This window comes from Passer montanus, unplaced genomic scaffold (assembly GCF_014805655.1).
Source record: "Passer montanus isolate IOZ18808 unplaced genomic scaffold, ASM1480565v1 scaffold13, whole genome shotgun sequence".
In the NCBI taxonomy this organism is placed as follows: domain Eukaryota; kingdom Metazoa; phylum Chordata; class Aves; order Passeriformes; family Passeridae; genus Passer; species Passer montanus.
This window is the reverse complement of record NW_024359832.1, coordinates 13,481,014-13,759,189: the sequence shown is the minus strand read 5'-3', so window position 1 is coordinate 13,759,189 and position 278,176 is coordinate 13,481,014. Positions and strand designations below refer to the sequence as shown.

At 38.9% G+C, this 278,176-nt stretch overlaps 1 protein-coding gene across 10 annotated transcripts; it reads right to left on the bottom strand.

Moving 5' to 3' along the window:
- Positions 1-53,360: 53,360 nt before the first annotated feature.
- LDB2 (LIM domain binding 2) lies at positions 53,361-266,925 on the bottom strand. Of its 10 annotated transcripts, none has more exons than XM_039698927.1 (9): positions 266,419-266,925; positions 195,051-195,153; positions 105,704-105,876; positions 100,526-100,648; positions 98,871-98,954; positions 64,855-64,978; positions 63,584-63,732; positions 57,327-57,469; positions 53,361-54,646 (listed from the first exon to the last, which is right to left on the bottom strand). In XM_039698927.1, exons 1-8 carry the CDS (start codon positions 266,548-266,550, stop codon positions 57,365-57,367), a joined length of 993 nt encoding a protein of 330 aa, XP_039554861.1. In that variant the 5' UTR covers positions 266,551-266,925; the 3' UTR covers positions 53,361-54,646; positions 57,327-57,364. The 10 variants fall into 10 exon arrangements, with proteins under 10 accessions (XP_039554861.1, XP_039554860.1, XP_039554862.1 ...); XM_039698926.1 differs by having other exon boundaries at positions 63,584-63,735; positions 266,419-266,924; XM_039698928.1 differs by having other exon boundaries at positions 63,590-63,735; positions 266,419-266,924.
- Positions 266,926-278,176: the final 11,251 nt, after the last annotated feature.

The following is a 278,176-nucleotide window of genomic DNA, read 5'->3' as shown; positions in this document are numbered from 1 at the left end:
ACAGCTTTGTGCTGTTAGTGAACCTGCTGAGGACGTGTCTGGACCTTCATCCAAGCTACTGGTGAAGAAGTAAAACAATCCTAGGACCAGTATTGAACCCTGGGGCACACCCCTAAGTGACAGGCCTCCAACTGGACCCTGTGCCCCTGATTGCAAACCTCTGGGATCTGCTGTTCAGCCAGTTCTCAATTCACCTCACTGTCCACTCATCCAGTCCACAATTCCTGACCCTATGAGGATGTTTGGGAGACAGTGTTGAAAGCCTTGCTGAAGTCAGGGTTGACAATGGCCACTGCTCTCCCCTCATCTGGCCAGGGACTTGTTTCATAGAGAAAGTGGGTTGGTCAAACAGTGAATCCATCCTGACTATTGCTGATCACCTTTGTCATCCATGCAAGAGATGGCCTCCAGAATGAGGCACTGAGATCACATTTTGAAACACAGGCAGAAACTAAGAAAAGTCATGTAACTAAGAAAAAGTCATGTAAATTATGTTTCAAACACTGCTGCATTTAAAGTACTGACAATATTTGAGTTAGCAGGATTTACTTCTATCTCAAGTTTATGAATATATGCTTCTTTACATTCCAATGTCTTGTTCTGGCCTAAAAATCTTGCACCAATATGCATTGATATAAATGTTTGTTGAGAGCACCTGCACACAGAAATGCATGTTCACCTGACCAAGTACCCAATATCCCATGGAGGTGTTGATGAAAACAAGCCTAGACATGCAATTATCCAACCAGCTTGCACAAAGATGACTCCCATGTATATGGATATTTTTGTGGGCATTAGTCAGTTGCTTGGTTGTGGTAAATTGATCCGAAGTCTGACTCTGGAGTTATTTTAGTGACCAGGGTGCACTATTTTAGTTCTGTATTATAAATCCCTATAATTTAATTGCTGACAGAACCTTTATCGCAGCATTGCTAGCAGGTCATTTATGATCATTATGCTCTACTAGAAGATCATTTATTCATTCAACCCAGGAATAAAATGCTTGATACATAAATTTTAATAATTGTAGCCCTGCCCAGTCAGGATGACCCTTTCTGGATGACTGGAAATTACATGACTCATTCCCTCATTTTTATATTCCCAACTGGTACATTGAGTTCCCTCCCAGTACTCCTATATTTCACAATCCATAACAATCATTCTCCCATTTCCTTAAGTGAGATTGTTTGAAATGAAATCAGGAGATTTATAAATTGAAATAAGAACAGTTGAATGCCTGAGTGCTGTCCCTTGGATGAATGCAAAGCTATCATCTTAATTGAAAGCAGCATCCTTTATGGTCATATACAAAGTATACCTTCTGATTATCCACAGAGCACTAGTGTACATTTGAACTGGAGTCCCTGATATGGGCTAAGAAAGACATACCTGAGAATTAGCAGAAAAAAAAATTAATGGTGTTCACAGAGCTACTGTGCTTTCTTATTTCCTATTTCCTACTCACAGCATGTTCTTGATTTCTGAGGCTGTGACTTCAGATTACTCATGATGTCAAATCACCCTTTTTTTATTCTGCAGTGCCTCCAGGACACATCTTGTTTTTTTAAACACGTTTTGCTCAGCTCTTTGGCAGCCAAACTTTACAACTTTGCCTGAACAGTACTGTGGACTTTTCAGACCTCTAGTCCAACTTGAGTGAGCACATTTAATGCCTGGCTGAATCAGCCACATGATGAGCACCACAGTGTCCAGCAGGCACAGCCAGGAGCTGCGTTTTTCACTCTGGAAAATAACTGGTGTGCTGGGAGAGAGGAACACCCTCCCATTTGTTTGCAATGGCTGCTCAAACACTGTTGTGCTAGAAGCTGTCTGTTCTAGGAAGTTAAGGAATACACTGATCCTGGGCCAGCTCTTTCTGTGCAGCAAAGCCCAGTTTCTATGGGCTTTCAGGGATCATTGGGCAGATAACTCAGTGCTGAGAACGTGAGAGCTCTGTGTCCCACTGGGTTAGAGGCAGTTAGAGATGGCAAGCAGTTTTGCAAGGGAGCCATATGTATTTAAAATTTTAGATCTGTGTTGTAGGGTGTAATTTTAGATACCCACGTTGAAAAGTTGGAACTTAAATTTAGGTGTGGGTTAACAACTGGACTTCATCTCTTGTGGGAAATGAATTTCCAGGTTGGGAACTACTCTAACAAGGCAGTTTTCCCACTTATAGCTGAATATAGATATTAATTTTAATTTGCATAAAGAATATGGATATATGAGTCCCCAATTACTTTAAAAGCAATGATATGATGAAGTAATTGGTTTGATGAGGAAATGATATTACGTAGTGGAAACCTTAGTTTGCCAAGGATCAATTTGTTGACATTTGAATCCAACTAGAAATGAAATGTGTGGAACAAAAAGTGTAGTATTTTAGCAAAAAGCCATCTCATCAATTTGGATACAAATTAAAAGCATCTCTGCTTACCAGCCAAAGGGGCTAATAAGGGATTTCTCTGCAGTAGAAGACTCACAATGACCACTTAAAATAGAAGAAAAATAGAACAGTGTATCAATAAGGCATAAGGAATGAGCATGTTTCTTTCTTTATTCCAGATGTAGAATCATTATAGCACTTTTCCCCTGTGTATAAAATGAGGATTCTACTACACAGGCCACCTTTTACCAGTGGTGCTTGATCCTGGAGCACAGAATCATAAAACAATTTGGGTTGGAAGGGATCTTAAAGATCATCTAGTTCCAACCCTGCTGCCATGGGGTGGGGTGTGTGTGTGTGTGTGATGTGCATAATGAGTGTTGTATCTGCAAAATCTCTGAAATCCTCAAATACGAAATAAAAAAGGAAGGGAAATACCATAACTTTGGTTTACATCTGGATTTCTTTTGCATGATGGTTACAGTTGTGTATGTAGTCAAATCAATTCATTGCATCGTCCCTACAAATAAAGCACAACAAAATTTTGTTCCATGAATTTTCCTGTCTGAACAGGAGGTTATAATAAATACAAATCAAGTGATAACAATTGAAAATAAGTGAACTACAAGAAAATGAAGAATACAGCTGTGAGAGGTAAAAAAGCAGGTACTATGATATACACATTTTGTTAGTTTGTCCAAGAAACAAAAGGGAAGAACAAGGTGCTTTTTACAAGTCAAGAGGTTTTCTTTCTGAGTACAAGATAGATGTGAAGCTTGCAGATATAACAGGCTAATGAAGGGTTACATTAATTATACAAAGCACAATGACTTTTAGTTATTCTTGAAAACAATAGCAGTTTTTAAATATTTTAATTAACTTAAGCTTGGATTTAAAATATATAGGCCGCACAAAATTTTACTTTTGTGTTATTCATAAAGTCATATAGCTACAATAAATTAACAAAAGGTAATATCTAAGATAATTCATGTCACTGTTAAATAAACACTCAGCAAAAGGATAGCAAGGGTTCACTTTGTCATCTAGAGATTGTGTAATCGTGCCTTTCAGAAATAAATACACATATATATTCACATATATAAACCCCCACCCTGCTAAAAGCATTCAGACTATCTCCCCAGCTGAAATTGGATCAAAATGGGGATAAAGAAAACCTCTTTTAACAGCATATAGGTATGCTGCACAACAGCTTCAAATAGGAAATGAAGCCATAATATCCAGAATTGAATTGGCAAAGATTCAGTTCTGTCCTAAGAATTAATTTTCATTTTTTTGGACGTGAATCAAATTTTAATTGATGAGAGTTAGAAAAATCTGCCTATACGACCACTTTTTATTCCAGGCTCGTATGCTTCAGGATTTATTCCTCTTTCTGCTGGTGACAGTATATTGCCTTGAAGATGGGCTGCTGGAGACAGTATATTGCCTCGTAGTAAGGAGAAATCCCACCAGCGGTGGCTGTGCTTATCTCTTTATCCAAAACATGCACAGATTTTGTGCATTCCAGTGTGATAGGTCTTTTTAGGACTACACAATGAGCAATTACCAGTAACAGAAAAGAATTCACCACTTAAAACCAAAAGAGGCATTCCAGTGTGATAGGTCTTTTTAGGACTACACAATGAGCAATTGCCAGTAACAGAAAAGAATCCAACACTTAAAACCAAAAGAGGCCCCCAAGTGGCTGAGCGCTGCCTTTCTGTGGTTGCACTCCTGTGGAAGAGCTGGGTCAGGTAGTGGGCTAGCTCTGGGACACCCCTGCTTCTGCTGTATTCTGCTTTCACCCCCTTTGCAGCTGTGGCAGAATTGGCTCAGCAGCATTTCAGGCTGACTGAGATCATTCCTGTCTCGCTGGTTGGGGGATGCTGACTGGTAGAACCTGACACTGCTGCTGTAACCTGGACCTCACTGGAGCCAGGACCAGGGCACTGGGCTCTGCCTGGGCTTCTGCTTCCATGTGACCCTCGTGGCTTTCTTTGCACCAGCAGTGAGAAAGGGAAGATTGCTTCTGGGTCACTCCTAATGTCAGTTGTGAGCTTATGCCATTTTGAAGGTGAAAAATGTGCAGGGACTGATGGTTTGTGTGTGATGAAGAAATTCCATTGAGTCTGAGTATGTGTGGATTATATGGGTCTTTTGGAAACATTAGTGACATAGCCTATGGAATCTGCATACCTCTAGTGATGGTAACAAGCCCACAATTGGCATTAAGTGATTAACGCTTTTAGTAATAACACAAAGCATTGTGAACTGTGGAAACAATCAGCAATTAATTATATTTTGTATTCTAGAGACTTGCCACAGCTAGGTTAACAAAGAATGACTGCATGGCCAAACCAAAAGGCTCCACAACACAGCTGTGTGCAGCTGGTGGTACTGACACACCGCTGGCAGAGCCACTGTGAGATGTGTCTCTCAAAGCCACCTCGGGGGAATAGTTGCAGTAGGAGAAGATTATGCCCTTGGTAGTCCATCATTCCACCTGTGGCTTGGCTTTGGCTCTTGTAAGTTCTGGGGGGAAAAATAAGCAGACAACACAAATTATAGGAGACATTTAGATTAGGCAAGTGTACTCCCGGGGCTGCACACACCTGTGGTAGCATACATCCCTTTTAATTAGGGCTTCTCTTGGCTCTCTGAAGGTCTCTCTGATCTTAAGAGACCTCCAACTCAGAACTTTGTTCACTACTCTGTTTTACTGATGTGTCCAGTTGTTTATGAGTAACTCCTTGAGTTTTAAAAATGCATTTTTCACTGCACTGTATTTTTTATTTTCAGCGTGGACTTAGATCTACATAGTTGCTACTGAAGGGTTCTTGCCAGGAGTTGAATTATCACTAATTTTCTAATTCTGACATGGATATAAATTTTGCGTGCTTTTCTACTTATAAGAACAATTTCTCTTTGAAAGACTCACATGGAGAAAATCAAAAAGTGAGCAGATTTTTAAAGAAAGGCCTGAAATTCTTTAGGAAAATGTAAACGAAATATTTAACTAGGCTTCTATAAAATATTTATTAAATTTAGCGCCAAAGATAAAACGTTTCAGGCACTGCTAAAAAAATCTCATTGTTTATAGTGTAAATCAACATTAACTAGATCTCCCAAGTCCAAACACAAGGTAACATACATCTTTAATTCTCTGCTGCCATCTTGTGACTGCTCCTGTGACCTGCTGGTGTATAACAAAATCGAGATTTTTTTTTTTTCCCCAGGGAAGTGCACCTGTAGTGAGGTGGAGGAACATCTGTTGGAAGAATTTGTAGCTCCAGTTTGGAAGATTGCATAGGGAAGAGTGAGAAGTTCAGTTAAGACAGCACCAGGGTATTGAATTGCTTTAAGTACTTTCTACTTTCTTTGCTCACCTTCAGTTTTGAACAAATACTACACGGTCATGGTGAATTAAGAAATAATGTTTTTGTAGAAAGTATGTGGAGCTGATTTTTTGGCACATGCAGCAGGTCTGGTATGTCGCACTCTGTGTGCAGGACAAAGTACATGTTTTATGTACACAGATGATGCATGTATTACCCATATTTCATGACTCACACATTTGCTACACTTCAGTGAGTGCAGTGCTGCATTTCATGATGTATCTGAGCTGACATGCTGAGTACGTTGTGTACATGGGCAGAGTGGCAGTTCTTTTTCTGTTGGAAGGTATTTTCAGACAGCTTGAAGAAGGCAGTGGCAGCTAGTTGAGTGGCAGAGATGGAGACTGCATTGAAGATTGACTGTTGAGGAAAGTTGCAGAGGGAGCCAGAATGTTGCTATAAAAGATATTATTGAGTTATACTGCAGAAATCTTTTGAATATTCCACTGGGTGTAGCAAAATAAAAATAAATACGCTGTCATTTACAGGTGCTCAGAAAGCACAGCTGGCAGGAGATTGATGAGGGGTGTCAGACATAGGAAATTTAGCTCTTGAACCTGTATGTGCCATGATGTTCCTGCATTTTCATAGTTTGCTTTGACAAATGCTAACAGCATAACCTGCTTTTTTTGAACTGTAGTGAGCTGGTGGTGAGATACATGGCTCATATACCACCTATAGCTATATTCTTTTCTGAACCTACTTTGTAGTAAGAAAACTGGGTTGGGTGCTATTTATTAAGTCCTCATGGCCATAAAACCTTTCCTTCACTCTGTACCATTCCCCAGGGAGCTCTGCACACTTCCTGCATTCTGTACCTTAGAGATCCCTCAATAACCCAGCTGAAAGGTGACATGCAAGATGCAGCCATCTCCAGAATCCGAACTTCTCTGCATGTGCTCCTGCAGTTCCCTGCATCTTTGTCTGAACAAGGCTGTGCTGTGCCTGCATGTGCTGCACCTTGGAAGAACTGGGGATCTTCTGCCTTTGCTGCTTCCCTAACAGCTTCAACTTGCAGCAGGAAAGCTGGTCTGTGTTTGACTTATTCAGTGGAACCACTGGTTTTAGAAAAATAAATAAAATCATATATGGATGATACAGCAATGCTCTATGAACCTGTTCTTCCCTGGCTTAGCTTATGTAGCCTGGATACAGCGTAGGTGGGTCATAGGTAATGCAACAATGTTCCATAAATCATTTCCAAGCAGTATTTACTATCCTGCATGTGTGTAATAAAAAAGACAAGACGAGCTTTCAGGCACATGATGATTTTAGGGGTGTCCTCCACAGGGCCAGGAGCTGGACACGATGGCTCCCTTCCAAATCAGCACGTTCTATGATTCTGTAAGAGCAGAAACCAGGCAGTGTGTATTAAAATTAAGCTTTTTTTTGTATGTCCTTGAACAATGCCAAATCTCAGGACTATTCCCCACATTTCTCATCCCTTTGAGGGAGCCATTTTTTTAAACCTGCTTTCAATATTCTCAGTTACTGTACAGCTGTTCATCACAGCCAGCCAAGATCAGGGTGAGCATTCACTCAGCTTTGCCCATTGGAAATGCTCTCTCTGCCCCAGATGTATGGCTACTTGCTTATGCTAGAGGGTATTCACCTCAGGAGGAATCTTGTCAGCATTTGCTGCACACAAGGGTTAATCTGAGCAGCTGATGGCACTGGTTTGCACTAGCAGGGCCAAGGTTGCCAGAAGCATTTTAGCAAATCTTCCCAAAATCCCTTCCAGGAGCAGAGCCTCCAGGACAGTGCTGGCTGTGCACGCAGCTGGGGTAGAATGGTTGAACAGGCATGTGGGATCTTGCAGAGAACGTCTGTCCTAACCTGGGACACTGCAAAACAAAAGCTAATCACAAGAGCAACACCAAGGAAGGGTAGAGGCCAAATCAAAGCTTTGACTGTCATTTGATTACCATGGATGGAGTTTTCAACTAGAATTCACTGCTGATGTCCAAATGTCCTCCAACATCACAAGGAGACTTGTCCCTTGTGAAAAAATTTTAATGCCCCTAAGATTACTTAGAGTACCTGAGTGTCTGGGGTTGCAACCCAAGTACCATTTTCTGCTTCATCGTTTCTGAAGACAAAACAAAATGAGAAAAATAAAATTATATATTTAGTAAAAAAATCTTCTTTATTAAACCTTACAAGTACAACTGTTAGGTTTCAGGTATTATTTCAAGTAGCAATGTCTGTCTCTTACACTTTCCTCTCAGTAGGGAAATGAAAAACTAAAAGCCAACCTTCCATTTACCTTTCTCACCCTCATCTCCTTAGTCAAGTATGTAACTGAAGTCTTGCATCCATATTTTCAGAATTGTGGTATTACAGCCTTCTCTGGGCTGCCTTTTGCCTTTTTTCCCCCAAATATATTACCTGCTGCATATTGCGCTGCCTCCTTTCCCAACATATTCCTGGAATGTTGTATGCCTCATGTGCTGGATGAGGACATGATCTGATTCCATAATTATAAATAACTGTTAACAGATTTGGATTAATACCAGATTTCATAAAATGATACCTATAACAGCTAGGTTTCAAGTGTGTGAACACTTGAATGAGAATGGCCTCATCTGGGCTGGTTATGACTGCCATGGTGCTTTATCCTCTACAGTGTAAGGATGCTGTGGCCTGCATCTGAAGACAGGATCAAAGACAAAGCATCAAAGACAGGCAAATATAATCTATGAAGCAATAAAAATCAGTAATCCTCACCGTGAATCCCTCCACCCCCTTGTTTACACAGCTCCTGATAGCCAGGAACATCCTGCTAGATAAGATGTCTTTATGTTATCTTAGATTTGTATTGCATTAGACAGCAAAGTAACATGGTCTGATGTGTTTTTACATGGTCTGATGTGTTTTGCTAGGGATATGCTCACTGCTTATTAACTGGATAAAACGTGATATTAGCTTGGCTTTGTTTAATTTCTAATGTTATTTACTCTGCAGTAACTGACTAACCTCAGTTAACATTGTGAATTGTTTGCCCTGTAATGACCAGATATTCCATTACATTATGTAAATTATTTGCATAGTGATCAGGATTTAATGTTATTGGTAATTAGAATTATTTGCTGCTGGTAATGCTGTATAAATGATCTGTCATTAATCACAGGGCACACCTTACCAAGAGCTCTAATGAGGAAAGCTGCAGTTTAATGCCACTAAACTATTGGTCTCCTCTGGGCCATTGTTTTACATCACAGTGAAGTAGTTTTTTTGTATTTATTGATCAGTTATTGACCATTACCATAAAGACCTGGGGCTTTGTAAATGTCTTTATTCCTTGATGTAAGATATCACCAGACTTTGAGTCACAATAATTAAAGCATGTAGCTGATAAAACTTGACAGGTTTTCACATTTGCATTTTTAAACCAAGTTAGAAGTTCCTCCTCTTGAGAAAAAAGAAGTTCCGTAATCCACACCTCTCCCACTGGTACTGAGAGAGCCAAGGACCTGTCTTTACCAAAGGAAAATTCAAAAAGGCAGAGCATCATCTTATTCAGGAGAAGACACTGCCAAGGGGAAGCTCTTCTTCCCCTGCAGAAAGCCAAATGAGAAATGTTATTGCTCACTTTTGTTAGGAACCACTTTGATTTACTGTATATTCTTCTCGTGCCAAACCACTAGTAAACTAGTTAGTGCAAAGAACTATAACAACAGACTCAACCTCCTTCCTACCCCTGTTTAGACTTTGCCATGCCTAGCAGAGGATCCCATATTCTTGGAAAGCTGAGTCTCCATTTAAAGCTGGGTGCCAGAAAGACAGAGCTCTGAGCCCTGCGGTGGTGTAAGAGCAGTATCCACACTGCAAGTGTGTAGTGACCATTTCTGTGTATAGAAAACAGAACAGAAACATTCATTGCCAGGATCTCCAAGGTAGGAACTAGAGCTTAGCCCCAAAATCAGGACTTAAGGTACATTTCTGTATCCTGGAGCTCCATGCACCTTGGCAGACCATGAACAGGTATGTTGAAGTCATATGAGAAGTCTGAGGAAGACTTTTGTTATTCCCAAATGAGACCTTCTAAAAGGAGACTTGTGCCTAAGAAAGAGCCTTTCCTATGACTTAACTGCAAAGCATTTAGTGCAAATACTTTTCCTGAGTATCTGAAAGAGCTAGAACTGTATATGAAAATGCAAATACTTGTCACAACACTTCCTGTAATTTTTGTGGAATAAAGAACTATTTACCTACATAGAGATTCATTCAAATATCAATGCGTGTTTATCATGCTAAAAGATTTGAATAGTCTGAAAGAAATATTTGTACTGAAAAGCTTTATTTAAAATAATAGCTGAAACCTACTGAACCAGCTAAGGAAGATCAATGTGAATAAGATCTGTCTTTTAATATTTTACCAAGGAAAAGACCAGCATCAATAATGTTATTTTTAATTTTGACCCTCTGTAATGGTCTTGATTTTGCCTGGTAAATTTAAAATAAAAATGTAATCAATTATACAAGGGGGAAATGGATAATAGAGGAATATGAAGAAGAAATTAATATATATAAAAGGCTAATTGAGGATTGATTGATGCAAATAAATAGAGAATATTAATTACTTTGATGAGCTTTTCTCATGAAACCTGTGTGCTTCATAAAAGCTGAACTATTAAAGTCAGTAAAAGATTTGGAAGACAAGTGTTCTCTTGCTTTCTTAATAAATAAAGGCAAAAAAAAAGGGGTGAATAAATTTCAGAGTATTTGGAATCATTTGCAGCAGTCTGTACCCTTCATAAGATACCTACTGACAGAATTAAGCAGGCAAACAGTGAGATGTGCACACAGCAATATACTGGGAACATGGTGGGTATTCAAATACAGCAGCTACCTTTTTTGTGAAGCAAAAAAAAAAAAATTAAGTGAACAGTTTGTCCACTAATGTTGTGCTTTTATCACATAAGAACATTATGTTTTTCCAAGTTTTTTGATAGACATGGAGCAGTTGCCCTATAATAACTAGAAACTGAGGAAACATGTTTTATGAGTTCTGTGAGCATTTTGCTAAAATAGCTGCAAATTATTATTTCTATAAATGTAGGGATGGATATGTTTTGCATTTTAGTTAATTTCATTTCACTTATTTTCTCATCAACAAACAAAACCATAGAAGAGTACGTATTTAAATTTAGTTAGATTTTTTTCCCTTACAGTGATTCACACAAATATATTTCAATTTAGGTTAGAATATGCCATCTATCAGACAGTGCCTTCAGCTAAAATCCCCGGAATCCCACAGTCATGGGCACTGGGCAGATGCAATGAGTAGCAAAAGATCTGCTGCAGATCAGCTATACAAGAAAACCAAAGGCACAGGTACATTTTAGAATGTGGAAATCCAGACTCAGATATTAGCTTTCTCAGTATCTGTGACTTTTTCCCTCTGACCTTGGTCAGTTAATGAGATTGGGAAATGCCTTTGTGGAATCCTCTGAGTCTTTGCACGAAGGCAGAGAAAAATAGAAGGGGGCATAAAAAGGGCATTGGAGAGGAGGGGTTCTTATAGATCTTATAGTTTCTTGAAGTTTTTCAGAATGTATTTAATGTGGGAAAACAGTCACACTACACCCCTGTATTTATTTTCTTCCAAGAGCTAGGCTAGTCATAGTTTAATAGCAGGAGTTGTATACAAAAAGCCTATGAGGAGAAAGAGCCTTGTGATCTGGAGGGGAGGGACGATGCAGGACAGCAGTGTGTGCTGTATCCACCACATCCCAGACCCTCCTGATCCCCTTGGCAGTGGAGGATCCATCTCTTTGCAATCTGGGGCACGATGATCCTTCTGAAAGCCTTCAGACTCCTTTTGCTCATTCTCCCTAAAGAATCTAGAGGATTTCTAGCCATTCCTTTCTTCTCCAGGCTGAAAAGACCAGATGATTTGTAGCTACTAGATTGATGCCACACTGCAGAGACTGAAATTATATATACATATATGCTAAAACACAGCCTGTACAGAAACTTACATAACACAAATAGGGAAATCAGTGCAAGAAAATACTGACAAATTTACTGCATAGTAAATCTTGAATTTACTAAAATAAGAAAAAATTATGAAACTATTTGCAAGTATGGGTATGTGTGTATGTTATAAAACATATAGCACTCCCCTAACAGTTTGATTCTGAGCAATATTGACCAAACTTTTCTTGGCCTTCAACTGAGAAGTAAAAAAAAAAAAAAAAAAGGCAACATCTTATTATTATTTGTAATACTACCTCAGTGCCTCTCTAATCCACAACAGAAGCATTAATCACCATGTCTTTGTCATGGCAGCAGGGCAGTTTGCAGTCTTTCTGGGTACTTGATTTATGAACAGCTGATGGCCATTGAACTGCAGCAATCCACCTACCAGTACTTCCTCCTGCTTTAGTATAAATGTTACAGAGCACCAACATTTTATTCTGTCTAATGTATACAAGGTTAAATTTGTAAGCTCCTTAATTTTCGCCTCGCTTTCCTCTGGTTTTCATGTCTTGCCTTTTCCTCCTCCATCACAAAAGGCATTGTTGATCTCAGACCTGCAGCTCACCACCTTTCTTCAAAGTCTGTGCTTTGCTGTGCTCGAGAGCAGGATCCGCACTCAGACCATCCACTGCTGTCCAGGTGAGCTCCTCCCTCAGCTGAGAAAGAAATGGCACGGTCCTCCAGCCTATTGTCCTTCACCTCTCTGTAGGTTTCCACTTGTCCCATGAGTTTCATATGAAATTTGGAACTTTGAGGTCTAGTGCAGAATCTCTTGGGCATAAGTGCCCAGTATGGCCAAACTACATAGTTGCTTTGGAAGGAAAAAGGAAGGAGACTGGATTTGCACTTTGTTCTTTTGCAGATCCCTAAGAGCTGGGACAGAGCTACAATTTAGAAACACCTGAGCATTCAGAGAGAGCCCCCAGCTCAGCCCCAGGAGGCAAAGTCCTGAGTCCAAAACCATCTGGCTCCAGTCTCAGCAGTGGGTGGAGGGAGGTGGGTCCCTACCTGTGTGTACCTCTGGTGGCACAACTGCTGTGGAAACCCCACACTTGATCACTGTGCTTACTCTGGTGTGATTTCTGTTCTGGTCTGTCCTCCAGGGAGACTTTGCCCATTTTTGATGAAATATCTGTATCCTCCTTTTTTTGATATTGTCTCATTCCTTAGGCCTCCTCTGAGCTCTGGTCTGCTATTTTTAAAAGCCACGGCTGTGTCCAAGTTTCTGTTAATTACAAGACTGACAGAGCAGAGGTTGCTGCATTTGGTAGTGCTTAGGAGGGTATTGCTTTGTAAACTTCATTTCTATTCACCATCCCCTGTAACAAAGCACTTTTTGTTGGTTAATAATGCCTAGAAAATAATGGTTAAATTTAAAGCCTCTCCAAGTCTGTAGAGTGCATTAACAAAAAGAAAAGAAAAGGCAATCACTAGAAAAGCTTAGGTTTTTAATGCTTTATCTCACGTCTCTTGGTAAGAGAATGAGGAATGTATTCACAAATATTTGAAGAGTGGCTCGAAGAGATAGTGCTGCCCTACAGGAACTCCTGGCATCAAAGGGTATCTATCAAGGCATAATGGGATGAAATTAGGCAATAAAGCTAACCAGATAAGTAGTCTTTCATCCTGGAAGAACATTCCACATGTTGCATAAATGAAATAGGAATTGCAAATATTTTTGGGGGAGGATTCCTCCCAGCGAGAGCTGCCAGGTGTGGCGGGGGCAGGAGCGGGCAGGGGAGGCTGAGCAGCGCCCCTGTCCCGGCCGGCACGGCTGGGCTCGGCCGCCGCAGCCTCCATGGGGTTCGGGCCCCATGGAGCCCCTCTGGACCCTGGAACGCTGAGCTGAACCAAATCACAAGGCTCACGCTGGTGGCAAATCCCGAGGGCAGGAGCAGCAGCAGGCCCAGATGGCTCCGTGAAGCCCTTGGCCCGTGTGGCTCCGAGGAAGCGCATCCCGGGCTCCGCGGGCACGGCGCCGGGGGCGGGGAGAGCCGGGAGGGAGGCACCGAGCCGGGGCTGGCACCGTGGGCAGGCTCGGTCACCCGCGGGGACACGGTGCACGACAGCACCGAGCACTCATGTGGGCACAGCCGCAAGCGATGGGAGCAAATTGCTGGCCCGTTCCCAACAAGTGAGTTTGCGAGGAAAGGTGGGATGCAGCAGAGGCGTGTCAGCTGCAAGAGGGGGGCTTGCACTAGTTTGCTTTATCTCCTTTGATTTGCTGTTATTTTTCAATAAAAAGCTTGTATTATCATAATGATTTATTTAAAATGCCTGAAAATTTAAAGACTAATACTATACTGCGGTAAGCAGAAAACCACTGCATCCCCACCACCCCCACAAGATGGAGCTCGCAGCTCAGGAGCGGGGATGATGTTCTTTGTGCCACCGAAAAATTAAACTCGGGGTTTTACTCTCACCCTTTTCTAATTTTTATCTTTTGCTAATACAATGCAGATTGGTTTTATACATTATTTATGGAGCCCAGAACTAGTATAGGGAATGCTGTCACTCATTTTAATGATTTAGAGATGTTTTTTATTATTATTATACTGTATAGGCTTTGGAAAACCTTCATTTGGATCCCATTTAGAACACAGGAAGTTGCCCAAAGCTTGGATGTGAACCTTAATTTACTGAAATCCTTGTAAGGCTGAGAATATTTACTGCTGGCATTTATTGCTCCTGTGAGAGTTAGAGCGAGAGAGAGTTGGGGGGAGAGAAGGAGGAAAGGAAGGACAGCAGTAACTTCAGCCAAAAAAGCAAAGAACATATGCTGGAGTTGTGCTCAGCTGTGCGCATGCAGAGCAGGGTTATCTGCCTCTGAGCTGCTCTGCTGGGACAGGAGGTGCCTTACTGCCTCATAGATTCAGAAGAACCCCACCAGGGCTTGTCCTTTGAGGAGCTGAATCTGCTTTTTTAAAGCTTCTCTTTATAAAGTCAGGTTCATAAGCAATTTGGACACTCAGTTTGATGTACCCCATAAAAGGCTGGGCAGACTTCTTCTGCAGCAGAAATCCCTTTGGACTTCCCACTGTGCTCTGCCAATAAAAACCATAGGGATTTTAGCTGTGCAGAGTTGCAGAGGTTCCAGAGGTGCCCAAGGGAAATATGATGCACGACCCCAAGCAACCTTGGCTGGAGACAAGGGAGGGTTGCAAGCCCACCACTGCCTTGCAGGGAGTGCATGGAGAATGTGACCCAGCAACCAGCAGTAATGGAGGCAGGAAAAGATCTCTTCATTTTCTTCCTCTTTCCAGTTACTTTGTGCCTGCACAATAATAAATAAGCCTATTCAAGCTTGATTGTTACAACTTACAGGGAAAAAAATATTCCTAGGATGGGTCAGTCTTTGTTCAGGTTATGAGTGCAGGCGATTTCAACAGTCTCCAGCTTTTCAGAAAATCAGAGTTCTGCACTTCAGGAGAAAGAACAGGTGCCTCAGTAAATCCCACAGCATTTTTTACTTTAAAGAAAAGCAGAACAAAATATTTAATATTTTTTAAAGGTATTTGCTTTATGCTCCCCTGTTCCTCCAGCCCTCTTTCATTCAGCGGCTGCTTAACCTGCCTTTCAACTGCTCTCTCTGGTGGCTTGTTTGTCCTGCACTGCGACAGCTAAAGCAGCTAATAAAGTAGCTGGCAGGAGGGTGAATGAAGGGACCCTGCCAGTTACTGCCCCTATTGTGGAAAAAAAACTCAACAGTAAAAATTTTATATGTCTACCTTGAAATTTCCTCAAAAACCTGTATGTGATGGAGAGTTCTTAAATGAAAACATAGTTTTGTGAATGTCCAAAGAAATGCAATATATTTTCTGAAGAGCAGCTTAATTTAAAAGATTGCCCGTTTACATGAAATACCCACAACTATTTGTTTGTTGCTATTATTACTGAAACAGCTTTTGATGATATACTATCATTATTTTGAATTCAGTTATGCTTTGTTAGTATTTATTACTGTCACTTTGAAAGGATCAAGGTGTTGCTCAACAAGGCATACCAGTGTGTGGCGAGGAGACAGCTTTTCTCCAGAGTTCAGTTCTGCAAGGAGGCAGGATGGGGTGAGCAGCTGGGAGATGGCAAAAGCAGACAAAGTCAGTCTATGGAAAGCTGTGCCCCTCTTAAAAGGCTCTGTACTGCATGAAACAGCTGGGTGGGACCCAGAGACTGAGATTACTGCCAAAGTCTCAAATAATAGTACAGCTGAGAACATGATTCAAAGAGCAAGTGCATAAAATTGGGAGATCTCTGTTCATGATACACTATCTAGATGCCTACTGTATAATTTTAATCTTAACACCAGATTGCTCCCACACAAACATCTAACATCTCCTCGGCAAAGGCCTCCTGAGGAACCTCGAGAGACTTGCAGGTAGTTAAGATATGCAATGCCTGCTCACAGAATTAGGAAAAGGGAAATGAAGAGAAGGAATTTGCAATTGATTGTAGAGCTGGAAGGTTAGGGATCACTCTTTATCTCTTGTGTGAGTGAGAGAGCACCCATCATGAACAAACTGCTAGGCACAGTTGTTCATTTTTACATTGAGATGTCATTTCACATTAATTTAAAGGACTCCAGTGCAAGATGTGGTGGCATGGTTTAATTCTTAATAATCTCATAAGAATTGCAATTTCGAGAAGATATTTAAGTGTTGGAATAGATAAGGAATTGTTAAAATGAAATCATTAGAAGTGTTTAGAAGTAGTTGGACAAATGTCTGCTAGGAATGACATAGGTATGGTTGATTCTTCCTTGAGGCAGAGAAATTGACAGGATGACCTATTTACTCTGTTTTCAAGGACTTGTGTGCAACTAGCTGCAGGTGCTTAAGAGCAGAAAATATTCTGTGTCAAGGAAAAAGACCAACTGCATTGAAATAAAGTTCAATTTAAGCTCAAGCCAAACAAGAAGTTTGTAGAAACCATGTAATTATGCAAAATCCGACATACATAGTATCTAAAATTTTAAAGGAAATTGACCTTTTAAGGAAGTATATAGAAGATAGCATGAGAAATGCTCAGGAACAGCATCCAAGAAAGCTCTGCTGTCTAACATTATGAAATAAAATAAATCATTCTAGTGAGGGGAATTATGTGTTTTTAGTTCCAGATTCAAATGTTTGCCTAAAAATAGAAAATTTTTTTTCTCTCTCTTTGTGTTATCATAGTATTGCCATTAAGAATATAGCCAGCAGCTACTTTCATTAAGAGAAGCCTGTGATCTCAGCTGCAGGAAGAACAATGGAAACATGCTGTTCTTCTCAGAATGCCTCTGTGGATTTAAGCTTCTTCTGCTCTGCTTTTTCATCATAAGCTCTCTGCAAACCTCAAAGCGGCCAGGGAAGAGCGGGGTCAGACTGGAATCCTGGCTGCTCTGTCCCTTGCCATGGCTGGGGCTGTGCTGGTGGTGTCTGCAGGCTGAGCTGCAGGATGACCAGGCTGCTGCTCTGCATTGCTGCTGCCATGCTGGTGCCATGGGCTGGCTGACAGCCTGCAGACTGGATTTCTTGGCATCTTTCCTAGGAAGGCACTCAGCCTGTACCTCATACCATATGCCACAAAGGTAGCTGGGACTGATGGGCAGCCTGAGTGTTTCATTTTTGGACACTGGGAGCTCAGCTATAACCAATACCATACCCATGAATATGCCCTCAAAGAGCCAGGGCAGGGAGTATAGTGGGCAATATTCTGACTCTGGTTATTTAAGAAGAGTTTAGATGCAACTTCGTACCAGGAAGTCACTTCCATTAAGGAAAAACCAACCATTTTGAATGAGATGTTTTTCACAATGTCCATGAAATTTTCTGCAGAAAAAAATTCTAAAAACAATGTTTAGGAGGGGAAATGGTTGTTAATCCTACAACACTATGATAGAGGATGGGGCACAGTCTTTCACAGCTTTAAGTACTTCAAGAGTATAAAGAATCTTCTATTTCCCTGAGATCAGAGGAACACAGCATTACTTTTATTCAAGATAACCTTTTAAATGAAAATTAACTCCCAAACTGACTGGCCTGATTTATTTATAAAAACTTAAAAATGTATAGCTATTATGTGTTGTTCCTGCTAACAGGGTAGGTTCATTTCGCAAGGCTGTGACCTTCTACTATAATTTTTTTTGAGGTCTTCACTGACTGCTTGATGGACCTTTGAGTTGACACTGTTTTACTTCAGGATATCAACTGCTAGAATGACATTGTCTTGTTGGTTTCATTTGATGAATTCTTGCAGGTGGGATTCAATTGAATGTGTGGCAAGCAGTGTACAGTGACCTGATTGTTTATCTTGTCAAATGGAGTCCCTGGACATAACTATCAAGCTGCCATTGACACTGGAATATGACCAGCTCTGTATTAAACTGTCCAACTGTGATGTGAAGAGCACACCAATTATTTACTTAAGAAGCCTAACACAGAGTGCTGAGGATGTTTGAGAGGCTTGAGAGCCTGCATAGCAATAACTGCTGCCTCAGTAGCCTTTTTGAGGATGGCCCAATATCAAATTTTCACAACACTGCTCTAGAAGGTCATGACTATGTCATATTTAGCACAAATTCATGGAACATGCCCACAATTGGTAGATTTTTATTTTTAATGATTTAATCAGTTATTCATTCAATGTAACAGGGTGATTAACTAATGAAATTTCTATATCTTGCCCAGCATTCATCAGGCTTCTTTAGCACAGTCATGGTACCACTGCAACTTGAAGGGAACTGGTATTGGTGCAGCATGTTGCAGTTTGACCTGTGAGGCAGCTAAACACCACACAGCTGCTTTCTCACCCTCCTCCAGTGAGATCTGGGAGAGAACTGGGAAAAGGGTACAACTCATGGGCTGAGATAATGACAGTTTAATAGGACAGAAAGGCAAGGGAAAATAGCAATAATGATAAAGGGATATACAAAACAAGCTCTGCACAATGCAATTGTGCCCCCACTGACCAATAACCACCCAATCCCCAAGCAGCAGCCACTGCCCCACAGCCAACTTCCCCCTGGTTTTTGTTCACGATGATGCCATGTGATATGGTACATCCCTTGGGCTCATTGGGGTCAGCTGTCCTGTCTGTGTCCCCTCCAGCTCCAGGCACCCGCACCCTCCTCACTGACAGGTGGTATAAATGGTTGAGAAGTCACTGATTTGGTGTAGGCACTGGTCATTAACATTAAAACATCAGTGTGATATCAATATTACTGTCATCCTAAATTGGAAACACTGCACAATACCAGCTAAGAGACCTCTCAGTCATTAATTAATTAACACAGCACAATACCAGATAAGAGACCTCTCAGTCATTAATGACAGCTTTAGCCAGTGAGACTGGTGCAAAAAAATACACTAATACTGGAGACTTGACATGACCTCCCAGAGCTGAATTCCTGTCATGTCAGCAGAGCTGCTTGGTGAAGACCAGCTGTAGAGGAGGATGATGATCAGCTACATCACTGAAGTAGCTCCACTTAAGAGTTAACTGTTGACCTGACCCTCTTTGCATCCTGCATATTTACAACAATTAGATAAAACAATAATTAACATCTTAACTGAAATATATTTTTATATAGTACAGCTTGTGCACAAGTTTTTGATTAATTTTAACTACATGGAGAGTTGAGAGAGTCTGTAGTTTTAAGATTATTCAGGTCAAAGAACAGATGTTAAATTTCTTTAAATAACCAGTTTAATTTTAGCCCAAATTAACAGATTTGTTTATTAATGCTCAGAACACTCAACCTGTTTTTAAAGGATGAGAATTTTAAGATTGGAGAGGTGCACTCATTTTTTGTCCATAATAAAAATGGTAACTCTATGCTCTAAAAGCAAGAGAGAAGTCTCCCTAAACCATAGGGTTGTGACCAAGGTCTTAAGAGCAGAGCTGAGGACCTGTTAACTTTGTGAGCAGTTGGGACAAGTGAGCCTTTTTCAAGGAGATTCTTGAAGTTGAGACATTTGACAAAGGTTTTGCTGTGAATTGGGCTCAATGCAGGGAGTCCCTGCAGTTGTGCATTGTCTGTTCTCCATCCTCCTTCCTCTGGCAGGCAGCCCAAGAACAGGGGGGCTGCACATCCCTCCAGTGCCACACTTCATCCCTGTGGTACCTCCACAGATTGTTTTCTGCTTATCCTTTAAGTACTCTGGTCATCATAAACTGGTGTGTGACCCCAAGCTATGAAACCACACTTCATTTTAGATACAAGAACCAGCTTTGAGAGGTCCCCTATGTTTGCAGAAAATCTAAGCATCAAAAAAAGCTGTATATTAAAACCTATCAAAGTCTGTGATTCCTGGTATTCATGGGAATTAATTGGCTGTGTGAAATTTGAGAATTATAGAGGTTCACTGCTAGAAGTAAGTCACAATTAGCGCCAAGTGCTTTTACCACTAAAAAAGCCCCATGGATTAGGCCTTTCAGAAGAAAGAAAGCCTGCTTCTGAACTTTTTGCTGCAGTTGGATACTCAGTCATAGAATAGTCTCCATACTGCCAGTGCATTTACAATGTAAACGCTTTCTTTTCAAGGTCAGGGTTTTAAAGCACTAGACTGCTATTGAAACTGCAGGGGCAGAGCCTGAACAATTCTACTGGTTTTCTAAAAATAAGGAGCTTTATAGCTAAACTGCAGGATGTATTTTAAAAGAGTCTCAACATTTTTCTTTTTACTGCTACTTGTATCCCATCTCTACCAATTTTACTGCTTTACACAAAGGCACATTTATCGCAAGGCATGGCATAAAATCAACACTCTTCCATTCTAGCAGTTAAACCCCATCTTATAATGTTTGTGATGTGCCACGATATTCAAATGCATTGAAACAAAACCTGACCCACCGGAGAGACTATAGATTTATAAACAAAATGACAGAAAGGGAGAATGCCTACTTTGCCCGTTCAGACTTCTTAGCTGCAACGAATGTGTTGAATTTTGCATTAAAAAATGTCATATTTTCATTTAAAACCTGCATCCCTCAAATACCTCGTGAAATACTGCAGGACTCTGAGGCGTGAATGAAACAATCAGTTCTTTCATTATAAATGCTTAATTCTAATCAATCAGGGCTTAGTATTCCCAAACCTTTGCAGCTCTCTTGTTTAGCTTTTTCAGTGCTTGAAAATATTTATTGACCAATGGATAAAATGCTTTTTCTTGTTATTGGAAAAGATTTGCTGTTAAAATACTTAGGACTAGTCCGGTTAAAATACTGAGGACTAATTTCTGGTCAGTTTACATCTAGGTGTACTGGCAGAAGAACAGTGAGGTCTTGGCACCCACATAAGGTTACCCAAAGATTGTCCAGGGTTGTAAGTAAAAGATCATATACCTGCTCATATCCATACTCTCCTGGAGGCTGTGACAAATGGTCATGTGCTTTCAAGTGTAGAGGACAGCTCAGTGTGCACTTGGCTGTCCTTGCTTCAGATTTCAGGGTGAGCTGTTGTGCCTGCAGCCCAGCTGACTGCCTGGCCCAGCTGCTAAGCACTGTCCCAGTGCAAAGGCCAGCTAGTGAATTTAAGTGACACCAGTGTTTCTTTCGGTTGTCACTGGACCAGGAAAAGCAGATAATGGTGAAAACCCACCCACATGGATAACAAAGACTCATCTCTCATATTCTTTTGCAAGATTTTCTCTTTGGCTTTTAGTACTACATTTAAAGCTGAAATACCTAACCTCTGCTTTATAGACATCTGGAGACCTTGTTCTTCAATTGCAAGCAAATCCAATACTAATACTGTGTTATTTGTCTTTAGCAAATGTGGTAAAAGGATAAGTTTTACACACAAGCTCTTTTTTTAACCCTCTATTCTTGTCATTGTTAAAAAAAATAGAGATACATATGGAGATACTGTACAAAAATTTTTTGAAGTTAGACAAAGTGTGGCAATTTAATTGTCCCAGTCAAGTATGTGTTAGCTGAATTTGGGTACTGGAGTGTAAAACTTCATTTTCGTTTTCTAAACATTTTCAGTTGCATCTGTATCTTTCAACCTTCATTTTTCTCTTTAATTGCTTCTGTTAAAATATGCAAAAAATATAATGGGAAAACTCTATCAATTATTTTAAAAATAGCAGAATTGTAGTTGACAAAATTGGTGCAGCAATTAGGACAAGACTCAACTAGGAAATATTTCCATTCTTTAGCATATAGAAACTTACATATGGTTTGCTATCACTGCTGCCCAGTGCCAAAGCCAACATCTCAGTCTGTGCAAAGAAACAGGAGGACAGTCAGTGGGTGGGCTTGAAGCATGAAGCAGAAGGAGGGAGAGGGAGTGAGTGGGGGAGAGACTGTGTGCATATGTCCCGAGGAGTTGGGTACTTAGAGCATCCGTTAGGGAGACGAAGAACCAAGATTCATACTCTTCTTCTCTGTGATCCACAGAATGTGCTTAAATTCAGCTCTACTAGATCCCCCATGGGCAACTTATGTGATTATTCTATACTTTCCAAATGTGGCTTCTTAGAGATATTTTATTATGAATAAATAAAATATATTCCCTTGGAACAGGAGTATTCTTTTTATGTTAGTTAACAATATTCTATATGTTCTGCCTCTCTTTATTCCTGTACTAACTATATGAAGTGAACAGCAGCAGTGGGAGAGCTGGAAACTTTCATCCTAGATTGACCCAGGGGATGGAAATGTTGATTGAAGTTTGGGCTGTGAGCAGGAGCAGAGCATGTTTGGAGGATGTGTCTCACTCCTTGGGATGGTATTGAAGGAGCACTCCTGACCTGAGCCAGGTGCCCAAATCCAGGTGCCTCAGCCCCTGTATCTCCTCAGGCTGGTCTCCTCTGAGCTGCAGTTGTATCTGGCAAAGCAGCTCCCCTCCCACAAGTGCTCTCTGCTCATACAGGTTCCTAAATCAGGGAAGGAGATTGTATTAGATGGCAATCATCTATGACTAAGATATTTCAGTGGCTAAGTTACTTTGAGGATTTATTCATAGCTTTTACTAAAATCAGGGGGAAATACTCATCTAGATTCCTCTGCAAGTCAGTCCTTAGGATTTTCAATGGGAAAGGAATGTCTGGGCATCATCTGTGTTATAAAATTTTATTTTTGATGCCTCCACAGATTTTATAGTTTTGCAAAAACACGTAGCAAACATGGAATTTATTGCTTATAGTTCATCCAGGAAATGTGTCATAGTACAAGATGGACTGAACATAAAAGATGGTTAGCAAGTATACAGCAATGGTCTGTAAAACTGTTTAATAGATCAATAAATAATTCCAGTGATAACATATTGAATTTCAATAGTCAGTGAAAAGCCACAGTTTCAAAATGCTGAATTTTGCTTTTCTAATGACTAAGTCTGTGTCACTTTACCATAAATACACAACGTTAGCAATTATCATCAAGGCCCTATTTAACAAGTTTCTAATTTTAACAAATGTGATTTACTGCAGTGAATTGTTGATATGATACCTATTCTTTATTCCTTGATGAGTTTAACCCGTAAGTTGATTATATAAATAAAAATGTCTGCAGGGACTTTTTTCAGTAAGTCTGAGGAATAGGATGGGAGAGTGAAGCAGTGTTTTTTATACTCTGGGGATATAGAACTGGAAGTTTCCTGATGTTTGAGTTAACTGACATCCAGAAAGCTGGCAGCATCCAGTCTTTAGGGGAAAGCTCAGCTCTCCTAGCTTGCCTGGGCAGAAGGATTTGTTCTAGGACCTTTGCTGTGGTTAGTTGGTGTTTACATGGGGACACCTTCGATACTGTAATGGTGAAAGTTGCAGCACCACCCTTGCCACGCTCCCATCTCAGAGATCTGAGACACCACATGATGAATGGGAGGAGTCAGACACTGAAGATATGTTCTCAAAGGGACAGAAGACTTCCACACCTGACTGGAAACCACAGGCAGCTTTCCAGGAAACAGCGCCCAAAAAAGTAAAGCATTTCAAAACACTCGTTTTAGAAGAACTTAACTGAAAATATTAAAACCAGATCACTGTAAATCCATTTGTGTAACAAAAATACTGAATAAAATACGTAAAAAGCACCATAATTTTATAAATGCAGTAGAAAGAAGCCTAACACTAAAATTCTTTGTAAAGAACATAAAATCCAATAATAGCCAGCTAATCAATTTGGCCTAAGTCTTGTCCAAGACTGTTAAGATATGAGGACCTTTCCCTGAAGGTGAGGACCTTCAGCTGCAGAGGACTGCTGCTGTAAGGCATGAAGATCTTTATTTTCTCCTCATTAGCACATTATTATACAAATATTAATACAGGGTGCATTGTTACAAATAAGGAAAATGGATGTATTTCCAGGCAGACTAGATCTATGTGCTTTGGTGTGTATTCTGGGATTAGCTAAACCAGCCTGATTTCAAACTGTGGTCAGTGCTACCTGCACTATTCCTTTTTTTCACCTCGATTTTTCTTCTTTTTGTCAGTTCCTCTGACCTTACTTTGGCAAATAGACTTACTTTTAAAAACACTTTATAAGAAAATCTTATAAAATGTGCAAGCATCTATTAGCATTGCTGCATCTCCTCAGGCATACTCTTTCTGCCTAATTCCTTATGCCACGATCAATCTCTTTTTTTTTTTTAGGCTCATGTTTGATAGCACCAAGTCTAATAGGGTTTTGGTTTCTCAGATGCAGCTGCATGGAACAGTAACCAACCAGGATATATGAAGTAGCCAGGCATAATTTAAGGTCCTGGCCAATGAAAAGTGGAAAGAGAAGCTGAGCAAAAGCAGAAAAGGCACTATTACCCTCTGGGGTAGTCAGAATTAGCTGTTAGACCAGGCACCAGACAGGTGGCCAACAGGGACTGTACCCATCAGATATGTTCATATTAGGCGTGAAATATGTCCTGACAGTGCCAAGAAGCTTAGAGCTCTGGGTGGTACCTAAACAGGCACCAGATTCTGCTTCTCTTAGAAAGGGAGGGTTCACTGTGAGCTCAGTGGGCTTCCCACACTAGGAAAATATTTCTAGGTACAAGTTTATAGTGAAAAAAAAATTCATTGTAATTAGTTAATTTGAACACAATGCTCAGCAAATTTCCTCTGTTCCATGAGTCTATTCTTAGGCTGGAAATTAAGGGGTACAATTATAGCCACCCAAAAAAAACCCCCAAAACCAGATATGTCATGCTTTCTTCTCTTCAACACACTCAATAGCTTCCACAGGTAACCAGACCTGACACATGGCCTAAAATCTACACTCTCTATTTGGATTAATTGTCCAATGACAACCTTTTAGAGCTTCCTTTTCTTTCACAAAAAATGAATTGATTTGCCATGCAATTCCTCTTCATATCATGCTGTGTTATTCCTCATTTCTGCATAACATTTTCTTCTCTGGATAAATAACATACACTAAACCTGTATGGTCTATGGAATTTGAATGTTTTTCTAGGTTGAGCTGGTTGTTCTTACTCTGGTTCATCCCATTCCCCTACCCTTCCCAACCCCTCAGACCTTCTTGAGTTTTACAATAACATTGAAATGGTTTTGTGACCTACTCAGCATGGACATTGTGGAATGTGTATGGAAGCTGTATTTCACTACCTATATTTTAATCCAAATGGAGTAATTTAATACAAATATCAGGTTCAACTTCTCGATACATAAAGTATTTTTATGTTGTCAATGAGTTACTAAAATCACTTCAATCCATAGGGAATTAATTATGTATGTGAAAAGTAGAAAATTCTGGAGGAACCATTTAGATGCTGAGAAAAACTATACCAGCCCAATGGCTATTGCAACAACTTTTTCATTATAACAGCAATAAATTTTCTGCATGCATGAGATATGCTGATAAGGCAGAAAGTTTAGTAACTTATACTGCTGAAAGTTGCATGATTACCTGTAATCCCATTGCTTCCAGTAAGTGTACTAAATACCAACTACCTCTGAATAAAAGGTCTGTGTGGAAAATTACATTATTTTTGTTTGCCTTGCACATTATTTAAACAAGAGGTTTCACATTCATGGCAGCAATTTCTGTCTCTGAAAGCAGTATATGGTTCGGTCTCTAACAATAATAGGAGAAATAGATTTTTTTTTGTACTTTTAGATAAATTTTTCCACGTTATGAAGTATTAATACCTAATTACATGTTTCAGCAAATAATCAAGATTTGTTTCACAGTACAAATATTTATACTATTTGATTTGTCTGCTTAGTTTGTCCTTATTTTTGTATAGAAGTGTATATATATATATATATATATATATATATATATATTGGTAGTCAGCACCAAGCAACTCAAATTGGCCTGAAAATACTACCTCATATGTATATTAAAATGATTTATTGAATGGAATCAGTAAAATAACCCCAAGTAGACTATTTATCACTGAAAGAGATCATAGTTTCTGGCATTTTATTTAGTTCATTTATATATCCTGAGCTGGAGCTTTAACTGAAACTAACTTTTCTTGCTGTCGGCAGAGCTGATCTAGCAGGGACAAATCACAAACCAAATCTGTGGTCTTGATTCCAATTTTGGTGCTAACTGAAGCCATGAGCTGCTTTTTCATTTAGCTAAATGTTGAAGCCAGGGCAGACCTTTGGGAAAGTGGACACTGCCCTGAGAGTAGAGGTTTCAGCTCTACTCTGGGCCAGTTGTAGAAACCTTAACAAATGCTTACTAATGTCACAATTCATGTAAATATATTTTATTACTGTAGATTTTAAAGAGGTCAAGGGCTTCTGTTGTTGGGTTTTTTTTGTTTTGTTTGGGGTTTTTTTACTTTGTTTTTCCCTGCAGGTGGTTCTGCTACTGAAAGATCTCAGATTGTTAGGCAACCTCAATTAGAAGATACTAATTCAGAACATGTTGAACTTTCCTGCTCTACTCAAAAGTACCCATAGCTGTATAAAATCATGCCATATTCTGCCACCCAACACCATACAGAAATTTCTAACTTGTGGGGGGACATTATTGTGTTTGTGGCGTGTTATTCTCACTCCTGATCCTGGGGAAGCTTGGACTGACACTGATTTGTGCATTGTTTGCACTGGAATTTGCTGAGCTGCACAAAAATACTTGTAGTTTGGGATGATCCAAGCCTGGATATAAGCCCAGTCTAACCCCTCCAAGAGGGAAAGATTTCCCATGAACCAAATCCTTAGTTTGGGATTGCTTTCTTTATGTTGCAGCCTGGGTGCTGACCCTTTCATGACCATCTGTACAAGAGGACTCTGTACCCCAAAGGTCATCTTCACCCAAATCAAATCATCTCAGCTTTGCTTCCTGGGCTAGGTCTTATGCTAAAACATCCTCAGAGGCTGTTCTGCCTTTTCTGTGCTGCCCTTTCAGGCATCAGGCTTGTCAAGTGGGGTCTTTAGGGTTTGTCTTCGTGGGGAAGATTGATGCAGAGGAACACAAAGTCATGAACTCAGATTTGAGGGGTTTTGTCACCTGAACTTCTGTGTTCCCCCTCTGTGAACCTGGCTCTGGCAAGTTGCTCAAGGGACAAATCCTAAAGGGAAGGCTGTGAATCTGTTACACTTGTCCAGTGTAGTGTGAGAGAAAAGGAGTTGCAGTGTGGATCTCAGTGAAGTTAGTTCCAATACCTGAATTCAGCCTGCACTCCATCTGTGGTGGAGTTTCACTTCACCTGAGTGTGTGTTTTGCTTAAGCCTTCTTTTGCTCTTTTGGTTGCTTGTTTTCATAGGAGTATGTGAGGAGAGCTTAGGTAAGGAAAGGAGCCAGTGCCTAGTTCAATCCTGCAAGCTGTTTGGATGTGTCTCTTGAAGTGACACTGCTTGTTCCCATAGGATGCCCCAGATAAGTCAGCAGTGCTCTGCTGTCAGTGGCATTTAAAAGCTACACTGCTGCAGCAGGGGCTCTTGCCCTCCCTCACAGATGAGACAGGCAGTGCAAAAGGCTCAATTCACCATTAATGGGTTGCAAACTTTGCCTTCTTTTTTTTTGTGTTCTTTTAGAATTTGTAAGGCATTGCTCACATGGATGCTCTCTTCTGCCTTGGGAGTTTCAAACAGCTTTAAGTTCTACTGTAGATAAGTTTTAACTGTGTCCCTTCTGCTCCACCAAAACTCTACTGCCCCACTTTGGCCAAGCTGCTGGTTTTATTTGCTTTTAGGCACATTTGCACAGTTTGTTAATACACTATAAAAAGCCTAAATATCAAATTACACAAACTTCATATTTCACTTAGGCGCTCTTTAACTTCTTACAAATAAAATTCTCTGCATCTTATAGCCCAGACTGCTTTTGTTCGTGGCCTCTGTATTTGCTGTTTATTTAGGAACAAGCTTGGGGAATATCAGGCCATTTCAAATGCTGGTTTTGAAATATACTCTTGGTATAATTTTTGGATTATTTCTTTTTATCACATCTTAACTTTGAATATCAAAAATTCTTCTCCTGTGGATAAGGGTAGTTATTGCCAACCTAATTTCAAATGGACTTTAAAAATTCAATCTTTTTAGCTCTTTAGGTTTGATTGTGCATGGTTTGTAGGATTATAGCTTCTTAGTTTTAATGTCTATTTTTGAATGCTGGTTTGGGGTCAATGGTTAGAAACTCTCAGTATCATTTTTAGTTATGAAATATCCTTTTGATTTACATGTCTGAAGCGACAAAACCTCTTATTGTTATCATTTTTGAAAAATTGCCAAGATACAGCCAAATCTTTCACTGCTTGCTGCACAGAACTGGTTCTTGCCTTCGTGTACTGTAGAATTCATTATTGTAATGCCTTGTTTACTTACATTTCTTTCTGGTGATAATAGGCTTTTCAGCCTTCAGCATTCAAGGCCTTTGTCCGCAGAGGAAAAGAAAAATCATGCAAAACATCAGGCTCTTTCATCAAGCTTTTCAAATCTCATTTCAAAAGTTTGCTGTTAACCATTTCAGCATCACAACAGAGGAACAAAAACCTTCATAATAAAAGATCCAGAATCAGAAATACATCTGCAGGGAAATAGCTTTTGTTCCTGAAGCTGTTTTGATGCAAAATGTATATTCCAGGATGCATATTCCCCTTTCAGAAGTAAGGGCTGCCTGCCTTCACACACCTTCTGCAATGTATTGCTTTCAAAAAAGTCAGAAAATAATGTAGTACCATCCTTCCTATTGGCATTCTGTTCATGGTAATAAATCCAGCAAAGTGCCAGATTTAACTACTGGTCTGTACTTCCTTAAATGCATGAGTTTTCTTGCTCCTTTAGGAATGGCAGCCAAGGCTAATGGGTTTCAAGGAGCTGTTGAATAATTTTAAACCAAATGTATTCATTTTTAAAGCCAAAATATTATCTAAAAAAGAAAATTACTGACATTATCAATCATGTTTTATGGAAAATGTTTTCTTCCATTATTTAAAATAGCAAATGTTCACAAAATGTTATTTTTTAGCTGTAAATATATTTTGTGTAACTGTTAAAGAAATAAACTGGTCTTGCCTTACCATCAAACCTGTAAACCTGACAATGTATGTAAACTTAATGAGTAGACTTTTCCAGGTCAGGGGACTTTAAAAAGTATTGTTTGATTGTTTGGTTAGTTGGTTGGTTTTCTTAAATACTAACTTCACTGCTGTTATAGCTCCACAGGCTTTCCTGTTTTAATATTTTCTTCATTGTGCCTTTAAGTTTGTGTTACCTTGCTGGTTTGATATCATTGATGGCCGGCTCAGAAGAATGTTTTAGAAACTTCTTTTTCATTTCAGTGAACACAAATAAGTGATTTCAAAGGAGTATGAAAGGGCAAACTTGTCTTTCTCACACTGGACTCCCATTCTCCAGAAAAGATCTGCTCACTGAACCTTGAGCAATTGAACCTTGCTCATTCTGGGCACTGGACATGGTGGTGGCTCAACGGGAGGGAACAAGAGAAATGTGTCATCAAGTGTTTGAAGATTACATTGGGCAAATTAGAGTTCATCAGTTTTCTGACTGCTCAGTGCTTGGCTTGGCACCCTTCAGGCCTGTCTCCTCCTCATCAGTGATTTGTTTGGCCACTCCTATCATGAGTTCTTATGATTTTGTCAAGTATAAAGTAGATGGTCTGAAATGTTCTGTGCTTCATTTCTGTCCCATGTGATACTTCTTGGAGATCTTGGGAATCAGTATTCAGGTGGCTTTTCCAGAATTAGGACAGATTTCCAGCTTTTCCAGAGGTAGAACTCCCTTTCTAGAGTTGAAACACTACTTTTTAAGAAAGTCTCTAATATGCTCATAATTATTGCAGAGTTTGAAATCTGGCCAAGGGTGTTGGTTTGGTGTTAGTGACACTCCTTTTTTCAAGCTTATGAAAATTCATGTTCTTGCTTTCTTGTTTTCTTCTTGCCCTGTTGTGACACATCAGAGTTTTGACCAGTTGTCAGTAGACTATACCTACACTGTGCAGACTCCATCTTCCTGAAGCTCCTGTTTGCCAGTTGGACTGCTCTGTGCCTGAGCCACCCCCCAGCCTAACCAAAATGTATTGGCTGCCCACACTTCAGACTTTCCAGCAAGGCTGCAGCTCTGTTGAAAGCATTTGCCAAGTGATAATTCTGGCACTGTCCATACCAGCACGGGGCTGCTTCTCAAAGACTCTTTTCTACAGCAATTGTGCATCTTCCTGTAGATTGATGAGGACTGTCAAGTCTGAATCTCTTGAATTTATGGTTAGTTTGAGGTTTGTTTACCTGCTGCTTCAGCTTTGGCTCAACACTTTTAATATACCCAAGCTCTTCATATTAATACCTACCCTTCCCCATACAACACAGTCCCTCTGGAAACATGTCACAGGCCCCATAAACATAGTGGGAGAGTATTTTTCCTTTCTCCATCACTTACATAGTCTTTAGTGATAGCTAAACACCAGTGGCTGAATGTCAATCTTGTAAAAGCAGAAGCATATTTAAATATGGAATTTGAGAATTTTAATATATTGCACACATCTGAAAATAGGACATGTTCCTATTTTACTTTAAAAAATAAACAAAACTTTGTGAGTGAAGGTAAGAATTCATGAAAACAAATTGTGCTTTGTAAGCATCTTATCAATGAATAATATTCTTTTATTTCAGGGGTCTTGTAATAACATAAAGAGTTAAATCTGTTTGGAAATATATTCCTTAATGAGTGCATGCTGCAAGCACATCCATCTGTAAAGCTGAACTTTAGCATTCAGGTAATAACTGTGCTGTCAGTTTGGCATCTATCTTCGGTCAGCACCATGGCAGTAAAATAATTAAGAAATATTAAGTGTCTTAAGATCCTCCATTTGAGATACTACATTAGAAACAGTTTTCCTAATTTTTTTTTCAGTGTTGGCAGATAAGTTTCTTTTCCTTTAAGGCTCCTGGAGCTTGGTGAAGTCCCTAAATTCTGTGCATTCCTGTGGGTTTTGAATTCCTTTTAATGGGTGAACATATGAATACGTAAAAATGCTTTACCCCCTGCCATAAATTATTCATACCAATAGGCCACTCCTGCTGCTTCTGCACAGCCTGTGGAAGTTGGACACATGGACAGACAGATATTTCTAAGAGCTTTAACATTAATCATGTTGGAGAGGTGTTAAGACAGCCAGCAATTCCCCAAAGATGGAGTGTATGTGCTTTCTTCTTGGAGCATGTGCTCATAAGAAACTGTCGACTTATTCCCCGAGTAGAATGCATTAAAAAAAATTCCTTCTGTGTACATTAAGTAAAACACTTCAGCCTTCGTTAGCAGGTCTAAAAGACAGCAAGAGCATTAAAGACAATACTCACAAACAAGTTAGATACGATCCTGAGCCTGCAACAAGCAGCTTTTGGAAGGCATTAAAGCAGGGTGGAGACTACAGCCTGTGGAACACCAAACTCGTCTGGCAAAGAGAAAGGGGGAGAGGGTAAATGAAAATGTGAAGCAAAGGCAGGAAAGTTCCTTGGTGGGGGAATACTGCATCCCCACAGTCCAGGGCAGCTTAAGCAGGCTGGCTGGGACAGCATCCTGGAAAATGCAAGCAGAGGTCTGCATGTACAGCTGGTAGTTTTCTGGTTATGTATGAAAGCCTTGACTATAGGGTTTCTTCCCCCATTTAATTTTGTGATGTCAGCAGATCCCCATCTAGCAGAGAGCAACTCTCTGTGGGTGGGATTTGTACACATACACAAGTGCTTTGCTGAATTAGGGCCAATGGCACTGATGATATCAGTATGTGAAACCAGAGAGTAGGGGTATAATTGAGTCATGAACCAAAACTCAGAAATCTGGTATTAAAAACTGCAAAATTAGTTAACATTTTGTCTTGGCACCATCAAGCAGTGGAAGGAAGATATATGAGATTTTAAGCAAAGACTCTAAAGAGGTTTTTAATTGCTTTATTTTTTTAAACTTTTGTATTTTATATCTTTGATTCTTTTCTACTCATGTTTTTAAACTAATAATTTAAAATAATTGTCTCTTACACCAGAAGACATGAAACGTTATGACATAAAACCAAAATAATTATTTCTCCCATTAGGAATTACTATGTAATGAAAAAACATAATATATTGAAAGAAAAAAGATAGAGTTCTTCAAATCTTCAGTCAGAATCAGGGGAAAAAGCCTCAGAAGTGAATATCCATTGCACAGGCAGATCAAACTAAAGCATAATTCATTGTACTTGTGCAGAAGTTAAGGATTACTGTAGGATTCTGGATGTTCCCTTTTCTTAGTTTCATGATTGCTCATCTTAAAATAAAACAGATTATAATTGATTGAATTTCTTTACATTTATGTAATTAATATATCCTCATTAGAAATCACTTAGCTCTGATAATTCCCGTTGGTGCCATGGCTGATAAACTAAATGCCAATCAGTGTAATAAAAACAGTGAAATATAATTTCTTGTTGTTCCAAGTGATGATCAACTAATCAGCAGTAAATTTAATCAGAACACATTAACATCAATCAGTCATATTAGTGCTTGCAAACTGTTATAACCAGCTATGTCTGACAAGTTATGGAAGTTTTTCTAAGAACAATTGTAGTCCATGTGCACATTTAAGTATATGGGTTTTTATATATATGTGTGCAAGCAGTTTAAACATTTAAGAATATAAAACTTCCATGAATTAAGTACTTGGCCCTGTAGTAAATGCTTGTTACTTGAACAGCCTACAGTTTTAAAATCTATACTGAGTTTTACTGTTAATGGATCCAAGACAGTTATAATCAATGCCAGCTTTTCTGCACGTCCTGTAAATGTGTCCATACTGCTTGTTCAGGCAGAGAAGGTTTAGTCTCTCCCCCCTTGCTGGTGGGCAATAAGTAGGGAGAAAAATGGACCTAACTGATGCATTTCCCTGGATTTCCTTTCCTTAATTAAACTGTAAGGAGGAGATAAAATGTAGATCCAAAGCTTTGTAGGACTTGGCCATCCGTGGGGACTCAGGCTACAACTGAAATGGCTTTTAGGGCATTCCTAAATTTTTATTGGGTTGTTTTCATCCCAGCCACCAAAATCCAATGCATTTAATGAAGAACTCGATGTCAGTCATATAGGATATGTGGGAATTTATTAATTCCTATGGTGTAAATACAGACATCACCGTTCAGATCCTGACCATCAGGATGCACATGTTTGCAGTGTTTGATTCTGTACCACACATGTTCATGGTAATGACTGAAGATCTGAAGAAGCACTTTGAAGGGTATTTATTTGATATTAAGAGAAGCATTTTAATTTGTCTTCAAATAAACCACAAGTGTACATCAGAGCAGCGTACATCTGTTTGGGGTTACTTTCTATGGTTGAATGAGTATTTTGTAGTAAATAACCTACTTAATTGTTTTAACCTTTCTCTGTTTGCATATGTTCTGAAGATGCTTTATAATTTTCTTGAATTAGTGGAAATTGCTCTTTCAATAGGTTCTCTGAATATCACCTGTAGATTGTTTATGTTTGAAAGACTTACTATTCAAAATTAAAAATGCAAGATAATTTTGAACTTCACTTGCTACGCCTCATTATTTCTATTTGCAAATTAAGAGAGATTTCTGATGAAACTGCTCTGAACTACAAGTTTAAATTCACTTGGTGAATAGTGTCATTATTCTCAAATATTCTTCAACACTCCTGCCTGTGAACTCATCTGCAGGAATAGTCACAGAAAGTAAATGGAAAGAAGACAAACAGCCAAGACACATTCACTGTTTTACTTGAGTGAACATTCTTAGAAAATATTTAGAAATATTGGCTCTGTTATTAGTTATATAAATATTCATACAAATCTGTCTATCAGATTGCCTCCCTGAAATTACTCAGGCCTTTTTAGGAACTTGGAGAGAAAAGTCTCTTAAAAATATATTTCTGCACATTTTCCAGACATATAATGGACTGGATATGGCCTTATAAATTACAGGCTTTCCCATACTCATCCAGTCATGGGGCCAAATCTCAAAGTTAACTTTAATGGGATTTTGGCTTAGCAAGGTTGGAGGAAGGGCAGGAAAATTTAGCCTATGATTTATACTGCCTTCAAAAATTGCTCAGTGAAAAAAAAAATACAGCAGTGGTACTTAGGTAGTACAGTTGCATGTAATTTATTTTCTACATAACCCACATGAAATTTAATAAGATATAAAAAAGTCACATTTTTGACTGAAGTCTTAAAAATTCTAGCTTCAGTGAAAATAACTGGCTTCAAAAATGAGTTGATCAAGTAAGGCAAAAGTGAAAAACATCTATTCATTCAAAAGTGTTTTATTTGATTATTTTTATTAAAAAAAAAGAGGAACTGCATTTCACAAAATACAGTAACATATGATAGAAATTAGGAAATGTGCTGTGGCTGTGTTCTCAGCAGGGATGAAAAATGAGAATGCTCTGGCAGTGGAGGGAGATAGGGTTCAAACTCCAGGGCTAGGAGCTATATTAGCCTCTGGGATAAAAAGAGTGATTTTCAATAAAGACAGTGGTACTCACTGCCTTAAAAAATAAAATAATATTTTTAAAAGTTTTGTGTATTGTCGGGGTAGGAACTTCCTTTGTAGAATATCATCAGTTGGAACAATTACCATTAAGAAAACTTCAGTGAGCTGTCATCTTTGGAAATTTTTCCATGGATTTTTATATCCACCTGGGTGTGTCTGATGACCAGATACCAAGATAAAATGGCAGTGATCCTTGATGTAGTCAATTCAAACAGATTTGTGGCAAATAAATGGAATTCAGTGAATAATATTATTTATTGACTTCCAAAGGTAGATCTTAAAGTAAACAAAACCAAAAAGCAAAGCAGAGCTGCCTGCACCCAGTGGGGATTGCACCCAGCCCCAAGGAGTAGCTGCAGCCACAGAGGCTTTGTTGTGCAACTAAAAACTTAAGCATCCTCTGCAGAAGAAAATTATACAAAATGTGCAATTATTTGTATACTTAGGCACAGTATTAATTCCTTTTATGGAACAGATATATTCATTTCAGACCCAGGGTCTAGAAAGGAAGCCAGATCACATCAGATACAAAAATGCCCCAAATTTGAATTGCTAGCAGTTCAGTAAAACTTGTGCCCTGTAGTCACAGGGCTAACATGTGCCTGTTGTTCTCTACATCTGAGAGACACTGGGCTTACCATGGGAGCAAGGATGACTCAGATTAGACACTAAAACAGGTTTCTGGGGCATCTTCAGTGCTGGAGATCTCCAAGTAATTAGATTAATACTTGTCAGAAAGGCAACAGATATGGCTATTCCTGCCTTGGTGCAGGGGGCTGGCCCCCACTGGCTTCCCAGACTTAGGATTTAAAAATATAAAGCTGTACTTTAGGTCAAAGCTATATATTCAATAAACAATAATTAGAATATGCTCACTATTATATTCTTTTGACACCTAAAATTAGTTTTAAATTTGACCTAAAAATTTATTTCTCTAGAGGTAAATACAAGAATAATCACAGATCCTTTTTTTTTTTCCCCCCCGTTGTTGTTGTTGTAACAGGAATGCTTTATGCTCAGAGGTCTACACTAAACATTTAGAATTCCACTAAGGGCAAAATCTCTCCCTCTCATGCAGTGTTCTCAGAAATGAGGTCAGGCATTTCTCAATCCCTGGCAAGAAAACTTTCTGACTCATTACTCCACCACAATGCATCCATAATTTCCCCTTGGGTCCCAGTCAAATTGTTCAAATGTTTTGGAAAAATTTATCTTTGACATCCCAAGAAAGGGAATATAGAAAAGATGTCCTCCTAGCATGAAAGGATTAAAGTCCTTTTAGATTTGAAGCAGAATTTCTTGCAGTTTCCAAGATATTATTATTTATTAATTCATGCAATGGGCTTCACAAGCACTGAGGTACTTTATAGAATTACAAATTCTATTGCAAACACACAGATGTGAAAGTCCTGTTGTTACAGACACTGCTGAACCATGACCAGCTTTCTTGCAGGACCCAGATATCATCAGAAATCCCCACTAATTTGACACTGAAATGACTGAGATTCTCAGTCTGATTGCTGAGGACTTCCAAATTCCCCAGAGCTTCTTGCCCTGAGTTTAAGACATCAGGTGCTCACTTCAAGCACTTTGAAGGCCTCCCTTAATGACTGAGCCTCTGTGGTTATGTCCTGAAACTAATGCAGCTCATCTGAGCCTGCCAAGCAGTTCACAGATTTCTGGGAGGTCTGGGATCCATTTCTGAATCATGAAGCCTCACATTCCTTCTCTCACAACTGTCCAAGACCTGAACTGGGCACATCCATTGCAAAAACGTGTTGATGCATTTCCACTCCATCCCTCATCCACACCCAGGCTCCAGCAGCTTTGAAGGGAGCTCTGAAAGTCTTCTGGTCCAGTTCCTGCTCAGAGCAGATCCAACTGTAACTCCTGTCTTCCATTTTTCCAGGGAGTCTGCCTTAAAACTAGCTTGATTCCTTTTGTCTACTTCCATTTTTTGTTGCCAATAAACTGTTTATTTAAAACTCCTGAAAGAATTCTTGTGGACAGAGATGGGCTTGTGTCTGCCATGGTCATAACCATGCAAGTAACTCAGGTAACTGGCACTGCTACCCACCTTTGTCTTTAGAGAGCCTAAATACCCTGAGAATGGTGACACAAGAGGTGTCACTGTGAGGGCTCAGGGCTGGGGAGGAGGAAAGACAAAGGACAACACTGAGCTGATGAGGAGTTCATATCTCTACATCTATCCCTTTCAAGGAAAGGGGGAAAATGGAGTAAGCAAGGGCCACTCTCACTGTGTTGGACTGGAGAAAAATTAAAACATACCCCTCAATAAAATGGCTATATTTTTTTTAAAATGCTAAAAATATATTATTTAAAAATATATTATTTAAATAATACTAAAAATATATTATTTAAAATACTAAACAAGTTGATAAACGTGAAACATTGTAGTCTGTGAGAAAGCAGGTGAGATGCCCTGCCCTGTTAGGGGCTACAAAGCAGCTGTAAGTCAAGCTGCAAGAATCAGCTTTCCTGGGAAGGGAAGCCCTTGCATGTGTTCAGGGCTGACCACCACTTCTCTTCTTCTGTCTCTTCCAAAATGCTCCTATAAACTGTAACAGTGACTTTGGTACTGGAAGAACAAGAATAAAACTTTTGTACGATCCCCAGGTGATCCCAGACATCACACAAGCCTCTTCAAACATATTTGTACACCTACATGGTGGAGGTTTCTGTTTAAGCTTGAAGTAAGTAAACATATATAAAAAATCAATTAGATCAGTTTGTGATCTCAAAAATGCAGTTGTCCTTTCGCAATTAGCTGTTTCTGTGCTGAATTTAACATGGCATAAAGCAGAAGAAAACAGCACTGCTTCACTTCTTGCATAGGATCTGTCCTGGAGCTGGAACCTGAGGGCTTGAGGGCTTCAGGGTGCCTTAACAGCATTTCATCCCTCTGTCCTCACACACTGCAAAGGCCAAGTGTCACACATGTACCCCCAGCTGCCACCTCCAGTAACCACATCATGCAGTCCTGTCTGGAAATTCCTCTCTGACAAAACAATAGCTTTTCCACCCCATTGATTTCATACTGGAAAGCAGTAACAGAAAATCATTCATTTAGCACATGATTTTACATCAAGGGCAAGTGGCAACATGCACCTTTAGAGAAGGTGAAGTGTCATGCTAACATTTTATATTTTAATATTAATAATTTGATTTAATATTTAATATGGCTTATTGGTGTTTAAATAAGAATTCAGCAAGCTTTCTCAGCCATCTCCCGCACTTCAGTTTCTGAAATACTGTATGTCCTGTCCCTCAAGCACTTATTCACGTTAGGAAAATATTGCCATGGTGTTGTTATCCTATTTGTGCAAAGGTCTCGCCTGCTGCTGGTGCGTTGTTCCTTCAATCAGCCACAAGAGCACCCATGTGTCACACAATCAGTGTCAGACATTTACAAGCTCAACCCCAGTTGCTCTTCAGCATGCACGGGTCCCATTGACTGAAGTGGGAGTTTTATGTGTTTAAGGGCAATAGGATTGGAGCAGCTCCAGCAAATGATCCTGTTGTATCCCTGTCTGCATTCACGAGGACAAGAATGAAAACTCTTGACTTTCAAACAGCATCACGGGGACTCCCTACACCACATTTTTCATCTCTCTTTGGTTTACCTAGTCAACGATTATCCTCATCAAGAAGGGCTCAACTTTTTTTCACTCAAGGTGTCACAAAACTTTTTTTTTCCTTTTAGTCTACTACATAGTGGTTCCTGGGAACTCAGCTCCCCCAAAGTTTCCAGGATCAAGCCCCAACTGATATAATTTCAGGATACCTGCAGAGAAGAAAAACTGGCTTTCTGCCAGAAAAATTGTATGCATAGATTTTTTGCTTAGACAAAAATTTAGGCCTACTGTCCAGAGCTTCCTGATTAGTTAAAGATGTGCCTCATCAAAGCACTTTTTATCCCAAAGTAGCATTAATATTTCCCCCCTTTTTTCCTGCTCTGTTTTTGTCATTAAAAAACCTGGCACATATTTGCTTTCTCTTTCTGAAAGAGCTTTTTTCCTTATTTAAAAAGTTTAAAAGTCTGTCCATTATCCCTCAGTCACACAGAGCTGCAGCCCAGGCAGCCGAGCAGCTGTAATCCAGCCAGCAGCTCCCTGAGCTCTCAGCAGGGAGGTTGGACAAAGCTCTCCCTGTGAGCTGCACTGCTGATGGCTCCTGAAGCAAGGTTTGTGGGGGAAACCCACAAAACCAGGAGTATTGAGCTGTTACACATCTCTGCTGCTTCCCTGCTCTTGCAAAAGGAGTTGTTGTTATACTGGACACTGCAGAGGACAGTAGTGACACTTTGCTGGGCTCACAGTGGTTCTTTACAGCTATTGAGAGTTTTCAGAAATTTGTATGAAAATGAATTCTCACCAATTTATTACTATTCTGGTTTTGCTACCTCATGATAAATTCATGAGCCATACCACAAGACAGGCATATTATATGTTGTGTTAAAATGGCAGGGCTATTCCACCCCCCTTTAGGCAAGAAACTCATGTGCTAAAGTTAAAAGCCTCTTTTCGCATTTCTTACCTGAGCAATGGATTCAGGTGGATGTCTCTGGGACACTCAATGGATTTTTGGGTGGACTGAATCAGCTAATAGAAAAATCTCTTTTTCCTAACGAAGATATTATCACCTCCTAACTTGTTTTTTATGAAAGACTGAATACTTAAAGCTCTTCCCTCATATCCAGACTGAGTTCAGAAGTTTTGAAAGACTGAAGAAAATGAAGGGAAAAAATAGGGCAGATAACAATGAAGGAGTGGCAAATAACAGCCTGTGTATACCATTCTGAACAAGGATTTTCTGGAGGCTGTATTTTGTTTTTATGGGGGATGTGTGTGTGTATAATTTAGACTTAATTTAGCTTTCAAACTGCCAGTGAAAGAAAAAAACAGGGAGCAACTTAAAAGACACATTAACTTGGGCTCATCTTTCCTTCAGCACTCTTTTGGTGCTGTTGCCATATTTTAAGAAGAAAAACTACCATAAGGGCATAAAGCTTTGATGTGGAATTGAAATTTCTCAAAGAGTCAGAGTATGTGAGGTTAAAAGTGTTCTTCTGAGCAGGTCAAATGTAGACATCAGTTCTCTTCACATCCTGGCATAGTCAGGGATCTGGGCTTGCATTTAACCCTGTACACATCTCTCCAGCTTCTCTCTGCTCTCCTGGGGATGTAAGGAATGGAAGGGTCGAGGGGAAGAAGAGCTTATTTCATTAAAAACCAGGGAGATTTTATTATATATTTCTGAAGCATCACAAAATTAGAAAATAAATGGAAGGAGCAGGCGCCATGACATCTTGTCATTCCAAGTCCAGCTCCCACAGGCTGCCCTGAACGTGCTGCTATCTGCAGATCTGTAAGGTATGAATCATCTCACACGTCGCCGAGGTGAAACCTGGCAACTGTTTAACAGCACCGCTGCAACACTGTGGAACATTTAAAGACAGGAAATTAAGAATACCTGAGCCAACTAAAACCACAGGGGGAAGTTTAGATGGACAGAATTTAATTACCCATTTTGGAATTTGGCCAGGACACCAAAACTTACACCCTAACCCTCCTGTAAAATGCCATCGGATCTTTAATACTAACAACTGTTCAAAACATCAGCTTTAGATCTGCTCCAAATGAGAACAGCTCTAGAAGACATCCAAGACCTGTTAAGGTGTTCATTTGCTGCTGACTGACAGGAAGGCTGCAACACACTGACTCACACAAACAAGCTAAAGTAAAGCACAGCCAGCAAAATATCTCTCGCACCAGCACTGGAGGCTTAATGTTTTTAGGAGAATTCAGTGTATTTTTCAGAAATGCATCAAGTAAAAAAAAAACCAAACCCATATTTTATTATCTCGGCAGTCAAAACATCCTTGTGCCCCCCTTGCACAAGCCCCACATGTACGTCAGTGCTCAGGCTCGTGGTTGTTGCCATTTGTAGCACGGAAAAGGAAAACACTGTAGTGAATAACAACAGTGTGTTGACTTTAAAGCGAAGATTAAAGCCTGAAAGTACATACATTTTCACTTCTCACATTATTTTTCTAAAGCAAGCTGTATACTATTTATTGTTTATTTGTGGCGAAGATGAGAAATTCTCTCTGTGGGTTATCTTTTCAAGAAGAGCAGGATTTCTACAAATCATGGTTCTTAAAATTCCTTAGGCTAAGGAATTATGTCAGCCCTGAAAAGCACGGGTTCATTATTCACATTGTGTTACTCTGTTGACATAATTCCCTAACAGACTGGGACATGAGGTGTCCCATTTTGATACTTCAACCTACAGCCACTGCTTTTGTCTCCTCTAAATAATAAACACTTCTGTCGCTGAGTTCCTGTTTTAAAAAATCCTTTGAGCAGTATATCTATATAAAAAAGAAAATCTGGGTTAGCTGTGGTCCACCAGCAATTTATCAAGCAGTATTAGTTATGTCTGTGGGATATTTTTCATTATCTGAGGATTATTAATAGAGACACTATATACATAGTGATTATTCCTGGACTAATAATTGAGATAATATCAATATGAAGCCTAGTTTCATTAACACCTTAGTAAAGAGACTATGATGTGAGGTTGGTTTTTTTGGTTTTTGTTTTTTGGATTTTTTTTTATTCCCTCCAATTTGTAATCAAAAGTTATTTAATAGTAGAATCAGTCTTTACTTATAACTGAGGTTGTGGACTTTGGGAGTTGGCAGAGCCAGCTACTGGGCTGCTGGGAGCCAGACTCTTTTTGATCTTCATATTGAATGGTTTCCTTTGATCACCTAGACAATAGATCATAAAAGAACAGAGCTTTTACCCATATCTCCCTAAATTTGCAGGTAAATAATGAGATGGTCTGAACTCAGGCTGGAGTGTAAGATTTTTAACAAACAATTCTCCCCTTTGAAGTAGACTTAGCAAAATTAGCATATAAATGAGCAATGCTGCTACATAAGGACATGTGGCTGGAGAAGAGGGATAATTGGGCTGAGGGGGCTGGTTTCTAAATGAGGTCGTTTGCTGAGTGACCGGCAGTTAGAGTACAGATGTGTTCCTTCTGTGAGTCGGGATGGGAGCTGAATGTGGGGCTTGCTCAAGGTGGGCTGCTCTGGGAGAGGACTGGAGCTTTGCAGCTGGGCTGGGAAGTGCCAGGTTAGGTGGGAGGCAGGGCAAAGACAGAGCTGCCTCTGCAGGAGAGCATTCTATTCCGTGCTCTGGAGTCAGGCTGTGGTCCATCACACTGACATTCGCCTCTGTCGTCTTCAGCTGTGCAGTGCTCTGAGATGTGATCCTCCATAAATCTCCTCAGAGCTCGCTTTGCTGTGCCCATGAAGAAGGACCATTATGCTGAAATAGCTGCACCAGTGGTTGCTGACAAGAGCTGCATGAGCTGAATTCACCAACCTCAAAAAGCCAGAACAAAGATTTAGTGTGGTGGTAGCAGGTTAACATCAGGTTTTTGAGCTTCAGATCTTTTTATTTCACCAAAATCTGTGAAATTGCCTGCCCCAGTGGAAACTGCCACCTTGTTACATGGTACCTTGGACTCCTTCCTCTTTGCATGAACAAGGCAGCTCCCCTGGGACCAAAACACCCTTGTCCTTCCTTGGCAGGTTCACATGGCTGGCTCTCAGTAGCACTGCTTTGCAATGTACTAAACGAAAAAGAAGTTAAATTAAGTACGGATGTTTTGAGTCAGCTTTCAACAAAAATGTCTTGGTGTGCTTGAAAGAATCATGCTCAGTTCACTTGGTCCTTTTTGTAATGTAAGAAAAAATAAACTTGAGATTTACAGACGACAGTAAGATCATGATCTCAGTGGCACCTGAATAGCAAACAGGATAGTGTATTCTGTGAGGTACAAAAACCAAGCTCAAATTCCCTGTCACTTGCTGGGGATAGATACGGGTACAGACTAAGTTTCTGCAGAAAGCATCAGCACATTCTGGATGCACTCACTATCCTTTGGCTCAGATGCTTCTGAGATCCCCTTTACCCTCCCACAGGAGATGAGACCAGCCCCTCTTTAGTGTAACCCTCACGTAACATGGGGGGCTGAAGGCTGAATCCAGCTCTTCTACATCTTAAGTAAGTGTTAAGGGCAATATTTTTCAAAGATATAAATGACATTTCAGTCTCTTGTGAATGTATCCTGAAAAAAAGAGTTTCTGTACATCAGATATTCCCTCATCATAGTACTCCTTTCCTTCCCTTGGAGACCTGCTAGGACAGGACTTTGTACTGCTGGTGAGCACAGCACCCCTCTGGAACCTTTGGCTTGCTCCTGGAGCACTGTCTGAGGCTTTTTCAGGAGGCAAGGTGGGCACAGTGGGCAGCAGCAGCCAGTGGTGCTGGGGAGAGCAAAGTTCCTGCTCTGACACAATGAGTGAACCAAGAAGGGGCTTTGGGGAGGATTTCTGGAGGTGCTTGGATGTGGGGAACCCTTGGTGGGTTTGGACAAGGGGAATTTAATGCAGAGCTTTGGAAAGATATGGGGATGGATGGCAGGAGCTGGGGGCTCTCCAGCTGGACCCTGGGCAAGTTCATGAAAAGGACCAAGGGATGGGGAAGGTTGAAATGGCTCAGAAATAGGAGTTCTGTCACTGCAGAGGGGGAGAGCTGGGGCAAGGGCTGGGGAGGGAAGGCGATGGGCACCAAAGGAAATTGATTTATTAAACACTTCTGACTTAGATGTTGTGTTTGGGGCATCTCCTGGCCTGTTTTCCTTCTCCTCCCTCCCCGAGTTGTTTTTGAGGGTTTTTTTTTGTTTTGTTTTTGTTTGTTTGTTTGTTTTCCTGCTGGCAACAGGAGTAGCCTAGCCCAACTAAACAGAGCTGATTGGTTCCAGAAAAAATTGATATGAGCTTTTCCTGCACTTCTGAAATCTTTCTGTCCTCACCTCTTATATTTATTAGCTCAAAGTTATTCACCAAAAGTTGACCTGAATTTTTCAAACTAGTTTTCTTCTGGCAAATAAACTCTTCACTAAAAACATATGTGCCCGTCACTACACTAAATGCAGGCAGTCTATTTACTTGCTGTTTGGCTGATAGCTGGCCCCTTCCCAGCAGCACAGAGGAGATGGAAGGCATTAGGAAAAGCTCTGAATACTGCTGGCTGAATAGTCTGCAAAAAAAGGATAAGGATGACAGGAATGAAATCCTAGCACTGTTAAGAGGCACTTGGAAGATTTTGCTACAGTTTCTATTAAAAAAAAAAAAAAAATTCAATGGAAGTTACACAAATAAAAACCATGCACACAGCGCTTTGAAACCACACCAGTGTGACACCATAAATGCATGTGAATTAAACAAAAATAATAAAAAAGGACCTTAGTTGTAGGCAATGCACTTTTATGGCTCAGCTCAGTATGGAATAACCTCAAAAATACATTCCAGAACTGGTTTCTCCATCACATGGAAGAAAGGGGCATCTGCTTAGACTTAGCATCTGCTGAGACTTCACTGCCTGGCCACTGCTCTAGCATACTTGCCATCCCTGCTGAGCAGGTTTCATGGTGGGCAGAATCCATCCTTGGGCTGGGTGGGCAGAATCCATCCTTGGGCTGATGGGTTGATCTGGAAGCTGCAGGCAGCAAAGCTGGGAAATTTGGTCACCTTTGTGAAAGCAGGGGGATGGCAGAGAAGCTGGATGTGGAGCTGGTGCTCAGCAACCCTGTTGGTACAAGATGTAGGGGCCCTCAATGATGTTACTGTGCCAGTCAAAATATTTTCAATAGTAAAGAAAGGGTGAAGACAGAGAGCAACAACAGCCTCCAAAAGGAACTGAGCCATTGTCCTGGTTCTGGCTGGGACAGAGTTAATTTTCTTCATATGGCACAGTGCTGTGGTTTGAATTCACCATGAGAATCATGTTGATAACACACTGAAGTTCTGGCTTTTGCTCAGTGGTTCTCACTCTAAATCAAGGACTTGTCAGTGTCCTGTGCTTTGCCAGTGAGCAGGTGCACAGGGAGCCAGGAGGGAGCTGACCCAAAGTGACCAAAGGGCTGCTCCATTCCACAGGACATGCTGATTATATAAACTGGGGGGAGGTGGCTGGGAGGCACCAAGTGCTGCTCAGGGATGGACAGGGTATGGGGTCAGTGAGTGGTGAGCAATCGTAATGCGCATCACTTGTTTACCTTGGATTTTATTCCTCTCCCTCTCTCATTTTCATTACAATAGTTATCATTGCTGTTATTATCATTAGGATTATTATATACTACTTTTAATTATTAAACTCTTCTTATCTCAGTCCAGGAGTTTTATATTTCTTTTCCTTGATTCCCCTCCTCATCTCGCCAGAGAGGAAGTGTGTGTGGATGGGTGGGTGGGGTGTGAGCAAGGAGATTTGTTGAACTCAGTTTCCAGCTGGGGTTAAACCACAACAGCTGTGCTGTGCCTGTGCCACTAGCTTGATTTGGAGACACCAGCAAGAATTGTGTAAAGGTCTCCTTGTCTTTAGGGTAATGGAGTAGCATTTAAAAAAGGTGTATATCCTCTAAATACATTTCCCAGGAGAGAGACCACACTCAGGCAGGTGGCACAGAAGAGGGAGTTTCCATTCAGGGGGAGATGAAGCAGGTGACACCTGCTCTTGAGGCCTTCATAGGAGTGAAAACATATCTTGAGTGTTGATGAAGCATGCAACAGAAAAAGAGCTTTTTTTTCCATACAAAGAGATCCATTTGGTGGCATTGGGAGGGAAATATTTCACTAGGAAATAGGAATAGTCATCAAGGAAACATATAGGAAACAGAAAAATCACAGGATGAAATAGGCTTAGTAACAAAACAACTTGGGGATTGACAAATTACCAGAAAAGTGATATTCTCAAAAGTACAAGCAATAGCACAGCCTACACTGAAAATGAGGTTAGTTTTGGAAATTAACATCACATCTGTCTAGTTCCTATAATCCTTGTCCATTTTAAAATAGAGCTCATGACACAAGATATCTGCTATAAATAATCAAATCCATTATAACCTGGACGTATCCTCTACATCAAATAATCCTGCTATAAAAACTGAGAATAAAGGAATTTGCTGGATGACTAGCACTCAAGAAATTGTTCCCTGGTGGGTTATTTTCAGCCTTTTCTCTACTTCAGTAGTTTATGTTGAATAACTCACAGCTGTGGAAATACCTGCACAATGGAATTTAATACTGCTAATAAAGGGATCCAGATTGGCCCAGCTCCACTCAAGACTCACAAATGTTAAGACATACAAATATCTTGGGTTGTGTAAAAGGCTGAGTGGCCTCAGTTCAGGACTGTGGATGCTCAGGCAGAGGGACTGTGCCAGAGGATGGATGGGGTGGGGAGTGAGCCGGGCAGCAGAGAGCACTCTGCTCCTCTTCAGGGCACTGCTGCCTTCCCACCAGGGACCAAGGATGTGCCACCAGGCCAGGTAAGCTCTGAAGCCTTTTGTTTTTGTACAGAAAGTGCAGTTTTTTTGTGGGAATTATAGGAAACTGTGCCTTTTAGGAGCTTCTTGCTGCTCTGTAGGCACAGAAAGTGCCGTAAAGCCACACGTGTCCACAATGACAACAGTCCAGTCAGAATTATCCAGTTCTGGTCACTTGTAAAGCACCAGGTGACATAACAGCATCCTGAGACCAGCCCTTGTAACTGGAAAGCCAGAGCTGACAAGTCTTTACCACCTTTTTTTTTTAATTGCAAGTCTCCTGGATTAGTCTATTTTCAAATATTGAAGGGCATTGAGGAAGGAAGGAGAGGAGAAAGATGGAATAATTGATACTTTGGGTGATCTATATCATTCTATATCATTCATATGTCCTTCAAACTATCTCTCTGCAACATTTACAAGCATATTTCTGCAGAGAGCTGGGCAGGATACAATCTGTCACTTAACATTGTTAAGTGTTGTGGCTTAGTCAGGAGCCTTGAGAAGGAAACCTCATCAGCCCACCCCTGGCTAGTTCAGAGGTGCTTGTATTTGATATTTTACTTCCAGCTCCTTTTAACTGTTTGTTTTAAATGGAAAACAAATTTTTGGTGCTTGTAATTTCATGACAATCACATCTGGAAAGAAAATTATCAAAGTACAACTTAAAATTTCAATATCCAGAAGGAACGAAAACGGAAAATGCATTCCAAACAAATGAAAAGGTTTTTGTTGAACAAAAAACCAACCAAACAACCAACCAAAAAACAAAACCAACAAAATAAAATATTAAAGAACCATGATTTTGAGAAATCATTATTTCTGTACATCTACTCTGAATATTTCACAACAGCCTGCAGTCATTTAGGCAGACATTGTTAAGTGATAGTCAAATCACCACAAACCTTCTCCTAAATAAGGCACTGATCTGGAGGAGATTGTAGGGTACTTGGATGGAGGGTGAAGTGTAGGTAGATGAGCATAGCAGTCCCAGAAAAGCTGTGGCTGCAGCCAGGCTTTTAGTGTGACAAAATGATTCTACAGGTTTTAAGGTAGGGCTGTCCCTGTGTTTTCTTTCTTCTACCCCAAAGGATAGCTCAAATTAATCTGCCCATTAATCAGCTAAAGGAGGTTGTTGCAGTTAAGAAATCAGAAGTGTTGCCACTCAACAGCATGGTCACAGGTGATTAAAAAATAAAACAAATGAATAAAATGAAAAACATATTAAATAAGATCAATTTTCCATTTTCCCCTTCGAGTCTTGACCTTGCAGCTCTGTGCCCATCCTGGTATGTGGAAGTGCCTGCATGAGGCCCATTGCTAGAAGGTTTCCTTCATTACTGATTGCAGTTTTCTCCCCCTGTATATGGCTTTTCCTTGGAAACTGCTGTCTTGTAGATTGCCACTTTCAGAAGCCTCAGACTGTTTGAAGGCAATTATTATACAGACCACTCCTTCCTTCCCCAGCAGTTCCCTTCCCTACTTGAGAACTGGCCATGCTGTGGGTCTCACAGAAAAATCATAGGACTCGACAACTCTCTTTCCATTTTAAAAGCCCATATCCTACTATTACATGGTCTTGAGCTCAAAAATGTTGCCTCCCTGTGGAGTGCCACTGTTCAGCCCCTCATTATAACCTGGCCATTAGTATTTTTTCCTCCCTCTCAGGAATGCAACTGGCATCTACAGTACAGCCAAATCCTGCTGCGTGGAATTTGAGTTAGGCCCTTCACAAGGAAGTCCTGACTTCTTTGAAAAAGGGGTTATACTTAAAAAAAAAAAACCAAACATTTTCTGGAAGAAAGAAGGCTGATACAGGTTATATTTTTTTTTTTAGCTTTTAGGCTGAAATAGCAGCAAAGCAAACAAAGCCAACTTGAAGCTCCCCATCCCTGTTGACACAAAGAGCAGCAGAGATAGCTGCGATATGCAAAAATGAAATTGCATTACTGCTGCAGAGCTCAGGAACCACAATAAAGGTTCCTGATTGCTGTCCAGGGACACCTTAGCAATAAGCCCAGCTCCTGCAGCACTTCCCACCTGATTCACATTGGAGGAGCTGGTGGTCTAAGCACAGACACAGAGCTGCTGACAAACTCAAATGAAAAGAAAGCTGTCTCAGTAGTTCACCCTTTGTTGTCACCCTTTGGAACATGAGTTTAACCTGGAGGGGAGATTTCAAAGATAACTGCTGAAAATTCCCTTTCAGAATGGAGTTTGCAGTCAAAGACAGACACAAGCCCCAGTATCGATCACAGTTCCTAAATTTCACACCTTCTGTCTGCTGAATTTGATCTCTCTTGGCAAGCCAGGAGCAACCCACCTTGGTTTTGATGGGTTTGTCTGTGTGTGGAGCACATGCGAGTCCTGTGTTCTGCTTTGCACATGGCCAGAAGAAGATGGAAAGTTAAAAACTTTGTGCAAAATGACAAACAAATTTTCATAAGCTATAGCAGATAGATGGAAAAAATAGAATGAAAAAAAAAAAAAAAGCCTAGCATCTGAAAGCACCAAACGCCAGCTCTTAAAAGCTTTTTCAGTACTTAGACCCCCCAAGAGATTACTCAGGGAGGATGAAACTTCATGTGATGAAATGAGAGTCGCAGCTGAATGTGATAAGGAAGTGTTAAATGCCTGCTTTATATCAAGCATTTGCTAAAATGTCTCCTAATGCATTACAAAGGAGATGCTAACCTTATACACTACAGCTCTTCAATACAAAATTATACATAGCAGCTTAGATGAATTCAGAGTTGTTGAGACAGAGCTATTAATTAAACTGGGGTGATACACAACTTGAGGATCTCCAGAGATCACGCAGAGTTTCTTTTAACATAATATAAGGTACTGCTACACACACACTCTAACACATGCTCTGCATGTCACCTTCCAACTGATATGGTCCTGGGCATCTGAGAAGTATTTACAGGGCACTAAACAGATTGAAGGAGAAGAAAAAAAAAAAAAGGCCCCAAATATTCCTAATTTAAAAATCCCCACCCTCATAAAATTCCCACAACCACACACAGAAAAAAAAATGAACCTGAATAAATTTGGACTTCAGCCACAAGCACTGACCTAAAAGATCCTGAATTTGGTTGTCCAACCAAATTGGACATTGCATAGAGGCACACTGGGCATTTATCTGGTTCAGCTGAGGCACATTCCCTTGCTAATGTGCAGTAACCTGTAACATGAATTATCAGGAATGGATTCAGTATCCAAACTAAAGCTGATTAATCTCATCTTGATCCCTGTAAAATTGATGGAAACAGAACTGGGAATTTCTTGGGCAGCTGGAGTGTTTGTGCTCTGTTGTAGATGGATGCTTTTTATAAAGTTTTTGATTCTGTACGCATAAGTGAATTATTTCCTGATGTCATCTTTAGTGCATAATGGTGTTTTAAAATGTGCTTATGAATTAAGACTGCCCATAGACCCATTAAAAATTATTTCTTGATGTGAGGGATAAAGTTCTTTTATTTCAGAAGTGATTCACAGGGTCATGGAAGAAATGCTTTTACAGTTAGATTGCTCCATCACTGTTCCTAATAAAACCTCTCCCCTTTAAAGAATTGATACTGGTTGCTGTCAAAATAACATGGTAAATTAGAACAGATTTTAATACAGTGAGCATTCAGTGGAAATTCATAGTTTCTCAAGAAATGTATGAGTATGGTCCATAAATTTAGAGACTTGCACAAGTGAATCTCTATCTAAAGGTACCATCTGCCATTCTGCAATGCTGGGGTACCACCAGGCTCCCTAATAGAGCATAATGACATGCTGGAGTAACATCAGTTCTATGGGATGTTAAATATTCAGTAGCTCCTCGTACATAGTAGAAGATTCAGGCCTTAGCCTTGTATAAAAATATGCTGTCAAAAAGCTAGAAAAAGCATACAAATCATTCAGTCCTGCACAGTAAAACCAGCTGCTGGGGTTACATGTGCCCCAGGGCAGCTTTAATTTGGACATGCAATATATCACCATAGGGCTACTTGATCAGAGTTGCAGTCTCAGGAAATATTTTCAGGACTATTCAATTTCCATTAGCAGTTTCTCCAGGATATATTAGACACAAACTGGGTTTCCTTCAATATCAATCATTCATGTTTTCTCTTTCATCCTGTCTTTGCTAAAATGGGATTTTCATGGAGGCTGTGAAATTGCAAAATTTAGTCTGTTCTATCATTTAGACTCCTTTAATGGTGTTTTGCAGCCACGGCTGGGTAGGGAGCCTCTCTCCACCCTGGCGTTAGAGAACACCCAGTGGTGTTCAGTATTTTGCCTTTCCCTTTGGAAGTTTCGTCCTCCTCTAACCCCTCTGTCTTCCAGCACAGTCTGACTGACCATCCTTGGCAGCCTCCACTCTCTGGCATAGGGTGTTATTGCTCTGTTCCCCAAGGAGGCAAATTGGTTACTTCCCAAATCTTTGAGAGCAGTAACTTCTCCAGGACCAAGGCTAAAATTTAGTCATGATTTTCACAGAGGCCTGTGATGCTGAAAGAATGCAGACACTAGTTATACCCTATAACAAATTACACCCTATATACAAGGTCCCTTCCAAATTTAATTGTCCTCTCACATTATTAGACCCGTAAATATCAATGCAAAGAGATGAAACCTGAGAAAACCTGCTTTCTGAAGAGATTGCAAATTTGTAAATACTGCTTATCTTTGCTTGTTGTGGAAAGAGAGAAAGAAGGAGCTTTAGGAACTGAAATGTTCTCACAAGGGGCAGCTGGTGGAATCAGCTGGTGATTCACAGGAGTTGAAAGTTCTCTAAAAAACGGACTTTGCTCAACAAAGACGCCCCCCCAAAATATAAAACAATCCCCAAACAAAACAATTCAAAGAACAATCAAAACCCACCAGTGCTTATGACTCTTTTGTGATTTAAGTTCTTTGTAACAGCAACCAGCTTTGTTATTAGTGTTTGTATTTGGTCACTTTACTAATTATGTGATTCAGCTTTTCCAAGTAAACTCCTGGAATTTCCTCTCTCTGATTTGTGCAGGCACTTCTCAGGGCCAGTATTTCCCTCCATTTAGCTAAAACAAACAAGAGTTTTCTTTTTGAAAGTATTTCAACAACATGAGATAAGTTTCCTTCCTCCTTTTAATAGCTTCAGGGCTCCCCAGGGGGAAGTGCCAAAAACATTATTTCCTTCCAAATTCTAAGAGAGATACAATGTACTGGTAGGTGGTGAGATTAGATTACAGTAAAATTAACTATTGGTTTCCAGTTTTCATTCTTCAGGCTGCAACCTCAGCTCTTATAAGCCTGTTGCTTCAACTCACCTGTGGTGTTTATTCACCTTTCCCACTGCTCTGTGCCAGGCACTCACGGGGCACATGGAAGCTGCAGGGACATTTAATGACAGCACACAACTGAAAGCCATAAAATCCATTCATTTATGTGATCACTGTTCTTTAGTCCTCCACCTGTGGGGAGCATTCCTGAGGATGGGGCATAAGCTCTTAGGATCAGAAATGGGATCACAGGCTCTGTCCTGAGTCCACCATGTCATTTCAAGCATGAAATGAAAAGCCCATGCAGCAGCCCAGGCACAGGGGTGAAGGATGTAGCAGTGAGGAGACTGCGTGTCCAGCTGCTGTCCATCTCAACCCCTTCCTCAAGCTGGCCTGTTTTGGACATTTCTTTTATGAATAAATAAGTAAATAAATAAAATCAGCTAGCTGCATCTGTTGTTCACCCTAACCACAACAGGGTGGATTGATAGCTTTAGACGAGGGTTTTGAGGAGATATGGAGAAAGTGTCCTTGGAGATTAATTCAAGGACAGCACTCTAAGGAGTCTGTTGCCCATTTTTCAAGCGTTCCTGTGTTTATTTACTGAAACAACAGGAGTAATATGACATCATAAATCTTTTAAAAATTGAAATACTAGTGCCAGTCTTGAAAGATTAATAATAAGGAACGCCTTTTAAAGTGTGCTCATGGAGATGTAATATGAATGATTAGTGTTCTTGAACATTAGAATTACAGTGTATAATTGTAATGTTAGAGTGGTTATATAGAAGCCAGAGATCCCCTAACGGAATACATTGTGAATTTAATTATTTACATGGAGAAATCAGAACTGATGCAGTCACTGAATGATAAAACTACAGTTTCCTACAATCTGAAAATGTTATGAAGGAGCAGCATGGCTATCCATGTTTGTTATTTAGCTAGTTTTAAATTCTGTAGTTGATATCCTTTGTGCTCTAGAGCTTGGAATGTCTTTTAGGCTATCCTCTTGCAATGAGTACCATAGGTACCAAAATTCATTGAACAAGGATTTTGCTTGCAGGAGTATGAGCCCACGTCAGGGGCCAAGGCTGGTTCCTGGGCCAGGGAGGGAGCTGTCTGCCACCAAGAACCAAGTGGTCACACAGGGTGCTTTGCCTTGTATTCCTTCTGCAGTGGTGGTTTCAAACCTGTTTGGTAGAATCACCTCCAGCAAAAGCATGATTAAAAAAATATGTATATTTGCTAAGGATTCACATTTCCTTAGGCTGGCTTCTGGGTGTATGTACAACCACTCAGAAAAACCTAGGAGTTCTTCAGCTGCTCTTACAGTGTCAGCAGTATTGACAGTAGAGTTTCAGGGAAGAACAAAACACCACTCGCCTGCACAAAAGGCAGGATTGTGTAGATTCAGCATCTCTCTGCTGACAGTTCTTCCTGTATTTGCCATTCTCAGGGTGCACCTTGCAGGGCTTCCCAGGTGCCTGGGTATGTGAGTGTGTGCCTCAGTCCTCCAGCTCAGCCCAGGGCTTTGCAGGCTGGGCTGGCTCGGGGCACCTGCACAACTCCAGGGGTTTCACTGGTTCCTGTGGACAACTGATATGATAGTAAAGCAAAGAAAGGAGCATTTTTAAAATCCTCTCATCACCAGTTGAGAGACTCATCATAAAACTATCAGACAGCATTCAGCAGAGTGGAAATCCCTGCTCCAATAAGCCCTGGCCCTGGAAGGCAAGGGATGTAAAGTTGAGGATGCAGCTTCTCTGGCTGCATGCTCTGCACTCCCTCACACTTGGCTCTCACTGCTGTAACTTACCTGTGGTGCTGCACATCCTTGTTAGAGAAAGCATCAAACCAAACAGAGCTGCAAGCGACTCACACCTACCAAAGGCTTTCCCTTTAGCTGGAAAAAGACTGCAATTCAGTGAAGCACTGATTCCAGAAATCCCTGGTGCATGATCCTGAACACGGGTGTGGTGTTGTGCATACAAGGAACTGTAAATGCTGTATAAGAGCACATTTGTTAACACAGTTTATTGGCACACTTATTGGCAAAGCATACATAAAATACAGTTGTATTATATAACACACTGACTCACTGTGTCTTTACATGATGAGTTGAACATATTAATATGTAAATGAAAAAAAAATTAGTTTCTTTTATAAAGTTTCACATAAATACACCGGAATAAAAAACAAAACAAAACAAAAAAGTAAAACAAAAAATGAGGGCTTTACAAAAATATTATACAAGAAATATACTATGAAAAGAAATAACAACAAAGCCAACTCAGATACAATAATAAAAACACAAAAATTTTAGATTTATTAAGCTGCCCACAAAGTTAATGGATTACATGGCTTTAAAATATCTGGATCGACAGCAATTTTACAAAGCATAAACTCTCATAGGACTGGTTGTCTTTTTCCACATAAAAATATTTCTCATGTCTTTGATGAAAAAAAGACATTTCTTGTTTCAGTATTTTTTATTAAATGATGGATAGAGTATCTACTGGCATCAGCTAAATGTAAATTAAAAATGCTGGATCCTTTAAATGATTAACTGATGAAAGAAAAGTTAAAGAATGAAGAAAAGTTACTTTAATTTACTTTTCCTTAAAAGCTGATCTTTTTCTGAAACAAGAAATTTCAGGTGCAAGTTGAAAAGCAGAAAATATATTACAATTGTAAAAAGTTTTACATAGTTATGTTATAATGAGATCCTGAGCACTGATGACTTGTTAAAATATGGCCATTGTTTGATGAGGAAAAAAACAACCCCTTCCAATAAAATGCACTGTCAGAAATTTGCCATGAGATGCTGTTTAATTTTCAATTATTTTAATTGAGGTCAGTGCCAGTATCTAGTTGTATGACATACTTCCAAGGAATGTATATGGAAGCTTATACAAGAGTTTTCCCTAACAAAAAATGTTGGATAGCTTTAGTTTAGAAATAGATACTGTATCATTTGAAAGGTGTTTCTTTTAAGTTTTATTTCCAAGAATGCTGTGAAACAGTAATTAATAACCCACTGAGGTACATTGCAGTGGGCACTGCTGCAGAATAACCTATTGGGAAGCTTGTGGTGTGGGGTTTTCAGATTTAGTCTCCTGGTTAGCAGCAGGTTTGCTGTTCCATGGGCTGTTATTTCCCAGTGCAGGTGAATTGTTGAAATCTTCTTCATCATCCATGCCATTTGCTGCATCATACTGTGTATTCTCTAATCTAGTGATAAGCCTTTCGTCTTCATCCCCGAATTCGCCTCCCATCAGAGTTGGTTCTCCTACCACCATCACATCCTGTGAACAGCACCCAATATTTGTTATATGGAAACCTTGAGAGAGAAAAAATCAACTTAAAAAAATTATGTTAGAGAATTCGCATCTCTTTTACTTTGTGACATTTGAACAACAGAGTTAAAAGTTCCCATATAGTAGGAACAAGGACAGAGGCTGACACTTCACTTCTAATTTAATTAAAAACTATAACACATCTCTATAGCCGCATGCTCATGGCTCTGGATCTCAGAAACCCCAGAACTGAAAAGCAGGTTGAAAAATATGCCTGATTTAAGCAAATAAACAGGCTATGAAACTGCCTTTAAACTTCTCCTTAAAATATTTAGTCTTTATCCAGTAAATCCTTCCTGAGCCATTTTCTTTGGAAAGGCACCAGGGTGTATCTCAGTAGGAACTTGGTGATATGCGTATTTTAAAAGTAGTTTAAAAGAAACCACATTTCTTATCCTCAGACTTCTCAAACGTGGAGCACAGCACTCTAATAAAGATGGTAACTCTCTTATCCATAGCCAGCCAAGCCCTTTTACGCATCCAATATACTTGACATTCTGCTACTTAATTATGGTAATTAATTTAGGTAAAGTTTTCGATAAAAACAATGTTCACACTGATTTGACAATTTGCATAGCTAATTAAGTCATTAGCAAAAACCTGCTGATTGCCAACAAGCCCTGAATTTACCATCTGTTATTTCATGGTGCCTGTCACCTAACTCCATGTAGGCAACCCTGCCGCCAATCTGTGCAGTAAGAGGACCAATCTGTCCAGCTGGTACCGTAAAAGCAAGATGAAGAGTGCTAATTATAATTACACTGATGAAGCTAGTACTCATCAGAAACTAAAGCATGCAAGAAAGAAAGAATTCATCTAATCACTGCTTTAAGTACAAATTGTCCTTCCATGAAAACAAGTAAACCGCCTACTGTACTCCAGTGCATCACAGATTTGCTGCAAAAAAACCTAAGCAGCATGGGATAGAAAGGTGCAAACTTGAGATTGGAAAGCAAAGGTGCAAAGCCAGAGAACTCTTGTTCTCTCTGTTAAAGGGAGAATCAGGCTGCTGTGCTAACAGCTAAAGAAATATGTGGAATGCATCTCTTCATGCAGCTCAGGTGTCAGGGCATCAGGTAGTGCTTGGTAGAAGTGCAGTAATTCCAGATGTGTAGCTTTGTTCCTGCTGATTTAACAAGCCCTTCCAAGAATCCTGGTAAACAATGGATTCGTTTTTTAAAGGATCTGTTCCTCCTTACAAATGTTAATAGCAAACAGAAGACAAATGTTTGCATTTAATAAAGTTTCTTATTAATCAGATATCTACTTCCTTCACCACAAAACAATACAAATTATTGCTTTCAAGTGTTTACACTATTTCTTGATATCCCTCAACAAAGGCTGGCATGTTACAAAAGAATGTTTCTGTCACATTTTCAGCCTGTGCTATGTAAAAAATTTGTGACTATATGAAAATTGTTACATTATTTCTTCCTCACTTTGTTTTGTTACTCCATATATCCATAAAATATTTGGTTAAAAAAACCCTCACACACAGCTTTGTGACATAGAAGTTTAAAAGACAAAGGTGCTCATAAGAAAAAGTTTATTCTAATTCATCCCATCCCTCTAAAGAACAGTCAATGTACAGTGTGCACTGCTGGACCAGACCTGATCCCATTGTATTGCGAGAGCATTAATGACGGAAGAGACCTGGCAGAGGACAGCGAGCTGGGTGTGAGTGTGCAGTGCTGCATGGCAGGCAAAAAGGGACCACAGTGGCTGACACACAGAATCACAGACCGAGGTGGCAACAGCTCCTTTTACTTGGACTTTCTCAAGGACAGGCCTCAAGCTCTCTCTGTTGCCGTACAGCGAGAGGTCAGCGGCTCGGACGAGACTTAGACAAGCGCGTCAAAAGTCACTGTGGGGCTGCAGCAGCTGGCTGGGGAGGCCACGTGAGAGAATTAAATATGTGTTACATCCACCAAGTGACTGGGAGGGGAAATGTGCTTAACAGCTGCAAGTGCTGAAAGGAAGACAATCACTCTAGGCCAATCTGAGGAGATGTAGACTGGGGTACTAAGATGGAATTAAGTAAACAAAAATGTAATTCCCACTCCTAAAACAATATTCCTGTTCCTGATAATGGCAGGCTAAGGATTAACAATCCCACGGGAACAGTGCTAGTTTCACTGCTTGGGTCACCTGACACTAGGCGGGGGAAAAAAATCTCAATCTGTGGTAGGAAACATTTGTGCATCAGTGGGGACATGTTCAATGACATTGTAAGTATTTCCACCTCTGATTTCTCAGGTTCATTTCAAATATTATTCTTTTCATATAATGACTCCCACTGAAAGAATAGTTTGCACTTGTATTTCCCTCTATGCTATTGAATCTCTGTCTCTCTCTGGGAATTGAACTACAATTATATTGAGGTTAGTGGAGTTTTTCCTCACTCTATTTAAAAGATAGATATCACAGCATTCGTTACAGGACATCTGAAAAAAAAAAATTCTTGACAATCTTGCCACTTACAGTTATATCAGGCAAAAATAGTGTCTCAGGAAGCGCACATGCTGTTTCCTCCCCAGAGGATTCTGCTCCTCAGACTGAAAGCTGAAGACCCCACCAAGTGCACCCCATTGAACCTCCACTCACTAGATCCCGTGCAATGACCACCAACCTCTGAGGAGGACTGGAAGTGACTCCTTTTAGAGCCCCTCAATGCTTCTCCTTAAATTGGCCAGTGGGGGTCACTGCTGTTGAATGACACAAGGCTCCATCCCTCCCAGGGTTGAGGCTGCAGCTCTGGAGTGCTCCTAGCTCCTGCTCATGGAGTGAGAAGCAGAATCCAAGAATTAAACCCTAGTCTCTTGCATGGCAGCACACACTGCTATGGCCTAGTTATGGTAGCACATATTTGACTAAATTAGTTTAAAAAAGATTTAGACTGTAGTCACTCAATCTTATTAATTTACTCCGTGATTAGAAACAACATTTTTGGTCAAGGAATGTCTCATGATAGTAAAATATGGCTGTAGTGAAGCACTGTAAATAAAGCAGTGGTTGTTTTACATTATGTGATAGAAATGTAGTATTTTAAAATATAACCACAAAAGCAGCTTTCATGTATATCATACCTTTCATCCTGTAATAACCCTAGTTGCCATCCAAACTTAAATTGATGCATATAAACTATAAAAACAGAGATTACTTCACGCAACACTCAAATGCAAGCACTTCTATTTAACAGACTGGTCATCTCTAGGTTTCATCTTTTTTTTATACCAAGCCTCAAAATTTAGCTCTGCCCTGCCCAGCTAAGTGGCTAAACTTTTTAATTTGGGATCATCCTATGTTTAAACAATGTCCTAGTGAAGTATGGGTATCTGTTGGGCCACATAAAATTCCCCATCCCCGAGCCTTCCTTCTTTGCTGCTGTTAATATGTAGCCTCGCTCAGTGTGTTACAGCGATCAGTTTGTAGCTCTGTTGTCACAGCCCCCAGAAGTAAACAGTGCTTCACAAGACTAAGGTAATTAAAAATACTTGGCCCTCTCAAGTATAACATTCAAGCACATCTCATCCTCCAAGGACTGAAAGTTGCACTAGTTTTAGCAGCTGGCATACCTCTAAGTGCTAAGTGAAAAGAAGAAAGGTTCCTCCTCCTGCTTTCCTTCTTATAGAATTGTGTTAGTGGTAATTATTTTAATAATTTACTTTTTAGCTCTTTGGCACAAAAGTTATTAATGACTGAGAGCCCCACTGCTGTCCACACCCATAATGGTCACTGCTTCCATGAGAAAAACATCAGACTAGTATTGAAATGAATTTTAGAAACAGAACTGACTTTTTAATTAGGTTTCAGAGTAAACACTTTCTAGAGAAAAATCTTTCACATCTCATCATAATTCTCACTGTTAACTTGACATTCTGTTCTTGTTTGGAATGTTTTTCCTAAAGCACAAAAACTGGAAACAAAGTTATTCTCTCTCATCTCTTTACTACTAAATAGACTCTGATTTGCATGGTTTTGAGACATGGGATAATTTCTGACACTAATCTCTGGCCCTGGAACTGTAGCTCTGGTTCTACAACATCCATTACAAACCACCTAAACCTACCCTGTTTCTGAAACACATAAGAGACTGTACTGCCCCCTTCCACATTAGCAGGTTTATTTATGGATTTGGTTTGTAAGCTTACAGAGAGCTATAAAAGAATTTGAGGTATGTATATATTGAGGTATGTAACTTGCTTAAAGAGTGCAAGGAGGTTCTACTTTAGACTCTGGATATAACAAAGAATGTTTCATTTACTCAGTGGCATGTAGTGATGCTTTATTCTTTCCAACACATGATATTTCACTGGGTTTATGGTTACAGCATTACACTCAATTGGATCTTCATTATTAAACGAAAACAAAATCCACCTATAAATTTCTGTGGGGATGACTGGGAGCAGCACAGAGCAATGGTTCTTAGAGTTTGTGAGAGTTGTGGATTGCTATCAAGTTTCAAATATATGAAAATTGATCAATGTGCCCGTTTAAAATTAAACTTAACAGAGAGTGATATTTAAGTTAAAATAGCTGTATGGATCCCTTCTGATGACCTTGCTCATACCTGTAATGCACAGATCACAGTACACAAATCACTGCTCTACAGTACAGGGTTTTCAAGAAAGTTTTATTTGAAACAGAAGAATATGAAAAATGCTAAGGAATATTATTTTAGTCAGTGAGAAGGCTTGAAAACTGAGCAAAGATTTGGGAAAATATTGCAGCTAGCTTCAAATACTAGAGGAAATTATTAGTACTGTGTAAGAGGTAAGGCAATGACACACCCAAATTAGGTAACTAATTTCTATAAAGTGATAAGAAGGCTGACATCAGAAAGGCAGGTTTTCTGTGAACCTTGCAGAAGGACTCTTGCCCATATTTGCTCTTTGTCTAGAGGAAATTGGTAACTCCACTTTCTGCCCAATGAGCCTTCCAAAGATCAGATGTGACTGAGAATATGAACAGATCCAAGTTGAAATTATTGGCATCTGCTGAGACCAAGGCAGCTGAGAGGACTACAGTTTCTGGGTCCCTGTCCTGTGTTTCCTTTATGCACTAAAACCAGTCAATGCACCTATGGGGAGCACTGGCAGTACTGAGCCTGCACCCATGAGATCCTGAGAAAAGAAAACTTCTGGTGAGAAAAATGTTCTTGTATTTGCGCTGACTTTAGCACCACACTACACTGTGTTGCCTCAGCACCTACAGGACTTGGGTCAAAAGCATCACTGGACAAGCAATGGGCCAAGCTAAGAATGGGTTGTGTGGTGCAATCGTGGCACATTGGCTAACTGCATTTGTATTAAGAATGTAGGAAATATGTAGTACATAGAAAAGGTATTAAACAAGGGACTTGGGCCAGAAGAGTCATGTTGACAAGAGATCCTGAAGGGATCCTGAAGATCTGCAATCAGTAGCCTGAGAATCAACAGAACCACAGAAAACACTGTTCATCCCACCATCATAAGAGACAATGGGTACAATAGAGTGCAAGTGACTGTCCAAAGGACAAAAATCTGTATTTTATTTACCACAGTTGAGAAAGTATAAACAATAGCTAGAGATAAGAGGATGGACTGAGAGTGAACATTTTCAAGTTCCTGATGAAAGGGAAGATACCCACCCAAGAGCAGAGACCCTTCAGATGCTTTTATGGATTGTCATTAGAGATGTATCAGAATGTGTCAGCACTGTGGAAACAAGGAGCACAAATGATACTGACTGATTAGGCTTCAACAACTTCAGGATGCAGTGCCAGCCTGACCCACACATGGAAACACAATCACATCATTTCGCTCTCTGAGCTTGGCTCTGTATTGTCTGCACTGTCCCTGCCTCGACAACGGATCAGAAAATAATGCAGGTGAAGGAAATGGCACAGCCTTCTCCTTCTCCTTCTCCTTCTCCTTCTCCTTCTCCTTCTCCTTCTCCTTCTCTAGCAGAAGAACCTCTATCTGACGTAACATTCCCTCCTTAATCAAGGCTTGCCCAATGTATTTACCTGAAGAGCTGGAAAGGGCTGTGGGGAAAATGACAAAACTCTGAAGATTTGCCATAGCTGATGGTGCTTCTGTTGTCTGGACACTATCCTGAACATGGGATATTTACCTCTCTAGGCATGAAGACCTCATTAAAGAAACAGAAGTTAATAGTGTGAGTGAGAAATGGGGATGAGGTGTGTGGTAAGTTCACATATTTGCCAGACTGCATGCAGCGTTAATGTAGGAGCAAAACAGAATAATTACTAATGTTCTAAACCAAGAAACATCACATAGAATAGAGGCTAAGAAAACACTGTTTAATCAGGATTAATTTAATATCAAAGTTAAAACAACACAGAAGCATAAAAGAGACAGGAAATTAGATGTGATTATGATGGAGAGACTGACTTTGCTGGCAGGGAAGAAATCATTGGAGAAAAAGAGAAAGTTGGAATACAGGACTTCATATTAATCCAGGTTTGATATAGATATGAGCTCATTGTGGGGTTCTCCAGAGAGAAGGATGAGAAAAATGGAACTGTAACTAGCGCTGGTTATTTGAGTCATCTGGATAGAAGATGCAGTGATTTCATTCCTCTTCTCTAATAAAGAGAGGGAAATGCTTTTAACACTGAAAGTGAATGATTTCAGTAGGGTGGGTTTTTTTTCTACTGAGCAGGAAAGTCCCATTCACAGAAAGCTGTACAGCCAAATGAATATTTTAGTGAACTGAAAACTGCCAAATTGTATTCAAGGATCTCTTGTCTTCTTTTGCATGTAAGAGAAACCAAACATTAACTACTAAATGATACACTTTAAGGTACAGTTATGGGAAAGAAACAGAAAGAAAGTTACTGCTACCTGCAGCTATCTTCAGAAAGCAAGGCAACAAGGTCCACTTCAAAGAATGCATAATTTTGAAGAAGCGTGGGATTACATCTCTTTATTAAACTGAAAAGTGTTGAATAGTTTTACACTGAAATATCCTCCTGCTAAAATTATTTTGAGTTGTCTACTCTACAGGGTGGCCAAACCATCAATTCCATCTGGTTTGCTATCTTTACTGTGGGGAAGATGGGAAGAGCTGTTAGTATGTCAAATTGAACAGCTAAGCATTTTCCCCTTTGCAGATGGAAAGGAAAAGTGTCCTAAAAATGGAACCTGATACTCCATACAAAAGAGTTTGGACCATTTTGCTACTCTGGTACAGAAAGCAAATAATATTGAAAAATATTGAGTATGCAACATCCTGAAAGTAAAGGAAGGCTAAAAATCCATCCCTCATACCATAATAAACTTCACCAATATGTCTCACATGCTCAACTATCATCTCCATCAGAAAAGCAGCCTTGACTGCTTCATCTGTCAGGAGTAGCCTTCAGCACCTGAAGTCACTTTCAGTGTCAGTGGGAGTGACAGGTAACTATCAGAGGGCTCAATCACATTCAAACATTCAAGCACACACAGCTACCACTGAATGCCACAAGTCATTTCTCCAGGGAGAAGCAGGCTGAAGAGAGGCAGGGGGTCACATTCTGGTCCTGCTGAACTCTGAGCAGGGGTGTAGCTGACAGAAAAGCTCTACTGTCTATTTTAAAGTTGGAGATAGCAGGGAGCTAGCTGGTTGCTTGGTTTTGCACTTCATTGGAGTTTTTTCTTAAATATGGCTGAATATTGATCCAAAGGTTTTTCTGGCAGATACCATCAGTGGGGCAGAGTGGTGCCTGCACCAGGAGATCAGGTAGTCAGCCTTCTGACTGCTTTGTGCTGCCAGAAAAACACAGAGATGCCTATATTAGGGAAAGAATCTGACTCTGGGGATGCAAGCCAATTTTAATATGACAAGGAGGAAATATGAGTTTAATGTACTGAAGCCCAAAGCTGTAAACTAGTGGATTGCTAAATCAGTTGCTAAACAAAAATCTTCATTTCATTTCACTGGTGTTAGTCTACTCGTCTTTTTAAATCTGGATAGTCAAGCTTCCTAGGAAGTGTCTGCTTTGTACTAGCAAAACGCCTATAGTCTTTGTCAGGTTTCAGAGGAGACCTACCCCTTCCTGTCTGCTGATCAGAAATCCAATAAAAATACCTGCATGTTATTCCCAGGATATGACTTTATGGTTCCTATAATATCAAATTAATTTCCCAAGCTTTAACATGCATAAGCTATCTCCTTATTGACTAAGGCACACTTTGTCACAATTTGGGGTCTGAATACCCCTATATTGTGACTAAGGCAGTAAATGTGACATTATTGCAGTGCTGATACAGTTATGACTCTGGAAATGACTTGGTGTCTCCCTATACAATTGGGATGTCAAGAGTTACAGCTAATAGGGTGGATAAGCTGAGTACCTCATTCCAGGGGATCTAGCCTCTGCAAGTGGAGTGATTGGACAAAGAGACAAGCTCTGCAGGTAAGTTAAATCATAACCTGTTCCTGTTCAGCATCTGAACCTGGCACCAATTAGAGGTAAGGTACTAACACAGAGAGACCAGCAGCTTCCTCAGGTACAGCTCTCCTGCACCACTGGGACACATCCTTGCTTAGCACCTGGCGGGTGAAGTCTGCAAGGCTCATGCTCTTCCTAAAACCACAAACCTAATCTGAGTCCCACCACTAGTGAAGGGACTCCCCTGGACAAAAAGAACTGGCCCAGGCCTTAAAAAAATCACATCTGATCCTCAGGACACTTCTGTTTGAGGGTCCTGCATTAAAGCTGCACTGCAGAACAGCTTCTTCACACCTCTCCACTAATTCCCCAGCTTCCACAGCACACTGTACAAGATCGCCTCTTGCATGTGACAGTTTTGACTCAAGAATGCACCTTCTTTACAATGTATGGAAAAAATTAAAGCACCATAAGTGATTCAGGCCTAAAAGGAAAGTGAGACTTACAGGTACCTGACTTGATAGACTCAGGTTTGCAGCAGCTGACTTTTTCTTGCTGTTGGTACTATTTGCGTTGTTCCCAGCACTACTGTTGGAAGTGCTGCTGGTAGAGTTTTTCCTTTTCCTCCGTTTGGTTGTTGGTTGTCTTGTGGGTTCTGCTGCAATAAAATGATAAGAAGGAAAGCAAATGGCAGATATTGTAAAGCAAGAACTAAAATTATCCATAAGAAGTGGTGCTGAAATACTTTTCCAATTAGTTTTAAATTGAGAAGTTTAATAGTAGCAGTTGTGTTAGTTTTAACATACAAACTGTAGAATGATATTTGGACCCAAACCAATGGAATCTGCTTTCAATTTTTTCTGATGGATTAACAAAGCTTATTTTCCCTGCATTGTCAATAAAGGTATTCAAAAGCCTTTACTGCTGGGAGTATCATATAATGATCATTATGGTCAAAGCGCCTGTGGAACTTGCTGAAGGTCACACGGCAAGAAACTAAATGCTAAATGACAATGCAGGTCTTACTGTGATGGAGGGTACAGCCTCCAGTGACCCAGCCAGAAACAAAGGCTAAAGGAGCTTTCTGCCCTACTGCTGCCATCCATGGAGCAAGCAACAAGCAACCTCCCTTTGAGCCCCTTCTGCATCCTGTGTGGGCTTCACCTTCAAAACTGCTGCTCCCAGGAGAACCCATGAAGTGTGCCAAATGGCATTGCCCTGCAAGCCTGCAAAACTCAGACTGGATCAGGACAATTACACAGCTTTGCTTAAACTGGCAAAGCACAGAAGGGCAATTGTTCTCAAAATTTGGCCTGGGCAACCATGTGAACAGTCTAAGATATAAAAATCTTTATAATCTGAAAAAAGAGAGAATTATTATTTTGAAGTGTTAAAGGAAGGAGATTAGGTCCAGGCCTGTAAATAACTTAATATTAATCTCAAAGACAATTAATTATGAATTGTAGCTGTAATTTCAGAGTCACAGCAGGAAGCAGGATTACACAAACAATGAATTCTAATGGAGCCAGTAGGCATTTTGCATTCCATCTACACATACTTTTGTACTAAATTATATCCTAGTCATAGTGAAGCCATCTCAGTGTGCACATCCATAAATCAGTTGTGTCAGACTGAAATCATAAAATATCAGAATAATTTTCAGGCTTGCTTTGGGAGCATTGTTAATTTTTATTACTTTCCTTTCTAAGTAAGCTTTCCCACTGCTTCTCCATTAATTTTACTATAAAAGAAGTGGAATTTTGGAAGTGAAACATACCTGGTGGGGCCACCATTCTCTGCCATTTTTGAAATAAGCATGTCTTCAAGCAGTCTCGAGGACTTAGATTGTAAGTTTTATGTCTTGACATCAGTTCCTGCATTGGCTCCAGTATAACACACAACTACAAGAAAAAAAACAGAACAGAACAATTTCATGCAAGCAAAGCCTCCATTGATCAGCATTTATGTAACTGGAAATTATATTTTTGGATTTTCTTTACTCTTGCTAATGGAGCATGCATTATACAGTTCAGTTTAATCTGCACTTGGATTGCAAAATCAAAACTCTGAATTGGGAAAACTTTTTATTACTATTTATTATCCTAGGTAATTTATGGATATATCAGATAAACTCCAACTCTAGTCTTCCAAGCTACAGAGATTTCAGAAGACTAGAAATGTTCATGCTTCATTGCCAAAGCTGCAAAGGTTAATAAATAATAAAATGCCCATAGTGGATTAGCATTCCCATACAGCAAAATGTGTTCTTCTGACCTGCTGCACACCACAATGAGAACTTATAAATGATCTTTTATTTTGATATCCAGGTCAAAATAATCCAGGTAATTTTGGGGTTTTTTTGTTATATGAGGACAATACATTCTCTTCTTATCATATGAATCACCCATATGAGAAAAAAAGAGAAGCATTTTATTTTTCTTGTCTGCTTGAATGCTGAATATATAGGATACAGATTTCTGAAAATATGGAGTTTCAAACATATTTTTTAAATCTTATATATTTTAAAGTCTTACATATTTTCTACCTGTTAACTTAATAATTAAATGTTGTTCACTGCTTTCTACTCCTGTGAGCACAGCAGATCCAGCAGAAAGAGCACTATGCTGCTTTCTGGTCTCTCCTGTTTATAACCACAGAATCATTTCCAGTCATTTAAACCTCACTCAAAGACACAGAAGGCTACAAAATTGCACACGTGTAACGGAGGGCTTACTCTTGTTTGCCAGAGCCTTGTTTTTTAGGCATCCTAAATGAGGAGAAAAAGTCCAGGCTGACCTACAGGTGCTACCTGAAATTTGTAGGGCTGGCACACAGGAGGAGATGGTTCCTTACTTGCAAACTGAGCACATATGATAAGGAAGTAGCTGGCACAGAATAAGCATGGGGCCTGCATGCCGTTTTTAGTCACTTTTCAAAGCAGAACTGCATTTAGAAGCAGGGGCAGGTTTGGCTTTTTTTACCAACAGAAGTAGGGCAAAAAGTTGATGAAATTATTGGAAGTTAGAACGGCAACTGAAGAAAGGAGTACCGTAAGCTAAGTCTTGTTTTGAATTATTTACTTAATTTTAGGAAGTTTTGCTGAAGGAGTATCCAGGATTTGCTTCAGCAGGAGATGTTTTCCCTCTGTTTTTTTACAAATATATGACACAGGAGACAAATTCTTCTCTCTGGGCTGCAGAGCTGAGCAACACTTGCTCCATTCTGCCAACATGCACCCCTCTCTCATTCATAGAAATGGAGATGCAAAGTATGCAGGGAAAATAGTTGAAAGGGAGCTGCCATGAAAACTGAGACTAATTCAGCATTGAAATATTACTGTGTATTGGCACTGCTGTTTGATGAGCCTTTCATTAACAGCAGTTAAAACACAGATAACATAAAGCAGCAGGGAGAATGAAGAGCTTGAGTATGAGAAATTATTTTTTTCCATCTGCAGAAATTGAATCTGCAGTTGCCTCACTGACATTTTTCTTACACAGTTTTTACATATTTTTTGTAAATAAATATCTGCAAGACAATCTAATAGAGAGAAAGCTGCTATCACACAGTGCACTCTGGGTTTGGATTTTCATCTAGTTCAATATTCAACAAAAATTAAGATCATCAGGTCCTAAAATATATGCAGGATCCAGTTTATGCTGTGAAAAAGGTGTTGTATTTTGAGTTGATATTCAATTTATTCTGAAACCTACAGGCGCTTGCTCAGGTTTTGTGTGTGTGTGTGAGAGAGAAAGAGATTTGTGATCGTAATGGACACCATTGTTTTGACTCTCAAAAGTCTGGGTTTCTGGCATGGCTGCCTAAATTTTCTCATTATAAGCTGACAGCAGCAAGCATGAAAAAGATACTTGTGATAATTCTGAACAAACTAGTTACCCTGGGCAGAGTGCTAGACTCACACAGCTCTACTGCTGCTGGGACTAAAAATAGCTAAATATATATGTAGGTTCTTCCAACATTTCCTTAAGGACACTTTATTCATTATATACTTACTCTTCCCTAGATATTTATTACTGGCAACAAAGAGAATGTTTCTTCTTTATCATCTTGGCAAAGATGTTTGCTATTGTGCTGTAACCATAATGTGCACTGAGAACTATGCTGTCCCCAGTGCCTGTGGATATTTTGACTGCTAATCCTGTGTATAATCTCTTTCACTTCACACACAAGATTAAAATGGAATACAGACCCAATATGCTTGACTGATCTCACTTGCATACAGAAAAACATATGGGCATTGAGGGCCCTACTCTAGGACATGGGAAAGTCTCATCTTCTGAGTACTTGCGAGCTGTAGCCACTCACATGAATCCTTCTTCTGATTTTTGGGGAATTCACAACCATTTTCTTCCTCTAAAGTCTGAAAATTGTAAAGTCAGCTATAGATACTTGAGTAATAGCAGGGCATTGAACTCTGTAGTTTTAAATGTATCTAGCTCTATCTATGTGAATTTGGCATAAGTGTAAAATGAACTGGATTAAAAATGATTGATATCAAATCTCACAGTCTTTTTTGGTGACCTTTGAGACCTACTTGAAATCTAAAGTAACTCAAACCCAAATCCTTGAAAGAGGAAATGATTGTGCTCCAATTATCTTAAGTCCAAGGAGCTTGTCATCGACAATCAGTAACTTGGTTTTCTTTTCAAAGAAAAACAGTTTAAAAATGTGGGGACAACATGCATTTAAAAGCTTGATTGGTCAAAACCACCTGCTGTCTTTAAACAATGGCGAGCAGGTAACTGGCAGGCTGGATTGACAGAGTGAGTTCTTAAAACAAAGCTAATGAAATGTTTTATTCTCCTGCATTCATTGGCTTATAGAAGCCCGAGGCTTAAACTGTCTATTCCCCACAGATCATCTAGTCTCCCTCTGTGAGACTTCTTCACAACATCCATTTTAACATTTTTTTTCAAGCAGTGGATAATACCAAAATGTACAAGTATTTACTATAGTACTATATTAATAATGTTTGGAACACCAACAAAACCAATCTCTTCTACAAGCAGTTTCTTCACAGCTTGAAATCAGTCACCCAAGAAAATAGCCTAAAGACTTCAAGAATTTAGTGCGGTGACGATGTATGATTGCAGAAATAATTTCTACATTCCTAGGAATACAGAACCTTTAATGGCAATGCTTGACAAGGGAGATATTTCTGAGTTCCACACTTAGGCAACACTAGAGTTGGGATCCATCTGCCTGTGCACAGGTGTCTAGTGCCAGTTGAAATGCCCTAGATGATTCTGGATCTGGTCCACCAGATCGCTCTTGCTGTCCCAGAAGAACACAAAGCTCCTTGTGGATGTTTCAGGCACTAGAATGTGTCTTAATTGCGTGTGCAGTTGAACAAGGCCTAAAGTTCAAAGAAAAAAATTATGTTTGTTTTAGCTTTTAAAATGTATTTGGAAAAGTGTGTATCATAGTAGATTATGTACTTTCCCTGTGCAGTACTAAAACCCACTGAAAGAACTCCACATTATGTTTAGTAACCCAATATTATTAGAATTAGTTTCTAGCCATTTTATCTGATCTTGTGCTGATGTGTGACCATTACTCAGAACCATTGCTGCTTCACTGTCAGAGCTGTGAGGTGCAGCCAGCTCTAGGGATGAGCACAGTGCTTCACCCTGAGAGATCACTGGCCTGAGCAGCCTGTATTTGTCGGTGTCCAGTACACACTGGACCCATGCACATGGTTTGGTACTATGGATACTGGCAGTGTCTCTCCTGGAGTTCCACACGGATCCTATGGACAATTCATCAGTTAGAGGGCTTGGATCCAGCTTGACAAAATGGTAATGCTATACCCTTGGGGCTCGGGGAAGTGAAAATAGGGAACATAATAATCAAGCACATTTGGTGGTTTTTTTTTTTGGTTTTTTTTTTGTGTTAGTAAAACACATCAGGAAGAATTTAATTTTTTAAATTATTTTGTTTGGAGGAGAAGACTAGCACTTACAGGTTTCAAAAACCAGTGTTTTTCAAGAAGGGAGTTACAAGAGGAGATAGTGGTGGCACTGCAGACGGTTTTAAAGGTTTCTGAGAATATGGATCCACACATAATTTCCTGCTATACCTCAGTTATCAGCAGATAACCAAACTGGCCTTCATCAGTAAGGGATGATATTCAGCTCTGAGATCAGTCCAGTCACACCAAGAATAGCTTTAGCCTTATGATTTTTGTTCTCATGCTGCCTTTTTATTCCACTCCGAGAACAGATGCTCTTTCTGGAAGCAGTGAATATTAGCAACAAACACCGACGTGAAAGCTCTCTTTTACCTTTTGCACACCACAGGCTAACGCATTCTATTTCCAGTTTAATTAGGGATTACCTCCCCACGAAGCCCCCCGCCTCCAGGAGGGGTTTCGGGCTGCGAGGGGAAGCTGCCGGCGCCGAGCTGCAGGTGGCAGAGCTGCCCCAGCCAAGGGGCTCCGCGCCGGCAGCACAAAGGAGCGGCAGCCCTTCGGCTTCTCCGCGCTTCTGCATTTTAAAGAGAAACCGCTGAGCCTCGGGTCTTGCCTGATTTAGCTGGTGACACTACATAATCGCCCAGCCAGTTTCTTTAAATCAGGAAAAATATCTGGTCAGTAAGCCAGGTGGCCAGCAAGTCCCGTGGTCTACCAAAACAAGCAAGTTTTAACTGTCTTCCTATGGCTGCCTATTTTGTCTGAATACGTAAAAGTTTTACTTACTACAATTTAAAAAATGGAAATAGATAAAATTTTTCATGTAGATGACACTAAAAAATGTTAATGTATAATGTAACATCAGTTTTTCTGAATGAGCCAGGAAGGAACCAGGCAGCAACGAGTGTTCCCTGAAGTTCTACTGAAATGTAATTTTAACCCTTTGCTGCTTGGAACTTCTGATCAAATGCCTGTATTAATCACTTGAAAATTATAGGAACTGTTGCATATTCAGAGCATATGCTGATTTACAGCCCTTCCTATAAGTGACAAAACCCCCATTTGAATGGGAGTATTAATCATTGGCTAATATTCAGGTAGGATGTTGACAGTGAAGGTATACCTGGAATACAATGTGCAGCCTTGAACAGGTTCAGCACTTTCTTTTAGAGCTCATTTTTTATCCTCCACAAAGACTCTGAGTTATTAACCAACAAATCTAAACACAACATTTTATTTCCATGCTGAAATGCAGTCTTCCCTCTGCACACCCTCTATGTGCTCCAGAGAAAACAATTCCAGTTCATGCTGCTAGAGAAATTCTGGCCCCAGTGCATTTCCCTGGGAAAGGTCCCATTTCTTCAGAGGGGCAGGATTTCTGAAAAGAACTGAAGTGTGTCTGCACATCCACATCCACTGTTTTATGCCCCTCCACAGGTACACATTTCCAGATGTCCACAATATGTTACTGATACACCTGCAGTGAGGAAGGGGACACACTAGAGATGTTTTTTCAGGCCCTGTAAAAGAGCTATACCTGCAAGTTTGACTTCTTGGAGTGGTTTAAAATCCTGTGTGTGTGCCCTGGACCCCCAGCAGCATGGCACTGAAACAGGAAAGCACTGCTGCAGTCCTCAATACAGTTCATTTTTGGAGTTAGAAACAGAGAAAGCTTATAGCTTATTTTAAATTTCTCTGCTCATGCTTGTTTTTCAGAATTAATGTAAGTTTCATTCCCCTGCAGAACAGAGGGAGGAATGAAAATTTCCTAGGAACATATTGCTGCTTCTTTCACTGGCCGGCTTGCAATTCACTCCTCAAAATAGCATGTGTTTTTTAAGGATCACATGCGAATACAGAACATTTTCATCTTAAAAATCATCTTTGTTTTCCATTAAAAACATGGAGATATAAATGAGAAATGTTTTGGGGTTTTTATGAACTGAAAGAAATTAGGTGTTTTTTTACATACTTGTTTTCTAGGGGGGAATGCTTTGGCTTTGTTTTAAGCTCTTGCCCAATATGTCAAGTCAAATACAAGTCTCTTCCATCAATACATTTCAGTGGATCAGCTGTATCCATGGACCTTCCCTGCAAGATAAACTTTAAGCCAAAAGAAGGGGCCTTGAGATTCCCATCACTCAGCTTACTGTTCTTGCTACCAGCTTTCCCTTTTTGAAGACCCACTGTGCACTCCTGCTGAGATGTGGAACTAATAAATGTTCATTGTACATCCCATGAAATGACATACATGGAATAAATAAACGTTCAATTTTGACAGTAGTTAGTGTAGCAAGCAGCAAATACAGTAACTGCTTCAACTTAAATTATAAACCCAGTTATTTTAACCTGAATATTCAAAATCCAGTCTGCACAGGGTCATTTATTTTAGTGAAACCTTAGATGATCTTTGGGACAGAATGAAAAGCCAGCTCTTAACCTCAATAGCTTAAGTAGTCCAATACCACAGAATAATCCCTGGTTTGTTTACTGTGACTACTGTTCTCTCCATATTTCCAATTCCTTCTGTGCCAAAGATTTTTTAAGTTGGCTGTGTATAAACAGACTGAAGTCCTTGGGTTTGCTACATAGGTAGGAAACAAAAGGAGTTTTGAAATCTACAAGGAGGTGGGAAACTGCTTAGAATTATGGTACAGGCATGCTTACTGTGTTTACTCCTAAATTAAATGCATTTGATTTAAACAGATAGTAATGAAAAGGTTTTGAAACTGTTACTAAAAATACTTTCTTTAGGCTTTGGCTTAAAATTTCATTGAGATAAATGGGATCACACCTCTGAAAGAAATTGTTTTAGACTAGCTCAGGGCTCAGCAAGACAGCACTGCATCAGGTTGAATTTGGCTCATATTTTAAGTACATCTCCAAAACCATATGGAATGGATATTTTGTATTAGTTTTAGAAAATACAGGATGAGTTTCTGCAGCACAATACCATAGCAAAAGCAGATTCTGGAACAAATTCTATAACCTGAGATTTACAGGGTCTAGGATATACTTAATAGCCACCACTCAGCATGGGAGAAGGTTCCATGTTTTGTGACACCATGCTGAGTTAAGAAACATTTGTACTTGCAATCACCTAAGAAGCCAGGAATTAGAATTTCCAGCTTAATACTTGCAATATGAGTGATCATTTGCATCTACAGCTTATTAGTTGTACAATGACAGAGATATACATATATTTTACAAAATACTGAGCCCCTTGTTTTAAAGATATTCCTATCTTAACTAGATAAGAGGTAAAATACTAAGCCAGGAATAATTTGGCAAGAGAGAGGTATGCACATAAAAACAACAATTTCTTTCATGCACCTATCTACAAGTCCCTTGAGGACTACTGATATATATTTAAATGGTTCTCACACATTGGCACTTGAAAATATGGCTGTTTTGCCTGCTGCATGCCACACAAAATGTCATTAATTTAATTGATAACTTGGTTATTTAGGAAACAATCCTGCCACAAGGCTCCTGGCGTTCACTATTCCTTTTGTGTGTGTTGCCAGCCCTGGAGGACACAGTGGGATGACACACAACTGCTGAAGCTCCATGCTGGACTCACTAGCAAATACTCAGCACTCAGCAATGTTTATTCATCCTATGCTATGCCCTGAATGCCAGTCTAGGACTCTCCAGTTTCTCACTAACACCCAGAGGTAGCGAATGATTTCTCAATAATGCAGTATTCAGCTGCTCAATTGCTCCCATGCTACACAGCTCATCATGTTTTTACACTGTTCTGTATCTGCAGCCATTTCAATTCCCAGCAACAGTGATAATGGAAAGAAGCAGCATTCATTTCAGGTAAGACTAAGCTTGAAAAACATGTTTTTTCGGGCAAACTATGAGTGGATATGAAACAGATCTTAGCACAGCCATCACCAGCATTGCAGCTAATTCCAGTTAGAGTGTTGCACCCTAATTTAATTTCTTCCCCCCACCATTTTCTCTTTCTTTTCTCTTCTCTTTTCTTTTCTCTTTTCTTTCTTTTCTCTTTTCTTTCTTTTTCCCCCTCCTTTACATAGCAGCTAGATAACATCTTCCACCAGTGTCCTCTCCTCCATGCACTCTGGAGCAATTCAGATGACTATGGAAACTTTGTCAGATGTTGTGGCTATTAATTCTGCCTTTCCTTGTGGTGGCACCATGACAGCACCAAAACTGTGCCCCTGGTCAGCAGGGAACAGAACCTCCTTTACAGTTCAGAAAGTTTCTTCCTCCCTCCTTGCATCCCTGCAAGGACTGCAGGCTCCTCACTCCCTGCAGTGTGCCCAGGCTGGCAGAAGGGCTCTGGCTTTAACAGTCCCAGAATCATTCCTGTCAATGTCCCTGTTCCTGCAGAGCTGCTGCTGAAGTGCTGTGCAGGTAGCTGAGCACATTCTTCCCTGAAAAGAACCTAATTTGAGGGCCTACTTAGCATCATGTCATATTAAACTAAGCATTTCTTACAGTGGAGATGATCAGTCTTAGTGACATCTTCAGTTTGTAAGGAATGAGTGGTGTGAAGCACCTTCAAGATGTCACACAATGAATGTTGAACTGGGCAGATGTGCTCTTCTTTCCTTGTCCAAGGGGAAGCTGAGTGCATTTGTGGAGATGACTCTGACATACACCTTATTTAGTTATCACTTTAGTCAGTATGCTCATCATTACAGCATGTGCTGGAAGGAATTCTGTTTCAGAATATTCTTAAGCATTAAAAAAAAAAAAAATTTAGGGCTCTCAGTCATTGCTGTAACTATTTGATAACCCTCTTCCTTCAAACTCTGAAAGGGTTTTCCTTGTGATTTTGCTTAATCTTTCTATTTAAGATCCATTGTTTAGAAAGGGCTTGGAAAGGAGTTTTTCTGTTTGTAGTTTTGCTTCTCTCTTTGAAGATTTAATGCTGGTTTTTAAAATTATGTCTACTTTTTGATTCTTTACAAGAACTTTGCAACTTTAAACTCTTCCTGTCATTACCCAGTCATTAAAAGAATCTCCTTGCAGCAAATGCTTTTTTTCCTATTCACCTCCTGTGCAATGGGGAGATGTTTTGAAAACCCCCTCCTTCAACAGCATCACACACAAGTCTTATGGACCTTTAATTTTGTTTCCACCAGCTGGGCTCACAGTTCTTCCTACACCAAAGTGAATGGTGAAGGTTATCTGCTTCCTTTCCCTTCCCTTGATGACAAATCACACAAAGTAAGGGCACTTGGTTTCAATAACATAAGTAGATATTCCTGGAATCCCAATTGCAGAGGCAAACTGCATCCATTGCTGTATGTATTTTCAGCTAATGAAAATTAGGATGAGTCTCATCTTCCTCCTGATGGGTTTAGTTCTGAGGACTATGAAAATCTACAACCTGAATCATTCAAGTCTTGTTTAACCTTGTCTAAATCTTCTTTATGGATCTCCTGGTGAAGTTTGGCCTCATCCAAACTGTACAGATTAGCATTTTCTTCAATGAGGACAACCTGCTTGAGCCCTTTCCTTCAGCAGAGGTCCTAGTTGCAATAAAAGACTAACACATCAAATAACAAGTCTGTATCATAAAGAAAAGCCTTGGACAGCCCATCATATTTTGTGATTATTCTCTCACAATTATCTATATAGTCAGTGATCAATAGGAAAGATTTGTGTCTTACACATCTCAGATAAGAATTAAGCTCTTAAATGATTTTAAGAGAGACCATAAAATTTATCTTTGTAATTTAATTTAACATTAGTGTTAAATTACATTGCAAAGTGCATCATGTTGACTGCATGATATGATCTTTTATACTGCACTCAGTATTGCAGTGAGTATCAATTTCAGAGAGCTTGTCAGAACAAAATTAAATTTTAATGTAAATTGGAGCAGATTCATTAATTTCAGTCTACACTTGATCTGGATGGAGTTCCACTGTTAGGTAGGGTTAAGGCTGGTCTGTAGTAATTAAGAGGAGGAACTAAGCACTTTGCACCAAATTTTTTTACTTAACCCTTTTCTTGTGAAATAATACCTCCATTTTTAAGTCCAATTATAGGTTATGAATTGACAGAGAAACACAGTAGCTATTGTTCTATCTCACTGTGTTTCAGTGTCCTGGTGCAAAGCACATGGCATTTGAAAGCTTTCTTAATTTCATTTTCTCTAGATAGTTCAAAAATCGTACTGCTTACAATTTGTTCTCATTTCAATATTATTGCCTCTGCTTCTAACACGATGACCAATTTTATTCCTTACACAGTACCAAGATAAGAACAAAACAAGCGGGAATTTGGAGACTGTCATACACTTAAGAGGGGTTTGTTGTTCTCTTATTCTTTGCCAAGCGCAGACATTTAATAATCAGAATTCCTTAATAATCCACCATCACAGCCAGTCCAAACAGTATCTGTCGGAAGCAGCATTGGAAAGGTCTATTTCCTTGTTTGCCATCTCCCATCACTGCCACGTGTGATGCTGCTGCATGACATTTCCTTCCTTTCTATTTCTCCAAAGGCAAACAAGCTCCTATTCAGCAGTTCTGAGTCAAATCCTAACACCTGATATTTCTGATATGAAAACTGTTAGCTTTTTCTGTTTGTGCAACAATGAGACCTTATCAGTTTTGCCACTTTTCATTTTGACTATGAAATGAATCCACTATCACTCTTCACCTGTATCCCTGGCAGCTCCCTTAGGTTCAGATGGAATCCAGTATGTTGTTTGTCTTGTTCAAACTACTGTTGATTCAAAACAAATCACAGCATTATAAAAAAAGATCAAGAGTGTAAGGACTGCATTTGAATGCTGACAGTTTTTAGTGTGCAGCTGTATTACAGCTTGGAAATAAGTTTGGAAATGTTTTTGTGGTGAAGTGGTCTGTAGACAGCAAATGCAGACTAAAAGTTACTGAAGGTAGAATAATAGGAGATGCTATGCCTGTCCAAAATGCAAGTCCAAAAATTTAGTGGTGAGGTTGAAGTTTTTCATTTGCATATAATTTTTATGGCTACTTCAAAATACATGCCACAGATGAAGACAGCCTCTATACTGAAAAACAAAACATTACATTCTCCTTTGATTTTACAAATTCTCTTCCATACATTGTTCTATTTTCAGGTTTCCTTGTACAAGAAATCATCTCTCCTCATACAAAAGATACACATAAAGATTCATACAGACTGAGGCAATACAACAACTGTGATTCATCCTTCAGACTAACATGTACATAGCAACTCTAATTTTATTTACAACCATGAAAAAGAAAGCTTTTTCCAGAATATAACCAGCTAGCTCTTCAGTGTCATGAATCTCTTCCCCCATCCATATAAAATCCTCTTGTTTCTATACTGCAGCTCAAGCACAAACGCAGTGTTTTTCACATAACCAGTTCTATTTTTAGCCTGAATTGTAGGAAGTCTGCAGCATTAATAAATGGAAGAGAAGTACAGAAGTACACTGCATGGTAATGTGCCAGTGCAAAAGCTACCTTGGCCTTTAGCCAGTGAACTGTGGTTAGATGTTAGAGCAATGAAAGTAAAAACACCACTTGTAATGGAATGATTAATAAGATGACAAACTTCCATGCATTTATTTCATACTTTTTGAATGCCAACATTATTAATACCAACATATTTTCTTTTTATTAGTGATATCTCTCAGCCTGAAGCACAGAAGAGATAGATATATCTCTATATCGACATATATATATATATATACACACACATGTCTATTGGTATACATGCAATTGAGATTTTCTGAATTCTGTGTTCAAATAGAAAGGAGGATACTTTGTAGTGCAAACCTTGACATAGAAAAGAAAAAGAAACAAGGAAGGAGCTTTTTTATAAACTAATATTGCAACTCCAGTATGCACAAACCCCATTGTTTCATGATTTTCTCTCCTATTGACTCTGCAGTTCCTTGTTTGGCATCAAAATTCTGAAAGCAAAAATGCTCCAAAGCTGTTACACAGAGGACAAAAGTTCACAGTTCTTACAGGGACACAGAGTCTTCTGTAATCACTTCTCACCCAATCCACAAAACTTGTCCCAGCACTGCTATGCTGTGGACAGATGGATGTTTATATAAAAGACCTTGCGCCTGAATAAAATTCCATTTTGGGGTTATATAAAAACAGCAATTACTGGGAAATGGAACTTTTTAATTAAACGTATTCAAAGAAAGTAGGGATTAATGACTTTAAAGTAGGGAGTATTTAATGCTTGCAGTCATAGATCATCCACTAGTGAAGCTGTATTATCACCATCAGGCAATGATGCTTTTAAGTATTGATGGTGTGTGCATTAATAAGGCTTCAAATGTTTTCATGACAATATAATTAGCAAGACAACTAATGTATACTATACCTACTATTAAAATAATGCCTTAATAACCTTAATTGACAGCAACATCTTCAAAATAAATAAGGATATACTTCAGATCAGGCTAGTTGTCCCTTGGCCCAGTGAAGTGCAAATAAACTACATACTGAAACTTTTAGGCAATGCTGGTGTGGTGGGGTATGGTTCCTCATAATTACACCAGAAAAAAATGTAATAGCTGCCTATCTGATTCCCTGATTTGTCGGTAGGAAGGAAATTATTGCTTTGCACTTCAGTTAAATACAGGCAATAAAACATAGGCCAAATTATTTACTGGCTCTGAAATTGTGCCTGCACAGATCAGAGTCTGGGTCATGCACATCTTAAAAATCAAGCTCTGACTGTGCACCTCACATAGATCAAATATTATATGGTGAGAACAGAAACCCACACACAGAAGTCAAAAGAGAGAAAAACCGAAACACCAACATTAGCTTTGTTTTTCTGTTAAGAATTTTATTCAGGTACAGCAAAATCAATACTTGTCCTCTGACTGTACACAGTGTACTTGAGCTGTTCTGTCAGGATCTATACAGAAAACAGAGATGGAATTTTAGGTGGGTGGATATGATGATCAGGTGGAGGTAAAACACAATGGCATGTGTGGCCTCTGCTTCCCAGCACGACTGCTTCTTGCAGTGCTGTGGGGACATTGTGTGGGGACAGTGTGGGGACACTGGCACTGCCTTACACCACCTGCTCACCAGTGCTCGTGGTCTGTCTGTGCTGTGAAAGTCATCCCCAGGGAAACACACAGGAAAGTGTCATGACATGGCAGCTGCATCTGAATGGGGAGAGTCCAGCCTCTTCTCACCCACCCCACCCTGCAGCACAGCATAAAAACAAAGAAGAAGTACTAACAATACCAACAAACTGACAGTTCCTACACATATAGAAAAATCAGGCTGTCCAATCTGCTGGTCACTTAATAAATTAGATACCAGATCATTCTGCTGTGTTATAATACATGATGCTATACCTCAATTTGACCTCCCTGCACTAATCTTCCAAGACATAAAATGACTAAAATCTGTGCTCCCTCTTTGTCCGTGTCCAGAGAGATTTATGCCAAGAACTGAGCTAATAAGCAAATAGGAAAAAACAACATCCTTAACCCTTTCCTTGTTTCTGATTTTCCCTCCCTGGTTTGTGACCCCATTTATGGGCCCTGTGGTGTCTCCAAGAATCATCACATACTATTTGGGGTGGCTGCTGGCTGGTCCTGGTGTGTGCCTTGAAATATCTGTGTTGAATTCCTGGGTTAGCTGTACAGGTGAGATGGAAAAACGAGAGAGCAATAACACACAATTGTTTCACAAAAGAAATGTGTCAAATTACTTAATCCACAGACTACTTAGATGAATAACTGAGCTGCCAGCTGAAAAGGAAATGTATTTTCTGGGAAGTCTTTCAAACACATCCATTCATTTGAAGTTCTCAGTAACAGCAATATTGAGAAAGGTCTTCTGTGTGTGTATCAGTGCTACCAATTGCACTGCAGCACTGCTCTCAAAGCTGTTAAAGTGTGTGACTAAGGTTGTTCTTCAGCAGCACAGCAGCCCTGGTGTTAAAGCTCCTGGCTATCGGTGATGCAGACAGCTGTGCTTGTAGAAATTAATTTGACCTGTTCAATATTTTTCAAGGAAATTTGACAATTACTTTTGTATCAGCATGTTTCATGGCATACAAGGGATCATCTGCCAGTTCCATTCCAGCATCAGATCAGGTGTTGCCCAACACAGACAACAAAGTCAGCCTCAGTTCCACAATGGACGCTTTGTTAATATAACAGAAATATAATTTTGCTCTAATCTGAGCCATTCTAAATTTATACGGCTTGATTACCCAATGCACAAGGATACATTGCTAATGGGTATGGAACCATAATGGATATATTATAAAATACAATATTCCCAAATGAAGCAGGTGAGGCCCATTCTTCAACCCTCAGGGAGGGTGCCAGTGCAGCACTTGTGTGCACACAGGTCAGCCCTGCCAGCTCCCAGCAGAGGGTGGCCCCAGTCACACTAAAAACCACCCTCACCCAGGTTGCTCTGAAAAACGCTCCAAGACAGTTTGGGAAACAGTGAGGGGGCATGGGATGAAGTGGGAAAACTTGCCAATGGGTCATCTGGGCAGACATTTATCTGCCAGCTTTCAGTGCCATAGGTCTGTCTCATTTGCTAGTGGAAATGCAGGCAGGGAGCATCATCTACCCAGTGACAGCCACAGGTCTGGTGACTGGAATGTCCTGCTTGTTTTCCATAATGAAGAGGACCTGGACTAATTGGACAGACTGGATGAGGAAGCCAAAATCTGTGATCTCTTGCAAATAGCACTGTCCATAGATTACTGATGCATGTAGAGAGTGTGCAGTGGTCCCAGTGCTGCTGGGTCAGTGCAACTCTTATTTCCAGAGTGGGCACAACATCTTCAGAATCTCACAAGGCATGGTACCTGTCACTGGAAACTCTGACCACAATAACAACTACAATTTGGCTTTTTAAACTTTATTTATATGAAAAAATATAATTTACACCTTCTTATGTGAGGAAGGCAATGTGAATTTCAATTCTGGCACAAGGTTTGGGTAATTTTGCCTATGCTAACACGTCTATTTTCTTCAGGCAGTTCAGTGCTTTTAGAGACCAAGGAGAGATTTTGAACTTTTTTTGCTAGTGTGATCACAGTAATGTATCCTCTATCTTCAAAACAGCTTTTTAATGTGTTCCAGCCAGGAACGAAAATATCACACAAGTCACAGAACAATCGTCAAATTCTCATTATCACCCTCAGCGTCAGGAGAAGTCAGTTTTATGGAGAAGGAGTTAGTGAGACCTCAAGATTCCTGTGGTGTTTTTGGTTTTTTTTTCCATGAGAAAATAGCCTCTTGGTAGAGCATATAGCATCCAGAAAGACCTTTCAATGGTTCCCCAAACTACTCTGTGTCCCATCTATATAATAAGGAAACTAATAATTCCATAATTTGAAATGGGTACTCTGAGGATACTTCCTGCTCTTGCCAAACACCAGTTATGTCTCGGTGAAATTGAAGCCACTGGGCTCAGTTTGGCTGTAATTCAGTGAAGTATAACGGCCTGTGATATACATAAAGTCAGACTGAATTCTGTTCTGATGCCTTATGTCCTTTAACACCATCTCTCTATGAATCAATGATGATTTCACGAGTAGTTTGGGGATGTTTTGACACTATAAGAACTGAAATTTAAAATAAACAATTACTTTTTACTGCATTTTAAAGGAACCTTTCTAATTTTTATAATCGTGTTCCAGAATACTGTCCTATTCAACACCAAAAGAAGAGACACAGAATTTTAATTTTTTTTCTTGCAGCTACACCAGAATTTTTTGTCTTTAAAGATGGGACTGTATTTGCAGCTCTTATGTGTCATCTCACAAAAGGAAGCCATTTATCACCAAGTTAAACTTCTGTGCAAATGCCTTTTGACTTTTACAGCCATTACCTTTTGCAGCACAGATTGTTAAGTATAATTATTATCAGTTAAATAAGTAACAATTAATTTACATTTCTTGTAGCAATTTATATTACAAGGCAAAAACTGTAACTTCCAATATTTAAGCAGTCGTGATGAAGAGAAATAAACACATATTTTCAGGATTTGAAATGGGTTGGTTTATGCTAATACACCATATGACACTTCAGAGAGATCCACCAGTACTTCCCAGACTTCTGGAATAATGGGATCTTTTCCCCTATTTTAGTGTTCCTGTGTTTGGCAATGCAGAAATTCGATATCATCTTTTGACTAATACACATATTTTACAACAGTACCTGAACAACCTATTTTCTCAGCTTTTGATCATATTTCCTAGGAAAGCATTCTCAGTAATATTATTGATCTGAGGATCAGCTGAGAGGTTCCAAATGTCTCTCACATGCTCTGGTGATCACAGAAGACTCTTAGCAAGTGTCTGCAATGTCTAAACCATCTAAACACAGTCAGTCTGTGGCTGTATCCTGGTGGCTATGTCCAAGCCCCAGCTTTGCACGTGCTCACTCACAGCATCCATGTGCATTTGAAAACCACACTTGTGGTTCCTATAGTTAAATAGCAATTCCTGTCTGAACTGGGCTCCAGAGTAGAGTGTATTAAGCTCCACAACTTTCCCTTCTTCTAAAAATGGTAAATGAAAAAAGCAAATCTCTGAGGTCTACAAAGCGACATCATTCTTTCTTCCCTCTCCTGGCTGCAGATTTGTAAGCACCCAGATTTTTGTTTTCATAGCTTTCTGAAAGAATTTTCTTTTTCCAAATCTATTTCAACACACAGCCCCATGTGTCTATTATCCTTTCCCCTCCTGATATGTGGTTCAGCAGATGGTGCAAATGAACTGGCATATAGAGTATTTGGTTAATCCTATGTTCCTCTGAATTGCTGTTTTGAGACTAATGCAGATACTTTATTATTGTGAATTGTCTGCATTATGTCCTTGCCTATATTGTTTGATTTATCTTGTTCTTCCTGAGTGGATTCATTCTGGTGCTACTGAAAAATCATACAACTTGAAGTGCACCTTAGTTAGCTCCAGTGAAAGGTGGAAACTCTTGCTAAGAAATTTCCTGAAATCTATAAAATGGCACAGGGTATAAAGCACAGCCAGAGACAGAGATTTCCAATCATTAAAAACATTTTGAGATTGAATGGGAAAAGGATGAGATCATTATGGTATGAGGGAATTGATCAGGAAGTGAGGATAAATTAGTCTGCAGACACCACTGACAAGTAAAGGTTTAGCAGGAATGTGCTCTTTCAGACCACTTGTTTTTAAGCTTTAAATTTGTTTTGCAGACTGCAAAACAGCCCTAGTCTGGGTATTCTGGAAAGCAATATGGTATGTGCACCATGAAGTGAACATTTATGGTGTGGAGAACATAAAAAAATATGGCAATATTTTTACGTTCTCTAAGTATGCCCCAGTGTCCCCAAACCTTCATTAATCTGGGGCTTAGTGGAGAAATGAGTTAAACTGTTCTTCTGAAAAGAGTGCAAGTACTTGTATCCAGCCTGTGATTGAATGGTTCATCACATGTTGAATAAACTGCTACTTGGGAAAAACATTAATTCAGAGATGCTAGTACTCACAGACTATGTTCTCCTCCTTTTCCCCCTCTCCTGGAGAGCAAGGCTGGAAAATATCACGTAGAAGGTTTAGGAAGGGACAGGATCTACAGGACACTGCACTAAGGCTGGTGTTTCTTAGGTGGCAATGCCAGCTAAAGCAGCACCATGCTGTCCCACTGCTGTTTGTGTGGCTGTACAGCAAATCATCTGGGGCAAGAGAGCTGTCCATGAAATAACTAAGGAAATAGGCAGCATGTGGGCAGAAATGTGTGGCTGAAACTGAGACCAGTGCTGCTTAAGAAACTGTACAGATGGACAATCCGTATGTGGGTTTCTGAAAGCAACTGGAGACAGTTCTCTGCTTGGTGATAGACAAAGGCATCTTCAAGCTTGTGTTCTGAGCCAGATTCTTGCTGCCTTCTTTAAGGAAAGCTATCTTGTTTTAGCTCTTGTTACTGCTGATTGTCACAGATCCCCAGAAAGGGTCATTCTGGCACAGAGGATGATGTTACTGTGGAGGCTTGTGGCTCTCAGGTCCAGACTTGGACGAGCTCTTGGGGATCACCCTTACACATCCATGACTAAGACAACACAACAGCTGGGTACCAAAACTCTTTGGCCAGTAGTCAAGAGAGGTGACAATAGAAAAAAAACTACATTTAGTTCTATATTTAAATTACTTTTTATTTATGTATGACTCTTCTGGTTTTTCCAGTAGCCAAGTATGGTGAAGAGATGAAAGTGGTGTTTGGAAAAAGCCTTTTCCTGATGGAAATACAAAGAATGGCCATTTAACTGTCAGGCTGAGCCAAAGCAGTTTTTCTGCCTATTGTTATAGAAGTTGTCCTCTGATCCTGGCAGAGTAGCAACACTGTGTATTCACCTTCATAGAGGGTTTGGTATTAGAGTACCAGGTAAAGTACTAGGGAAGTGCAAAAATACCACGGGTTTTCAGCCATTTAAGATTCAAGAGAGTGTATCAGACTATTCCCTGAGCTTTAATACTCTACAAGCTTGTATTCTGTATTCAGAATTTAACACACCAGAGGGTTCATGCCAGGATAGAAAGAGGCTGCACCTGGGCACAGATGAGGTTAAATCTTTACTTTTCATGGCTTTACTTTTTGTGCTGAAGGTTTTTAACCTCACATGTCCCCTCTACTTGTTTAGTACCAAGAAAGCAAATTAAAACAGGCTGGCCACAGACATATCTGAGGACACACAAGCTTCTCTCCCAGTCACTGGGTTTTACTGCGTGCACAACGCTGCACCCAGTGAGAGAGAATCAATCCCTATGCCAATACCACTGACCAGTGGAGTAACAAGTTTGCATAGCCCCTTATGTCTGGCAGAGGAAAGTCCATCCCCTGGGAATGACCACGCCAAAAGATCCCTGGGGGAATTCCTGGAACCCTTCCTGAGGAGAAAAGGTCAGGTTGTGTGCCAGGGCAGCAACGCCCAGCCCTACTGAGCACTGGGGGCAGAGGCACAGTGCTGCCTCACTCCACCTGGAACCCTTCCTGAGGAGAAAAGGTCAGGTTGTGTGCCAGGGCAGCAACACCCAGCCCTACTGAGCACTCTGGCACAGGAAGGCCAGAGTGTTTGCTACAAGATGCGTAAGGGGTCTAATTCAAACATTCAGATAAGAGTCTAAATTACAAATATGCTCTACCATTTTATGTGGGAAGATTAAGAACACTCTCTGCTGCTCACAAAAGCAAAAATTATATAGAAACATTGCAGGGTCTCCCATTCAGAGAAGAGCCTAAATTACAAATATGCCCTACCATTTTATGTGGGAAGATTAAGAACACTCTCGGCTGCTCACAAAAGAAAAAATATATAGAAACATTGCATGGTCTCTAAGCAAGAGTTTGAGCCATCTAACAGCCTAGCTGTAAAAAGAAGCACTATCTTTTCCCCCTCTTATTGACTACAAAATAGCCCAAGGTCACCAATAAGCAAAATGAAGGCTCGAAATACCAACTCCATGTGCAGGCTTGCAACAGAAGTTAAAATTATATCAAATCAACAATTACTCATTCCCATGGTGTTCCACCTGCCCTCATTAGGTTATAAAGAACAAATGTCAGAGATAACATTCAGGAAAAAGGTGTTCTTCTGATAAGGAAAATAGCTTTGTAGCAGTTCCTTTGAGGGGGAAATAAATAGTCTTCCTTCCCTCCTTTTAAAAACAGACCAGCTGATCTATTAACAGATTTGTACAAAGTTTCACACAACAGTGTCCTTAAACTGCTGTGTCTTGTTAAAAGAAACGTCATAAGGTCCCAAGATTATTAACTCAGTGATTTCCAGATAAGACTTGTAGTTTACATGTACAAATATCTTTTTCCTAATTGCTAGTACTGCAAACTCTTGCTTGGAGTTTGAAAGTCAAACTGTGTTCCTTCTGTTTCATGTGTCAACCCTGCACTTGGCCCTTACCCATTCTGCTGTAAAATGTGAAAGGAAGAGCCCCTCCAACCTGTGTGAGCTGCCTGATTTTGCAGCATGAACAGAAGACATCAAAAGGTAAATTCTTACTTCACTCAGACAGACACACAAAGACCAGAGATATTCAAGAAGGAGCTGTTTTGGGTTTTTATTTTTTTTTTCCATTCTGTGTACCCAGATACACATTTCCAAGTGTTATATGTTCTCCATGGCACTGAGGACTTGTCCTCACATCCTGGACTGTGTTCTGTTGAACACATTCTCACCAGCTGGCTACTCTGCTGTTTGTGCTACATGCCTGCCTTCAGTCCAGGCAGCAGGCCTCTTCCAGAGAGAAAAGTTTCTTTCACTTCTAGAAGTGTATATCAGAATGGAGTAAAAAGAGACTGCAATTTCTCCTGCCAGATGACAGGGAAAATTGTTATTACCTACTGTGATCCCAGTACACAAGAGAAAAATAGCATTTTCCAGTGACAGAAATAAAAGATACAGACAAGCACGTGTTTCTGTTAATACAGAAGAAATAGCTGAATGAAATGGTGATAATGCTATCTGGAAAAAAATTAGGAGAGCTGGTCTTAAAGCTCATTCTTGGTCTGTGACCTCGGTTGTAGTACCACATCAAATATCAGAAAAAAAGGGATCCCAAAGTACCTACATTTAAGCATTCGACTCCAAGAACATGAGCCACAAAAGTCCTGTGTTTCACCTACCTTGCTTGAGGTGAGCCTGGTACATACTCAAACAATTCAGAATTCAAAAAACATCATGTTTAAGACTGTTAAGACATAGCAAGTCTAGTAAATGAAATGTGCCACCACTGTTTCTGGCAGTGAGGCCAGCTGGCAAAGACTGTCCTACCTTCATAAAGTTAAGCCTTCTTACGCACCAAGACAGGAGTCTACATACAAATTCCCTTCCAGCATTGGACTGACTAGCATGCCAACTCCTGAACTGTGCCCAGGAATTCTTTGGGAGTGAGCAAAGTAGGCAGGAACAGTTCTAAAAGAGTATAGACAGTGCATTCAGATACCCAAGAACACCACTAGATGCTGTTTAGTACACAAAGATGAACGTAACCTGAGGGTCTTGAAAATGCAAATGAGCTCTAAGTCTAACAGATGTGGACAGCCTAAGCACACAGAAGTACAAGTTGTGTACATGTACAGAAGAGCAAGCACTAGCAGGTTCACTCCAACCTGCTGTTCAGTCACTCTTCAATTAAAAAAATTAATCCTGAGAGCAGATTGGAGAAGATAACTCCTTGTTTTTAGTCAGCCATACTCTCCAACAGCTGAATCAGCCTGGCTCCTTTTTTGACCCACGGAGCCATGCCCTCCTGTCTGCATCATGGCCCCCCTTCAATAAGTTGCTCACAGCACCCACTATTGTTTTTTAGCCTATTCACGGTGTATGTGCACAGGAGGCTTTTGACTCCCTCAGGTTAAGCAGGATGTTGACCCATATGTCAAGACTTTGGGGCAAGAGTTCTGGAATACCAGAAAAAGCCGCTCATCTCCTCCCACCTCCCATGCATTGCTGTAGAAATAAACAACACAGTGACTGGCTGAAACCAGGGTGGCACAGATGTCTGTGGCATCCCAAGCAATGAAATCCAAAAAGATAAGCCTCTAGCTGAAGGCTGCAGTGAAGCCTCTATGTCAGACTGCGGCCTTATGTCCTTCTAACATTCTCAGCTCCTCAGCTGTGCAGTGGATATAATGGCTTTTACAACAATATTGATAAAATAAAATAAAAATGCAAAACCATCAGATACTATGTTGATGGGAGTCCAGGTAGATCTAGATTTTCAGAGTCCACAGAAAATGAGAAGGCATAACAAAATTCATTACATGAAATGGCTTTACTATGCTAGAACTTTCAGGCACATTTGAAATGATGACATGGACATATGCTTTAGTAAATGTACACGGCTGAACTTTTTCCCCCTCTCCATAATTATTTCTATTTTATAATAGTTGGAAGAGGCTGCAGGCAATGCATTTTCTTGTATTTTTGGATGGCTGAAGTCATCTGGTTTTCCTGATGCTATGCTATTTATTCAAGGTGTTTAAGACTGATAACCAAGCAGAGATGCACTCTCTAGACTTTCCCATTGCTGCAGTAACACACTGAGTAAAATGGCCAACAAATATAGGGGTGGGATTTTTTCAGCTAAATTGAGGAAACCACAAAATTTTATATTCATATAAAAATATCTATATGATAAGCAAAAACCCCAAAAAGTCATGACAGATTAACCCCTTCAGGGTTTTCTTTAAGTTTTTTTGAGGGCTCCCGAGTGGGAAGTTGAATTGTTCATCACCAAAAGTGTTTTCTGCATAATCACAATTCCTATGATATTCTAGATTCATACAACCTTATTTATTAAAGTGCAGAAAGTTGAATGTCATTAAATGGATGATTCTAACAGCCCTTGCAGACAGGAAAAAAGTGGCTAATGAGATCTGTCCACATTGCCTTATTCCTAAGGCACAGACCATCTTTATGCTAGATTGCAATGCCAAATGGTTGCTTCCACTTTTGTGTAATTCACCTTCCATGATCACACATACAGATGAATAGCTTTTTGGACTGCATCTATAACTAACCTCAGACAGTGTTTCAAGAACTTGATTCCAGCCTTACTTAGTATGAAGCTGAGCAAGGATGAACTGTATTAAATGTTTGTAAAAACATCCATTTATGTACCTAAAAGAAATGAGCATGAGCAAAATGTAAGCAGATCACCTTTCAAAAGCTTTGTCAAAGCAAGCTTGAAGAATATTAAATGCATATACTTCTAAAAGTTTTTTCCCTGTTTTGACCTGATTTTTTCTTATAACTTGGTATAATTCCACTGAAATCAACAAGCCTCTTGCAGCTGATGTCCTTTGAAGTTCTTTCTAATCTAATTTTTGTTCAGAAAGAAACTAAGAAAAAAAAAGAATAAAACTTTGAACAATGAAATCAAACACTGGAAGTTAAAAATGTAAGCTCCCTTTAGGTTTGCTTGAGAATACAAATTAGGACTAAAAGCTGGTATGATACATCCATTTTGAGAAGTACTAAGCAATCACAACTTCTGCTTACACAAAGGCATTAACAATGACCAGTAACAGCTTTCGTAGCAGGTATCAAAAAAGCTGTTTTCCTCTTTAATTTCACTTAAAGGAAACATAAAGAAAAAAGCCTAAATTGTCATTCCCAACCAATCAGCATTTGAAAAGTATGTTTTATATTATGACCCTTTCAATGATTTCTCTGGTATTTTTTGCTCTTTAAGGAAGTGGTCTTCAGCAGAATTTGATGCAAGAGATGTTGGAGGACAGTGAAAGCAGGAAGTGAGAGCACCTTCATGGACAGCTTCCTTCTCAACTCCCCTGGGGGGCTACAGAGCTTTGGTTTATGTGGGTGGATTTTGTTTCTGCTGTTTCCCCTTGCTTCATATGTTTGTAATCCCTACTCTAGTAGTCAATGAAAAAGACAGTTCTTGAAGCCTCTGTGGTGGGTTTTTTGGTCTATAAGGAAGGCAGTCTCTTCCCTTTAAACAGGGCTTGTACTCAGAATAGCCTTGAGAAATGCTTAACTGGGCCCTGTGTCCTCAGCAGAAGTGGGCTGATAGCAGAGACTTTGGAGCAAGCCTTGGAGCTCAGACCATGACAGTGTCCACATGTCCTTTGCTGTGTGATTAATCTGATGGTGTTCATACCCTGTATTTCCACAGGTAATTAAACATGTAGCTACCATAGGAAAAGCTTTGCACACACTTATGTCACTCTGGAGAAAGAGTTCCAAGATGTTGTTCCAGTTTGTATATGTGTGATTGAAAGCAAAAGTTTTTCTTATCATTTGTTATAGCAACAGAAAGGTTACTTAGGTAGTAAAGTGGCCCTCAGTAGGCATTCAAATATTAGAATAAGACTATAGGAATCCTTATTTTCAACTAGAAAGAACTCAAAGAAACTGAGAAATAAAGAGACCAGATGGTCTTTGTAATACAATTAGACACCAAGAAGGAGCCTAAAAGAAACAAAAAGTATCATGAATAGGATATTTGGTGATAACATTGAAAGACTTCAAGAATATACATTTTGTTCTGAATAATTTATCATTCTCCTTACACTGTTAACTATCATAAAGAGCAAGCTGTATTTCATGTTCTGTTTTTTATTGCAATTATTTTAGTAAAATTAATTAATTTTAAAAATTACATTGTTCAAGAGCACTTAGCAATAGAATATATGATATACTGTCCTTTGGCTGAAAATCTCATCTCACACACTGCTAAAGAAAATCAGTAAGGTATCCAAGGATACACTAGAATACCACCATGATGCTGGGATATTTATAAAATACAGACTTGCTATTAAATAGGCTAAAATATTTCAAATGATACCACATCTCTAATATACCTCATCAAAAGTCAATCAGTGGAAAGGTCTGGTGTAGTGTTTAGAAGATGGAAATTTACTTCCTTCCTTTGCATATCACTATTGAAACATTATTCCCTTTTCTATTTCATTACTTGGATTGGGACATCTCTAGAAAGAAACCTCTGCCATCTTGTAGACATGGGACCCACGTTCCGTTGTGGTATGCAGCAGCATTACTGAAAAGCTGCACTAGAAAAGTACCAGAATGAGACAAGGTCTGCTCCAGAGTGCTGTGATCTCTGCCTAATCACCAACACCACTTTGTTTAGACAAAGTGGTGTTGCTTGTGTTTTCTTTGAAGGTTTTGATCCAGCATGACTGAGTCCAATTCTGCTTTATAAATGAAATGCTATGAAATCTTAGCTAGGGAATACAGCTGTGGAGTTTTTTTTCATGTGACTCATACTTACTTTGTATAAAACCATCTTATCATGGATAGAAATGGTGCACAGTCCTTTAATTAAATCAACTCTAAGTTTTGCCTGAATGATTAATAAAATAAGAAAATTCTCTGTCTTGCTATGAAAGCTCTGGTTTTTTGTATTCCTCCATTCTTTTCTGTGCTTAAAGTCTTTCTTCAAATCAGATCCCCAACTTGATATTTGTTCCTTTGGGCTCACCTAAGAACTGTAATCTGTGGTTAATCAAGCTAATTTTCTTATGTCACAAAATTTAAAAAGAAAGGAAAAACAAAAAGGCAATAAAAATAACCATTTGTTGTTGCTATTCACAAAGCGTGACATTTTCATGGCTAAAACTGCCTAAAGGAATAGAGAAATTAATTTCAATAAATTGGATTTTATGTGTATAAAATACCTCCAAACAAATGAAAACTATGAGATGACATTTGGATCAAAGGAGATATACCCATTGACTCTAATGGATGTTGAACCGGATCCTTGATTAACAAACTTCCTTATTATGAGTAATTGCGAGGCAGCAACACCAAGTAGAAAAGGTAACAAGGCACAAGATTGAGGAAGCAAATCAGACACTGTTTTCTGGCCATGCAGAACACAGCACTGGAAATGACACAGTTCTTGTGTCAAGTCTCAATGCCCTCTGGCCCGCTGTGCTCACAAGCTTTATGTGGGCATCAGTACAGGTTTGGTTTAGCACCTTTTCTCATTAGTGCTGCCTATAAATTCTCCACATTACATCCCATGGGTCTACCTGAAGCAGGGTAAACACAAAATCATAGGCTTCCATTTATGAATTTGATACACCTGTTGATATTCCCTTTAATATCAACGGAAGGTATGCTTAGAAATAAAAAAGAATGCACAGATCTGCACATTCATGATGGACACTAATATTCATACCTGTGTGCATACAGCAAAGAAAAATTTTCCTGAAGGTTTCCAGTAGGAGAATAGTGACAATTAATTACAAAGGTAGTGAACAATATGGTTCACAGCATACCTACAGAAATGGGTGTTCCATTTATAGAGATACATGTGTGTATACAGATAGAATTTTCTTTTTCATTCAGAAGTAGTGCAAAAAAATCAACCTTTTCTCTTTATGCTTATTTTGTTTTCAATTCAAGTTTTGTAAATTATGGTAATCTGTTTTGAGCAAGTGTCTACTCTAAAATCTATGGTTGAAAGTCAGTGGTCACTCTAATGAAATGAACATATGTAAAACTGTGAAAGAATAATACAACAGACACAATCAGTATAATGTTCCAGATCCAGAAGAATAAAAGGGAAATTTACAGCTTTATGGAATTCTACTTAATCGGTAGGATTTCCCAGCTCTTTCTTGTCATCTTCTATCAGTGTTGGCAAATTTGGAGATGAGGTCCAGCTTTGACAGGAGCCAGCTGATACAAATTCATACTACTTCTCTGTTCTCTGCCCAGCCCAAGTAGCACTTGGGGAGCTATTAAGAATGGTCATAATTTAGGTGAAAAGGATTAGATTAGCTCTTTCATTCGATCACTCACCTGACCTGACTCCAACATTGTTTGCACCAGTACAAGGGAGGTGATCACAAGACAAATTTAGCTTTCTGTGTGCTAGTCTCTATCCCAGCCTAATAAACTCTACAGTGCTTTACTCCTTTGAGTCAGATTTTGGTATTTAGGGGTTCTGTGGTGAATATAAAATGGGGAGATTACAGAGAGAGATTAAAACAGACAGATTATAAAATGGAAGTATATAGACAGTATAAAGTGACAAAGTGGGTAGGTATCCTCCATAAACACAAGGATCAGGGCATCACACAAGAAAGGCAAAGGCTTTTCAGAAACTTCCTCAAAGTAGAATCAAACTCAGTAGCCCAAGGAAAACCTTCTACTGACCAGTCAAATTTTAGCTTGAGATGCATGAAAGACCTCTCCAGCAGAGATGGGTAAACAGCAAGGCTGTTTTACCCATACAACAAGTGGCAGGGGAAGGGAAGGGGATAAGCTGGCTAACCAGTACCTATGTGTAGAAAACTACAAGGTAATATGAGTTAGTTGCTTGTCATATCACAACAGAGGGACTAATGAAATTATCAGTAAGAAGATTAAAAACATGAGTGGGTAGACTACAGGATTCCTTTTTCAGATGAATATCAGAACTTAGGGTTGCCATAAACTTTCCACAATAAATATTTTAAGTTCTAAAACAACTGCTTCCAAGAACAAAGGTTTGAACTACCAGCTTTGCATTAAAGCCTATTTCTTGACTGCTTCAGAGCACTCACTCCTCCCTGCATACCAATTCATACCAAATACCGATGGATATTCAATATTAAACAACTAATTAAAATTTTTGCTGTTTTCATTGCTTTGAACAAGAAGCTGGTTTGGGCATTTTCAGGTCTTCATACAAATTGTACCTCTGCAGGTCTCATTCCTAAACTTAATTAATAGTTATTATTATTTATGACTGTACTGCATACTAGTCCAAATTGGTCTTCTAAAAAGAGAGCCTGTGGCTGTGTTCTTGGATTCTTTTTTTAATCTTTTTTTCTTTTCTGAAATAACATTATTAGTTCAAATCTTGTAGCTTGTTTTGATATGACTAGTGCTTTGTCTTTGTCTTTCTTTTTCTCCCTTTTACCCTTCTGACATTTTTAATTTTAAACTGCTCCAACCTAACTTCATTCTGATTTCTTACTCAGGGATGCTTCAAGGACTCACATTGCTGATTATCATCCTTCCATTAGCCCAGACCTTAATTTTATTTCAAAGGTCACATGGTCTGTATGTCCAGGGAGCACAGTAACTGGCTTGTGCTCATACACACACACACACCTTTCTCCTTAACTGATACTCATGAGCCTGTTGGTGCTCTTTGTGTGAAAACTTGCCATTGCCATCTCCAGAACACTGATAAAATCTGCCATTTCTGCTGAAATCCCAATTTGTATTCTGATGTCTGTTGTCTCTTGTTCTTTGTTCCCACTGCCCACTTTTCACTGACTTCTGAAATTTCTGATACTCACAGACACTAAAGTCTCTTTCTGAGCAGAAGAGGACGCTACTGCACCATGCCACTGTACTCTCCAGTCTGGTTTAAAACTGTCACTGGATTTTTTTAAATGCTGTTGGGTTTGCTCCATCTTTTTTTGTTTCTCATGTCCTGCAATTTTCCCATTTGTTTTAGCAAAATACTTAGAAATCAAGGAATGAAAAGCACACCAGTATTATTTCTAGCATTATGAATATTATCTTTCCAATCCATGTCTTATCCAGTGATTGCTTCAGATTCCATTTTTGCTTTAGAAAATTCTGTTGGTGTTCTCTACCTGCCCCATCTTCTGCAACTCTCCCATCCCTGCTCTCTCTGATATTTCATGCTTATGATGAATTAACTCCTGATAGATGGATTCTGTGATGTTCTGTCTTTATTAACAGTGAAAAGCTAACATTTTATTGTATGAGCAAATACATTTCTTCCCATTTATTATTCTGAAAGTAACATATAACACTATCCCTAAAGCATTAGATGCATAAAAGAGAGGAACAGAAACCACTGTGATCATTACTAAAATAAATGCTAAGAAATTACATTACCAGAAAACCTTGGCAGAATCAGATAATTATAGCTGGCATGGATAGATTATGGATAGCCAGCTACAGTAATCTGAATCCTTCTGTGAGAATCATCTGGGTTTGGCTGTATTTTCCTGTGGAGAGCTACCCCAGGATCAATTGGTTTAGATTGAAAAATTCAATTTTTTACAGGAATTAAGACTACAAAATATTGTAGTCTGCTTTCACCATCTACAGCACAGAGGATTCTTTAAAATTTTGGCAGCTTTCATATGAAAGTCACCAAAATGATTAAATGATCTAAATCCCCTCCTTTGAGTGCTTGAAAGCCCTTAATAAAACTTCTCATTCACATCCAGTAGGATATAGCACCTGAGCACATCTTCTGTTTCCCTAGCACCCCCCATTCAGTGCACAGCACAAATGAATGAAGTTCCTTTGTGCAGGGCTTCACTTGTATCTACTGAAGACATGGAAATATGGCAGAAGCAGGGGACTGCAGAACAAGAAAGGATAGGCTTAGAGTAGCCCAGTGCTGCTTTAACAAACTGCCCTTGTTCCCAAATTTCACTGTGATACTCGGTCATGTAAAAGAATTTTCACTAGTGTGTTTCCAGAAACACCATCTACTTTTTCAAACACATAGCCAGCCTTAGACAACAGACTGCACCCAATAGCAATAGTTTTGTTGTTAGCATTATGGGGCAAGATGAAATCCCAAGTGTTATGCAAAATCAGACCCTTGCTTTCTCAGAAAGACCACTTCCCTTTAGTTGTCCCCTCAGACTGCCCCAGTGCTCATCCACACGTGTGCACTGGAATGCAGACAGGGCCTGCTTAGCTGGTGGAAGCCATGCAGCATTAAGGTTTGCAGCTGAGATGAAATCAGAGTCATTTAGGTTGGGAAACACTTCTAAGATCATTGAGCCCAGCCACTAACCCAGCACTGCAAGGCCACCACTAAGCCATGTCATCTCCACAGGTCTTTTAAATACCTCCAGGAATTGTGACTCCAACACTTCCCTGGGCAGCAGAATGATACTGGGGAAGACCCTACATGAAAATGAGTAGCACTGGAGCACTTGCTACTGAGTGAGGGCTAGTTAGCCCATGCACTGCCTGCACTGCCTGATGATGCCATTTGATGATGATGATGACACAACACAACTCACAAAGGGAAATGAGTTAATATTGCATGAGTGACTATAAGTATAGCATTTGTTCTCCCCCAAGCAGCTGACTTTGCATCCTTAATATGTATGCATGTAAACTTTCTCCCTCTTCACTGAAGATACACCAACAGCCATAAAATATTGGCCAGATAGCTGCCACAAATATGGATTAGGAGCAAAATATCTCCAAAATTATTTCAGCTTATATCTTTCCCGTGCTTGAAACCATATTTAGAAAATCAAATCTCCATGCACATTAAAGGAAAGTGTTACATGTGTGTCTGTTTTGCATGTGGAAAATAAAATTTTGTGTATGCAGTGGTTATACATACAAACAGCTTTTGATTATAGCGTAAGTAGTGCCTTTAGAAAATTGTGTCCCATTAAATAATTTACATTATCCTCCCAGCAGAAGAAATCCAAAAATGTCTAGCGAAGAACTAAATTAGTGAAGGAGAGGACTTAGAAAATATTGTCCTCTGTGTAGCAATAGTAACACCTCATTATTGTCTTATATAGAGAACAAACAAATTGGATAATTTGTATCTCAGATAAGCAAGCCCTGGTTAATAGAGTCATACAGGATGTAAGGGGCAATGGGAGTGTGCATTCCCCTGCCTAGACACCTCTCCTGACGCAGAGCAAGAGCGCTCTGCCGCGCTAACTCTGGCTTTGAGGGGGGCAGGTGCAGATTTAGCTGCATTAACATCAGTAAACATCAATAAACTGGCTACCAGAGCAGACCTCAGTGTGGGGAGACTGCAGCAGATACATCTGGGGAAGAGCTCTAAGAAGTCACTCCAGCCCAGCCAGTGCAAGGAAGCATAGGCAAATTTTGAAAACCAGCTGGGCAAGATACAATTATCTTTTAAGGGTCAGGCCAGGTGATCCTGCTTAATTGATAGTAGGGGGTGACTTTTTAATCATTTCAGAAATTTTAAGAGAATGTATCATTTAATAGATGGCAACAAGAAATAGCTGAGTTCCAAATTTTCAATAATGCTGCGAGTATAGAGGTATTGTTTTTAGAGTACATTCAAATCCACTATGCATAGAAGATATAGATATAGATAAAATAGCTCAGCAACTAAAAAATTAGAAAAAAATAAGGTAATGTGGGGACTAAATTATTCTAGCTTGGTGGAAACTGTTCTTCTCAATGTTATCTTCACCTTCAAAGTCTGTACAGGATTCCTGTTTGTTCCTGGACTCATACTGACTGAGGCTAGGTCTTGGCCTTATTATCTGATAGTTTGTAATATCTACTTCTTGATGACTTGATAAGAAATTACATTTTAAAAAGCTTGATATTAATTTAAAACCTACAAGGTTTTGCTTATTATTTCTGAGACAGCCTATTCAACTTCTAGTCAGCAGCTACAGCAAAGTACGCTGACCCATTGATGAGGTAATCAATTATGCTGGAACAAAACAAACTCGCAACTAGAAAGAAAGTAAGCTGATGGTTTTATACAGAGCCAGAGAAAACAGAGAGAGAGCCCATTTGGCAATTGACATAGGAGAAAAAAAATTCATTTCCAGGTTCCAAGAAGATATATTTTAAATTTGTAGTATATACGATTTAAAAAATCAATGTTCTTCTACGCTGGACAGCTTTACTTGCAGTGAATGAAGACAAACCAGGGCACGCATCCAAAGCTGTGGCTCTACAAGCATGTGGCACTCAGGAATGGAGGTTTACATGCCAGCAACTGCAATTATCCCAACTAGCAATGATTTAGCATTCTGTGATATCTAGAGCCCAAAAAACACAGGCTATGCCTTTATATCACAACCATCTGAAATCCAGGTTTAAATTCTGCCTTTAAAGAAACTGCAGCACAGCTTGCTGCTGTGTGCACGCTGGAGAATAAAAATGATTAATTCCGCCCATCACTGAAGTTTTTGCTTATGAGTATCACAAGCCTTTGCTGTGTGCAGCAGAAAAAAAGAAAATAATTTTTATGCTTAGTTTCTGATCCTTATTCAAAATCATGCAACAGTGCTAATTACTAAACACCGGGAAGACTGAATAAAATATCATAAAATGCTGACTTAAAAACCCATAAAACAGAACACCTTAAATCTAAGTACATTTACCACATTATTTTAGTACATGATTTTTAGTGCATGAGCTCAGAAAATATTTTCATGTTAAAATTAACAGAGGAAAGGAACTGGAAAAGAAGCAAATCAAAATGGAAATACACCATGTAATACACACTGCCATGATGAGCTGAACATCTGGAAAAAAGAGCAGAATGATCAATCCCTCACCACAAGAAAAAGAAACATGTAAAGATTGGCTTGAGAAAAAAAATATTTCCTCTTGGAATCACCACAGCAGGAGCCAGAAGAAGCTTTGCACCCAGAGACCTAATGTCGTCTGTTAAGCTAACAAAACTAGTCTGGAAGAAGAAAAAAAGTAAGACTTTATCTTTTCATCCCCTCCCACTTCACTGCTCATCTCCCTAGTGCTTATCTTGATCCCAGTTTTCTTTTTCTGAGGTTTTTTTCCTCCCTCTTCCTTTCTTGCTTTTTTTTTTTTTGATGCTAACAGAGGGAGCAGCATGGGTACCTGATGGCAGCTGCCTCCTCACCAGAGCCCTGCCTTTGCCATTCACATTGTCACATCCAGCAGTCACAGATGACACCTGGGAGGATGCAGAAGGGGTCGGTGACAGGGGCGATGCTGAGGATTCTGCCTGGCCCTGGGAGCCTCACGGGGGCTGCTGGGGGCCAGCCCAAGTGTGTGGCACCACATCCTGTCACACCCAGGGGAGCAAACACCCCAGATGTGGTCAGTGCCTGGTGCCACTGGACAGTTTGCAAAGAAACCATGAAAATCCCCTACCTAAGTCAGCCACTTTCTGCCCCATGTAATGCGTGACATGTAATGCAAAACTTGCCATGACTGCGGAGGAATCCCCAGTGGGATTTTCTCGAGGACATGCTCTAGGGTGCCCCACCACAAAACACTGACAGTGTGGATGTAGGGTTGCCAGAGCACAAGAGCTTCTCTGTGTACCAAATCACAAACTAAACTAACCACAAGAATACAATTGCATTACATGGACATGTTAATCTTACATTTACACATGGAAAAATCCTAATGCAATGTATTATTCCTCTGAGGTTTTACACCATATTCTTCTTTCATTTACAATAGACCAGACCTGCCCTGCACAACTCAGGCTGTAATTTGAACAGTAATTTTTACATTAACACCACATAAGCAACAATCAGCAATGGCTTATGCTGTTGGGAGAGTAAGTACAACTACAGGCTATCAATAAACTGTAGTGATACAGTGAGAGACATCTCTCCAGCATTTTGGTGTGCATTCTGCACACTGTCTCCCTGGAGTTCAAAACACTCTGGGGACAGGACTCCATCCATCCATAGGGAAGGCATTATAAGGTTCATAGAACTGAATGAAGTACTGCTAAATTGCACACTTAGGTACAGCTCCACATTAGGCTGAAAATAGCTGCATTTTCTAGTGTTTGTGTTATCTTAAAAAAGTACCTTGAATAACTACTCATAAAATTAAAAAGAATAAAACCAGATAGTCCTGGCCATGTTAGCTTGGTGTATCATTGTGCAATTTGCCTCATTTTAGCCACTGATGGCACATCTAGAAATAGGAAAAATATGATTTTTAAGCTTGAAATATGAACTCTACAAATCTGTATTTCTGTGTATGTATTGTAAGCCCACACCAGGGAACACTTTCAAAAATAAAAATAAACATCTAAACTTTGAATGCACTTTAAGGGTCAAAAAGCAATGGGAACAAATGCATTATTTAATCCTAAAAACCACACTCGATTCAGTGCAAGGCTAAGGAGGAAGCTCAGGCTCCCAGAGGCATGTGAAGGGAGGACTGCTTTGAGGGACTGCTGCAAACAGGGCTGGAGCTGAACCTTCCCTCAGCCCTGCCTCTGCCTGGGAGAGGTGGCAAGGTTGAAAATCTGAAGAAGACAGGCAGCTTTTAATAAGAATTAGCTGCTATTTTCTCAGGCAGAGTGAAACAGAGAGGAAAAATACTGAGAATTTTGTGCTTACAATAAAATAAAGGCATTACTCAAAACTGAGAAAAAAAGACTGTTGAAAAGAGGGGCTACTCACACAAGGCTTGGAGTGAATTATAAATTTCTTAGCCTTTTTACTAGCCCATTGTTACAGCTACATCTCTACTGCAGTGTCTTTGTTTTTCCTCCACCCTCATTAAGGGTTAGGTCAATTTCCTACCTGATCAACACAGGCTCTGCTCTCATTATCTTGACTCAAAGCCAACAGTACCTTTTAAAAAATGCTCACAAAAATACAGCTATGGTATGCTTACCCTGAGGTAGTTGAGGGTGAAGTTTGTCAGACCCATTCGAGTGATGTTTTTGGACAGCTGCTCCAGCACCTGAGGGTCTTGTGCCTAAACAACAAAGGAAAAAAGAATTTTCACTTTGCTTTTCATTGGGGTATTTTTTCTATGTGCTCAGTGGAATACAGGGAGGGTTCCCTGAAAAGCAGTGCCACTGGTATGGAAAAATTGCACACTGATGCTAAATTTATGTAATAAGCTAGAGTTCCATATGCACAGGAAAATGTAAAACATTATAATATTGGAGCAGACTAAAGACTGTTTCCAATATGTTCCCTTAATCCCTGACCACCCATTCAAAGGATAGACCTAAGAGGTCTGGTCATGGAAGTAACCAAAGAGCTTCCTGAGGGATTGCAGTACACTTGGAGCCTTCTATTTGTTGGCTGTGAGTCCCAGGAGATGAGATAGAAAAGGGCAGGAACAAAAAACATATAATTTTCTTTTTGTGCATAAGAAACTGCAGCAGAAGGACCTCATCAAATATGTGACATTAAGCACAGTCTGGAGAACCCTTCTGATCTAAGTTATTTTCCCAGGTTTAAATGGGGAAAAATGCAAGTATAGTCCTTCCCTGACCCTAGCCAGGAGCTTTACCTGTGAGACCAGCCTCCTCTTTAAAATGAGATCAATCTCATTACTAAAATTAATACCTGCTGGTTGCTGTCTAACCTGCTTCCACTCTCTGTTTAGCAGCCCCCTAAATACATAATGTCAAGCATGGCCATCCTCATTGTCCCTTAATGGGACACTGTTGAAGAGCTCTGTTGATCAGTTCCCTAAAAGAGCAGATAATCCTGGGACAGAAATGCTGGGGTGGGTTTTCACAGGTGTTTTCTTCAGGCTTGTAATAGCACTTTGAAAAAAGGTCCAGCTTAAGCTATATAAAATTCCTCACTATAAATATATTTTTATCTGTGGATATCTAAGTAACTTGATGTCAAAATACAGGAACATCTTTGTGTCTGTGTTCTTACCCTTTATAAAACCATAGTCCTGCAATTGATTTTGTATGTCAGGGCACTACTAGTAGGAGTGGGTCTATGGTTAAGAAAGGAAAGTGTCAATAAAAGTATGTTCTTTGTTCCCCTACAATTTATCTTATGTTTTGACTTTAACTTGTAGAATATTTAATACTTTAATGTTTCATTGTGTGTGTTTTCATTCAATAACAACAGCAAGTTGTGAAATGTGAAACAAAAAGAAGGTCTGCATTAAAATTCTAAAGGTTTCTAAGTAAATATATGGCAATTTCTTATCTTCTGTCCATGCAAGGGTAACATTAGTTTGCTTCATTTAAAACTTATCATTCCACAACTGTGAAAATTCACAGACTGTAGTGTAGTTCAGGTCGATAAGAAGAGATTTTGGACCCAAATCATACAGACCACCAAATGGGATTAAAAAGAAAATTATGTGCTAGAATAGAATGAAAACATACCAACAGTGGCAATAATAGAGCACTGAAAAACAAGAGAGATGAAAGAACTTGTGAATAGATGTAGTTTCAGGCAAACCAAAATATTTATAGTTAATTGCCTTGGGTGTGAAATTTGCCAGAGTTCTTCATAAACCTAATCTCATCTCTTTGCGCTAGGTCAAATGAATAAAGGATTACTTACATGCATGGCTAGAATGCTGCGTGGGACTAATTCTCTGTATTGTCTAATAGTAAAGTGCCATGTTTTTATTCTCATAAGGTCATCAAAAGTAAACTCCAAGATAAGACGTCCTTCTGTGCATACCTAGAATACATAAAATGCATGAAATAAATTCCCAGGAATTTTGTTTTCATTGCTATTGTATCATCGATTAAACAACATTCAAAAATATCAGAGCAGTATTCTATTGTTCATCTCTGCTAGATTAATTGTTTTTCATCCTCTTGGGGAGAAAAAACGAATGTGGGAAAATTACTTCATAGGCCTTACCTCAGAAACAGTAACTTATAATGCTATAGATTTTATAGCATTTTACAAACATAGAATATTGTGTGCTAAATCTTATTTATTGCATCAATTCTCTTTTCCTCACGGTTTGCTACTGCTAATTAATGACTGAACCTTGCAGTGGAGGTGACTGTGGTGCAACTGAGTGCACTTGATGGCAAGCTGCTGAACCAGTCATTCCCAACCTGTTTTGGACTTACCAAACCTTGGCATATAAACCTTTCTCTCTCCAGCTGGAGTAGGCAGCACCCTGAATGACTGTGGCCAAACCTGGGGTTTTTAAAATAATTTTTCATAACTTTTTTCATAACACTTTTTTCCCAAGCATTTTCTTTTGTTGGGTTTGTTTTTTGTGGCAAAATTTTTTGAGGTTTTAAAATTTTTTATAATTTTTCCTCTTATCTAATTTTATTAATCCCCCCTTGCAAGGAAAGCCAGGTGGGTGCCTGCCATGGGGCTCTATGAGCTGCACTGCTCACAGGTTTGAGAGTGAGGGGAGCAGAGGAGAGCCAGACAATGGAGCTACCTCCACAGAAAGTGGCTCACACAGCTTTGTGAGGAATCTTGTCTAAGAAAGGACAGAAAATATAGGAGGAATAAATGCAACAAGTGGGTACTACCTATAAATGAAAAATAAAACAAATTACTGGGCACTTTTAAATAACCCTCCACAATTTTTGTGGAAAAGGTACATGGTTGTGATCTTCTTTGAGGTGAAAAACACAAGCCCAGTATGGTATCTTGACTGAGGATACTCTGGAGTATTGAAAATTATGTCTGATTTGAGAATTAACTACCACTGTTGATTTTTTTTAATTGTAGATTTAGACTTACAATCCCTGCTTATAGTAAATTTGTAAATGCAGGGTACAGAGATACTGTGGAAACAGGGTGTAAGGGCTTTCAAAAGAGAGGGCTTCTGCAACCTTAATTTTAATACAGCTAGTATTTGATTGAAAAATAACCATCCCAGATTCAGCTGAGTGTGCTGAGCCTTTTTAAAAGCTGCAACTCAGACTTGGCCAGCTCTCACTTGGTCAATGTGTGGCTTTTCTGGTTAACAGTTCACTTAATGTCCTTACAATTTTTCCTCCTTATTGTTTCTGCTAAAACACATAGGTAATTTTAACAGGCATACTATATAGACAAATTCCTGTAGACCTGTGAAGGAAAACCTTGCAACAGGTTCTCATCTGCCCTTTCCAACACACCTTAGTGATGCCTTCAGATATTTAATGTGCCTTATGTTTCACTTTTGATTTTCACATCACCTGCACCAGGATGAGAAATTACACAGTACACATGCACACACATAAAGATTCATAGAAGGAAAATATTTTGTATTATTGGTGCTGTGCTGAGGCCAAAGATCCTGGTTACTGATCAGTTAATGTGAAAATATTTCAGGTTTAAAACAATTTTTTTTCATAATAACACCAGTGGCCTCTCAAATGTTTCTTTTGTTAAGCTCACACCACCAAAGCTCTTAGCAGATTTTAGGCACTGGCATTAACAAATTTTAATAGAAAAACACATTCTTCATATTACAGTGGTAAAAATTTATACATCTTATAAAGGAATTTAATTTCCTTATGTAAAGTAGAATTTTACACATTGCTTTTAATCAATAAAATTGGCACAGTTCTTATTTTAAAAGGGCTATTTTTTTCCTGAAAGCTGCCTTTTACATAGAATCCAAAAAATCAAAAGGGTCTCCAATTAAGAAAACATTTTCTGTTGTGCTGAATTCATGTTACCGTACTGTGAGCTCTGACATTTTGTTTCTGTGGTAACCAAAATCAGCTGATTAGTTGGCATGGCAACAGAAAAGATGTAATCCCAGCAGACACACTCTAATCAATGCCCCCAGCACAGATGGTCTCCGGAGGATCAACAAGAAAGAGGCTGGCAGGCATTCAGTGTATCACGTGGTTGCTCTAGACTAGGCCAGGAAAAAACTAAAAAAGAACATTTCTCAAACTAACCAATAGCTTTTTAACCCCTTCACTGCACTTATTAATTGTAGGAATTTCAACTGCTGGTGCCTGTGAAAACCAACTTCGGTCCTGTGCCTTCTTGCTCACAATCTCATTCTCCTAACATTTGGCAGCTTTAGAAGTGTTCCCCCTTTATTAACTACCACTTCTCAAACATGAATTGTTGCTTTAAAAGAAACCTTTTAAAGCTTACACAAATCTGGACAATGCCTGATATTATTAGTAAAGATTAGATTCACTGATTTTTTTAGGGCTTAACCAATAAAATCCAGCTGATGGCTGCACTCCTGGGAGAAGGACGTGAGTAGTGAGCACATGGGGCACTCACTGCTTTGGTGGTGAAGGCAATGCCCACCCCTGCCATTCCACTGGGAAACATAATAATTGATCACTGTAGAAAAACAATTTGCCTACACATAAAGTGGGAGTGCCAGAGTTGGAGTAAACACAGTGAAAACAGGGACTTAAGAGGACTCCTAAAACTTTCATCTGCCTGAAGAAAAAAGTGGAGCATCTCCCAGGTAAAAAACAGTGGTCTTGGCTTCAGTATTTTACAACATTTTGTTTATGCCATTGAACTATTATAAATTTTTTATACTATTTATTTATATCTTGATAAAACAAATTTTCAGTGTGTGACATTTTACAAGGACCTTTTAGCCTCTAAAGACAAGCTGGATTATACATATTCTTACTGCTAGGCATGTTCTGGCCATATCTGTTTCAAAAGAATTGGAAATGCCATTTTATATATTCATCCAATACTGCTGCATGCAGTGTGTTGTTCTAACTAGCAAAATGTTGAAATGAATAAAATACATTTGATTCTTGATTCTGCGGATTCTTGATTCAATACATAATGAAAAGTGGTTTAGGCTGTTGTATTAGAAGTTAGTGAATTTACAGCATGGAATTTACTTGTGAAACTGAAACAGCTTGTATTTTTGCATTAACTCCTCCCCTCCACGATAGTTTCAGAGGGTCAAATTCAGATATGATCCAAGGAGCTACACAGCCCATTGCAGTGGTGCTTTTATGGGAAGTCTGCTTTGTTCCATCACTGATGCTCTGAGAGTAGGAATTTACCTTTGGGTACAAGATCTGTGCCCTTGGTATCTCTGCTAAAGTTAAATGAGCACAGATGAGACAACATTCAGCTCTAACTTATTTCTGAGAGAGTATTATTTCTTCTACCCTATTCCACCAACTACTGTGTTTTGTTTCAGATTTGCTCTTACTAAAAAGTTGTATTTTAAACAGGCAGGCATTAAATGTTCCTAATTTTTCTCCTAGAATCCAAATCACATTCCCACCTGAACTCTTCTAGCAGAACACAGGTTTATATTGGAATCTGCCAGAGAAATGTGAAGGCTGAGGCAAGCTGTGCACTGCCAGGGACACTGCAGCAGACAGAGACCCAGTGCACACAACAGGACAGTGCCACGGGAGGCAACTGTGGCCCTGTCACACGAGGGGGCACCCAGCCCAGTCCACACTGCTAACTTCCTTCCCTAAATAACAACACTGTCATGTGCTGCCACGATAAGTAAAATAATCTGAATTGAGAAAAGCATTATGTATTCACTGGTTAAAAAACCAAAAACCAATAACCCCCTTTTATTTGCTATTGCATTAAAGCTAACACAAAGGGGAAAGACAGAAATCACTGTAGGGAGCTCAGCAGTGAAGCAGCTACTGTGTAACTTGGCACATCTCCTGCACCTGGCCGGGACTCACAGCTCCTCACGAGCAGTGAGGTACAAAGAGGTGCCAGTAGGAATATCTGGTCTCTTCTCTGTCTGTGCCTGTGTAAGCCACAGGGGCTGGATGGGCTCACACGTCCTGGCTCACCAGGGCACCACACACCAGCAGCTTCTTCTCCCTCTGAGCCCCACCCAGGGGAGGTGGCAGAGCATGACCTGCAAGGAGATGGGACTCACATACAAGCTAAGCAGCATAAGCCATGTAACCCTGGTCATGATGCTGCCAGTAGCCAGGGACTTAAAATTAAAAACTCCATGGTCCTGCAATTCAAGGGCAACACAGATTAGCTACCTTCTCCTGCTGCCCCTTCTCCCTTTGTTCTTTTCTTTAAGAAAAAGTTAAAGATGGTACAAGTTGGAAAATCAATATTTCCTGTTATCATTATTTACTGTTAATGTATTAAAACTTATCCACTTTGAAACAACTTTACTGATTTTTTTTTTTAAATATGAGAAAAATTTTGTTTTAATTTTTATTTTTCACCCTTTTGGTACTGCTTTTTTATATACATATATGGTATCCATTTTAATTACAGGACTGGATGTGCCCCATGCATGAAGATAATTCACTATCAATTACAAATATTGAATATTCACTAACTGTTTTATCTGGAACATGTTTCAATTTGCTCCTTCCATTGACTTCACTGCCTTCTGGACTGGCATCCTACTGTATTAAACCAGTATTTCCCTAGAGATTTATAGCCCTTGTACTAGGTAAGTATCAAATGTAATGCATAGCATCCCAAATGGTAGGTACCAGCAATGTGAAATCTCATTGTTGCTTTAAAATCAAACCCAGAGAAAAAGAGATGGGCAGGCTGAATTTAATTCCCATAAAACTGATAGTTCTGGCAACCTGGCATTGCTTCTCTTGCAATCTTTCTGGGAGAATTACAGGAGATACCCACAGAATCTTCCAGTCACATAATGAATATAGAAAACAGTAATTAAATGGCTCCAAGGGTTTTCAATATTAGAAATAATCTCAGTCTACCAGAAAAATTCAACAGCCAATATTCTTCACCCTTATACACACTGGAAAAGAAAACCAAAAACCAACACATGCTTTATTGAGTCTTCCCTGTTACCTTGGTAAACATGGGTTTTCCATGCTGAGTGACCATGGTGCATTGATCACAGTCCACTGTGATGGATGAGTTGTGGTATGATTCTTTTGAGTGCTTGAGAATGTAATACAGGTCTGTTACACCTCCTTCAAAGACAGTGCTAAAATAACGAGGAATGAGGGTTCTTCCAATTGCTGTGAGGAAAATACAAAGCAGAATTCAGCAAATGCTCTAGGTTATAAAAATCTCAAACCATTTGCTAACAGCACATGAATAATTTTAAGAGCAATAAAATCAAACTTTCATTTAATGTATATAATACGTGTTCTCTCCCTTTTGTAGAGACAAAGTTGTGCCTGCTCCCACTGAAATCAATGAAAATGGCTGACTCCATTGAGTGGGAGTGGGCTCATCATATTTAATCTTTTTACATTGATGGCAAGTTAGAGTCACTCTTGAAACCATCTGCAAGGTTTTTTTGTCCCGAAGTAATTATTACACAAAAACCCACATGATGTCAATTACTACTGAAAGCTGAATATTACCCATAAGTGTATAAATACAAGTGGTGAGTATTGACAGAAATATACTTCTATACCCAAAAAAGCAAAGCACTTTTATATAAGGGGCTTGTGTACACATATATGGTTTTTTGTGTGTGGGCATGTGTATATTTATATTTAGCCACCCATACATGTGCACACACAGATGCACATGCACTCTTGATTCAACAGGAGGGCTGCTACTGAGAAATCAGAGTACTGGGGATTGAAGGAGGACCTGAGAATGGAAAACTAGAATGTTATGTATGACTACCCACAGATCTACCTGAGATCTCTCTTTAAACCGATATTTATGTCATGGGCTCAAAAGCCTGAACAGACACCTGAACTCCCTTACATGCACTACTTAAACCCCAAACTATGGACTGAAGGTACCCAATTCAGAATTATTTAGTCAGGCAAAACTCACTGAAGTCACATCTCTCACTTCAGTAGTAGTTTTAGGTAAGTTTTGCAAGGTCTAATTCCAAAAACGTAGTGAGACTGAGCTTCTGAGTGTGCTTCAGATGCACAAACTAGCAGCAGCACTGACATCAAAGGCAATTATCTCATATGCAACTGATGCTTTCCATCTCCTTCTTTACAGATAAATTTGAATGTAACCACAAGCCTGGTATGAGAACATTTCAGTTTATAATAGATGGATACTTCCATACCAAATGACTCATTGCTTTGCAAGCATTAATCAATCCACAGTAATTTTGAGTGGTGGATACATAAAAATTGCTTTCATTTTACAGGGAAAAACCAAGCAATCTAAATGGTCTCTTGGAAGAATGAGGTAGAAAAGTCACCATCCACAGGCAAGATTAGAGTTTATTAGTTCCTAATTCTAATTTTTCTATTAGGACTATGTGGTGACTCATGCCTCCCTCATTTGCTGTATACTTTTGAGAGTGATTTCTAAAAAAACTATTTTCATAGAAATTTTGCCAGCATATGAACAAAGGCTCCTGAACCTAAAAATGCATTTGCAAATGGGTGTTGCAAATTAAAAAATAGGAAATTTTCACAGTAGTTCTGTGAATACTGTTTTTGTTCTGTGCATTGCAATGTGAAATATTGAATAGGCAGTCATAATGCATATTGTGTAATGAAAATATGCAAATGGAGAAAATTAGGACTTGTAAAAGCTTTTGCTGTAATACCACATATCAATATACTTTAATGTACAATAATATACCACACTCTGGAAGTATCTGACAATTCAGTGGATACATTGAAAGACTGTTGTACAATTGTAGATCCTAAAAAACCCCACCCAGTAACCATGCATGCAATAAGTTTTGCAGTCTTTTAATTTAATTTAGAAAAATTGAAGTCCAGCATATTAGCATAGGATTTAATTCATGGTTTAACTCAAATTTCTTCATGTTGGTGTGGTATATAGTAAAAAGTGAAATTTACCCATCAAGTTAATTTCTTGCTCCCCTAAGGCTAATTAGTGCAAATTAAATTTCCTGCTAATCATCTTAAGCAGCAAATGGGTGATATGAAAATCCAGCATTCCTACTGATTGTGATAAACCTCTATTCATGTGACTTATGCACTGCATAAATATCTTGAAACTATTTAACTGCAGTTTATAGACTGTTCCCAAAGTAGCATGGTCATGTGGTGTTGCTTTTTGCCCTGTGTTTACAGCTATAACACATTAAATGAAGCTAGAAATACATTAAATAATTTATTCTTATTAATAGTAAGCATTTTTAATAAAAGTTATTTCCTGGTAAGTGTTATCTATGCTTGCCAGGGATATGCTACTGTTGAGAACAAAGTGGGAGACCAAAAGGATGAAAAGGAATAGAGGTGCACACAAGGATGTGCTCCATGGAACCTCATTTTCCATGACAGATGCACATGCAGACCCTGTCAGTCTGCAGAACTGAAAATAACTGATGCAAATATCCAGTGTATATGTTTATAGGTAAATATTCAGCTCCAGAAGAAACAGTAATGGAAACCTGTGTTAATGAGCAGACCTCTCCTCAGCTTTGCCACAAAACACTGAAGCATGTTCAAGGTTTTGGTTCTTTTCCTGAAGCACTCAATGGCTTAAAATGATCATTTCATTTCTAGGATGAACATGAAACTCTACAGCAGTAACAAAGGTTTTTGTGCAGGAAATAGAATTTCCAAGAACAAAGAGCTGTGGAATAACTTTTATGAGGCCTAGAGATCATCCCAAACTTTGTGCACTTTTTAGTGCAAAGGACAATTCCTTGAATTTTTCTCTTCCAAGACATAATTGTGTAGATGTGTATGCAAGCACAGATGTGTGTGCACTCCCTGCTCTGCTGCATGCATACATACAATCCTTTCCTGAGAAAAAGAATGGGAACATTGCAATGGTGCTTTTCTTTCCCTACTTGCAGTAGATGGATGCACTCACATGTGGATGCACACTCTCCACCTGTGCCTGCCACTGTACATGTCAACAAGATTTCAGCAGCACCATGTATCTTCTGCTAGAGAGAGCAGAATACTTTCTAAGATGTGAAGGCAGAACTATGGAACAACTGGATACTTGTGGCCACTTCAGGATGTGGTCCAGACATCCTTATGCCAGTGAAATGAACTCACCCCTTGCAGAGCACAGAGCAAGCTGTAGGCCAGCCTGGCCTTGGGTTTGCAATTCCCATGTCAGTCACAGCAATAATGGAAAGTATATTCTATAGCACATTCAATTGCTGAATGAAGCTTTATGTGCTTTATTGGGATTCCTTCCTTTTTTAGAGCTTGGCTTTTAGTCCACAGAATATACGTGGAAGATTGTGTGTCTGTGCATGGTTTTGTAGGGCTCCTCCCTACCACACCACTCTTCCCTAAGGAGCATCACATGGAGCCTGCAGAGCTACCATACAGATCTTAGCTAAAGGAGATCTGAGCTGAGCATTTGCAGAAACAGTTTGAGTATGGAGAAGTTCTTGTAATTTCCTTTCTCAATGACAGGGCTTCATTCTTTCTCCAGTCTTTTTCCTCACCCACCCCCATGGTCCAGTTCTGTGTTTTCTCAGCTTATGGTTGGTTGCTTATTTTCCAGGCTCACTGTTCAACTCCCAGTATCTCCTTGTCTTCTCCTGCTCCTCAAATGATGCCTCTTTTTCTTTGGCTCAAGGAAACTCGATAACCTACCCTAAATCTTCATGATTTTTTCACTCTTCTTATTTAAGAAGGCCTAGTTATTTAGTCTCAGTTTCCTCATTTTCCTCCACACTGCCCAAAATGCCAACTTCACACACACTTTTTCAGTGCCCTTCCTATCCAGCCAGGCTTCCACAGCTGCTTTTCCCAGCCTCCCTGCCTTAGCAGCCTAAGCACTCCTTCTGGATTTTGATTTTGTGGGTTACCCTCACCACATTCTCTCTCTGCATGTTTTCCCACTCTGTCTCCTTGTAACAGCAGATTCTTTCTCCAAATTAATCCCATCTTTCCTGGCTTCCTTCAGCTTCTCATCAGTCAGAGACCAGTCAAGAAGACCTCTTTCCTTTGTGTACCCTTACCCAACCAAACATATCCCCATTCCCTGTATTTTTCTCATTGACTCCCAACCCTCCCTTACTCAATCATCCTCCATCTTCTCCTAGTTACTACTTCTCTCTTCTCTATCGTATCAATGGCATCTGGTCCCCATTTTTACCCTTCTTTTTCTCTCCATCCTCTTCCCTTTTCTTTCCTCTACATTCAGGTCAAGTTCCTTCCTCTGTAAGACCACCTGAATCCCAGGCACATCTGCCAGCAGTGTAGAAGGGTTTCCTGCTCTTGTTGCACCACTGGCTGAGCCTGCCCTGTGGGTTTTGTAATGGAAATGACCATGATTCCACATAGCCCTGACCTGCAAAATATCAAGTTACTTTGTGTAGTTGGCATGTGGATGCCCCACTGAGCTCTGTTCCTGGGAAGGGGGACCTTGGAAATTGCAGCTGTCAAACTCTAGTAAAGCCTGCACTGAATACCTGAGAATGGGTGCCTTTCTTTCCCCCAAAATATGTAGAAATCTGTTAAATTCAGTCAGACTTCCACAAAGAGGACAAAGGGATACCCATACCAAAAAGGTGACAAAACCCTACTCCAAAGCATACAGATTTTTAAACATTTTAGGACAAACATGCAGTATTTTTGTAACAGAAAAAGAATACCTTCATCTATACAAATAATAACAGGCTTTTATGTCTCATTACCCAGAAAAGGCCATTTAATAGTGTGAAATGTGACATCCCACATTGCAAGATATTGTATATACTAGAAGTAAAAATCACCTGCTCCTCAGCATTCAGGCATTAATTTCAGATCACTGGAATGCTGCTTTAAATTATCATTTTGTCCTGGGCAGCATTCCTCCCTAGCTAAGGAGGAGTTCTTATGAGAAGTGGGCACTGCCACTTAATCTTTTTTGATTTTGCTTGCAGTTGCCCAGATAGCAAAGCAAAGTGACAAAGATCAGCTGGATTTAGCAACAAGAAATAGTTTTTTGTATGCAAATGTCTATAAGAAAGGCATATCAGAAATGAATATTTTGTACAAAAAAAGAATTCTGTCATCCACTGGCATGATGTAACATTAACTTATGTTTTACTGTGGCAGATTGGCTAAATGTGATTTCATGTAACTTTTCCATGAATCAGACAAAAAAGCAATTTTAGAGTTGAAGTAAGATAGATTTGTAACACCCTCCCCCAAATATGAGTGGTCCAGAAATCAATTAATTCAATCTATGAACATAGGCAAGAAGCTTTATAGGTCAGTAACAGTTATATTATATATAATTCCTCAAGTATCACACATGGGGAATTCTAAAGAATAGAATGAAACCATCTGACATTAAACAGCTCAAGGCCTGCCTCTCAAGGAGGGATGCACTGAGGTCACACTCCTGCTTTTTGGCCTGGCCATGCAACAATGATGATTAGGATGTCCTTCTCTCACCCTGTTTCTTTAGTTTATTTTCCCTTTTAGATATGTTTGCCTGAGCATAAACCACTTAGTTCTGTTAGGAATATGTTTAACTCTAGAAATATTTTTCCATCCCAAACCAAGCCAAAAAGTCCAACGATCTCCAGATGGGATTATCCATAACTTGTGAAGTTCAGGGTTTTTCCAAGCCTTAAATGAGCTATGGGTAGACAGCCATAGTTTAAAAAAATAGTTTACAATATAATTTTGGTACCACCACACAGTGTGGTGGTGATGGTACTGTTGAATGGTTGGGGTTTTACCCCCCAAGGAAGATTTGAGTAAATTAGAAAGTAAACATGTTTTTCTAGTTCACAGGAAACTGGTATTATTTGTGGGATAGGAATAGTAGAAGAACATTTCCTCCCTTTGTGTGCCAAAGATAGGCTGTCAAAATCTCAACGGCCCCTCTACAGAATGAAGGGTCACAGCCTCTTTGCAGAAGCAGGGCTTGGTAGCAAACCCCTCCCTGCTCAATGAACTGCTCATGTCCTGCTTTTACAGTAGAAGCTCTCAGGACCAGACATTTGGATTTAGCATATATGCCATGTAAAATAACTGCCAAGTTGGTTCAGCAAAGAACAATGGAAGTGTTAATCAGTGAAGTAAAAATATTGGTTTTATTGCTTTCAGGCTGTTTTTTTGCAGCTTGAATCCTGTCAAGTCCTCTGTCTTTAATTAAAGCTAGGTTATAAAATAAGTAATAAAACAGAAACAAATAAACCTAAAAAAATATAAAAGATAAAAAGCACTTAAAAGTTCCACAGAATCAGCAACAGAATGAAAAAAACACCCTCTGCCTATAGCTCAAAGGAGCTCTGGAAGCTCTGGTGCAGCCTGCAGCTGATTATCTCATCAACATTCTATAGCTGGGCTTGAGGAACTCTGCTGGTTGGGGCTGTGGGGTTTTTTTTGGCTCCCAACACAAAATGTTGAGCTGTCCCATAAAGCTCTAGGCAGACTATGAGAGTCTCTTGCTTGAGAGATTATCACAGTTGGATCTCAGTAATTAAATGGAGATGTAACTAACTCTCCTCAGCCAGATGCAGGGACTAGGGAAGCCAGGAGACAACAGCCCATTGATTGCAAATGAACCTTTCTGGGCACTGCAAGAGAGAGCACGAGCTTTCTGTTATTGTTAATTGACATCTGTGAGCACAGCTAACTAACATCTGCGTGGGCCAGGGCTTGGCATGTTCATTTACATATGTTTGTGTAACTGAAGTAAACAAATCAGTACACACAGAGCAAAACTTCATGGAGTTACATAGTGGTATCACTGCTGTTGCTCTGCCTATACTTCTACTTGCCCAAAATTGTCCCAGTGAAAGAGCACATCAGCTGTGCTCTCTTCCAGACACAGTCCATCTGGCTGGGATGGGCAGGGAGGGATCCATCTCTGAAGCTGGACAACAGCAAATCTCTGGAAGAGCTGCAAGGCAGGATGCTCATGGGACTGCTCCTCCACCTCTGTAACACCTTGTCTGCTGAGTGCATTCAGACCCAAACAACACAGATCTGTCAATTCCTAGGAAAAGCTACTGTCAGATTTGATAGTGTGGCACGGAAGGCAGTGAAAAGACAGTCTAATAAGTCCAAATTCTGTCTCGGAGACATGTGGGCCATGTTGATTAATCCACCCACATGGATCCAAGGCAGAATCTGGCACACACAGACCTGTCCTTTTTTAATCCCTATCTAGTGTGTAAGATTGGGCTTCTATCATGTAGACTACTTTTAGAATAAAAATTAGAATGTATAATTAATTTCCATGCATAGAAATTTCTAGTTATTTATACTAATTAAATATTAAGAAAAAGTATGATATAAAATCTGTACAATAGTAATTGGATAAGGATAATACTATTTTAGAGTATACTAGTGTACTTTTAATAATATTATACTAGTAATATGCTACATTGTATTTGCACATTCCAAAAACATCCGCATAATCTACACACATAAATTTCAAACACCATGAATTTTGGAAGAGAGTGGAAATACTACCTCCATATTGCAAAAGCACACCTTTTGAGGAGTAAAAGTAGCATATTACATATATATTCTCCCCATGTACTTAAAATTATGTTTTTACTTTTAATTATCAACACAGCACTTTCTGGGTATTTTAGAAATCTAATGTTTCTAACCAATTTGCCTTTGTTCTCTATTTTGTGTCAAAATTACAAAGTGGGACATGTAACATGGATTCAGTATTGTTACTGAGTGAATTGCCCATAACCAGAACCCAAAGGTTTTGTTTAGATCCATTTCACTTTCACAGTATCTATCTGCAGTATCTTATTTATTTTATATCAACAACATTGCCTACAGTTAAAGGCTATAACCTAAAATATTAAAGCTTATAAAGTTGCAAATGTATAGATTTTTGCTTTCCAATTCCTTCTAGGCTGTGTAATTCAATCATTGTGTTAGATCTGACTGTGCCCTTTTTCCAGTGTTTTCTAACAACATTTTACCCTGGTGAGGATTTGCGTGTAAAATTTGATTCACTTGACAGTGTATTTCCTTTTCTCAAAAGAGTGTAACCAGCACTTCAATCCTCTAAAACACACTTGAGTCAAGAGCAAGTAACAGAAACTATGACAATGAGACCTCAGCTTTACTCCCTGCACCTTATGACCCTTATTCTCAATAGACACATAATCTGCAACTCAGTCTTAAATCCTCCATTCCTCTGGAGACAATATTTCACTATGATTCATTTTGGTAAAAACATTGAGAAAAGAACTATAAAATCCCCTATATGTCTCAGCACAAAGCCAAATTGCATGAAAGTAATTTTTAATTAAGGTTCAGCCAGCCTACAACAAGATCTCCTCCCTTTTCTTATTACACTGATAGCTGACCATGAGTCTTTAAAGAACTGCTCAGTACAAAATTCATTCATCAGATCTCGGGTATTGCAGCCTCAGGCTAAGAGAATCTAGACCAGGGAATGCAGAGAGCAAGCAGCAGAGTCCAAGACCCCTTTCACAGGATAGCACCTGGACTTGGAGAGCACCTCTGGAAATCATCCCACCCTCCACTTAGAGAAGTTGCTTGTCTAGAGCTGTATCCAATTGGGTTTTTAGTACCTCCAAAGATGAAGCCTTCACAACTTTTCTGCGTAACTTGTGCAAGAGTTTGACCACCTTTGAAAGAAAACAGTTTTTGTTGTGTTTAAATTGGATTTTCTGTGTTGCACCTTGTACTCATTGCCTCTTGCATTACACTACACAATACTGAAAAGTCTGGTTCTATATTCTTTACTCTGTTACCATCATATATTTATACACATTATAGGCTTCTCCAGGCTGCAGAGTCTCAACTCTCCCAGCCACTTCTCACATTGCAAATCCTCCAAGCCCTTAATCACATTCACGTCTCGTTTCTGGACTCCCTCCAGTATATCCATGTCTTGCTTCTGAATGGTGAGTCCAAACTGACTATCCTACACCAGATCTGTCTCTCCAGTGCTGAGGGAAAGATCACCTCCACCACCTCCCTCAAACTCTGCCTCATGCAGCCCAGGTGGCTGTTGATTTCTTTGCTGCAGTGGCACATTGCTGGCTCACAGTCAACTTCAGCTCTCGGCTCTTTTCCTGCAGGTCTCATAACCAGTGTCTCAAGCTGAAACACAAACAGCAGAGCATCAGCCCTGCACCATTCTGTATCAGCTTAAAGCTCTAATTTTTTTCCTCTGTATCCATTGACAACACTAATAACTTAGGGAGCCTGCTACTCGATCCTAAAATGAAAACTCAGAGCCCATACAATTTATTGTTTAAACAAATAAATTAGATTTCTAGTAGTACAGAGTGGGCCAGACCCTTACGCAACATTAAAAAATTCAGAACTTGTCATGGTAGGCAGATTTATCAGGAAGCACACAGTCCAAGCTGGTTTTTTTAGGCTGGAGGTGAGAAATGGGTGGCTTACCCATGTTCTTGTTCCACAGACAAAAAGATATACCTCGGATGAGGAAGCTCCAGTTTGAAATATAAAGCTTCCATGTCTTATAAATCAAAACCACCATTCCCATGATGAAAATTTAGAAAAGAGAGTATTTGTGTTTGCATAAAAATTCTACACTCTGAATGCAAATAAAGCCAGAACAAATGGTTTGCCTGCTTGCAGTATACAGCCACTCACACTTCTGTCTGTGCTAATCATCCAGTTTGAAGAAAGACTAGTTCAGTTAACTTTGTTCAACAACTGCAAAGAAGAAAGTTTTAAAAGCAAACCAAAGAGGTTATTCACAGCTGCATGACAAACCACTGTCAAAACATAACAAACCACAACCAAACTCAAGCAGAAAATGACAAAATGTAAGACTGTAAAAATGATGGAAATTGTGCAGGACAGGCATTTTAGATGAACAAATGCAATCTGTACCAGCATAAAGGACCAACACAGCAGAGAAAATGATACCCAGAAAAGTTGTCTCAAGAAATAAAGGCAAAACCATAAATTTCAAATGACAGGACACCAAAAGGAAGGGACAAAAACCAGGGAAATCATCCAGTCGTATTAAATCAAGCACACCCCTGACCCCTGACTTCATCTGACCTAGCAGAATGCTAAACATGGCATGACAAAAAAAAAGAATTATGTAAAAACATAAGCAAAATGATGCTAAGATAAAGTGATATTGGCCATACACTCACATACTGCCACAATCCTTTTAGGCAGGTACCCAAGCTGGTCTGAACCAGAACCTAGACAGAAACCTCAGAACCAAAGCTTGGGTGCTGCAGAAAAAGGTGTCTGCCTTTCTGTGGTGTGTTCATGCTGGTGGTGGCTTAAGTGACCAACCCACATATTTCACAGCCATTTACTTGATTAATCTTTTATTGGTCTAAATCCAACAGTTCAGTGAAAATTAGGCAATTCACTAGAACCACACCAATTACCACTTGCTAAGAACTTGGTTGTTATACTGGGAATCTCCCTTCCCTTTCCCCTTCCTACCCCCAAATTGTATAAATATTCCAATTATTGCTACAAAAGCACATAGAAATCTGTTGTGCTATATTTTCTGGAGTCAAATTTTCCTGGAGACAGACGTCTACAAATATAATTCTATCACTTTCTCATGTCCAGTCTCTCCTCTGAGCCACACTGAGATGGGAAGCTGAGGCAGGAAAAAATGTCTTACATGTATTCTAGAAATACTGTTAAACATGTGCAGTCTATATAAGGGAAGACTAAACAACTGAGAAAGTACCGATCTGAAAAATGCACTTTCACCCTTAGAAATGTTGGAAGAGAAGCTGTGAGTGACTGAGACAGAGTACCATGTGTAGTGGAGGACTTTTCCACTTCTGAAGTTCTTGATTTTCATCCAGGCAAAATCAGCAACATCAGGCACCTTCAATTAGCTGCAACTATGACAAATTCTATTTTTGGTTTCAGTCCAGTTTGTATCTGCCAGAATAGCACCTCATGTCATCACCACCATGCCCAATGAAAAGCCTGAGGATACCATTCGTGATGTGAAGTCTGAGGACAAGCACAGGCTGCTGGGACCTCAGAGGGTTTAGCTCCAACAGAATTTACTTTTCTTCTTGGACGCTTTCTGCAGCTCTCCACAAGCTTCCTTTCTACTGAGAGACAGCAATACCAGTACTTATGGCAGCTAGTTTAAGTAGTCAAAGCTACTCCTTCACTGTGGCTGGTACAGTGCAAACATAGCTATGGGTGTTTCTGTACAGCATATTGTAGGCAGACACAAATATCGAGCCACTCCAAAGCTGCATGTTTGCACAGCTCAGCATCATGTCTGAGGAAGCCCTTCCTGGGAAGAAGGAGCATATATTGGTTTGGGCTCTGAGACATGAAAATGGCCACGCAGCACCTGGTCAGCTTGGTGTGTGTGGGGAAAACAAGCTCATACAGGCATTTGCCCCCCAGGCACAGCTGACCCCCTCAATACTGCAAGAATTCTTTTCCTGGCAAGACTGAAACCCACAGGCTGGCCTTGTGAAGGAAAAAGACATCCTTTCCCCCAACACAGGACTTCGTGCTCAACCACTGTCAGTCAAGCATCACAGCATGGTCCACATTCAGGTGAAAAATATCAGAGGTGAAATGGGTTGATATGTGCATCAAAGGGGAGATAACATAGTGGGGAGTGTGTCTGGAGAACTGGTGGGAGGTGAGGGGTTACAGTAGCATGATAAAAGGTATACATGGCATTCTCAAAATCCTCAAACTGCATTGAGCACATGTGGATTGATAACCAGCATGATTTTTCTGGTAATGTTATGCTGTAGATGTATGAACAATATCTCACCAGTGGATAATATCAGCTGTCGGTTATATACATGTTTTATAACAACCAGAACACTCTTTTTCAAAAAGCTGTTGGAGGTTGGCTTTGATTTTTTTTTTTTCAGCAGCAAAGCTTGCTTTCCCACTCTCTTTCTCTTTCAAGCTCATGGAAGCTAACTGCAGAGAAAGTAAAAATGGTATTGAACACAGCGGACAAGATAATTAGAAAAATAGTCTATTATTTAAAAATGTTTTGTTGGTTTTAAAAGTGTGTCTTGTTTATTACCCTTAAAATGAAGGTAAGTGCCCTGTGTTCACTTATACAAATCAGATGTCTGACAAAATAACATGAAATAATAAAGAAGCCATTTCAGAAAAGGGCAAGCAATGTAGCAGGTTTATAAGCTTCAGTCAGAACACACATTATACATAGTTTTTAATAAAGTTTTATGCAAGTAATGCAAAATCCTCTTAACTTGAAAAAGGTAATGTCAATAATAAGTACTACAAAAAGCTGTGCTGAAGTTGAAACAACCACCTTTTAGCTGTATGATACATTTTTTCACATTTCTTAGAGAATCATATTATCTTCTTGGAACAGTTTTTCTACAATGACTCACTGTGATTTCTGGAACTACCATAGGTAAGATACAGTTTCCATGACAGTCTTGAACTGCCACTGTTTGGACAATTTCAGAGACAGTCTGACCAAAAAACACAACAACCCCACACAGGATGAACCCAAATGCTCACCCAGTCCAACATCATTGCTTAACAACTGACAAACTAGAAACCTAAGGAAAAAAGGTAAAAACACAATCCTTTCCCTGATCCATCACACCTACTTCCAAAAATAAATAGGTGGAAAGCCACAGAAGTGATAGTTGCATACAGATAAACACGAAAGTCAGAGCTACTGACCGCTGTTGACATCCAAGTACAGTGACAGCACAGGGAGCACCACGCTCCAGGTGCCACCCTAAAACCTCTTAATTTCATTACAGTAAAATATATCCAGGCTTTAATATTTTAGGCTGAAAGCATATAAAAAATTCTCTTGGAACATGTTTTCCTGCAGAACTCTGAGAGAAATTCAAAGTGGGAAGCTCTTTTCTAAAGGTTTAGCAACAACTTTTATACAACAGCAGTGCTTGACAGGGTTACAGCACAAGTCTCCCAATAAGAACCCCTGTTGAAATCCAAGAGAATGATCCCAGATAAATAACTTGATGTTCTTATATCTTAATATGTATATGACCATGCAATTCAAAGTGCTTCTTTGAAAAATTAAATTATTTTTTTCAAAATCTACCAAATTTTAAAAGCATACAGAAAGCACTTAATGTGGGAAAACTAATTTAATTTGGTATACTTCAAACTCATTAAGTCAAAGAGGACTCAGCATAAAAAAAATAAGACACTCTACCTTGCAGTGTGAGCATGAAAATATACTACTGTATTCATATGTATTTGAAATATCTCCCTGACTTTCAAATAATTTGTACATATCTCACAACCAAGAATATGTTTTTTTAACTTCAGCATTGCAAACTCATCTCAGGATCTGGAAACAGATTTGTGTGCCAGTTACTGCAGTGAATAGAGCTGACTTATTTGTTTAAAAATCCTACCACCATGTAAGACTAAGCTGGGTAGAAACCAATTCATACTTTTATTATATGACGAATATAAAAGGTGCTGGAATAAAATGCAGAAAACACCAGTCCAAAATTGTTCTGTTGTGAGCATCCATTACAGAGAAGAGTAATAGAAAAGAACAATCCTACTAAGTTGGTTTTTCACCACAGAAAAACATCTTTGCCTAAAGTCAACCTTTCTTCACTGCATTAATACACTAATATATAAATATGTTCAAATTACTCCCTTCCCCCCCCATTAATACTGATCTTATTTCAGACATTATTCACAAACATTGGCCTCTCATGGATCTCCACTCAAACAGCAGAAATTTTGTTTGCATAATGATGAGGAGAATTAAAGAAAATTTAATTTATGTGAAGTTAGTCAGCTGAGAGGTGAGGGCAGAGGAGCAGTGCTGTACTCTGATGCAGGCCTGGTGGCTGCACTGTTTCTGCTCCCCACGCTTCTGGATTATGTCAACAAGGCATGCTGAGCACAACCTGAAAACATGGGCTCTACTCTGCAGCTGCTTTCTAATACAAAGTGAAGCTTGCATATATTTTTCCAGCAAAATTGTGGATTAATTCAAAACTAAAATGTCATTTTGCTACAGAAATAAAAAAAAAAAAAAAGAAATGGAGGGAAAATTGCCCACAGTGAAGCATAAAGCAATTTAGATAAATAGGAGTTGTTCCCAGACCTCAGCACAAGCCTTGGACTGAACATGACATTTAAAATTTTTTTGGATCAGCAGTCTTGTATTTCATACAGTACTTTAACCACATCACTCCTATCCTCCTGTTCCTAGAATCAGAACAACTACAATTATAAATTAAAAGGCTGCTCTTACATACCTCACATCTGGTTAGAGTTAGGAAGTGCTAAAAATCATGTGAGGAAGTTTATTCTTTCAGGCTGTTGAGCCTGAAATTCTTGTTGTTTCCTGCTTTTGCAAGAACCTCAGAGGCAAGTGGGCCTTAAATAGGGATGGCAATTTTGCTCACCACTGAAAGAGACTGAAATTACTTTGATGGGCTGAGCTATGGCTTTGAACTTAGAAATAACCCATTAAATATTTGAATGTATGCAAGACAACATAGAAAACAATTCACAGCAACCAATGTGATATAAAACCTCTCCTCCCCAGGCTTTGTACCCAGGAGGTGCTCACACTGACTGCACAATGTTCCACAGTGCATGTCACACAGATGCAGACAAGATTCAGGGGTGGGTTGGTTTTACCACACCACACAGCTGAGTCTCCCCTGTCACTGCCCTGACACTGGCACAGGGTACAGGGCCCCACATTTCTGAAAGGAGAAAATACCAACCCTCTCTTACAGCACAAGATTTGTGTCCATAATGTGCCCACTTCAGGAGCAGTACACATTTAGCAAAGTAATGCTGAATTTCTCCAGGATAATCATCTATGCCTACACACTCATGCAGTATCCTACCAGGGTGGAACAGGAGCTTCCAACCACACACACATTTTGTCAGCAAAGCAGCATGAGTCTGATTTCCCAGAGCTATTCCCATGAGGTGGTGTGCAGCACAGTCACAAACAGTGGCTCTGAATGACTTTTGTCACCTTTAATGTCTCCTAAAAATCCACCACTTCCAAGGCAGATGGCAGGCTACACCCCCAAAGAGCAACTTCACAGGAAGCCTTTGCTCTGCGTGGGGATGCTGCCTAGGGAAGCTGAACTTTTTCTCCTCCTCTTCTATTTCCACCTGCTTTTTTCCCCTTGAGTTTCATCACTTGTATGTCATCCCATTCACATTTTACTCTCCCATGTTGTAAGCTGTCTGCTCCATTCAATGTCCTTCAAAGGGGTACTCACATGGAAGTCACTCATAGGCTCACCCAAAGCATTTCATTGAGGAATTTGTTTTTTAAGTTATTTGTGCTCTGTATATTCTGAGTAGTGATAAATGCACCTAAACCTTCAAAATCATAAGAAAGGTGATGGGGATGGTTGAATTTCAAAACACAGGTTTTCATGCAACTGTGAGAAGATTTAAGAGCAAATGGTAGTATTAACAAAACAACATTTTTGTTTACTGCATCAGTTACAAGTTACACTTGAGGAATGACACTCTTAACAGTGTCAAGAAGAAGTGGCGTTTGCTTTATAAGGAGTAAATTTTAACCCAAATAGGATCAGAAATCAAGAAAAATTCTTTTTTTTTTCTTTTTCTTCATAGAAATGTCTATGTTTACACTCCAGTGTCATAGAAAAAACTTTATAGTATCTATGTTGTGGGTGTCTTTTTTGTCTCCCCAGTGATTCCAGAAATTAAGAATATTTTTATATATTCTACAGTAATTTTTTTTTAAATAAAAAATCCTTTATATAACTAGTCAACTGATGTTGAATAATAATCTCCTTTCCATACACCATGCTGCCTGTACTGACTGTGGTACATTGGGGTGACACCCCTAGGCAAATGCAGAAGTTCCCCTGCTGCATTTGCAAACTACTCTCAAGACTGTGACTGCCAAGGGATGTTTCTTAAAGGGCACTGTGAGATGACAATTATAGGGGATTCTTCCAACTACCTGCCTGTCTATGAATCATTCTCTTAGATTTACCAGGAATTTCTACCTTGTCTTTATTAAATGAAATAAGAACTGTACTGCTGGTGACATTAGATATGCTGAAGGGAAGAGTCACTGGCCACTTGTTTGCTAACCACAGGAAAACACTACTGCAAGATGGATGATCCATACTATTGATATTACAATGGTGTCACACTGTGATGGAAAATTGTACAGGTTTTCTTGTTGTCTTTTTCACTATTTTTTCAGAATGCAGCACTGGCAGTAGTAATATGAAACTGCTCTTATTTGAAATGTAGTGGCCTAGAAAATACATAAACTGATGCCAGTGTGTCTGCTACAGAGCAGAAGAATCCCAGGGGACTCCTGTTACAAGATTATTCCAATGCAGGTCAACTGTTGCAATATTCAGCAACCTAAATATCATTAAAGTAGTTACTCGCTACTATGTCATTTCCTATCTAACACCTTTTTGAGCAAAAACTTTGATGTCTCCTCCAATAGTTGTTTTTCAATATGTTGATCTGTCTTGTTCTTGCAAAACACATGGGTGATCTGCAGAAATGAATCTTGTGTTTTCAATGCTGCAAAGTGGTGAGTTCATGTGGTTCACTCTGCACCATAGTTCTGCTTCCTGACTCCTCTGCATGGGTACAAGAGATAGCTGCTTCATATGTTATCTAACTGGTAAAATTAGGATCTTCTTTTGCCCCAGAAGTTCTAGAAAAGTAGGCTCATTTTAAGAGCAATTTTCTATATGATCTGGCACGAAGTTTACTGCCATAGAAGGCACTGACAGCAGGGAATAATTCCCTTCCAAAGTTGCAAGATGTGTTTTAAAACCAGGAGATCAACCACTGTGTTTATTCTTTACACTTTTGAAGTGTGTAGTACAGAGCCCTCCCCATCCTCAGCATCACTGGGGACAATCAGTGGTAGCTCAGTCTTTCCTGAGCCTTTGCACAAACTTTCCTGTAACTCTTACAACTTAGGCTGGCTACATGCAATACCATTTGCTGCTGCAATGACTGTCAATTAACATATGCAAATTACAAATTAAAATATGCAAACCATATGTAGATTACACTTATTTTTAAAAGGCTCACCTAAAGAGGGGGTTGTAGCTGTCACTTTTAACAATAGCAAACACCTAATAGCAAACGCCTACATGTAAAACTGCTAAAAAGACACATCCGTGGTGCAGCACTGGAGCACATCTGAACTTACATCCTCTTTCACGACACAAAATAAGTTTTTATAGGATTTTTTTGGCATTTGTTCATGATGTATTGCATACATATGGCTACTAGCAAATGCTTTAAAACAGGATATCTAGAAATATTTCAACAGATAAGCCTGCACAGAACAACCTTTCCACCCAATATGTAAGCGAGCACATAATGCTCTATGAGACAGATAGCAAGTACTAAAACCCCTTGTACCATGAATAAAAAGGAATTACTTGGCTTGGATTATTAAGTCACTGGTTTTCCTTGAAAAGTTGAGTCCTGAAATGGAATCACAAACTCATGAGGAGGTCCAAATTCTTTTAATTTATCATAATTTTCCCTTGGAAATCTTCAGAGCAAATTTCAAAGCCTCTCTCACGTCCTCTATAATGTCCTATGGCATGCACTAAACTGGGGGGCAATTACTTAATCAAGAAGCAATTAATTATTTTCACTCATTTCATAAAGATGGGTACTGAACATGTGGGGAATTGAAACAGAAAGCCTAAAATATTTTCCCTGAAAATACTACTGTTACAGCCTAGTTCCTAAGCTTGGCACAGTTGGACAGAAGCACAATTGTAGGACAATAAAAGTTACTGTAGTACTTAGAGCAACAACGTCCCAGGAGCAGTCACAGTAGCACTGGGCAAACACATATAATTCAGGTAATCCCTCTTTGCATACAGGCATGAGAGACGACATTATCATCCTGAAAGGGGTTAAGGATGACTTCTTCACATGAGCAAACCCCAGGGTCACAGGCAAACCCCCCTGAGGCAGAGTGGGAGGAGGGCAGGACGTGACCAGCCTTGGCTGCTTGCTGTCACCCTGCTGGGAGCTACAAGCCCAGGAGACACCACAAGGGCTTGCGAAGGCTCCTGCCCAAACCAGGGCTTGGTGGTGGCTGAAGCTGCCTCAGCAAGGCAGGGCATGACAGAAGCCCCTTTCTGATGTCTGTGACCTCCAGAGGAAGAGCAGTAAAAAACAGCAGCGATGGTCACTTCTAAAATAACTACAGTTGTTTCCATGTGTGACTGTGCTCTAACAGTGTGGTTTGCAACCATTATTTAATTGTAATTTCAGCTAACCATTTTGCAGTAATTGATGGCTGAATAAGAAATCCAACAACTGCCTATATGTCTGAACAAATTATACTCTGCTTATAATACCTTCTTAACTCAGCCACCCACTATGGCTGAAATATTTGATTGCTAAATTGATTTTTCATTCATTTAATCTTCAAGGATGATTATTATTCTGAAGCTGGACCACACACAATAAAAATAGGCATTTTATTAGTCATATAGTCACAGGGCACATAGGGAAAAAGACATGAGCCCTCGCTGATGTATAATTTGTTGTTCCAATGCCAACTTGCAGAACACCATTACCTCATCACAGTTGGTCTGATAGAAGCAAAAAGAAATTTGGGTCCCATAAGTCCTTTTAAAAATTCTTGACCTTGAAAATATGAAAGGACTTGGAAGAGATTATTAAATAGCTGTAATAATGAAAAATAATCTCGACACTGAAATTTTAAATTAAGGAAAGCTCTTTTTCATTTCAGAAGAGATTTGTTATCAGGAAGACAGTGTGTCCTGAAAGTACTCAGTAATAGTTTCACAGTAAATAAATGTTTTTAAAATCATGGAATGTCACCACCATCAAATACATCCTTGTAAAAATTGTAATCAATTATCAAAAAGTCTTTAATGCACTCTACACATACATGTCACTGAAACTACTCACACAAATGTTTCTGGGAGGGCAAGAGGGAGACTGTAATGCTTTATGCATGAAAACTTGCTAGGAAGAACCTACCCCTACTCCAGTGAATAAAAGATACGGCAAACAACATAAATTAGGGGTCAGTGCACACCATCTCAAAATTTCTACTTGCTAATGCTTTCTAATTACCGCTTTATTTCTGGCAAGTCACCATTTTGTAGTTCTAAACCATTCCAGCAGAATACTGCTAACCTCCTCATGGTCTAGAGAGGCCAGTTTATTTCTAAGGTTAATATTCTCCCTTCTGGCAAGATTTTCATTTTATTTCTGGAAGTAACCCAGACCCAAAAGGCTTCACAACAGGATGCCCATCAACTAATGAATTAATCATCTACACCAAAAATGCCTAAAGCCCTGGACTGACCTGAAACTAGTAATGTCTCAACCAGATTAGACCCACCAAGGACCTCTCTTTAATACTGGATCTTTAAAAAAGGGAAATAGAGAAGAAATGAGGAAAAACTAGCTTTTATATAATTTCTCTCCATATTATGGGTATATAAGTACCATAACAGCTTGTGTGATGAAGGTGTGAGGAAGGGAAGTGCACTAATACAAAAGGTATAGATGGCTCTTGACATGCTGCTTAGCAACATGTCAGTGTAATGCATTTTTTTTCTGTTTCAACTTTCTGCAAAGAGGATGTTTACACTGGAAGAATTGATTCTTTGCAGAACATATGCACAATCTCCTGCAGACTCTGCAATGGTAAAGCAGTGGATACTGAGCTCTGCAAAGAGCCCAGAGGGTTCTGTAATTGAAATACTAAAATATTTTTCAAACAAGACAAGTACTCTGCAGCAATGTGAGCCAGGCAAATCCAAGATGCTCACCTCCTTAAGAATTTTCTTCTCCTTTCTCTTAATAGCAACTCTTGTGATTTAAAGTGCCCTATTAAGACATACTAAGACATTTCCCCTCCCCCACCCTCAATCCATGACTATGAAGGAGTAAAGTGAATAAACACTTCATGGTTGAAATTGGTAACCTTTTTTTCCCAGACCCCCCTTCTTTCCTTGCATATTATTTTAAAAATTATTATTATTTCCTAATATTGGAATTACAAGTATTTTTAATGGGAAAACTTTCCTATTTTTTAATTGTTACTGATAAAACATCTGAGCATCAACATTTTTACATAAAAAGAGCCTTTGCATCCTGATAGAATTTCTACTGGAGGAAGTCACATTGCAAGGATCTTAACATCCAAGAGGTTCCTTTCATATTCTATACCAAATTCAATCTCTTACTTCAGCAAAACTTACTACCACACTTTTCCAGCGAAGTAGTTGAAGAAGTTTGCATGCAATAAGGAGAACAGACACTACTGTTTTCTGTTTTGTTTTTTTTTTTTAAAGATTTACGCTTGTGTCAGAAAATAAGTAAATCATATCAGTAAACCTTTACTGGTTTTAAAGGTGGTTTACATCCTCTTAGAAGCCCAGAAGTTTTGTTTGTACCCACATTCTGTTTCCTTTGCCAAAATTATGAAATATATGTTTCAGAGAAATAATTCCATACTTTTTTTTTAGACTGTAATGTGGCCTTTATAAAGTCTATAGTAAGTCTAATAAATACATAAATATTCTGAGTACTTTTGACCACTGCTGCAGGTATGAATGAGAACATCTGAGTACTTTTGAGTGATGTAGTTAGGAATCAGGATCCTCTTTCCATACCTCTCATGGAGAATTTGTCTCACTGTTGAATATCAATTTGAGGATCAGTAAGTTGACACAATCTAAGCAAGCTGTATGCATCACACATGATGCATACACAGGTGATTAAGCAATGAAGAATGTAAGACTTCATAAATCTGCAGATTTAGTTCCCAACTGACTCAGCAAATCACATCATATTAAAATCACGCCATATAAACATTTCCACGAGTTTACTGAGCTCTGTCTTAAAACCAGTCCATTTCCCTCTTACTGCTGCTGCTGATTCAGACCCATTGATCTGATCACTAGAACTGTTCTTTTAATTTCCAGCCTATATTCATTCATGCCAACTTGTTTTTAGTTTCAAGTGCCACTTTTCTCCAACCCTGCTGCTTCCCCCCGAAAGAGCATGTGGAGAACAATCTAGTCTCCTCTCCCCCATATATTACAACCCTAAACAAACCACAGCTTTTTATTTTGTTTGCAGTACATTTTGTTTGCTTCTGTATCATTTTAATCATCTCTATAACCCTTCCTAACACTTTCATCACTTGGATTTAATCTTCCTTAAAAGCAGGAGTACAGTTTTTCAAAAAGCAAGCTCTCCAGTGCTGCTACAACATTAACATTTCCCCATCTCCACAGGAAATATCTCATTTGATACTTTCTAGGATCATATTGCTTTCTTCACAGCTGTATCATATTGGTGACTCATAGTTATTCAATGACTGATTTTTACACACAGGTCTTTTTCCTCCTCTGTTTTCAACTGATAAGTCACTAGCAGAAATTCTTTCCAGCAGCCCTTAAGTGCCATCAGTATTCTTAAATTTAATCTTAATTCTATTAATTTAGTCCTCAAGGTCAGGAAATTTCTCCTGCATAATATTCTGGTCATCCTTTGCATAAATGATGCCTCACAATATTTTTGACATACCAAATTCCATTCCTCCAGTTCTACATTTTGTGCCAAAACCATTATTAAAATGTTAAGTAAATCAAGTACTCTAGATTGTTCCTTGAAAAATTCCACTGATATGTTCCTTCTAGTGTGACAGTTCTCCATTTACCACAAACTGTTGTGATGGCTTTTTTACTCAGCTCTATTCCATTCTGCAATACTACTACTTCCATCCACCTTGTTCAGCTGGACTAATAATTTCCCATGTGTGATCCTGTATCAGATGCTGAACTTTGACTCATATCAGGCATACCACATTTTCTGAATGTCTAGTTCCTCGGTGTAGACTGGGATAATAACTTTGATAAATCTATGTTGCATTTGCTTGAATGTTCTAATACTGCAGTTGCATAAAACTAATTTAAAGGTCAGACAAAATGAGACTGTAGTAAATCACCTCTTAGGAAAATTGTCATTAAAGAAACTTTATTTCACAGCAACCTATGAAATAAAGACAACTTATATGCAAAAAATTAACCAAAGCACTTTAAAATTGGCATTAACCAGCAGTGATCTAAAACAATTGTAAGAAAAAGTATAATTTATGATGCAGATTTGATAAAAATCCTTACACCACAATGTATAGCAAGAAATAAACATTCTTTTATGAAACTTTATTTAAAACATAAATATTGTCCTATATCTATTAACAAACTAAGCACTCAGCATATTCACAATACAGGAAAAGAATTGAAAAGCATAGACCTATGGCAATCTATCCAGCTTCTTTCTCATTTACTATGGAGCATAGCAAGAAAATAAGTAATAGGCAGAAAAATTAAAAATTATATTAAAACAAATATATGAACTTTTGCTCTTCAAACAGCACATTTTCCAGGCTTCTTAGAGACTTCATTAGTGACTGATTAGCATTGTGCTCTAGCAAGAATGTTCTGAGTTTGCCATTGCTAGAAAGTAAGTGAACATAGCGGTTAGCCTAAATTCAGTAGTTATGTGGCTGTGGAAAGAGTTTTTGGAAAATGTTCTGCACCACTAGACCCATTTTTTCCTGGAGCTTTTTAGATCTTTACTGGAGAACTGTACTTGCCCAGGAGGCAACCACTAAGCACTGATAACAAGGATGTTTCTGAGAGCATGTAACTAAATTAACACGCCTATCCACAGCTGAAAGGAAGGTCTGACCAGGCTGTAACACTGCAGCTTGCCTGAGCTTTAAACATCACATTGAAAGGAAGCACAAATAGTGAATATGGCAGTATTTTATCTCATTTGAAAGGATGTTCTGAATGAAAGACTGCCCAGGCCCAGACCAGAGGCCAGCTGTGCCTCCCGGGATGGCCTCACTGCCTTCTCCTGCTTTCTGGAACTCCACAATGTCCATCTGGGACATGCTGGGGGTGCTCCTGCCCTTCCTGATGTGATGGAGGCTGCTGAAATGACCCAGCATGACTCAGGAGGTTAACATGACAGCTGTGTGGCTGCCATATGGCTCACTCCTGATTTACCTGGATCACAGGACAATCACCTCTGCAGTCAGACAATGGGATGGGGGCTACCAAACACTTCCCAAAGGAAAGCCTGTAGGGTACTTCAGCCGTAAGTTTGGAAATACTGCCAAGAATATGTCAAATCACCAGTTCCCTCCAGAATATTACATTAAGGTCAGTTCTGCAGCCTTAGCTCCAAGTGACTTAAAGATCTGGGTGTGGGATGTTTAAAATCCTGTTAAAGCTCAGGAGTGATGACCCTGTTCCTCTGGTGCAGTGTCTATCATATGAATAAACTTAGTTTCTGTAAGAGCCTTCTTCTCTCACGTACATGCTTTGAAGAACAGGTTTTGAATTTATTTCCTTCACCCTGGAATTTATGAATATAAACCTGTAATGTAAAATGTTTCTACAATTTAAATATGATCTACCCATGATAGTGAATGGGTTCCTGTCATCATTGCACTAAATTTAATCCTGTTTCCCCAGATTGTTACAGAACACTAAGAAATGCTGCTGCCACCTCAGAGATTGTTTGGTTATTGAAATGAGTGAGACCTTTTGGTACATGCTGTAGCATACATGAAGGCAAAGTTAGAGCTAAGAGAAGAAATAAGGGGAAGAAACAATTTAGCCACACATTTCTTCCAAGAAGGAAAAAAAATAAATTGATTGCAGACAGCAAGTGAAGAATGACCAAAAAAAAAAAAAAAAAAAGAAAGGGGTCTGAAGACTGAATCAATGATGTTAATGAAAAGATTAAAATTATTGTTTCCTGAATTAAGTTATTAGTGAGGAATATCAGCCACACTACACTTTCCTCTACACTTTCAATGCCAGAAATGGAAGTTTAAAGGCATAGTACCAAGTACCTTGGTAAGGAACAACGGAGGAAGATTAGCCATTTCCTAGATTACCACAGTGCCTTCTCTTATTTTCTGTTAAAATGATATATATGTATTACCACAGATACAGTTGAATATAAGAACAACTCACATTTTTCTATGTGATGAGCTAGCCTGTGCATCATTTTCTAGAGCAGCAATTTACATGACTGTGGTATTGAATTTCTCCACAAGCTTTCTACAGCAGTCTGAGCAGGAAAGTCAGAGAGGATGGGCCCCAATATTTCACATTATGGAAAGAAGCAACAAAACAGGTAAAAAAACAGAGTTCACTACTGCATGAGCTGCTTCTATTACTACAGGAACTGCAGGTGCCAGAATAATTTCTCATTTGCTGTACATACACTACTGGAACTTGCACTATCTCTAATGACAAAGCTGTCTTTGTAACCCATCATGTGGCATCTGCATTTTACTGACCTCTCTCATGGATGGTAGTACATGTTTGCTTGCTCCTTTTTAAAATTCCTTTCCTAAAGAAAACCCAAGCAAACAGAGGGAGTACAATCCTGTTCTATCATCTAAAGAAAGGCTCCAAACAAGGAATCTGTTCTGTAACATGTTGTCTTCATTTCTGTGACTTCATGAATGAGAGAGTTTTTCCCCTGGCCTTTCCTCAGTGACTGCAGGGTTTCTGTTCCCAGCACTGCATCACATCATATGTGATGCATCCCAGCACTATCCCCATGCCAGGGCAGGCAACATGGCACAAGTTAGTGCTGACCTGGCTCCTGATGAAGCACCTCAGTTGGCCTCAATTTACACAGCTCACACCTGCCAGAGCAGATTCTCTGCCTCTACCAACAAGTAAGGGGTGCCCTTGGTGGTATCTGGTCTCCTGTGCAGCTTCTAAAGGCTGCCCTGGTATGTCAAGCATGCACAGATGCAACATAATCTACTGGACAAAATCCTGTGTTTAGATTGGTTGAAAGCCATAATAACAACTGCTTGCTTGTAGGTGTAGTGCAGGAAAAGGTCTGCATGAAATTCCTTCACACTTCTGTGCAGTGGAGTGGATATTAAGTAAATAAAATTTAACTCATCAGAATAAGCTTCTGGTTAACTACTACTTTACCTTTTAAGTTTTAATTATTTTAGTAATACAGGCTTAGTTTGCTGTGGAAGAAGAATAATTCATGGTTTATTCACACAGATATAATACTGTCAAAGAGCATAATGAATCTGTAACCAATGTTTAAGCTTAAATAGCTCACTACTGTATGAATAGTTACCTCATTATTTTATACACATATCTAAGGGTGTATGTCTGTGCACACCTACACAAACACATTCCAAATACAATCACCAACAAATCTTGATTAGAAAATAAAGGGAAAGCTTTAAAAATCTAAGTATTATCATGTTAATTTTAGAAAAATTACATACAATAGGCCTACATACCAAATAGCTGTCTTAACAGTTTATATTTGGCACTCAGATGAGTACCTTGTACTTAGTAGCAGTCAAAGATGTCACCTAAACAGAATGCTCTTCAAACATTTGAAACTCTGTAAAACTCAACATACCTTTTCTAACTTACAGCATTTTTCCAAGATATGTGACAAATGTCTACACACTATAAATAAAATAAAATAAAATAAATAAAATAAAATAAAATGTCTACACACTATAAAAAATAAAATAAAATAAAATAAAATAAAATAAAATAAAATAAAATAAAATAATATAAAATAAAATAAAATAAAATAAAATAAAATAAAATAATTATAAAAAATAAAATAAAATAAAATAAAATAAAATAAAATAAAATAAAATAAAATAAAATAAAATAAAATAAAATAAAATAAATCCCTGCAAATTTAATTTGCAGATTCATCATACACAAAGCTCTTCTGAAAATTCTTACACACTGCTTTTTCCTAGACACATAATATGTGAACATACATACTGTAACTGCCACCAAAAATATTTTTACAGGATTTTCAACCCTCCCAAAGGACTTTCAAATCAGAATTCAGGATCTGAGTTGTACACCCTCATTTTGTAAAATCTAAGGTTCCTGGCCATTTATGAGATTTTAATTTAAATAATCAAGAAATACATTAATCAAAAATCATATGTAGAAGAGTAGCAGCATGTACCTAGACACAACCTACAGGACAAATTAAAGCTGAAGTATAATCAACACATTTTGGTAAGTCAGTGTTAGATTTTTCTCTGAGAGAGAAGCGGTTCCTACTGGGATGCTATTTAATATGGTAGAACAGATTCTGACCAGCTGCTCCTTTTATATCCAGGGAAACAGAAAAAACAGACTGGAGATGTCTTACTATTACTTTTGCAAGCTGTTACTTTGAACGAGCTACTTACAATACAGCAAACAGCTATTGATTCTTTAATGAGTGGAGTACATAGCACAGTATTTGATCTTGCATGCAAGGCATTTCTCCTAATGGAAAGTTATTCGACAAGAGAGTACAAAATTAATAAACTATTAACAGGAAAAATCAACAGCACACAGATGCAAAGGTAAATACCAAAAGATAAATAAAGGGATAATACCATTGCTGGTATATTTGTGAAGAACCTTACCTGTGTTATTACATTAACTGCATTAGTCATGTGAATCACAACTAGGTGAAAAGAACAAGTTTGGATTTTTTTCATGCGGTGATAGTCTTTGTATTAAACCATTTAAAAGTCAAACTCCCTTAAATGGAACAGTAAACAATGTGCCTATCCATAATTGCAAATCTTTATTTCCAAAGCTAAAAAAGTTTCAACTGTAAATATTCAAAATGTACTTGCCTATCTTATTTTTCCAAGTATTAAAGATTATTAATTTCATTTTTACATTGCCTCTTACAACCTTACATTCTCAATTTTATCAACCCAATACAGAATTTGACTCTGATAGTTAGAAGCTGAATATTGTCATAAGTATCCAGTGTCTCTACTGACCACTCACTTGGCAGCTGACCAAAAATTTTCCAAGAAAACCCAAACCCTTCCAGTTTTAATTAGCAGACTGCATTTAGCATTCTTCCTGACCAAGTGTGTAAAAATCATGTTAAATAGCTATAGCAATCAGATTTAAAAATTGATGTATTGACACTGTTTCCTCTCTTAAAATACCTCTGCTAACAGCAAAACTCTCTCACCTGGAGAAGAGCTAGAAAACCACCTGATAGAGTAGTAATTCTCAATACTTTTATGCACTTACAAGATATCAAATGGTACTAAAAATGGCCAGCTACTACACTAATGTACCTCCTCTTGGAAAGACTAAGGTGTTTATTTCCACTTTTCTATCACAGTGGATCTCATGGAGAGTGCTACATGCTTCAGTGCTGGATACACATTAGCCCTGTGGCAATTTTCCTGGAACTGAACATTTGAGAGACTCATATAGCCTAGAGATAGACTCCTGATTAACTGATATTTCTTATAAAATCCTAGGCTGGACTGGTTAAATATTGACAGCAAACAGATTTCTACCTAATGCAATGGAAGATATATTATTTAAATATTTAAACTGTAGCTTTTCATTGGCAAACCATTTAGTAATTTAGGCTTCCTTTAGGAGATGATGGGATGTTCATTGGCATATTAGGTACAAACCAGAGAGGCCAAATTGCTGTGAGATATATTTGTCTTGTTTCTCAGGGACAGCTCTTACTCTCAGGGGGTTTTGTGCAAAAAAGCTAAGTTTAGCATGTTTTTGGGGCACACTACTCCATTTCAGTGTGTGCAAATATATAATCTTCCTTCTTCTCTGGTTCCACGAGTGACATGAGGTTAGTGTGTGCTTACACTTGTTATCACAGTAAAAGTTGTTTGGAAGAAAATATTCAGCTTTTCAAGAATGTTACATGTAAGTGTGTATTACCTGGTATTAAGTGCAAACCCCAACAATAGCAGCATACAGTTCCTGTTCAATTATATGAGGTATCAGGTGTCATTCAAAGGACAAGATCCAGCGTAGAACACGACAAGTTGAATGTGTTGGGATATTCTAGTGAAAAGCTGGGTATATCAATTTGATTTCAGCTCAGGGATGATGAAGGTACTTTCTAATGCTTTTGTGCAGGGGTGAAAAATGAGTTAGTAAATGATGGCAAGAAACCCTTCTCCAAGCACAAAAACATGGTGTTAGGTACTAAGGATCCTGTTCTCTTAGTAATAAGATTTTATGACCACTTCAGTGTTTTGTGACTGCTTTACCTTTCATGAGACTTTAAAATTAAATGTCATTTCAAAAAGTTAAATACTCTACTGTGGGTTACATTCTTTGTATATGCAAAACATCTGTCCTGTACATTCTCTCATTAAGCACCTAGGGAATGCTAATATTAAATCCAAAACAGACACATTTTCTTTCTCTTTCAACAGCGAGAAGTTCAAAAGAATAAACACTTTCTATTATTAATTAAACAATATATACAAATATTATTCAAAACCATTTTCAAAACACACTGGCTGACTGGAGAACTGCATAGCTGAGTCACACACATCAAGACAGAAGTCAAAAAGAAGTAAAAATTACAGCTGTCCATTGCAGCTGTAGTATCCATTATGCTAGCATTTAACAGAAAATAGAAATCCCACTGAAGGCCAGAAAGCTAGAGAGAAGACTGGACTATAAATCAAGCAAACACATCACTGTTGCACTTTTAAATGACATCCATCCTTTTGAGATATCTAAGTAATGGATAGGCAAATTGTGACAATATTATCACAAAATTCTTAAAGCACACCACTGAAAGTCACTGCAGTTTTAAAGGATATAGTTAACAAGAACATCACATTCATGTGACTTTTTGTGCATGTCTAATTTTAACACAGAGATGCTGGGCTGGATTTTCATTCTGATACTTATCATGTTTGAGATGCACAGTGCCAATAGGTGTCTTAACAAGGGCTGGAACTGTGTCTTGTTACATGAAACTGAAGAGGCTGGTGGGTGTATCTGGCCCATGTGTCACCCATCAGGCAGAGAAGGGTGGAACAAGAATATGTCCCTTAAGGATATAGTAAGAGAAGGTTTTTCAGTTTTGTTTGATGGGAAATGCATGTTCCCTGGGATAAAACCTACAAATAGAAGCACCCCTAAAAGAAAGGTGATGCATAGATGAAAAGTTTTATGCCTGCAGTTTAACTGAACCTTAGTTAACTATTTTTGTGGATCGGTATATGTTCAAACTAAAAACATCTCATGTATTGGCACAATTTTTCGCAGTAGGAAATTAGGGTGTAAACTAAGTGCTGTCTTCAATTTTAAGCTCCCTAAGAGACAGCGGTTCACTTGACCCAGCCAGAGAGGTACTTCTAATTTTAGGTGCCTAATCTGACCCTTTTGTTCCCCATTATCTGCTGGAGATGCTTCGATTTCCATTTCACCAACAAAACTGACCTTTAAGTTAAAAAAAAGCCATCAGTCTCCCAAAATTTCTCCTTGTACCATTACAAAATACAACTTGAAGACTGGGGGAATTCAGAGAGAGCACTGGGTTCCCTGTGTTGCCACAGTCTTTGGGCTCTGGCTGCACTCCCAGTGAAACCCATTGGATTAGCAAGCACTGGCTGTCAGCTGTACATCACACACCTTCACAACTGGGACTTCTCAACAGCTCCTATCTGGGCTGACCAGCACAGGGAGTGCAGCCAGCAGGAAGAAGAAAACTACGAGTTGTTTTGCAGCTGAATCGAAGTTTTTCCCTACCAAATCTCTGGGTCTGTGTCAGGTCCTTAAGATTACATTCATGTATATGGCTGATTCCACATGGTCTCAGCCTGTCCTCCGACCAATCCCAGCTGGATTGTGCCTGAAACACCCAGTGATTACTCGAGTCATCAGGAGTGGAGTGACCAAACAAACCACAGCTTTCCTTTCAGCTGCCCAGCTGCCTGGGCAAGGTCTCAGCCCTGCAGAACTACGCCATGGGGGAAAGGGGATCCCCAAAGAAACAGCCCTTAGCATGTCTGCTTAGTGAGATGGTATTTCTTGGGACTTCAAGCGCATCTTCCAGCACCAGCTCTTCTGCCTGCAGGTTGCAATTTCTCCTCTGCAATTCCTGCAAGTTCCATTGAGGAACAGATATATAAATATTTCCATTTCAAAAAGACTTCACAGCTTAAAGACCTGCTGTTGGTCCTTAGTTTTATGTATTTTCTCATTTATCTTTTCAAAAACCATAGTATGAGTTCAACATAACTGCAAAACCTCCAAAATACAAAATTATATTTTTGTTTATATGGAACAAAAACTTTTCCCAGTACTCACCCTTTTCCATTTATCTGAAAATGCACTGTACAGAGAATTCAGAGTCAGTATGAACTGCGGCATAATAAAGCTCTTCTAAGTTTCTTTTGAAAAGTGTCTGGAACTTGTAACTTTCTGAAAAAAAGTTTGCTGTTGTATTCTGTATAATTTCAGCACCAAATCCCAGTCCAGGTGGCGCATCCATGCCCAGAGTTGAGCTCTTCCTTTAACTTAACAGCTGAGAAAGTTCAAACAGACCAGGATCTTGGTCACAAAACAGGTTCTCAGAGCATCTGCTCATGGAAGGCTCTTTATGCAAGTAGAGCTAAGTCAACACATGCCCCAAACCAGCCTCTTCAACATCTGCACCTCAGCACAGCAGCAACTGGGACTTCCACCCCACCCTTGCCAGTAGAGAACTCAATGCACTCAAATACTCCTTAAACAAGCAAAATGTACAATCTGTGTTTGCACGTATAGTCCCCTTCCCCTTCCAGAGAAAGAAAAAACAATGACAAAAACCCTATAAACCAAAATAAATTTACAAGGAAAAAAAAAAAAGCCAGGAGTTACATGTTGCCTTCTTTTTTTAATATATGCAACCATTTTGCACACCAAAAAATATGAAAATGTACAATGCTAGGATTTCTAATTTTATTGTCAGGGTGTGTACAGCTGTATTTTTTAAAAGTCTGGATTTTCAGGCAGGTAAATTAATAATGTGAATACCACATTAATATTGTAGGATATGATTCTGCAAAAGAGTTATGCATGTATTACACTTTACATATACAATAAGCCCCATTGAATTCAGGAGCTGGCTTGAAAGAGTACTGCAAATGATACAGTTCCAAAAATAATGAACTGCATTATTCATTACATGTATAAGAAAATAGCACGGTATATACATATGTATGCTTGCGTACATTTTTATTATAGACAAGAGCTCCGGCTAAGTTTGTCTAATATTTTTTATTATAATACATTGGTTTCAGTTGCTTACGTCTTTGCCAAGCTGTAATTTTTTCACTGAAATTTTCCAGGCTAGATGTTTGCCTCGGATGAAATTTTATCTTTTAACTTTCAACAAAAGCAGCTTCTGTCTACCCAAAAGAAGAAAGCATGTTAGAAAAACAGGTTGCTTGCTTGTGTTAAAAAAAAATTTAAAAAATTTAAAAAGCCATACTCTTTTTCTTTACTGGGAAGCTTGTCTATCTTAATCTGTGAAGCAAGAATGGGAAGTATGGAAGGATGAAGACAAAGGGTGAAATACAAAAGTTTCCCTAATATCTAGAATATGGCTGTGTTGTGATTGAAAACTCATTTCTCAAAATTCTTACTAATGTAATTCACAGATATGCTATGCCTGTCCTTTTTTATCTCTGTCTATATTTCTCGCTGTGCCTCTATATTACAAACACATGGTCCCTTCCTCTGCTTTGCACCAACTCTAGTGCATGTGCAGTCAGGTGGCAAGTGAGTTTAGGGAGCTGCTATGGCAGGACAATAACCAGCATTTAAAGTAATTAAGCTTTTATGGACCTGAACTTTGAAAGATGTGATGTAAATGAAGCTGGAAGAGGAAAGGAGCTGCTACGGCAGGACAATAACCAGCATTTAAAGTAATTAAGCTTTCTGGACCTGAACTTTGAAAGATGTGATGCAAATGAAGCTGGGAGAAGCAAAAGAACTATTTAATCTAAAAGAGAATGTTGGTATGACCATTAAGAATAGCTGTAAGAAATCATGGAGAAATGTAAGCTAGAAATTATAAAAAGAGTTTTCAAGCATTACCACCTTGTATTCTAAAATAATTTTCTGACAGCAGTACTGAGAAAACAATTCTAAATAATGGAGCTTGACCAATTTAATATATGGACTATATGGCCTCTGGTACCACACTACTGGACTTACTGCACTTCTCTGTTATACCCCCTCAGTAGTGGCATTCAGAGCCAAACTCCCTGGTCATGTACCACACTACTGGACTTACTGCACTTCTCTGTTATACCCCCTCAGTAGTGGTATTCAGAGCCAAACTCCCCAGTCACAAAAGCAGTGCCCCTTGATGAGCATCAGCATGATCTGTAGATGCCCTCTAGAGCACAGGAGAACCCATGTGGGCTCAGCACAATGTGTACTGAGTGCCAGCTGCAGTGGGAGTGGGTGACTGCAGACATTGTCACCCACCACACCAGGCTCTCCTGCTGAGAAAGTCACAGGTTACTGAGGAAGTCACATTTCTGCCCTTCTTGCACTTACCACTCAAGTGCCTGCAATTGCTGCTAATGAGGCAGGAGGATGGTCTCAGCATCACATCAGAAACTCAAAAGTTAGAAAACAACTGCATTGCTGTTGGTTTTTCAATTCTAAATTGAGGTCTTGTCCTTGTCTGCAACTTTTAATTACATGAGCTCTGGTTATTTTTGCCATTGGCGTGGGAAAGGATCATTTAAAAACCTTCTGCTAATATAGAATATATGTCCTGACTTACATGTAAAAGTTCATACTACCTATGAAACTCATTTCAACACACTTCTTTGGCCACAATGAAGGTAACTCTCTACTTCAGTTCCTCATTTCACTGCATGCTATAGTTCATGCATTCCCTTAGGACACAATTTTTATTTTTAGAGAAGCCTCTATTTGCTGACTGTTGTGAAAGGAACACTCAGGAGATGCGATTAGCAGTCACTTGTTTCAGTAAACATTGAATGTAACATATGCCTCTCAAGTAATGTGTATCCAAACATACAATTTACAAATAATTAACATCATGTTAATTAGTCACATTAATTTATGCCACTTTGTGGAATTATTTCCTCAGAGTCTTTAGGAATGCTGCCAGCAGTTTGAGCCAAAGAGTGTGAAAATTTGCTTGAAGTAACTGTTGTGACTGGCTGTGACACACAGCTTGAACAACAAGCGACGAGGGGCCACAAAGGCTGATTGAAGAGCGGGGAGGCGCCGAGGTGGATTGATGCTGACAGCGCTCCCCGGGCAGGGCTGGCGCACACGCTCCCGCTTCCCCGCACCCTGCCCCACGCCCCTCTCCAAAAAACACACACAGGAGGTGCTCTGCAACATCCTGACTGATTCTTGTAATTACTGACGGTTATTTTAAATGATGCATCTTAGGAAAAAAAAAAAAAAGCTGTTGAAATCGAACATAACTTCAGAACTGATAAATGCCAAAATTCAGCTTTAACTTCTCCAAAACAAAAGAGAAGCCATTTGGAATACTGGCACTATCTCAAAAAATCAGGCATGGCTATTCTTAAATGTGTGAGAATGGAGCTACTAAACACAGCTGTACATTTCAGTAATACAATATGAAATGTGCCTTGTATAGAAGAAGAAAAAGAGTTGCTGTCTGAGAATTGAGATGCTGAGGCCAAACACAGTGAGAAACAAAAGAAGCTATCTGCCATCACTTATGTTGTGTAATCAATAGTTCTACTTGCATAAGTAATGATATATTAAAACTATCTAGCATTTGTATTAAGATTGCAACTGTTCAATTTTTAGGAAAAACAAAATGACTCCAGATCAGTAATTGACTGGGCAAAGAATAGCATCACCAATTTCTCCTAATGCACCTGAATTCCAGATTATGGGGATATTAGAAACATCCCAGCTCGCACTACGAATTCATTGCTTTTCTACAAGAAAAAGAGCAGACTGAAAAAACACCTCAAATGATAAATACGTGCAGCATTCTAGGAGGGCCACGCTATGACTGATAATTAGACACCCAGAGAGTCAGGCAGATACAGGCCCTGAGAAATGTATTAAGAATCTTTTTTTATTATTCCTTCTTCCTGAGCCAAGGACCATGAGCTATGATGGTAATACAAACTGACTTATGCAGAGTTTATAAAAACTACAGTGTTGTCCCAGACTTGGGGTTTCAGTGCAGGGAAAATCCCCAGTGGTGCCTATCTTGCCTTACTGCAGCACAAGCACTTTTGCTCTCCCTCAGACACACACAATACTTCAGTGAATGACTTTAACTAGTGGCTGAGAAGTAAAGATTTTCTGCTGCTGCTGTTTGTACACCTCTTCAGAAGCAACTGCTGGGACTTTAAACAGAAATGATGATGAATGGTATGGACCTGATCTGTTGCCCACTGAAATCACTGGACAAAATCCTCTTTTCAAATGATCCACATTTCAGTTTGCACTGTGGACTCCTGCACAGTACTTGTATATATGAGCATATTAGCAAACCACTGCCTCTGCTTCTTAACAAGCTGTATGGAGAGCGACAGATAAGGGCACCATATACAGTGCACATTAAATGCCAGCTGAGATGACACATTAAGTTTTGAAGCTTTCTATCACCTTTTACACACTTGTCCCACATTCAGCTATAGACAAAAGTATCCATACACTGCATGTATTACAAGTAAAGAATTTGTTTCCCCAGTCCATCATGGATATTTTCCCAGAAATATGGGAATCATTGTAGGTTATTTAGCACAACCAATTCAGCTAGCTACAAAAATAAACAAATAAGTAAATAAATACTATATAATACAAATGATATGTAAGTTTATATGTATGCATATATATATGAAACCCACTATGTTTCAAGTATTACAGGTTGTTTTGAGGGATGCTTATCTGGCTTATTTTTTCTTTTGTTGTTTTTATACTTTAAAGATAATTAAACAGACTCTTGTAGGACAGTATCTGAGCAAGTGAAAAGTACCCACAAAGCACAGAATGCCACTGGGAGTATAAAAGCAGGGTATCTTTCACAGGGCTTGCCAGGTTCACTCTGCCCTTCCAAGTGATCAGAAAGAAGGGAGTACAACCCTTCTCAATCTAAAAGCTCACTTAGTACCTGCATTTTCACTGCAGCTCCATTCCAAATTCATTTTAAATGCTAGGAGATGTATCCTCTCTTTTATTTGAGCCTATGATAAAACATCCTTCATTGCTCAGATACTTTTGGAAGAAGATGTCATAGAACAGAAATATATGTTTCAAGGCATTTCAAAGAATAACTTTAATGACTCAACTCAGCTTCTCTAAGGATGCTAATATCCTTTAAAATAAGGATATTGAAAATATTTATGTAGGCCTAGATTCTGTGCAGCTGCCCTCTGTATTTGCAGGGTTGTGGTACTTTCCACTGTTGAGTATATTTTTTTGACAATTCATAAAAATATCTCCCTAGTCACTTTTAATGCTAATTGTGAGCCTTGTGCTAGAGCAGCTGGTCTTGCTGAAAAGCCCCCATAGCACATTCAGGCATGTCTGACCATATGGCACCATCTTGTACTCAATAGAAACCCTTCAGTTCCACCTAGTATTGTACCATCCTTCAGCTCCCTTCAATGGGGATGTTTTGCCCACCTGTTGTCTCTCATACTTTCTTTTCAGTGTAAGTTCTTTTACAGTCCTTTTTTATATATAATTCATTATATGTGCATATACATCAGCCGCACAAAAGGAACCTAAGTACTAGATGGCCACTAAACAGACCACATTAGAAACTTGTGCCATTAATTAATAAAAAATCAATGGCAGTTTTGCTGGATACATTATAAGAGAGAAGAGTCTAATGCAGCATTGAGACAGTAAATTGGTTTCTAGTTTGGGTTGAAACATCATTGTCTAAATTAGTTTGAGTTTAATTTATAATTTATATATGCTGTGGCCAAAAAGAACTGCTCTGATCATCTAGTCTGACCTGGTTTATATACGGAATAGAATTTTCCTAAGATGCAACTTTTCTAAGAGTTATCTCATTTCATTTTAGTCTCCAACTGATGAGTCTGCCACCTTCCTTGGTGAGCTGTTTCCATGCTAAATTACCTTAATACAAGGGAAAATCTGTCTCCTCTGAGGCCAAATTTGTTCAAGTTCAATGTTTACCCAGCGGACCCTCATGTGCTTTTGTTTGCGATATCTAAGCTTCCAACAAGCCTGTCTTACACAGGTAATTATCCATGTCCAGTCCTAGAGTTATGTCTCAATCACATACTGACTCAGCTCTTTCTGCTCTTTGGATAATTCCTCTAAGATTTTAATTGCACTTCTCTGTGCCTCTTGATTCTATGGCATTTAATTATAACAGATTTCACATTCGCTTTCACTGCAGATGGTAAACTCATTTCATCCACCATTTCATCTCTTACTTCTCTTCAAACATTGAACAGAATTATTAACTGAATGTTTCTGTATTTTTAATTTTTTTGTATTATTTGATATTCTTTATCTTGTATAAAGGTGATTTTTATTCCTAACATCCTTTAAAATCTTTCTTACTATTTTCATTCTATTTCTACTTATATCTCACAGATTTCTTTAGCTCTTCTTCTTCACTGTCTGCATTTTAAACCTGTGCTTCTACATCCACTTCTCCTCATTACTTCTCTATTTATTCGTATTATTTTTAAAGATGATTCTATATGTCATCTATGAGGGTTTTTTCAGAATATTTTTCATGTTTCTAAAGCCACAGCTTTTGGATCCACTAGGACTATCACTTTCAACAATACCAAAGACTCACAATTCCAAATATAAATATATTATTGCCATCATTTATGCCAGGAGAGATTTCAGCTGTGGTTAAAAGGTGTGGGTTGTTTTTTTGTTTTTTTTGTTTTTTTTTTTTTTTTTTTTTTTTTTAAGTATGAAGTGTAAACATTACTTGCTGGTGCAACAATTTCTATTCACATATATAATTGTCATGAGCTGCATATGCAAAAAATGCTTTTCATATATTCGGTGGTAACCCTGGTTAATCTCTAGAACTCCCTGTCCTGAGCAGTATTTCCTGTGCTAATGAACAAGGACTTTATCTTCAAGAATTCAAAGGTACCTCTGATTCTGCTCACATCCAAATTCTCCATCATGCTGCAACTTGGGAATCCTTATGTTCACTAGGATTTATGTGCCTAATGGGGAAGGCCTTTTCTTAAGAGTGGATCAGGTTTAACAATGAGTGCCTTAGTTGGAGAGAAAGAAAGGATCTGGAATTTCATTTCTGTTATCTATACACACTGAAAAATGATGAGCCATGTGCCTCTTCAAAGACCTGGAGAGCTTTTGGCTCACATTAAGACAAAAAACTGAGATAAGAATGAAGGTATTATTTGGTCATTTCCTGAAACCATGTAAAACCATTCCCTGAGGTACACTTCGCTGACTTTTCTCCACCTCTTATTTACCTAAATTTTAATCCAGCTCAACTGTTTTATTTAACCATTCCACAGTGGAGAGCACTGTTGGGCCCACATGACATTTTCCCATTACATTCAGCCTAAACCTGCTCTTTTTCATTTCTCTCCCTTTCAAACAAATGGACTTGAGCTTTCAAGCAATGCTGGTCAGTCCACAGCCACTCAATTACAATGCTCTTGAAAAGTCTCCCAGAAGCAGATTCCTTCTTTGTTAAGCAGCTGTATGGTTATGCTTCGGCAAAGAGGAGTTGTCAAGAACATGGGGGCAGAGACACAATGTTTCTCAATACTTTGATAATTTAACATCTAATGATCTGAACAGCTAAGAACAAAAACATGTTCTTGGAGAGAACATCATGCCTCCTTCGTGGTGTGTAGTGCTAAATGTGTTTCTCAATGTTTACATACAGATGCAGAAAAGATAGCCTTTAAATTCTTATGTAAGCAGAAACATAAATAAATCTAGGCACATGCAAGGAATTCTTATGAGAAAGGATTCAAAACAGAGATGTGAAATCTCTCACGGGTGAGGGTTTTCATTGTTGATGTGGTAATCTTTCCATCTCATTATCACAGAAACAGGCAGATGCATGCACAATCACAGTTACAAAACAAATTTAATTTACACAGTCAATCCTTGGAGCTGTATGTTTGTACGTGCAACGTGCACTATTTGCCTGGTAGTCAATCACAACTAAACTTATAAGTCCCTATTAAATATATTAAAAATACAATATTTAAATAGTATTTAAAAGCTTCATCAGTGTCTTGGTGCAGATGCTCTATAGTCCATAGTGATGGATTACTAACTATATTAAAGTCCATACTGAATTAAGAGCACAAATTTGTTGTAAACATCATATATTTATTAATTTCCAAGAAAAATTATAGTCTAGAAATAAAATACATTTTTGTGTTCCAATAATCCTTATGTGTGTCCTCATGCAAGTTTTTATGAAATTTTTGTTTTTTTCCATTTCAAAGAGGTTTTTTTTAATCAAAATTGGATCCAGTTTCTTTTTTAACACTAACAGACTGAAAAAATCAATATTGCAGGGTGACATTGGATTCCATGCAGGGGGGTACTAACCAAAAAGATTCATTCATTTAACAAGGGACCATGTGTCTATGTGGACAATGTACATGTAGAATTTGAAACAGCCCAAACTTACTTTAGATCGTAGGCTATCAAGCTATCTTTATACCAACTTACAGTCAAGCATAAATTATAGGAAATAATTCATAAGAAAGCTACAGGCAGTGGCTGCGAGCATAACCAAAGTGGGCAAGGGTGATCAGCAGTGAAAAAGGCAAGCAAAAACATACAGACAGATTCTGCCCTACTGATGTGGAACCACACAACCTGGAATCCAATGTTACTTTTTAATAAATGTCAATATAGAATTAAAGAGATACTTTAAAAGGCATTTGTGCTGTATTTTCATCTCTTCATACTGTTTTATCTGTACATGAAAAATAGATAGTCAATGGAGTGAAGACAACAAGGGTCTAAAGGAAACTTGGGTTTTTTCAGCTTTTTCATCTGCTTTGAAATCCTCCTTAGACATATGTTTTTGCTTAAAACAAACAGAGGTGAATAAATCAGTTGATCAGCATTCCCCCAGAGCTGCCTGCATTAACTTTCTTGGCATGATCTCATCACTTAAGTCAATATGACTTAAGAGTTTCTCTAACAGTTTATTTGCCTCTAATTCTATACTGTTCCTGAATCTAAATTTCAGTCTACTGAATAGAAAAATGGATAGGCCAGAGATTTACTATCACAAGAAGCAGAAGTTTCCCTTGCAGAACTGAAATAGTGAGCTGCTTTTTCTCAGACACAGAAAGTTCTCCATATGGTCAACTTTGTGTTTAGGAGTAAATCAGAAGTATTCCAGAAGGAATGTAATCTTTGTACCTGTACCTCAGTACTCCATATAACTAAATCCAACACATCCATCTTTCTTCTCTCCAGACTTCACCACCTATCATTTGGCTGAAAAAGCCAGACAGTCTATTTGAAAAACTGTATTGTGGGGAAATGCCACGTGGACTTGTTTGGAGACACTGGCTCTTTTTCTCATCACTTGTGAACACATTCAGGGAACAAGGAGATGCAAATCACCAATTTGTTCACTCAGATGTTTACTTATTGACTTATTTTCCTAAGTGACTACATACTTACAGCCAATAATGAGGCCTCCTTTTTCACCTAACAAAGGCGCATTTGGAAAAGAACAGATGTAGGATGCAATTTGGCAGCCGCTGCCTTGTCCCCAGTAGCGGGTTGTACAAGCAGGCAGAGAGAAAAGAAGAAGAAATGCGCTCCTACTTTCATCCTTGCGTCGGCCAAGCGGGGGGCTGGGGGCACCCACACGAGTGGATCAGCTTTTGTGGAGACACAGGAGCGCCGTGGCTGAAAGCGGCGGGGTCGCGCCGTGCAGCGCTGCCAAGGGTGGGCACTGCGGCCGGCGGTGCGCCAGCAGGGCCCGCAGCCAGGGCCGTGCTGGGCTCCAGCACAGCCCCGCGGACAGAGGCCGTGTCCCCTGGGCCATGCCCCTCAGTCAGGGCCGTGCTGAGCTCCAGCACAGCCCCACGGACAGAGGCCGTGTCCCCTGGGCCATGCCCCGCAGCCAGGGCCGTGCTGGGCTCCAGCACAGCCCCACGGACAGAGGCTGTGTCCCCTGAGCTGTGTCCCCTGGGCCATGCCCTCAGTCAGGGCCGTGCTGAGCTCCAGCACAGCCCCACAGACAGAGGCCGTGTCCCCTGGCCCGTGTCCCCGAGCCATGCCCGCAGCCGGGGGCTGCTGAGCTCCAGCACAGCCCCACAGAGAGAGGCCGTGTCCCTGGGCCATGCCCGCAGCCAGGGGCGTGCTGAGCTCCAGCAGAGCCCCACGGACGGAGACCGCCCCACGGACAGAGGCTGTGTCCCCTGAGCTGTGTCCCCTGGGCCATGCCCCGTAGCCAGGGGCTGCTGAGCTCCAGCACAGCCCCACAGACAGAGGCTGTGTCCCTGGGCTGTGTGCCCCGGGCCATGCCCGCGGGCGGGCCCGCCGCGCCGGGAGCCGCAGCCGGGCGATGCATGCGGGGACACGCAGCAGGCTCCCGGTGGTGCCCCAGCTGCCGCAGAAGGAGCCTACAGCCACTCTGGGAAACAAGCCTGAACAAGCCGGGGGCACTTCGCACAAGAAAAGACTTTCTGCATCAGTGAACAGATTCTTTTTCCCCAGAACCACTCTTGGCAAAGGCTAAGCTTTTTCCCAGGTCTGCCTCAGCCTGCTGCTAACTAAGCATGAGCAGGTAACAGCACAGGCTGGCGTGCAGTCTCCAAGGGGCCCTTCCTTCCCACAAAAACTGGCCATCAGCGAAACAGACAGCAGCAAATATTTTTGCTCTAAATCAGGACTCCCTGATGAGATGCCTGGTGAAAAGCATTGGCACTGAAGCAGCGCAGCAGCGGGAGCCCACCGGGGCCCCTCAGCCGCAGCAGCACATGGTCCTGCACCCACCTTCCCTCCGGGGAGCCCAGCAAGCCTGGCCAACAGGGATGGCATTCACACATGTGAAAAGTACCTGAAACTGCACTAAAACACACATTTTAGCATTCATTCAAAGAAGCTAACAGCTTGATTCTCTCCCTTTGATCAACATTGAATTTCATAAAACAGCAACATTTCAGATCTACACACAGAAATTTAGCTTTCTAGGCACACATTGTTATCCTCTTCTCATATAAATAGAAATGCTTCTATTTTTTTTTTTTCTGGGTTCTGGGTTTTGTTGTTTGGTTTGGTTTTGTGGGTGCCGCAGAAGGAGCCTACAGCCACTCTGGGAAACAAGCCTGAACAAGCCGGGGGCACTTCGCACAAGAAAAGACTTTCTGCATCAGTGAACAGATTCTTTTTCCCCAGAACCACTCTTGGCAAAGGCTAAGCTTTTTCCCAGGTCTGCCTCAGCCTGCTGCTAACTAAGCATGAGCAGGTAACAGCACAGCCTGGCGTGCAGTCTCCAAGGGGCCCTTCCTTCCCACAAAAACTGGCCATCAGCGAAACAGACAGCAGCAAATATTTTTGCTCTAAATCAGGACTCCCTGATGAGATGCCTGGTGAAAAGCATTGGCACTGAAGCAGCGCAGCAGCGGGAGCCCACCGGGGCCCCTCAGCCGCAGCAGCACATGGTCCTGCACCCACCTTCCCTCCGGGGAGCCCAGCAAGCCTGGCCAACAGGGATGGCATTCACACATGTGAACAGTACCTGAAACTGCACTAAAACACACATTTTAGCATTCATTCAAAGAAGCTAACAGCTTGATTCTCTCCCTTTGATCAACATTGAATTTCATAAAACAGCAACATTTCAGATCTACACACAGAAATTTAGCTTTCTAGGCACACACTGTTATCCTCTTCTCATATAAATAGAAATGGTTCTAATTTTTTTTCTGGTTCTGGGTTTTGTTGTTTGGTTTGGTTTTGTGGGTTTTTTGGTTTTTTTCTGGGTTCTGGGTTTTGTTGTTTGGTTTGGTTTTGTGGGTTTTTTTGGGTTTTGGTTGTTTTTGGTTTTGGTTTTTTTTTTTTGTTTTTTCCTGTTTGACTTACTTTCCCCCTGTTCTCTTCTAATTCACATGTGTTATTCCTGAACACTGCAGTTTTCTTACAAGAAATAAATTTAAGGTCCTGACCACTGGGGACATTGGAAATCTTATAAAAAAAATTGAGGGTAAAGTGTTAGTTTTGCCCAGTTTGCCAAAATCTAATTTGGGTTGTCACATTATGTCTTTGTAACCTTTCCTTGTAATTTCAGCTGGATAGAACTGCACACTATTACCATCCTTTGTGTAAAAGCTGCTTTCTGTGCCAGTATTTCTGGTGCAAGCAATTTCAACCTTTTATAGATTGTGTCAGACCCTCAAATTTCCTTTTTGTTCTAGTGAATTCTTTCTGAGACAGAATATCCACTGACATCAACAACAGTGTTATCAAAATAGTGAACAAAATCTGAAAAGAACAGTAAGAATACAGTTGAGCAAAGTAAGCATGCATAAGCTTAAATTTAAGCATCTCTGTGTTGAAATGCTATACTGAGCAGAACTGAATACATGGAAGTGTATTATTGTTGTATTTTGTCTCATCAACTTCTAACTCATATATAAGAAATAAACCTATTAAGACATGAACAATAGTAAGAAAATGCATCAGACTACTAGCTAAACAACATAGAAGCATGGTCTCTTGATATTCTATCTAGCACAAAAAGGAACCTGTCCAGAGCAGAATATTTGATCTCTTGGGAAAGAATTAAGAACAGCTTTGAGTTTTGTACAAGCATTTGTAAGGAAGGATTACATATAGTCGATTATTTTAACTTTATTATTTCTGAGCAAATTCCCCATTTCCCACCAAGAAAAAAAAAAAAAAGCCCACAGCATTCATCTACTTCAGTGGTTCTTTACTCCAGATTTAACAGAACCAAGATACATATTCTGGAGCAATACTCCTTTTGATATTTAGTCTACTTAGGTACAAATACAGGAGTGTTTGGTAAAAGACTGCAACCGGTTGCTCTGTGGGGCATTTTTGGGGAGAGAGCTGCACTTTGGAGGAGGCTTTTGTGAGCTACTTGCCGTCATTAAGCTTTAATCTACAAATCCCAGTATGTAGATCAGTATGTATATAACTACAGTTGCATTTAAAATTACCCTTCACTTTGTATCGGAATAAGTGCAGGACAGGCAAAAATATTTTCAAATTGTTTTGCAAAGTTTTAAGGCTTGCATTTTCCAGAGTAAATTGCACAGTAGTCACATAGTTACAGTTGTTACCACACAGAGATTTGCCAACACTCTGCTTAGAATCAACTTGATCTCACATCTTTCAGGAGAATTTTTTTACATTTTTTTTAATCCCTACTTTGTTAATAAACTTCATAAAGCCAGAAAGACACATTCCTTGAATTCTAAGTGCCTAGAATACATTGCATCTGAACATTACGTTTTTTAGGTCAGAATAGACTGCATGGAGTGAGTGGATGGGTCCACAATGAATCAGTACAACAGGAAAACAAAAATAAAAATGGATACTGCTTCCCAACAGCTTGTTTGACTAAATCTATTGCTGAAACAAAAAGCACACAGTTCCTCTGCCCATCTTCTAAATATTTCCAAACACTTCACAGTAACAGTTTACAGTCTGTATGTTATACCATTCTTACAAACTGTTGAAAGCACTGATGGTAACAACCTCCATTTAATATTGTGCAGTGATGATTGCACAGGAATGCAGGCACAGGGCAGAAGAACCATTTGCATGGGGCGTCAGCACACTTCCTCTTAATTAGTATGGAGTGGTATGGAATTAGTAGCCAAGCAGCAGAAGTCATTGGAACCCCTTTTCACCTACATGTGCTTTTAGTCTATACAAACAAAGATTTATAGTCAGATGAGTGACTAAATACCTTTGTGCTGGAGAGAGTGGTGCTGTAACTTCACCTGTAAAAGGGCATGGGAGATAACACTCTGCATCATGGAAGTCAGGCAAAAGAGTTGCAGTTTGTACAGAAGTTGCCTCTCTATCTGCCTTCTTCTAGCTGAGCCAACCCAGACCATTTCTGCAATCACACTCAAAGGCATAATGAGTGACAAAAACAATGATAGCTCCTGTAGGTGTCAGATACACCTATATGGACTTCTCATACGGTCTACCCTCAGTTTATTTTCCCATAAATCACATTTAAAAATCACATCTGGCCAGGAAACCTGCAAGGGAGCCTAAAGTCACAGGAGAGAGACTGCAAATTCAGCAGAGGCCTCTTCTCCCCAGGAACCTGGACTGCAAGCCTGTTTTCCTCCTGCAGTGCTTTGGGCCATCAAGCCGGACATACTTTTTCAGGAAATGTAGAAGTCACAATTTCTTGAAAAGCAACTCTAGAGAGATCAGGACCCCTTATACACAGATTTTTTTCCATGGGATGCTAATGCTACTGCTTTTACTGAATCACTCCAAAGTTTCTGTGCAAAGAGAGACCTTCCCCAGATGTGCTGGATACTGCATTGTGCTGCTTTTCTAAGCCCATTTTAACAGCTGTTGCAGCTCATTCATGAGCTGGCCACTATGATTCAGTTTTTATTCTACAAAAATAAAGAATTCTACCTATTCTCCAATAACAGCCCAAATCACTTCAGTAGCACTAACGCAATCTGTAGCGTTTCAGACCATTACTCTGAAAACAGCAATTGTGTTCTGTTTTATAAGTGCCATCTATGTAACAATTTAAGTTTGTAAATCACCTCTGAATCCTTTGTGATGGAAGGTGCTATATAAACTCAAGCTATTATCATTCCTACATTTCACTGCTCCATAAATGAGATGCTACAGCTCCTTCCAGCAATATGTCTGTGATCACATAACCCTCCATCCCCAGTATTTTATTTTTACTGGAATTAGTGATTAATATGAACATCACACCCTTTCCTATATCCCACTTCTCTTTGGGGTTTGGATGTTGTGCCTGGCAACAGTGTGCTGTCTTTCTGTAAGTGGTTTCCTTGGAATCAGAGAAGGGCAATTAAATTGGCCATTAGGATGCAAAGTGTGCAGGTCAGTGCAGCTTCTGGCAGGCAAACATGCCTTAAAAAACACAGTCCTTAGACTCCCACCTGTTTCTGAAAGATTCGGGAGACTATGGCAAAGTACTTCCTGAACAAATTGCAGCAAATATCTCCTTTACACATGATAAGATTATTTCCATTATAATTGCTTTAAACGGGCAAAAGTTAAGGAAAACAACTGGTGATTTCTATAAAAAGTTTAAAATAGAAGGCAGTCACTGCCCTGGTCTTAATTTTCCTCTGCTTTCCCCATGAGTTTTCTGTTTCCACAGGTTTTCTCTCACCAGGGCCCTGCTGAACAGATCCCATTTGAACAGTTTGTTATTTCTCCTCCTCCTTTTTGACGTGCCACAGCAACCTGAGGGAGCCAATACTCAAAAGAGATAACAAGCTATGACAAGTAATGCAAGAAAAAATGGCAAGGTAAAAGACATTTGACAGCATCCAGTTGATATTTCTCGGCAGTGAGGGAGAATGAGGTGCACCAGACACACTGCCAAAATTTCTGTCACCAGTGTAAATTAAGCAACGTGGCAAAAGCAATCAGAGAGTTAAAAGAATCTTCTCTTTGCCCTTGTTTGCCTCATTTCTTGTTTTTCTCTTAAACTGTACCACTGGGATGAACCACAAGACTTCCCCTCTCCTTATTAAAAAGGCAAAAACTGCTTATGCAGCAACTGCAGCAGGGCTCTGTTGTTAGCAGATAGAAGGGATGCATGGAGATGAGCTACAAACAGTATCCATATCAGCCAAGACACTTATGGGGAAAAATTGTTCTGTGAACATTACAAATTCTGGCTCTAATTAAACATTCATCTCTCACTGTTCTGGGGGTGGAGAAGGAAATCATTGTCCTTTTATACTGCAGTTAAAAGTGGAAAACATTGCATCCAGAAATACAAAGAAGAAATATTTTTCTATTCTGTGACAGCAATGAATGCTGAGGGTTATGCTGACTGAAGGTAATTACTACAGCTCTTTCCTTGTTCTTCAAAAAAATAAAAAGAACTGTTCATGACTTAAAATACTGTTTCTTAGAAAAATCTGTAAATCATTCTGCCATACACTTTCTTAAACAGTTGCTACAAGGGATTCTCCCCTTGTTTAGCTTTCTGGCCTTAAAAAATACACTTGAAGATACATATATATGAAGTTGAACAAAGAGAAGAACAGATAGAGAAGGAGAGGTGTTCCCAGCTGAGATCAGGTTCACTGAGGGAATTAGATACTCCTCCTCCCCAGGTCTCTGGTGAGGTAAATGAAAGTCATTACAAGTTTCTTAAGTGTGGAAAGAAAAATAATCCAAATATTAGATAGGGAATGACCAAGGAATCAAAAATTTCCAGTCTCACCTGAGTCTCGTTCTTACTTTCTCTCACAAAAACATGGGATGAAGAGTGCCAAAACGGAGAGCTAAGCTGCTTTATGAGAATAACTTGGTGACATTTTGGAAAGGCTTATACACTGATTTGGGAACTTCTCCAGGTTTTGGGGTTTTTTTCCTTCTTGCCTGTTTAAATTCTTTTTCTATTATCTGTGTTTTCTTCTTTTTTTCAGATGGTAAATCCTCTAGGGGTTCACTGAAGCCTGAAGTTCTTTCTTGTGGAGGAAAGGGGGGATGGGGGGTGAGTTTGTATCTATAGACAGCAGTAAAAAATTCCACATGATTGATATAAGTGACTGACTTTCTGGCTTTTCACATGCACTTGGGAAAGGCCTGAACTGCCCAAGCCCATTGTCCACATTATGCTCCCATTTGTATTCAATATATAGGGAAAGGGAAGACTCACTCCAGTGTTTTTGAGGATCTGATGGCAATGCACTGTAGCTCACTTCTGCAGAAACATGTGGCACTGTCCAAAGCAGAAGAGAAAGAGGAGAAGCAGTCAGTGCAGAAGCAAAGAATCATAGAAGATCCTGAGTTGGCAGGAATCCATAAAAATCATAGAAGTCCAGTTCCTGGCTCTGAACAGGGCAGCCCCAAGGGTCACACCATGTGCCTGAGAGTGTTGCCAAACACTTCTTGAACTCTGCTGGGACCACTGCCCTGGGGAGCCTGTTGTCAGGGAATTCAGTGCAGTAGCTCAGGTGTGCTGCTGCAGTCTGAGATCTGGGGTTGGAGTCCTGGCAAGAGGCCATGAACTGCCGACCCTCTGCCCCTCTGCATGACAAAGAGCACAGGGATCTGTGGCACAGACACTCAGAGACACAGCAGGAGCTGACTACCCAAGTCTTTCAAATGATTGTACTCCAAGAGTATAAAAATACTCATTTTTAAGGCCCCTCCTTGGAGGCACTCAGCTCAAACTATTTTCTTATTGCATCATGATTAAATTATTGTAAGGATCAAGACTTCTGAGGCTCTGCTGTGGGAAACCTGGGGTCGAGCTGGTAACAAAACCTGGTCTGACTTGTGGGAGTGTGGGGTGTGTAGCTGCAAAGGGGCTTCACTCCTAGCTCAGGTGGTGTGAGAGAAACTGCCAGAGTGGCTTCTGGATTGTTAGATAGAGAAGTTTCCTTAACACTGTTTCAGTGCCCAACCACACTCTAGGTGAAGCATCTTTTCCTGGTATCCAACTTAAACCTCCCCTGACTCTGTTTCATGCCATTCCTTCAGGTCCTGTCACTGGTCACCAGAGAGAAGAGATCAGTGCCTGCCCCTCCTCTTGCCCTCATGGGGATGTTGAAGACCACAGTGAGGTCTCCCCTCTGTCTCCTCCAGGCTGAACAAGCCGAGTGACCTCAGCTGCTCCTGGTATGGCTTCCCCTCAAGGCCCCTTCACCATCTTTGTTGCCCTCCTTTGGATGACCTCTAACAGCTTCATGGTTGCTTTATATTGTGGCACCCAAAACTGCCCCGGCACTCGAGGTGAGGCTGCCCCAGCTCAGAGCAGAGTGGGACAATCCCCTCCCTTGCCCAGCTGGCCATGCTGGGCCTGATGCCCCCAGGACAGGGCTGACCCTCCTGTTGACTTGTACTCAACTTGCCATCAACCAGAACCCCAAAGTCCCTTTCCACAGCACTGCTTTCCAGCATGTCATTCCCCAGCCTCAACCTACATCCAGAATTACCCCATCCAAGGTGCAGAATCTGGCATTTGTCTGTGTTAAACTTTATATGTTGGTATGAAGTGTGCAGTAAACAAAACTGGTCTCCAGGTCCCTGAGAACCAAAATTTCTGTGTTTTCAAATCACCACCACAGACTCTATCTCCCTTGCTAGTTTTGGATGGCTCTGCAAAAGTTAATCAACATAAAACAATACAAAGTGACCATTGAATCAAAAAGATAAGAGTAACTGCTTTCACAGCTCCTCACATCTACAGTGCCACTGAGGAGAAACACAGAAATCCAAGTGTGAGAAATGGCTGAAATCTAAAATACTTTTACTGAATTGTGTAATTTCAGATGAAAGACTGACAAAAAACTTTACTGCAAAACATTGGTGTTCATTGCAGATGATTTGTTCATGTTGCTAAATCACTATATTCCAGTTGATTTCTTTCTCAGTTGTTTTGTCCGGTCAAAAACTTGGTCATTTTGTTTCTTATGTGCATTCTAAATTTCTGACCATGGAATTCTAATGCCCAAACAACTCATATAGCTTCTGTATGGACTAAGACCTAGATGGAAAAATAACCAGTTTTCTGCTATTACGGTTACTAGATGGTATTGAAGCAATCTAGTTTGGAGGAACTAGAAGGAAACAGAAACCTAGATTTTATTTCTAGCTATGTGAGAAGTATGTATTTTAGGGCATATGGGGAGGACAGCTGAACAGAAAGAGCATGGTTTTTCCAAACAAGTGGATAAAAGTTGGATGTCTCATCTCAATTCCTATCTCTGACTGGAGAAATCTCCTGCAGCCTTTCAGATTATTTATCTATTAAATGAAAAGGAACAGTTTGTTTTCCTTCTAGGTCTTTTAGTATTTGTAGCAAGCTGAAGTGTTAATCATATCACTAGTCTAGCAAATTATGCATAAAAAATTATGGGATTTCACTGAGCTAAAACTGCTATAATCCAGATTGTGTTATACAATGCAGAAACCTGTGCTTTAAAGACCCACTATTTCATTTCTGGAAGAACTGCCAGTTATTTTTCTTTATATAGGAAAATGGAAGTAAATACATTTAAAAAATAATATTAATAATAAATAGGCTATTTTGTCACTGAGCAGATCGTAGATATGCATCTTTCAGAATACTTTTGAACTTTTAGCCCTTCTTTGAGAAAAAGCATTGAACAGATGGCCTTCAAACACCTCCAGCAACCTAAATATTTCTGTGATTCACTTGACTGACTCATTTTGGTTTAAAAGGGTAGAAAGCCTATGCCCATTTTTCCTTACCTAAGGCTGACAATCCTCAGAGTTTGTAAACTGAGCTATTAAATGAAGCACGGGTATTATAACCCCATCATTCTTGAAGTTTCACACCACACTAGGAGGTTGAATTAGCTCCCCCAAATTGACAAAAGTGATTTTGGTATGTTACTGAATCAAAAAAAACCTCAAAATTTATTTGCATAAATAACCAAATTCCATTTAAATATGAAACCAAAGATGAAGAAAATCTGGTTTTACTTTAAGGTACACAATAAAATAATACAAGCTCAAACATTTATTGGTATTGCTAAATTGCAACAAACCTGCATGTGAGGTAGTGGAGTGCACCATAAAGGAATACAAAAAAAAAAAGTCATTTGTTTTCACCTAAGAAAAATAAAAGAGAGTAATATTTATTAAATAATGTCCTTCTGTAACACAGAGTTCTGTGTGCCTCTTTACCACATTACTAATTTTTACAGTTAGATAACCACCATCACTTGAGTATGAAACACCAAGGGACAACTATAATCTTCTTCACTTTCTAACTCAGGTCAAATATTTGTAGAAGGAATGTGTCCTCAAATTATAAAAAAGAATTTGCATTATTTTTTCTGTTTTCTGTCAGTTTGATAGTATAATGAAGAAATGTTAACCTGATCACTAAAATTATGCTTTTATTCAAAATGTTACCAGAAAAGTTCATTTATCTATCTGTATCTTCTGACATGATAAGCAATTAAGTAAAAAAAAAATTATAATTTATAATTTGAATTATTATTTAATTTCAGGGCTAAATATTCAGATAAAGCTCTTCATTATGTAACTTCTACTAGTATTTCAATTGTTTTGATGGAGAGGAATTTGAAAATACACCCTTAACTTTGTGAAAATCTTCAAGGAGAACTACCACCATGAATAAAGATGTAATTGTGGAGACTCTCATAGAATAAGACTAGGAATTTCTGAAAAACCTACAGATTAACCATGACGGGAAAAGATTCAACAGGTATTACCTTTAATAATAGTCTCAAAATAACAAAAGCTTAGGTCTGAGATCAAATTTAAAATTCAGTTACAATAAAGTAAGAGTTTAGTTCCTGATCATTGTTTTAATTTGTAATTTACTCCACCTAACTTTGATATGCATGCAATAAGTACAGCATTGCTCAGATTTCTAGTAAAATTCATGCTCTACATGACTGCATCTGAAAAAAAAGTTCATTAAATTGATTCTTTTTTGGAGCTCAAAACCCCAGTGTTTTTTGTATTCTCTATATATTGGCTGAGATCTCTTGTATTGCTTTCACTCTCAAAAATAATCCCACTCTGACTGATTGCCTTAATCTCAAAAAAACAATGCAGCAATAAAAACACTGTTGGTATAACATTCACATATATTCCCTTCCACTTTTTTTCAACAACAATGCCCAGATTCTTAGATCTTGGGGTTTTGTGTTTCATAATTTTTTTGTTGCTGCTGTTTGGGGATTTTGTTTGTTTCTTTGTTTTAGTCTTTCACTGGTAATCTGAAAGGTCTGCATCAACAGCCTTCAGAATCTCGTTACAGCTTTCTTGTTTCCCTGACAGAAATGTCTGATGAACACTGACCATGCTGCTGCCTTCTGTGTAGACCAGCTCAGGCAGAGATATGAAAATACAGACATTGCTACTTGTAGGCTACATAAATACTTTTAAGGCAACCAAGAGCCATGTACTAGGGTGCCCTCTTCTCTCGGCAGGGCATTGCACCAGTAATTACTTGGCAACAGTGTAGTTTTGCCTAAGCCCTGTCACCTGCCTGAGCTACATCAGGAACTAAAATTTCTTTAGCCAGAGGACTAACACAGAAACGTCAGAAGAGTCCTAATTAAGCTGTGGTATAAACAAGGCACATAACCATACAGGCAATGCCATTTGCCCTAAACATGACAAAATGATCAATGAAATGTGACATTGACATCTGTTCCAGAAGAAACCTGAATTACAATGTCTGCTCTTTCTGGGGTGACTTTGCAATATTCTCACTGACTTCAGTGACTCACTGAGTCTCACTGACTTCAGTCCAAGAGCAATGCACGTATACTGACCAGAGGGTTGCCACAGTCTGCATTTCAAGCAGCAGCCCGGAGATGTGAAAACCAAATTGAAGTTTGGTTGAACAACTCAGCTATTTTCCAACACTCCTTGCTGTCCCAAATTTATCAGATAGGAGAAATATGCTACTCACACCTGGACTATATTGTATGTGTGAGCAATCAATTTCTATTAATGCCTTGCTGTAGTCCCTTATTCACTGAGTCCTTTATGAGACAAACATAATTGTCATTATTATATATACTGTTACTGTTTCATTGAACATATTGTTATTGCTATATTATTGTTATATTGACAAAATGATTGCTAAACTACATTAGAGAAGTATTTATGGCTTAGCATTCTAACAATTTCTTTTTTCTGAAATCTGCTGGAAAAAATAATAGCAGGGAAGCTCCATTGAAGACTCAAATCCCTTTCAGGCCATCAGGATGTTTACTGGAGGACTGAAAATAAGATTACTATCATAAGTATATTTAGCACATGTGAATTTCTCATCAGATAGTGGTCAGAGGCAAAATTAGCTTTGAAGAAAGACAATACTTTAAAGAAACAGACGTGTTGGAGAATGTTTAAGAAATGCTACATAAATTAAATACAGTATATTTTCAAATTGTTGGCCTGCCTGTGATACAATTAGTAAAGATATTTAAGTTTATCCATAATGGTACAGTTTTCTCAAATATCACTGATTCCTTCTGCAGGAGAGAGAGAGAGAAGTCAATTTAACATCCCCAAAACGTATAATTCTGTATACAAAACCAATCCACTCCTGAAACACTAATTCACAAAAGAATAATTACATTAGGGATGTCCCATCTATGTTAATACCTGACAATCTAATTAATATGTTTATTTATTTCAGTAGGGTAACATTTCCCAAAGTTATGGGAACATCAACCAGCCCAAAGACAGCTAAAGATTATGAAGAAAATGAAACAACATCATTATTACTGGCTATGAGCAGCTTGCAAAATGAAGACTGGAGGCAGATACAAACGTGCAAGTGTGGCTGAGGTATTATGCTGAAAAGGAAAAACAGAGTTTGATCCAGTGAGTAAATTGACTGGAGTAAATGGAGAAGCAAAAGTGAAGCAGCTTAAAAAAATAATAAAGAGTACCACAAGAAAAAAAACAAAACAAAACCATGAAAATGAATGGTATTCTTTTTGACTTTGGCTTAAGATGGAAGCTCTTCTCAATCATTGTCATCTGGACAGTATAGGTTAAATTACAGACCAATTTTATGTAGGAAGATATTGCAAATGGATTAATTAAGGACATAGAGAGACCATCTGTTGCTTATACAAGACCCAGCAGAAAGCTACAAGTGTGTTTCACCCACAGAGGAAGGATATCTAGGAGTATCTGATCCCCTGTAAGAGCAGTACTTAGCTAAAGTGAAGGTCGTGACCGAGTGAGTGAATCCCAGGCACCCTCCAGAGCCTGAGCGCCATGCGCTGCACAGCGCACGTTTTGTGGCCAGATCAGCAGGAGAGTCTGCTTTCCTGCACCTCCATTCCTGCTTCTGTGGGTCCTTCAGACTGAGGACATGTCAGCCAAGAAATCTGGCTGCTCCAATTTCCTTCCATCTTATATTACTCCTCCCAAAAGACTTGTCAGAAGTTCTTCTTAAACTTGTCAGTGAAACAAGAGAGCATATTTGTCGCAGTCTTTGAGAAACTCAGTAAAAGTTCGCCATTTTCTAAATCCTGAACTCTGCTGCTGCTGAATATATTTAATATAGAACCAGCATTTATCTTGACTAATCTCTAATATTCAGTAAAACTGAAAGAATTAAAAAACATCAGAGAATCTGGAATGAGATATTGGGTTCCATTTCTTGCTTCATCTCTGGCTTGTCAGGGAAACTTGGACAAGTCATTATTTCTCTCAGTGCCCTACAGTCCACTTCTACAAAACAGTTATGCAAACAACATATATACAAATACCACAAACCTTTAGGATGGGATACTTTCTCCTTAACAGTGTAACATTTGCCTAAGAATGAATCCTTTCTTCCCAACAGCCAATATCTATAAAAGGGTTAATTCAAAAACACCCTCAGAAACTAGAGAACTACAGGTACTCTTGATACCCTGAACATGTAATATTTATAACAGTCATACAACTTTAATTTTACTTCTTTGCCTTAGAAAAAAAAAAGAGTGCAATTTTTCTAAGCACAGCACTGCAGAAAAAAAAAAAATGAAGCGCTCGTTAGTTTGGAATTTTCCATTCCTTTTTGCTTCTGCCTGAAAGGCAGAGGACTGTGGGGGTTTCATAGTGGAAAGAATTTAGGCCTGTCTCCCTTTGACTTGCAAATTTTAGAAACAGTGCGCTATCCATCTAACTGGTTGGCAAGGATTTAATATCCCTAAAGCCAGTCATGAAGCATTGTCCTCCCTCCCTCACCCTTCAACTTGTGTATAAAAGCTCAATGCATGCAGAATTTACACCCATAACAGTCAGTGGTGGTCACTAGTGTCACTATGAAGTGTCAGGGTAACAGCAGTTAGAGGTCTGGCAGTGATACTGCCATAAACTCTGTATTCCCTTGGGCTAAATGATGTCTCACCTGTTAAAACTCACACTGGTTGAAAATGTGGTGCTTATGCATAAATACCACAATTAAAAATGATATTTTCACAATATGGACTACCAAGTGGTAAGATATTTTCCCATCACATACTCAGCACTGTATCAGTATGCATTTATATGTCCTCTTTTTATATTTCAGTTTAGAGTAGGTAGTAAAATAAGAGACCTAAAATACTAAACAAAAAATATTATCAAAATTGTACTATCACTATCATTGAATTCACTTAAAAAGCTATTCAGGAAAAAAAAATCAGAAGCAATTCCATCTGTTGTCCTCAAACCATACAGTTCTTTTACTGTGCTCACCACAGCAATTATATATTAAAAAACCAATTGTCCAGTATATGCTTGTGGAGTTTTTTCCTTCTTTTGACTGACTTGTGCTCGGAAAAGCAGACTTTTCTGTTGAAGGATCTAATTAAAGAGACAAGCATGTCTGAGCTATATTGTGTACATTTTTAAAATTGCTTGATTAGTCAGAGGAACAGGTAGGACTGAAGGAAAACCTGCATATTTATTGTGCCACAACCCCCCTGTACTTTCAGGGGCAAAAGGTAATGTGTACCTAAAATCCCATTTGTACATGTTGCTCTCTCAACTGGACATGACCTCTGAATGTAAAAAGGCAGGTTGGTGCAGACATTATCTCCCACAGGGGGAAATGGTGGACTGCTTATCATCCCATCAACCTCAAAGCCTAAGTCACATTTGACATCAAACCAATGTCTCTGAAATGAATGACATTCACCTATTAGATGGTACTCAGAACCAGATAAACCAGGAAACACAGGTAGGAAGATGGGGCCATAGAGGAAATATTGGCACTTTGTTTAATGGATACTGTGCTCCCTTCAGTCCATGTAACAGAAAGAAAATAATATTAATACTGGAAAATTCACGTCATTTCATCAAAATCCATATAATGGCAATAGGAATTGTTAAAGACATGGTCTTTTCTATTTCATCACTTATGCTTATGCACTACTAGTTTTGTATACACCTAGTTGTTCCAAAATAAAACAAGATTTTTAGAAGACCATCTGAAATGCACAGCATGTTTTATATAAAAACACACTGTGGCTTCATATTAAGTGTCACAAGTTCTCTGTTACAAAGTATGAGATATGCTGCTCTGAGTTTTTTTCAGAGGATGAAATAGAAGTCCTCCAGCAGAATCAAACCAAGCTCACAGTCCCATTTTGTAGTCATGTTAATGGACAAGGTATAGCAAATCAGCACGAATGGATCAGCAGAGCAACCTTATCAGTAAATCACTTGTTACACTCTGAAGAGTTGCCTTTCAAAATGTTGCTTGCATTACTTGAAGAGCTATATTGATTTTATATCTATCCCTGAACTTGTCTGTGTTTAAGTTTAGAGTCTGGAAATAACAGTTAGCTTTTAATAAAGTGCTATTTATACAATCATACTGCAAACAAGGCTGAATTTCACACATACACAAGCGATAACCTGCCTTCCTCCCTTCCAAAGCAAGGAGAGCACTGACAGCTATGAAAGTATATGTCTTTTTTTTTTCTCCATTTTGGTGATATTGCCTATGTTTTTATTTCCTGCTATGGATCAAAGAAGGAACACCTCATGGCTTTGTTTCTTCTATTAGCAGAAAAGAGTAATCTTTACATAACCAATAATTTATTTACTGACATTTTCAATCTCTGGGGCTAAAATGAGTTGGGCAATTTAATTGTGCTTTATTTCTTTGCAGCATATTTCTGGAGATGTTTTGCTTTTGAAAATTTTTCCAGTTTTCTTTTCTTTTCCTGTTTTTTTTTCTTTATGCTTGCAGTGGCATCCTGTCCTTTTGCTAGAACAGGACTCAAAGCCAGGATCCAGCTGTTGAGCTCACTGTTTGAACTGGCACCACCCTATTACCATTTTGTGCCATGCTGCCTGTACACCAGGCAGCCAGGAGAATGGTAAGATAGCCAGTTAACCATAAAAAAGTGAAGAGATACCAGAAGTACTTAGACTCAGTCCTGAAGTGTCTGTGATTTGATTCTAGAGAATGCTGTATATTCAAAGAATATTAGCAGCACTTCACAACACTTGACTGTACATCATCTTCCAATGTTTTACTCTCAAAACAGCTCATTGTCATAATCTGTGCATCTCCATTGCCCAGCTCCATCTGCTCTTGCCAACAAACATATATTAAGCATTTTTCCATACATTCTGCCCTAGCTTAACCAATTAACAACATAATTAATTTAGTAGTGAATAAAATGGCTTTGATATTGTGTCGCTCTCTACTGGGGAAGCCTGGCAGGTGAAGGCCTAAGGAAAAATACATCCCTTCACTGAAATCTCTGGGGATCAATTCCAATGGGGTCAGGAGCGTTGCTGACTCTGACAGAGCGGGACACGCCAACAGGCAGCAACAGCCTGAGCAAGCGTGAATGATGTGTCTATTTGGCAGCTTTTCTCAAGAAAAGAGCTTTGTAATAAAGACAAGGTAAATATGAAAATCAGTGCATCCTTCTACAACAGGTAAATCTATGATGGATTTGCCCTTGCTCTGTCTCTCTGGTTTCCACCAACATCCTTTGGTGAGAAAGCTCTGGTGAGGGAAGGTTCTTTGGGGAGGGTTTGTACACCTCTCTGCACACCAGAGAGAAGCTGCCTTGCTCCCTAAGCACTGACCTGTTTTCATAACCCAGGCTTATGGGCAGGGAGTCAAGCCAGAGCTGCTGGAGGGAAGTTTTAGGGAGACTGGATCTGACCCTGTTGGAGGGGGTTTTTCTATCAATGTCTATCAGACGAGTTACATTAGGTAGGGCTTTAGACAGTAAAATTGCACAGTGTGAAGTGCTTGGACCTGCCACAGAGCTGGCCTTTTAAGTACATCTTGAGGTCAACAAGATATGGATTCATGGAAGACAGGATTGAAGACGTACTTCTGAAGTGATAGCCAGGTGACATAGCTGCACATGAAAGGAAGCCCAGGACCCAGTCAGGAAGAAAGGCAGGAGGACCTCAGGAGCTGGAGCCATGGTAGAACCTTTCAGTGTTCAGGAGAGCTGATGTCTGTCCAGGCAACAAAAGCTATTCTTGAAGAAACATGCCACAGATTCCTTCTTCTGTCTTACATCATCTTATCCTGAGGACCAGTTTGAACATTACAGAAGAGAAGAATGTAGAGACCTCACTGGAAAGCTAGCTAAATTAATAAAAAAATTAAAATTAAGCTTTGGTAAAGGACTGGGTGTAATATATCATCCTTGAAAAGATGGCTGGAAAAATACCCTACTAATCTCTAATGTAAGGAAAATTAAAAATATGCAACATACGCAAAGATGGGTTTCAAATACTGAAATGGGGCATTGCTGTTATCTAGAAGTGAAGAAACAGAGGCAGAAGATGTGGAAATGGTAGACTAGATAGAGACCCTGCCACCTGGGTCATGGTGTATATGTGAGGATAGATCTGCTGGATTTTCTGTAGTGCAACCATAATGTCATTTCAAATCCAAAATGGACTAAAAACACTTGTTCAAAGTATTTTCTTTCTTTTGTTTCTCTGGGACAGAGTAATATGAGTGTGTGTAGGAGAGCCTTCTTGCTTGTGCTAGGAGCATCAGTAAGGAGATTTCTGAGAGCTGAGGAGAAGAAGCTGCCTTTGCCTTAGCACCTAAAATTTGAAAGTTCTTTCGACATGTCCCATGTACCTTATAAAGTTCCAGCCTCAGGTGCCTCCACCCATTTTCAGAAGCACCTGCACTAACCATATGCACTCGACATGTCCCATGTACCTTATAAAGTTCCAGCCTCAGGTGCCTCCACCTCCACCCATTTTCAGAAGCACCCTGCACTAACCATATGCACAAAGTCTTTCCTCCACTACACACCCTGTAAGCTCAGAGAATAAAATTTTGTTCTACTTCCCAAAGGCTTACAGCTCAGTCAAATCAAAAGCAATTTTCTCTAGAAAAACTAATTGCATTTCCCTTCACAAGAGCTATTTCCATGCCAATTTCAAGTTTTTACCTACAAAAGTTTTTACCTACAGCTGAACAAACTGTCAGAGTCTACAAATATTCTCTGTAAAAGTGGAAAAGTATGTTTTATCTTGGCCTATACCAGGAAACGGCTCAACCCACGTTCAGGCACAGGGATTCCCAGGTAGAGCAGGAATATTTTTAGCCTCCAAGTGAACACTTTGGCAAGTTTTAATTGACTGAAACCAAGAAGTTCATATGAAAACCACTATGCAAGTTCAATATACAGTGCAATCTATAAGAGCCTGTAATTGCATCTGAAAATTTGGTAGTGACTCTTGCTTCAAATAATAACAACAAACAAAAGACATTTGAGAAAATGAGCTTTGTTTTCATGTTTGTTTTGCATGCATGGCAGAAGTTGCACATCATCAGTTTTACTCTGCCCTATGCAGAGGCATTCACTTGCTCAGCTCCTGCCATTTGTTCAGGCATTGCAGGCAGTAACCAGGAAGAAAGACCCGTTCAGGATAAAACAATTTAAAGCCAAAAATGCAGCAGTAAAATGGATGAGTTTTAAAAATCCTGCAGTCCTTGTGGGCCTTGGATTGCCATTGCTTGCTCTGCAGTATTGAAAATCAGGCCACCTACTTATGTCCTAAAGAGAATTAAAACTTAATTGAGGCATCTTCTTTGGAAAGTACTTGCCATCACCTTTAAGCCTGTGATTCTACTCCTTAAAAAGTAAATCAAATCAACAAAAATGCTAACCCTCACCTAGTAAATAGTAAAAACATCTTGTCTTTTTAGAGGCTGCTTGCACTCAAGTCCTGTGTGACATTTACCTCATTCGATGTGGTCTAAGGTGAAGAAAGGAACTTTTTTCCCTCCCTCACAATTTCAATGTTTCATTTTGTGTAGAAAAAAAAGTTATAACTACATTTCTCTTTCCATTGCGTGTTATATAAGGCTTGAAGTAAGAAACCAAAGGAGTTAATTTACATCTAAAACCAAATCAGCAAACACAGGAACTAAAGCATGTGAGAAGTCCTGAGATACTTGTTAGTTTATGATAATATTTTTATTTATTTACATGGTCTGTATGCTTCCTCCCGTAGACAGAGCCAAGACACTATTTATAAATGATGCAGTATGATAGAGTCCATCTATCCTTCTCTGACAAAATAATAGTAAAGATACATACAACCTTTTCTGCTTAGTAATTTTCATTATTTCTGATGTTACTGAAAGCCTAAACTAATATTAACTGCTGTATTATGTATGGTTATTCCTAACATGGTATATCATACAACCTTATAAAAACCTCTGAGAACTATAAGCCAGAAATAATTAAAAAACAATGTAAAAAAACCTGAACATTGTTCTGAATTAAGTTGTTTTCTTATATTCAAATATTTAAAATTTTAATATCGAACAGGAATATGCACAACTTTAGGAAAACACGTGTACACATGTGTATATATGTGTATAATTAAAAAATTAAATTTAAATTCCTAAAATTAATAAATCAGTCTTATTACTGGCAGTTTACAGAATTTGCTGGACTCATTCCTTTCAATGGCAAAGCTGAACACACTTTCAGAGTGATAATTTCTAGGGTTAATTGTCATAGTTTCCTTGACGCAATCTTCTCCACCAGCTTTATTTTATCTGCCAGAGTACCAATATGCCATGATTAGCATAAATTAAACTAAATAAATTCAGTGGGTTACTATATTATTTTATGCTAATCCATTTATTTATTTATTTTTAAACATTTCAAGGTTAGGGATGGGTGAGCACCACGATGGTGAATTCCTAAGCCAGCTTGTTCAAATTCAGCTCAGAAGTGCTTAAAAACTGTGTGATTTTTTTTTCAGAAATGTTAAGGAGAAAAAATTCGGTGTGAAAAATGTCGTCAAGTACAAACTGCTCTATCATTATCTACTGACCTTTTAGGGCTGCACTGATGGCACACTACTGTGAGGCAAGGAACTCACTACGTGCAACGCAACAGCACCGAGCAAAGGAAAAAGAAATTCCAAGCAAATTTGCTTGCATGAATCAAATGAGAGGCTTTCCTGCTGTTAATAGATATATCCTGACCTCCTATTACCCCAAGTGCTGGTCTTCCAGATTTTGGGAAGGAGTTTGGACATCTTGAACAACTGGTTCACACCAGCTGCCCATAACATTACTCACAAAGCTCCTCCTTGTGAACCTGCTGACAACAGGCAAACTGGAGACAGCTGGAGAATGGGCCAGTGGTGCACTGATCAGCCAGCTGAACATTCGGCTGCCTTGTGCCTCTCTGGTCTGACAGGAAATTCTCTCAGAGCACATGTGAAAAGCACATGCAGCATGTTTATCACTGAGTGACTTACTCTTCAGGAGAAGATCTAACTCAAAACCACAGTCAACCAATGTTAGAAAAGACCAGTTGTTCAAGGTAGTTATACAGTATTCCATTCTGTCTGCCAGCACAGCTTGTGCAAACACACTCTTCCACATCATGTAGAAATGAAACCAGCAGTGAGAATCACAAAATGCTTTAATTTGCTTCTTGCACGTGAGAGAACAGTAAAGACATACGCTATTCTAGTTTGTCAAGTGCACTTCAGTGTAAGAGGTGATGGGTACAGAAGCAGACCTTTAAGGAAATGGAAGAACAGGATGAGATTTTCGTCAGAGTTGTAATGAAGTTGGGGGGTAGAATAGCTGAAGTAGAAAAAATATGGTGAAATTGTAATTGCTCCAACTGCTCTTGCACAAGCAATTCAGCTTGTCATTTATTGAAGATGTTAAAATTATCTTTGTTCTCTATTATCAAATTTAAAAGTATCTTCTTGTTTGTCCAGTTATATATAAGACAAATTTTGACTCTTACTTCTGTTCCAAAGAAAATGAAGAAAGGGTATGACAGTACAGATAAAGAAGAGACACAGTCCCTGTGTAGGCAGGAATGGAATTAAACACAAGGGTCTATCCACTGCAGAAAAAATAAAGGTCATGTCCAGAATGCACAGTTAAGATAAGAAAATGCAAATTTTAAGTTCCCGGAATAGAGAATGGACAAATTGATCACTTAAAGTATGTCTTTGTAATCTCTGCCAAATTAACTCATAGCCATAGGCATCTTCACTTAAATTAAGTGCCAAAGTTGCAAATGATCCGTATGTGTTCTGAGCATTTCACAGTAACAGAAAACAGATTAAGAAAACATCAAATAAGAACCATGTCCCACTAATAACTTAAAATTTCTACTAACCACTCAAAAACCAGTGTTGCAAACTAGATGTCCTGCTGGTGGACTGGCTGGTCTTACCATATGTTTCCTCTCTGTATATCACAAGAGCTTATGTTTATAGGGCAGGAAAAACACATGACAGCATCTTCTGCTATCCAGAAGTGTGTGACAGCAAGAATTTGAACTGAAAACTGTCAGTTTGGAGTCAGAATGGACAACAAGAAAGGGGTAGAGCCTTTAATTGGGCCTTCTTCATTTTCAGGGCTCATATGCTGTGGATGCCAGTCTCAGACATGTCTCGTGTTTTGCTGTCCATGAAGCTGCTCCTTCCCCAAATGCAGCAGCCAGGTGTGAGCCCTCCCTACTGCCAAGTCAGTGGGCAACTGAGACGGGAGCTCTGGTTAAAGCTGAGGCAACCCTTGTGAGACCAGCACCACAGCAGTCAACACCTTGTAGGACACAGACCTTCATGAATTATATGAAAACTGTTGTCAGTGGTAACTGTTGACTACAGAAAGCAATTTAGAAATATGTATGAGTTTAAAGCACTTGAAAAAAGGGCAGCTAAAAAAAAGCTGCACGAAAGCAGATACCGGATGCATTGTATCACATAAATCATAGTAGCTTTCCTTCACAATGATTTTCAAGATGATATCTGAAAAGATCAAAACCTATAAGCATTAAGAAGGGTGTTAGATGCTGAAAGCCATCAGAATCCCTTGTTCTATCACTCTGAATACATTATTGCATCTCCCTTTCTAATGCTGAAAATTGATAGATTTTCAGATAAAAATTAGGAGAAGCTGAATTGGACTCCCTGTCTGGATTCTTGTAATGTATGAATTTTTATAATGTTTTGTGTAAGGCATTTGGGGGAAAAATCGTATATATTTATGGTCAAATTACTGGCAGCTTAGCTTTGCAAATGCTGTAATTTAACTGTTTAACAGTAAATTAAATTTACAGTTTGTAATGTAAATAAATTATTTTTAATTCAAATAATAGTAAACAATATGTGTATAATAGAAATTCTGGTTAACAATGACAGACTATTTTCTCAACAGCTTGTTTTATTTCAGCTTATATTTATCACTAAACAGTCTCACGATAACAGAGATTGTTCCAACTATAAGTGTGTGTTAAAAAATTTAAGTTTAATAGTGGAATCTTGTAATATTCCTGTACAGTAATAGAATGTCATAAAAACCTATTCCAAATTGCAAACTCAAGCATAAAAATTAACTTTATATACTAAGGAGTACAGGTTGAAATTACTGCTGTGTGGTCAAAAAGTAACACACTGGTTAATTTTGATTCTGCTTAACATATTTTAAAAAAGAAATCCTAAATTTTTTTATATTTCTAAAAGAATCAGAAAGAATTTTGGCTTCAGTTCTGCCAGGATGATCTCTGCTAACAAATGTTGCTACTCTATCAAGCTGTTCTGACTTTAGTCCTCTAGGGTGTGCAGATGCAGACAAGTTTGTAAGATAAGGGCCCTTATGTTAAAAATTCATAGGAAAGGTCATGTTTCTACCATTTCTGAAGTGCTGAGCAGATCAATGGAATGCACAAAACAAGACAGGAAGACACAGAAATTGTTTCCTGCAGACTGGCACTCCTGGAAACAGCACTTGGGAAATACAGAGGGTTAAGTATTGTCACCACTACCCAATTTTGGGGCATTCTTTACATCTAGCCTGCAATAAAGTGAGGTCTGGAGACAGGGAGTCCCTCTTCCACTTGCAGGAGGAAGCACATGGATACCTTCAAAGGCTCCTAATGAATTCAAATGCTGAGCCAAAATAACCCAGATTACCCAAGATAACTCTTAGAAAACACGACACAGTTTTGTGGGAGCTTTCTAGCAAGCAAGCAAGGGTAAATCTCTGGTAATTAATTCCCTCTGGTGCTGACCAAAAGCCTTTATGCCACAGGGAGGCCATGCCCAGAGCAAGGGGTTCCTCACCACTCATGGTGGGCACAGTTTAAAAGCCCACACTGACCAAGACAAAAGGAAACACTGAGCTGTGCAACACGCCTCTGCTTCAGGTCCTATGGCATGACTGTGGCCACGCTAACCCCTGCTTAGTTTTGGGCTGCAGCCAGTGCCACTGAAAGCTTTTCCCTCTGGATTAAGTCCTCAGTGTATACTTTTTTGTATCCAGCACAACCTGACCTTGATTCCAATGGCCAGCAGTAAGAAAGTCACAGCAACACAGGGTTCATCTCACACAATCACAGTTACCCTTTTGATACTTTTCTTTCGTTTATACCAGAGACTCTTAGCTTGCTTTCTATTTTATCTGCTTCCCAGAGACAAAATTTACCTCCTTAGCAATGTTTTGCCCCATAAATGAACATTTCATGATAGATGCACTGCTGTACCTTACACGTGACATTTCCTGTAGAGCAAAAAAGGCTCTTAAAGGGACTTTGTGACTTTACCCTACTGAAGCCAAAGAGGCCCAGATATAATTAAGGATGGCAGTTGGCTGGCAGTCCCTCAACAGCAGCCGCACCACGTCAGTCCTTTTAAAATCAGCAAAATAAAAAAGAAGGTCATTCAGAACTGTGTTTTGGGGCCAGACACTTGCAAGAGAACTGCAAATGATCTAAACTAACAGCCTGGTACCATTCAGAAGTACACTACAAAATAAAGCACACTTATTGATGATTTGGAAGTAGAGGTCATAATAGTTGTATTTCTGAAAGCTCTGAATATTATTTTCTGAGTCTCCTCTTCCCATATAGGCAATGGTTTTATAAAGGCATTTGTTTAAACCATATCTATTATATACTGATATGTATTCTTTGGAGGATTGCATGAGCTACCTTAACTCATGTTGAGCAACATTGCATTCAACACACATCCCCTCTGAAGCTGATACAGGCTTAGGTACTAGCTAACGTGAGGACTAGAACCCAAAGTGCTTTGCAGATTGAATATGCAGCAATTGATCACTCAGGCTGAGGTGTCCTCAGGAATCTCTCATCAGTTGTACATAAGGTGTGCAAAGACTACATCTAAGATGGCACATTTTCAAACATAAGCTGAAAATATGTAGAAGTCTTCTAAAATGAGGGACAGTCTAGCTATTAAGAGCAAAATCAGCTCCCATCTTTTAGCTGTTTTAAGTCACTGACAGCTGGTTCAGTCTTCCCACAAGTAGCTCTAGCTTATCTAAGAATGCTTCATTTTTCCTGTACCATCACTTTCTGTTTGCTATTTCCTGCTATAAAAAGAAAAAGGAAAAAAGGTAGCTCATTGAATATGTAAATGATATAAATTGTGTATCAGAAAAAATTAAAACATGAAAGTCAAAAGCATTGCTTTACTTGTTTTATAAATTTCAGGAGTTGAGACTGCCCCAGAGCTGTGCCAGAGCTCTGCCCACTATATCACAATGCCAGCAAGAATGCTGCTGACTTACTCCTTGGAGTTTTCTCTGCAATGGAAATATTCCTTGCAGATTCTCTTTCATTTAGTCAATTTTTCGTCAATTGAATTTCCAAGTGGTCATGTTCTGGTGGATGAAAAAAGCTGTTTTCCAAGTGCTGCAGGGAAACATGATTTTATTTCTATATTTGTTTCCCTTGGAATTTAAAAATAAATGTGACCAATATCTCTATCACAGGTTCTGAAAGAAGCTAAATTCTAGACCAAGCTAAAAATGAATTTTAAAAACATCTATTTCTTCCAACAGTGAAAACAACAACTTTGACAAAATAAGAAAGTGAGCAGTACACTAAAGTGATGTGTTGTCCTGCCACTCCGCCTTGCGCTTGCCTGGCTTTCTTCTATGCATTTAAAAATAACACAGATACTTTCACACAGAGCATCTCTGTGATGCTTTTCATTTATCTGGTCCTTTGCACTTCCAGCTAACATCTAATGCAGGAGGCCCCAGCTCTGTTGTGAAGGCATCTGGTTCAGCTTCACAAGAGAGCAAGCTGTGAACTGCAGTTTGTGCAGGAGCCACACTGCTGGACTTTAACAGCAATTTTCACTTAGCTCTCAGCATCCAGAAGCCACTTTGCATTCAAGTGATCCTAACTTAAGCAAAAGGTATACTATGCGCAAAAAAGAAATGAGATGAAGAAAATGGAAATGCTATTTTCCCACAGACAAAATGTAAACTTTGCCTGTTGTTCACATCTTTTAGATATAATGTTCCCATAAACAAAAGGAAAAAAGGGGAGGAAAAGGGAAAAAAGGGGGAAAATAGAAAAAAGGGGAAATTCTGTCTTGACTGGGAAATCTGTTGGCAGGGTTGTGCCTTCCAGTCCTGTGCAAGAGACAAGGTAGTATGATTTTCATTAAGCTTTCTAACTGTGTCACAGCAAAACTGGAGCCATGCCACTGACTTATATTCACCCTCCAGTAAAGACTGCAGCTTGCTCCACCTCTTGTTTGACTTCAAGGATTTTATCCATCCAGAACAGTGGCATTTTTGCAGCGAGAGCTGTGCCTGCTAATGTCATTGCGGTCAAGTCCAAGCCCTCTTTATGACAAAAGCAAGAGTGTCTAATTATGACACATTCCTAAATACAATGAACCACAATCAAGGAGCAGGATTTGATAAAGTTCTGACACAAATTGTGCTTCAAAACTATATTTTCATGTGGAGTGGACACATGAAAATCAGGCTCTGTGGGGAAAAAATTAACAAATCTTTGAAAAAAACCAAAGCTGCATAATCTGTGGTATTTCAGTTGGTCTTTATCCGCAAAATCCCAGATCTTTGTTTAAGCTACAAACAGACTATAAAAATCAGCTTGCTGGCCTCTCTCCTTATTATCCACATCCCTGCACAAATCAAATGAAGCTTTTGCTGTAAAGCTGATAAAAAACACCACACACATGAGCAAGCTGATGTATTTAAAAAGTGGTTATCATTTCTAATCCTTTCCTCTCTCTCCAGGGAATATCATATTTCCAAGGAACACACAAAACTCCACCACTGAGCACACATCAGCACTTATACTTGTTTTGATTAGGGATTTTCTAAAATAACAATGAATGAAGTAGTCTGGCATTATCGTTGATTTTTAGCACCTAGGGAAGCAGTATGACAGTCATCCAATTGTTTAAAATCAGTGAATAGCCAGGACCAGTTCTGACAAATATTTGTTCTCACATAATCTATTTCAAAACCTCACAAAATGAACTACAGTACCTGGTTTGATATCAGGCTGATGCTTTTGACATTTCTTTGTAGATAACCTCTGTAGAACCCCACATGTAACCCAGAACAAGAGAAGTGGTCACAGATACTAAACTTTGTGACCACTGAGCTCTCTTAGCAGGCACTGGGATTTTTTGAGATTCAGGTTATTGACTGAGATGCTCTACAGTTCCATTTCCTTGCCAAATAGACCCAATTTTATTATCTAATGTAGACATATCCAAATGATATATTGAGATCCACTCTAAACAACCAAGTTTAGATTCATGAAAGGTCTAATGCTCATTTCACACAGATGTAAGTCTAGCCTTGCAACTTGCTTCAAGCCAAGGAGTGACAACACTGGGAAACCAAGGTGGTGTAAGATTGAGGTCCCACCTCCCAGAATTCTGTTTTTCAAACTGATTTGTTACAGACTCGAGCCAAAAACTAGGAAATCTGACTTACAATTTGTGCAGAGAGGTTTAAATGTCCCTCTTCATGTTGTGCACTGCAGAACTTTGTCTGCACAAAGACTGTCTTATAAATAAAACTGCAGCCATGAGTTATGAATTTTAGACTCTTGAAAATATACACACACACACAAACACACACACACACACACAATTGAACAGAAACAAGCACTTAATTTAATTTCTGATGGCTTCAGAATGGAGAAAGGTGTTTCTTCAATGTGGGCTTGAGCACAGTGAGTCTTACATTCATGACAGAGGTTTGTGTGTCAAACACCATTAACATTTCATGTTGTGTGTGATTTTTAACTTGTGTAACACACCACATGCATTATGCTACTTAGATTCTATCAATTTAGCCATGTCCTAAGAGCCTCACCTTTTACATGAAGGCAGTAGGCCAGTTACATTTACAAGCATCATAGGGAGCAGGGTGAGGTAACAGCCTGCTCCCTGCCAGGCAATGGGTGACCTTGAAAACAGAAAAGGACAAGGAAATGGAGATGAATCTACTCATGTAACAAGTCTTTGCTCTTCTCAAATTTTTAAGTGTTGGTAAACAGCAGGAACAGCACTGCAGAAGCAGCCACAAAAATTTGGGAATTATGAAATATCAAAATAAAATTTACTCACTGGATTTAAGCCAGTAACGTCTGTATAATTTTCTCCTGTAAATAAGGTCCTTCTGTTCAATTTTCTCTGATACTTCCTGTCTTTTTTTTTACATTAAAATATATGCAAAAGCAAAACCTCAACCCTAATTTGCTTCAGAAGCAGCATAGACAAATAGCTGTTTGTCTAGAAAAAACTAAATTTAATTGAACATGGATATGTAATTTAAAGAAATGGAAACAAAACATTAGAGAAGGAGTAAGCATGTATTCCAGCAAATTCTCATCTCTTTAGCTAAAGGAAGTTGTCAGGATTGTTTCATTTTTGGTTTTGGTTTGTTTTTTTTTTTAAATTTGGCAGTTTCTGTTAAACGAATAATCAGATAAACCAAATAAAAACAGAAGTAACACCTCTGTAGTCTGACATGAGCAGAGACTTAAATCGGATTCAACTTTTAACAGCCGCCCTCAGGTGCCTGAGGAATCATAGCAAGGTAATTCAAACACTGTTAGGCCAGTTTTCAATGGACTTCTGTCACTTGAACAGCTGATAAAAGCCATCTGGACAATCAAGTACTGCATAGTTCAAGATACAGAAAGTGGTGAATATATGTAAGCCCAATCAGTCTGAATGACAGATCTGCCTCCTCACTGCCTTGTTTTTTGTTACTGTTTTTGACAGCTATATATATTCCATTTTCAACAGAGTTCAGAAGTCCAGGCCCTATCTATATGGCATTTTTAATTCACATCTACACAAATGTCATGGTATTTCTCTAGGGGGAAAAAAGTGTAGAAGCTGATTTTTGTGTCAGCTAATAAAATTATTGTATAGTTCATTCAATTATATTTTCTTAGCCGTGTATCTGTAGGGATACCTAACTGTTACAAGACAAATGACAAAGATAAGATGATGCAGTCTCCACAAGCTGTCACAACTGCCTGAAATGATATAACTGAAGAAGTGGTATAGGAGAGGCTTGATCTTTCCCAAAGACCTAACAGGTTACCTCTCCTACCCCAAATGAGAAAGCTATGAATCACTAACAGCTTAGCCACACAAATCCAATGTACACCTGCCATGTGATTTGAACAAGTTTTGCCCTTTTCTATCAGATATTTAACAACAGAAAGAGACCAGAATTCATCTTCTGTCTCAAGACACTTTCTCACCTATGAGAAACTTGGAATTACATGGAATTACAGACCAACGGATGGAATTACAGACCAACGGTATCCTAGATGCTAAAAACTTAACAGAAAATGCTGGCTGTTTGCAGGACTAGTTTTTTCTATGGCACAGATTTGCTCTTTAAATGTGTTTGGACATACAGGTCTGCATTTTCAACTGCACTTAGTAATATCAGCCACCTAATCTCACAGTGGCTTGCCACACATAGGAGGCATTTATGTCCTCTGCATGCCTGTGACAATCCACCCTCCAACCATGCAAGTAACTTCCACTGATTTTGTGGAAAATTAGATGTGTTGGAATTTTGAAAATGAGGCCAATTTTTATAGCCTTAGACACGTGTTTTAGAACATATTCAGGACCCTGTTGTGGACACTTTTTGTCCATGTTCATCATCCTCACAGTGCTGCCTTAGTAATAAGGAATGGAGATACAAGAACACATCTAAGTAGAGCTGGTGTGTGTTGCAAGCAAAGACAAACACTATTGCAAACCTCATGTCCAAAATTCACACCATCAAATTCCATCTGAGACTTCTGGACTTCTATTTGCAAGAAGGTCAGCTGGAGCGTCTTTGCAGATATTTGTGCAGAAGGTAACTCTGATGAGCCTGGAGGCTCCCAGAACCTGTGCATGTGGAAAGATAGTTTGAGCTGTCTGATATCCATCTCCCATGTGTGGAAGTGTTTAGGATAGGCAATCAAAAGAAGCATCTGGACTTTTCCAATAGAAAAAAATCTTACCTGAATTTACTGTCACAATCTGAACGGACAAGATTTTGATCCTGTTAGCTGCATCAATTAGACCTACACTTGTTGACATGTAACTTCAGCCACAAATCACAGCAGAAGGCAGCAGCTTTATTTAGAACATACAATGTATATGCTAATACATTGTTTGCACAGTGTTATCTACAGGTTTTGGTTCTGAATTAAAGAAGAAAAAAGTTTGCAAAAGCACAAATTTTCAGGACAGTTACTGGACAGGAATCACTGTGTCTAGAATTTTTTAACTTCCAGGACAATAAAAGTGTCAGAGACAAAATAAATGAGAAGATGGTAAGTTTCCTCATAACAACTAGAGGTTATATAAAAAAAAAACAAAAGCAGAATAAGGCTGTGCTCAAATGGAAACTGTCACTCCTCCATTGATAATACGATGCAGTCAGACATACCACAGAAGATTAGAAGTAACCTGCAAGGTTTTATTACCTTTGATTTTTAGCTCTGTGCTACATAAAATTAATTTGTATTTTGCACGAGAAAACACATGGCATAGGATTAATGATGGCAGTGTGGAAGAGAGGATTATTTTTCCTCCTGTGGAAGATCTGTGAATTCTTCTCAGACCTCAAACAGTACTTACAGCAAGAGAAAAAGATTTGCTTTGCAATTTATTGTGCTATACAACTCACAAGAGGCCCAGTTTAGATCATGCATGCTTTCAAACTTCTGGTTACGTAGCTAGAACTCACTGATTTTAGAACCAGATTTGATCTCTTAGAATGATAAGCAATTTAGCCCAGTATTTGGAAATTTTCCAGATCCTGAGAAAACAGCAGTTCCCATGCTATTTCAGCACCTTCTATCTAAAATGAGGCAAAATGTGCCAAAGGTGACAATACCAGAAAAATAAGAGCAAAAAGTAATAGTAAAAGAAGAGGTTAACTAAAGAAATAATTTTCTAATAGCACAGTATCTTGTCTAAAACTTCAGGAAGGGTGATTAAAAGAAAAAATCTGATTTTTTTGTGACACTTCAGGAATTACAGCTCAGAGAATTTGTGCTTTCTTCCCATCATCTATATGTAACTAGAGTAAGACAATTCATATTGCCCTCGTTATTTCCAGAATTTTTAGAATACTACTTATCCTGGTCATATGTTGTCTTTCAGAAGAGGCAAGACCTCAGAACACTGAAAAATTAGAGGGGAAAAAACCAAAAACAACCCCATCTTAATGTCTACTTTGAGTAAATCTCAGAATATAATCACTATGTTGTTCAGGTGCTAGGTTTCTCTGCATGGCCCCTATTTGCTGTAAGCCAAATTCTGACCCTCAATTATATCTTAGCAATAAAGACACTGAAAAAATTATTTGTGGTCTGTCTTTGTCCTACATCCTTCTGCTGGCTTTACCCCCCCTGGCAGATAGGACAAACTTTTACAATCCCTCATTTTCCCCTGTACCAGACACCTCTCAAGGTCTCAGGTCCCATTTCTCTGACCAGCCTCAGCAGTGACCTTCTGTCTCCAGCTAGAAGCAGAATTTGGTCCTGTGGTAGGGCCCTTGCTGTCTCTTTTCATGCACTGGAGAGGAGGGGATGAAGGAAGTAGCAGATAATGGGAGCTTGGAGGAGCTCCAAAGTCCAAATTCTACAGAAATAAGAATAATAAAACTGTTTCCAGCTGTATTAAATTTGTACACTGTGACACTTTCTGAGATTCTGAAGCGTGGTACTCTTTTAATTCCAAAAGACACTTGTCTGGCCACAGAAATGTAGTACTAATGAACACTTGTGTCCCAATAAACTTAATAGAAATAGCAAAGTCTGATCAAACTTCAACTGAAAGGTAGGTGGTGTTCAGTAAAATTCTGCATAGCAGTGTATTGCTGTTTGAACAGGAAAAGGGGTGGACTGAATCTGGCAGCTTCTTAACAAAAATTTTAAAAAGAAGAATCCTAAAACTCAAAACTGGGGAAATCCAGATATCTTCTAACAGATGGCTCAGTTAGGTGGGATGAATCAGTCAAGTCCTAGTTTCAAAGCATTTCAAGGAACATAGAATCATATAATAGCTGCAGTTGGAGGGGACCTTAAAGATCATCTAGGGATCCTTGCAGCTATAACCCTGAGTGCCTGGTGAGGGGAAAGCAGGCTCAACACCTGGAATGTAAACATTCCCAAAGAGGATAAACAGATGGTTCTTCCTACAAAGAGCAGATTCTGAGCCAATTCAGCTTCCAAGCACATGGGAATTATGGTCATCCTAGAGGCTGCAGGGAGGCACTGCTGAGTGTCACACAGCACAGGGCTGTGCACCATGGAGCTGCTAAGGGGAACGAGTCCTTCACAGAGGGGACCCAACAAGCCACAGCCCCTTCCTGCCCTCTCCCACTTTTATGTTCTCAGATTGTGCAGAAGGTCAAGATGTGAAGGTCAATGAGGGAACTGGGCACTCAACTGCCATTCAGAAAGACCTGTCAAAAAAGAACTGACTGCTTAAGATGCCATGCTAAGTAAAAGCAAAGGAGGACTTTGAAACATCACTACCCATCCTCCCATACCTTTTTATTTTTATTAGACAGAAAATTTGACTATATTACTCTGCAGCATGTCCAGAGCACTGGGTGAAGGACTCTGATGTACTTTATATATATATATAGATATAGATATAGATATAGATATAGATATAGATATAGATATATAATGACCTTTCCACCATCCTGAACTAATTTTCATTGCACTTTTGGCAATGGATAAAATTGGTTTAATTTCAAATAAAAGGATGTTCTCATGTTCTCATTTTCCCATACAAAAATAAACAAGAACTTGAGTCACTTGTGACGCATCTTGAGGAATTCAAGGCATCAGATTTAATCGTCTTTATTAAATATATTATCTCTGAAATAACTTCTTGCAGTTTTGAAGCACCTGAGAAAATACTGTGGATTGGAAACTTGAGGAGGATCATCTTTAGTGCCACTGTAATTGTAAATAGCAATGACAGCAGACAGATGAAAGATTATCTGCTGTTTTGTAAGATAAATACATTCCAGAAATCATAAAAGCATCTTTAGTGACAGCAAAGGAATCTATACAAAAGCTCTGTAAGAATAAACAGGATATTAGCTGAGATTCATTACTGCCACCTTTGTAGATGTCTATATTTAAGCTAGTTCAGCAACAGGAAAATCCTGATTGCTACTATTCTCAGTTATACAAGGCATCTGAGATGTGAAACAGGAAGTTAGATTTCTTTTGGAAGGAAAAAAAAGAAGAAAATGTAATTTTTAAGAAAGATTTCCACTGATCTAAGTCTGTTAATGATTCTCAGCAATCCCACTAAAGAAGTCTGAACTACATTTGAAACAGGAAAAAAATAGAAAATTCCCTTTGAGGATTTGTAGACATTTTCACATCATCCAAGGAAACATTTACATGTTTTGTTAAGTGATTTTTGTGTTATCTGTCTTCCCTAGAATATGATTCATGTTTATCATTAGTCTGAGAAATAAGCAATGAGCTAAAAAGTTGGTACATGTTTTTCCATTTTTAAAATTGTACCAACCAGAGTCAGAGAGACAATGGACAGGCAAAAAAAAAACCCCAAAAACACATGTGCTTTGGTTTGTACTGAGACAGGGAATTCTTGCCATTTGTGTAGGGCTGCTACCACTGGGCAGAACTCATCCAGACACAGCACTATGATTTACAGTGTCGGTGAAGAGAGAGTGATGCCACCTACCTGGACTTTTGACACTGTACAACACAACAACCTTGTCTGCAAACTGGAGAGATATGGATTAGGTGGATGAACCACTGAGGGGACAAGGAATTGTCAGGATGGTTGTGCTCAAAGAGCATTCCTCAGGAGGATGTACTGGGAGCAGGGCTGTAGAACAGCTTTATCAATGACGTGGGCAGTGGGATCAAGAGCACCCTCAGCACGGCTGCAGATGACACCAATCTGTGATGCAGCAAGGCTGGAGGGAAGGAATGCCATCCAGAGGGACCTGGGCAAACTCAAAATGATGCTCTGGGGACTGGAGCACTTCTGCTATAAAGACAGGCTGAGAGGGAGGTGTTATTTCAGCCTGAAGAAGAGAAGGTTGAGGGACACATTTTTATAGCACCTTGCAGTACTTAAAGGGGGCTACAACAGAGCTGGGGAGGGACTTTTAAAAAGGTGATGTAGTGATAGAACAAGGGGTAATAGCTCTAAACTAAGAGGGGGGGGGGTTTAGATGAGCTATTAGGAAGAAATTATTTACAATGAAGGTGGTAAGATGCTGGAAAAGGTTGCCCAAAAACCTGGGGGTGTCCCATCCTGGAAGTGTTCAAGCCCCCACCCCAGACTGGGTGGGGCTTTGAGCAACCTGGTCTAGTGAAAGATGGTCCTGATCATGGCAGGGGGTTGGAACCAGGTGATCTTTAAGGTCACTTTAAAAAAAAACAAAAAAAAACACCAGACAAAAACCACACTATGACTCTATAACTAAATATGGTGCAATTTGAAGTATAATAAATAATGGAAAAATAGAGTGGCAAATGATGAAGAGGAAATCTAAGCTGCTTACTTCAGTCCAGAAAATCTAAAACTAAGTCAAAATTTCAGACCAATATTTTGATGAATAGTGCTGGAGCTCTGCCATGAATTAACATGAAAATTTTTCGGTTTAAAATATACAGAGCTCTCTGGATACTAGCTTAAAAAGGTAATTATCAAATGAAAGAGAACTGTTGTATTGCTGTGAACCTGCATAAATACTTTTATAATTACTGATGTTTTGGTCTATCGTTGTTTTAGAAAACCATGCATTATAATATTTTTGCATAAAATATGTTCAGCTACATTGTCTGGAATAGGAGGCTTACTCATAAGTAGTCAATCAAATGTTATCTTTCCTAGACTGCTTTACAAATAGGAAGGCTATATATGCACAACGTTTTACCAAGGTTGTCATGCCAGAAAACTGGGTACTCTAATAATTATTTTATGAAAAAACAAAAGTAAAATTTCATAATTGATGGTGATATTCTAAACAAATAAACCAATATTTTTAATAATTATTTAAATGATTTTTCTTTTCCTCAGATGGCTGTATATATTGGTAAGTATAGATATATTAATGAGAGGTTTACATGAACACTTGTAGAAATGACTGTAAGAATTAGTGACCTCTGAAAATTTTGCTCTGTGTCCTTTTGACTCATCATTTCATAGGTAAGGCACAAGAGTATATATCAAAAGCTGGATTTATTTCCCAAACACTGTTGACTTGAATATAATTAGTATAGTAGGATGCTATTTTCTTGTTGCTTTCTTCCTTAATAACTAAATGAGCTAGACATATCAAACATCATTTCATAAATTAACAGTGACAAAAATAGTATAACTATGATGGCACAACGAAGGAGAAGAGTAAGACATAAGCAGTTGAAAAGCTTCCAAAAACTTTTTTTTTTTCCAGTGAGAATGAAAATCATATAGTAATGTGCATTTGAAACACTGTATTGTGCTATTGTAGCACAGCTGTCTGGTGCAGGCTCCCAGCTCTTTTCCTCTCATATTAAAACTGTTCCAGAATTTCATGGTAAATGACTCATGGTTGTCCCTTTCAATCCTGCTGACTTTTGCTTTCAAATTCAAAGCACACAGAATAAGTACAGTTTAGATCCTATCAACAGGTCTAGAGAAATGTGTCATGGTCTGGTGAGTAAATGTTTCAGTTTCATAAAGACAAATTATATATATGCTGTGCAATTGCAATAAACCTTACTTTAAAACAGAAGTGACAGAAGAGGAATACTCAGTTGGCAAGACATGTAAACCAGAAAATACTCATGTGCCAATATTATCTCATTAAAGCATTGCTTAAAAATGGTTTTAACATGCTCCCTGTAAACAATATCTTTTGTTTGCTGTCTCTGCTATTAACTAGCACTTTTAGTAGATCCTAAGATGTCTTTAAACAATCATTCAACTTAAACAGACTTGAATGACTATCTCATAATACCCTACACAAACAAGCGAAAATAAAATAATGACATTCTTCTCCTTTCTAGTAGGACATCTAGAAGTTGGGTAATGATGAATGCTTGTCCTTGCTAACTCTCTAGCAGGCCACTTCATTCCTTTCTTGAAACAAGATGCACTTGTGGTGGTCCAGTCCATGGAAAGCCCTGTTCTGTAGACTGTGCCATAGCTCTCTCTGCTTCTGTTGAGAAGCTACACTGCCATTTCTGTCCTAGCTAATGCCCCTGTGGACATTACCCTCATTTCTATTACTGATGAGCAGTGCACTGATCAGAATGACCAGGCACACACACCTGTGTTCAGGATAGCAGTTGCTTGCCAAAGAGAAGCAGGCATTGATCCTAATTCCAGCAGCTGCAGCAAAAGCCACACCAAAAGCTCATGTTCCACTGCAGTGTTCTCAGATGCCAGGGGTTATTCAAATTGAAGCTGACAGAACAATCTTAATCCTGCTTCCCTGTGCATCTGTATCACAATAATACAGAGTGTAATTACATGATCACATATATTTGCACAAATGAATTTGATAGTATACAAATTTACCACAGTATAAATATATGTGTGCACCTTTCTATAATCAAAGAGACATATCAAGGTATATTAATACTTATTTGAAATCATGCAGTTCACAATATATCTACTGACATATTGGTTACATTCTGTTGAAAGTTATTGCTAGGAGCAGCCAAAGTTATATTTATTATATCTGGGCTCTCTACTGTAGAATCACATCATCGGATCCTAAATACGTCTTTTGTCTTTGTTATTATTAAAGAGAATTGATGGGGGGAAAGAAGCTTAAGAAGAAAGCATTTTGGGATTTAAGACTGGCTTTCAAAGTATGCCAAGAGCAAGCATGATGACCTTATTCATGGGATGTGGTTTCTGCATAGCACTCCAGGACTGTCAGATGGGGCTGATTCCTTAACCCAGCGTGGGGGAAGTAGGTCCAAGCAGCAAAACAAGCTGCTGCCAAGCACTGGAGGGGCTGAGACACAGCTGTAGAGCAAGGCTGCTCTCACAAAGACTAAAATAAGCAAAAAGTGGGGGGGATTGTGTGCTGAACAGTCTACTTTCTCCACAGCTCTAGAGCAAAAAAAAAAATCAACCAGGTGTTTGAGGAAGAGGAATTGTCATCAGACCAGAGAAGAGCATTGTCACAGGAACATGGGTGGTGCTGAGTATATAGGATAGACTCCTCCAGGACTTGGATGCTTTCCATAGAAATAAGGGAGAACAGCAGAGGATTATTAGGTCTATGGTATAAATGATATCAAAAGTAAAATTAAATGAACTTTTTATCCCAGGATGGCACAGATGGCATCTGACAGGGTGCCTAATGAAGGCATCTGACAGGGTGCCTAATTATCACAAAGGAATTCCTACTCCATACCTAAATTCACACTCACCCTTTAGGTCAGTTAGGGAACACTTTTCTGAAGTCAGTGGCTGAATCACCTTGCTTTGGTCCATGATGTGGAGATGTCTCCAAGCTCACAAACTGTACAGCCTTTGTAAGAAAGGAGTCAGATGGACTCCAGGGATGCACTCAATGCATGCCAGCCACTAACAGGCAGATAGTTCACTAGACCAGGCTGGAACTAGTCTGAAATAAACCTCTGCCAAACATGAGCTGTGTGGAAGTCCAAGCCCTCAATACTGCAATTCTGACTGCACTGCCTGCTGATGTTAGTGTAGCACCCAGCTGCCAGCACAGCAGATTATAAATTAAATCAACATAGTACTAGCAGTACAAACTTTACCTTTCTGAAGGTGGCTGGAATGTATTGTCCAGAGTTTTTCTTTCTGTTTAGTCAAGAACCTTCTCCCTACCATAATACAACTCCAAAGTTGTACACAAATTTACACTACAGGATGTGCATGTTTCACTAAGCTAAGTTTAACCCTTCTCAATATAAGATATCCTCTGTTTGTTTCATTTGCATTTAAAAACTATTAACTAATTCTATTAATTGTGCATGCATAATGCAGAAAAGAAGAATACTGAACAGAAACAGTCTGGAAAGGAAAGACATTCCTTTGTTTTCCAGCTTGATATATTTTTTCTTGGTGCAAGTCCATGTGTGGTTCCAAATCTCTTTGTCTGGGCCTGTTCTTTTCTTTTCTTTTCTTTTCTTTTTTTAAACCATGACCTGGAGCATCCCTTTGGATTACAGAATTTGATGCACAGCCAGCCATGCATGTGCAACTGTCCCTAAGAGCCAAGCCTCAGTGAAGCTGGTGTGTCTACAATCTTGAAACAAAAATAGCTGTCAAATCAAAGCTAATTTGCCACAAAAGAAAGCACAGATCCACAGTTAAAGAATACCAAACTAGTCTGAGTTCAAAATTGCTTTAAAAAATAGGGACTTGAGTTTATAAAAGAGAATTGTATTTTTAATCTCTTTAATATAATTTAATAATGGAAGAATTGATTTTCCTTAAGGCTGAAGGTGGGGGCAGGGTTGGGGGAAAGAACAAATAGAGGCAATATCAATTCTTGAGAGGAAAAAAAGTTTTAAAGTCTGTCAGCAACTAAAAGAGGGGAGGGACACACAAACTTATACAGCAGACTGCTACTATCACACGTGACACGAAAAATATGTTAGTTTAATGTTCCCTGGACCAGGGTTTCATTTTACCTTATTTTAGTGAATTAAATCATGTACTACAAAGGAATTTGGATCCAAATGAAAGGAACAAGATTGATATCAGGATGAAAAGTAATGCTGTATTAATTCAAGTTCAGACATTAAAGAGAAAAATAAAATTGAATTACATAGTGTTCTAATATTTCTGGACTAGATAAAATTGTATATAAAAACCTTTATCATAGCCAAATGGAGTTGGGAGTAATGAATTTTCAATAGATAAAACAAAATGGTCAACATCTACTCTCAGTACCCAGTGAACTGCATCGATGGAGTTGACTCAGAAGCGGCCACTGGACAGAGAGCTGTGCACTGCTGCTTCTCTGAACATATTCCTGCACTGTATTCAAAATGGGAAGCTAAGAGTAGCCCACATAACAGATAAAAATCAGATGTTTGAAACTGAATGGTGTGCAAAAGGTAACACTGATTATGAAGGAATAGCACTTTCATGACCTTGAAATCAAGGCACAATCTCTTTGGCTGAAGGAACACTTACATGTAGGCAGTTTATTCCGGAGCAGAGCTATGGAAGAGACATCACCCCAACTCTGCATGTGATAGTGCCCCTCAGCAACAAAATTTTCTCAGCCACTGACTGTTGATTCATATGTCTTGGCTGGGTGGCAGCAAGGAAACAGCCCTACACAGTGCAACTACAAGGCTGCAGGTAATGCCATGTGTTGTGGCAGTATCTCCTCAGCAGCCCAGAGCTTGCTTGCAATCCTTCTCTTGGCTTTCTCATACAATATACAACCAACACTTTCAATGACCTGAAACAAGATTTTTCAAAGAAGAGCATATCTGGAACAATGGGCCTGCATTATCACTTTTTCCTGCACAGGCAGAGATGGACACCAGTGTCCTTCAGGGGCCAGGATATTCCCAGCAGTTCAGTAGAAAAGTAGTTCAAACTCCACAAATCCAAAAGAATATTATAAATCTTAATCATTCTGTTCCAAATCCCATACATATACCTATAAACTGCCCTCTCTGATGTAAACTTTTAATAGTATCTATGTACTGAGTTCATTTGTCTTGAAAAATCCTAAGCAAATACTTCAGAGAGACCACTTTCTGTGAAAATAAGGAGAGAAGAAACAAGAAATGCAAGGTACTGCTTACACTGCTATATGCACCAGAATGAACTTAAAATATTATGGTATAAAACCTATATGGATCAGAAGAGTGGAACAGCAAAATGTCAGCAACATTTTAAAGGTAATATAATTTGGAGTGCAGAATTCAATATGATAAAGAATGATAGTCACTGTATAATATCTGAGCCTTCCCATACATAGCAGACTTAAAAAAAAATCATGACTGCATTAATTCAAAGAAACTTTCAATATGGAATTGGGAATTGTATCTCAGTGTCCAGACTCAGCTTTTGGGTCTATTTCTACTAATCATGGAGCTGCAGCTGACCCAGTTTAAATGTATTTCTATAAAGATTCTATAATTTTTGGTGATGTTGCATGTTGTGTTCTCCTAAGCCATTTAAAATATTGCACTACAGTAAATACCTAGTGCCTAAAAATAAGGTACATCATGTGGAACAGCTCTACTGCATCATAGAAATACAATGTAAAAGTCTTAATAAAGTTTTATTTGTACATTAAACACAAGTCATTTTGTGTAATAGAACCTGCACTATATTAGGATACATGTTTGCGTATTTGACTGTGTTCTATTTGTGTGTGCATACAGGTCTGCAAGATTAAATTTGTGGGCAGAGGAGCAAATATTTTATTATCTGAACTTCAAAAAGATCATCTGTGATACAAGCCCTGTCCTGACAGTGCTAAAGCCATGAAGTATTCAACACCACTAACTGCGCTGGTAAGAGTAAACGCACAATACAGAATTTATAAATTATTATAAAGTCATCCTCATAAGCATAACTTCCCAGAACAATTAGGAATTTCTACTGGATCACTTATACCTGAGGCTTCAAAAAAGGGAAGAAAAAATCTTCCCCCATAGTTTAGTTATTCAGTGCTCTATAAAAGGAAATTTATTTCTTAAACCTTCACGCAATCCATGTGCTCGGAAGTGTTATAATTTATGCCAATTGTGAATAAAAATACTATACTTAATTAAATTCCTCTCTGTTTTAGAAATGAGACAACAATATGAAAATATCCTCCGCCACAAAACTTCCGTATTTTTTTATGGTGTTGCTTAGGTAATTCATAAAGTGAGGTGTTTCACTTCTGAAGAAGAAATTACATGAATGCAACAAAAGAAAAGGAAAAGCATGAAAAATGCAGAAAAAACAATTCTTGACTACTACAGGAAACATGAATATTCTCATCCAGTCTTGTTTCTTACAGGAACTCTGTAACTATGTTAGGACATTTTTCTGAAAGAACATAACATATATTAACTTATCGTCTTAAAAATTACTTGATAACTTTAAAAGTTGCAGCACTATCTACTGGATATTTTCAATTTCATGAAAAAAAAATCTAAAATACCTCTATAAGAGCAACACTTTTAATTCTCAATAAAAGAAAATTAATGTACTGACAACATCTGAAGCCAAACACAGTTATTCAGCAAAACACAAAAAGTACTGACCAATTCCTCACAATTGCCATTACACTATGCACACAAAACAATTAGAAAATTATTTAACCTGAATTTTAAAATAGTGTAAAATTGGTTAATATTTTGATGTAAAAAGCTTTATTTCCATTATTTAGCATGAGTTTGCATCATTTCATTAACATCACCTCCTGCAGAAAGAACTGAATGCTACATAATTTGGACCAATTGGGTGAACAAAAGCCAAGCACAACAAAGGGATTATTTGTATTGAGCAGGGAAAAAGCCCATAAATCACTGTGATGCTCTCATGTTAATTTTGCCTTTATTCTTTCTCCTTCTGAACAGACCCAAGGCACCTCTAATGTGTCATGTCCTATGATATTAAGATTTCTCCCAAAGAGGGTTTATCACTTAAATTGTTTATACAGCAGCAGAACCAATCTGATTGACTGGAGTTTCAGAAATTGCAATTAGAGGCTCCATATAATTGCACAACATTCATATTTGGCATTAGTAGCCCTTTTCCATGTCCCATTGCACTGACACAGGGTCTCCCATATTGATTTGTACAACATACTTAGTTACAAGCAGAAAAAATCTGGGATCTCCCTTTGCAAGACATCTGAAAATGAACATTATTTGTTAGAATAGAGAGAAAGAGGCTGATGAAACAGTTTTCATGATAAACCTTTCCATGGAGTACTTAACTGATGCTGTGTGTGCACACAGGCAAAATCCAGACACGTTGCATGTGGCTGGCACTTTGCAGTGAAGCCTCCTTTTGTGTTTTGAAGGTATTGGTAACTCAGAGGTGCAGGAACACTAAGCTAGCTAACAAGACTGCAGCTGGCAGAGGTGAAAGTCTAATTCATACCTGCTAATTGCAAATCAGGAACTAGCAGGAACTATTCCTTTAACATCTGTCAGTAATATGGAGAAGATGAAAATGCTCTTTTGAAGGAAATTGGCAGAAAATGCATATGCAAAGTCTTGCTTAGCCAGCAGTATTAGAAAAGCATTATTTCTACTACTCAAAATTAGAAATAGTAAGGCGTTTTTAATCACAAAAAGGTTAGCATCTAAGATGAATAAGTTGTTCCAGAAGTGGTCATGATGGCTGAGACTGAACCGAATAGGGACTGAAAGCTGGCACCAGCTCTGGACCGGTGACTTCAGGGAAACAGAGGTGAAGGTCAGACAGCTCACTGAGTGCAGGAGTCCACAGCCTCCCCAGGGAATCTCTCCAAACACTCCATTTTTATCACTGGTAAGAGTGAACCCCACTTTTTACTTTTTTTTATATATATTTTTTTAATTTTTTTAATGCAATTTAAGGCCTTCATCTCTTCTCTTGCTCATCATGGTTATAGAAACAGACCACAGGCCTTTTCTTGAGATGTCCTGTTATTAGGACCCATTTTCCTCATCCTTTTTTCCATGTCTTCTCTTCTGCAGACTGACTGACTCAAATTCTTCAATTTTTCTTAGTAAGTTTATTTCAAGACTTTTGCTTTGCCCTGGACACTCTCCAGTCAGACCACATGTTTCTGTACAAATGCCATCCAGAACATGCATTCAGTACACACAAAGAAAAGGCAATACCAGTCATAGGAGAGATACATCTGGTGCTTCAGAATACTGGATTCACCATAGCTCAATTTATGGGGAGAAAATACAGAAAAAAACTATGCATGAAAATTAAGAATCTGTTAAAAAGACGTCCAAAGATATCTAAAAGATGCACCTAAAAGGTGAAAAAGAAAAACAATTCTGGCAAAAAAAAAGTAAGTAGGAAAACGAAGGCAATAATTAGAAGGGAAAAAATCCTGATAATTATGATGCCTGTAGAAAATAAAAACAGAGATAAAAAAGGGGGAAATGTTCTGTAAAAACATCCTATGAAATATACAATATTAGAATGAGATGCTGAAGTTGGCAGTGAAAAAATTGTATCCACAAATATTAGAGAAAATAAGACTTTGAAATTTATCAAACTTTAATTTAATTTGGGAACAGAAAAACTTTCAACATATAAGAAGCTTTTTTGTTCCACTTTTGGAAAGAATGTTCATTTTGAGAGAAAAGTGCCTTCTAGTCCATTGGCAACTAAGATGGCTCTTAAATAGTATCTATGAGAAGCAAATGTTTTGAAATTAGGAGTTCTAAGGGTTTTTTTCCACATTTCTATCTGGTGCTATAAAATATTAATTAAAGAAATAAAATAACTACTGGGGGAATTTTAAAAATCCGCTACTGCTGAGCTGATATTTAAGGGACACTATAGAGTCAGGGAACAGCATAACATAATACACTTGCTTGATATCAATCCAGACAAAATAGTGAAGAAAATTATACAGGATTTAACTGACAAAGATTGAAGTGAAAGGGATGCAATTAATGCCAGTCAACATGGGTTTATGCAAAATAGCTCTTGTCAAACAAATCTCACTTTATTCTTTGATGAGCTTACAAAAGTTTGGGTGATAAAGATAAGTGCATGGCTGTAATACACTTAGAGACCTGTAAAGCATTAAACTTTCTAGTGCATTACTTATATTCTTACTAAAGTTTATTAATATACAATTTTCATAGAACATATGTAAAATTGATTGAGAACTCTTTAAAACATCAATTTTAGGAAGTAATTGTTAATTAGAAATCATTAGCTGGAGGATGGAGGGGCTAGTGGTAATCCAGGCAATTGTGGACCTTTTACATCTGATTTTAATGAAATTTTTACCTATCTTCTGAAATTAAATTCAAAACTATTGCCAAGAAACTTCAAAAAACCCCAAAACTAGAATAGTTGTATATAAAGACGAATATCAGGTAGTCACACAGAATAAGCTGTCTCACAAAGCCAATTTACTGTGTTGTACCTGAAAGCTCAAATGATGTATAATGACTGTGATTTTTTTGGGAAAAAAAAATAAAGGGAAAAAGAAAGAAGATGTTCCTGGAAATAAAATAATCTTTCTCTAGGCAAATTTAATTTTCTCTCTAAGACTTATAGGAGAGAAGCTAGATGAGAGTTTTAGAGAAACCTGGGGTGATAATGTAGCATGCTGGCCCCTCAAACCATCTTTTTGAAAATATTATGCAAGTGGGTAATGTGTAATGAACTTTCCCTGTTTATTCCCAAACTATGCTTATAAGAAATACCCACTAGAGGTAGCTTCTCACCATTAAACCCTGCATTTTTTTTCAATAAAGGACTATAAAGTTACCTGCATTGCACAGGTTATAAAAACATGGAAAAATTCACAATGAATCTGTTGCAACTTCCTTGCTGTGTATTAATTGAATAATTTGTAGTATGGTCTAAAATGCACTTATACAATATATTCTAAAGGCACACAGAAAAACTTAGATAAGCACTTCAAAGTTGTTGATTTTGCAGCTTGGCCCAAAGCTCTCTCTGAAACTATTGCCCAGTAAGCCAAGCCTACCCTATTCCTTCCTTCCTTCCTTCCTTCCTTCCTTCCTTCCTTCCTTCCTTCCTTCCTTCCTTCCTTCCTTCCTTCCTTCCTTCCTTCCTCTTTATTTTCTTTTCTATCTAGAAATGAAAAAAAAAAATCAAACAGGGTTCATGATCCAAGTAGAGAAAATGAAAAAAAAAGATATAAAATGCAAAGCATGGTATAGTTACCTTGTACATTCCAAACACAAACTGCACTAGAAATTATAACAGAAAATACATATTCAATTATCAGCTACAGATTCAGAGCAACAATAAAACTGAAATCACTATATTTTCCTAAGGATAGGGAGAGCAAAGAGCTCAAATTGTTCCTTTTGAAATTTCTACTGTGTAACATTATGCAATGCCATATAAAATTGGGTGATGAAAGCCTATAAAAAGTGCCTGAAATTCTCAATATATTCTACATCTATAAGCTTAAATAAATCCATTTTGAGGACTCCATCATATCTACCACACATGAAAATTTTTTACAGCTACAAATGTAATAGCTCATGCTTTTGCTTCCTACAGTATTATAGTTCCTCCATGCACAGAAATCATTTAGTGAACAGAAGAGAAACGTAGACAAGCTCTAATTTTCTGTACAGTGGCAACTGCATTCATTGCGCATTAAAATAGCACTTTCCCTGAAAGAGTTAACTTTCTAGCTCCTATTCTCTGCAGTGCTGCATAAACACTGCACATTATTCTTACTGAGCATGCTTCATCTTTCCTGTCTCCCCAGTCTTGGGCTGTCAATCACCTGTCAGTCCCTACCACATCAGCACAGTGCGCATCACCAGGCTGTCAGCACAGCAGCTGATGAGACTCTGCTAAGAGCTGTCAATCAAACTTGTTTCTCTTATCTGTTCGGGAAATATTTTGTCTCAGAGAAACAAAGAACCTGGGCAACAATGGATCAGAGTCTAGTATTTACTCTTTTACAGGGATAGAAGCCTCTTAACAGGAAATGAATGCTTTATCCACAACAAGGAAACAAAAATTCTGCTTCATTAGGCATATTTTCTTTTTTTTGGTTTTGTTTAAATCCTATTTATTTCTTGAACAAACAAATCAGGGCATAATATATTAAAACAAATTTCTTTTTGCTCTCACTGTAGAAAGAACTTCATGTGTTTACATCCTAGTTTCTGTTGACTATAATTCAGTGCAGTGTAAGACAGGTAGCATCTCTACTTTTGGGAATCTTTCCCTGCGTTAAGCATTGGAATGTGTGAGGTTTCTCTCCATCTCAGGGTAGCCAAGCTACCCTGAAAAGCCAGACAAGAGAAATGCATAATTTACACCTTTGTTAACTTAAAATATATCTTTATTTTCTGCAGCATTTTCATTAAAATTTCAACACAAAATTCTGTAATGTAAGTAGGGTTCAGACCAAAAGAATAGCTGAGGGGTATAAGCAAGTAGGAGAAAAACATATTTTCAGTGTGTGTTTGAAAGAAGATAGTATCTTCTTTCTGGAAGGCTGTGCCAGGGAGAAAGGATTGCAGAAGGTAAAGTTCTTGCATGTACAGAAATCAAATACTGAAGAAAGACAAAAGGAACTGCAAAGATGGGCACAGCAGCTATTTCTGGTCTGACACAGAATCTCTGCATGAAAAAGTTAAGCTGGGCTTTCAAGTCACATCTATCCAAGGCAGAATACTGTTCTGCACAGATAACTAGGTCTAGCTCTAACAAACCTGGCAATCAAATTAATTAAAGCAGGTGGATCACTGAACTAACAAACCTCTGCTCTTCCCAGGGCATAAGTAAGTATTTTTACATGCTGTGCCATGCAGATGCAGGGGCATTTAAAGCTAGCTCAAGTATCAGTTCATAGTGTTGCCTGATGTGAAGCAAAGTAAACATAACCCAGTGACTTAAAATCCCCATTTTGAACCATATCTATTTTTCCTTAAAAATGAAAGCATCTCAGAGCTGACAGTTGAAGAGAAACATTGAGAACAGCAAAGGAAAGAAAACTGCTTTTCTCAGTATAGAGAGGAGAGCTGTGAAACATGGTAATGTGAATGAAACACCTAAAAATATTTTGTGTTCTTCATAAAGCTTCAGTTTTGAGCCATGAAAATAAATAAACAACTTTGTTTTCTGAGACAACAAAAAAAAAGTTGAGTTCACAACCCTTATAATCTCTTGGACAAAACTGTATATTAAAGTTAAACCAGAAAGGGAGGCAAATAAAAGTGGTTTTTTGTTTTTTTTTTTTAATCTTCTACAATTTACACAAACACTGATTTACAGGCCTGCTCTGAACAACCAGAAAGGGAGGCAAATAAAAGTGGTTTTTTGGTTTTTTTAAAATCTTCTACCATTTACACAAACACTGATTTACAGGCCTACTCTGAACATTTGCACTGGCTGTGGAGTTGGACTGTTCAGGTAAGAGCAGAGGGCAGAGAGAGCCAGCTGGGAAACAGGCTATGATACAAAACTCACAGAAAGAAAAAGTTTACAGCAACCAAGAGAAAAAAGCCCCAAAGAAATTTGGGAACTGCACTCAAGATCACTGCCCAGCAGCCTCCCACAACATTCTAGAGGGACTTTGAAGAAGGAACCTGGGGCAAAACAGTGTGCTTCCTCATGTCTCTGATGGCTTAGCACAAGTGCTAAATAGCCCCTGAGAAGAAGAAGGAAATGGACTGGGAATTGCCATAACCCAGAGAAAATGAGGCCATGGACAGCAAAAAAGTTTTGTCCTTTCCACACACGCATGCATGCAATGGAGTTTTTTGAATTTGTTTGCTCCAAAAGAGAATATTTTAGTTTTCAGAAGAGGGAAAACATTGCCCAAAGGAAAAAAAAAATAAGGTGGTGTCCACAACCAATGTCAGAGATGTAAGCAAAGCTCTCACAGGCTGAAGCAAGACAAAGGCAGGGAATTTTGACCTGAATCCTAGAGCAAAGGCAAGAGGTTGGCATCTTTCATCACTTTCAGCTTTATAAACAACTTCTCAAAGGATGCCTTTTTCTCTTTTCCTGGGCCTTATCTTGGTTCCCTCCATTACTGTCTGTGCCTGCAAGAGTAAGAACAAACAATTTGTCTTTTCTCTTTCCTCTCTTCCAGTTCCAATGTGTTTAATGCCCTCTCCATCCTACACAGCATACACACTAGGCAGGGAGGCAGGTGTCTCGCTGGAGACATCATAGATGAAGACAAGGGCAATTTTGTTTCTCTGCTTTCAGAACCCCATGTTTGGTGCTGCAACCATGTGCCATGAGCTCCTAACAGGAGCTACAGCCCCAGGCCAGCAATTCCACCAATTTGGAATGTTCTGGGTGTCACTGTGGTTCTTGGGAGATGCCAAGAGCACTCATAAGAGAACAGCAGAGCCTGAGCATGGCTTGGACAAGCGAAACAGAGAGCTGTAAGGGGAGCAGACTTCTCTGTTCTCAATTCCTGGTCATGGTTTTGGACACAAAATTCCCAGCTAGGAAGAGAGAGCTACTCTTAGCACGTAACCTTCACTCTGCAGCCACCACAAGCAATGCCAAAGGTGTCCCCGAGCAGGGACTTGGACAGCACAGAGGCCTCAAGACTCCTCTCAAAGCCTTCTCAGAAGGGAATGGAAGTCTCAAACTGGAACAGCCACAAGCATGCTCTTCAGAGTTTCACTGAGTTAGAATACTGCTCATGTCAAAAAGCATCACTAATACTGTAGTTCAGTAACTGTTGATTTACTATTAATTATTCACTACTTAGTAAATATTAACTAACAAAGGAAAGGAAATATTAATTACCAGCAAAGAGCCTTAAATGCAGAGCTTCAATTCCAGATGCTGAGAATAAACCAATCAGTTTGTGCAGAGATCAGAAATTAAAACCAGAGGAAAAATTCTGTGTACTAGTCACTTTTAAAAGCATGACAATAGTAACTCGACCTTTCAGTCATTCTTATCAGCAACAATGCTGTATTACCCAGTATTACCTCATGCCAAGCTGTCCCATTTACAGACAATGCAACCATTATCAAGCATTTGTGACAACAGGAGTATTTTACACGTTGACAAATTCTTTCATATGCAGCACTGTTTTCCAGAACCACAACTCCCTCTGATCTAACTGGACATTAATTGCTTTTTTGCTGATGTATCTGTGCCTTCTGGACTGATAACACAACTAGCAAATCTGATATCTGACAAGTTGACTCAACCTAATCAGGACAGATCAGCTGTTACCAGCGTTGCTATAGGCTGTAATTTGAGGACCTTTAGAGAGTTATCACTTGCTTTGAAAAGCAAGAAACTGTAATTCTGTCAACACTAATCCCAGAAACGTGCATTCTAAGTGGTTGTTATTTTTCCTCCAGAAGAAGGTAACACTTGTCAAATAAATACCTGAGATAATTGATAATAGGAATTAGAAGTATGTGAGTGATAGGCTGACAATCAGTCACCCTCATGAGAAGGAAGAACCTCACAAGATTCAGAACATTAAATAGAGAGCACAGTCTGTCACCATGAAGCAGGGGTCATTCTGAATGGAGTAAAACAATTGGCAGTGCAGTTTTTCAATGTTTACTTCCCTCTCTGTTGCTTGGTGCTAAAGCTGAGTGAATTATTCACTTCAAACAATTTGTTCGATGAATTTTATCCCTTTTTGCTGCTCAGTTTGTGCAGGCAATGGATTCCAATGCCATCAGATTTATTCACTGCTTCACTTTTATTCAAGCTTTCACTTAGTGCTCAATGGAGAGTATTCTAGACTTCCACTGCTGCTCAGACAGCATCCAAGGCTGGTCCTTAATGTGGGCAAGCAGCACAGATCCACACTGTTGATGGAATGACACTTATCTACATCAGCAAGGATATAGATTTTATTTTGTTGTTTTTCTGATCTCTCTTTAATTTTGGAAGCCCTTCCAGCAATAATACTGATATTTGCTATAAAGTTCCCTTTCTGTGAACAAGACTCAACACTTGAATTTTTGCAGAAGACAAATTACCAAAGAGAACACAATTAATTAAAAAAAAAAAAAAAAAAAAACAACCCCAAAGATTATATTTTATTATTTGCTTCATTCCACTAGGAAATCATTTATTTTCATGTAATAAAACACAGAGGAATTCCATAAAAAATGGATTCCAAATTCATGGAATTCTTTAATGTAACTTAATAGTCAGTGAATATACACAAGTGACTTTGTCATTGCCAGGGTTGCATCTGTCTTGTACAGATAAACTGTTTTTAGAAACTCATACTTAACATCAGAACAAAAAATATACATTTCTTACTGTATCGCTTTGGTCCATCTTCCAAACAAAATGAAAGTGTTAAGGTTGCATCATCTTCAAAAAATTCAGTTGCAAAGGCATCCCACCAGAGGTTGTCACTATCCTAGGAAGCAACAGATCATTCACTTAACAGGAGGCAAAATGAAAATATGTTTATCTGTTGTAAAAGAAATTCAATAGGATCACACCTAGTTTGGCTCCTTCACCTATGGTTTTGGGGTACAGATGTCTATGTGATATTTCAAACTAATTTTTCCTAGATAAAGTTCTAGTTTTAATTTAGGAAAAAAACCTGAAATGCTTCATTTACTATATAATAAACTTTCATTTTATCCAGCATACTAAATATGTAAAAACTTTCTTTTCCGTAACATTTTTTCTCCAAATGTTGGATATGGTTTTATAAATCAATGGCAAATAAAGCAATTATAAGTTTTCCCTCCTTTTCTGGGCTATGTGTCTCAAATGCTTGGTCTTGGTAATGAAAAATCCTTCAGTACTTAATTCTATAATGCTACATAACCTCATCATCAGCACAAGATGACAAGAAAGTTATTTAGAAACTAAATATAATGGCCATTCTACCCCAGTGCATTTAATATAAATACAATACTTCAGGTTGATTAAATATCAGCTAGTTACTCAAATGTAATTGTTGTGAGAAATCTTTACTTTTAAGTGTGATACAAGAAGTGGAAAAAAAAAAAGTTAAGATGACTTGTGCATACTTAGACTTACAGTAATACACATAGCTGGAGCAGAGCAATTATTAAAATAATGAACAATGTAAAACACATACCAACACAGCACTAAAGGTAGTTTCTTGACTTCACCAATTGAACCAGGCATTTTCAGACCTGGATGATCAACAACAGGCACCCAAACTTCAATGTCTAGCACCTGAGCAAGTGTCCTCTATCCCACTCACAGCACCATCATTTCCAGTGAGCAAGGTCAGGTTCACTCAGCACAGTGAGGTCTGAGCACCTCTTAATGCCTGAGCAATATAGATCTAAGCCAGAGATGAAGCAAACTCAGATCTCAGGATCTTTTTCATGTGTTTGCTTCACATGAAAAAGATCCTGAGATAAAATGCCAATTTAAAAGAAAATATGCATCTATCATATTCATTATGTACACATGCAGAGCAATCTGGGGATTTTAGTTCTGCTGCTGTATTTCCTGATGATGTTACTTTTGCATTTCACTCCAAAATGTTAAGCAAGGTATACTTCCTCCCTCTCAATTTCACTTTGATTTTTTTGTCAAGCATCCAATGGAGAAATGGTAAGGACAGGTTTTAACAATCTGGTTCCTTCCAGAGACCCTAGAGAGACTTCTTGTCTGAGTCAGAGCCTGTAATACACTTTCCCTGCCAAGGCTCATCCAACCTGGCAGTGACAGGATCATACAGCCCTGCCATTCAGTCACACAAAGAGGTATCAAAGCTGTCCCCACATCTCAGAAATCTGCTGTCACAGAGAGCTGTTGTTCTTTCCTGGTGTAAACCTGATGAGTGTTCCATGTAGCAAACACTGCTGTGTTGAGTAGCCAAGCAGCCACAACAGTAAGCATGGAACACACAGTGTTAGGCATGGAACACACAGTGGTAAGCATGAAACACATGGTTTTAGGCATGAAACACACAGTGTTAGGCATGGAACACACAGTGTTAGGCATGGAACACACACAGGTGTTCAACACACCTCTGCACAGAGCCCTGCACTCAGCACAGCCTGGGGGGGTTGCATTACAACCCCAAACAAGAGTGCATTGTCCAACAAGCAGCTACGAGCTCCCACTCTGCCATTTGACTAAAGAGAGGCTGCAGAACCATTTAACCTTTTGGACATACTTGTCAAAGGGAAGGGAGAGTGGAGGGAAGAATTTCAGCAATGCCACACACCACATTTGCAGCTCTTGTTAATGCAGTAGTTGAGAATCACTGGAGCTACACCCGTAGCATCCAATGACGGGAACAAAAAAGAGAGCATGGCATAGCCAGGACTTAACTGCATGTGGGAAAGATAGAGAAGAGCGGGGAAAATGCAGGGCCTCTCCTCAAAACCACAGATATCTGCACTCATGCTGGCTCCCAAGAAGTCTTGAAAGCAAGAAGAATGTGGAAATGGAATTACTGAGGATTCCCTCTCTGGTTAGATGAAATATCCATACTCTCTCACAGTTTGAACACAGTCCAAAGTCTTTATCTTAAGCTTTTGCATATTTTAGGTGAGGAAGAAAGAAAAATATGAAATGCAACACCCCACCCCAGAAAGAAAACCTGAACTTAAAAAAGAGTATATAAATCCTGTCATCCTTTGAAATGCTCTGGATTAATTTTCTGCCCCACCCTTGTCACAGGTGGGCCCATCTACTCTTAAAGACAAATGTGAACAAAACCCAGTGAGGTGTCCCCAGACAAACCAAAATATGATCCAGTTATTAAAAAAAACCCCTTTTTTTTCTTTTTTTTTCTTTTTTTTCTTTTTTTTTTTTTTTTTTTTTTTTTTTCTTTTTTGCAAAAAGAGGATGGTGAAGGCAAGGCTGCCCTCAGGCATCTTTAACTTATGCTTTGACAGGTTATGGGGGATTTCGCCAGAGTAATTATTTTTCTATTCAACAATAATGAGAAATTACCATGGCAACCTCCCTTTCACGTAGTGCACTCACATGCTCAAACACTGAAATAATGGCCTAAACATAACCAAAAAAATATTAATTCTCTAAAAATATTTTGTATTAAAATAAACTTAAGGAATAGGTCACAGGAGAGAAGAGGGCAGACACAGCCACAAGTTGGGTCAGGAGTGAAGATGCTGCGCTGCTGTGGCCAGGTACCCAAGCAGCAAAACGACTTCTTCCACAACTCTCATTGTTCCCTCTGATCCCCTCCACCCCTGGTATTATTTGTAATTTGAAGCATGGCTCAACTCTGAATAGGGTCTCCAAGTAAATGGAATCCTACTGTTTCAATATTTTTTCCTGACTCTGATTTTCTTTGGCAAAGGTAATCAGATTTTAAGTACAATGATGTTCTTTTCCCCCCTCCATCTAAAAGTCCCGTATGTTCACTGTGTGATCTGAGAGTCAAGCTGGGTTCTTCTTTACACCTTACACACTTACATGATTAAGAGTCTGCAAGCTAAATGAGGCTTTTCCACTTGCCTGTGATAGATCTTGCAACTGGAATATGAGGCCAACTGAGACTATGGCATTTTCTCCAAATTCTTTTCTTTTTCTTTAATGACTTGGAAGGCAGAATGGACTGACGTAAAAAGCCAGTACATGAAATCACACTTTAAAGGATGCAGATACCTTGCAGGACAGAAGTGGAATTCAAAATTATTTTGATAGATTGGAGAAATGATCTGGAATGAAGATGAAATTCAATAAAGTCAAGTGACAAAATAACAAAAACAAAATGGGGAATAACTGACTAAGCAGTACTGTAGAAAATGGTCCAGATCATGAAGTAAATCTGTCGGCAATCAATTGCTCTTGGAAATAAGGGAAATGTCTGAGATACAGTACCCTTCCACTCCAGCAAACACATCTCTGGAAAGACTTCAACTGGAATAGTCTGTCCACTTCTGGACTACTATGGCCAAGTCTGGGCCATCCACTCTTAAAGGAATTAGCTGAGAACCACAGCAATCAATGAGTTTAAAGACACATGCAAACAAACCAACCAACCCCAAAGACTCAAAAGGAAGAAAGGTAGAAGGATCTAACTGTGTTTTGTATAAGACAGAAGAAACTCACAGGGAACAGGATCACAGTCCTCAACTATATGAAAATATTGTTATAAAGAAGAGTGAACACTTGTCCTTGGTGGCTAACACAGATAGAAGAAGTAATAATTAGTTCGGTTTGCTGCCATTGCAGGTTAAGTGGATTAATGCCCTGTTACAGATTTCTAGGCTAGTGTTTTGCAGAGGGGAAAGAGCTGCAGAGCACAACTGCTGTGTTCCCAATGGGAGTGGGTATGGAGATCCTGCTGCCCATGAACCTCTGGCTGAGCCTCCCCTGTACAGCAGCTCCACAGCTCATGCCCAGTGAGAGCCTGAATTTGGTTTCCCCCTCACACCGCTTTTGGCTGCACATGTCTAACAGGTGAAAATAGTATATTCAAACAGAGTTACGGAAACAAATAAATATGATTCTGAATACACACAGGAAACACATCTGTTCTGAAGTCAGACTTTTTTTTAATAATCACTTTTTAGGGAAAACCTGAATTTTAAACATCAATCTTGGCATTGGACAAGGCAGAAATAAAAAGAGAGTGTGCACTTGGGAGCTTACATTTTTCTTCTGGCATCTGCAACCCTTCCCTATTGACACTTACTATTTTCAGAACTCTATTCATCTACATTCCTGTTGGCAACATATATGTGTCTCATATTCTTTTAAGTTAATGTTGCACAAGGAACTGCTGTCTCCCTAAGGAAAGAACAGCATTCCTTCCCTCCTCCTGTTCCCAGAAAATTAAACTACACTTGAGCTTTCAAAATGCAGTTCAGGATAAGATTATACCATTAAATACACATGGAAAAACTCCACATGCATTACAGATTACAAAACTCACAAGTATAAAAAAAAATCTGACATTGATGTTTATACTCAAAGCACACAGAAAAACCATGAAAAATAAAATGTCCACATACAAGAAACCAATAATTTCCCCCTGTAGTTCTAAATTAGACCAATATTGTCTCTATCTAATATATTTAAGATTCTGATACAAATTGCAAATGAGTAACAAATTAATAGGGATCTATATATCTTAATTGTGTAGACTTGGAAATTTGAGTACTCATCCATAGGTCTGGCCCTGCAAAGCACAATGGTTTTATAATCTGGCAGAGGGCTTTTTGCTATTTGTATACATTCAGTATGGACTGCAGATACTGAGTCCTAGATTGGTTTTCCTGGAAACAGTATGAACAGAGTGAAAGAGTGAAATGTTCATATGTATGTAGGTGGGAAACCCATATATGGCTGTCTGTTATACAAGGAGATGCACACCTTTCCTATTTTCCCAGTATCCCTGCTAAGAATATGTGGTACCCTATAGTTAGTAAAAGTACTTGAGAAAGGACCAATCTGGTTACTCAGGGCTAGTTTTTAAGAATCTCTTCCATTGCTTTTCCATTTGTTATTCTATCTCATTTATTTTATTTCAAACATAAAGCATAGTTTACACAGAATTAAATATACCTTTAATCTGGCACCTAGTGGTATTTCACAGAATCTCCATTTCCCTTTCCCTGCCAGGAATGCCCAAATCTATTCCTTCCATTTGTTATTTCACACATATTCATAGTTTTAATGGTGTTGCTTTCTTTCATTTCACTTACTAGTGTGGCTGGATTCCATCTCTCAAACAATGTGTAGCAAAACTGGCTAAAAGATTTTAAGACTTGGCTTTGGTCATAAGTAGTTTTCTGTTCCATTATACACTTGCAACTTCTTGCCAAAACTCCGCTCAATGCCCAAAACATATCAGTCTCTCCAGCTCACTTAATAATTAATTGAACTATTGTTTACATTACTTTACATACACTTAGGAACTTATCTTCAATTGTACAGTAAAGAAGAAACACCAAGTTTCTGTTTTATTGAAAAGGCAAAATATAGTCATGCAACAGATCCCCACAGCAATACCTCCTCAGAGAGACTGATTGGGGTGCAACATGGGGGAACATGTCTGTTTCTCATGTAAATCTGGAGTAGGTTTAAAAATCCAAAGGAATTCCAGGGAAAGGCCCATAATAGGGAGATACTCTTACGCATTCACCGGAAATGCCTAATATATCAAGGATCCTATTTTTATTGCCTATAAATCAGTACAATATCAGCCAACAGAAAATCAAATCTGAATTATTTAATTTCGGATACAAATGGGAGAAACAAACAAAAAAAAATTAGAAAAAGAGAGAGGCTTTGCAAAATACACAAATTGATCCATGCCATTTTCTTGTTGTACTCTGAACCCAGGCAGATGAGAATCAGCATCATTTTAGCAAAAACACTGTGCTGTAATGACACTGGCCATACAACTCAGCTTTGCAGATATACAGCTTTGAGATAATGTCACTTATATGTCACAAATAGCAAGTCCACACTGGGAAATTTTACCAGGGGTTCAGATTAACTGAAACATGCTGACACTGAAATAAGGGCAACTAATATTTTTCTTGTGTTCGGAAGGATGGTTGACCCTTTCAGTAACATATGCCCAAATTAGGTACCTTTTGTTAGAGTATTTGTGGGAAAAACTCACTAGGCTGGCAAATAGCAAGACCAGTCTACACACAGCTCTAAAAGAGCAGTTATTCCACTACCTCTAAGCCACCTGATTTTTCCATCTACAGAGATGCTACCTGTATAACAATCTGGATATCCTTTTAAAATTGTAGTGCTTAAAATTACAGAGATTTTTAACTTAAGTTGTAAGGAAAGGATAAGACAGAGACATACCTAGCTCAGTCTAATAACAGAATCAGAGAAGAATGCCTGGTCTAAAACCTATTATTTGTCAGTCTTTAAATTTTACTGAAGCTTGTGGACAAAAGAGAAATGAATTCTTAAATATCCACTCTCTACAGGTTTGACTATTCACCTGCAGCAGACAGGAGACTGCAGTTTAATACTTGTCTGTAAGCAGTACAGAGCAGAAGGAGTTAACTTGTGAAATGTGTCATTTCACTGGCTTCTTTAATTTGAATTCATTATTTCCATTCCTGAAACTTGTGCACAAGAATGGATAGGAGAAAGAAAAAGGGGAAAAGAGCAGTGAAGCTGGGCTAAAGACACACTCCACTGCCAATTCCCTACTGCCAATGTGGCACCATCCTTGGGATTTCACAACAATATCATCACTGACCAGCAGAAGATGCTCTTTTGTCCTTTTAAAATATATGGGATAAGATTGCACTTGGTCTCTAAGGAGAAGACCTATATTCTGGCTGTGAGAACAAAAAGACTGGGCATTAACAACCAAATTGTGCAGTTTTTAGAGAGCTATACACTTCCACCCACAGCACATTATCTGTTAGTACCTGGGATATATACAGTGCATACTAAATCCATATTCAAAATTGTTTTAAATTTGAGCCCTTTTTTCAATAGGCATGAAAATATCTCTGGCTGGCTGGAAACAGTAATAGATTTTCTTAGTAGTATTCTCAATCCATGATCATTCCAGACAAATCACAGACCTGAGTTTTGTGTTTATCAAAAATGAACCACAGTTACATTTCTCTATTCTTCCAGAGAATACCCCACAGCCTCTGCCTTTGAGAATAGTTTATAGAGATGGAATATTAAGTGTGTCTATTATCTAATGTACTACTGTCAGCCATACAAATGTTCTTATTTTATTCTGACATTTTGACCTGGTTTCTTTTTTACCTTGTTTACTTCCATCTCTATGAGTAAATGGAAGCTGCTATGCCATCTATCCGAATGAAAAGGCAATAACTAGTATTGCCATGAGTGAATATAGAGCATCAAATATTATGTGTCACTAGGGCACAGAAAAAAACTCATATTCCCAGCAAGATTACTAAATGAGTCTCTCTAGGTCTATCTATCCAACTGCACCAACTCCCAAGGCTCTAAAATTTAGTGAACACAAATCCCTTTATTATTTATTACAGTGAAAATAAAATTATTACTGACAGCATCTAAATACCACATTGGAACATGATGAAGACAGTCCTTGACACCTCCATTCCCCACTGGACTCTCCCCACCTCCTGGATTACTGAAGTCTCACAAAAGCACCTCGTGTATTGGAGACAAGTACAAAGCTGGGACCTTCAGAGGTCCCTGATTCTGAAGAGCTGCAGTCTAAACTATGATCCAACAGACTGTACTTTGAGAGGTCATAAATGGCTCTTCAGCTGAGTTAAAAACTTATTCTGCTATGTATTTTTCCTTATCCTTGTGTGAATCTGGTGATCTAGGTAGGAAAGGGAGACACAGGTAAGACAAACCATCCTCCTAGTTACATGCCAGAGTCTTGCAGCAGTATAAAATAGTGAAAGGGCTAGGTAATGCAGCTACAAAGAGTTGATTTTATCATAAGAAAAGATTATATGGATTGAAAAGACATATAGAGAAGGAGGCACATATCTCTATATACAGAAAGAAAGCCTGAGAGGGATTATTTACAAGGGCATGTAGTGATGGGACAAGGGGAAATGGCTCCAAACTGAAAGGCAGCAGGTTTTAATTAGCACTGTGAGGGTGGTGAGGCACTGGCACAGGTTGCCCAGAGGAGCTGTGGATGCCCCATCCCTGGCAGTGTTCAAGGCCAGGCTGGATGGAGCTCTGAGCAATGTGGTCTAGTAAAAGGTGCCCTGCCTGTGGCAGGGGATTTGGAAGCAGATGATCTTTCAGGTCCAGCCCACACCATTATACACAACTCTAGCACATCTTTATCCTACAGGACTTTGAGAAATCTCTTGCTAAGACCCAGCAAGGGATTTTTAAAATTAAGGATATGCTTAAATGTTTTGCTGAGCTGAGATCCACCTATGCTTTTGCTAGTCTAATTAACTCAAAATTATGGCTTCCTATTAAGATTTGCAACCAAAAGAGCATCTCAAAATTATGGACAGCTCTAACAAAAGAGCAGTTATTTCTTGGGAAGGTACAGGAAGTAGAAAAGATGAGTATATTGTGTGTCCCATCTCCTATGCAGGAGCAGTTATTTCTTGGGAAGGTACAGGAAGTAGAAAAGATCAAGTATATTGTGTGTCCCATCTCCTATGGAAGACAGGTAATCTCATGTACAAAAATTTAATTTAGCAACTAGTCAGAAAAAGAGAAAGCAATTAAGAAAGAAAACACTCTTTTTAAAATTTGCAACCATATCTACACTTTAAATTATATATTGCTGCATGTAATTGTTTAATCATATAACTGTGATTTTGGGTGTCCAGGTATCACCCAAAGAAATTGTAAAAGCACTGCATAATTCCAGACAGTAGGGAGAAGTAAACATTATGGCACCTTACAGAAATTTTGGCAAGAAGCAATGGTAAAGCATAAATATGAGTTCTTTGTTATGTATAGGTAATAGAAAAACCCCTCTATGTCTTTGCTACATAAACAGTGCCTATTCTTTAAGAAAAAAAAAAAACAAACAAACAAAAAAACAACAAACAAACAAAACCACCATGGTAATTAACAAATTATTTCACAAAAACATTAGAGTGACCTGCAAATTATGTCCCTTAAAAGTTCATTCACATTTTTTATTCAACCCATATTGGAAGCCCCACCCTTGTGATAATTTTAAAGGATTACTTCTTTTTTTATAGCAAAACTACACTCCAAGTTAATTCCCATGTGCATTCTGTACTTATTAGGACTGCTAATCACAGTCATTTTTGTCAGCTAGTGATGTCACTCTATCCACAAATATCTGTGTTAAAGGTGTTTCAGAATCTAAATACTACTTAAGAAATAAGAAAAAAAGAGAGTTAAAGAGTTTAATTAAGTTACTAAGTTTATATTTTAGACTCTATTTACTTGTTCCAGTTTTCAACAGTACAGAATAGTATCACCTGGAGTGGCCATTTGAACCACTGGTCAGCTGCAGATATCAGATGCTCAGGTATTTGAAAATAATACAGCTACATTTATTGCTTGCAATTTTTAAAAATACAAACACATGTGCATTCCAACTTAATCAAACATTAAGGCAGAGATTTTCAAAGCTAATTAAAAGACTTATGCATTCGTTTTCCATTAAATTAAGTGGAAATCAGATGTTGGAATATTCTATTCAAGGCTCCAAATCCCAGCGTGGAAATGGAACTTGTTACACTTGCTGAATCAAAGCTAGAGGGTGACAACAGGGCTGGGATTCATCTCACCCCAAGACAGTTGTCTAAATTCATGTGAGATAAAAAGCCTCCTGCAGATTTCTGTCTCTTCACTGTCTGTAGAGGGAGCCTAGAGAATGGTTCAGTCTAGCCATGTAACTTTTTTAGGGATAAAGGTAGGTAAGATAAATCCTATTCTATATATCTACCATGAATTTAAAAGTCAGAAAGAAAACTGGTTGAGGCTTTGAGAGCTTAGTGAAGGACAAAAATACGTGAAAAGCTGGATGAAACAACTGTATCTACTTTGTCTAGATTTTTACAGTCTTGGCAGGAAAACCTATAAATGATGTTCAAGTTTTCTGCTCGCAATTCTCAAAGATCTCCAGGCTGCCAGGTTCCTGCTGTTTCATATAAAAAGCTCCAAGTGGCAGACAGAAGTTGGAGAACTGGTTAAAGACTTCTGCCAGTATGAAATACTTTAAATGAAGAAGATGTGATTATTTGCCTGGCTTCCTAACTTTACTCCCCAGCTAGCCACACTTGCAAATAAAGACCCTCAAGACCTTTTTTTTTTTTTTTTTTTTTTTTTTTTAAATTACATACTGTATTTGGATACAAAATTCCTGCCCAAAAGTACAATTAAACTAGAGACGGAATATGTCTTTCTCTGTCCTGGGTAATCTGAAATATAAGGAAATCCTAGGTCAAGACAACACAAATGAAATAGTATTTCTCATGCATTGTCCTGTGACCCTCAGATCACCCAGCTCCTCCATTTCTGTGGGGTAGCCCTACCCTTCTCAAGCACATAACACTCACTACTGGGCAGGTACAGCCACGTCTGACTAAGGAAGGAACATAATCAGGAGTTCAGGTTGCTTTGACAAAGTGAGGATAAGGGGGGCTCCAGACACTTTCATGTTCTCAGTGTACACAAGAGTTTTCAAGTTTTGGTGGTGAGAAGCACAAGGCAGTGCACTTTTTAAACTGACATTTGCATTTCCAAATTAAAATTCTGATTCAAATGAAGATGTCTGAATTGCCTGCTCGCCATGAAAAATCTACTTAGAACCAAAACTTTTACTGTTATTGCTGCTATAATATTGTAGAACAGTGTAACAGATCACTGACAAGGCTGTTACGGTTGCTAAATCAAAGGATATACTGTACTGAAAGGCACTGAAAGATATATAGAGAGAATGAAGCACAGAGGTTGTGATAACAGAGTGGGTTTGTGTGTTTGTTTTAATTATTAACTTTAAATTTTCATTTCAAAAGAAATGGGAGAATTTATGCATGCCAAGAAGTGCTCCCTTTCAAAACTCAGTCTTCACTGAGGAAAGTAAGTAAAGCTTTCTTCTAAATGGCTTCTCTTATCTTGTCAACCTCATTTAAAGTAAAAAGGCATCAATAGTAATAATAAAATTGCAGCTTGGTGAACAATTCCTTTACAGAAGCCAGCTAGTACATACTGTAGCAAATTAAAAACTCCAAAAGTCTATGCAGGTCCCCAGAGAAATGCTATTTAATAAAGCAAACACTGATATTGAATGTGACAGAATTCCATTTGCTTCAGAATCCCATCCAACTGAGTTTGGCTGCAGCTGAAGCAATTAGAGAAAGCTGTGATTTAATGATTATGCTAAAACCCTAGACAAACAAAGCTTTCACCTACCAAGTGGCCACTTAGCTGTATCACTACCACTAGTATGTATAAAAATCCTTGTAGGATTTCATTTGCTGTCAGTCAACTAGTAACAACATGAGCAATTACTTACTAAAAATGTCTGCTTACTAGCTACCCTACTGCTTAAACATGAAAAATGTATAAATCTAAATTTAAACAAAGTAAGCAAAGTCAAGTGTGAGCTACATATGTCAAGGAAATCACCTGCTAAGGTCATCCTTGTATCTGAGACCTGATACCATGCAGTTGAAAGCTCATAATAGGTAGGGGGTTTTTTTATATGTCTTTATGTTGTTGATTATCTTTATATGATAATCTACTGGGGCCTCACCTCTGGGTCTGTAAACATTTAATGAAATTTTAAACATCTTTTCATTACAACAGTAGCCTCCTATGAACTACAACCCATCACTTCAGACTCTGTGGACCTGTTAAATCAGTAAAACTGATTCAGTTAAGATTTCTTAGTTTGCCAGAAGTGGTATTTGGCCTTTCCTGTTTTCTAATGCTGTCAAAATTTCTCTGTGTAAAGTTGCAGTACATAAAGAAGTACAAAAAAGTGACAATTCAGAAAACTTGCTTACAGAAAATGTGAATTTGCTTTAAAACTCAGGTCTTTCTTGGTGTGTTCCTGCCAGCCAAAAAGCTACACTGTGAAAAAATGACTAATGGCCTTTCTTATTTTTCATTTTTACATTAGTCAAAGAGCCAAGTGACACCTTGGACTGCAGATGTAGATTTTTACCCTCAGTGCCTGCCAGGTGAAGGCATCTTCTGACAAAGAGCAAACAAAGCTTTTGAAAAAGCAGTTTCCTTCCTCCCCAACTAAGGAATAGGATCTAGAGACATATGTGTACCTACAGCCTAAAAAAACCTACCAGTGTTGATACAAAATGTTTAAAACCAGAAAGAATATGAATCTGTGAGAAAGCTCAAACACACAGAAAACTATTTTAAGAAAGTAAACAGTTTTGCATAACATGGATAAGTATGGACAAAGTTGCTGCAGAGGAGACTGAAATAACTTCAAGAGCTCACAGAAGTGCACCTATCAAGCAGCTCAGACCTATTTTCAAAAATTTAAATCCTCATATATTGACAATAAAATATACTGGGGGCATACTGTCTGTTCTGTTACAGTTGTGCATTTTTAACTAAAATATACAGTGGTGAGGTTCAGAACCCTAATTTTTTTTCTAATTACAGTGTAATTCCCTAGAGTGCCATAAACCCAGAGCATCTACAGTTTCAGAGCTTTCCTAAAAGATTTGTGTTCATAGTACCAAAGAGCCTGAGATGGCAGCAATAGCATTGACAAAGCCAAGAAACTGCACAGTCCCATTTCCGGGAATGTGTTAACTGCCAGAGGAGCTGTCATCTGAAAGTGAGACAGAAAATCAGAAAAGATTCAGTGCTAATGCCTTCTTAGACTAGGAGAGCCTTATGTCAAGCTCAGCCCAGAATATATGGATCCACATCAAGCAGCTTGTTTTCTGCTAGTGCAATGACAACCACTGTGAGATGTTATCATATTTCTTTGCCCTATGTTTTGTCAGAACCTACAAAATTAGTTGTACCTGGATCACTCTCTATGTCTTCAATGAAATATTATATCAAAATAGCACAGATGCTCTTTGGAGAGTGCTGGTTTAAGGTACTGACTGTTCTTAGGATTCTACTCCTCTAAATGAGTTCTTCTCCAATCATCTGGTTTCTGTCTGGCACACTGAAGGATCACCTCTCTGCTCTAGAACAAAATTACTTACTCTTTTTTTTCCCCCTCTTCCTTTCTTAGTTCTACTTTCTGATTTGCAAAGTTATTTTTCTAAAACCAGATGCACAGACACACATTTTTGTTGATACTCTCAGCTTCACTAGTAGCGTCTCCTGGATTAGGTCATCTGTTTCTTAAAATCACATATCAAGTTATCCCTGAGAAGGAAGGCCTGAGGCATTCTAGAATGAGTGTGAACTTTTTATAACCTCCACATGTGAGATTTGAAAGCTTCAAGAAGCCCATCAGTAACTGCCAGGTCAGCACAGAGCCCACCATATATCTCATGGCATATCAGCAAGGACAAAGGAGTGTACTGAGGATCAAATATATTATGAATTAAGCACGCAGTTCCTTGTTTAGACTCCTGTAAATGTACTTGTTCAGAAAGGCTCAGCATCTGGCAGGAGTCAGGTCTGGACTGAGCTCCTTCTGACTTGATTCAACCCTCTCCAGTACAGCTGACAATCACAGACCTTCAAGTCCTGAAGTCTCAATAGAATTGCAGAACAAGTACAGAACCAAAGCAGCTTCCCTGTCTCTCCCTGCAAATACTCATGCACTTTGATCTGAAGGGACCACAAGCAGGATTACACTGCCAGTACTCTCTTCATTCCTCTGCCAATATTCCAAGCACTCATTAGAATCAGTCAAAGAGTTGACACCGAACTGCCCAGGGCATGGGGCCTAGAAACTGCAGAAATACTGAATATTTTCAGCTGTATTCTGTAGTATGCAGCAGATTAAAGACCCTATGGGTTGTGAGCTGATACACATTGATATATAGATGATAAAGATAGATAGATAGATAGATAGATAGATAGATAGATAGATAGATATCTGAATCCAGTGGTCAAGATGGGACGTGAAAACAGAAGTGCAGTCTGTGTTGTACATGGCGAGTCTCACAATAAAGAATGTCCTAGGGAAATATCTAACCTATCAGACCATCAGCAGCAGTGCTTTGCAAACATAAGAGGAAACATGGTGTTCCATTATGTTCCTATGATAACAGGCACAGCAGTCAGGGATAATAAATGTCTCCTTAGGAAATGTAAGGTGAAAAGGTGATACAGTATGAAGTAACCATTGCTCTAAAAACTTATGTTTCGTACTTGAAAAGATCTTTTTGCACTCCTAGAAAATGTCCACTTGCCAGGTATACTTCATAGATTTAATCAAGTAATCCTTTTTGTACTTCCAAAGTGTCCATGATTTAGATTTTAAAAGAGAAAAACTCAAAAGTAACTTAAACTCGTGGTAAAATAAAGAGAAACAATTTTTTCCACTTTGACTACTACTATCATAAACAGCTCTAAGGAAACTACTATGCATTATATATATGCAACATATATATATGCATTTCATTATAAAAATTAAAATACTTTTTTCCATCCAGGTAAAGATCAAAATAATTCTGGATACCTTCCTGATCTACAGGGTCTACCTGAGGTGAGATGCAGCAGTGTCTGTTCTGCATAGTGTAGTGCTTGGAGCACACAGATAGAATTTCAGGTGTCTGAAATTGTCAGTCTTTAGTATCTGGTTTCTTGACACAAGCTCAGAATAACCCAGTCCTCTATTCTTCTGCTGGATTTTGCACTCTGTAGCTTGTCCTATCAAAAAAAACCTCAAACCTTGAAATCAAAGCTCTCAGGTCCTCTAGATAGACAATAAAGTGTGGGATTTTTTAAGAACAGGAGTGTATCCTAATTGTAGCCACGGTTGCAGAGAGAAGTTAAAGTGTGTCATGAAATGCATTTAAACATGCGCAATGGAAGAAATTCCAAACTCTTTTCTTCTTCCATAGGATGACATTTCAGCCAGTGCATGATCCTTCAGAGCCTGGCTATGCTTTGGGTAGAAGCACAGAATGGTTTACATATTTTAATTGTGTATGTTCATTCTCATGGCCATCAATGTCAAATACCTGGAAGCTCACTTGGAAGCAGGATGTTAAACAGAGTATAAATTTCTCATATGGAGAAGAAACCATGATAATCATTGATATTCTCTTATCTCATTCAGCTTCTTTGATTTGAGTGTTGGTATCAAAAGGAATTGACCTGAACATATTAAAGGTGATGCAAGTTTCACAATTCCCTGTTGCATATAACTTAAAAAACTAACAGTTCATTAATATCCAAACAGATGTGCTTAGGGGAGACCTGACCAGAATTCACCACTAGATTCACAAGCATCGGAAAGTATTGCCCAGGTGTTTTTAAAAAGGCCCAGAAGCAGCATGTATTCTACATTTCCGTTGCCTTCACCTGCAAAAGTGGTATCTCTGCCTCAGTAACTGAATAACTAGATAGAAATTTAATTGTTTTTTAACTCCAGTTCTCGAAGGGACTGTATTTTGCACCAATATAAGAAAAGAAATCAGCTTCTTTTGTCTAATTCATGACATACTACCCAGTGGTAGAAAGAGAAAGATGGCAGTTCCCATTTCCTTCATGCTTTGATAGAGAGTCAACAGAGAAGTAATACAAACTGACAGGTTTTTATGACTGACCTCCTGATACCTACTGGTGCATAAACATGTAGTTGTTAGAACTTATCACTAGGGCCAGGGTTATCCCCTCCTGACTAGGAGTCTGCCAAGTCGTAAATAAATAAGCTAAAAATAGAGTTCCAAAATAATGTATTCTATTTAGTGGATTCTGCCCCTGAAATATCATGTCCCAGAAAATCTCTAAACAGGAAAGCTGAGATTTCAGCACTTCTTGTCTTCAGTTTCCAGATGTTGCACAGAGCTTGGTAGGTAGAAAGGCCACCCAAATGTCTCTCCAGTGCTGAGCAGTGTCCCTGAGAGGTCTGCACTGGGACCAGCACTGTTTAATCTCCATCAGTGACACAGGCAGTGGGATTAGGTGCACCCACAGTGAGTTTGCAGACAATGTGAAGCTGAGTGGTGCAGCTGACACACCTGAGGGATGAGACAGGAACCTGGACAAACTCTGCCACGAGGTTCCACACAGCCAAATGCAAGGTCCTGCACCTGATCCAATGCCCACAATATATGGATCTTTTAGGGCAAAGGAGGAAGAAGAAATGGTTAAATTTCAACACCAATCTCATGGGCTGAATGGCAGAGTAGTCAGAGACCTTAAAGTCCAGTTGACACACACCAAGACTGCTTTGCAACATGCCCTGACATCCAGTAAGTTGGGACATTCACATGATTTACTTCTAAAGTGGCAATCCAAATACAAATTCAAACATTATCAGGGGTGAAGAAGCATCCCTTCTTACCTTTTCCAGATAAAATTAAGAAGAAAAATAGAGCTCATTTCTGTGCCTGCTTTTTGAGAAGAAAATTTTAGGTCCTAGGTAGGCAGCTTTCTCTGGGTGAATCTGGGGATTCATCGGATAGGATGATGAGCTTCCACAAAAAAAACCCACAGAAAATAATCCCCTTTTCTGAAGATCACACCATCAAGAGTTTAGTGCTCACCTTAGGAAAGGGTTAGTTTGAAACTCTGCTCTGAGGTGCCTGGCTTTCACACCACACTTCACATGGAAGCAGCCTGTGGTTTCATTTCATTCTGGGGCCATCCACCTAGCTGTGAGATTACTAAATCTTGCTTTTTTTTCAAACTTAACTGGTTTTAGCTAACATCTAATCCTCTCTGCACATGAGAAATAATCACCAAAATAAGCAAGAGCTTTTAACTTTGAGTTTATTAGAGAGGAATATACCAAATGTACCATACACCCACTCCTAAGAGAGATTTGTGGATGATCTGAGGACAATTAAAATAAAGAAAACCTCACTGACTTGGGAGAATCACTTCCTTTCCTGTGACAGAATCTGTGTGACAGAAATCAGAATTTGGCACTTAGGGTAAATTTGGAGCTGACATGGCTCAGAAATGCTTGACAGGTGCTGCCTGTGAGGGGGGGGGCTTCCTATTAGTCCCTTCCAGGGGGAGAGCAAGAAAACCTCTCTGATGCCTCAGCTCTAGAAGTCTCCTTTCCAGGTACCTGCCATATGCCTAAAGGCATTAGAGAAACATGGTTACATTTATTATCATGAGACTAGCTGGCTTTGTTAGAATATCTGACACAAACCACAAAACACATTTTTTAATGGCCTGATTTGTTTTTGCAGAAAGCTGAATCTTGGTATATGAGCTGTCATATCAGATTCTATTTTATTCTTTTATGTTTACAAAGTATTGCATAAACAGGAACAGCTGGTGTTGATTTATAAACACGAGAGTTGTCTTAAGAATTTAGGTATTATTTTGCCAACATTTAAGTCTAATCATTTGCAAGCAATTGTTCTTTACCATAGTGGACAATGGTTCTTCTGCTGCCTAAGGACAAAGAAATTTTCTAATATTACTAATAATGGAATTCTGAGTTAGACTTAGAAGAAGGATCTTATGTGCATAGGTACATCTATTTTATATCTGTGTACGTGTCTTTGTTCATCCAGAATTTGTTAGAGAATGCCACAACATTTGAGGGTGTTTTTGTGAAAGCCAGACAGTTTTTATCTTATTCTAAGTTTTAATAAAGGGAAACCTAAGACTTGGTTAATAAATCATTAAAAGACAGCAAACAAAGGGTAGAAATAGCTGGCAAGTTTTAGCAACAGAGGAAAGCTACCTACCCAACTCCCAAGGACCTGAGATGTTAGGTAGAGTCTTGTAGGACTTTAAAAAAAGAGGGATAACAACATAAAAAATTACCAGGCATGGAGAGTCACTCTGGCTAGCTGATTTGAATGCAAAAGTTGTGGGAAGCTTAAAATACTAAACAACAATAAAACAGCAGAGGGTATTGATGAATGCAAAGTAATGCATATGAGAGAAAAAAATCCTAATTAGATCTAAACCACAATGGACCCTAGCTATTATCATGCGGCACAAAAATCTCTGAACCATTATGGATAATTCCATGGAAATGTTGGTTTAATGATATGTGGTAATAAAAGAGGCCAACCACATGCTTTCAGATCAGGAAAAAAAAAGGTAACTGGGGATGGATACAATGGAGGCTTGCAAGTCATGAAAGTTCTGGACTTTCTGTGATTAGAGAATGATTATTCAGTCTAAAAATCATCATTGTAATAAATAAATTACAAAAAAAAATAAAAATCTGAGGACACAATAAAATTAGCTTACAGTTTTAAACCCAGTAAGAGGAAATAATTTTTCATACAATGCACAAACTGTAGAATTCATTGCTGCTGGGCTTCAAGTCACAAGCATAAACAAATTTTAAAACATATTAGGTGTATTAGCAGAGGCAGAATACACTGGCAATTCCAGAATGCAGTGCTCCAGGCACAATCTCCCATTTGGGATGAGCTGATATATCAGTAAAAAATGTTTGGTCATTTCCCAGTTTTGCTCACTTATCTTTTCCCAATCCATCTGCTACTGGTGGCAGGATAGTTGACATCTGACCCTTCTTCCCCACAAATCTTCCCTTCTGAAAAGGCTGATTCCAAGGCCTGATCTTCTGTGTAGTAAATATTAAATCCTGTAACTCCCTTTGACTTCCAGGTTTGTATCAGTGTCTCATCCTCAATTAACTGTTTCTCTGCTCATATCCCTTTTCCCCTCGCTTTCCACCAATACTTCCAAAGATAGAACAATTTCTTTTCTCAGCTGATTCCACTCTCCCACCTGCCTTCATCACACTTTCTCAAAGATTTTTAAGTTCATGCAATGTGATGCTTTTTGTAAGAATTTTACAAGACAAAGAGCACTCTCCTGCCAAATTTCAAATCTGTATTCCCAAACAATAGGATGGACAGCTGAGGGAAGGAGGGAGGGGAAGCTACAGCTATTCAGTGCAAGGTTTGCCAGGACTTTTCAGTGTGGTCAAAAAAATATATATTCCCATTGCCTAACGCCTGGAAATGTTTGAATCATTTTTTCTGAAATTTTCCAAAACAGACTCAACTAAGAAGAAAAGAAAACTAAGAAGAAAAGCAGTGTGAAAAGCTTCACCTCACAGAGATGCCAAACAGTTAAAGTCTGGCAAAGCTATCAGCAACTGCAAACTGGGTGCTATCGTGGATAACATTATGCAACCTTAGTAAAACCTTATCTGTTGTAGCACCAAAAAGAACAAAATGTAGCACAAAATATGTGATTACTGATGCTTTTGATATAATAAAAACCATAGATTTCAGTGATAGATTTTGGTAATAATTTAATTGCACATTATTTTAAGAGTGCATTATCTTATTTTGCAAGTTGTCACCAAATTTAAAATATCCTTTTTGTCATGGGTCAAGAGGACTTTTAAAACTAGAAGTAATTGTAACACCGGCCCTGACAATGACTGCAACAAATAAACCCCTGCAATTTTCTTTGTTTGCAAGTATCCACAATTTTTTTAGATTATGATTGATTTTCAAAAATGGGAAACTAGCCGTACTTTAAATGAGCCATACTAACTGAAGAAAAGCCAGTTTTAAATGCAGATAAATGAGGGGATTCACAGCTAGGACTGAGGCTGGAGGCAGTAATTTACCCCTCTGAGTGCAGTGAAGCCCAATTCCCCTCTTGGTGATGGGCAGCAAGCAGCCACAGACACTGAGGCACCGGAGCCAGCAGCTCCTCCAACCTGGACATGACACCAGGTGACGGGGGAATCAGCTCCAAGGACTTGTACAGAGCCCCTCCCCTTTCTCTGGCCCCTCATGTGTGACTGTCAAGAGGTGCTGTACGGATATAACTATAATTGAAAGATAGATTTGCACATGTGCCTTATGAGTTTCCTGGCTTTTCCATGTTTTTTTAAAAAATAGTAGTCCATTAAGACTGATTTTTATTAATTATATGTAAGGTGATAATTACCCTGCTAAACTAACTAATAATGGCCAAGCTCTTAGTTCCTTGGAAAGTGGTTAAAGTGTCTTGTTTGTGGCTCTGTAGATCAGAAGAACTTTATTTTTCATCTATCAAGAAGGCCTGATTGAACATACTTGCTTGTTTTTTGAATGTAAACAGAAACAGTTTCCAGATGAGAGAAAGGCCACCACCAGTTTACAAGACCTGACCATTAACAAATCTGCTGTTTTCAATCCAGAATTCTTGCAGGTCATGTTCACATCAGGGCCTGTGATGTGCCTCCCTGTGTTTATAACATAGGGACCCTTTCAGAACTTCTCTGTCACCAGCCTAAAGGTAAAGGCAACCTATGTACCATGTGCATCTTCTCCCAATAAAAGCTTCCAAAGGAAATTCCACAATAAACGTCACTGAATTTTACAGAGATAAAATATTTAAATCTTCATGGATTCATTCCAACTGGACTAATACAGGGGTGATTTGGGTCTGTGACTTGCATTTGAAACATAAGAAGTTATTCTGCAGGCTGAATAAATGATACTGGAAAGCAGGTGACAAAAATATTTCTCAGAGGAAGCCCCAGGTCCTGTCCCACTATTTACAATCCTACCTTCCCTATGAACCAGCCAATATACTAGAATTTAAAAATAACCTTGCAATGTGAATTTGCACTGTCAAGTTGCTTAATTTTTTTCAGCTAAAATAATTTATGTTCAAACACAGGAGAGCCATTCTCAGCTGGGTTTGATTCCTTTCACCAGAAGAGATTCTGATTCTCAGACTGAGGAGAGAGAATTCAGGTTGTCTGCTCAAAGAAGGCAACTGCTGGACAGGTAATCAGAAATTTTATTTCTTTTTTTGTTGCTTTTTTTCTTCCCCTTTTGAAACAGATCAAATTTCATACGGAGAATCATGGAGAAACAATAAACATGGAAGCCTAGAATAGCATTTTTGCAGAAACAAGTTTCAGGATAGAATAACACTTTAATTTTTTCCAGGCTTCCCACAGTATTGCTGGCAAGCCTTGAAAGCTGTAGAAGAGCAAGCAAACAGATTCTAAATATCTACCATAGGCCAGATTGTATTCAGCCCTGCATGGGACTGCAAGAAGCGAGCCCAAGGGGAGAGAAAACAAAGAACCTCCTCCTGTGCTGAGGCATAAAACAGCAGGGAAACATGAGCACTGTCTCATGCAAAGATGAATCATGACATCAGTTTCTCCCAAAAAGGGCTGGGAAGGGTTCAGGAGTGACTGGCAGTTGTCCCTCCTTGGCAGTGGCCACCAGAGCTGTTCAAACATGAGAAAACATCTTTTCAAAGGACTGCTGCACTTCACCTGCCAAATTTCTTTACAACTCCTGAAAAGACCTCAGCCAAAATGCAGAGAGACATCTTTAAAAGGAAGCCCTTCCTCTTTTAAGCTGTGTCCAGCACAGGCTCCAGTATCAGTCAGCTTATGGAAGGGATGTCTGAATCCCAGGAAATAGGAAATTTCCAGGAACAAGCATATAATGTGTGGACTGACTATACACGCTAGGCTTCTAAAAGATTTTTGGTGGGTTTTTGTTTTTAGGGTTTTTTTGGGGTTTTTTATTTTACAAAGTATTTTATATCTGTGATCCTAGAAGCTGAGGAAATATTATTTCTAGAAGAAAAAAAAACCTCAAACTTTTGAGTTGTTTAGAACACTAGTATCATGTACTTGGAAAGAAGTGAAATATTCTGTCATTCCCTCTGTGCAAGGCACAAAATGAAGAATGGGTGGTTTGCTTTTATCAGACAACAGTTGAAGGTGAAACCAAAATATGCTTATTGCTCCCCCATCTAGAAGACTGGTGTGGTTTTATACCTTATCCTTATTTCAGGTAAACATTTATGCAGCATTTTCAGGACTTCTGAATTCAGCTTCTCCACTAGCAAATTTACAAACTAACTAAAGCAATTGATACAGACTTTCTATTGATGACAAAGCACTGCTAGGTATTTAGCACACATGCTTTATCACTGCTCAGGTAAAACCACTAAATAATTGAAGCAAAGAAAATGGGTCAGGTTGGAGGGTGGGAATAAAACCCTCTTGCTGACCACCAAACAAATCCTTGCCTCTGAAATCCTCTCTCTTGCTTCTTCCCATTTGTTTGTTTGATCATTCAAACTTCTAACTTTGCTCCTAACCCAAATTTTCAACTACAGAGGATAGTTGACAGGATAAGATAATAAGGAATAATAAGAAAAAATAATTTCTTGAAGAGACCTCATGGTCATGCAGCAACACCATATTTTTTTTCACAGATTTCTTCCCCTGCACCTCCTCTGCAGGAAAATCTGATGAAGATGGGTGTAATCCGAAGACCTGCAAAATTTTTCCCTGCTTTTGAAAACAGCAAACCATGTTCCATGTAATAACTTATCAATCTACTGTAATGAAAAAAGTTTCCTTTTTAATTTTAAGAGCACAAGACCCCTTTATTTTCAGCAGCATTAAAAATTAACCGTATTTTTACTAGTGTGCTTTTAAATTACAGGACTCTTTCTTTTAAAAATAAACTAATTGGAAATTAGTTCATCGGCCTCAAATGAAAATATAAACAAAATTATTCAAACAGTAGAAATGACCCTTCTGCAATGATAAATAAACTAAAATTTGTAATTCACTCTCTTAAATTATATTAATATTTAAAATGGCTAAAACATCAAAATACCATGGTAACACATTTTTATCCTGTACAGGTCACAAGCGTTTGGCTCTTGTTGATATGTTGTGATTTTAAAACACAGGTGCATAGGGTACATGGTAGCCTGTAACAAAAACACCACAAAGCAATCTTCCCCTCTCAGCTGAATATATGGAGTTTCATTCATATATACCAGCTGTGGATGCAGTAGCATGATCATTTGTTACAGCCAAAGAAAAGCCAAGATTCTTATATGACATAAAAAACCATGCAGCCCTTACAATTTTAAAGCAGTATGCATTGATGCATCTTTCACAAACAAATAAACAAACAACTATTCTTGGCAACACAGAACTCTTGACAGTTTTTAGCTTACATCTCTCAGTGAATACTCCTTTCTTTCCCTTACACTGGCCCCTGGCACGTTTCAGATGAGGATATTTAATAGACCCCATCAGCTCATAGCACACAAGGCTCAGAATTGGTTGCCTGTACTGAATAGGCTGGGAAAGCTGCCTCAACAAATCTGTTCATGCTTAAGGTCTGGTCACTGCCAAGTGACGTGCTCAAGACAGCTGCCATTCCATCGTCTGCTGTTAGTTTAACTCCACATTCACAGCAGAAAGGACAAAAGATACACTCTACAACTATGCCAAAATGAGAAGCAAGACTGCTCTTAGGTCCAAAATTCAACCCTGCTGGTGCAGAGTTGCTGTCTAGTTTTCTCTGGCTCAAGAGATTTGGAAAAAAGAAAAAAAAGGGGGCCTGAATTTCATCAGTTCTCAGGAGTCTGAGAGACTTGAGAAAGATCAAGCTCACTTAGGGATCTTCCTTCTATTAGTCATAGTAACAAATAGATGTGAGCAGACAAGAAAAAAAAACCAAACGTAAAATAATAATAGATGCAAGGTTGACAGTGGGGCAAAACTGATGAAATTGCTGGAGGATTCTGTCCTTATGTAGAGACCCAGTCATGCTGCCAAGGTCAGCTGGAGCTTGGGTTATCTGTTGCCCGAGGCTATTCTACCTTGTTTTTCATTCAGGGATCATTGTTCTTCAGTTGTTTACATGGATTTTATTCCACCCTTTTCCTCATACTGTCTTCCCTTTTCAGCTTGCAGTCCCTGTGGCCACACCAGAACCCCTTCCTGGTTGTGCACCAAGAAACCCAGACTCCTCTAATGGGAAACAGCACTAGGTGAGAACAGTTTCCCTCTTTAAAAGAAGATAATGAGACAGAGAGAAGGTATTTAACAAATCCTTTGTGAAAAGTGACAAATTCACTAATTATTTTTAAGGATGGTTCATGTATCTAATGGAAGAGGGGATATTATTTAATTATCTTTATTATCATAAACAAGGTAGTTAAACAAAGCAGAGTTTTTCCTGTATTTTAATGCCATTTACATTTATCCATACTTAAGAGATTCATCAGAGGGAACATGGTAAAGGAGAAATGATGGAGGGAGGAAAATAAAGGGGAGAAAGAAAGTCAGATAAAAGATGTACATTACATCATACACATAGCAGCATAACTGAGATTTTAGAGTGGAGGTTTTAGGTAAGATTTTTACAGTGAAATGTTTAATAGAGTTGGGCAGGGAAAGACCAAGAGACCTGAATCTCCATCATGAGTGTTACACTTAGCTTTTGCATCACTTAAAACCATTGCAACATAAGTCAAAGCTTTCTTATTCCTTCCTTTAGGGTCAGTATCTGTAGAAAACTTTACAGGAAACACATTCAGTACACTGAAAAATTATACCAAGGGGCAGAACTGAACCCTGCCATTAGCAGTGCCAGCTCCCATTGACTGAAGAGGGAATTTGATTTGTTTCTATCACAGCTGACTTTGGCAGAGGCAGTCCCATAAAGCCATGTATTAGGCTTCCTTATCTTTTCCTCTCTGTGGAATTTGAGATCTTTTTTAAGCTGCTGCATGACTTACATGCCCCTGAATGAAAGATACAGAACTAATTTAATATTTTGCCTAACTTGCAATTAAAATTTTTTATTTTTTGTGCAAAAAAGGGGCAAAATATTTAAATTAAAAAGAATAACAATTATTGTCATTAATGTAGCCATTATTTTCTGTTTAAGTTTTGTTTCAACTATATTTCTGTATCTTAGGGACATTTCCTTCTTTACTTTGGCTCTGAAAGTTTTTATGTCCTCCAGGACAATTAGAACTTTCTGATGAAATAAGTAATGTATAAAACATCAGGATAAAACTACTGCATACATTTGGAGGACAGTATGCATAGAAGGAATCCCTATAGGAATCTAAATAATCTGTTACTTAGACATGAAAGATAACCACCACTGGAAGCCTAAGGTGCCTAGATATTTAAAAGATTTCTTGACACTTGAAATCAGATAGGATCAGTTCAAAGTTCCTCAAACACTTCAGAAGAACCAACTAAAAAAATGGTTCCACTCTTCCTAAGTCATATACTTTCCATTATAAATATATGCATTGAACCTATTTTTATAATGCAATAAAATTTGTATAGCAGAATAAGTACATAGCACAGCCTTTGGCAATGTGTTGTAGAAAATAATTTAGTGAAACAGAAACATCTGGCAATTTTTTATCAGCAGAAAAAAACTTCTTTCTGTTTCAGAAAAAAACCCCACTTAATATGGTCTGTGTGAACACAAAGTTCACTCACTTTCAAAAAAAAAAAAAAAAAAAAAAAGAAATTTCATTAAAATATTTTAAAAGCATTTTCCAAACAGTTAACCTCATCAGAAATGGTTGTATGTCCTTTATTTGGGATTTAAAAATTTCTTTGTGTGAACAGCATTAATCAAGGTCACTATTTGATTCAAGATCTGTCCCTACACCATGTCAGTTGTACAGCTTTGGGAAAAGATCTTTAAACCTCTGTAGAAAAGACTACATGGAAATAGCTGATAAACTGGTATTGATTTTCACATATCGCCCTTGTCAAAAGGATTTATTGATGTGTCAATGCATGTTGTGGCAAGGATCATAGCAGGATAGCTTTAAAGGATTTATGGTGAATCTACAGGCTTTAATACACTCTGTGGTAAATAACTAACAAGTACTGTGGGTATTGATTCTTGTCGTGTGGTCAATGGAATCTTTAGCCCACTAATTGTTCGTATTGACAAAAGGTTCATGATCTAAATGAGCAACAGAACATCACTCCTACCCAACACTGCTCCAAAGATGCTTTTCTTCACCATGTACCCCCACCAGGAACAATGCTTAAACACAGGAGTATTCATCAGGACTCTGCCTCACTAACTTCACTGGAGCCTGGTTAGTGTCAGATCCCTGCTCTCCCCCCTGCAGTGGTTCCATGCACCTTCAGCTAACTGTGGTTACAACTTTATTCCTCATTAAGTCTTCTAAGTGGGCATCTTACTCCAACTTCAGACACTTATATTCAGAACTATTAGTAGTTTATTATTTTCCACATTTTAAAATTTTAATATTTAAATATATGTGAGTAAAAAGACCAGAAAACTGTTTCATATCTGCAAAGAATTTTCTGAGGAAAATACTATTTTTTTGTTTCTATAGGTTTGTGTTCATTCTTGGCAGCTCAGTGTCTCAGCTGGGACTTTCAATTTTACTATCTACAAACAAAGAAATAAACAATTAAATAGTTGCAAAAATATTTATCAAATTTACTGCTAGTGTAAAATCAATACCCAGAACTAATATAGCTGGTAAAAATACTTATTAGCTAAACAATAAGTAAAATTTCCATTCAGACTTAAACAGAACTAGGCAAATACAGCATGTGCATACAGAGCATTATCAATTCATTCCATTAGCCTTGTGTCTTCCACTGAGTAATAAATACAGATTACAAGGTTTTTGAATGTCTGTTGGATCAGCCTGTGTCTCACAGAAAAAAAAAATACAGTCATTAAAACTGCAACACTCCAAGACAAAACAAACAAAAAAAGTAGGCGAGCCCTAAAACTTGCTTTCTAAAGACCTGAAAACTGATTTGTACCCCTCTTCCTCCTCCACCACTTATAAAAAATATAACATTAAGTTTATCAGAGTTGGATTCATTTGTGCCAAAAATGGAAGAATAAATTAAAAACTGAAGATTCGAAAGAGCAAAAGTAGGAATTTTTTCTCCTACAAACCAATCTGTAGGATTCGATATAGATTTCAAACTTAAGTTCAAATACTGATAGACAATTTTGAAATTTAACATTACCTTCTTTATCTTTTTTTATTATTATTTATTTGAAGTTTTAATTGCCTTTGTGTCTTTCTACAGCAATGTTTGCAAGCCCATTTAAAAATTGCTTTTGCCTGAGCAGTGCAGATTATTATTGCCTTAAGGTTGCTTTGCTTTCCTAAAAGGGCAATTTGTGGCTTGTGGGGAGCAAGTTTGTGGTAAAACAGATGGATTTGGTGTCTAGCCTACTTTGAGGAGGGTTGACTTGAGATGGAATTCTCTTCACATCAGATCTATACTGGCCACTCTTCAGCTTGATATCTACAGAAAAACCAACAACTTCCTATGTAAATATTTACCAGTTCAAAGTTGGTTGCAGCCAACCTGATATTATTCATACATACATCAAATGTATGGGCAGAGAAACTGTTTCTAGCACATTGCAACAAATGCTAAATCAAGTAATTTTTAGTAAAATGCCTGAAAGTTAAATCTATAAATGTATTTAGTATTTGTGCTGTCTTGAGAACTTGAGACAGTCTATGTTACTGAACTCCCTTGGACCTTTTCTCCCAGTAACTTTTAGGTAAAATGATGTGATTCAAAGCACAGTATACTGAATCCACAACAACTCAGGGAAAATGTGCTCATATGTTTCATCTTCACTGAATTAAAAAACTGTCTGATCCTAATTAATAACACCAGGGTATGTGTTTATGTATATGCTTAAATGCCATTTACTTTAGCAGATATTAACAGCTCTGCTGTACAGGGATCCTTTCCTCAAACAGAACCTTCACTATAGGGTACCCACTGGCCTCATTTCCTTTTCTTATAATTTCTTACCATTATATTATAAAATTATATTTTTGCCACATTCAGGTCACATGTCTTAGAAGCAGTGGATATGAATATAACATATAGCCTGAAAACCTTATATCTAGGGTAACAACATCAGCAAAAAGACAGAAAAGGAAGTTCTTAAATCTTTACAGCATTTATTAATCCAAGGTCTCATTTCAAAGAGAAACTACCTTTTCAATCATAAACACTAAGATACCGAGCAATGATTTAGTTATGAATAAATAAATTTTAACCTGTTCGGTCAAATTGTATTCTTTAATTTACATAATACCTTCATTAAGATCCAACAATCCTTCTTACATCATAATACATCAGTAAAATAGGAAGTAATTAATAAAGTATACTGTGAAGGGTAATATAACCAATATGTCCTGGTTTACAGGGTTAGAAGGTATGACTAATTACTGGTATTGTTCTTTACAACCTCCTGATGAGATTAATAATAAAATACCACATGGGACTTCACCATCTACCGCTCAATTCAATATTTAGCTGGCAATTTAGCTTCATCTGAATATAATCTTCAGCAGCTCCTTAGACAGCCAAATGTTAAAACTAAGCAATACAAGCATCCATTGCAGGCAGTGTTGTGCATGCTTTGCAAGAAGCAGGAAAAGGACTAGTTAAAAGTGCTGAAAAGGCAGCACAGAGCAAGGAGATAAGTATCCTGCATCTAAGATGCGGCATTCAAGCATGTAAAATGCAGTAAAAAAAAAAAACCAAAACAGTTCTCATAAGTTATTTGACAGGCAGAAGTGTAGTTGGAGAAGTCAGAATGATAGATGACCTTTTGCTGGGATTTCTGCTATTATATCATGGCTGTGTACAGTGGCCCACAAAACCTCTCATATTTTCCCAAAAGCACAAGCTAAATAACAAGGAAGTTGCAATAATTTATACTTAAAAGCAATGCAGAAGAAAAGGTTCTAATTAAGAAACTTTGGGGGGCTTTTTGATGCCCAGATTCTCAGCTAAGTGTGATAATTCACTCTTCGAATAAGTAATTTTCTTCTTCATCTTGTTCCACTCCATCAGAGCAACATCGAGTCCTATGGCACAGAATAGCAACAGGGCAGCTAAAAGGTGAAGATTAGTAATATAATGCTGATCAAGGGGAGCAAGGTTCAGAAAACAGGATTATACCTGGCAGATAACTAATGTGCCTGCTTCACTCCTGGCCAGAGATATCACAGCCAAAACCAACATAGGAAAGATGGGTTTATCCATCTCACTTTCACTTCTCCAATTTCATTAATGTTCTGTAAATTTTAATATGTACAGTTGTAGAATATTTTAAAGACCAAGAAAGGGATTGAAGTGAGAGTATTTTGATAAAATGCAGTTGGCAATGATGCATATGGTGTTTGCTGGGGACATTGCCTGGGCTGATGACAGAGAAGACACTGAAGCTCCACCATGAGATATTTTATGTTTTCAGTAACTATCAGCACTGTCACTAAAGGCTGATCTGCAAGTGTCTCCTGTGTCCAATTATCACTACCCATTTTGGTAAATGACAAGCTATCAGGACAAATCTGTCTTCCAGACTCCTTCTGGGTATTTAAACATAGCACATTTCCCTGTTACAAGCTAAATCTGTGGGCATAAGCTCTATAAATGCAGTTTACCAAATTTATGGCAAGACTGCCTTTCTTCTTTTGAAGAAACCAAAACCTTTTTATGGTTTGAGTACAGTTTCTCTCTTTTCTTTTTTTTTTTTTTAATATAGAGATGGTTTGATTCTTTCTATACCACATCAAGTCAGAGAATGAAAGGAGGACTTCAGAGAAAACAGGTAAATCAATCCACTTTCAAAGTGACTGTAATTTGCAGCAATAAGTAGGATTCTACTAAATATGCATGTCTACCTAAATATTCAATTTCCCTGCAAATCAGCCCAACGTGATAACCCAGTCTCTTCAAACTACACTGTGCACCATTCTTTGCTGGCACAATTTGGGCTCAGCTTCAGACTAGTTTCTTTGGGCAGGACTGTGAGCTATTTCTTAGGTCTAATAAAAGAATTTAAAATAAAAGATTTCCCAAAGAATTCCCAAATCTGGATGCTTTAATGCTGTCTCCACTGGACAACTGGACAGAGAGGCTTTTCCTCTACCATACCAGAGATTTTTCCTCATTGCCCACTACTACTCCTACATGGGAGAAGAGGAAAATAGTAATATAAGATTTACCTTCTTAAAAGCTTCCCTGCTGATGACAAATATCTGTTTTTAAACATTCCCAATGTTACAATCTTAACTGTAATCTGTAATGCATTCATAATTAGAGGTGCCCTTAAAGATGTGTGTGAAATTCAAGAGTGCAATTAATCTTACTCCAGCCACTGGGACTGCCCTGAGGTGGCTTCCAAGACCTGTAAGGCTGGTTCCAGGAGCACTCTCATTGCTGCTTTCTGCAGTGGCCATGCTGGGGGAGAGATGGGGCAAAGGAAGGAATTTCTGTACAAGCCTGACTGCTCTCAGTTACGTGCTCCTCTGTCATCCAACCAACAGCGCACAGAAGACAAGCAGCACCCTAGAAGGAGCCCCCATCTGTGTCCTCAGGCAAGCCTTCTCTATAAACAGAGAGGCAGGCATCTCAGCTACGTTCTCATGCTCCTCAAAAGCAGCAAGGAACAAATAATTTCACACTTAGACTTCAGTCACATGTCTGCTGTGTAACTACAGTCGAGAGACTCCAGTCAAAGGCACAGCTCTAGGCAGCATTACCACAAGGAAAAGCTGCAAATTTAGCTATCAAAAAATTACTTAGGAGGCCACAGAATATCCCCTAAAGGTCATAAAAGTAGTTGAAAGCCTTTAATCCCCAGAACCTCTGGGGTACAAGGTTCTGTACCATTCCCGCTTTACTATCCAAGCAGATTGCACTGTTTATTTTTCTTGAAGTACATTTCCAACTGTTTTCAACTTAAAAATATTTTCCAAAACCCTCTGGCCCTGCCAGGAGCAAACGTTTTGGTGCCTGTCAGGATTGGGGCTCAGTGCTCAGCTCCTCTCACTTTCTGGTACTTCCCCTGTGAAATGGGAAGTTACTGCTTCTTCCCAGCCCTGTTAACCTTGTTTATTTAGATGGAAAACTTGTTGGGAGAGAAACTGTCTCTCACCATATGTATGTAGACTACTCCAAACAATAAGGCCTTTGCCTCTCCAGGCACTATCAGCATTTAAGTAAGTAAGCCAAGTGATGATAATTCTTAGAGAAAAATGCAGGAAAAATAACCTAAAAATCACCAGAATTGACATAAAACTCTCCAGCAGATGGGGGCCTAGCACTCCCTGAGGGCCCTGCTTATGCGAAGACCAGTTACTTGTAAACATTTATAAATTCTGGCAAATATGTACAGACTTCCACAGAAGCAATTGCATTCCCCTTCTCTTCCATCAGAGGCAGCTGGTGCTGTCTGGAATACACCCCATCTTCAACTACATCCACATATATGTCTGTAAAATGAGTTCTGTAAAATGTATGTGCTGAAGTGTTGAGGGCAAGGAAAATCTCCCATGAAAAGATGGTTCTAAGAATCATTATTTTTGATTAGAGTATCAACCATGCAAGACACACAAAGCTATGCTGTTGTCTTACTCAAGTTACATTAGATCTCCCAGCCAAGTTACATGGTTCATTTACAAGTAGGCGCATTTTATCCTAAAGTTTGCTTGACAAAATAATGAAAATCTGTTTTCCAAAATACAGAATGACAAGTTATAATGTCCTCTCAAGTGTTTCAAGTCATAAGTAATTTATATTTATAAAATATAGTGGCTATTGAATACTGTAATAAAGTAAGAAAAATCAGACTCAAATTAACAGACTGCAATAAAATCAAATAGCAAATATAACCCTGTCAGGGTACAAAATTAAGATGTTATAGGAAGATAATTACTAAAATTATCTTTATTGATAGCAATAATCACTAAACAAAATCAGTACTTTAACTCGCATATGGCAACTATACTAACAAAAAGGACACCCAACAATGTTGCAATACACAAAAGCCAAAGAAATCTAACTGGGATGAGACGCCTGGCTCCCATCTGCTGCTCTGAATGGCTCCTGACCTGACAGAAACCTGTGGCAATGAGGTTTTCATTAGGGAACAAGCACTGAATAACTACCTGAATAAATATGACTTACCTGTAATGGCATATTTCTCGAGAATACAGAAAGAATACAGTGAATACAGATGGTGCACAAAAGTCACCACACTGAGAACAAAAACTCTGCCTTCCTGTATTTGGGGATACACATAATAAGGACAGTGGAAAAAAGCAACCAATTATTTACCTTGAACTGCCTAGTGGTGTCTGTCTGTCTGCAGGATTTGAATGCCTGTCCCATGGCTCCCAGGAAAGCCCTCAGCAGTTTGCAGGCTGCACCACTGAAGCTGGACTGGCAGCCCCTCGGCTGCAGAGCCGCTCTCAGGATGGAGCACCTCCCGATCAAGCACACCAGCAGCTCAGCCCTTTCTGGCACAGTCAAAAACAAACCTTCCAGCACCCCTCTGATTTTCATTCACCAGACCCTGCACAACTCACAACAATCTACCAGAACAACACATTCTTATTTCCATGTTTGCTTTCCCAGTGCTTGCAGTGCACTGAAGGCTGATGAAGATTTCCCAAAGCATCAACTGCGATCTGAAGAAGCACCTTGATTAGAGAGGCACTGAAGAGCAGCTACAGAGTCATACAACTCTGTCACTCTAAAGAGTGAGGCCTGGTAGCTGTTATCTCTTTTCCCACCAAGATGAAGAGGAAACTCACTTGGTATTTCTAAAGTACAGTTTTGCTTAATTATGCTGTCTGATCACTTTAAATCCCTATTTGCACACAAACATGGTACAAATTAACTGTAGGAGAACAAGCTAACTGATAAGGGTGACTATGCAGATAGGTTTGAATCCCTTTCAAGACAGAAGTTATTTACATCTGTTTTGAACCATTGGAAGCATCTGAAGCTGCGCTGTATCCTTGCCTCCTGTCTGGATGAAACCTGGATGGTCCCAATTTCAGGTTTTGCATGACACTCCACTGCACCTCAGACTGCTCAGAGAACAGCCATGCCGTTCCAGAGAAAACAGCTCCCTCAAAGCCAGGGAGAGCACCTAGTGGTGTCCTGCTTTGTGCCCAGATCAGTCCAGTGGGACCTCCCTAGGGAAAAGGAGCCAGTGCAGCTGTAAATGAAGTGTGCTAAAATTTCCATTAACTCTTGGGTGTTACTCAACCTGCCCAGGTAATGAGCTGACTGAGAGGAAAGGCAGCAGGGGAGGGTGAGGAAGAGGAGGCAAACAACCACAGCCCCCAAGGTACTGTTGGTACCAGGGGATGCTGCTTTCCTGGAAAAGATGAAGCATGTGAAAACTTGAGGTGAGAGTAACTAGTAGGCCTGGGGGAGAGCACAGGTAGGAAGGACAGTGTAAGAAGCAAGGGAACAGCTATGAAGGCAGGACTAGCCAGAGCAGGGAACACTGCCAGGAATCATGCTGATTACTTATTTTTAAGCAGTCTATGGTTCACAGTTACAAGCTGTGCTTCTACAGACAGGCAGTGATGGCTATTGGAAAGTTTGTACTTCAGATATGCAAAAAGCAGAATCCTTGAATGGATTAATCTATAAGTTACAGATTTTGTTTTCTGTGTAATAGTTCTCTCCTGCACGCTAGAATCTATTTCTTCTAATGCAGGTGATTCCTAGTTTGCTTTTCTGGGCTACAAATATAGTCTGCTTCGGGTCCAGAGAAGCTCACTCTCTCCCTTGCCCCTACCTCCACTCTTATTCCAAGTCAAGCCAGTGTAAGGGATTTTACAAAAAGAGGCAGTTATAAGGGAGTCAATATCACATTACATTTACATTTTAAGGAGTTTTAGGAGAGGTATACATGAGTATTGTTCATCTCAGCTTGTTCTATTTAGGGAGGCTTAGAATAACATTGCAAATGACATGTCTACTCCGATAAAACACTAGAGGGCTTGGATGCCATCTTGCACTTCGGCAGAACAGTAAATACAAAGAGCCTTACTATGGGAATATGAATATTCACTAGCAACAGAGAGAGGTGAATTGTTATGCAAGTGGCAATATCTACTGCATACACTGAAATTCCTCTTGCTTCACTCTACTGCACAATGTTCCTCTGCTTTTAGATGGATGTATCTGAATATATTTTGTGCCGTTAGCATTTTTATAAAATCTGACATGAACTGATCTAGTTTAAAAAAACCCCAAACAACTGAATACCACATTATTTGTAACACATTACATTAATCAGCTCGTTAGAAACAGCTCAGAGAAGACATGTTCCTCTACAAGCTTAAATACTATTTTCTGCAGAAAGTAATAGATGAGTTAAACACAAATAGGAAAGCTTAGTGAGGTGTAAAGTCTCACATTAGAACTTCAAGTGATGTAATTTTAAACTGACCTAATACTATCTTAAGTCTGATTATTCGAAAATCTCAATCATAATATTTGTTGAAGTATCTTATAATATTAAAGATCAGAAAATGGGGTTAGAAATTCTCTGAAATGTGTAAGGGAGGGCCAAGGTCCATATTCATCTTCAGCTTTGATACTCAGCACAGCTATTACCAAGCCCCTAGGAAGAACTGCAATAAAATAGCAGTAAAACCCTCTAGTAGATCTGCTGGATAAGTGTCCACAAAAGACATTACTTCACCACTTGGACGTAGTAGGAAAGCCAAGTTTGGAGTCAGCCTATAACCATTGGATGGACTTTACAAATAAATAAACCACTGAGAATGGCTAATGGAAGACAATAGTCTGGACAGAGGAAGTAACACAGGAAAAAACCCCAATCCATTACTAAAACATATTATATTATTAACTGTTACCACATAGTATGACAAGGCAAATAAGGAATAATTTAACTGAAGCATTTAGCCATTTCTCCTGCTTGCAACTGTCTGCAAATAGGCTCCTATTATTATTATTACTATTACTCTTCAGAGTTGCTCAATGAACAGTGTATTGAACACATCTCAGCATATAATGTTTGCAACTGTTCACAGGGCATATTCCTTAGATAATTTGTTAGATGCAGTCCAACATTTGCACTGTAGAACAGTCTGTGTAAAGCACAGAATAAAATTTATGTTCCCTGACTAGCTAATATAAGCTTATAAACAATTTTTACCTGCAACCCACTGCAAATTTTTTTTTTTAAATTTACTCTTGGCTCTATCTTAAACAATAGAATTTTCCAAACCTTCTCTTCATCAATTCCTTGGCAACAGAATTTTTCATTGAAATCATCACAATGTCTAGAGTTGAAAGAAAAAAAACCTGCAGGTGCATTGTGATGGACTTTGGTCTCTTTACATTTAAATCTGGAAAAAAGATAAGCCCCAAGTAAAGGCTTCAAGTGTCTTTTTGTTGTGTTAAGACATGGCAAGGAAAAACACTTGCATAAGTGCATCCAGCCCCAAAAGCCACTTATGTGCCATGTTCTGCACATGGTAGCAGAGCATTCAGAAGTGAGGCAGATAATATTCTACAGAGATGCATTAGAATTCTTCTCAATTTAAATTTCTCAAGACCTCCAATACAGCAATAAAGCTCACTCCAGTAATTTTACCCTTCTGAATAGGCTGAACATTAACTAAATCAGAATCAAACCTCTGTGTGAATCTTAGAAAATAAATAAAATTTAAAAAAAACTAAACGAAAGCCTCTATGAAGGAACAATTTCCAATAACGATCATAACTTTTCTGTTATTCTTTCCCAAAACTATGACTCAAATACAGGGAAAATTAATGTTTGAATTTTAATTAATTAAATTACTGTGGTTTTCACCTGTTTCTTCATTATGATTGGTACCACAGTCACTATAAAGCAACTGTCATTTGATTAAAAGTTACTGCAATATACTGAGATATATCAATACAGAATACTAAAATTTGATTAGTTTTGTTAATTCACTTTATCTGATGTTTTAAATAATGGATAATTGTATTTCTTAAAACTTCCAGCCCATTTTTACTGAAATATTACTGTTTTAATGAAAAATGCAAACCTTTATTTTAAACCTGAATTCTGACTTGGAGAATGATATTGATAGGAAAATATCACAGTAAGGCCACTGTTTGTCACAGTCCATGGATAGTCAGTGGAGGATAGGGAAGTCTTTGCCATTGGTATTTGGTCCTGTGTAGACCTTTTTCCACAATCCCTGACACCAACCTGTCTGGATCACAGCCATACCTGTTATATGGATATGTATATGTTTTTAAGATATTTGGATGTGAAAATCATTATATTCTGGGAGAGAAAGATTCTATCCTGTAAGGTATCATGACCTAGTTCCATTAAATTGCTTAGAAGCTGATAGGAAAATTCAGACAATAGAATCTGAAAGTGTTCTCAAAATATCCCTGAATTCCTTAGTTACCTTTTGCAACATTTATGTCAACCAGGCTCCTTTGGTGCAGTCATCTACATGTGGGCAGCTTTTCTAAATTCCTTGTAGTTTGAAAGAGATGCTCTAAAGCTGCAATTCATCGTGTCTATTTCAAATGTCCACACTGGAAGGAGAGTTGTTTTCTATGCAAACACGTTTCTCTCCAGTACATGGAGTCTAGAAAAGGGACTCAGAGGCCATCATCCACATTTGGTCAGGTGAATCCCACTCCTATTTGCAGAAGTCTCCTCTTAGCACATAATCAGAGCTGTGGCCAGTGTGCTGGGAACAGGTCTGCATCCCAGATTTCCCCACTTCAGGTGAGTGCCCTACTCCCTAACCTGTGGTCTAGAGTCTCCTCTCCAGCCCCACCCTGCTCAGTAAGCACAGATGCAGCTCTCTGAGCCCAGAATGAGCAAGACAGCTGAGGATCCTCTTCACCAGCAACTTAAGCACAGAAGTAAATTTGGGCCAGAAAAGGATAAATGGCTGCTTCAGGAAGCATTTGAGTCAACAAAGTGTTTCCCTGAAAACCAAAACAAATACAAGATTTACAGGTCCTGGTTTTCCTCCTGTCTTTCTTGGTGATTAGGGTGGCAGGTTCCCTGCAGAGTGTCCTGGATGCCATAAATCCTGTTTTGAGAGAGTGGATAAGCAGCACAGATGAGCCTGTCCAACAGCACCTTGTGTTAAAATGAGCAGCCTTTCAGCCTCCTTCCCTTTCTCTAATGGTTCTGCAGCCCCTCCACCTCCTGCTTTGGGTTCATCTAGCTCCTCTGTGGGCCAGGTAAGCCACTCACCTGGCAAAACACTGCAGGGATTTGACTGTTGGCTTGCTGTGGTAGCTTTCTGTTTCTTCAGCAAGATAAATCAATTAATGGAGGGGTTCAAGATTTGCCATTGCATCTAGAAGAGTGGGACGGCTGGAGGGAGACCACCTTGGCAAGAACCAGGAGCTTCAGAGGTCACTGATGGAACAGCCCAGCCAGGAGCAGGGCTGAGTGAGCTCCATCATTCACCCCTCCCTCATTCCTCCACACTGCCCCCCAGGCTGCACTCAGCCCCCTCTCTCTTTCCCCTCTTGTGCTGCAGAAGCACCACACAACCATTGCAGCTGGCTGGTATTTGTTCACTCCAACCCATTTCTCTGAATTTATTCCCATAAAACCAAAAGCCATCCTTTTCATTAGAGAAAATGGTTTCTCAGAAAGGAGTTAGAGAACAAACACAGAGTTAAATGGATATAATCTCCATCTGGGGCTAAGGAGTGATCCATTCGCTCTGGATCCACAACTGCAGTCCCAAGTAGGACAGAAAGAAAATGAGCATCACTGGGTCTCCCTGCTGGCTGTCTTCCTTCCACACAGAAGAAGGAATGATGGAGATACTCAGTGCTATCTATGTAGGACTGAGCTCAAAATAGTATTACCTAGCCTGACCAATTTTGGCATATTTTTCCATTTTTACCAGTAGAAACTACAAGATATCCTCCAACAATTAAATACAGTTAGCATGGGAAATTACATATTTCTTGGCAGAGCAAGTACCCTGGAAAGTTACACTGAATTTTATTTCACAGAAACATGCCATCCATACACTTGTTAAAATTCAACTGAACTATAACTAGCTCTTGCATTAGCATTTAGGAGCTGACTTAAATTTACTGGAAAGCACCCCTAAACAGAGAAGAATATTATGTACTGTTTCAAATGTTTTAAGATCTGGTCGAATTAAAAAAACTGTGATGACAGCTATAAATATCTATTATGTCATAATTCTGAAATGGGCAGTTATGCAGCTTTGAACAAAATAGGGTCACCTCAGCTTTTCTGGATGATTTATTTTAGCTTATTACAGACTACTTACATCCTGCTCTACTGGGTGTTTTTTCATCTGCAGAAAAACATGTTGTTAGCTATATTTATGAAACTGTGTATACATATGCATAAATACATATATATACACACATGGATGCATGTGTGTGTATATATTGATCAATCAAAATCTGAAAATTTAACTTTTTGGACCCTTAAATATTTTTCTCTGTACTACCTGTAAGTTTTCCGCATAACAATTAAACACTGAATGCATGAAACTACATCAGATACACAAATATTAAAACACAGTTTTGAAATTTAAGTCAAATAAGGAGACTTGTTTGGATCAAGATGGAAACAACCATGACAACTTTTATCCTGTGTTCTCAATTATTCTTAGAACTACATTGTTAGCTACAGTTGCTGATATAATGCTCTGAAATACACCGTTTCTCATCTTCCACTTACAATTGAAATACTTTCCAAATAGGAATCTTCTGTGTGATAGTAACTTTTTTTCTTCAACAGTGTGGTAAAAGCAAAAAAAAAAAATTTTTTTTTTTTTTTATTTGTAGCTGATGTGATATTTCATTGGAGACCCGGGATATTCCCTACAAATCTATAGTTTTGACAGGCTACCACAGGAAAACCTGAACAGATGTATAATATAAAATTTTGCACACTTTCTCTGGCAGTGCACACAGCATTTAAGTAGTCTTTTCATCACAGAATCCATGAAAACAAAAATTGGAAACTATTAATCTAAATTCCTTAAAATGAAGGAAAAAAATCAAAACTATTTTCATTTGACACACACAAAACAAATCAAATTAGTCTTTCATTTCCCCAGTTGCTCTAACTGAAATCTTCTCCTGATCTGGGAAAGTTACACAAATGCTTTTTCTGGCATAAGGAAAAAAGGCAGGGCGGGCAACAGGGATAAGCCCAGAGAGGAAAAAGTCACTCTCTTCAGTGAGAGCAGTAGCTAATGCCTGCTAACAGGGTTTCTTGGGAGCTGCAGCTTCTCCCTGCTCCTCGAGCTCGCAGGCACTAATTTTGTACGCTATGAGTCACAGAGATGGAAAGTGTGGGCACTGCTCTGTAGCAAAGAGCATGCAGTGGAGCCAGGATTTTATTCCTAGGAATTAAACTGGGACGGGGGAAGAGAAAAGCATCTCAAAATTGGAATTTGGAAAGACACAGGCTGTTCATACAGAGGGAAAAAAAGGTGAGAACTGGCAGACAAATTGCAGTCAGAAGCTTGAAGATTTAAATCTCTGTGTGAGTGTAGGTGCAAACTACTGCAATTTTTTTGGCTTGGCTTAGAAAAGCAGTGAGTTGATGGATGAAAAATCATAACTGAAAAGACAACAAAAAGATATAAACAGACAACAAGAACAAAAAAAAACAAAACATCAAAGGAAACCAGAGTGGAAGCAGTCAAGAAGAGAAAAGCAGAGAAAGGAGGTGACTTGGAATGGTGCTGCAAATAACTTAGGATCTGTGAGAGCAATTGTTACTATCATATTAGCTTCCCCTTTCTCAGGAATCATTTGCCAAAACAAACAACTGAAGATCATTTCTGTGGATTAAAAAAAAAAAGGGAAATGAGGATACTAGTTGTCTCTCACATAGTTGAGGAAAAAATAGAATGACCAGCAGAGGAGGCCACTTCCCTCAAGAAAGATGTGCAGGTAGAAAGGAAGAACACAATCCCTAGGTCAAGGAAAATAACCCACCCAAATCAGCTGAAAGCAGCTCCTTCCTCGAAATCTGTGTGAGGTGAGCTTTGGTGAGCTCAAACACTTAATGGCCATGAAAAGAAACCAGTCAATACAATCCAAGACACAGCTACCACAAACATACAAGCTATTTTCAGAGAACCTGGTCCACAGCATTAAAAACTTTTCCACAAAGTCAAAATAGCTTTTATTATTGCCTTGCAGGACAAAGTTTATCAGCATACACTTATTTTCAGTAATTCTCCAGCATCTCCTTAATGGTATAAATAGCCTCCCTCAAACTTGTTTAATCCACTGTTAAGGCTGCAGCCAAGGCTAGTTGTGTCCAGTATGCTGATACCTGTGATTCCCTGAACAGCCATCCTTAAATGAGGGAATTGTATCATGTAATTGCCTGTACCACAAACAATTGCTCTGAAATAGTGTAGTATTGCAGGCAGAACTGAATTGTTGTTTAGCCACCCTGAAAGTAAATGGTGAAATAATGAAAAAACGTCATTTTTTAAGTAAAGTTGACCAAATATTCTGCAATTTTGTAGCAAACAAAGACTTTAAAAAAGGGTATTTCCTTAGTAGGATTGCTTTACAATACTGATAAGTTGATATTTGCTAGACAAAAATAGCATCTGTGTCTGAGAGAATGAGCAAAAGAACAACTAACTTCCCTCCCCCCGCCCCTGTTATCCATTTCTAGATCTACAGCCACTGCAAGCACAGCATCTCCAGTACCCTCCTATACCTTCCTGACTCCATACAGGATATCCACTCCAAGGCAGTCTGCTTTCCTAAAACAAAATGTTTCAAGATTCTTGTATTTATTTTATCTGTCTGTAAAATGCCTTTCTGCAAAACAATGTGCTCGCCCAAAGCTGGGACAATGGCCAGGGCATATCTTCAGTATCAGAAAAACACATGTGCAGAAACCTACCTTTTAAGCAAATACCAGACGATGCAAATGAGGCTGAGAAGAGTATATGTATGTGTGTGTGTATGTATATGTGTATATATATATATATATAGCCTAAAATTTAGTTTTCCTCTTGAACTGGTTCATATACATGAGAGGTCTTTGTTCCCTAATGACAAAACAGGAAATGATAGTCCTAAATCTGGTGCCTAAAATTAGTCAGTATGACCACCCTTGTAGCCATCAAGAAATTACACCATTACTCTTCCAACCAGTATAAACTGCTCACCTCTTCCAGACTTTTCTGTTTGCCCAGGGTCACCCTGCCAGCTCTCTAGAGGTTTTGCCAGCCACACTGAGCATGGGCATTGCCATCTCCAGCAGGACCTTGCAGGGCAGGATTATGCAAGTAGCAACACCAGCATCCATACTGGGATAAACTGCAACTAATCACTTAGTGCTCACAGATGGATTATGAGAATTAAATGGTTAAGGCTTTCATAGCATTTTCAACATATCTATGGCACTACAGCACTGCACAGAACATCGCAGAAATGCCTTTTCCAATAAAAAGCAATCATGCTGCATGTTTACAAGAAGTCCCCACAAGGCATTCCTCTCATCTTCCTACTTTAATGTATTCAGCATCTCCAGTAACACTGCAAGGCAACACCTTCTTTCTGGATTAAAAAAAAAAAAAGCCAAGAGGAAAAAGCTGTTTTAGACATCTGCAGTTACACCTACTGCCTCAAACAGTTCTTTCTATCTAAGGTGAGGTATGCTGGATTATGGGTGATGAAAAGCCTTTTGTAAAAAGGCTAAAATATGTAACAGCATTTTGCCCTGTCTCTATATAATTCAGTAGCATTAAATGCAAGGAAACAATATCACTCAAAGTACAGTATCACAGAATGGGTAAGATGGGACCACAGTGCATCATCTGATCCAACCTCCCTGCTCAAGCAGTGCTGTCCCAGAGAACATGCACAGAGCTGCATCCAGATGATTCTTGAATATCTCCAGTGAAGGAGACTCTCTGGGCAAACTCTTCCACGTGTGGTCACCTGCACAGTAAAGAAGTTCTTTCTCATATTCAGGTGGAACTTCATGGGCATCAGTTTCTGCCCACTGCCTCTTTGCCAGGTGCTTGGCACCACTCAGCGGAGCCTGGCTCCATCCTCTTAACACCCACCCTTCAGACACTGACATGATTACTGTATTCTCTTCATCTGCTTGAAAAGAGGTTTTGATAAATTACCTAAGCTCTGCGAGTCCATCAAAAATACAAAGTCTTAAAATCACTATCCATTAACCTCAAGGACAGAACAATTAAGAGTACTGGAAAGAGCAGGAATACAGATTCTGCATTTTGAGTTTGCTTAACTTGTAAATATATCTTCTTAAAGTCATTATATTTTGCACAAGTAGATACAAAAACATTTGTAAAAATAATCCTTTCTATCAAGATATTAAAAAACATATCACCCAGACAATACGAATCATGGCTAGGAAACAACCTTCTGTCAAAAGAAAAAAAACAATCAGTTTATTCTGACAGTTTCTGCAGATCTTGGATATCAAAGTCTTTTTATAAGACACTGACAGTCATCAAGTGGATGTTTGTCAAAGTACATTTTCCAGATGTCTAAATAAAACTGGTTTACTTTGATGAGTTTTATACTGATAGCTAAAGGTAGAATACAGCCATTGCTTCTATTTGCAGCTCCTTGCTTCAATGGCTTGCAAATTTGCTTTAATGCTTCATCTATTTTTGTTGTGTTTCTTGACAATTAATTACTTAAAACATCGTAAGATGCTGAAATCCCTCACTGTATACTTCAGAGAAAACCCCAATACTCTCCTCTGGCTTTCACACTTACAACAGCAGAAGTAGCAATTGCAAGGATGAGATGGCACAAGGTGGACACACCAGAGGACAAACTCCAGGGCATGTAATGAAGAGTTTAACCCTGTTCATTTGAAACACAGGGAAGCCCTGGCATTGATTTCAACAGGAGCAGGATCAGCCCCCCTGAGAGAGCTTTGATTGAGACAATCAGCCGCCTCACTCCCCACAGCCCCCCGTGCGGAGGGGCAGGGAGCTGCCCTGCACACCTGCACTGACACTCTTTGCTTCCTGCACGTGTTTTGGGTGCACAGAACATCTCCACACGTTCTGTGAAGTCCCTCCTGTCTGTCTCCTTCAATTCCATTTGGTATGGGGACAAGTTTTGGTCTGCAAGTAAGACATTTTGTTTTCTTAAATCACAATATACACAATAAGAATTAACTTTCTTCTGACAGCTTTTCCCTTTTTTTGGTGGTTCACATCTTCTTTTCTTACACAGCTCAAATAAAACACATCCTTTATTTCAAAACTTAATGGAAGATGTTGCTGTACAAAGTAAATCTACTTGCAAAAGTACCAAACTGTGTTATCAATAGTTACATCTCACAAGCTAATCCAAATAGTTTTAAAAAGAGGGTTACTGTGCCCAGCATTTTTTATAAATATTTATCTCAGTTTACATAAACCAGGATTTAGGGAATGGAAAAAAGCAAAGCCATCTCCATGTGGTGACATTTTCACTCTGTTTTTTCTGTATTTATAATTTAACTGATGAGGATAAATTGACTTATTCTTCATTAGTAGCCAGTCAGGAAAAAAAATAACTTGGCTGCTAAGTACAGGCTGAAGCATAAATTACCCTGCAAAATGCCTGTGGAAATTAACTGAGTGAGCTGAGCTAAAAACAAGGGACTAGAAACTATTCCCTATCTGTAAGGAGAGCATGAGATAACCATTCCTAAAAAGATAGAAGTGGCCTCATGCTAAGCAAGACATCAAGGACCTCTAAAGCTACAGCTCAGGTGCTGCTGCAGCCTTGGCTGGAGAGCTGCTCCAGCTCCACCGTACCCAGAGAACAGAGGGGGACAGTAAAACACACCCATGGATGCACAGAGAGTAGGAGTATGTCCATGAGGGTATAAAACCCCAAAAGTTCATGTGCAGGGGACTACATCTGCATTTTGGACACTGTGAATGGTCTCTCTGAGTCACATGCACCTTAAAAAGCATTATTGACAAATTGAGCTGTTTCATGAATACTCAAGTCCCAGAGAATCATAAAAGCTAACTTCAAGTAGTTTTTTCTTTAGCAGAAATGGAGATGAACAACCTTCTTTTCCAATCACAGTTAGTTTATGAAATACGAATTTACAAAATGAAGTAATTTTTCATCCTTGTCCTACTGGAGTAACACTCACACTAAGAAATTAGGTAATTTTAAAGTTACAAAGACATGTTTTTAGCTGAAGAGCTGTAAAACTGAGTGTCAAAAAAAGGTGTTGTTAAGATTAATTTTTAATCAGACATAAATTTAACAAAAAAATTACTTTATTTTCATTTGGCACAGGATCCAGTCTGCAGCAGTCAGTTATCTCTGTCGCCTGGAAGGAACTCTGGGTAAGCCACAGGAAAAAGGTGGGAGCATTGTAGTGGTTTCCTGATGGCCAGAACACTGCAGTATTGTTTTGCTTTGCTTTTTTCCTTTTTTTTTTTTTTTTTTTTAGGAAGGGGTTATCACATCATGTCATAATTATTTCTGCAACATCCTCTTTCCATAGCGGAGCTGAAGCACTATTTATGGACTTTGAAAACTGCATCAATATGTATGTACAACTCAGTACTGTTAACTCTAAAAACCAGTCTAATCATCCAGTAAAGTTGCTTTTTAACAATATTATTGCACAGCTTTGTCTGCTATTTCACTAACAATTCTATTTTATTTTTTATAAGGAGTATCCTAAAGTTCCAGCTATTTCACTTTTTGTTAAGTTGTATTATTACCTCAGTTTTACTGAAGCACAGAATTCGATCATTTACCTATAAAAGAGCTGAGTTTTTATCTGTAAATTAAATGTCTCCTGAAGAGGTCCAGGAGACCGTATAAACAGAGTTTACAGAAAGCTAATAGCCATATTGGTTTTACACAGGCTCTGAGCAGAGACGCTGATATTGCCATACACTAAACCTGAAAAGATACAGGGAAGGAATAGGCAGTACATGTTATACACAATTACTGTGGGTCCTGTTGGCTGTTTCTTTCCCCTAATATTTGCAGAGGACATATAAAGCTAAAAGTTAATACAGTACGTTAAGGCACTTTTTCTTTCAACAGTGTCAATGAATTTTTGTCTCAGGCTCCAGGGGTTAATTGAGCTTTGGTTTTGGGGTTTTTCTTTTAAGAACTGAAGCATGGGGAGAATCCATGTGATTCAATAGAATTTCAATATTTTACTGTTGAATTGCAATCTGTGATGAGGACTGCTGTTCTGAGTAGGGGAGAGATCCAACACTTGAGGAGTATAACAGATTCAACATTCGACATATTCCTTTAATGTGTGAAAAACTGCCTTGTTAGCGAGAACAGATTCAATATTTCAGTGCAGTATGAACATTATGGCCAAGATATTTAAATCTGACTGCTGGAACTTACAACTAAGTCTGAATTCGACACTTCAAATTAAAGTAGCCAGATTTCAGGAAAAAAGAAATCAACGGAAAACTCAAATATAAACACAGCAGAACACTAACAAAACCAATTAACATGATCCAGAGGTGGCCAAGAGAAGGAGGGTAAAGGCCCAGAGGCATGTAGTGTAACAGATACTCAAACATGGTCAACAGGCTGCAGGTTTCAGTAGGGATGCCTAAGAGGGATTATATTTCTAAAAAGTTTCCTCCTGCTTTTTCTTTATCACTTTGGATTGTTTAATGAAGAATCATCATACGAGGATTACATGGGTGATGCTATCTTCCTCCTTCACAGTGTCATCCAGTCCTCAAGGAGGAAGCTGAATTTAAAATGCTCCTGTATGGCAAGTGCCTTTCTTATTTCTGTTGGTCAGATGTGTATTCCCTAATTAATCTGGCCACTGTAGCATCAGCCTTTATCAACTCTTATCAACACAAACTAAGACAAGCATGTTTCATAGAATTATGCACCCAGAATTTTCCTCAGTTCTTTGTATGTTTTAGAATACTAATTGCAAAACTAACAAAGCATTATTTATTGTCACAGAAATGGTTTCACTGTGTATTCCCCATGTCCTAATGAACAGGTGTTGTTCCACCTGGGGAATGCTGAGTGCTGATTAGTGATCAGGCTTGTTTATTGTGATATTTATGGGTTTACCCTAATAGTTATGAGATTACAACCAATCTTAGGAGAGGAAAACCTCCTGTGGGAATAGAGTGTAGGAATAGTCCACCACAGGGAGAAGGGTTAAGCTGAATCATGATAAGAAAAAAAGCCTGGACTAGCATTTCTATCTAGTGTTATTTTAAACACACATACAAATAAATGCTAATGGCCTGTAGACAACATGTGGCACATGAGAGAATGATATTTATTATTTGAATGAATTTCAGTCTGCATATAGTTTATATGAACATAAATAAATGTTTGCTGAAATTACTAAGGCAGGAGAGGTATTTTCTGGATCATCCACCAAAACTATTAAGCCAAAGCTAACATGTAGATAGGCTGAAAATGTCTAGATTGTGTTATTCAGTGTAGCAAATAACTGCCTGTAACTGACTCGTGTTAAGCCTTTGGTACTTTTATTCTTGGTCTCTGAGGCCAAAAGGATCAAGGCAGCATCTCAGTCAACAAGTAATAGCCAACATTGTTTTCAACCCCTTGAAAATAGAAGTGGTCAGGAAACATGTCTTTTTCCCACCATCAGCAGTTTTGCCCCAAATACTGCACAGGTTACTTCACACTCCCATAAGAATTCTCTGCTATCACAGCACACAGAGATGTCTATAAAAAGATAAATTGTTCTTGGGCTGTATAAATCAGCTTTCCATTTCTTTCATGCTATCACTTAAAAATATGGAGTTGGAAGATGGGCTGGCTTAGAACTTTCCATTCCAAGTGAAGTCTCATTGGCACCAGGGAGTTTCAAGTTTGAACAGTGCAGAGTTCAAGAGAAAATAGAGACAGGATAATATACCCACAATGTAGAGGATGTGACCAAAGTTTGGGTGTGTGGAAACTGTTTTGAGAGTTGCAATAACATTAAACAAATACATACAATTATCAGATGAGGGGCTCTCCAGCCAATCAGGCTGTTCTGGTCATGGAGGGGACAGTAGCACATGCAGTGATGTGCAAAGAATTGCTTCTGATACTGTGTTCCACTTTATGGAAGAACAAATATTTGAACCAAATTCAAAAGGAAAATGGGAGAATAGAGACAAGTCTTGGTTGCAAAAACCTCAGCAAAGGCAAGAGATGACACCACTGAAAAAAAGGAAGGCTTTTAATTCCCTGACAGAAGAAGCCTAGTAAGGTGTGGACACCTGTTACTTTCTTTTTTTTTCTTTTTCCTTTTTTTTTTCTTCATCCTTAATTGAATGAACATGTTTTTGCAGTCTGAATCCCAAGATGAAGATTATAGGAGATATTCTGACTGTTGCGTTCATAGAATAGGTGAATAGTTGTGCAATTTCCCAGGGTCTAACTTCAAAACAGCCTGGCAATGCTGTTCCTTGTGAAAGTTGTTCTCTTTCCCATGGGAAATTCCCATGGGAATTCAAGGAAATTCAAACTCCATCAGAAAATAAGAGGAAGACAAAAGCCCTCAACCATTCTTTCTCCCTTTAAAGAACTCCCAAAATATCTAAATTTGAAGTATTTTTAAAGCCATAGCCGAGCCAAAGACATCCAGTTTGGAAACCACTATGTGGTCGAGGGGAAAAGGAAATGAAACACTGTAAGGGAAGGGGATGAGAAAGACAACAAGGTTCAGTACAGGACCTATCAATCACCAGCTAGCACTGGAATGTCCTGTGCATTGACATCTTCTAAAGACATCAGCTTTTCTGAACCAAACCTGAGCAAAACCAAGGAAGGGTTAAAAAACAGAGGAAGAAAAAGAAATAAAAAGAAAAATAAATAGAGAGAGAAAGAGAATTGGCAAATGCCAGGCACTTTGCTTCCAAAAAGACATAAAGCAGATATGGACAAATCCTGTACTACAAAAACTGAGAAAGCAAAGAGCTTGTATGGCTGGATATCAAGCAACATATGTGGCAAATTGGTCATGCATGAGGAAGTCCCTCAAAACTAACACAGTTCTCAGATTTATTCCAACAGTAAATTTTGACCCCTGGTATTTTTAGCTCTCTGCTGTTTGCTGTTCTAGCAACAATGTGCCTGTAGTTCTGGCAGCAATTCATACTGCAAATACTCCCTGCATTAAGAATCCTGTCAGAATTACTGAGCACAGTGGAACTATCAGGCGTAATGCTGCATTGTTGCACTTCGTTGTGTCACTCCTGCTGTTTGTACGGAGGGTTGGAGTGGACATACAGTGCACAGACATTTTATCTTCTCAAAGAACAAATGCAAACCCTCTGCATTTCACACACCCTGGAAAGCAAAACCTAGTGTGTGAGGATGCAGCCTTTCTTTGATCTGACCATGCAGCCAGCAGGTCTGACATGTTTGAGCCAGTGCTGTCTCCTTCCTTAATGAGGCAGAATGGTCCTGTACTCCACAGTCCCCTGGCTCTGAGCTTCTCAGCACCACCCTGTCTTTCCTCTTTTACTTCCTTTCTTCCATCCAAACTATCTCAGAAGATTAAAGGATGAAATCTCCCACTGCTGTCATGCAAAATGTTTTTGAGATAAATAAATAAATAAATATTTATTGTCAGCAATGGATTATTTTTTTCCTCACAAATATTTTCAGGCACTTTCTGGAACATGAGTAGTCTACTAGAAGGATCCTGTAAAGTCACTGCCTTTGGGGGAAGAAGGTACTAAACAGCAACCAACTACAGCAAAGCTGAGGCCTGCCCTCAGCTATCCAACTTCCACCTTGCATATTTACCCATACAATTTACTTCCTCTCCACTGGTTTGTGAGAGAAAACTAACTCATCTTCCTTTACTATTAGGCCTGTCACATCATCCTCTACACTCTAGTCCATCCCTGTGGGGCTTCACTAGAGAAAAATTCATGACCTCTTTCTACTGCAATAAATCTTTTTCAGCAGGTCTGACTTCATCCTTCTAAAGCTCCTCTATCTGATCGTGTCATCAAGCCTCTTATCAGTCTGTTTCATACAACATCTCACCTCTTCCCAGCCTCACTTCTACACCCAGCCACTTAGAGCCTTCCTTTCCTCTTTTGAGTTGTGCCAATGACCAGGAAGGGAAGCTGGCAAGTGAGCATGCAACCACCACAAAGCAGGAAGAAAGCAACAATGGAGATGAAATCCACCCAGCCAGCTAAGTTACAAAACCATATTGTTAACCATCCTGCCTCCCTGACCCCTTTTGAGTTCCCTTATGACGAAAGAACAAACTAACTGTTTCCATCCCTGCTGGGGAAGGAAGAGAGAGATATCATTGTTGTTCTGACACTTGGGAAGTACTCCCATACAATGCAACGAGTATTAATACAAGATCCTAAGCAGGCAGATTAGGACATTTTCTTCAAAAATTGTTTCACTGTAAGAGAGTGATATGCCAGCCCAGCAATGAGCTCTTATCAGGTGCACAAGAATAGTTAGATGGGCTGAAGGAAGAAGCATGTAATTCATATGTTAAACTTTCACTGCCAGCACTGAGAGCTTCACTCCTTCCATTCTCTCAGTGATCCAACTTATTTCTTAAAATTTCATGCAATGAAGAAGGCTTGCATGCTCGTGCTAGCTTGTGACACCCTAAAAAACAAAACTGCAAAGCCTTTTCTGACATGCCAGCCTGTGAGAGCACTGACATGTGAGAAAGTGTTCAGTCTATAGATGCTCTTTCTGAGTTCCTATGCAGATTTCACTCACTCTCTTTGAGAATTTAAACAGATAATGTCTGGCAGTTCAAGCCAAGCATCCAGCCCTTTTCTGCCTTTTTTTTTTTTTCAGTTGTTGTGTGCGCGGGTAAGGATGATCATTTTAAGTCTTTGTTTACTATTTTTATCAATTAGCAGACAAACTTGGGAGCTATAGTCAGAACTAAAAAAGTTCAATAGATCTGTGTTGAGATTTCTAAGCCCGCGTATCAGGTCAGAAGTAGAAGACAATGAACTGGTTTATTTGTAATCCAGATACTGCACAATGGAGGCAGTGTTTAAAATATGAACACAAAACACAAAATACATCAGTTTTCATTTTTGTATATACAGACACCTACAAATTTTAAGTGGAAGATTTGCTAGCATCTCTAAGGCAAATAAAGACTTCCATCAAGGAGTTTTTTTTCCTGGTTACCTTTTATGAAACCCTTATCAGTAGTCCTGCCAACCAGTCAAGCAGTTCCAGAAAATCCCTCCAAAAAATCCACCACAAACAGAAATTAAAAAAAAAGATTTATATATTTTCACTACCAGGTAGAAAACACTATGCATATTTGAATACAAAATAAATCGTGCAAGGTATAGCAGACCATTTTAAAAAATGTTCTGTTTATGTTCTGTTCCCTTCCCTACTGGCAAGGGATTCTGGTGTCTTGGTTTTTTTTATATAAAGCTGACAGTATTATTTTAACTAAAATTTCAAATATTAATCTTAAACAAAGTCAAATGGGGACTTTGGATGAAGAAGCAACAACAGAATTTTCTAGGGTTTTGACTTGTGTGTTTTCAAGGGCTCTACATTTTCCTAAGTGATATTAGACTCAACTATGAGAAATTCACAGGATCTGAACCCATACATTTTATAGATCATTTATTCATTTGCTCCTTTTGACAATATTCTCCTGTTGAAAACACAAAACCTGTATTATTTTGGTAAGCATAACTCCCACTTTTTGGCTGAAGATAATGCTAGAAGTTCACATTGTTTTGCTTTATTTCATGCACACCTTCTTTTCTTACATGGTGGGGGGAGAAGAGGATCCTGCAGTATCATCTCCTTTTTACAGCTCCTTATAACTATGAGATATCATATTTATTTGTAGACTCTGTCTTCTCTGTATTAGATCTCACAGAAAATTGTCAAGTAACATATTTCAAGCTATCTACCAGTTTTGTCCTTTGCATAAACATGATGGTTACAGACGAATTGTACACACTCATTTCACTGATGAAAAACAAGTCAGTGTATTGATCATCACTAGGTGACCCTTCTTAACACTTCTGTTAAGTCCAGAGGAATATTCTTCTAGGAAAAAAAAGAAATTAGATTTATTTAAAGCAATCCTTAGTTGTAGAAAGAGAGCATCAAAGCTGACTAATCTAAATAGCATCTATCAACTATCTTTCCTCTTACTGACTCACAAAAATAAGAGCCTCCAGGCTGTTCTAAACCCTGTTCTAAAGCTGTTACGTTGCCAATATTTTCCTTACTCTGCTAGCCGGCCCCCAGTACTATTGAGTTTGAATTTGTTTTATCATGGTGTTCACAGGAATTGAGCAAGAGGGCTTATGCCAATCTGTCTTTTCCTGATCTCTCTTTCCAGGCAGTCTGGCCAAGCAGCACAGAAGAGATGGCACCATATCTTCATGTTTGTGCCCATACAGCCAGGACAATCAGTTAGCTTTAGCATCTACTTTAGTTTTCAGAGCTTTGCTGGCATTCCTGTAAGTGAAATTACTCTAGCTAGTTTATATACCTATCATGTGTGATGCCTAAAGTTTAAAAATGTGCTCATTTACTAAACTGACAGTCGTGTAAATGGCTTCCAAAGAGACCAAAAAAAAAAATTAGAAAACTGCACAGCTATTTTGATGTTCCATCTTTGTTCACACTTTGCAAATAAAAGCCTAGACTGATTGCTACTATAAAAGCAAACAGACTGTTGAGTAAATATTTTGTGTTTTCCACTTCTTTTTTATCAGTGCATATTATTGATTGCTAAGTAGTATCAGTTCTGTGGGCACAAATATTGCCTATTGGTGAAGCAGTTAGTCTTGATGAAATTATCTTTTTTTTCCCCCTCCCTCTTTCCTATTTTTTTTCTCTCCACTTAAGCAGCTTTTCTCCTCTGAAGATCACCAGATAGCAATCCACTCATAAGCCATCAAAAGATGCCCTAGATAAAAGATTTGGGTTATGATTCACAACATGTATCAGGAGATACAGGAGATATTATTCAGGACATTCTTCACTGAGACCATTGTATTGCATACTCATTTTGCAAGGCAGGTATATGATAAATATGACAATTATCAGAATCATACTGAATGAGGTTTCTTATTTGTTCATCATTCAAAACAAGCAAAAAAAATCTACAAAATACTAAAATCAAAGTTGGATAATTTAGAATTGTGAATACGTTGGTTTGTTGGGCACTGCTCCAAAAAAGCTCAAAAATTATGCAGAGAAGATCAATATTCATTACTGAACTTCACTAGTAAAATCATGGCACAGTATTATTAACAATCTTTCCACAGCCAGAGAAGAGAGTTAGACCAGAACATGGCACTGAGGAGGTCTAGGTCTGGGTCTGAAAGCAAGCTGGGAAAGAAACAGTCCTGCTTAGCAAAGGAAAGACAAGCAGCATGGCTCACACAAAAATGACAGCAACCAAGATGGACACACACAAGCCAGACATATTTTTAACAGCTGAATCATTAAATAGGTGAGAAGTGAACATATGAATCCTCTGGCCATGGCCATATTGGCCCCAGTGGCTCCAAGATACATTTTACTTTAATATGGTCTGTGGCAGGAACTGCTACAGGTACTGCTTCAGTCTCCATGAGCCAAACTATTGACAGCAGTAGGAAGCAGGTAATTATCTATTATTATTTCATTCACATGGACAAATGGTTTGCCAGTTCAGTGCAGGAGAAGAAATGTAACAGTGACCTTTCAGGCAGGGACTCTGAGTAAGGGGTAATCTAAGTTTGCATTCAGTCACATAACTTATTAAAATATAGTTTGAAACTCATGATTGTTAAAGTGTTTATTGAATTTGCATTAGAACAGCAGGAACTATTTATGTAAGAAATATGTAAGAAGTCTTGCAGATGTAAAGTACCGATTGGATAAGAGGAATATACATATCTTTAAATTAAAGATTGCAACTATACTTTTGGACTTTCTTTTTCGTTACAGAAGCAAAATAACATCTTTGCTCTGCAAATAAATTCTTATAAATGGAAAATCAGTTGAAGTGATTCCATAAATCACTTTGGGATAACATGCTGTAGCAATAACCAGAACCAAAGGGAATGTCACAGAGACAGAAAAGTCACTACAGTCTTTTTCTTAGCTCACAAGCAGAATTTTAACAAGTAGGTCGTACGATTCATCAGTACCTCCTCCTCCTCGGCTATAGACAGCTGATCAGGTCTGTGGTACCATTTTTCAGGGCTTTTATTATTATTATTACTACTACTACTATAATACAATTACATTGAGATATGAAAGTGCAATGTTTTCAAAACATAATAACAAGAATCTAAAACATATGTTGATGAAGATGTGCTAGTGTGCCTTGAACATTTAATTACTGACACTTCATTAAAACATGTCAAAGGTCCAAAACAGGGTTAGTTAATGGCATAGATTGATGGCTAAATGTACAACCTCAAAACCAAGAATTTTTAAACCAGACTAATCATGGAAGTTAAGGATTTCCCCAAATTTACTTTGAAGCGTGTCTCAAAAATACACAGCTTATTGTTCCTTTTCCTTTTAAAAACACCTAGATTTCACAGCATGCTAGCCATGGTCCTACATGTTGAGCAAAACCACAAAAAGTAAGGTAAAAAGTAAGTAATATTCAATCTTTGAGGCCAGTTTAGACAGTAAAAGTGTGATGAAAACAAAAATATTTAGGTCTTAGGGTTTTTACAGAAGCCATGTTTTTGTACTCAGCATGGAGCACACTGAGGAACAGCACAATAATTATGAAACTATTGCGTGAAATAGTAATAGTCTTTTGTTGGTTTTTTTACAATTTTAGTAGAAATTAGCAACCATTATTGAAAAAAAACAAAACAAATGTAGATATTTCATAGAATCATAAAAAATATTAGGTTGGAACATTCCAATACCCTGCCATGGGCAGGAACAACTTTCACTAGACCAGGTTGCTCACAGCCCCATCCAACATGGCCTTGGACACATCCAGGGATGGGGCATCCACAACCTCTCTGTTCCAGCACATCTCCACCCTCACAGGGAAGAATTTCTCCCCCACACCTAATCTAAATCTGCCCTCTTTCAGTTTAAAGCCATTCCCCCTTGTCTTATCACAACATACCCTTGTAAAAAGTCCCTCTCCAGCTCTCTTGCAGGCCCACTTTGGGTACTGAAAGGCTGCAATAAGGTCACCCCAAAGCCTTCTCTTCTCAGCCTGAACAACCTCAACTCTCTCTTTCTTCTCTCAGTCTTCCCTTGGTCTTTCCCATTTAAACTTTTCTGAGCCTTACCTTTCCTGTTTAAAATAGATCAAGTTGTAAAGTTGTGGGAATTCCATTTGAGAAAGAAGTAATGCCAAAAAACATCTATACACTAAAAATTTATGTATACCAAACTAAACATTACCAATTATTTACACACAAGTTTATATATAGGGGTGATAGTAACAACAGTATTTAAGAAGAATGATTCTGAAATGGGAACTTAGAAAGGGACTATGCCAGGTATAAAACTTTATGTGAAATTTGGTAATTGATTATAGAAGAGAAGCCCATCCAAACTCAGCTCAAACAAGGCCAAGTAATGAAAAGTGAAAATATTAAGCTCTGAAAATATACCATTATTCAGATGTATTTTTTATGTATTTTGATGTTTTTATATCTATTTCATTAGCTGTATTCCAGTAGAATAAGATTTACATAAAAAAGCTTTGCAGTGGTTTTTTTTTTTGATTATGTGAGTTCCTTCAGATCCCCTGCAGCAGCATTAAAATTTAACCATTTCTTGTTACTAATCTAAAGAGAAGTTGGCCTAATTAATATTGGTAATTGATTATAATTAACATGACATAGCATAGTTAATATGACACTGGTACTGATGCTAGCTCCTTACTCAAAAGAGTCACTAAAAAACTAAACACAATGCATGAATGATAAATGGGATTTTCTAAGACATTTGTTCTGTTTTATTGTTTTCCTGTTGTGAATCACTTCCCTTAAAATATGCAAGATGTCTAATGGAAGAACAACTTTACAGGCAAAAATATAACAGGATTGGGGAGAGAGTTGTACTCTGTAAGATGTGGTGCGTGTTCCTCCCAGTATGTGGAATAACTTGGGGACACAACCTGATGGAGGAGAGAGGAGGGCACCAAAGGAGAGATTAAGCAAGAGAACTTGCAAAAACTGAACATTAACTGAAGGCACTATTTGGAGTTACTTCAAAGCAAGTCTATGAGACTCTGCAGACATCACCATCTGTCACATTCTTCTAAAGATTTGAACTCTCAAGGGGCTACTTCCTGCAAGACATGAACATCTTCACAGAGGAGATTAGAGATACATCATGAACCATCTCGTCCTGACTATTTATCATGATAAACCTGCCAAGTGCATTAAATTTGCATAAAAGGATGTGGTCACCTTTAATAAGTCACTTATTTCTTGATTTCTCAGTGACAAAAACTGAATTGAAACACATTTAGTAGGAGTGCTGCAACTAATCATTGAGCAGGCAATCTTTCACAGAGCTGCCACACTATGATCTAGCTCCAAGATTTTGTAAATGTGCTTTTTCATTCATAGCCTAAGTTTAAGCTGCTAGGTATTACAACATAGTGCATCTCTCTAAATGAATGAGAAATGCCAATTTAAACTTGTAAAACAATAAATCTCTCTTACAATGTCACTTATAGGGAAAAACCCACAGCACTGGTACTCTGAATGATAATCATCAGTGGAATCATCTGTATTCATTGCAGTTCCCTGTATCAGCAATCTAGGTTCTGGGTGAAACTTCAACAAATTTCATTTTTCCTTATGTTTTTCTGCTGATGTATCTTAACATTTTTATGTGTACTTTTGAAAAGACCCAAAGGGAAATCCTGAAGGGTATTCAAATCTGTGCAACCTAGTTAACATTTGTTGATAAATAATAGATTAGCTTTCCATGAGTTACTGCTTCAGTATAGTTTTTGAGATACATCCCAAGCAAGTTTTAAATGTAGCTCATCAAGACAATAAACCTTTGTTACAGGTTATTATCCAATCTTGAAATTTCATGTCAGGTGACAAGAAATTTCAAAATGTCCTTTTAAAGACACTGTATGCTATACCAGGAAACCCTTTTACCTTTATTGTTCCCTTTAGGTTAGTAATGTCTATAAAAATGGTATTTAATAAACATTTGCCTGCTCATGGTCACTCAGACTAATATATTTGTTGGAAAATCACTTCTGAAATCCTATCTCTTCCTAAAGCTAACACTATTTACTGCATCATTCTCCCATTTCCATGAATCCAAAAAGTAAAGAATGGAAAATTCTGGTAAAACTCACTAAGGGAAGCATACCTTGAATGCACCTGTTCTCTGAAAGAATGCATCATTTTTCCTTCCTCTTCCCCAAACTGACATGGTTTCCAGTTAATTCTTTCCAAATGCTATTTTCAGAGTCTTCAGTGAAATCAGCAAGTCACAGAAAAAATCCCAGATCTATTTTACAGGAGTGTTTCTGCGGGATGGATGAGGCTTGGCCTCAGCTGAGGGATCGTTACCTGGTACTGCACTCCTCTTTCCATCAGCCACTATAAACAGGACTCACAGTATTCCTCAAAATGCCTGTGATGGTCCAGGTTTGTTAACCCAGATTTAGCAGAGCTTGTGGAAACAGCCTGAGCCCCTGGCATAACAGCCTCCTTTCCACAGCAAAGGCAAGCTAATAACCAAACACATTGTCCTTTGGTGAGGGTGCAGGCGGGGGCGTATTTGGCAGCAATAAAACTTCATGCCATCACCTACTGCTGAAGATGCAGCAATGTTGCACCTCAAATGCACAGCATACAGGAGGGAGATAAATGCAAGGGTGAAGCATTTTCTGCAGGAAGCCCTAAGGAAATTGAAGAGTCTTATCTTTGGGAAGAACTTGGTAAAGTCATTCTGACACCACAATAAACAGACAAACCTACGTTCACCACAGTCATCGCCTTCCTTGCAACTCCTCTGCAATTACATGCTGGGGTCCCAGCTTTCCAGCCCAAATCACTTCTGCTTGCAACTGTTTGTGTTGTGAGAGCTTTCTTTAATGGATTCATGGTCCAAGTGTAAAAGCCAAGCAGCCATGCACACTTCAATATTTAAAAGCATAAATAAAAATCTTAATAGATCCCAGATGTTTCATTTCCTCCAGCCCTTGTCAGTGATTGAGTTGGTGCTGATGTAGATGATTTTTTTAAGATCAGTGGTCAGTTTGATGCTGAAAAAACTTTAAATGTCTGGGAATTTCAAATGCAATTCCTAGAAATAAATAAATCATTAAGTACAACTGTGAATGCAAGCGGCTCTTATTTTGTAAATTTATTTTATGGCCTGAAATGCACCCACAGGTTTTAAATACAACCGAGTGTGAAACAGACAGTAACATTTTGTCAAGATATATAAAACCTTGTAGATATAGAATTATTTCAATCTCATTTTCTTAGCAAAAGAACTCAAAGGTTCATACAAATAGCAAACTAAGGAATCCATACTTTATATGGTGCTGGTGATATTGAAGCTAATGAAGATCTTGCTATTTATTGGAGCAGAGCTGAGATTTGCTAGCTGCATCCATTTTTCACTTATTAAACGAGCAAGTTACCATTTACCATACCAAGCAAATAAAGCAGTAGACAGAAAGCATGCCCACAAAAACAAGCTGCTGAGCCCAGTAACTCAGGTCACGCTTTCACACACAAGTTTGCAAGTGCAGTGAGCAGCTCAGTTCTCTCTCTCTCACTTTTACTGGGAGAAGTCCTTAGTCTCCCAAATGAAAACAAACGGGAGTGGGGGGCACAGAGGGGAGGCTGAAGCTTGTATTTAGCTTGTACAGACCCATGATATGTGCAGTTGACGTCATGAAAAAGTGTAAGTCTGCCAGGTCAGCAGCCACAAACCCCAAATGCTGCTGGTTGCAGGCTGAGCAGACACTAAAAGGCTGTGAATTTCATTTTATCATCCTTCTCCTTCCTGGTAAAGCACCAGAAGCTAGAAGTTGCTGGAAAGAAACACTGGAAAATATTAACTATGGACATCCAGGATTTGGTTTTGATCAGCATTAGAATAACACCAATGACAAATCTTGCAAAATTTGTTTTTATTAATACAGCTAAAAATGTGGGCTTTGTAGTCCACTTTCAAAGAGTATTGATAAGCTCAGCTAAATTATGCACTTCATTCAGCCTGCCACATCTACCTACTATTCTGCTAATTTATGAGCCATGCATTTCTCTCCAGCTAAATGTCTGATTGAGAAAAACTTCACTCAGTTTCTGTTATTTGTTTTGCTACACAATACTCCTTAATAATGACTGCTGCTTGTCCTTAGCCATGGTTTCTATTTTACCTTTTGCATTTTGTGAAATTTTAAGTGTAAACATAATACAAGTCCCTCAACATGTAGTTTTATTGCAGAGCCAACAATGGACAACACTGAAAAGCTGAGTATTTCCAGTCCTTTTGGTAAATCCATTGGAATAGGTAGGTTCCACAAAACCAAGTTTTTGCTGTTCAGTTTCTGCACCTTGTTCTAACACCTTCATATACAAGGAACAAATGCTTGTTTCATTGACTTCAAGAAAAAATCTTTGTATGGGATGAGGAGCTGCAGTTACAATACCAAACTGAAGCAAACCTAGGAAGCTTCTGATAAAGAAACAGATTTTTTACTTTTTTTTTCTTTGTTTTTTCTTTTTTTTTATCACAACAGCACCACTGGCCTACAAATTATGTTATTTGCAATTGTGCATCTGTGTGCCATCAATCTCCAAGGAAGGGAAAGACTGCTGGGCTGAGCTCTCAATTTATGTTTCTCAGTTGACTCTTATAATCACACACAGTGTTCTCAACCTTAGTGCAGTTATTCTGGTAACAAAATTTGCACACCAGGTGGGTTTACCCAAGTTCCCGTGGTCCTAATAGTTTCATACATTTCCTAATAATAATCTTGAAAATTACGTAGGTAATTGTGTTTCTAAAAAGCCACCTTCAGCAAAATTGGGAGGGTTCTTTCCTCTCAAGAGGAAAAATATTTTAATAAAATAGCTAGTGTATGCCTATAAAAATGGCAAGAAAAAATGCAATTTAAAAATTTCACTCTTTTTTGATGCCTTTAAATGCTGCCTTTAAATGTGGCATTAAACAAAGCTAAAGGAATTCACAATTCTGGTGATGAAAGGTGCCAAAATAGCATGGTCACATAGCAGGACCCAGTGACAAGGATCCCCTGGCCCTGCAGCACTGCAATCTGGGTAAGGCATTAATATTCACACTCTAGGCTGGGATTAGAAAGAAGGCTGGAGCTCTGTGCAAGGGTGGGCCTAACCCAGCAGAGGTGCAGCAAACTGCTTCACTGCCTTGCTGAAATTCAGTCCATCTAATTGATACTGCAGAAGGCAGTAGCATAATGAAACGGAGCAGAGATCACTTCAGTAGTTTTACCAATCTATGCTCTCCTGCTCTTGACCAATATATAACCCCACACAGGATTTCACTCTTTCCAACTTCAAGCAGTCCTAGGAATGATTTAAGTTTCTATAATATGGTAACCATTAAGATATTTCTATTAGATCACCATTCAGAAATGTATCAAGACCGACTTCATTTGTATAACACTAAAAATCCATTGGTTTTGCTTAAGGTAGCCCAGTTCCTTTCGAAATGGCATTTTAAACAGCACGTTTTCCTCAGACCCAAAATAAAATACTTATAACTACCTCATTTATTTGTGAGTAAATGCAGGTAACGTCTGTTAAAAAGCAAAATCCATTAGACTCTGAGTAGTTTTGGTACTGTAAGTAGTCTCCAAAAGGCAACAGATGTGGGGACGGGGGAGGGGAAAGTCGATTTTGTCTTTTTAATATTCAAAGTGGGTCTGTTCTCACTGGCTAATTAAATCAGTAGAGTGCAAACAATAAAAGAAAAAATAAGTGTTGCCTTTCTTCCCTAGAACAACCTCTCTGATTCATCTCTACTTATTACAAGAACTTAATTTATTACCAGACTTTACAATATTCCCTCCCCCAATCATCATGAAATAAGATTCATATTCCACAGCATCAGTTCCCATCAAAAATAATATGCTTGTCTTGTAGAATTTAAGATAAGATGGTTTTTCCACTATTAAGAAAATGTGGGCTTAGAATGGGCTTCTTTGATTGACATGAAGCTACTGAAGAATCACACTTAAAAAGCAAAAGATTTAATAAAAATATCAGATGTACAAATCAACCAGCAGAATGCCGGCTTAAATATATTTGTGGTTCCTTGGCAAAACCAATAGATTTGCACGGGTGTGCTGAATTACTTGAGAAGTAACAAAATGTGTTAATAACATTAAACAGTCATCTTCCAAGAACTTAGACTATTATGGTACCTTCTAGTCAGACAATTCTTTTTAGTGCATAAATACATGTAATATCAATTATTTTTTATTTATGACATCAAAATGACAATGGTATATATAGATTTGGGTTTGAAAGTATTTCAAATACCACTGTCAACTTTTAGCCTTTAGTTAGTCACAATACACAGCACAATAATAAAAACATGCTGCAGATACAGACCAGAACTCTACTGTTCTAGCACTGCACAAGAAGAGAAAAGGTGATTCCAGCCCCAAGAGCCTTACAGTAAAGGTGCACATCATGAAGACAAGGCAGTATAAGTATCAGCAACCACCTAATTTTACTAGCATAATGCTCAGCAAAGGATCAATATGTGCATGAAATAAGGCAGATTGCAGACCCTGAGTCCTGGCTGCTATCTTTCCTCCCACCATCAAGTTAAATGAAAGTTTGGGTGTGTTTGTCTATGTAATATGCTGAAGTGACAGCACTGTGGACACACCTGAAGATAAGGGACAAAAGAGGGATGCAGATCCTTTGCATCATAAGGGTGTACTCAGCAATAAGGTGGTGTTTGGCAACAGAAGGCTACTATTTCAGCCCAGTTGCTGGCTAGATTTTGAAAACATCGGAGCCAAGGAAATTGTTATGGGACATAAAGCACGAGTTACAGGCAACTCCCCTGAGATGCTCAGGATCATCGTGGGAGAAAACATGGACACGCTTATCTGAAGATGTAACAAGTGACAATCAAGACACTGCTGCGGTACCGTGAGGTCCTGAGCGTTTATAGGTGCAGGGTTCTTTCTAAGCTCCATGCACTATTGGTCAAATTTTAAGTTTAATGGTAATTTCTCAGCAAAATACAACTTCATTGTAGTTAATGAACTATCCACAGCTGAAATGTTGATCTATTTAACCCCAGATTCGTGGCTGTAGGGAGTTGCATGCTCATTGCCAAATGCTAACTATAACTTCATTGAAGCTGCTGTTTAGCTACTATTTAAAACGTACTCAGTATGAAAAAGTACTCTTCACCCTTCAAGCATTCTTTTGGTTCACCAAATTAGTGGTCTCAAGCAAATAAAATATTTACTCTGTACTGCATCCAAAGCCAGTGTTTCTTTATGTAATCCGACTGATGAGCAAACACCAAAGGCATGGAGATAATAGCAGCAGGTCAGACTTAGCAAAATGATGCCTCAGATTTTGCCACTTAGCAGTAAAATACATGCTATAAAGACACAAACAGAAATGAGCCCACTAACACCTAATTCAACTGTATCTTGAAAACGCAGTATAGTAACCCAGCAAAGGGATTTCTGTTGGTATTTGTATGAAAGGACATTTGTCAATACCCATTAACCTCTGGCTTTTACCTGTTAGTTTTCTAAAAGATTCTTGTGTTGCTTCACAAGCCACAAGGTGTCACAGTGGCTCAAGTGGTAGGATTCTTGTCAGTCTAGACACGCAGGTTGTGGCTTCAGGTTACATTCCAGCGCTAACACCGCTCCCCACGAGGAACGCTGTGCTACCCTGCATATTTAGAAGTGCAGCCCTTCGGATGCAACTATCAGTCAAGGTGCATCTCGGTTGCCTAAGGATATTTTTTGTACGGGCATTAAATAATCTTCACTGTCAGGGAAGAGAAGTACTTGGTGCGCTGGCATCTTGACCAATCTTTTTACTTTGCATTATTAACCCTGCCATGTTAGGAAGTACTGAAAAGAGTTGAGCTAATCATTCACATCAAATAAAAAATTTTATTAATTCCACTTCGTTCTGTCAAGAGTTTCTAGGAATTAGTAACTATTTATTTGAATGCACTAATTATTCAAGTTTATGACATATCTTTGCTCATCCTTCATAACAAGCAATGTGCTCTAAGCACGTAATATTCTGCCAAGACTATATATTGTTGTTGGTCATATATTGTGTGTCACTGTTTTGCATCCTTGACTGGAAGAGCACAGATGGAGCTAGAGCTTAAAATGCCAGGAAGCTTAGAAAAATTTTACCATTTTTCTAATGTAACTGCACACTAAGCAGCATTCTGTTCCACAAAAAAATTATGCACATACATCATATTTACTGACTTGTAATTTTCCCATTGCAACCAGCTATTGTTATTAATTTGCTTTACATTCATACACCAGTCAGTCCTCACTGCAAAGCAATCAGAGATTCTTCTCTGGTGTATTTAATTTCTAAGTATCATGGTTCTATCTGGGAGGTAAGCTCAAAACAGGAAACACTGCCTCTCAGCTTAGCCTGTATAAAATAAGTAAATTCTTTCAGTAATGGTTAATAAATTGAAATTTTCATTCTGCAATTATTTGTAAGAATAAAACTCCACTGATCAAACATTCAGAGAAAAGCATAAAGAGCACAAACACAGCCAAAGCAAATTCACTGCTAAACTCAAGTGAATTGTCACGGAAATTTTTCATGTAGCATTTGTTGCACTCAGGTAATGAACATTTACCCAGTGTGTTGGCTTTTCATGTCCCATTATTCATGCCAACACATTCATTAAAATGGGCCTATGCTATTTAACATAATCAGCAGTGTGCATAGGTGTGGCCTTCAAAGAGTTATTACCACAGTTTACAGGCATGCTGTTCATAAATACAAGCAGAACCGCAGTCACTGCAAAACACCAAGCTTCCCAAAAAACATATGGTAATTTTTGCTGTGTAAAATGGATAGATGCACTATATAATGCATAATTGCATCACATTATATCTGAACTTCTAATTGCTTAAAATGATACTCCAAATCACATCAACAACATTATTACCTAATTACCCTAAGGGTTAACTGATATTCCAGTGATTAAGTCTAGGTAGAAGCAATAGAACTATTGTATTGACTTCATTCACTACAGCAAAAGGTATGATTGCAACTGCACATCTCAAGTCCATCAGAGATTCTGTGAAGTTCTGTGAAACTGAGCTTCTGTGAAGAATCTGTGAATGTCTTCAATGTCTTTGTATGAAGAAAAAAAGTGGAGTAATGAGGGCCAAAAGGAAGGAGGTCCCTCTTGCAACATCCTGAACAACAAGCATTATTTTCATTTGCTCTAAAGGAACTATTATACAGTAGTTCTTTTCCTTTCACATAATTTTGATGCAAGATGGAGTAACATGGTAACATTTTGGGTACTTAAACCAGCTAGAAGAATTATGGAAGATGGTGAGTGGCACTAATCTGAAAAGGCAAGTTGCTACTAGAATGTGGGGGAGTAAAACACAGTTGTAGGCCTTCTCCACTGTCAAATGACCCATGCATGAGACTTTTGTAAACCGCAGGAATAAAACATAGCATTCTAAGTATGAGGTATTTCATCTTCCCTTTTTCCACTTATTAAAGGCTTTTCTGGTTGCAAACCTGGAGGCAAAGCAAGCGTCACGCCTGCTTTGCCCACCTCACCCTGCAGCATGTCTAGTCCACAGAAGATGGTTAGAAATGCTGGTGCTGCTGACTGCCTTCCTAAGGAATGATGTATGCTGAAGGTGCTTCAGCATAAGAAGAAATAAAATGAGTTTCACTCTATTTACTTTCCTCTTTTCTGAGCATTTTTCTCTCTTCACATAACTATTGTATTTAAAGATTTAGAATATTTCTTTTTTGTATAACGTAGTCATTAATATCTCAGAAATCTATTTGTAACCTGCTCTAGGACAGATGGCAGCTATTTGTCTGATAAAATCTTCTGCTAATGGCTGAGGCAAAACTACACAACTGGAACAAAAATCACAAAAAGGTACATAAAATACTTCAAATGCACAATGTGCTCAAAGTCATAATTTTCTCAATTTACTACTTTAGAAAATAACCTAATAAAAATGTAGTCAGGAAAAAACCAAATGTTTGAAAGTCCAAAAGGAAAGTCAAAAATAGTCCACTGCACATGTAATGTAAGACTACACATATTAATACTCAAATATGGTGAATTGTTTTTTCCAGGTATTTAGTTTTTCAAGAATAAGCAAACTGGATCTGTGATTCAATCTATTTTTGAGTCTGCTTTAATCAGGGGTTCCAAATATGATAACTTTTTTACACACATATGTTTCTCTGTACTTTGAATGCAACAGATAAGGTCATTCAGCCAGGCAATTCTTTTTGATGTTATAGTCTGCAGCTAGCAGTTGGGTAAAATGCATGGGATCTAGACAGGTATTGAATCTGCTTTATGTGAGTAATCTGATGTCAAAACTATACTGAGATTAGGTTTCTCCCTCCCCTTTTTAATACACATACAAATGATGCTCCTGCTCATCTCAGTAGGCTTGGCAAACTTAGAACCAGGGAAGATGGATATCAACAGGTACTGCAGATCACATATGACAGATCTACAGCAACCTTCCAGTTCATTAGGTGCTCCAAAGGATGCAAACTATTTGGTTTGCAGCTGACCCAGCAGCAGATTTAAGCATGCTTAGAAACCTACATAAAGCTGTGGGCTTTACTGCATCAGTTCTGAGTTTACCATTCTGCTCTGGATAAGTATCTGAATGTGAATATTGACAAGAGAAAGACCTCAGGGAGAAGTTCTAGTGTGATACTTTTTATTTTGGCTCTAGTTCAACCCAAAACCATTACAACCCAAACCATTCTATGAGTCTGTGATTCAAGTCTGTATGCTGAGGATGGCCAGAAGCTTCAGCATGGGCATGCCTCCTTGACAATACTGCAGAAACATCAAGGTGATGCCAAGAGGACCTAAGTCTCATGGAGAGGACAGCCTGTTGCTGTAAAATTTATGGCCTTTGCAAAGACTCTGCAGGACCAACAACTCTCAAATCCTGAAGAGGTGATGGGTTTAGAAACACACTGAGTTCTGAAAAGGTCTCATTTTTTCAGAGCAATTGGTTTTTCACCAACATTTTAAGGCATGCAAGTACTGGAGCTGTTTCCAGAGGTATCAGCTCTTTCCATGCTGAGGTTCAAGTTCCACAGATAGTCTAGCTGATTCCGTGTTACCTCAGAAGTACAAAGTGGCCTACTCCGCCTAGATCAATAATTTAAAGGTTTTAGTTTAGTAGGGCATGGCTGTCAACCAGAATGTGATAGAAACAGTATTCTGACCATATATTACCTTCTCTCTGAAATTCTGACAATAACCAAACAGAGAAAGAATGTACAAAAAAAAAAGAAATGTGCAGGCCTAGGGGAGAAGATTTTAGCTAGGGGTTTGGTGATGTTTCTTTCACTGCAAATTTTGTATAATAAATAGGCCCATTGAGAATTGGCCAACAGTCCTGCCCTACCACAGTCTTTTTTGGAGACTGATCATCAGCCTCTTTGGGGCAACCTTCTTCACGCCACAGCCATCCCTCTAAGGCATCAAGAAGCCCAGCAACAGCTTCTGGAAAAGAGTACCTGGGAAAAGTGGGGATCTATCCTGACCTGTTTACACAGCACAGTGCAGGAAAGAAGGCTCTTCTCGTGGAGGAAACAACTGAACAAAGAACCAGCATGGTTGAAATGCGTGTTTATAGTAGATATGCAACTTCTGGCAAAGAGATGCAAAAAAAATACCATTTAAAGTAAGAAGTCCAGCTAAAAAATACTGCAAAGAGTTTAGCAATCTTATCCCTTTTTAAACAAAGAAAATGCATATACAAAACCCAAATTATTTTCTTTTTTATCTGATCTTGCAATCTTACTGCAGGCAAAACTCCAGCTTAAATAATAGCACAGGACTGGCTCCTTGTTATGATCTCTATTTTGTTCTTTCTCACTAACCAACAGCTTCTATTTTTGAGACTGGATCTGCATAGTAAATCTTGTTTACATCAGGGAAAGACGAAGTTTAGGGGTTTTTCTAAGTGGATTTATGGCTTAACGAGTAAAGAAAAAAAAAGAAGAGTTGAAAAGGTTTCTTTATAGAAAATGATCTAGTAAGTAAGCATCAGAGTGATTGCAGGCAAGACCCATTCTTACACTTTTGCAGTGACTCTTTCTCCACCCTCACCAGCCCCTACCCCCAAATGCAGCATGCATGCAGTTTCCCTTCTATTATATGACTTTTTTGGGGGGAGGGTGGGCAGGAGCAGCAAGATATGCCTGATCGTAAGCTAAGGATCAACATGTAAAGGAAGTGGAGTCTTTTTTTTCTCCCCTGGCCTCATAAGAATTGTTAGTTTGCAACAATTTTAATTGAAAGCAGCTGCAACTGAAATTTTTTTAACGGATAGAAAACATGTATGAAATAAAAGAAAATCAGTAAAAAGAGCCTTGAATCCATTCTGAAGTCAGCGTCTGCCTAAAGGCATTCAAGGGTTTTCTTTTAACACTGACCTTTTAGTTTCAGCAATGCATGGTTCATAAGTACTCTCAAAATACTTTACTCATGTTCCTAGAATTGCTAAGTATTAGTATATTTGTAGGTGAAAGAATATTTCCTCAAAATTACTTTAAAAAACGAAGTTTATGTGTTTTCCCCTCAACAAAACAAACTCATTGGACAAACTCAGACTTATGTATACAATATGAGAGATCTGTTTGCCACACTAAGTTGCTAGGCAAACAAATGTGATGTCACAACATAGATTTTTATGACTAATCTATTAAAAATGCATCAGGAAGAAGAAAATTATTTCATCAGATAGCAATGTGAGAAAGAAAAATAAGAGACTTCCATTAAACTGCAGAAAATTTGTTTTGCTTTGATTTGCATTAAATATTTGGTTGCATATGAATGTCTGTGTAAGCTTCCAGTTCATTTAGCAGCTTTTAAATAATCATAACATCCTCTTTCATTTTCCTTTTAATTTTCTTTATATATTTTTCCATCATGAAATCTTTGTTAAATTCACTATCCAGTTTAATAGGAGTTTAAAATAATTTGATTAAGCTGATTGTCTTTAAAACAAATATGCTACTAATCAAGGTCTCTAGTCACCCTTAAAAACACTGCTCTCTTAGCCAGAAGGAAAACTGTGTGTTGCATCCAATGGTGATGTAAAGCATAATCTCTTGTAGTGACACAGAGAGATACAGGTGAATTTAATGTGTTGTGATACACAAAAGTTCTAACAATACAGGGGACTAAATAAACAAGTGAAAGGCTTGATACATTTCTTTGATTACTGACAATAAAGCAACGCCTCAAACTTTAAACTGTCAGCAACTTTAGGCGATCTATTCACAGCACTCTGTAACGCTACTGAATAATTATATACAAGATATAATCACCTTTTTTTTTTCTTCTAAGTGTAAGCAATTTCAAATGATTAAAAATTAGAACAGAAAAGGATTTACAACATCAAAGAGGAAAATAGGTGCCTTTTTAACCATCAACTTTTATGAAAACCAGAGACATTTACTCATGTTGTGTATTGCTACCTAGAACTTCAGAAAGTGCTGATTATGCCACCACAGGATTCCTTTCTTGAAATATTAAACTAACAGATATACAAAAATTAAGATAAACCAAGTATGAGTGAATGGGAATTAAATCCCGAAAACCACACACAGAGCAAGGAAACAGCTGCATTTTGTTTAACCAGAAGTTAATCAACTATGAGAGAAGTAAGCAAGATTTATCTTTATATCTGCCAGAGATTATTAAACATTTAAATATTCATTTTACTTCTTTAAATAGGGATTGTTGATGCATTACAAAATGGCATTGGATGCTCCCAAAGTATTATTAAGAAAGCATGTATTAATTTAGAAAAAAGTATTACCACGTAAGATTTCTTTGAACAACTTTTAAGGAAGGTACAGTTTTCCTGTAGACTGTTTAGTAACTCAGACTCCCTAATTTACTTTAGATCACATAAGAATTAGCTAGGTGGTGGACTTTTGCCAGTACTTACATCATAAAACCACCCCCTGCCTGGGTGTGATTGGAATTCTTCGCCTAAGACTGACCCTGAATTTAAAAAGGCAGTTGTAGGTTCTGTCTGAGGAGCCCATAAAGTTATAAGAAGTTTGAAGAGCAAAAGTTTGCACGTCTAGCACAAGCTAAAGCTGCTAATTCTTTACTTTCATGACTTCCATTTCTTCCTAAAGAAAACAAGAACAACAAAGATAGCTATGCTGCATCTAAATGACCTTTCTTTATCACTCTGTACTTTGTCTGCTTAATACACGGAGCACATCCTTCACACTGGCTGTTATTCCCTTCCACCCAGCGCTGACAGAAACTGGAGTAGAAGCAGTGGATTTCTCAGGAAGGGTCCCCAAGCCCTGAGCCCTTTTGAGAACACTTCTGCCTCTCCCAATTATCCACCCTGCTGCTGGGAGAGCAGGAGTAGGAATGGCCTGTGGTGGATTCCCCAATGCTTCTTCTACCAGTTCTTTTTTTTTTTTTTTTTATAATTTCTCACCTACCTGCAAGCTTTGGAGAACTACAGTGGGAAGGGAAAGGAGAAAACAGATGGACATGACATACAGATGCAGCTTCCATAGGCGTTCCATCCATCCTCTGTACAACTTTATTAAATTATGTGTGTTTTGCTCTGCCTTGGAACTTCCACCTCTGCAAGGGACAGTAGAGAATCTGGCTCTTCAGGGTTATTAAGAACATTTTTATGTTTTATGAAACCAGAAAAATCCCAAATGCTTTCCATGGATATATTTGGGATAAAGGCTGTAGTTTCCCATTCTTTTAATGCATCCTCATTTGCCACTGTCTCTCTGCACAAGTTGGGTCCATGTGGAATCTGCCAGCTTGCTACCCCCAGTCTTTTGGAGAGTTTCTTTGTAATTCCTTTCGCCTTAAGCTGCTTTGCCTGTGCTCACCTACCCCCTGGGGCTCACAGAGCACAAGCAGCCTCCTTCAGAGACCAGTGCCTACATTATTCCAAAGACTGCCTGAAGAGAAACGTTCTTGCAGCAAGCCTGTATCACCCACAGCACAAGCACATTCCTTCCATGACATACCAGGCTCTGGATTCAAAAAATGTAGAGCTAGTTATACATGCTCCAGAAGCCTTCACCTACCAATCCCAAACATGCTTGGAAGTGTATAAAATTAATGTGAAACTTCCACTTTCTGACCTGCCCAAGAAGCCAGAATTATTCTTTGCAGACTGTCCACACCTAGTCACTCTAGTGTCCCACGAAATTAGTTTAATATTTTTGTTTGTTTATTATGGAGATGTTTTTATTGGAAGATGAATGACATCAACTGAAGTTAGCTAACAAATACATTTCAACGAACAACAATGCTTACAGCATAGACCTCAGAAACTGAAAAAACAAAGAACCAGAATGTAAACACTGAATAATCACAAAGCAAAAGAATTTTTATTCTGAGCAAATAAAACAAAAGCTGGAGCATAAGGCCTTCATTAACTAAATATTGACTGTCAAAGTAAAATGCTGCTGAAACCTAGCAAGGCACTCCTGGCAAGAAAGAGTGGGTTATTGCTTTTTGCCCACAACAATCCACATGAATTTGAGCAGCAAAAAATTGCAATTATAGGTGCTGAAGTTTAATTCAGCACACCTCAGCAATGAAGGAGAGGAAAGTTGCTTCACAAGTCCCTCAAAAACTTTTCTAGTGTAACATCTGTAAAGGAGCTACAATCAGGAGCTGGTCCAGTATTAAAAGTACCACTAAAATAATATGTAAAAAGGCTAAGTGAGCTCTGACAGCTTTTAGAGCAGGTTGTATATAAAACCCTGAAGAAATCACTCAGTGATACATATTTGCTCTTTTCACTTGCAAAAGTCTATAAATCATTACATGAATATGTACAGGAATGCAAGGAACAGAGTTGCAAGACAGTAACAAACAAGCAGCAGCAAACAAACCCTCACTCTAAATGGCAACAACCCTTGCAGCCAACAACTTAGGGCAAAACTGACAAACACTTGCCATGATTTTGGGAGCAAAGAGCTGCTTGGAGTTTTTAGCCAGCACAAAGTGTATCACCAGTTACTCCCCAGGAACGTTTCAAGCCTGGCAGTGGTAACAGTGGTAGAAAAGCAGCTACCCCGTGGCGGTACCCAATCAGAAAGCAGGTCACATCTCGTTAGCTGTATCATATACATTAAACGTCACAGATTCTCCATGGCTTAGCTGACAATTCAGGCATGTGTGTTTTATTTTATGATAACCCCATGTTATCTTAAAGAATCACAATATAACAAACAGACTAACTTGAGATCCTTCACCACGCTGTGTGTCACAAACCTGGCAGATATTTGCCACTACGTAAAGCCATTTACTACAAAAGATTCATACTTTTAAAAAGTCTTTTCAGGGCACCACTAATAAACTACTATGAAAAATTGCAACACCAAGAATGCTGCACAAACACAGACACATGGACAGAAATGCAGCCTGATTCACTTTCACTTCATTAGACTTGAAAAGTGTGCTTTACTTAACCATGTAAATAACAAGATGCAGCCCCTGCTATTTTTTAATTATTTTTTTTTTTATAATGACAAAAGCATTTCCCCCTCCCATTCAGTATGTTCTTTGCAGTGGCTGATCTGGATTTTCAAGCCAGGGTGTATAAACCACTAACACATTTTACAGAGCATAACGAACAGTAAATGTAGTTTACATTACAGGGTACTTTTGACAGCTATATGATAAAGTAGTGAACTGACCATCTCTCTTGCTAAAAGCAACAGCATTCTAAATGTAAACACAAATTTCTCTTGTCAGTTGTCCCAAACGTGTTCTTTAAGAGTAGCCTAAGAATAAGTTTTTAAAACTCCGCTCCCCTTTTCAGTTATCATCCATTTTTCATTTTAATGAGTTTACAGAACAAAACCAAAATGTTCGTCTCTCCCCCAAAACCTGCAACATTCCAGAATTAATTTTGTGCAAAAGCCGAAGCAATATTTCTCAATATTATAGCTGCAAATGCCAGCAGGACGGATCCTGAACAAACAACACACTAAGGCAAAGAAATTTCCTGAGACCAGCGTTATAATCAATCCTGAAGTGCTGTACTGTAATTTCATGATTTCAGCCTAAGCTGGTATCTCCTCAAAGAGTTGCTCTGCGTGGAAACATAATGAGGGATTACCCAATTAAACTACTAAATTAATTAGGGTTCATGCCTGCATATACTGTACTGTCTAGTGGGACGCTTCAGCTGGAATTCGGGCTGAAACCTACCACGGTCCATGCACAGGAAAACAAGGCTGGGGGACTTACCTCCGTCCGCGACTGCAGCCTCTTGTTCATTTCATATATTCGGTACTCTGGTTGCACCATGTATGGTGTGTGTCTCCTATAAAATGGGCCAAAAGGAGAAGAATAGAAAGGGTCATGTGGTGTGCTGGACATCTTGCCTGCTTGCAGAGATTCAAGCTACACAGAGTATCATCAACATCCATACAGAGCACATGGGCTGTGTGTTCTTCACAGTACAAAGTAGCGGCGCGCACACACACACACACATCCAGGCTGCACGCACTGGCTGGGGACTGCTGTGGGAGCCCGCTCCGGCGGAGACGGGCGGGGGGGTGGGGGGAGCGGGAGCGCACAGGCTCCAGACACGGAGAGGGAGGCTGGATAGCTTCAGGCACCGCCGCTCGGTTTTAAAGCAGCAGTTTCTGGAGGGGTCATTTCCTGTCCGCGCTGCCGACTAGTTCAGAAATGCCACCCCCCCCTCCCCGCCGGCAGAGGTGCGGGTCGGGGTTCGCTGTCCCCCCGCAGGCCCCCGCCGGAGCCGCGGCGGGCTCGTTAGCATATAGGTGGTTTAAAAGCTGCCTGAGCCAATCACCCCGCGGGTAATGTCAGAAATGTGATTACTACAAAATACATAAACACAGGCCACGGCCATCCCGCCGCGGGCAGCCGGCGCTTCCCCCGCGCCCGACGGCTCCCGCAGCGCCCGCTGCCCGCCCGGCGCGGCCGCTCCGCGCTGCCCGGGCACGGCGGGGAGGGCGGCCGGCACAAAGAAATAGCCCCGCACGCCACTCTGCACACAATGGAGAGCACTCGGATGCCAGCCGCAGAAACCTCCCGGAAAATGGGAAAGCACAAAGGGGCGGGTGGCAGAGCGGGACCCCCGGGCAAGCAGCGGCGGTGCCCTTCGGCGGGGGCAGCCGGACACGAACGGGTCATTCCGGCCGCCGCTGTCCGGCGTAAAGGCGGCGGCAGCTAGGTGGGAGACTGCTCCCAGTTTTTCGGATCATTGCTGGGCATAAATCCAGTAGCGGTTAGAGAGCGTTGCCAGTGAACATCTAACATTCGGGAGGGGGGTCCCGAGGGAGGAGGGGAGGGCAAGGGGAGGAGATCACCCCTTGGAGGTGAGGGATGAACTTTATCTGTTGAATCATACTTGCAGGAAAGTGCTGGGAGCGGACACCACGTGAACGAAAAGTCCTAAAAATATAGAATAAACAAAATGGGCTCATGTGCTCAATGGGAAAGTGCCAGGTCTAGGAGGGGAGCCTTCAAATTACCTGTACGAAAAAGTCCTCGAAGCACAGACTGTGTCCTCATACACAGCTGTAAAGCATCAGGCATTATTTACAGTACTGAATAAATGTAAAAACAACAATAAACAGCGCTGAATTAATCTCTCATGTAAATTCATTCAAGCAAATGGAACCACTCTAGGAACAGATTTAGTTAACTAATATGATTAAGAGAATAACAATGAGCTGCAGCCACAACGGTTCTCAGTCGGAGTGCTCTGCATGAACGCTGCGGGATCGCCCATTTCACAGACGGGGAAATCAAGGCACACACCATTACTTTTTCTAAATTTTTGTAATAATCCTGAAAAAAAAATTTGAGCATGGTATGGCTTTACCCATTGTCAAAAATTTAATTCAAATCTGACTGAATGTAGGAATATTTTAAGGCATATTTGAAAAATTCTACTTTTCACTGGCATTTGGCTAATTCTGGAAAGTCTGACCTCTCCTTTAGGATAAAATATGAAATTTCATACTTCATATTCTACTGACCACTGATTGGAATCATAATTTATTTTTCCCCTACTGGTAGTTGTTTAGCAAAACTATTTCTGAATGTTCTTATGGAATAACAGTTTCCATAAGAAGTGACGTATTGAGCTGTTTTTATAGACTTCCCACAGCTTCTGTCACTAAACACAGAGACAACAGATAATACACGAGGAATGTCACTTCTCTCTTTAAGAGCACCCCAGCTATGTAGCAACACTACACTGCCACTCCAGTGCCATTACTGGAGGTGCTGAGTTTAATAAATAGCATGTGCAATGTTTGGCTCAGCAGTGCTGCAGTGGCTGTGGCAGTGCTCTGCCAGGGCTTGCTGACCCCATAAAAAGCCTGTAGCATGGCTACACACCTACGAGAAAACTTCTCTGCATCTACCTTGTACTCTAAAAGATCCCAACAAGGCTACCTTAAAACATAAAACCAAAATGATGGAAAAAATAGAGTCACAGCACTAATAAACACAGTATTTATAACCAAAGAACAACATACTTTTTAAAATGTCAAAAAAACCCAACCAGAAATCTGCCAAGTTATAGATTTTACCTTCTTTGCAAAGCAAATCCAAAATATAATATATTTGCCTAAGAAAGGACACACTGCTTTCTGTAATTAAAATGGTGGAATTTTGCATAACTTGTAAGCCATTTCTGTTTTAAGGACCTTTTGATTCAGTTAAAATTCACTGTTTCACTGAAGTTAACCATGGCAATTATATTAGTATTTTTATTTTGGCTAAGGTGGTGGGAAAGGAAGGAGCAGTAGGATTTGCTTTCATAAGTAGAAACCTCAGATACTCCCCTCAACCCCCTTATAAGAGCTTCAGTGTATGGGTCTAGCACAAAGCAAAAATATGCAGTGATATTTTAATAATTCCCATTGATTAACTGGCAAATTATCCCACACCTACAGCCCACCAGCAAGAACCAAGTCCCAGGGTAGGAGCCTGCTAATTACAGGCTCCAGCAGCTCTTCCAGTTGCCTGTTATCATCTAGACTAGTGTGATGTGCAGAACAGTAAAACAGAAGGCAGAATCAAAGGAACATAAAGTTACAGGGATCCTGACAGTGTTATCTCGATTCCCACTTGGATCTGATGCCTTTTAAGTTTTGTGTGTGCTCTGGGGGCGTGGGTTAGGGGGCATGCAGCCAGCCCCACTGCCGGGGCTGCTCCAAGCCCCCTGCACCACTGGCATCGAGCTGCTACCCAAAGTGGCCCAGGGGTCAAAGACAAATATCTGGCCCAAGATTTAGGGCAGTGAATAAACACCTTAATCTGGAAAACAAGTTTAATGTGAGCAGGGGAAAAAAAAGAAGTGGAGGAAAACAAGAGGAAGAGACTAGTCTTCCTAAATCTGAAAATGAGTCTGTTCCTGTGCCTGTGCATAGGCATGGCTACCAACAGATGAGGAAACCGTGTGCAGAGTTGTCTTTATGTGGGTGTGTGCACATGCAAATCCTGCTGCACCTCGAAGTGGTGACACTGACACCAGCACCTGGAGGCCAGAAAGGAAGTACTGGGACACATCCTTGCTTCCCCAGTCCCCAAACCTGCACAATGCATTGGCTTACCCTAACCCTGCCTGAATGCTGCACATGAGCACGAAAGAAGGTACCAGAGCAGAGAGGGACCAGGACACAGGCTCGTGATTCCCAGCTGGCTGGAAGTGTGCCATTAGACCCCACCAGCTGACAGAGAGCCACATTTTGTGTCCCTCTGGTGAGGCACTAACCATCACATGGCCCCTTGGCACCCCAAAGGAGTGCTGGGGTAATCTGGCTGTTGCCTGGGTGCTGGATTGCCCTCTCCTGGGCAGAAACAGAAGGACCCACGTAAATCAAGGACTCTGACAGCTCAGGAGGACAATTTCCCTTCATTCTGGGGGAAAGCATGGGTGTGGTGGAGCAGAAGGGTGCATGTCCTCTGCCTCTGCACCCACCTCTGTGATCCCTGTAGAGCCTCCCAGTAGCCACGATGCACTATAGTAGAAGGACCAAAAACCAAGAGCAGAAACTTCCAGGACAAAAGCAGGGAGCAAGAAAAGCTGAAGCAGAGCAGTTTGTTCATGTGCCCATGCTGGAGCACCTGGCACAGGGGGTCGTGCCCCAGCAGGCAGGGCCAGCCCTGGCACACAGCCCTGCCAAGGCACAGCCCTGCCTGCCAGCCTGACACCCGGAGCAGCTCCGAAGGCTGCACGGTTTTTAATAACTGCTTGGTAATAATAATCATAATAATGTAGAAAAGCGATACAGCTGAAAATAGGTGTAATTGCTGTATTTATCCCTAGTATGTGTTGACTGTTCAGTCTCTGTCAGAAATCAGGTTTACAAGGATACATTTAAGGTGGTTTGTAGCTGTTGAAAGACAGTAAAGGAGAGACTGATCTTAGTTAAAGACACATAGCACATGAAGAGATAAAAACTACAAGTGCTTGAATACTGAGAATGCTCAAGTAAACAAGATTGTTTGTTTAAAAAACTAACACTACATTTTCATATCTTTTGTTTCTACAAAAGGCAAATAGTACTGAAGACTTCTGATGCAGTGGCCTTAGGTAAAAGAACAAAACTGTTTTTCTGTAAATGCTCAAGAGTGACTAAATGAAATATGCTTATCAAAAACTGGGATGCACAATGAAGAACCACCAGCAATACCCAACCATCTGTAACATATACTCAACTGCACAGCTCAAACACAGATTTTGACAGGCTTCAGGTTACTTCCATTCATTTCTGCAGCTATAGAATAGAGTGTACCAGATGCTTGCAATTTATAGCAAAAGTAGAACCTATAATTTGTTTGCATTAAATATTAGTACATTGAAATAAAAATATATTCCAGAAAACAGTGCCCTTTTACAGATAATTTGTGGACAGGAAACCAAATAAATCTGTTCAATCCATTGTTTAAAAAATTACTGAGCTCAGTATACACTTCCAAACTCTTTCTGTGTAGATTACCTTTTATTTCTGTTGCAATAATTTTAATTTTCTGTCATTAATAAATGACATTATTGTTTTTACCAGAAGATTCTTTAAAAAAATCTATAAGTAAGACCCACAAAAGCTACTGTATTTCGGAGTTTGTAGTGTGGCAAGAAGGATTCACATCTTTTAGATGCTTCAGGCTTTTTGCAGACTCAAGCCTACCTTGCATAAATTACGTATAATTATAATTCAATACAAATGAAAATTCTAAGAATTCTCTTCCCCTATTTTATCCTAGTAAATTAGAGTTACAGCTCCAGCACTCACTAGTGATGCTAGAAGTACTTCTAAATTGATGATAACACAGAAGGGATTTTGAATGTTTTTGAGTCCTTCAGTGTACACAACGTCTTTGTCCGCAATCAAAATGGATATTTAATTTTGTCTGGAAACTTTATGAATGCTCAGCTGAAAGCAGTCTTTGAGGAGCCTGCCCATGCCTGACTGAGCAGTCTGTCTGCTTTACTCATCCAGGACCTGCAGAGTACCTGGAGCAGACAGAGCAGGGGAAGTAAGCATGGAACAAACTTGAAGTGGTGAAAATCTTACCTTGATGTTGCATTGATTGGCCTTTTAAACCCACCAAGATATAGCAGGCAAACTGACTCACCGTCTCCCTGATTAAGCTGTGGTAGGCCAGTGCTGTGTGTTTTAAGTCCCCTTTGTGCCATTGCAGAGGGATACTGGTTTGCAGGAGCTCCCAGCTGCAGTCCAGCTCCTCAGCTCACAGGAGACTCTTGCTTTAAGCCCAGGTGGCTTCATTTTGCTCCTCACCATGCTGTCAGTGCAGCTCCTGAGTGGACAGTGGACTTGGGCAGCCTCTACCTACCCTGCATCACACCTGGGCACTGTAACTACAAAGTGCTTTGGGACTACAAAATCCCCCCCACCATATGAGGGGGATTACTGTTAGGGGAAATAGGTGCTGAGAGGAGAATAAAAGGTCTAAAGTGTGATATTATTCAGCCCTTGACCTCAGGGAAGCTTCTCTGGGCTGCAACATCTTCAGGAGACCAAGGAATATCTGTCCATTGACAGCATTTTCCAGACTAGTAAAATAGCAAAGAGATTTAATATACCTTGGTTTTGTTGAATCTCTGAGAACACAATGAAGGCTGCTTTCGAGAATTCAGCAGCTTCAAGAACTCTTATGTCTTGTTTTGTTCCATCTCCCCTTTTCCTCCATATTGCACATACCTGCCCATAGTCCCTTTTGGAGCAGAATTCCTTTTCCATTAATCATAACTGTCTTGGTAGCTTCCCACTCTACATACTGGGTGTCCCCTCCCCCACCCCCTGCATGGGGCTGCATGCTGCTGGAGTTTGGGGTGGATTATCACTGGAGACTGATGCTGGGAAGGATTGTTTGGAGGAACTGACATTCTCTACTCAAAGCACTCAGCAAGTTTTGCTGGGAGTGTTTTCCCTGAAGAAAGTATGAAGAAGTGATGCTGAGGATGGTGAATCTAGAGCAGTCAAACAGGGGAAAGAAAGGGATGAAATTCCTGTAATTTGCCTCTTGCAGCCATCTCCCAGCGGCTGAGGAAGAAAACAGCCTTCAGCAGCAGAGAAGACAGTGCTGCGGTTTATAGCATTGGCAGACAGCCAAAAAAGAATCTCCAAAGAAGTGGGGGAGGCTGCAGAAGCAGACTATGGTCTGGCAGACTGACCCTCCAGCAAAAAATCAGACAGGTCAGGAGAGAGGAAAGGGCCTGAAGCATCTGAGCCCCTTTCTGATATTCTAGTTTCCCTTACAGACAAGCTAAATATGAATTAAATGCAGGTGGCACAGTCACTCAGTTTTAATGTATTAGGCAATGTGTTATTTCAAATTTCTTTAGTCTCAGTCCAAAGCAAGATTCATGATAACTGCCCTTTAATATAATAAGAAATAAACAACACTAGGCTTCAACACACTCTTTAAGCAACCCTTCCTCCTAACCTGGGTCTTAGAACAGATATGTGAAGATGAAAAAGAGATTCTTGTTTTGGCTACTGATTCACCAGAGATGTTAATTTTGGCCGGCTTTTCCTTCCTGGAAAAGCTTGGTATTCCTTCTACATAACCAACTCCACCATTCCGATTTACCTGTTACACACCTCACCCACTGCTCAACTTTCAGCATATTTCAATTAGTTGAAAGATTACTTTTTAAAGGACTCAACTGGGAGCACTCAGCTTTGGAGGCATTTCAGTTGAGTGCTAATTAGCAACTAGCTGACTGTCAACTTTTCTTCTTCGAAGAGAGGGTAGGCTTGGTGATTCCCTTCTGAATTACCTGGCAATCAAATACATGTTGAAATTTATTCATTAACTTATAATAATCATCCCTAGCTTATTTGGCAATTTTCATCTTCAAAGCACTTTATAAACATTCATAGAGACACTGTGGTGATTAGCACTATGAGAAAACTGTGCAACCTCCTGCGTATAGGTCTCTGTCCCTGTTTTACAGTTGTGGAAGGTAAGGGAGGGGTGAATGACTGAGGAAGTCAATGGCAGAAATGTAGTTCAGGAAACTATGACATAAGGATTTGCATTTGGATCTTGCACAGCAGAGATATACATACTTAGCAGAACAAGTCAGGGATGGACAGGAGAACTGGTGTGAAAAGGAGTGACACATGGAGAACTTCTGTGCCTGGTACCAAGGTGGGATTAATTTCAGACCAATGTGGAACTTGTAACTATGTCTTTACCATGTAACTGAAACAAGGTCCCACCAAAACCCCGACTGCATTCACCGTGTTGTTTTGAACCAACTGCTACACTTTACTACAAAACATGCAGTGCCACTCTGTTTTATATATTCAGTTATTTTAACTCAAAGTCCCAACCAATGGCATAAAGAAATTTATACTGAAAAAATATTATTTACTACACAGATTTTTTAAAAGTCTTTTATGTTTATAATGCATACTCCATTTTTTTTGTAAAGATTTGATCATAAGCATTTTGATCTTAATTTGATCTTAGACCTTTGCACTTGGAAAACACAAGCCCAAACATGCCAGGAAATGAAAGCACGCAGGATCCAATCCATTGAGATTCTGGATATCACTGTTTCAGGTACTGTTTCCACTGCTTTAGACTGTACACTCAATACATGAAAAATGCAATCAGTTACCTGTATGCATATTTTGTAGACACAACATAATTTTTTTAATTTGGTCTTTAAAATTTAAGTACATATTATCATTTTAAGTTTTATAATTTGAAATGTTAGCATGCTCTGCAGTGCTTGAATTTTGCCAAGGCCTTGTACGGCTGCATAAATGTGAGTGAAATAACCAGGAGTTTTGCTTGGAAAATCTGATTATGCTGCAAGAGCAAAATGTTCCAGCTCATGAGGACGAAAGACTGGCTGTGCCTCTCCTTTAAGTGAATAATGAGTTTGCATAGAAAAATAGAGGCTAAGGAAAATATATATTAAATGCATCTTTATCTACTCTATCTCATAGATTCTGTTCTTCTGACATCTCATACCTTCCTGGTATGCTACTCAGTGACCTATATGCAAACAATGACCAAAAAAATGAACATGCGTCTAATTCAGTATTTAAAACACACACTAGCTGCATTTTAAACACGTCTGGCATGCACATATTGCAGAGAGCATGGAAAGATATTGACATCTCTGGAGAAGCAGCAGATCTGAGCTCCCTCTGACTTGAAGCTTGGCCCACATCAGGAGCTACTGTCTCTCCTGGAGACAGGACACCACCAGCCAGCTGCTCAATGGCAGCAGCTGCATCTCCCAGCTTCAACCCTCATTGCTAGCTTTGCTTTCTGATTCTAAGAGTGCATTCTGCTCTCTGCTGTCTGCTGTCTTCCCAACATCATCCCACTGCATGCATTCCCCAGCCATGCCATGGTGGATTTTATAGTGGTGCACTAAAATCCCACAATTTTAACAAAAACACAATGTTTTGTGCATGAAGTACAACAGCTTGCAGAATTCTAGTGCATTTGCCCATATCTCTTTGCTTGTGGAGTTTGAAGTTTGAAATTCATTGATTAGAAAGCTTTTTTTTTTCTAATTAGCCAAACAGAAAAAACCCTCAGAGTGCTTTGTTTTTGCTTGACACCCAGGGAACTGGCACAACACTCTGTAGCATGCCTTCTTCAGTGCAAGTATCTTAGTAAATATTGCCTTGATTTCAACATCTGGTTCACATTAAATAAAACTACAGATGTGAATCCAATAAAGATAGAAATTTTGGAGGGAAGATAAAAGCTTAAATTAACCACCAAGACATTTGTGTTAATTTGAAAAAGCCAAAAAAACAAGTACAATTATCACAGGACCTGCATGTCTTAGCTAGAAAGGGTAGCACAACAATGCCCATTATTTTAAAAACAACTTTATAATTGTTTTAACAACATCCTTAAAGCAATAATAGTTGCTTTAAGTATTCAGTACTTAAGTTTCATTTTTATTAACTTGTAAGAGGAAATATTTTTAAATAAAGTCCTGTTGTTGATAACTTGTCCAGACTAATATCTGTATGTTTACTGCTTTTACCTCATTCACTCTTCCCAGGTCTTAATTGTAAATATATGTGCTTTGGCACAATTTTAAGCCTTTGACACTTTGGAAATCCTAAATTCAAATTCAAATTAATGTCCTTAATTCAAAAATAATCAAATTGAGTCACTGGGAAAATCTTTAGGGAAAAAGCAGGCTTTTATGTAGGCAGAGATTACACTTGTCATAGTCTCAGTGAGGCAATGAAGTTGTAATATAAAAAGGAGAGACCCCTCTGCCTCATCTTCCAAAATTTTTATTTACATGTATTTCAGGTTGTCATGCATCTCCCACGACCATTCTTCAAAGAAACTGCTCATTATGATAAAGAGTTAAGAGGTGAGAGTGAGAGGGGAGACTGGAATAGTGAGCTGAGTGACTGTATTAGCAGCCTTGAGTTTTTACGGGGTACGATGGTGCTAAATGAAGTTTAACAACCTAAAATTTAAGTTAATGGTGTTTCTTGTAAGAAACTGGGAGCATATATCATGCATACAGCTTGACATAATTTATTGCTAATTTCAGAATGGCATTTCTGTAGGCATATTTTGTGCAAATCCTATTCTTACACATACCATAAGAGCATGGGATCAGTGGAAGCCGGTGGTGTGTATCAAGGCAGTGTGTGTGTGACACTGCCCAGCTGTTCAAACTGATGTCTCTCAAGTCATACATGTCAGTTCATGAAGCCAGGTCTCCTTCTGCTGGCAGTGAGATAGAGAGGCAGGCAGCACATCCCATTTGTTCTCCAACACACAGTTAGAGCATCACTGCAGGGCTCAACAATGGGATCCTATCCTGCCATGTAGACATAATCTTCATCATACATTGGTTCATACTCATTCAGAGATGGACCATAGTGAGGGACACACTATTTCACAAAGGCTGAAAAGTATAGTTCAGTTCAGCCAAAGGTATAGACACAAAAATCCTTATTTTGCTAAATCCTAATGAAGATTGTTCTTCATCATACATTGGTTCATACTCATTCAGAGATGGACCACACGCTATTTCACAAAGGGTGGAAAGTTCAGTTCAGCCAAAGGTATAGACACAAAAATCCTTATTTGCAAAATCCTAATGAAGATTCTTCTTCATCATCATCCTGTGCTGGGTGGAGCATCATCATTCTCCCCATACAAACTCAACTTTTTCATTTATTATGTTTAATTCCCAATTTTAATTTCCCTCTAATAGTCCATTCCTTACAACTTATCCCGAACTAGAATACTTCTATTTCCCCTTCAATTTCAGATATTTCTGAAACACCTACTAACTCTTCCCCCTGCCACTGTTTTTAGACCTCTCCTCCTACCCAACATCTACTCTGTTTCAACACTATTCCTCCATCCCTCATCAACATTTACTCATCTTTCTTCATCCGCTTGACAGGTCTCAGCACTTCTGGCAAAATGCTGGGGGAAGCTGCAGCACACAAACCTTGTTTGGTCACAGCAGCCCAATGATGTATTGTGCGTCATCAGTCCCACAGAAACCCTGAAGGACATAAATATGGTAATGGCAGCCAGCCCAGAAGAAGCTATCAGATCTGCTGGTATTCTGCCAGGGTTTTGTGGGAAATCAGGAAAGGTAAGGGAGAGTACATGAGAAATCAGAGATAAGAAACTTGGAATTATATGGAAATCAGTGGAAAGGGGAAAAAAAGATGGCCTTTATGGTTTTGTTTAGGTTTCTGAAAAGGCAGTGATTTAAGATGGAATATTCTTATTTTATAGGAAAGCAAAGTGCTGCAGGTTAAAGTTTGATACTAGGTTCACTGTCAATGTGAAGATATACTGAAAGTTTACTGTGCTGCTGCTATGATCAATCTTCTGAATTTAGGTCACAGTTCCTTGAAATATGTATTCAAGACTTGGAATATAGCCAGAGGAAAGAGAGGACGCAATGGTGTTCACAATAGGATGTATGTGGTTTGTGGTCATCTCCATTTAACCCAGAGTTATGCCCTTTCAGGTGTTCCACCAACTCCAGCTCTACTCTTAAGCCAAGTAGGTTACAGGCCTCTGTTTCTCCTGAATACAAAAGCTTAGTGGTGTTGAGGGGGATGTGTCCTATCTTGTGTATTGTTCCTTCATGAGAATTGATCCTAATTTTAGAATCCTTTAATAATTCACAAATAACAATGACTTAATCATACATCAATGATTGAAGATCTTATATTCAAAAAATTAATTTAATTACGTTACCCAGACTAACATGGTGACACACATGCAGACAGCTCAGATGGGTTTCAGAAAAAACAGAAGTTTTGAATTGTGATTTGAGTTTAAAATCTTGTCTTTGCATATTTCCTATTCTTGGTGAAAACTGGACCAAGAAATACCAAAATAAATTGGGAACGCTTACGTCAAGTAATTAAAGCCACATGAGATCGCATAGTTAAGAAAAATATGCGGCATCAGAAAGTTTTCTGTTGACTCTTGCAAGGCATCAGTTACTGCT

Excerpts from the sequence above, each read along its gene's own strand:
- LDB2 (XM_039698921.1), bottom strand. The coding sequence starts at position 266,550 with ATGTCCAGCACACCACATGACCCTTTCTATTCTTCTCCTTTTGGCCCA. Across the intron at positions 105,877-195,050 it reads AGATGGACCAAAGCGATACA|CAATTGGAAGAACCCTCATT; the intron begins GTAAGAAATGTA and ends TTTTCCTCACAG. Across the intron at positions 98,955-100,525 it reads GCAGCATTCTAGCCATGCAT|GCACAAGACCCTCAGGTGCT; the intron begins GTAAGTAATCCT and ends TTTGTTGTTTAG.